Source organism: Emydura macquarii, unplaced genomic scaffold, assembly GCF_026122565.2.
Source record: "Emydura macquarii macquarii isolate MOO-44397 ecotype Brisbane River unplaced genomic scaffold, CSIRO-AGI_Emac_v2 contig_3692, whole genome shotgun sequence".
In the NCBI taxonomy this organism is placed as follows: Eukaryota; Metazoa; Chordata; order Testudines; family Chelidae; genus Emydura; species Emydura macquarii.
Window position 1 is genome coordinate 10,781,220 of NW_027133829.1, and position 244,947 is coordinate 11,026,166.

General features: G+C 54.2%; 4 protein-coding genes and 1 long non-coding RNA gene across 6 annotated transcripts; all 5 read right to left on the minus strand.

Moving 5' to 3' along the window:
- Nucleotides 1-5,252: 5,252 nt before the first annotated feature.
- On the minus strand, nucleotides 5,253-30,826 carry LOC137146062 (uncharacterized). Its single transcript, XR_010917824.1, has 5 exons — nucleotides 30,643-30,826; nucleotides 29,611-29,729; nucleotides 18,025-18,139; nucleotides 17,266-17,352; nucleotides 5,253-8,490 (listed from the first exon to the last, which is right to left on the minus strand). It is a non-coding gene; the product is annotated as an uncharacterized lncRNA (long non-coding RNA).
- Nucleotides 30,827-31,389: 563 nt separating this feature from the next.
- Nucleotides 31,390-46,468, minus strand: FGF8 (fibroblast growth factor 8). Of its 2 annotated transcripts, XM_067537172.1 has the most exons (5): nucleotides 46,366-46,468; nucleotides 46,167-46,203; nucleotides 43,820-44,000; nucleotides 38,822-38,928; nucleotides 31,390-33,110 (listed from the first exon to the last, which is right to left on the minus strand). In XM_067537172.1, the coding sequence occupies exons 1-5, from the start codon at nucleotides 46,392-46,394 to the stop codon at nucleotides 32,823-32,825; spliced, it is 642 nt and encodes a 213-aa protein (XP_067393273.1). In that variant the 5' UTR covers nucleotides 46,395-46,468; the 3' UTR covers nucleotides 31,390-32,822. The 2 variants fall into 2 exon arrangements, with proteins under 2 accessions (XP_067393273.1, XP_067393274.1); XM_067537173.1 differs by lacking the exons at nucleotides 46,167-46,203; nucleotides 46,366-46,468 and adding an exon at nucleotides 44,917-44,980.
- A 36,660-nt stretch (nucleotides 46,469-83,128) lies between these two features.
- On the minus strand, nucleotides 83,129-89,451 carry NPM3 (nucleophosmin/nucleoplasmin 3). Its single transcript, XM_067537161.1, has 6 exons — nucleotides 89,308-89,451; nucleotides 87,533-87,618; nucleotides 86,395-86,514; nucleotides 85,497-85,590; nucleotides 84,861-84,971; nucleotides 83,129-84,554 (listed from the first exon to the last, which is right to left on the minus strand). The coding sequence occupies exons 1-5, from the start codon at nucleotides 89,381-89,383 to the stop codon at nucleotides 84,868-84,870; spliced, it is 480 nt and encodes a 159-aa protein (XP_067393262.1). The 5' UTR covers nucleotides 89,384-89,451; the 3' UTR covers nucleotides 83,129-84,554; nucleotides 84,861-84,867.
- Nucleotides 89,452-110,692: 21,241 nt separating this feature from the next.
- OGA (O-GlcNAcase) lies at nucleotides 110,693-158,613 on the minus strand. Its single transcript, XM_067537252.1, has 16 exons — nucleotides 157,719-158,613; nucleotides 153,650-153,701; nucleotides 153,204-153,301; nucleotides 151,192-151,322; nucleotides 149,933-150,104; nucleotides 134,844-134,942; nucleotides 134,402-134,686; nucleotides 133,060-133,218; nucleotides 131,059-131,669; nucleotides 130,301-130,475; nucleotides 126,658-126,743; nucleotides 125,672-125,776; nucleotides 123,773-123,858; nucleotides 121,778-121,970; nucleotides 113,867-114,026; nucleotides 110,693-113,036 (listed from the first exon to the last, which is right to left on the minus strand). The coding sequence occupies exons 1-16, from the start codon at nucleotides 157,912-157,914 to the stop codon at nucleotides 112,900-112,902; spliced, it is 2,745 nt and encodes a 914-aa protein (XP_067393353.1). The 5' UTR covers nucleotides 157,915-158,613; the 3' UTR covers nucleotides 110,693-112,899.
- A 2,414-nt stretch (nucleotides 158,614-161,027) lies between these two features.
- KCNIP2 (potassium voltage-gated channel interacting protein 2) lies at nucleotides 161,028-235,864 on the minus strand. The gene is made up of 9 exons (XM_067537089.1): nucleotides 235,724-235,864; nucleotides 173,505-173,600; nucleotides 171,400-171,524; nucleotides 170,050-170,119; nucleotides 169,114-169,184; nucleotides 163,626-163,733; nucleotides 163,114-163,218; nucleotides 162,387-162,449; nucleotides 161,028-161,836 (listed from the first exon to the last, which is right to left on the minus strand). Exons 1-9 carry the CDS (start codon nucleotides 235,794-235,796, stop codon nucleotides 161,789-161,791), a joined length of 759 nt encoding a protein of 252 aa, XP_067393190.1. The 5' UTR covers nucleotides 235,797-235,864; the 3' UTR covers nucleotides 161,028-161,788.
- Nucleotides 235,865-244,947: the final 9,083 nt, after the last annotated feature.

A 244,947-nucleotide genomic window follows, 5' to 3' on the forward strand; every position in this document is an offset into this window, starting at 1 on the left:
TCTCAATCCAAAATAGCACTGAAGTATATGCTAAGCCTTAAGCACTCAAGTAGTCTGATTGAATTAGAAGGTCCGGTTAACTTGCATCCAAGAGTTTTAAAAGAGCTGGCTGAGGAGCCCTCTGGCATATTAATGGTGCTTTTTAATAAGTCTTGGAACACTGGGGAATTTCCAGAAGAATGGAAGAAAGCAAATGTTGTTCCAAAATTTAAAAAGGGTAAAGAGGATGGCCCTGGTTAATATAGGCCTGTCAGCCTAATTTTGATCCCAGGCAAAATAATGAAGTGACTGATACAGGACGCAACTTCGAAAGAATTAAAATAAAATATTATAATTAATGCCAATCAACATGGATTTATGGAAAATAGATCTTATCAAATTAACTTGATTTTTTTAATGAGATTACAAGTTTGATTGATAAAGGTAATAAGGCTGATGTAATATTCTTAGACTTCTATAAGTAATTTGATTTGGTACTACATGACATTTGGATTAAGAAACTAGAATTATGCAAAATCAACATGACATTAAAAGGATTAAAAACTGGTTGATACATTTCAAAATGTAATTGTAAATGAGGTCTCATCATCGAGCGGATGTATTTCTAGTAGAATCCCACAAGGCTAGATTCCTTATGCTGTTTAAGATTGTTATCAGTGACCTGCAACTAAACTTAAAATCATCACTCATCAAGTTTGCAGAAGACACAAAAATTGGTGGAGTAGTAAGTAATGAAGATGACAAGTCACTGATACAGAGAGATCTGGATCACTTGGTAAGCTGGGCACACGCAAACAATATGCATTTCAATACAGCCAAATGTAAAGTCATACATCTAGGAACAAAGAATGTAGGCCATATTTACAGGATGTGAGACTCTATCTTGGGAAGCAGTAACTCTGAAAAGACTTGGGGGTCCTGGTCGAAAATCAGCTGAGCATGAGCTCACAGTGCAATGCTATGGCTAAAAGGGCTAATGCGAACCTTGGATGCATAAACAAGGGGTACAGAATTGGAGTAGAGAGATTATATTACCTCTTTATTTGGCACTGGTGTGACTGCTGCTGGAATACTTTGTCCAGTTCTCGTTTCCTCAATTCAAGAAGGATGTTGATAAATGAGAGAGAGTTCAGAGAAGAGCCACGAAAATGATTAAAGTATTGGAAAACATGCCTTATAGTGACAGACTCGAGGAGCTAAATCTCTTTAGCTTATCAAAGAGAAAGTTAAATAGTCTACAGGTACATACATGGGAAACAGAAATTTGTTAATGGAGAGCTCTTCAGTCTAGCAGACAAAGATTTAACACAATTAACTGGTGGAAGTTGAAGCTAGACAAATTCAGACTAGAAATAAGACACAATTGTTTAACAACTATTATAATTAGCCATTGGAAGAACTTACCAAAGGTTGCAATAGTTTCTCCATCAATGTTTTAAATCAAAATTGGATTTTTTCTAAAAGATATGCTCTAGTTTAACCACAGCTCTTGGACATAAAGCAGAAACTAATTCAGGGACATCCTGTGGCCTGTGCTATGCAGGAGGTCAGACTAGATGATCACAATGGTCCCTTCTGGCTTTGGAATCTGTGAAGTTAAGCACGTATGTAAGTGATTGCAGCATTTGGGCCTTAATGTCCTGTGACTTGCCGTCCAATAAAGAGCTATAGAACTAAGAAGTATTTGGAGCACCTAAAAGGTCTGTTTGCAATCAGTAATCACACAAGATACAAACACAGGACAAACGGTACTGTGAATAAAACATTGTGGGATGATGCACCTTAAAAATAAGTTTTGTATACTAACATAGATTGTTACCCTTCAACATAATCGCAAAGACTAGATCTTGTGAGAAAGATGCTATCACCAGTCCATTATTTAGAAAGAAAGAAAGAAAGAAAAAAGAAAGAAAGAAAGAAAGATACTGAATGGATCCAATACTGCAAGCATGTATTCCCAGCATAGTTCATACTACTATGACTTCAGTGGGACTGCCTAATTTATCCACAAGACACACACACAAAAAGTATGCAAGTGCTTATTCCCTACAGACTGCTCACAGAGGTAGGGACTACAAGTAATGAGTGTTTGCAGCACCAGACCCTAAGAACCCACTGGAACTACTCTACTCATGTGTAAAAGCGTTTGCAGGATCAGGATGTAAGCAAGCACTTGAGGATCTGGCCCGTTACTAATAAACGTACATCCATCCTTATCACTTTCATTTTATTGTTGATATTGCTGTAATGACCTTAGGCCCCATTGTGCTAGGCACTGTATAAACATATAGTAAATTACACTTCCCGCCTCAAAGAGCTAACAAGCTAAGGCTCCAATCCTGTCATGGGCAATGACTGCACCGAGCCTCATTGAGGTCAGAAGGGCTCTGGGCTGGCGCAGCAGTCCATCCAGACATTGTACCTTGCAGGAGCAGGGCCTAAATGAACGGGCACAATCTGAAAGCTTCCAATGGAACTGTAAAATTCAATCAACTGCGGCATGTAAGAAACACCATGTCAGTATCTGCCCATCAGTTGCTTGCTCCCTCCTTTTCAGGGGACTTTATTCATCTCTGTCCTGCCCTCCAATATACCTTTCCAGCTACAGACACAGTCAAGTGGACAGGTTTTTGTTTGGTTTTTCTTTTCACCCAACGCTTTTGTATATTTCTGAAACTTAAGACACTGCATATACTACTACAGTACTTATCTGTAACACCATCGCTTTGAGGGATTAAAGCAGGTTACTTGTTGCACACTTAGATCAAGAGTTATCTGAGTAGAGAGTCTATCCCGTTCGGGTTGGCGGAATCTGGTTTTGATCTTGAGTTGTTTTGATTTTCTCTGAGAGCAGTAACATGTTATTTTAACTTCTGAATAAGGTGTGCTACCTGACTGAGTCTCTTCTCTTCTTTGGCAGAAAGGATTAGAAACCTCCACAGAACTTGCACTCTATTAAAGCAGAGTGCTCTCCATTGAGCAGCAAGAAGCTGAATTGTTTTCAGATTATGTGTGTGTGTGTGTGTGTGTGTCTTTCCCACATCAAAGACTTTGATGGAAGCTGTTCACACTATTGTCAGGAATGCAGGGATTGGCGCGAAGGTGATTAGCAAAATTGCTTTTCTGCAGGAGAAGCACAAAAAATTATTGAGGGATTAAAGAGGATAAAAAAAGGTTATGTTGAGTTTGAGGTAAAATCTTCTGCTAGTTTTCTGCAAATCATGCTCCGTGGATTTGGTTTAGTCGCCACAAAAATAAGCCTGAACAAATCAGAATTTAAAGCTGTTTTCTCCAAGTGCCATTACAGGGGCAAAAATCTCATATTAAAAAAAAAAAAAAAAAAAACTATCGGTCCCTATCCTGCGAGGTGCTCAACATCTGCAAGAAGTCAAGAGCCCTCAGTGGAAGATGAGGGCACTTATCACCTCTCACAAGCTGTTTTGTTACGTGTTCCCAGGATGGGGCTCTTTATTACTAACAACACCTACAATTATCAAAACAGAAATAATTTTACAGATCTAATTTTCCTGTCATCCTGGATGTTGTTTGCACTGTTTTACTTTTTGCACTACACTCAGCTCAGAGTGCTATTAGGCTGATGGGCAATTTCGTTTTCTGCTTGCCATACGCAGGCAATGTGTTTGTATTGGGTTCAACAGCAGAGCTGGATGAATAGTTTAAAAAAAGCCAATTAAAAAAAACCCTGAATATTTTGGTCAATGGAACCTAACAGCAAAGCTTCCAAAAGCTCTGTTTTGGCAAAGCTGCGGTGTAATAAAAGTGTATCTTCAGCTACTGTTAGTAAAACTGCATTGTCTCCTTTTTTCACATGTCCTTGACAGTTCATTTATTACTCATTTATTGTGAATTATTATTATTCATTAAGTGCCAAACCTATAGTCGTGCCTTTACTTCGGATTCTGATTTTGTTATTGATCTGTTTTGTGTTGCTAATTTGCTACTTCCTTGAAGTCAATCAACCGATTTTATTTATTTATTAACCTCATTTATTGCAGAATCTAGAAAAAGTTCATTTTAACTATTTTCCCAACGACTCCCTTCCTCCCTCTCCTACCCCCGGCCACATCAGGTTGTCACTCATCAAACAGCTGTGGCATTCTGAATGATTCAATTTAAAACGCTTTTCAATTCCAAATGCTAGATTTCTACTGGTGCAGCATGATTGCTGCACACAGATTGAGAAACTCCCCAACCCTCCAGGCTTCAAAGGCTGGACACCCTTGATCTCCAGAAGGAATGTTTTTGAGTTTTGTGTCTTCTAGGATCTACCTACAAACATATTTTAAAGTTTTTTTCTTTCACACTTCGAGCCTGTTGGCATCTTTGGTGAGTATATTCAGGACTGAATGCAGAGAGATGTTATTTATAGGGCTTGTCACCCCACTTTTCACTTATTTCATAGGTAGTTCCAAACCTTTAGTCGTCAGCAATTAGAAATTCACACAGGGTTACTAGAGTTTCTAGGCTTGCTTCACCTCTGCCTCCTTATTGTGGAAGATGATGAGAATCCAAGGGACACGTCAGAGACATTCCTTTCTTGTAGACTGGACTTTTTTCGCCAGCAGGCTGCAACTCTTTTGCTGCTATTTATTTTGCCTAGTTCTGGTGTTTCTCCTTATTCGCACATAAAATCAGCTGCAATTTGGTCTGTAGGGTGAATGTGACACAGATACCTGTATAAAGTAACAGCAGCTTATTCAGTGCTGGAAACCAATATTTTGATGCTACTCTCAGTTTATCCCATGATGATCCCTAAAGGCCTATCCCATCCTCCAAGTCTCTCTCAAAGACCAATCTCATCCATGAAAACCATTTGAAAGGATCATTTGAGAGGCAGCTAGGGAGAACTGTATTGTCTTTTATTAATTTTTAAGTAAACAAAAATGTCTATAATGCATATAGAATAAATAGTATAGAATGAATTGTATCCCTCCCACATGACACTTGTGTTCTTTGGCCCCCGTCCTGCATGAGTGCATTGGGCCACGCTAGCAGACGGAACCTTAGACTGTAAGCGTCTTGGGGCAGGGACAGTGTCTTCCAATGTGTTTCTGCAGTGTCTAGTTACAATGGGACGCCTGTTTTGTTCAGGGCCCCTCGGTGTTACTGCAATGCAAATAAATACTAACTAGTGCTCAATCATTATAATAAATATATGTAGAGATAAAAATATATAGCTAATGCACTTGATTTTTAAATGGCACTAACCGAGCTTCAGTTTTGTGATAACAATAAGCTGCAGGCACAAATAATTGCAAACGTAGTTTATGGGCCAGGAGAGGGGACTCAGATCCTCACTTACACAAGTTTTTTAGGATCATGCAAGTCCCACATCTCCTGTGCAAAGACTACTTTTGGTTTGTTTGTTTAGATCAGTAAAAAATTCCCACATCCCAAAATAGAGAATGTTTTCCTTTGGAACTGCAAACATCCTTGATAGCTTTAACATCTGCTGGACAATGTATGGATGAGAGGCGGGCAGCTCACACAGATCTGTGACAAACATGTGTGTTCAGCGTGTTGGATTATAAATCCAGGAATAAAGAGCAATTAAACCCCCTTTTCCAGCCCACCTGCCACGAAAAAAGGCCTTTCACTTTGAATTGATCTATTTAAACAGAAACAAGAAATGGGAAGGAAAACGCCAGCATCTCAAAGGCACAAGTCAAAATCTCTCCATCTGATAAAGGAGGTCTGTCAATTGCAAGCAAGCTGATTCACTGTCTATCTCCAGGATCAGTACACTACTCCTTGTGAGTATGCTTGTGGTTCAGCCAAAAAATAAGGTTAAAGGACTCAGGGAACCTTCCAGTAATGTTTACATCTGTCACAGACTTGATCTGAAGCCCCACATAACTTTTAAATATGTTGTCTCTTTTGCCCGCATGTTAAATGCTTGCTGCAATATTTGGATGAGAACTCCAGGGAGATGAGATGTGCCATCCAGCAGAGTCAGAGCTCTCAGAGCTCCACCTTGAGTGCAAAAGTCTTTCTGTTATTTGGAAAGCGGAACTAGCGGAAAAAGCTTTGAGCCAATTTCACTCTGGAACAACTCTAATGAAATCAGTCAGCTTACAGCAGTGATCAATTTGGCTCTGCTCGATGATTGTAACGGACTCATTGTTAATGGTTTCCTCTGAATTATTTGAGTTTCATAAAAATGCAGTTAGAAAGTCAAAATATCCAGTGCAGAATACCTCCTAATCCAGAGCACTTGTTGCTTAGTGGTTATTGCAGGGGAACGGGAGTCTGGTCTCCCCAGTTCTGTTCTGAACCCTGACACTGGTTGAGTATTCCATGACCTTGGGCAAGTCACACTGCCTTTCTCTGTCTCACTTCCACATCTACAGAATATAACAATTACCCACTTCACAGAGAAGTTGGGAGTCTTGAGGTTGTTTTCATACCATAGGGACGAAAGTACTTTTAAAAAGGAAGAAAAAAAAACCCCACAACTTTTCAATGGGGCCACATCCCAGCTCTCTTCTGGTGCACATGTGATTGCAACCCAGACATTCCAGTACTAAGACCTGCACATGTAGTTGGTATATTCAAATACCTGTGCATGCAAATATAGAACTCTAATGTGCGAGGCCCATTTGTCCAATGGATTTGCCCACAGGTGTTTGCGCATGCAAAGCATACATGAAGGTGTGTGCACAGGCAGAGTTGCATGAGCACAAGCAGAGCCAGGATTCAAACAGCAGGATCTTTGAGCCTTAACCTGACACTCCCCCTTGAAAATCAGGGACACTAACATCAAAGTTTTTCACACAGCGAAAGAAACAGGCTATTTTGCACCCTTCTGAGCTATATTTCTCATCTCCCTGCCTTTCTTACTGCCTTGTCTCTCTCTCTTGCTTTTTCTAATACCATCCCTCCCTCTCCACTTCAAACCCTGGGAAAAAACTAGGAAAAGCAGCTTGCCGACTAAGGGGCCATTTCATTGCATTGTGTTTTCCAGCTAGACCTGAACAGACTGAAATCAATTCAGCTCTCTCGCGCTTTCCCTCCCTCATGTCTTTTTTTGTTTCTCTTAGATGTGCCCTCTGCCTTAAGAAAGCCCAGTTTAGTTACATCCCCATAGCAATCAAGTGACCAGCAGTTTCTGTTTTTTGTAAAAACACAGTATCCTTTTCATGGGATTCAGGTTCTTCATCAGTTTGAAATGTGCAGTGAGCAGGAGGGAGAATTGCAGAATCTTTGATCAATTCTCATGTATTCATTTTAGATATTTCTAATGGTCACATCACGTGCTTTTGTACTAATATTAAAACATTATATCAGCCATCCGTTATATTACTGAGACCAGATTTAATAGAAGTACCCACAAACATCTGTGTCTGATCTGTATAGCTATATATCCTGAAAAATGTACTTATCATTGTTGAAGTCAAAGTGTTTCCATTCTAAGATCCTTTTTGCAATTGCTTCTAACTTGCTCCGAACTTTCTAAAGTTTTCAATCTGAAATTTTCCAGGCTTGATCCGAATACCACAGTTATAAGTGCAGTGTAAGAACACGAATAGAATAAAATGAGGTTTCTTGGAAGTTTGAACAAGCATGGTTCAGTACAGTCCACCCAGTGTACTAAAGGAGGCAGGTGTCCTGTGGAAATAATTATATGTGATCATATAATTAAGGGTTATATCATACTGCATACCCACAAGGGAACAGCATTAAGGTTGCATGTGCAACTTTACCTTTGGTGTTTCCTGATTTTTTTTGAGTGGTGAGCTGTGCATACTTTGTGTTTTCTTAGCGTAGATTTTCTTTTAAAATAGAGCGTAGATTTACAGGCAAAGATCCTCCGCTGGGGTAAATTGGCATACTTCCACTGCAGTCAAAAGAGCCATGCCAGAACTTGAGTGGAGGATCTGACCAGATCTAGATTAGAAGTGCGTGTGCGCGTGCGCGCGCGCGCAACCTAGAATTATGAATCCAGCCCTAGTGACTCTAAGACAGTGGAATTTTTATATCTCTAGCTATTTACATATATAAACATTTCTTAATTCTTTTGATTTATAAGAAAATATTAAAAGTGCTTATCCTCAGGCCTATTCTTTAAGAATATAAATCCAGCAGCCCAGCCTAACCATATAACGTCAGTGAGCAGCTAAACGCACAGATCAACACAATTTGAAAGTTAAAAATGCTGCAGCATCTCCCGATAGTTCCCATCCCCCCACCCAAAGCCCTAGTCCCAAAATTGGGTTTTGCAGCAAGCCCTGAAAGTCAGCAGCTTTTTCAACCAAGGTGGGGAGAGAGTTGCAAAGTCCAGGAGCCCTCATAGATAATGTCATGCCTGCAGCTTCTTCTTTTTGTAAATCCAGGTTGCTCCAGCTCAAGCGCTTCCACTGACCACAGCTGTGGCAGTATGGCTCATGGAAGGAGGTGTCCCAGGTACTCAGGTCCTCAAGCCATTTAGAGATTGACAGGCCAAAACACCACCAGGAAACCCACCCAGAACTGAAAAAGAAGCACAAATCAGACACGACCCAGGTTATTATACCACTTCAAGCACACATGTGGCATTTGGCAATTCTTTTTTTACTGAGAACAGTTTTCTTGTCACAACTTTAACCACTTATACGTCTCAATGAAGTTCTCTTGCATATCTGAATAATTTGCCCAGTGTCCTGGACGTTATCTCTTTGTTTCCAACCAGCAGCACAGGATGCATTTCAGGAGAGGTGGTGGTTAATTATGAAGCTAGATTTGCACATATGGCCACTCCACCTCCGGCTCTGGCCCGCCTAGTACTCAAGCATGACGCTGTGGGCAAGCCCTGCCTTAGGTGTTCCCTCACCCTGGTACAGACAAGTCCAAAACAGACCTTCTGTGCATTAATGTACATCCCTCTCCGAGGGGCTCATTTATTAACAACAAAGAGTAACATAAGCATAAGCCAGACCTTGGTTAGGCCCCTCTTGGGAAATCCACTCTCAGGGTTAGTCCAACTAACCCCTTGGTCCTTTACCCCTGGGGCTCTCCACCTCAGGACCATCATCTGACGCTCAGAGCTTCCAGGTTGCTCCTGCTCCCTTCCCTTGGAGAACAGCCTCCAGTTCCTTCCTGCTCTCTCCACCAGGTGAATAGTCGCTCTCTCAGGAGCCCTGCCAAGTCTTTCCCCTGAAACACTCTCCCTCTGGGGTTGCCATGTCCCTCCAAGACCCTTCTCCTCAGAAGCACCTTCCTCCTGGGAGTGGAGTACCACCCCTGGCTGAGCTCAGGGCAGGCAGCCTTTTTATAGGGTGAAGCTGCTCTTCTGAGGATTGACCATTGAACAGCCACTTGAGGCAACCAGATAATGGTGGGTATATCTTCAGAAGGCCATCATAGGCAGGCTCCCCTTATCCTGACTCCCCTTAAAGGGCCAGTTGCTCTATGACAGTGCAGTGGTGCAGCCTTCCAGGGGGAAGGAAAAGGCCAAGGCCTTTAACTACTAAGATAGTTTAGCAACAATTTTAGGTGACTTACATATGCCAGCCAATATTTCCTCCTGTTGCATTATTTAATATAGCCTGTAAACACAGTTTGCAGTGTACTTTCCTTATAAGTGAGTTTCATGTACTGCATGTATACAGAGCAGCGCAGAATACTACAAGACGTTATATAAGGGTGTAGAAGAATGGTGGGAGCTTCTATTGTATAGAAGGAGAAATAGCATGTGATCATATACATCTGTCATAATGCCTACACACAAGACAGCAGAGTGCAACTTTCACCTTAGCATTTCCCGACTGCAGGGCTTAACCATACATCTTTTAACACAGTGTTGGTATGGCATATCCTAGGTTATTTTTTAAAAATGGCAGAAAAAATCGTAAAAAGAGATGCAGGACCAAATTTTAAACAGACTCAGGGCCCATTTTTGAAGTGCGCAGCACTCGTTATTGGCACCAGATTTCCCCAAGAACTTGGCACCCGGCATGCTACCACTGCACTGAGCTGGTCTGAAAATCTGACCCGGATTGTGGATGCTGAGCCCATCTGAAAATTCCAGCCTCTCTCTTCAGGACGTCAAAGCTCCGCCAGCTTGCGAAATATTGTCAATAGTGCCTGTAAATGCCATAGTGTGGGACTGTTGGACTAGACACCACTGGAATGCTGTTCCGTGCGAGGTCTGCAAGAAGGAGCCCCTTTCCTGTGTGTCTTGGGAGATTGTCAGCGGAGAAGCCGCTTCTCTTGCAAAAAAATCTAGATAATGCCCTGCAAATAGTGATGAGAGAAGGTTGAAACCAGGGGATGCAATCTAAGAAATAAAAAATGAAAGATAAAAAGGGATTTGGGCAGGAAGGATTCATTCTCAAAGTCATAGCAAGCAGATGGGCAAAAACAGCCACACCAGCCCACAGAACTATGTTAATGAACATAAAGGCACCAACTAGACATTGTGTAGGAAGACAGAGGAGAGAGGAATACAGTGAGAAAGCAGGGAGATGGCGTTGAGACACTTTCGGGCGGGGGGAGCTAGGTTCGTTGGGCCAAGTGACCTTTTCCCATCCAGCAATTTCTTCTGTCCCAGTGCAGATTGACAATGGAATCCCAATGGCAGCACAATATGACATCCCCGTTAATACCGAAAGAGATTCAATGAGATCGTGCTGAGCTGCTGCATCCATGGGACGCTGTGAAACAAACCAGACCCAGGTTTCCAACTCGCCCTCTTTTCTGTTGTTGTTGTTATTGCTGTTTGTTTCCATTCGCCCCCTGTATTCTCCATTTTTCCCTTTCTTGACTCTGATGGGGGGTTTTTTTGTGCACAACAAGCCCTTCTGATCTCTTTGAAAGGCAAGCTCATGTCATTCTTCCAGATCATCATTGTATGACATGTTTTTATATCAGGCTGACAAAGGAGCTATTTGATCAGGGGGTATGGTGTGTGATTGTAAGAAATTCAGCTAGCCGGTGGCAACCATTGTTCCCCAAAGCGGCTCCCTGACCCCATTCTATTCAAGGAAAAACTCCCTTGGAGTGGCCTCTATTCATTGAGTAACACCAGTCCGCAGTCTCACTCCAGGAGCATGCTCAATTCAGAGGTATGTCACCGATATCGCCCATCAGCCAGCCTTTAACTCTTTCATCAGCATTAGGTTTCCAACACAACAGCTGTTATCATGGGGATGAGCTGGGGGGTTAAGGGGGGCGGTTAGTGATGCATTCCAGGTCACTCTGGCTCTCCTTATCTTGGAGAAATTTAACCTTCCCTTCAAAAGTTGGTTTGGAAATTACCCGTCTGCTGCTTTGCACAGAGCGTGGCTGATTTTCATGCCCTCCTGTTCCTTGATTCTTAGCTGCCCGTTTTATTATTCAGATTTTTAAATGAGTAGGCTGAGTATGGGCCTGAGCCGAAACCCATTCGAGTCACTGGGTGCCTTTCTGTTGACTCCAGTGGTCTTTGATCAGGCCTTAAGTAAACCGTTAAACACCCAGTCGCCCAGTCCCACAACCCTTGCTCACACAAGTAGTCTTTACTCATGGGAGTAGCTCTTGCTTTCAATGGAACTACTTGCAAGGTGAAAGCTTGCAGGACTGAGTCACCAGTGTGTCATTTGGTGAAGTTTCTGCCATGCTTTCCATCGTGGTAGCAGCGTAAAAAGCTCAATGACCGTGAACTTTTTACTGAGATTCCTGCTCCTCCATTCTTGCCGAGTACCCAGTGCATCAAGCTAGGACCTGACCTAGAGCATGTTGAAGTCAGTAGAAGACTCCCATTGACTTTAGGGGGCTTTGGATCAGGCCCATGGGGTCCGGTCTGTTGCGACTACAAAGCATTGCCATCTGACCACTGTCGTATGATCCATGTGAGGTGAGATGGGGGGCGAGGGGGTGTTAATCCCCCTTCGACTCGCAAGTGAGAACCGGCTTAGTCTCAACTATGCTTCCAAGTGAGGGGCTAGTGCAAAGGGGAAACGGACAAAGATCTGACATCCAGGTAATTCTGTTTCAGTCCCAAAGGGAGGACGAAAACGACAAATGTTCCATTAATGCAGGTGCACAGGTGACCAATTGCTGCTTGAAGGAAACACATAAAGTTCCATTTTATCCGGCATGTCACAACCTTGCCACAATTGTCGGTGCAGAGTTTGTTTGCGGAGAGATAAATACATCCTCTGTGGATCCCCCACGCTCTCCAGTCATTGCTCTTCAGATTTCCTGGCTTCTCAGCGTCTCTACGCAGCTGGTCATTTCAGTTACATGTAGCACCTCCTAGCGATGGATCAGATTTCATTCCTGAATGCTCTCTGGTTTGCAATACAGTCATCGTTTCAACATCATGACGGGGCTTGCCCCATCACTTGTGTGTGGACAGCTCAGTACCAAGGTTCCCGGCTTCTACAGGTGGCTTCAACTCGGCTCTGCAGCCTTTGCGTCTCGGTTTGGCACCAGCTTGATATCAGCACATCTCTGGGGCTAGGGATTGCTAATGAGCGTGTGCGCCCTCTGCTGGTGCAGAGCACAAAATACCGGTGGGCCCGTCAGCAAACTGCAGTCTTTGGTTTTCTAGTTGTCTCAGAAGCGTTGGCAGAATTTTTTTTTTAAGTATTTATAATCCCAAGATTGTTCTCCGCCCGGTGACAACTATTTAATTAAATTAAAAATACTAATTGACTACTTTGTTCGATAGCATCTTTCGTCTGACCTTTTCAAAGGTCATTGAAAATTATGTGAATTAAGCCTCATAATACCGCCCGGTGAAGGGGTTCAGCATCATTACCCTCATCTTACAGATGGGAAACCTGAGGCACAGACATGGTGGTGGATTTGCCCAAGGTCACACAGCCAGCAATGCCAGAGGGTTATTCTCAAATCCACTGCTCTGATTCCCTAGAACATACCACTCCCATAGAGCCTCACAATTTTAAGGTTTAAATCCAAGGTGGAGCCTAAGCCATATAGCAATGTCCCTTTAAAATCCTTCTCCCTCACTGCTGTCTTTGTGACCAGGAATATAAATCCTCAAAGAGTCTAGCAGTATGAAGAGGTCCATTTTTCTCTTCATGCAGGCATGTAATCCTCAGTGAGAGTCATCCATGTGCGCAGAGAAGAGATCCCAAAGAAGGCTGATTGGGCTGGGAATGAGTTGGCACATCTCCGGTTCTTCACAGCCTCTCCCAATGCTCAGAGGAGATCTTGCCATGCAAAGACCATACCAGCATTTCAGGTGCGTGAGCCCCAAGGAAAGAGCAGAATTGGTTAGGGTGATATAAGGGTGTATATAACTAGGAACGATCAGATGAAACTGAACAAAGGAAAATGTAGGCGAAATATCAGGGACCAGTCAGTACAAAAAGCACAATCTAGAGAAATGCTGCAAAACCTAATGCTTGAGTAGACCAGACAAAGCCCAGGAGAAGAGACTTTAGGGCATAATCATGTACTGGCCAGGGACTTTCCATGTCTAGTTTCTGTGATTTTATCATGCTACAACTTCTTCCTGACCTTTAAGCCATGCATAGTCACTACGGAGATTGTTACTGCACCAATGGTTTCTCAGACAAAAGACCATGGTGAAGAAGAGTAAATTAAATGCATGTCCTCAGCAGATTCGCTGTTGTTACTGGTCATTTCGGTGTTTCCTGCAGCAGAGATCACTCTGGGGTTTAAACAGGGTGAGCTGGTTTCTGGGGAAGATCGCACTCTCTCTCTCAACAGTGTTTGCAATTCGGACCTGAACTCAAGTAGCTCAGGAAAGAGACCCCTCTTCCCTTCTGTGATGGGGATGTGGTTCACCTCCTGTTCTGGCTTCCAGCAGAATCCTGTAATATCCTGTAATATCACCCCTGCGAGCTCCAGTCTCATAGACTACAGCTGAGCTATTTTAGAGAGTCCCACTTGAACTAGTTCTTTTGGATGGCGTGTTCAGTTAGGATTCACACCAGTCCGATTTCCATTGACATCAATGGATGGGGCCCTCATTTTTTGTAAAGTCATTGTACCTGAGGACTGACTCCTTCAGAATAAGCCAGTGCAAGTCGAGATTTTCAAGACAAGTAATAATGATAACGTCTTAGAGTTATATAGCATCTCCCAGCTTGAAGGATCCTTCAAGCTCCTTGCAGACCATGGGAGAGATTCTTATCTCAGTCACACCAGGGTAACCCAGAATAACTCCTCTCCAGTCTGCCGAACAACTCTGTATTTACACCAGAATGGCTGGGTCTGGATCCGTACAGAGATCCCTGCATTCACCATCTCGGAGATGGAAGGGTTGGCAGTTAACAGCATGCAGTCGGCACTACACAACAGAATAGCCATGGTGTAGCTTGCCCGTGTCAGGGTGTTTTGGCTTCACCAGTCGTTTACCTGAGTGAGACTCCTCTAAAGAGGCCCATCAGGGGGCATCTGGCTCTCAGCAGTCAAGGCTGCAAGTTTGTCACCTCTGGAAACTTGAGATGTCAGGAGATTTAAAATCCCCCGTGTGCTTTGCTGAGATTTTTTAGTCCTGGGTTTTCTCTCTCTCCCCATGGCTGCTCATTCTAAGTGGAATGTACTCTACCAAAGAGCCTTATGGTCAGGTATTCCCTCTCCCCTCATCACACGAAGGCCAAGTAAGCTGAGACAACAGGGAAGGAATCTTTTGGCTGCTTATCTGATTCCAGCTAGAACCCAGTGAAGTTTGCAGTTTGCCCATTGCTAGATCTGTCATCTTCCCTGATTGCCTGTATTTGCTCACCTATCAACAGAACAGGAGGCTTCTTGGATGCTTCCACATCAACAATGGCATATGCAAGAGAAATGCAGTGGTGCCAAATAGCACAATTTCATTGCGTGTTTCATGATATCTGGTGTTCTTCTGGAAGCTCCAGCTCTTGGAGTCATGTGATTAGGTGAACATCTCAGGTGGGTTTTTTTAGTAAGTTTCTCACCCTCCTCACTGCTGAGAAAAACTTGTAAATGTGAAAAACGAAGGGTTTAAAAAACAGAAATCAAATCAAATAATCCCAGGGTTTATTATTTCTAGAATCTCCTGATTTGGCCTGCTCATGATTTTTGAATCCTTGGTTTGGCAATACTGTAAATGCTAGTATATTAATTCCACTATACCTGCTCCTGGTGTTCGAGAGCCCGAGGCAACCCTGTTCCTACCATGACCACAAAGGAACCATCTATGTTGGCTGGCCTTCGGGCTTGGAATGGCAAAACTCTCTCTTCTTTAGTCAGCTGAGAGGAACTTGCCTGGAACATGAGAGGCCGCTTTTCCGGATACAGTCATCAAGCACCAGTAATCCCTCTGCGCTGGTGTCAAGTGCAAGGTGAAATCATGATTCCGTTGGGGGAGAGAGGTGGTGAATCTGTCATCTGCCAGCAATGATCTGTCTGAGTGGGAGTGAAGTGTGCACACTTTTCTGTGCTCCATAAAGCAAGCCTGCTTAGTGTGTGTTTCTCCTCCATCAGAAAGTAGGGGTTACCAAGAAAGGGATTCTGGTATTATTTAACATTTCTATCATGGTGGCACCGGGAGGCCAGAATCAGGTCGGTCCACATTGTGCTAGGTGCTGTACAAACATATAACAAACAACAGGCCCTGCCTCAGAAAGTTTACAGTTTAGAAGGTGCTGCCCCTTGAACTTCCCCTTCCTCCCCCTTGCGTTGGCCCCTTGATTCCCAGGGCACGCCCTGCTAGCTCAGCATGCCTCGGAGATGGTTGGAAGACAGAGTTCAGCTCTCCAGAAGGCCGATTCTGCTGAATCCTTTGACCTCGACAGCATGTGTGCGTTCTGCTTTTACTGTGGTTATTCTGGATGGGAGAAACTTGCAAATGTCGCTCGCCACTCAATTTAAGCTGCTCTGTTATACACTGGGTCACATTCTGCTCTCATTTAAACTGGTGTAAATTCAGACCGATTCCACTGAAGCCAAAGGAGTGGAGAGCAAAAGCTGGCCCCAGTCTTTCTAAACCAAATATTTTAATGGCCAGATATCAGCTTCTTCTAAATTGAGTTTCAGGATGAGATCCAGTACCATTAGGCTGGTAACGTCCTTTGTTTTACAGTCCTGTTTCAGATTTTCTAGGTGACGGTCTCTACAGGCAAAGAAGCAGGAGGCAGCTCTGTCTCCGATGTGGATCCCATGGGCCTCATTCAAGCCTTTGTCCTTCAAAATTAGTCTTTCACAACAATCCCTGCTGACTTACAACTACAGTCTCACATTCAGATTTGTGACCCATTTCCTGAACCAGCACCAGATTCCATCACAGGATGTTGTGTCGTGTTCTGGCGTCCTCGCTTCAAAACCGATGTGGACAAATGATAAAGGGTTTAGGAAAGAGCTACGAGGACAACTGGAGGAGGTCTGGAAAACCTGAGAGACACGGAAGCTCAATCTGCTTAGATGGCACTTTAATCTGGCAGGAAAAGGTATAACAAGATCCAATAGCTGGACTCGGAAGCTAAACAAATTCAGACCCAAGAAAAGGGAAGATTTTTAACAATGAGGGTAATTAACATGCTGCATGGTGGATTCCCCACTGTAAGTCTTTGAATCAAGACCAGGTGTCTTTCTAACAAAAATGCCGTAGCTCTAACAGAAGTTATGGGCTCAATGCAGAAATTTACTGGGTGAGATTATTTGGCTTTTGTTTTGCTGAAGATCAGACTAGATGATCACAATGAGCTTGTCTGACCTTAAAATCCAAGAGTCTCTAAAAGCAGGTTCCTTTTGGTTTGGGATCGGAGCCAGAATCAGAACTGTAAGGATGGGTTCAGTTCTAGGGCTTCCCTCAACATTAGAAGTGGATCAGATTTAAAATTATGCTGTTTGCTCCATCTTTAGCTCAGATGCTTAACCCATCAGAAAGGCCCATCTCACAGCTGACACCACCTGGTTTTTAAATCATATTATATCACTTACATACCTGCCAATTTTTTTTTTTTTAAACGGACTCAAAGGAAGTTTGTTGTTGTTTTAATTTGACACAAAATAAAATGGACGTTTGCAGCCCAGTCTCCTTTCACACTGCTCCTGCCCCCTTTGTGCCTCCAGAGCCATGTCCACAATGGCTATTTTTCTAATTAGACCAGTCTGATGAAGCCAGGATAGTTGTAGTGCTATTGTTATAGCACTACAACTTCCTTTGGGGACACTTATTCAGGTACAAGAGGGCCTTTTTTCAGCTTAGCTTCAACAGCTTCCAAAGCAACATCAGCTAAACTGGAAAAAGACCCTTATACCAGAATCAGAGTGTTCACATGGGGAGTTACGCCTGTATAACTACAGCAGTTTAAATTCTCATCGTGCCTTGTACTGATATAATTGTCCCACGCAGGCAAGCCCTGTCATTTTCACCCCACTCCTTGACAGTGTCACACGTAAGAGCAGGAGCATCTGACAAGAGACGCAAAGACTGAATGGCAGAAATGCATGTAAAAAAACCACCCATCCATCTGTCTCGGTGCATACACCACACCCACCACCCTAGAACACAGTACCTCCCGCCACATGCTGGCAGCCTGGGGAACACCTCAACCCACTCACACTCCTCCCTGGCCAGCACATAGAACTGAGAGGGCTCCAGAGAAACTGTGTCCAGCTGTCTAAGTTGGCACCACACATGGGCTTGGAGGATGTGGAAATAAGGATGGTGTTGTGGTTAAGGCACTGGACTGGGACTCAGAAGATCTGGGTTCAGTTTCCCAGCCCTTTCAAGACTCCCTGGGTGATGTGGAGCAAGTCTCTTAATCGTTCTGTGCCTCAATGTCCCAATCTGGAAAATGGGGGTAATAATACTTTCTTTTTCCTTACATATCCATTTAGACTGCGAGCTCTGTGCAGTGCTCAGTCCAGCAGAGCCCTGGTCACTACCGTAATACAATAATAATGTGAAGGTTCCAGGAAAATATTCTGGAAAGTTTGCATCTGCTTCTCTTACTGAACTCCCGTTCAGTTGTCATGGCTGCTGAAAGCCAAGTGCCTGACGAGGGAACATTTTAAATGTCTGAAGGAAAAAAAAAAAAAAACCCACTCAAACCGCCAGCAAAATCAACCTTTAGAACTGACCTTCTCTATTCCTACGGACGGAGTCTGAGCAGGCCAGTATCATCCAGCTGGGAACCAACTACGGCAGATGAAAAGCACCACTCACCATCTCCTCATGGACGCGTTTGTCTGACAGCTGTAAAGAGAAAGAGCGACGTTGAAAATGCACTGGGCATAATGACCTCGTGGGTATCTAATGCAAATTAATAAACGGGGTATAAAAGAGATTTGCTCCTAGGAGTGGGAGTCCACAGAGCTGTGTTCTGATTCATGGCCCATCTGGTGAGCTGAGCTAAGTCACTTTCCCCTTACTGGGCCTCAGTTTCCCAATATATAAAATGGGGTGAATAATACTGATCTACCGAACACCTTCACATGGGGATGGGGAGGCTTACTATTCAGAGATCCGTGGATGGAAGGGGACAGTATTATTTTTATTAGATGCATATAATACACAGCCCTGAGTTATTTATATTGCATGCAGGGAATGTCTAATCTGGCTAATTACATACCGAGAACATATCATGGGTTGGGCTGCTACACGGCTTTTACTGCCATGAATCTGGGAGGACTACAACACAAGGACATTGCACAATTGTCTTGTCAATAAAAAAAAAAATAGATCTTGTTCTAGGAGTGACCTGGACCCAAGTCACTTGGACATATTGAATGTTTTCCCCTCGGGACCCATGGATTTGTCCCCACTCTGTCACTGAGCACGTTCTGTGCACTTATTTCACAAGGTCAAGCCTATTCTGTCTCTAGCGCGAGTGTCCTCTGTATTTTCAAAGTATTTCCAACCAGGTGGCTGTCTTCCTCCTCCCTGTACATGCTACAGCTTGAATCGGCGACTTTGATCATAAGAAAAACTTCCAAGCAAAGCCCTTGAAGTTGCAGCAACAATGTGTTAGAACCAACCAGCCAGTCTGAAGTGTACAATGGCGCTCCAGAGACTATAGCCACTGAGGTGTGCGGGAGGGGGTGGAAGAGTAGGGAAACATGTTTGAACAAAGTCAGAACTGACCAGAAACTAAATTCTGCCTGATCCCCCAAACCCCTGAGCCTTGTCTGAGATCTGAAGAATATTCTGTGAGGTTTAAATCACTTTTTGTTTTCATTCCTGCAGATGCTTCTGTGCTTCCTGATTTCAGACAAGACCCAAAATGGAACTGCCACGATACCAGCATCAAAACTGTGGTCACTGTGTTTCCAGGCCTGTGGGAAGTGATGGAATCTCACAAGAGAACCTCTTCTCCTAAGAGTTCCCAGCTAGCATTGCAGATCCAGGTGGGGGCAGATATTTTCGAGGAAGGATCTGAAACTCTTGACACTCACCCAAACTGGACAAAAAACACCTTGCAGGTTCTCCTGCCACGAATGAAAGCCACGGGTCGGCGCTATATCCATCAACCACCCCAGGCTGGAATGCAGTGGTGTCCAACTGGTACAAAGAAATTGCCATACGGTGACAGGTCCCAGACCAGTCAGTGGCAGATGATTCAGTGGAAGGGTAAAAACCTTCCCTAACACACCCAGATGATTTGTGCTTTACATGGGTGGGTGGGGGGTGACCTTCTTGACCCCTCAGGGTCCTATTATGATGTTAGTGCATGAGATCCAGGCCACAGTGTTTATTTTTGAGCTCCTTGCCTTCGCAAATCCCTGGCTGATGGGATTTTACAGCACAGGTTCGCTCCTCCAGCCCAGTCACAACTGCTGGGGAATCAATCATTACCAGCACTTAACTGTTAGATGGTTAACAGCCTGAACTGAAGCCAAACTGGTTGTTAATTGCGATAACAACAGATTTCAAGGAGTTTTTTTTCACTGTGACCAACATGCTCAGCAATTCACTTTGAGTTGATACCTACCAGCCAAGCTGACAATAAAGAAAATAAAGAGACGTTCACAAGCCATTAGCAAAAGGCTCTCTCTCCCGGCTGGACATCAGTTTCTCATTCTGCAGAATGTGGACTGCAGCCAGCCAGCTAGGCTGTAGCACACAAATGAATCTGGATCACTAGGTCACATCTTCTGTATTGCACAGAACCGGGCAGTAGCGATGGTCTTATCCAGCTAACTGGGTCTCCCGTCTGAATCTGGCCAAATTTCTCCTGGTGTAATTCCAGAGAGATCACCAGGGATGGACGTGGCCCATCGTGCAAGTCACTCCACCGGGACTCAAGGGACCTGTAGGTTCTGCCAGATGTGCCAAAGATGGTCCTTCCCCTCACCAAGCTGGGGAATCTATGGCAGACATTGTTCTTTGCATAACTCCATGATGGCCTAAGAGTTGCAATGGTCTGTGGCTACCACAGATCTCTTGGCCATGGGTGGGTGTCACTCCTGATCAGTCCAGCACATGACGAAGGCGCACACAAAACAATCCTCCCCTTCCCCTGGGATGGAGATGATTCCATTGCTGTAAAGCCGTAGAGTTTTGCTTCTGAGGAGGGGTCTACACACAGCTCTGCACTGGTTCTGTTAACCCCTAGCAAAATCCCTCTGTGCACTCTCTGATTTCAGTTGAAGAGCAGCATCAGCCTAGTCTGCACACAAAGCTGCACCAGTTCAATGGGTGGGTGATTTTAAACTGTTGCAACTTCATGCATGGACACTCTTCAAGTCCATGAAAACCTTGCTCATATCAGGTTAACGTGCACCTATCTACCTTAGGCACTAGGATAGCCACCATCACCATGGTACCTAAGTAGCTCAAGCTATTCCCATTTTACTGATGGGAAACTAAGGCACAGAGACTAAGTGATTTGCCCAAGGTCACCCAGGGAAGCGGTGCCGGAACTGGGAATTGAACCCAGATCTGCAGAGTCTCAAGACAGCACTGGATCACTCTTCCCTCTTCACAGGTCACCAGCTGAACCAAACTAAATGGCTTTTAAGGCGCTCCATGTGTGTCCATACAGGAGTTTGCAACAGTTTAACTAGATCAGCTTTTAAAGAGTTTTAAATAATGCAGTTTTTCTGCGTGAAGGTTGATTTCACCGCACGCAGGCAAACAGACCAAAAATATTTCCATTGCCAATGATCAAAATTTGCAGCTAGGCCAAGTTAGAAAAATGCTGCTTCGGAAGGTATTCGAGTTTGATGCAAGGCTCTTCACTTTGTGTGTTTTGACATGTAATGTTGCTAATTTGTGCTTAATGGTTATAAAGCGTTAACTTTTTGAATCTCAGTGCTACTGTCATTAATTATCATCAGACCCCTCCTTCCCCCCCAATTGTCTGACACGTCCATAGTTTCCCACAACTGTGAAAAGGTATAGACACAGGTCCTTAAAATGCTAAAAAATAAACATCACTATTAGCCAACAAAAGTATTTAAATAAATAAATAAATAAATAAAATTCTGCCAAGCCTAGTTTTAAATGAAACCGGTGCAACCTGTGTGGGTAGACACGGCCTTGGTCAACCTCTTCCTAGCCAACGTAAGTTAAAATAATGCTAGTTTAAATGGACATCAGAGGACGCGCACAGCCTTCTGTACCAGTTTAACTAAATCAACTTTATAGTCCCACTTGAGTTAAATCAGCTCAGCCCTGCCTGTTGACAAGCCTTAAAACGCAGTGTCATGGGGGACTACCAGCTGAATTGTTTATAGGTTTTAATTAGACCAGAGCCTATCTAATTAAAATGATTTGGGCTGTCCCCTGAAAAGTGGACATAGAAGTGGCAGCATGGCATTCTGGTTTGCTGTCTCTCAGGATCTTTCAGCTCAAACATGTTTTACAGAAAAAAATATGTGGTGTTTCCTAACTGCCAAGCCTGGACTCTGAGTTATGATTATTGTGAGTACTGCTACCGAATGGCTCGGAGTTATACATCCAGCTAACCCGTGCTACCACAATCTATCTGCTTCCTTTCCTTCGGCCACTTGTTTGTTTCAGCCACCTTTATGTCTGGTCTTTTCGAATGCAAGCTTTTTAGGGGAAAAGATCATAGCAACGGTATTGGCCCATCACTAGCTGGAAATGGTAGAATTGTCAATAATAGTGCAGATAAGTCAGAAGTGTTCAATAAATATTTCTGATCTGTGTTTGGGAAAAAGCCAGATGATGTAGGCATGGTATATGATGACGGTGAAATACTTTTTATTCCTACAGTAACTCAAGAAGCTATTAAACATCAGCTACTAAAGTTAGACATTTTTAAACCAGCAAGGCCAGAAAATTTGCAGCCAAGGGTTTTAAAAGAGCTGGCCGCTGAGCTCTCTGGATCAATAATTTTGATTTTTTTCCAATAAAACTGAGGAAGTTCCAGAGGACTGCAAGAAACCAAATGTTCTGCGAATATTTAGAAAGATTAAATGGGATGATCTGGGTAATTATTTGACCAGCCAGCTAACTTCGATCCCAGGCAAAGTAATGGAACAGCTGATACAGGACTCGATTAATAAAGGATTAAAGTAGGGCAATATAATTCAATAAACCTGGGTTTAGTGACAATATTTTAGTTTGACAAATCTTGTCAAACTAAAAATATCTGTTTTTGATGCGATTACAAATTGGATAAAGGTGATTGGGTGATGTAACATAGTTAGACTTCTGGAAGGCATTTGAGGAGGTACCACATGACCTTTTGATTAAGAAGCTATAATTATACAAATACAACCTGGCATACATTCAATGCATTAAAAACTGGCTAACCGGCAGGTTTTCCAATGTAATTGTAAGCAGGGAATCGCCGTCCCATTGGGCTTTATAATCTATGACAGTTAATCCAGCTCAATCCCACCACGGCACTGGGGGTGTGTCTGTCTGCACTGCACCGTTAGCGCGAGCGCTTGCTCAGGTGTTGCTAGGGTTGTCGCCTGGCCAGTATTTTCTACAGTTGTCAGTTGCCACTGAAATTGTGCCAGGGTTTTCCCCCCTTGGAAGCTGCCATGCAGCTATCTTGTAAGTACCGGCGCAGGTCCCACGCCTGGGAGCACTGCTGACTCTTGTATCCTGCTCTGCTGGCCAGGCCCTCAGTTTGCCAAAACCCCGGCATCGGAGGCGCCGGCTCCTCTCAGCGCCGGGAACAAGACGTGGGATGGGTGGATGCGAGGCTCGCCAGCAGGGAGGGACATGGGTGGAGAAGACAGGGGCTCCTGGGAGGGTTGGGGGGGGGGTCTCCCTCCAGGGCTGAGTCCTCAGGGAGGATGAGTGTGGGGGCTCATGGGCTGAGGGGGGGGGCAGGCGGGTAGGGGGGTGGCTCCTGAGAAGGGAAGGGACGGGTGAGGCAATCCGGGTGGGGGACAGTGAGCGGTTTTTCTGGCTCCCCATCCACACACAAACCCTCTCACCTGAGTGTGGTGCTTTCACCGCAGGTGAGCTGGCCCGGCTGGGAATGGCTTAGCGCCCGGGTTCCACTCTCACTGGGGCTGGTAACCCTCCCGCCGTGCAGTGCAGACGCAGGAAAAAACCACTCACGTCCTGCTAGTCCTCCAAGGCCCTTCCCACAATTCCCCTTGTGTGCCCTGGACAGACAAGTTCTACAATTCACCTGGGGGGAAAAAAATCAGAGCGACTCGGCTCCCCGCAGCACCAGGACCCCTGGGCTGTGCCCCCAGGAGCTCCAGCGACCGGCGTGGGACCATGGCACCACTGAGGACACAGGAACCCGGGCAGGGCTGGGCCATGGGCTGCTCTCAGCCCGGCTACGCTAACCTGGGGGCTTAGACCTGGGTGCTGATCTCCGGAGTTAACGCCACAGTGACCACGTCCCCTAGGGACTGTGGGTCCCAGCACGTGACACGACCAGGCTGCCGGGCTCGGGAGAGAGCTGGCATCCTCACCGCTTACCCCTGAGTCTTAGAGATGGGGCGGCTGCTGCGGAACCAGGAGGTCAAAGATGACCCACCGGCCACCCCATGTTCACCAGAACAGGGCCTTGCCCACCCCTGGGTTAAGTGTATTTGGGGGGGACCGGGAGGGATCCCCCTAGATCTGGGGTGTGCTATTGCTCCCCCTAACCCTTCACCCCCCATGGAGAGTGCAGGCTGTGTATATGCTTGGGAGAGGTGCAAGATGGATATTGTAAGTGGATGCAGGGTCATTAATTAACTATGGTGTGTAGGTGTTTTGAATATGCAAAGTGCTACGGAAGTGCTAAGTGTTATTATGATCAGGAAAGTGGCTGTGAAAATGTCAGCTTATTCCACATCCCCGTTGCACCCAGGGCCTTCCGCTGGCTCCCGTGAGAGTCATGCTTTCACCAGGACTGGGCAAACCCCCTCAGCCATGGGGCAAACCGTGCCAGCTCAAAAAAGCATCTCAGGCTGGAATATTGTCACGGGCTGGTCTGACTGAGGAGGGGCTGTGAATAAAGGATGGTGAGGGCAGAGGGAGAGAAGAAATGGGATGGAGGAAGGAGAGAAAAAATGAAGCCAAGAGTTAGAAGGGAGATGAACAAACCCCTAAGGGAGAGATAGGGTCCATGGAGAATTAGATACAGTCTGCATACTGTATAGAGAGCCCCGCACTCCAAGAACAGGTAAGGGCGGGCAGGTAGTGTGTAACCCAGGGTACAGGCTGCCTTTCCCTTACACACTTAAACATACTGTCTCTCTCTTTTACACACACAGGAGAATCACTCAGGACAAAAACCCCAAGTTTCGAAGTTTGCAGACAATACTAACTGATAGGATAGTTACATCCAAAGACAACTGCAAAGATCTAGGCTGTGTCTACACGAGCCGTTTACTGCGGTATAACTTCTGTCACTCAGGGATGTGAACATGTCACCCTGAATGGCGTAAGTTACACACCCCTGAGTGCCGGCGTGGACAGCACCATGTCGGTGCGAGAGCTTCTTCCGCCAACATAGGAACATTCCTCCAGTCATCGGACTGGGGTAGCTCAGCTCATGGGCGAGGTCTCCCCCATCAGCTCCATGCGGTTACATTAGAGAGTTTATGGCGGCACAGCTCCATCGCTGAAGGGATCTACAAAACTGGGTGACTGAGTGATAAAATGGCAAATGAAAGTCAAGGTGGATAAGTGCAAAGTAACCTACACTGGCAAAAATAATCCCAACCATACATACAAAATGATGGGGTCTCAATTAGCTGTTACCGCTCAAGAAAGAGATCCAGAGTCATCATGGATAGTGCTCTGAAAACATCCACTCAATGTGCAGCAGCAGCAGCCAGAAAAGCTAACGGGAACTGTTAGGAAAGGGTTAGATGATAAGACAGAAAATATCATACTGCCACTGCAGAAATCCATGGTACGCCCACACCTTGCATTCCACAGGCAGCTCTGGTCACCCCACTTCAAAAAAAGCTACATTAGAACTGGAAAAGGTACAGAGAATGCTGAGGGATATGGAACAGCTTCCCCATGAGGCGAGATTAAAAAGACTGGGACTGTTCATCTCGGAAAAGAGACGACTAAGGGGGGGATATGATTGTATAGACCCCATCCTGACTGGTTGGAGAAAGTGACTAGGGAAGTGTTATTTACTCCTTCCCATAACACAAGAACCAGGGGCCACCCAATGACATTAATAGGCAGCAGGTTTAAAACAAACAAAATCAAGTACTACTTCACCCAATGCACTGTCAACCTGTGGAACTCCTTGCCAGGGGATGTTGTAAAGGCCAAATGTATAATGGAGTTCAAAAAAGAACTAGATGAGTTCCTGGAGACTAGGTCCATCGAAGGCTATTAGCCAAGATGACCAGGGACACAACCCCATGCGCTGGGTGTCCCTAGCCTCTGACTGCCAGAAGCTGGGACTGGAGGGGTCACTCAATAATTGCCCTGTTCTGTTCAGTCCCTCTGAAGCACCTGGCATTGGCCACTGTTGGCAGACAAGATACTGGGCTAGATGGACCATTGGTTTGACCCAGTCTGGCTGTTCTTATGTTCTTAATTACAGGGGAAGAGACACGTTTCACAAACGTGAACTCGTCCTGAAAATAGCTTCATGAGGTTCCCTAAATCTCAGACCCCAGGAGATTCACCCCCTCCCCAGACTCACTCCCATTAGCCCTGGTGGAGCAGAAACCGCCCTGGGAGGGTGAACTGGATTCTGTTTGGACACACAGGTCACCCATCAGCATGCTTCTCAAGTCGGTTCAAACTGCAGCAACTTCATGCCCTGCAGTGGTGTCAGAGGCAAAAAACACCCAGCTGGGTTTTCAGAACCCGCACTTGGGAGGGGAGGGGGAGAAATTTGTGGCACCAGCACATTAGGGGAGTTTGATACTGCCGAGTGCTGAGTGTCCCGAGCTCAGATTTGTTGACCTGCAAATGGAGCCAGTTTGATCTGGAATCGCAGAGAGAGCGAATAAATATGGGATGCCCCTGCTGAGATTTTTAGAGTCCCTTTTTCTGGCTATAAACCCCATTTAAAAGGAGGGGTCTTTAGAAAGTGCAGCAGGGATGACCAGCAAACCCCAACCCATTCCCCCCCTGCGAGGAATTGCTCTCAAACAAATGAAATGTGTCATTAATGGGCTAGGGGGCTGGACAGGTCTTAGATGAAAGCGTTTCCTGGACTTGTCCTTCATTTGCATGGCATCAGAAGCTGTTCAGAAGGTGTGACTTTTCCCACAGGGACCCCTCAGCTCCATGGCACAATAAAGCCAGGACTTCTTAACCAGAATTAATTAAAGGAGGGGGAGGGGGAATGGCAAGAGAGATGCTTGAAAGCTGAACCCGATACAATAAACAAAACACTCCAGCCCCTTCTTCCTGAGCGTGGAGATCACCCAAGACAGGCCCCCATTTGGGCGCGTGGTACCAAATAGCCAGCCCTCTTCAACAGGGGCCCTGGCAGAAGAACCAGCATTTTAAGAGTTAACGGCTTGGGGGAGGCCAGTGAGTTAATAATCAGAGTCGGGCTTCAGGCTGCAACGCTGGGTCTGAACTTCTCCCAAAGATCTTGGGCCCAGCCACAAAGCCTGGGGGATTCAGGCAGTCCCGGAAGGCCGCAGGGCGGATGAAACGCTGGAGAAAACAGGTGCAACGTCCCCCTGAAGACACAGGGTGTGGGAGCCGCTTACACCAGGGCTGGGTAAGCAGAAGAGCCACTCGGGGTGAAAGCTACCGGCCGTCCTGTAGTCATAACAGAAATGGAGAAAGGGGACCAGGGACATAATGGGCCAGGCTTTGGCATAGGGCCGCTTTGCACCCAAGTTTCCAGGTGTCGAATAAGCAAAGGGAAACTAACGACAGCCCAGAACTCCCCGAGCACCTTGCAAACGGCCATTAATTAGGTCTCACAAACAACATCTCCATGGGGCAACGCAACCTGCTGGCCTGGAGCCAAGCACGGAGATTTCCCAGGGCGGGCTTAGCGTCCAGCCAGCCCTGTCGAAGCCAGGACCATCCGGTGGGACACGCCCATGGACGGCCACCCTTGCTGAGTGGCAGAAAGTTCCCAGGCGCGCATCTTGCTCTAGTGTCCCTGGGTGGGACCCCCATGAAGCCACTGGACATCGCATCTGCTTCCGCCAGGGGTGACTTGGTCTGGGGAAGCCTGATTGACTCAGTGAACGGACATCGCTGGCACTCGGCTCATCCTATCTCACGAGGGTCCGATGCAGCCCTGCAGTTTCTGCCCATCGAGGACCAACACCACGACCCCTCTCTTCTGCTTCAGCCTCCCAGTGGAGCGTCCCGCCCTGAGCGGAAGACCCCCGGTCACTCGCATCAGCACACCAGCCTCCCATGGGGCGTCTTATCCCAGCCCCTGCGCTATTTCAAACCCCTGTCACTCTCAGGGGCCCGTCTTGCCCAATTTCCACTCCTTTTCGTTGGGGAAACAGGGAGGAGCACGGGCAAGAAGCGCAGGGGCTGCATGACAGGAATTTCCCACCAGGCTGCTTCCCCCCCCCCCCCCCGATTAGAAGGTACAAACCAGATGGGGGAAAGGGAACACCCGTCCCCTCCAGCCCGTTAGCAGCGACATTTACATGGCAGCTTCAAAGCACTTCACAGATATTCCCCTTGCCTCATGGGCCTCCCTGGGACCATCCTCATTTCGCAGTTGGGGAAACCGGGGCCCGGGGCGAGGAAGAGATTTGCCCAAGGTCACCCAGCGAGGCCTGGTCGGAGCAGAGTTTAGCTCTCAGAAGCACCGGCCTCGTCGGCGGGCGCTCGGACTATTCGGGCGTGACTACGACGGAGCTGAACGTTACCCTGGGGTAGACGCACCCTCTGGCCACGCTGCCGCTTGTGTTTCTCTGCTTTCTGTCACACACAGCATTCTGTTCCCAGGCCTGCCATTGTCTCTCTGCTTAAATCACTTCCCCTCCCCCCCCGAGCCTCAGTTTCCCCATCGGGAAGGGAATAATGATCCCACCAGGTTTCATCACTGTGTGCAAACGCTGTGGTGAGCAAGTATGAGCAAGGAGCAGCGCGTGCTCATGCGTCTTCTCACTAAAACGGCAGCACGCCCCATTCTGTCAGGGACCAGAGCCCCAGGAGACGTCTCATCGGCGGGGTGAGAGGCAGCGCTCACCCCTCCTGCGCCGTGAACGCCTCCTGCGCCTGCGCCTGCTGGTTTGCTGAGCCAGCCCAGCAAGGGCACCCCCCCCTTTCACGTCGCATCAGCAACGTGAGGGTCGCCCATTTGGGCGCGCCTGGACCGCGGGTGGCCCCAGAACTGCTGTAAAGTCAATTCTCTGTTAAATTAACCGCAGAAAAACCCACCCCAAATCAGGGTGTGTCAAACACCCGTGGGGTCTGACCCCCATCCCCCAAGAACTTCGGTGCTCAAGGCATGAACGTCTCCTGCACGAGCCAACATAGTGTGACTGCCACCTTCAAAGGGCCCAATACTTCCTAGGATCCAGACCCGAACGTCTCAGCCCTCCACGGTCTCATGGGGCTCCACGACCTCTGGTTAATTATTATTTGTAAGGATATTTAAGACACTTAAAAGCCCTATCCTGGAGACCAGAAGTGGGAAATCTCATTAGTTTCCTTTGCCAGCTCAGCTCTGCTTTGATCAGCGACGAAGCGTTACCCCCCCCCCCACACACACACACACACACACACACAATCCCTCCCTTTGGAAACGGAGGGCGCAGAGACCAGTGCATCGTGACCAGGAGCCGGCGTCGCCACCGCACCGCAGTAGGTGCAAAATGCTGCCAGCTCAGCACCACTTTGCACTGGGGTAAATGACTCCACAAGGGCCCAAGATGTCCTGCAGGGTCAATCGAAGGGATACGGCTTCGGAGCCATTCCATCTCGGGACCCGAGCCTCGGTCACCCGGCAGACATCCCGGAACCAGTGAGTGACGATTGCCTGAGTAAGGGCTGTAGGCTCAGCCCCCGCTAGCTGCTTACGATTCAGTGTAGGTTTGGGGTTTTTTTTTAAAATCTGGGCCTGGCTTTTCATTGCTAGTCACGCCCCTGCTTTGTGCCTCAGTTTCCCCATCTGCAAAATGGGATCACAGGCAGGGCACAAAGATTCATTCGTTAGTTTTTCAGGCAGTCATTAAGTAGGGGCGGGCTCCTTAATTTCCCCGAGGAGGGCAGAACAACGGCCAGTGGCTGGAAGCTGAAGCTAGGTCAATTCAGACTAGACAGAAAGTGGGCAGAAGCTGGCAGGGGGAGAGGTGTTGGGTTCATTAACCGTTGGAACAACTTACCTGGGGACGCCATGGGATCTCCGTCTCCTGGAGTCAGGCGCGGGGTCTTTCTAACCGATCCACTCCACCTCCGCCAGCCGGTACAAGCTGTCCGCAGGAGAGGGTCTCCGGCCTGCGCTCTGCAGGAGGTCAGATGCGATGATCAGAACGGTCCTGCCTGGGGCAGCCCGGGTACGCCAGACGCACAGTGCCGAGTAGCATGAAGCCAGACCTGCTCTGGGGCAGGCTCTGCGACAGGAGAGCTGTCCCGGAGACGCTCGCAGGCAGGAGATCCCAAAAATAAACCCAAAGCAGCCGCAGAGAAACAAGCACATAGTCCAGGCTCTGTCAGGCCCCCATTTCCCGGCAGGAATTTGCTGCACGTGGCAGCCAGGTAGCTAACGCACGCCCGGGGCCAGGAGTGACCCGCGGGAGAGGATCAGCAATTCAGCCGGAGGCTCTAGGCCTGCGACATGCAGCAGGTCAGACGGGGCCATCCTGATGGGCCCTTCAGGCCCAGGAGTCTCACACGCCAACCCCCACAACCACCCCCGTCATGGGCACTTGCCAGCCCCCCCTCGCCCCCCTGCGGCAGTGGAATGAATGAGCCAAGGAACACACACTCCCCGTGCAGCTTTCCGCGGATGAAGCTTGTTAGCAGATGAGGAAGGGGGGGGCTTGTGTAGCATCTAACGTGGGAGACCCCCCCATGAGGATGCCTCCCAGGCCAGCCAGCCAGGCTCTTCTCTTCCTCCCTCCCGTCGCTGGAGTCCCTGTAAAAGGTGGTATGAGGCTGGAGAGCAAAGTGCCGCCGTCGGAGGGGCGAGGGGCTGGGCCAGGAGACCCACGGCACCAGCCACGCAGGAACTGATCTCACCCATGACATGCATCTGCCCTCACTCGCCCTAGCTAACCCTCACGCCCGCCCACCTTCCTAGTTCACAAATAGGAGCAAACAGCCCATAGATCAAGTGGGTCACAGAGACCAAGCCATAAAGGCAGCCCCACCCGAGAAGCAAGGTGGGGGGTGGAAAGCCTGCGGCTACTCTGTACATGTCAATGAAGTCCTTGGTGTCCAGGCCAGGAAGCCAAAGCCGTGTCCCACCAGACCAAATCTCCTCCAGCGCCCCAGACCAGTTGTAAGCACAGCCAGGACTCCCTTTTCTCCCCCACGAGCTCCCCACTTAAGCGCTGCACTTCCTCGCTGATCTCCGTCCCAGGCTCGCTCACGTAGGGGCCTGGGTCACATGGGAAAGTATCTTCACGGGGAGAAAATACCAGGTGCTAACGGGCTCTTTAATCTAGCAGAGAAAAGCAGAACAAGCATCAACAGCTGGAAGCTGAGGCCAGAGAATGAGAAACGAGGCACAGCTTCCAACCAGCCAGGGTGATTACCCATTGGAACAAACTGCCCCGGGGAAAAGGTGGATTCTCCATGGCTTGAACCTTCTAATCAAGACTGACTGCTTTTCTGGAAGATGTGTTAGCCAGGATGAAATCCTGTGCCTGTGACATACAGCAGGTCAGACTAGATGGTCAGCTGCTCCCCGCCGGCCTTAAAATCTGTGACTAATTGGGAGCTGAACCCTTCGGAAAATCAGCTCCTGATTGTATGTGCCGGGGAACCTGGCCCTAAAAGGACGAACTCAGCTGCAAATCGCTAAAACCTCCTGGCCCTACAGGTTCTAACCAGGCCTCATGGCCAGGCCTTGCCCGGCGTCTCTTAGACAGACTTCCTCCACCACACCACTCTTGAGCCTGGAAATGAGAGAGGCTTGATCATACTAATACAAATTTTAATGCACATCTTAAATAAATATTTCAATCATTTCATATTAAATTTGTACACAACAAAAGAAATCCTCAAGGAAATAAACAAACAAACAATCAAAAAGATGGGCTGAAAAGCCATCCCGGGTTCTGGCTTCGATACAGTGTCTGTGTTCCGTCTCCCCATTCACAATTATTCTTTTTTAACCCTTTGCAGAGTCTTTGTCCCAGGGCTTGGTTCAGAGCGGGGCTGGCTGGAAATTTTCCGTCAATATTTTTTCTCCACCCCCCCCTCCCTGACAGAAAATTAGGCACATAAAATTTTTCATTAAAAAATGGCAGCTTTCCTCCAAAATAAAAAAAAAAGCCATTTTTGTGGTGGAGGACTGAAACCTGAAATATTTGGACTGAGAATGGAACTTTTTTTTTTTTGATCATTCAGCCAAAAATGCTGAACATTTTTTTGGTTTTTGGAATTTTTGTTTTAGCCAATTTTTTTTTTTTTTTTTCAGTTTTCAGTTGCCAACCGCTTGCAAACAATTCAGTTGTCAATGAAGAGTCCAAATCGTTCACAGGGACAAACCCCCCCTGCTCCAACCTTCTCTAGTTCAATCACTGCCCCCTGCCCCACAACTGTAGCTTTAGAAAATGTCACGGTTCCTTGTGTTAACAGAGGTTCATCTCCATTCGGGGTTTTGTCTGGGGGCATCTCTATCTCCCCATCCCCTCTAGCTTCCTGTGGAAAGACAGGGAGCTAGGAAAGCAGCAGAGTTTGGGGCTCAGAACAATATCAAACCGCCCCTTGTTCAGTTAAAGAAATAGATATATCGATGGCGGAAAGCCTTATGCAATCCCAACTACTGCCAGCATCAGCGTCTTCCCACCCAAAAACCCACCAGGCACCCACGTGAAGCTGGGAAAAGAACCCAAGAGTCCTGGCTCCTACTCCTCAACGCTGCCCCCTTTGCCAGCAGTTTTCCTTCCCACCTTTTTCTCTTTTCCAGCAAGCCTCCAGTTCTTTATTTGAAGTCGTACTTTGGTCCCAGATTGCGGGGGGAGGGTATTTTCTTTGTTTTTTGCTTGTTTGTTTTAAAATGATTATTAGTTTCGCCCCCTTCCCCCTAGAACTACAAAAATAAAACACAACCCCAAACGGACTAGGATGATTCTAGGTGAAGGGCCTTTCCCCCTTCACGAGTCTTTGAACATTTCATTTCTTTTTCTTTTTTAAAGTTGGAATACAAAAATAGAGCCTCTCTCTTCTCTTTTCTTTTCTCTTTTGTAAAAAAAAAAAAACCAAAACAAAATTATAAACAACTAGATCGGGTCATTTTTTTCCTCCTTTTTTTTTTTTTTTTTTTTTTTTTTAATAACCATATAAAAAAAGTCTCTAGTCACGGTCCAGCAAATCTCTACGCAGAGGGGGAAAAGGGTGGGACTTGGGAGGCAGAGGGCGGGGCAGGTCAGGGGCCCAGCCGAGGGCTGGAGTTTCGAGTCCTTTTACTCCTCCGGTTGAACGGGTAATTGAGAAACTCAAAGCGTCTGTGGGGCTCGGTGGTCTGGTGGCCCTTGGGGAGCCTCTTCATGAAGTGCACCTCGCGCTGGTGCTGCCGTGTCTTGGAGCCCTTGCGGGGCCGGCCCTTGCGGGTGAAGGCCATGTACCAGCCCTCGTACTTGGCGTTCTGCAGCGCTGTGTAGTTGTTCTCCAGGACGATCTCCGTGAAGACACAGTCCTTGCCTTTGCCATTGCTCTGCAGCAGGAGGAACGGGGAACAAAGATACATTCAGCAAGGGTTGGACTTTCACATCGCCAGCCCCACGCACTCACAAAGCAGGAACCAGGCCCCCCAAATCATGAAACTGGCTTTAAAAAGAGAGAGCTTTACAAATAATAAATGCTGGGCTGGTAGAGATCCTGTTCCCAAACCTGTCTCCACAACCACCAAGGAGAGAGACGCTAAAAATTCCCGTTTTTAAAGATAAAAACTGAGATTCTCCTGTCATCACCCGTTCCCATGAGATGGGCTTTAAGCAAAATAGCCAGTATCACGAAACTCACAATCGAGTCATGGCAACACTGCGGTTCGTGACTTGTTCTTCCCTTCCTGCTGCCATGGGACCAAAGGGTGCGGCCTGCTGCTCAAAAGTCAACCAGAACCTCCTCGCAGGAGCTTGCTGGTATGTCCTGCTTCCAGCAAGGCCAGAAACATCTCAGGACATTGGGAACCAGGTTCCTAGTTCTGCCACCTTAGCCGTTTCCCCTCCCTCGTTGGTTCCTACATCGTTGCGCTTGGAAGCAGAACAAACAATAGCGGACAACGATCTTGCTGCCCTGACCTCTTTATTTCATGTTCCCGAAGTGCTTCATGGATATTAAGTGATTAAACTGATTCATCGGTGTTGCAAGTAAGCATTTTTATAACCATTGCACCAAGCGGGAAACGGCGGCATGGGGGCATAAGAATATAAGAACAGCCATACTGGATCAGCCCAATAATCCATCTAGCTCAGTATCCTGTCTTCCAGCAGTGACCAATGCCAGCTGCTTCAGAGGGAATGAATAGAACAGGTAATCACCAAGAGATCCATCCCGTCAGCCATTCCCAGCCTTTGGCAAACAGCAATCCCTGCCCATCATGGCTAATAGCCATTGATGGACCTGTCCTCCATGAATTTACTACTTCTTTTTTTAACCCCATTACGTCTTGGCTTTCACAACATCCTCTGGCAAGGAGTTCCACAGATTGACGGTGTATGAATATGAAGAAATACTTCCCTTTGTTTGTTTTAAACCTGCTGCCTATTAATTTCATTTGGTGACCCCTAGTTCCTGTGTTATGAGAAGGAGTAAATAACACTTCCTTATTCACTTTCTCCGCACCAATTTTATAGACTTCTCTCATATCCCCCCTTAGTCATCTCTTTTCCAAGCTGAAAAGTCCCAGTCTTATTAATCTCTTCTCAAATGGAAACTTTTTCAAACCCCTACTCATTTTAGTTGCCCTTTTCTGTATCTTTTCCAATTCCAATATATCTTTTTTGAGATGGGGCAACCAGATCTGCACACAGTATTCAAGATGTGGGTGTACCATGGATTTATAAAGAGGCAATACGATATTTGCTGTCTTATTCTCTATCCCTTTCCTAATGATTGCCAACATTCTAGTAGCTTTTTTGACTGGTGCTGCACATTGAGTGGATGTTTTCAGAAAACTGTCCACAATGATTCCAAGACCTCTCGCCACTGGTAACAGCTAATTTACACCCCATCACTTTATATTGTATAATTGGGATTATGTTTTCCAATGTGCATGACTTTACATTTATCACTGTGAAATGTCATCTGCCATTTTGTTGCCCAGTCACCCAGTTTTGTGAGATCCCTTTGTTAACACTTCTCAGTCTGCTCTGGACTTAACTGTCTTGAGTAGTTTTGTATCGTCTGCAAATTTTACCACTCCACTGTTTACCCCTTTTTCCAGATCATTTATGAATATGTTGCACAGCGCTGGTCCCAATACAGACCCTGGGGGACACCACTATTTACCTTTATCCATTCTAAAAACTGACCATTTCTTCCTACCCTTTGTTTCCTATCTTTTAACTAGTTACTGATCTAGGAGAGGTTCTTCCCTCTTCTCCCATGACAGCTTACTTTGCTTAAGAGCCTTTGGTGAGGGACCTTGTCAAAGCCTTTCTGAAAATCTGAGCACACTGTATCCACTGGTTCACCCTTGTCCACATGCTTGTTGACCCCCTCAGAACATTCTAGTAGATTGGTGAGGCATGATTTCCCTTTACAAAAACTATGTTGATTCTTCCCCAACAAATCGTGTTCATCTGTGTCTGACAATTCTGTTCTTTACTATAGTTTCAACCAATTTGCCTGGTACTGAAGTTAGGTTTACCGGCCTGTAATTGCTAGGACTGCCTCTGGAGCCTTTTTTAAAAATTGGTGTCACATTAACTATCCTCCAGTCATCTGGTGCAGAAGCTGATTTAAATGATTGGTTCCATACCACAGTCAGTAGTTCTGCAATTTCACATTTGAGCTCATGCAGAACTCTTGGGTGGATCCCATCTGGTCCTGGTGACTGATTGCTCTTTAATTTCTCAGTTTGTTCCAAAACCTCCTCTAATGACACCTCAATCCAGGACAGTTCCTTTTCATTGCTGTTTAACTATCTCATTTTTGTGTAGTTCTCATTTCTGAAATTAAATGCTACCGTGGTGGGCTGCTTTGGTGTCCCCGTTCCCCCCACTGCACAGGGATGTTACTTTTTATTATAATGTATTATTTTATGATGTTATGGTCACGATTACCAAGCGGTTCAATATTCACCTCTTGGACCTGACCCAGTGCTCCACTTAAGACTAAATCAAGAATTGAACTGATTTGCCCAACGCCACCAGTGGCAGAGGTGGTACTAGACCCACGCGTCCCATCTCCTAGTCTCCTGCTAGACAGCACGCTCACCCTGAGGAAACAGCAGGACACACTCTGCACTCAGGCTAATCTGCCAGGAAACTCCAGAAATCTCAGCGGGAAACCCCCCCACCGCCACGGGGTGCCATCACCGGGAGCACAACATGGGCATCATCCTGGGAGATGGGGCTGAACCCCAACATCTGCAAACATTGCATCCAACCCCCCCAGTCTGCAGCGGGGCCCTAGGGGTTGGGCTCAGACTCCAGACACGACCGCCTCGAAGCTGGAGGGGAGTCTCGATACCTATCCGGAGCTGAACGGTCAGGCCTAGACCCAACCGTCCCGACGGCACGAACATTTACGCACATGCTTAATTACACCCCACGTGCTGCCCCACGGGGATAGGAGCTGTCTTCACTTGTCCGTACAGCTCCTAGCACCATGGGGGTCTGGATCTCGGAGAGGGCTCTCTGGGCGCTACTGCAAGAGCCATTATCACAATCACAAGGGGCTACGGTGTTTTCCATATCCCTCCCTGTGTAAGCCATAGGGACCGAAGGCCAGCTGGGCAGGCGGAGGGAGAGAAACACGAGAATTGATGGATATGTAAAACCTCAACCTGCCAGGGCTAGGAATTAGCTGGAGCCTCCAGCCCTCCTGGCTGGGAAGAAACAAGCTCCTGAGATAAGGGACGGAACGTGATCTGGGACAGCCGTCGAAACCGGTGACCAGTCCAAACCTCCCACACTGGATCAGCTGGCATTCGGAAGCCCAGATTAAAAGGGCTGCAAACTGGAGGCTGGAAAGCAGCAAAAGAGATGCTAGAAAGAAGGTGAAACCCTGGCCCCGGTAAAGTCCAGGGGAGTTTTGCCACCGAAGGGAGTCAGGCCTGCCCCCCCTACAGGTTTTATGGTAATAGGCTGAATCCTTATCGCTGGAGTAAGGACTGAGTAAAAGTGGAGTAAAGAGCCAGCATCTGGCCTGACAACAGCAGCGCCTGGCGTTTCTGGAGCAGCCACGAAGATGCTCACTGAGCCAGGGTGAGGACACATGGGCATGACTTCATTGACTGCGCACGCGAAACTGGCTCTGGGCTGGAGCACGGAAACCGGCTAGCTGCGCACAGCAACACGACAGAACGAGTGAGGGCAAGGGAGCCCGGAGCCCGGGGACCAGCCGACGCTGGGGGGTGCCGGAGCTCTAGGAAGGCCGCGTCATTTCCCAAGTTGGACACCAGCGTCCATAGTCCGGCTCCTGTGACACAAGCCCTGGGACCTCCAGTGAGCAGGAGCTGGCAGCTGTGCGGGACACCTCACGCACACACACCCTGTGCCAGAAACTGGGAGAGTCCCAAAACCCGAGGTGGCGTCCCCGTTTCCAAACCCTCCGCCCTGCGCTGTGTTCTCACCAGCCCCCGGCTGGCAGGGACTCCACCAATGCCCACGAGCCCCCAGATCTTTAATACGGGGGCACCCAGCGTGCAGACACCCCAGGTCCCAGCACACCTCTCAGGTCATCCATGCTGGGTCCTGTAGTCTCCAGTCCCTTGGGCTGCCTGCGAAGCTGGGCACGGTTTGAGTGACGTATGGCTCCTTTCTGGCCTCCCGCCACCCCACCCCGATCCTAGCCGATGGGCCGCAAAGCCTAAGCCGGTTGCATGAGACAAGGGGGGGCAGGATCCGGGCAGCGCAGGGAACTCATGATCCTCACAGCCAGATCACACATGCCACATCCGGGAAGAAGTGGACCAGGGAGGAGGAGAAGAGAAGCGGGTCTGGGCAGGAAGGGGAGGCAGGTAATGTCAGACCCAGCCCAGCCAGGTGAACTCAGAGCCAGGGAAAAGAGGCAAAGGGACAGGGCAGCATCCCTGCTGGGCGGGGAGAGAAATCAGATGTAAGCAGGTCGCGATAAGCCTTCCTCCTCCGGCCCGAGATGCTGGGGAAGGATGGCCGGGGCTGGGAACGTGGACCAGGAGACGCGGTTTGCAGCGTGCGATCACAGGGGCGCGCTCCGGTCAGGCGTGCAGCGGAGGAGCCTGCGGCCAGCCGAGCCCCGGGCCGCGTGAGCGTGTGAGCGAGACACACAGCGCACGCCCTGCCAAGTTCAGCTGGGGCACGCCCAGACAGCCCCGGAACTGCCCGGGGAACCTTGACACGCCAGCGGACATCGGAGATGGCGAACACAGGCGAGACCTGGGCTCCTGGGTGCACAGAATGAATGCTGCTGCCTCAGGGGCAGAGCCGGCGAGTCCCAGGGCGCTGCGAGCACGTCGGAACTCCTCGTGCCCCAGACCTCCTGCCGGTGCACACCACAGTCCGGGAGTACCACAGCGCGCTGCCGATTTGCGCCAGCCGCCGGGCTTCTCGGGGCTGATCTAGGCACTTAACCCAGGGCCCGCCTGAAGCGCAGTGAAATAAACGTGCCCGAAGCTACGGCGAGAGGGAAAAGGAGCCAAAGGGCCCCCCCGGGATGAGGGCCGAAGCCACGCCAACCTACATCCACGCAAGTGGGGGCAGCAGCAGAACGGGGCGGGGGGGAGGCGTTGGACTGGCGGCCCTCGCGCCAGCGCTCCTTCCAGCAGCTGTTCAGCGGGGCGCGGGAGCAAGAGCACAGGAAGCAGCTGCCAGCGCAGGTCTGCACATTGCCTGCGCCCCCCTCACCCCCCAAACAAGGGGTGCCAGCGAAGGAGAATCCGACATAAAACCCGCCAGCCGATCCTGGCCCGAAAGTGGAGTTTCCCTCGCTCCCCCCGGCCCGGCCCCGAGGAAGGAGGTGACGGGGGGCTCAGGGGAAACGTGGCTAAGGGCAGCGGGCGGGGCCAGCCCCACGGCGCAGCTGAGCACCGCGGGTGCTGGCGCAGCGCAGCTTGGCATATCGGTTAGGAGAGCCGTGGAATTCGCCCCACGCCGCCCAGCTCCACAGCCAGCCCCCCTGGATCTCCGCAGCCACGTTCCCGCCTTCCCCTGCCTCTGGATCGACACCTCCCTCATCCCTGGGGGGTTCTGGGTCCTCGGGCCGGCCCCCTGCCCTTACCTTGCCGATCAGCTTCCCCTTCTTGTTCATGCAGATGTAGAACCCGGTCTCGGCCCCTTTGATGCGCACCCGGCTCCCAAAGGTGTCCGTCTCCACGATGAGCTTGGCTGGCGGGAATGAGAGAGGCCAGGTGAGTGTGACAGGCCCTGGCAGGTGGGGCAGTGTCTGCCGCGGCAGCCACCCCGTTCCCCCACCCCCACTCGGCGGGAAGACGCCGACCCCAGCCCCCACCCCAGCCCACGGGACTCTGAGCACGCCAGAAGCCCCCCCCTGACCTCCTGTCAGGCCTGTGGCAGAACCAGGGTTCGATCAGCGACCCGGCCAGCCCGGTGTCCTGCCTCCGGCCTGGCGCCCAGCCTCCCGCCAACCCCAGGCGCTTGAGAAGAAGTGGGGCGCGAGCCCCAACAGGCCCCTCCTGCTGGCCAGGCTGTCCCAAAAGGCGCGTATTGGGCGGAGAGAGATGCCTCGCTGGCGATCTCGCAGGGAGGCTGCTGGCCCAGCGCTTAGGGCCCCGCCCGGGACTAAGGAGACCACAGAATCCCTGGGTGACCGCGGGCCAATCACTTTAGTGTCTTTGTGCCTCAGTTTCCCCTCTGAAAATGGGGATGACAGCACTTCCCTCCTGACAGGGGGACTGGGAAGATCAATACGATGGTGAGGTGCAGATACTGAGGGAGGGGACTGCGTCATTACCACAGAGATCTCGACTTTCTCTAGGAGCTGCAGTCTAGATAGATGGAGAGGCAGCAGCGTTACCCGGTGCCCTAACTCAGCACCGAAAGGCCAGGCAGGGAGACAGATCGGGGGGTTGAATCCAAGCCCGGGGGAGGGATGGGGGAGCTGCCTGGCCCCGCTCTGTCGCTGCGCGGCCCACGCCCGAGCAGGTGGAGAGGGTCGCTCCCTGCAGCTCTTTCGGCCAGCGGTGACTTTGCGGGTGGCAGGGGAGACGGCGCCGGGCACGGCCACCCCCCCTAAGGCGGTTCACCTCTGCGCGAGCGGAGAGGGCGTATTGATTTGGGCTCCGTGATTTAATGGAGGCATCGATCGGCGGCCGAGGGAGCTGTGCAAATCGCCGATCGATGGGGCGCCTATAAATAGACCTGTCACCATCTCTCCCCCGCGGCCCTCCCTGGGAGCCTGAGAGCTGCAGCCCGGCCGCCCGGAGCAGGGAGCTCCTTCCGCCTCGCAGGGCCAGCCGCCAGAGAAAGCCTCTTGCAGAGGGAGCGAAGGGAAAAGCCAGCAGGGACCTGTTCTTAACTATGCACCAGCCTGATGGGGAGTAAACTGACCGATGCTACCCCCACCCCCGGGTAAGTGGGAGGAGTCAAGCCCTGTAACTATAGGATGCAAGGGACATAAAACAGGGCCAAATCCATCAACTGAGTAGTCCCCCGGCCCCCGTCACAGCCCCTGGGTGAGGGCGGCCGGATCGGGCCCGAACGATACAGCACTAATCTGGTTAGCTGGCAATTACAGCTTCCCACCTGACGCTTGCCAATCGTGGCCGTATCCTGAGAGGTGCTGAGCACCCATAAGTGCCTCTGCGATTGCTGAGCGAGAGCTGGGGAGTCCTGCGGCCCCAGCACGCCCGTGACAACAAGCAAAGCCGCAGGCCCGGCCCCGGCAGACCAGTCGCCGTGATCGGTCACCGTCCTCCCGCCGCCATGGATTGCCGCCACGCCTTCGATGCACGGCTCCAAAAGCACCGTGCAGACCTGGCTTCCTCGCGCCAGATTAATTAACTCCTCGGCAACAATCACCCCCGTTTTACGGATGAGGCGACTGACGCGCCGAGGGACGGCATGACACGCCCCGCAGGAGGATGCGCCAATCGCCGGAAAAGACACTCTCCCACGCCGCGGGGCTCTGTCCTTTTGCAGAAATCTCCCGTGGCCAGGACCGCCCTCGAATCAAGCGCTGGGGGTGAGGACACCCACAGCCAACGCCAGGAGCGCAGCGCGGGCATGCAGAAGGGATTTCATTACCGCAGTGGGTGAACATCGGCGTAACCTAGGTCGACTTAATTCGGTAGCGTCAGCTTGCCCTTATTTCGACCTTGCATTGCTGCAGCCAAACGGCTCCTGCGTTCTGCCCCAGAAGCAGCTGCACTTCAGGGGTGAAGCGAAGGGAAGAGATGGGTCTTTGGGCACATCTTGCCCTTTGGCCTCCCCGGATTAGCTAGCACCGGGCACGCTGCTTGCCGTGCCAGGCCCTACTCTCAGGCCCCTACGTTATTCCGGCACGCCAGGACGCGTCAGATCTGAGCTGCCGATTCGCCGCGCCCCCGCCCTCCCCCCACAACCCGTCATGCCCCCTCCACCTCCTCTCCTTAGCCCGGCAGCTCCCAGAACACACCGGCGCCATCCAAACATCTCCGAAAGCACAACGTGAGCCGTGAGCCGAGGCTCCCTGGAACCGGGTCCCTGCGCCCAGGTCCCCTTAGCTATCTGCCGTTGGAGCTGGCTGGGGCAGCGGGATTGATCGGAGAGGCAGTAAAAGGTTTAAAGAGCATTGATTTTCTTTCCCTTGGCTGCCCGATCGACAGGTTGGGAGGGGAGGAGGGAGGGAGTGGGGAAAAGCCAGAGGAAGAGCGACGCAAACCCACAGCTTTAAAGATGCACATCTCTTTCCTCTCTGCCTTCTCAAAGGCCTGCCCTGATTTATAGCCTGTTGGTCGCTTTTGCTTCCCCACACCAGCCTGGCTGGGGAACCACTCCGATGCCAGGCAGCTGCTCGCACCGAGGGCTCTGCGAGCTCCCGGCTCCAGAAAGCGGCCAGAGGGTAACAATGGGGGCGCAAAAGCAAAGACGAATCACAGAGCCATGCAGATCCCAGGGCTGCACGCTGGATTCAGGCCATCTGACCCCGTCCAGAACCAATTCCCCCAGCCCCCAGAGGTGCAGCCTGAAATAAATCGTGCAGAAATCGGGGCACCTCACGACCGTTTCTGAGGGATCCGGTACCATTTCCGAGCCATTTGGCCTGAGGATATTTTAATCCAGATTAAAGCCGCGCAGGGTCGGTTTTAGCCAAAGACACAGCTCAGGAAGCAGGAGGAGGAGGGCTTTATGATCCATCCCGCTTTGCTCATAACTAAAAAGTCAGTCAAATATTGACAATTAAGACAGATAACCTAGAACACTGCACGACATTAAGTCGGCAGTAAAAACGTCACAGCGGGGAAAGCGGTCAGTTGTGGAAATAAATCAACCCTTTTATTCTTATCCCCAAAATATAAGCCAAACGCTTTCGTTTTTTAATTTTTCTTAAAGGGGATTTTTAAATAACAGTTGTTGGGGTTGGGTTTTTTTTTTTTTTTAAAGCTTAACATATTCAACTCTATTCTTTCACTTAAGTGACAGATTTATCCCAGTAAAATTATGTTTCATGCTAAAACTTTGAAGGGAAAGTGGCTACGTAAATGCTGAAAAAATGCAGCGAGACACACTTGATCCCCTAACTGGACTGCGAAGAGGAGAAAGTATTCAGGAAATGTTAAAAAAGGTGAAAGTCAGAAGAGTTTTAATAGCTCTTCCAGACATGGGGGTCTCTCTAGAGATTCATATAGAACAATCCTGAACCTCTATTTTAACATTTACAGACTTGCAACTCTTTTAAAACTTTACATCTGAAAAACTGCTTGTTCTTTTTCTGTTTTAGATCATTCTTCATTTTTTTTCTATTAGTTTTTAATAGAGTTTTTCAAAGCGCCACTAGCCTCTTGCTGGCTTTGTTTAACTTTATCATTATTTAAATTTGCAATAGCTGCTCTTTTAAAAAAAAAAAAGTATATATATGTGTATATATAGAAAACAAGATGAGATTTTTTTCGTTTCCTGGGAAATCATCTAATACCCTTTCAACCTGGAACTGCTTTATGGCAGGGATATTTCATTTGAAAGGCTAATATAGCACAAGATCTGGAATCCACACTTCGCTCTAGCTATTAAAGTTCATCATAAAATTTTCAGCCAAACCAAAATATATCTATTTTCCACTAATCTCTCTGAGCAAGAAAGGGAAATTGCAGCTAATACCAAAGAAAAACAGTACTGATTCTAATGGGTAGCACATATAAATACGTACGCATCCAACGGCCGTGTGCGTCCTCTGCCACTGAATTCAACAGGCGCAGGCCTGTAACGTCAGAGCTATGTCCCACATGTATGTAGAAAAATGCTAAAGGCCTGGAACAATTTAGAGCACCCAGAGGTTTGCTGACGCCCGTGAGCTCCTGTATGTGTTTGACCATTTGATTGCGTAATTAACACACACGATCCAAGTATTTAGACTTTCACACGTCTCCAGGCTACTCTGTCCCACTCTTTGAAAGTGAGAGCTGCGGGGACTGGTCTTTTCCCACCAAAGACCCCATCTGGGAGGCTTGAGGAAAGGAGCACAGTTGCAGGTGGCAGAGGGAATCCTTCCCCGGACAGAACTCCTCGCTTTTGTCTCCTGAGATACGCTGCAGTCATCTTCCCCCTCCCTCCCGGCACCTTGGCTCAGGACACGCCTGGATGCGTGTGGAAGGCTGGGGCACAGAACACAGTTAAGGGAAACGCCACCTCCCTCTCCTGGGCTTGTTCTAAATGGGGGTCCTCCCCCCTGAACAAATCAGCAGCTCATGTTTGTTTCTTGGCACGGGAATATGTGCCACCGTCTCTGTCCTGTAGCCCAGCCGGCCACTGCGAGCAGCAGCAATCGGACAGCAAGCCCTCCACGCACCCGGGGTCAGGTGTCAACAAACAAACAAACCCCAGAGCACCTATTCCCTCCTGAGATGCGGTGTCGCTTGAAACACGCCCTGATCTGTGGCTCGCATGGCAGCGAAGTCCTATGATAAGCATTGATCTCCACGTTCTCCCGCTGCAGGACCCCGCGACCCAAAGCCTTTCAGTGATTTCTGGCAAACCAATGGGACAGAGGCCATCAATTACTACGCTGCGCTGCTAATGCCCCCCCCCCCAGCGTCCGGCCCGCCCCGTCGTGTGTCCTTACCGTGAGTATCCCCGTCCTCTGCCATGGCATTGATTTTCTTGTTGTCCAGGACTTGCACATGCTTCCCGCTGGTCCGGCTGTAGAGCTGGTAGGTGCGGACGAGCCGTCGGCTGAGCTGATCCGTCACCAGACTCTGCTCCCTCACATGCTGTGTAAAATTAGGTGAGGACTGAACAGTTACCTTTAGGAAATTAAAAAATATACAACACACCATTATAATCTCTGCTCCGCCGAGGGGCTACTGGGCTGCGTGACGGTCGCTGGCCCCCAGCGGGGGTTTACAAGGCAGCTAGTTTATATGGTGCAAAGCCAGGCTGGCTGTGTACTGGAGCTCAGACAGCGCTTTCCAACTGTAAAGCGCTGCACAAAATCACTGGCCAGACGGAAATCACTGGCTCTCGGGGTGCGCAGGTGGATACCGTTTGGCCGGGCTGATTGTGATCTTAGTTGTCCCCGTTTTATAACCAGCATCAGTCCATGGACTTCAGAGGAGTTCCTTCTGATTCAGGCTGGTGTCAGCGAGATCAGACTCCAGGCTGGTGTATATACACTGAGGAGCAAACTCCTTTCTCATCTACACTGCTGGCAGTGCACTGAACGGAATGGAGTTACTCCAGATTTCCATCAGAGTGACAGCAGGATCTGTACCACGACATTAGATGTGGCCACATATCTCCTGGGGGAAGACAGTGGCTCTCGCATTAGCTACTTGCAGACACTTATGGTGTCAGAGGCACTATCATTCCATTCGCTTTAACAATTGCTTTTTCTCACTGGCCCTTTGCTCTTTCTTGTTCTGCTCTTTTGAAAAACCCACTTCTGCTTTGTGAGTCCACTTCAAATAAAAGCCCACAGATAAAAGCAAGGGAACCGTGCCCTAGACCAAAATAACCGGTGGCACAGAAAGCAAATACAGCCACAAATTATCCCCCAACTGGATAGCCCCGGGTAGTAGCCACGGCAGTTTGCAATTGTTTCCCCTTTAGTATTTATGAACGGCTCCGTTTACCATGAGCCCAGTTAGCAGTTTCCCACCAGCAGCTCCCCCAAACATTTTGCTTAAACAGAATCCCCCTAGCACTAAATCAGTTACTGACCCGGTTCTCTACAGAACCAGCTGCATTTTGTTCTGGTTGAATCATTTCGGGAACACCAAATCTGCTTTTCCCCTGCCAGTCAAGTCTGCACAGAATTCCCCGGCCCTCGTCTCAAATCCCTCTTTTAAGTCTAGAAGGTTTAGCTCGCCCCTGACATTTATAAAGACGTATTCTGAGCAAATGTTGAGGAGATAGCTCCTTTCAACATCACCCGGGTGGCATTGCACGACCCCCCGCCCCACCTCCATGTCAAACATGAAGGATTCCTCCCTGCTATAAGAACAGCAACAGCTTCCCCAAAGCCGAGTTTATATAGATATCTTCCCTTGACAATTTAATCTCACTCTCTTTGTGTGTGTGAGTGTTTCCTATAGAAGGTTTTTGGATAATATCTTCGGGTCCTCTCGCCAACTCTGATGAGGGTACCATGTGGAGAAGAGCCTGCCATACGGCTATTTGGTCTCCATCTGATACTCCAAAATATTGCAACTATGTTTTAACACAACTCCTTCTTGCTGTGTTGGCTCAGTTCCCTTTGCTTTCCACCCTCCACCCCCTTCATGCTGGAATTCTTATTTTTCCAAGCTTCCAAAATTGTCGACCCATGGCCTTTTTAAACCATATCGCACACCTGTAACCTCTTCCTTGTTTTCCCCCTGGGTTTGAAATCAGGGGGACCACACGTCCCCAACATTGGTTTTGCACAGCACAGAGCTGAGGATGGGCTGTTGAATATATTCACAGCACTATTCTGATCTTTAGCAAGCAGAGTGATGCTAGAGTGACATTATAAACTGGGCCAAATCAGGTGTCCTTTTTTTTTTTTAAGTGAAGCCTTTTTATTCGATTTAGATGTGTGTAAAAAAAGACCCAATAGTGAAAAAATCCACAATTTTGCAATTGCAATTAAAATAACCAACCCAAGAAGCATTGCTGTGTCCTTTCCAGCAATCAGCCTACAGTTCCTCCCTTGTATTTTGGCTTTTTCTCATTTCATCGCTTAGTTTGCAGCCGGCAATCACCTTTTCTCCTACTACACTCGGCTTATTTTCCCTGAACTTCGGTGTAAAATGACTCTCCGTTCTGCCTCAGGTCTGACTGCTCAAGAGTTACCCCCCGTTTTCCTCCCCTTCCATTATTAATTATCGCTGTTAAAAAGCAGATTTGGCTTCCAAACAATTAAAGGAAAAGATTATTTCTGCGGCGGCTGCGGGTAATTTCAAACAAAGAGAGAATCAAAGCTTACGTACCTGAGCTTGTAAGGAGAGGACAAACAAGTGCAATAACCTAGAATGAGAGGAGGAAAAAGAAAAGGAAAAGGGGGGAAAAAAAGAGGTGTGAAGTGATTGCTTTGAAATGGAGCCGAAATAAATGTGGAAAATAAAGGGCGGGGGGGTTGGACCGGGGCTGGGGGAGGGAAAGCAGACAAATTCAGCGGAGATTACTTACAAATAGCTAAACACTGAGCAGGGCTCCATCCTGAGACTGAGCGTTTAGACAGAGCCGTAACTTTGTCAGAGGTGGGCGGCCGGGGCCGGGGCCGGGGCCGGGGGGGCGGGGGGGAGGCGCCCGTCAAGGGCTTTCCCAGCACGGTCCTTTCCGTGGTGGCGGTGCAAAAAAACTAAAGCTTCACTGGGCTGGAGGGGGTGTTTTTGCCTTCCCGGGAGGCGCGTCCCCCCCCCCCCCCCCAAGCCAGCTGGCCGCAAGCGGAGAAGGTAGAGGCGGCTATTCAGTGCAGGGGGCCCCGGCTGGCTCGCCCGCCCATCCCCCCTGCAGGTCCGATCGCGGGGGGGGGGGGGGGGGGCTGGAGAGGTGATGGGGGGGGGGGCCGGGGGAGACCGAAATCTTCCGGGGGCAGCTCCAGGCGCGCAGGATCCGAGCAGCGAGCGGGGAGCCCGCGCTGCGCCCCGGTGGGAAAGGGGCGCTGCGGGGGAAGGGGGCGCCGGCGGGGGGAAGGGGGGCGGCGCCGGCGGGGGGAAGGGGGGCGCTGGGGGGCGGGTGGCTCTAGGGGGCGTCTGCCCCGTTTTCTGGCTGGGTCCGGAGGAAGCCTGGAAAGCGGCGAGCGCTGCGCTGCGCTGCGCCCCGGGGCGGCCCCTGTTCCTGTCCCTGCCCGGGCGCACCCCGCTCTCCAGCGGGGGCTCCCCTGGGAAAGCCGGGGCGCGGGGGGGGCGAGGCGGAAAGCCGGGGCGAGCCGAGCCGAGCCGAGTCAGGGGCGCAGGCTGGCGAGGGGCCGGGGGGCGCAGGGGGGCCGGGGCATGGCGCGGGACCCGGGACCCGGAGGGAGCCCGCACCGGGCCGGCTGGCTCAGGCGGGGCTGAGCGCTCGGGGCTGGGGCTGGGGCCCGGCCGGGCCGGCTCTCGGCATGGGCTCGGGGGCAGCCCCGGGCCGGGGGCGGCGGAGGCTGCCCGGGTGACGGCGGCCCCGGGTGGGGACGGTGGCGCGTGTCTCGTCCCGCTCCGGTCCCGGCGCAAAGTGCGGCCGCGGCGCGCAGCCCCCGCCGGGCGCAGCCCTGGTCCCTCCTCTCGGCCGCCGCCCTCCAATGCCAGACCGCGCCGCGCCGAGCACCCCCGGGCCAGGGACCCCTCTGCCGCCGGGGGCGGGGCGCGCGGGGGGAGGGGGGCTCCCCGCTCCGGGCCCGGACCCCTCCCGGCTGGCGGGGCAGTTGTGGGGGGGGGGGGCCAGGAAGAGTGTGTGTGTGTGGGGGGGGGGGGGCTTGCGTGTGTTAGAGCCACAGCGAGCGGGGGGGGGGGGAGCGCGTGGCGGTTGTGAGCCCGCACACGTGGGTGTCAAGGAGGGGAGGTGTGCCGGTGCCTGGGGCCCGGAGCTGGGGGGTTGTCTGTGTGTCGTGGCTGAGCCAACACCAGTCATCAGGGGGTACGGCCCAGAGCTACCCCCGCCTGCAGGGGGTCCCCCGGGTACAGCCCAGAGCTACCCCCGCCTGCAGGGGGTCCCCCGGGTACAGCCCAGAGCTACCCCCGCCTGCAGGGGGTCCCCCGGGTACAGCCCAGAGCTACCCCCGCCTGCAGAGACACCCCGCGATCTGTGTCACAAAGCAGCCCTGGGAAGACACAAAGCCCAGCTGGATGGGGGAACTAACCGGAGAGCAGCAAGGAGGAGCAGCGGCTGCGCTGGAGGAGGCTGGAGGCTGCCTGGAGGCTGCGGTGGGTTCCGCCTGAGGATCTCACTGCCCGCAGCGATGCTGCCCCGTGGGAGCCAGGCTGAGCAGGGCTCTGGCCCAGGTACGTGTGTCTGGACTGAGGATGGGGGGGGGGGGGTTAAGAAGCCAGGAAAACAGGGAAGGAAAGACAAGGAAGAGCCGGCACAGCTGGGAACACCCCAGGGAGCGCAGAGGTAAGATCCCAGAGAGAAAGGGCCAGATGCTCAGGGCACTGCGGAGGTGCCCCCAGGTGCCCGGTGACCAGCGATGCCCCCGGGCCCAGCATGCGGGGAGCCCTCAGCCCCTCTCGTCCCTGGCAGGGGGGCAGGTTTCGCTTGGTGCTTCGGGGTCCCTGATGCAGAAACTTTCCTCTTCAAAACTTGAGAAAGTCTTTTGGGGATCAGGGGCTGAAAGTCTAAAGGTAACCAAAAGACACTGTGCCCCCCTCCCCCCACACAAATCCTAGTCTGGCTTCCAGGGTGTCCCCCCTTCGAGAGTGCGACTGACCCAGGCTGGGGTCCAGCAAAGCCCTGAAAGTACCTGTGTAAAGAGAAGCACCCGCTGAAGTGCTTTCCTGGCGAGGGCTGGTTTCCTCAGTGAAGGCCTGGCCGGTTGGCCGGATGTACGTATACCCGCTGTGTGCAGCTCTGCATGCACACACACACGGAGCTGGATCATCCTGATCAAGCTGCAGCCAGCAGCGTTTACATTTAGGGTTTGCTAGAGCAGCAGCTCCCCCCCCCCCCGCCTGTGCCAGCTGCAGGGTCTGGGCCATTCCCCTCGCCATCCTGAGACGGGTCCAGCCTGCATCCTGCATCCCCACCGCCGGCCTGGAAGGAGGCACTTGAAGGCTGCTCTAGGTCTGTGTGGATTGGGGCCGACCCGTGGGAGGCTGCCCTGCGGAGTGCGAGACATTGAAAGGATTACAGGGGAGGACAAGGGGTTTTGGGGGCAGAAACCAGTAAACAAATAAATACGCTGCAGGCCCCGCTGCCTCCAAGCCTCAAGAACGTTCTTTGTCAAGCTCCCCCGACACACACACAGCCGGGCACCGGGGCTCAACAGCCCCGCACGACAGCCGTGGCCAGTCTCGGGGCTAGGGGTGCGCCTGAGGAGCCAGGACGTGAAGCCCCTGGAGACTCCGGGGCCTCGTCACCCCCCCCCCCTTATTTACTCTCCACTGCTATCTCAATCCCAAACACAACAAACAGAGGGGGGTTGAGAGGGATCCCAGGGCGGGGAGAATTCAGAGAGCAGCGCACCTTGTGCTCTGGGGTAATTCTATCCCCCCGGCTTGCTGATAAACCAGCATGGCAACGCCACAGACGGCCAGAGCACGCAGAGTATGTGTGTGAGGGGGCAGGCGAGTGTGTGTGATGTGTGTGTGACGACACACCTTCAAATACAGCCCGGTGCTGGCTGGCAGGGGAAAGGCCTGGTCCTCTCCCACCTGCCTACCTTTCAGGTTCCCATGATGCAGATACAAGGGTGGGTGAAACCCCACCGTCAGCCCCGCAGAGGATGGGCTCTCGACCCCTCGCACAGAGCGGGGTGGGCATTTCAAAAAACAAACCCCAACACTCCACCGCACACACAGCATGTGTGTCCCCCCCAGGGGGGAGGAGGGAACAAGTCACACGTGACAGATGTCAGTCATGGCACCCACTGCATGACCGTAAGGAGCTCAGATCCTGCGGTGCTGGGGGGGAGGAGATAAGGACCTAGGTAGAACTGTGGAAGCAGCGGTAACGTCAAGTGGAAATGATGCCAGAGATGGATGGATTAGTCCAGCTGGCACTGACACGCCACGTCTCCCTGCTTCACGTTGTACTGGTTACAATTCATCTATGGCGCACGCTCAGCACTGGCCAGAGGAGGCTGGATTGACTGGAGTTTCCGTGAAACCCGTCCAGATCAGTTGCCCTAAAGTGTTTGCTTTCAGCCAGGAAACCTACCAAGGTTAATTACAGTTTTTGCCATTGAAACATGCTGAGTCCACCTGCTATAGTGCGTATAAAAGCCAGCCACGGAGGAGATGGGTTACGTTTTTAAAGAAGAAAGTCTCCTTGTCTGCTGCAAAAGCAGGCAGGGTTGTTTAAACCTTCCCTCTGCCTTTCCAGCATGCTTGTTTCGTTACACACACACATCAGATAAAGATATTTCTTACCTGATCCTGCAAGGGAAAGCTGGGCCCACGTGCCAGGCTGTGCATGAGATGAGCCAAAACGGAATCACTGGAAAAGAAAAGAAAGAAGCCAAGAAGTGCGGAAAGCAGGCAATTCACGGAGGCGTTCGTGTGTGGGAGAGGACAGGTGAGCTGCGACGTTGCAGGTCAGGTAGAAAAGCCATCAGGAGATCTGCATCCTCGGGCCCTCAGTCGCACCCAAGGGAGGTCGTACGAGAGCTGCACTGGGCCCCTGCAAACCACATCCCTTGGCATCCTAGAGCAAAGCAACCTGCCCTCCAGACACTGACAACAAGCACCTCACACCCACTAGCCCCACTGGGCCACGGCTCCAGGGCATGTATGTTCCCTGGTAAAGCAATACCACCGCTACACCCCCACCCCACCCCATCCCCTTCGGAGCATGAGCCCTGTACAGAGCCAGAGATCGGGGGCGGGGGAACGGGGGGGAAGAGACACCATGTGAGATGAGGGTGGGGAGAGTAACCAGGAACAGGAGTCCCGTTTAGAGAGGTGAAAGGGCGTTAGCTCCCCCACCACACACCAGGCAGCCTGATCTGGCAGACCCATGCACTGCAGAGATTCGCATTGGTAAGTCGAACTGATTTTCCCCCTCTGAGTCCAACCTGATCCCAGCTCCCCAGAGTCACCGGTTACATGCAAATATTTCTCCTGTGGGAGGGGGACAAAACAATGTATTGTGTTCTCGGAGCTCCCCCCCCCACACACACACCCCCAATTCGCTTTCATTCTCTGTGACTGTAGAAAAGGCTCCCTGGGGATGGCCTTTGCTAGGACACCTGGAAGCCAGCGAAGCACGTGGCGGGCGCTGCCCCGCACAGAGATCTCTGATGTAACCCGGGGAAGCAGAGAGGATTCCTGCTAGCCGGAGGAGAAAGAGGAAAGGGCTGCAGGAACGGAAGCATGTTCAGTCCAGGGAACCCACGTAATAGTCTTGTAAAGAAAATGCCAGGTGGCAAAATCAATCCACTGGGTCACACTGAAAAGCTCGGTGCGGCTCACCTGGCATGAGCGCATCCCAGCAGGATGGGAGGATGGAGTGGAAGAGAAGCGGGGGCGTGATGCTGTTGTCTGTTCACTGTGTGTGTGTCCTTCTGCCCATCACAGATTAGGCTCTTGGGCCCTTTGCACCTGTCGAATCAGAGGCAAAGGGTGGGAGACCCGGACTCTGCTAATGACATACTCAGGCTGCCGCAAACGCCTCTGCTTTGCATGGACGAGGCAGAGGAATTACCTGGCCCAAATGTTTATGGCATTGCTGCCGGCTACGTTCCCCCTGCCCCGCAGTGAGTGACAGCTGCTAATTCACTGGCTGCCCCGGCTGGCCCTGCCTCCTCCTCTGCCTCCTTTAGCTTATCAAAGCCCATCAGTACAACTGCTATTTTGTTTCCGCAAATCAGCAATCAGTGCTAGCGGGCAGCCAGAAAGCCAGCTCCTGTCAGCCTGAAGCCTGAGTGACAGCGTGAAGGGCCCTCCCCACACACACACCCCCCGGCCACACCACACACACACACACACACACACACACACACCACACAGTGTCTTTCTCCCACGCACACTACACAACCCCACATGTATGCCCCACTCACCCACCCCATTCCTCCAGCCCCTCTTCATCCGCTAGTCTCTTTCCCCGGCACACCCGGGCACGCCTGTGCCCGTCACGCTGCCCTAAAAAGCTCTGGGAGCTGGGATGCGAAGGGTTAAAGGATCCTTGGTTACCTTCATCACGAGGTGCAGCTGCCCCCCATCACTTTGCTGGGAACCGGACACAGCAGAGCCCCAATTTACTCTCACCGCCAGCCCCAGGGCCATTGGCTCTGTTTACCCGTCAGAAAAGGCCATTTCCAGTGGCTGGAGCCGCAGATTTCCACCCGGTCTCATCCGGACGAGCTCTTTCCACCTCTGTCACGCCCAGCAGTGTGGCGCTGGTGAGGCTGTGGCTGGGCAGAATGGACTGCAGCTCCCTCCCCCATCGCTGGGGCGGCTCAGGCGGGCTAGGGAGAACAAACACATCCCTGCATCGGGGAAGTCAGCAAACAGGGCTCCCGGATGCCAGTGGCGGGGCACTGACGGCTCTGCATTCAGCCGTGCTTCTGAGCACACGTTAGAACAGGATTTGTGCTCTCGTTAGCTCCTTACACTGGCTAGAAAACACCAAAGGGGCATGTTTTCAGTGGGTTCCTCCCCTCCCCGTCCCCCGCTTGCTTTTCGCATTAGAAATACAAGTCATGCCTAGTCCTCTTTTACCTAGTTGATTCTCTGGACAGCTGGAGACCTGGCAGGACAGGCCTGTAATGGGAGCAGCTGACTGGGGAAAGGGACTTTTACTCCCACTCTTAGCAAATGCTTTGCTTGCTGCTCAGGCCTGCAACTCAGAGACACGACACACACCGGGGAGAAAAACGGTCTCTGTTCAGCATCAGCCGTGCCGATTCTTTGGTGAAGGGTTGAGAACGCGCCCCAGACCCTCTCTCGAGTCCCCCAAGGAGACCTCCAGCAAAGCCAGGCAAGAGAAGGTGAGATTTTCCTGATATTTTCAAGTAAAATAAGCCCCCCCCCAGCCCTCCAAAACCAAAATCACAGAAGCGTACAAACCCAACCACCCTTCTCCCACGCCTGCCCTCAGTGACGTCAATGGCAAAACTTCCTTTGCCCATCACCAGAAGCAGGCCCCCGTGTTCATATCCTGCTATAAAGGGAACGCTGCCCCTTCACGGCGTCCTGGTAGCGTGGGCACGGCACAGATGCAGCGGCAGCGTTTGAAAGGCATCGATCAGACCAGCTCCCAGCCCAGGGGCAGCGGGCAGCGGACAGATGGGAGCAGGCTGCGCTGAACGGGCAGATTTACGGCAGGCGGTGTTGGGGTCGGGGTCAGCGGCGAGCTCACAAGCGAGGAGAGCAGGACGCAGCCAGCTCCGGGCGCCCCCTGCTCTGGACACGCAGGTTGAAGTGCCACTCACAGCTGTAAAACAGCGTCAAGGAGGGATAAGCCAGGGGCAGCCGCGCTCCACCAAACGCCCGGGATGACGGACGACACACGAGCTACGTTCATCCCGCCCGGGGTGCCCCGCTCCCACGGGCAGGAAGAGCCACCAATTACAGCCACATCGTGCCTGCTCTTCAGCCCTGGGAAGGGGGGAGCAGCGCGGCGTAATGGTGAAAGCCAGACCCTGCTCCTGACCCCGCTGGGTGACCTTGGGCAAGTCACGCTCCCCCTTTGCCTCAGTTTCCCCGTCTGTGAAACGGGGCTGAGACTTATGCTCCTTGGCAGAGCATTTGGAGATCTACAGAAGCCTTGAGAGGTTCGATTGTTTCTTAGAGGGCTTCCCCCGAGACACACATTGGAAAGTTTGCTGCCATCTCCCCTAGAAGGCTCTACGGGTGACTGGAGAACTGATGGGTTTACTGGGCTCCCGCCAGTCCGTATCCATCCGTTGTGTCTTGTCTTGCACTGAGCTGGTGAGCTCTGTTTGTCCTGGTCTGGGACGAGGTCCCCTAGGCGCTGTGGTAAAACAACGAATAATCCACGGAGGCGCCCCTCAAAAATCAGGAGATGCACAACGTGGCCTTTTTAAAAAAGGTAAGAACCAACCCACTGGGGATTTCTTCCTCCATCAGACAGAAGCCCAGAAGAGCCCCAGTCCAATTATTGCCAATCCCCTGCAGGCCGCTGTTAGCAAGCAGAGCCCAGGCGCTCAGCGACTGGCGGGCATCTCCTGTCACAGCTTCTTCGCTGACGCTCTGGCCCTGCGGGCCACCGAAGAGCAAAATTCTGCTCTCGGAGACACGCTGGGGTTCCCGGAGAGCAGCATTTTGCCGTAATCTCATTCCAGCCTTATTTCTAGCCAGCCTTCCATGCCGCAAGCGCCGGATCTCATTCTGCCTGTCTCTGCTAGGCTACAGAGCCCTCGGCGATCAGGAATCCCCTCCGCACATCGGTTCTCCTGGGCCACGGTAAGTCTCCTCTCGCTGGCCGACGGTTTCCTGGTCTAGCGCCGCAGGGATCAGATCCACGCCCTGCGGGCTGGATGGGCACCACTGTGGAGCAAGAATTCCCCCCATCCCCTGCCCTACAGCCTCCTTCGGGGGGGGGTCACTGGTTCAGGGTACATCTGCACTGCAAGAGGAGGGGCGAACGGCAGCATGCGCCGACATGCCTGAGCTGGCTTTGACCGAGCAGCGAAGGGCTGCCCAGGGAGCCGGGCGGGCGAGTTCGGCCTGGGTTGACTCACCGCGCCTGCTCTGGGTCTCCGCGCTAGCTCCATCGGCGCGAGCGGGGCTTTGTCTCCGTGAGCCGCATTCACGCTGCCGTGCTGACAGATCCTTCGGGGGGGGAGACAGTCCTGCCCCCTCCTGGAACCAGCCACAAAGCCAGGGCTCGGGCACCTGCCTCCTGAGAGAGGAAGGGCCGGCGGGCGAGGCAGCAGGGTAAGAACAGTCACCTCCGAGACACCGGGCAGACCCCCGGGTGCAAGGCACTGGCTTCTCCCAGCCCACGGAGGGCCCCTGGCCGCACCCAGACGCTCTTTCCAGGCAGAGTGTTGTTTTCCAAAAAGGCAAAGCCCCAAACCAGTTCCTCCAGCCCCAGGCGGACTGCGGCGCCCAGGGGATTCTCCGTGTCTCACGCCGGCCTGCGGCAGGGCCTCCAGCAGGATTCTCCCACGCTACGGGCATTGATGCCGCCCCCGAGCTTCCTCCTTCGAGACTCTTTTCCCAGCAGGTCTGCACCGCGTCCCTGCCCAGGGCTCTCTAGCAGCCTTTGCCAGGGGACTCCTGGCTGCTCCTAACTCCCTGTTCCTCTTGGGGAACAGCGGCCCTGGGATCGCCGCTCCGGCGTCTGGCCACCTGTCCCCGGCTCGCCCCAGGACTTAGCTTGGCTGTTTGCGCGCAGCTCCTAACCGCTGGGCTTCCTTCCTTCCCAGGTCCTGCACCTAATCAAACAGGGCTGGGCAGAGGGTCTGTGCGCACACCTGGCACTCCTCTGGTGAGCGGGCACACACGGGCAGTCACGGGGCGCGTCCTGCACAGACCCACTCCCGTGCCCACAGAGCCCCATCTGGCAATCACCCCTGGGCCGGGGCGGCCCCAGGCACAGGCGGGCTCCTTCACTCTAGCGTTACGGTAGTGCTCAGAGGCCCCAGTCGTGCCAGGGGCTGTACACCTTCAGGGTGGCACCTCCTTGCACCCTCAGATCCTGGCCTCCGCAGGCCGAGGGTTCCTGGAGCCCCTGCCAGCAGCAGCGGCTGGTGCCCTTGGCATCTGTTTTCTCCTGTCATCTGCAGCCCTCCGTGGGTCCCACCAACTCCAGCCCAGCCTGGGGCTCTGGCGTCTCTGGCCGCGTGACTCCTCCGGCCCCGGCCCCGTGGGTGAAGCACCTGGCTCCATCCCCTCACGAACCACGTGGCATGTCCTCCTAGACACCAAAGCCCGCGGAGCCAGCCCCCCAGCCTAGACCTGACACGCATCTCCAGCTCTCGCTCGAGGGACACGGGGAGCCATCGTCATGTGTCCAAGACCCCAGAGCCAGGGTCCGGCAGCCCGAGGCGTTCGGCTGGCGTCCCAGGGAGTCACCGTGTGTCTGTTAGACTCACGTTTCATCCCCTGCCTGGGCGAATTCCCCCTGCGGCAGAGACGTGGCAGCCCAAGATTTAGACCACAGGACGCAAGCCTTTTCCAACAGGGCGTCTCTGCTAGGCTGGGCAGGCAGCTGTCTCGCCGAGGGTGCGACCCCTGTAGCGCTGGCAATTGCACCAACCGAGACTATGATCAGAAACGGCCTCTATGCCACGCGCGGAATCTCCCATGTGGGTGCACGCAAGCCACGCGCATGCAGGCAAGAGAAAAAACTCTGCGTGTGTAGTGACGTCTGCAGTGTGCTTGGAAGACGGGCCAAGCCGTTTGGGCTGCAGATGAATTGCACGCACACAGTTTTCAATGCATCCTAAAGAGGTCATTAAACACCCAAAGAACCTCCCGAAGCTGGAAACGATCCGAAGGTCGGGGACTTTTCTCCTACGTGCAAACCAGCCTCGAAAAGTTCAGCTTGGCAGTTTTAGGTTCATCACCTTGAGACAGCGTCTTCCGAGTTAATGCTGAAAGCAACCGCTTGGCAGCTGTTTTCCTGCCGATTCGGCCTGTCTCCACAAGAGGGCATCAGCAATGTTGGGCGGGCGGGCAGTGCATTCCCTGCATGGATGTGCAGGTGCCGAGCAGGGCTTCCAAGATGGGGACCCCTTCACTTCCCAGTGCTGCTGCCTCAGCCCAGCCGCCTGGTGCGCTGCACCAGCATCTGGTGCCTGCTCCTAGCAGGTCTGCGCCAGGCGCCGTCCTCAGGGGAGCCCCGGCCATTAGCCATGCAGGCGCCATGCCCTTTTGGAAGCCAGGGAATCCGATCCTCGTGGAAGAGAGGAGCCGAGAGCATCAGCAGCTGGGTAAATTCTGTTCTCAGATGCACCAGAGTCAACGGGAGCACCTGGGAGCAATGCATGCAGCACCTGGGGGCAGGATCTGGCCCAGCACAAGCAGGTGTTCTGCAAGCTTCCCCACCCAGCCATGGTGATGCTCCCTCAGTCCCAACCTGCAGCCCCCTGCCCCACTATTCCAGCCCTGCGCTCCCCTCCCCCCCCCCCCAGCTCTGCTGGATGCTCCTCAGTCCCGACCTGCAGCCCCTCCGCGAGGCTCCCTCCTCGCCACAGCTCTGCTAATGCCCCGCAGACCAGCCCCACCCCAAGACACGCTCCTCCAGTCCCAGGCTGCCCACCTGGATCTGACAACACAGCTCCCCCCTGCTGCATTTCCCCCCAGCTCACCTCCCCGGGGCAGAACCTGCAGGACTGTGAGTAACTCTCCGGCTAGCCTGCGATACGGCAAAGCGCCCAGGAGAGACCTCGGTGAAACTCTCCCGCCTCGTGTTGACGCGAGACCGGCTGCGGGAATTGAACTCACAGCGCCAGGGGCAGGAGCCCATCCTGACGCCTGATCCGACGCCAGCACCCTGCAGGTGAGCCCAGATACGGCAGCTGCCCCATGCAAAGAGAGCAGGTCCAGCCCCGGGCAGCTCACAGGTATCACTTCTAGCTCCCAGGAGGCCTGTAAATAGCCAGGGACCTGCTGCTTCAGTCCTCCAGATCCCTCCCCATCCGAGCAGGGCCTCAGGGCGCATCGACCTCCCCCCATCTGTCCCCAGGGCACAATAACCTGCTGGCCACGTGGCAGACGCGTCTCTCCAGGTCCTCTGACCGCAGGACAGCTCTGGCCGGCATCGCCGTGCAACCCGCCCGTCCAGTCTCTGCCCCAAAGGGCGAGCGGGAGCTGCTGGGCAGACAGAGGGCTTTGTCCGACACCACTGCACGGGTTATGTCTGCAGAGCAGGAGGCAGCAGAGTTTCCCAACAGGGCCCTGACAGGTCACGTTGTACGTTCCCGCCAACCCCATAACAGGCATCAAAGATCGTCCCCTCAGCCCGATTTCCTCAGGCCCCAGAACGGCGACCTGGAGTCCGCGCCGATTGGCCCGGAGCAAGGAACCCGGGCTCTGTGCTAAGATTGCGGGGTTCTCTCTGCTGCTACACAGATCGAGGCTCATTGGGGTGTAGGGAGGGGACGGTCCATTCCCGCCTGCCCACGCTCGGCTTTTGTAACTTCTCCTTGACGTGCACAGATTCCTGCATGAGTTTCACGCCGCTGAGTTTTCCTGAAGCCCCAGCTTCTGGAGTCACGGGATTAGGCGAGACTCTCAGTGTTCACAGAAGAGTCCAGCTCTGTCTCTCACGGTTGCTCAGAAAAGCCTGAGCACGGGACGGTCACAGGGCAGCCCTCCTGCACAGGGACACGGCACGGCTCAGACGCCTGCCTCAGCTTCCCTCCTTCAGAGTCCCCAGAAATCGTCTTTCCTCCTACAAATCCAGCCCTTGCGTGGTCAGTGTGTAAGTCCTATGCACAAGAAAGGCTCTGCAGGTCAGCAATGACTAGCCCCAGCGTCCCCCACCGCACCTTGTCCCCGAGAGCCGGTCAGCGGCCATCTCCCTCTGCTGCTCTCCTCCCCACAGCCCTCATGGGCCATGGCTCTTGACTCAGGAAGGGAGGACTTCCAGAGAGCACCCTATTCTCTGCAGCTTTCCCCGAGACCTGACTCCCAGGCCGCACTCTCCCGCCTTTCCTCCCTGACTCACACAGCCAGCGCCGGCTCCCCAGCGCCAGGTCCCTCTTCAGAGCCCAAGAGCTACTTTTGGATCTCCGGATTCTTAAGCCTCTCTCGTGATCGGCCGATGCTGCGGACAGGCAGACACGAAGAAAAACGGACAAAGATTTCCATGCGTATTTGCTCTGATTTCACACCGGGTTCTCCTCCCCCCCACCCTGGACTCCTGCCCCCCGTGGTGGTTGCGAGTTGCGGACGTTATGGCAGTTTCCTGGTGGGATGGAAAGCCGGGGAGCAGCAGCCGATACGGGTGAATCTTCACGGAAAGGGAATTCTGCGTGCGGGGCCGGGAGCATTCTCCCCTCCCCGATCCTGATCCGAACAGCTCGACTCGGCCAGCCTGAGAAGAGAAAGAGCTGACGGGCCAGCCAGCACCAGCGGTGCACCTCATGTCTGGGCGAGCAGCTCCTCCCAATGGAGCCTCCGCGAGCATGCGCCAGACCGAGCCTCGGTCGCTGGGAGAGAATCGGCACAGGCTGGCACCCGGGACTCACGGAGCTGATTGCTACCAGTCATGCCCCCAGCTCGGCCCACGGGGAGAAGAGCTGCCCCGGGGAGGCTGTTAACTGGATGCTAACTACTAGCACAGGTAGATCAGGGCCCCACCGCAGCACAGGGGCTGCCCAGACCCACAGCGAGAGACGGACCCTGCCCGGAGGAGCTCTCAGGCTGAACACACGTGCCAGCCGCAGCATGGGAGAGGAACTGGAGAGCCGGAGAGACAGGACTCATCCTGCAGGCTAGTGGCAGAGGGGGGACAGGAAGCCAGGTCCCGCGTTGGCATTTCTCCTCCATCCGTATGCCCACTGGAAAATCCACCCCTGCCTGGATCCCTCTGCTTCTGGGCCATGGCCTCGCTGGGCAGTCTGGGATTCCCGAGGCGCCAGCCTGACGCCAACCCTTCAGGGCCGGGAATCGTAGGCTGAAGATCTCCCCAGAGGCAGGAGCCCCTCTCTGCAGCATCGCCTCCTTCTCCAGCAGCCAGCGCGGGTCTGGCGAGGTCACGCAAGGCTGGGGGCTGCCGGCCCAACACTCGCAGGCAGCCCTGGTCAGTGGATGGAGCCTTGGCCTGGGCCGGGTCACTTTTCTCCGTGCCTGTTTCCCCCTCCCGCCCCGTCTGCCACGTCTACTTAGCGGGCAGGCTCGGTGGGGCCGTGAGCGCAGCACGCACGTGGCTCTGATGCGACAGAAGCGTTCATCCGGCTGGACAGCGTGGCAGCCCCCGGATGGACCCTGCCCGGCTCAGCAGGGGCCCCGAGTCTCCCCTGCTCCGAAGCCTGGCTGGTGAATTCGGGGTGAATCCAGGGCTCCTCCAGCCTGACTCGCAGCCCCCCCTCGCGGCTTTGCAGAGCTCAGGGGGTTCATCCCCGCTCTGCTCCTGAGACGGCGCCAGGAGGTTCTGCTCACAAGCGTAGCCCGGCCCAGGACGGTCGGCTCCGGGACGGGAAGGCCACGCTGGCAGATCGCTAGAGAATTGTAACCAGGGATTAACAGCCAGGCCGAGCGAAGGCCCCGTCTCATTAACGAGAGGGAAAGAGACGCAGCAGGAGGGGACACGATTCTCCTGCCCAGCCCGAGGAGAACTCGGGGGCCCTGAAGCCCAGCCCCGTGGCTAATCCACTGGCCCACGCTGCTTCCTCCTGCGCCCAGCCCATGGGGTGACATTAGCCAGAGGCTAGTGTGACCCAGAGGCTCCCAGGGCCTTAGCCCAGCAGGCTGCAGGGGAGACGTGGCAGAGGCCGGCGCTCCACAGACAAGCAGAGTTTGGGCTCGGTCGGAGGGACAACATCCAACGCACTTCCCACGCTTGGCCTCTTGGGCGGGGGGGGGCACTTGTCCACCAGGAACTGGACAGCCCCCAGCCAGCTCCTTACCCCCCAGCCGGTCACTCTCCATCATTGCTGCCCCGCGGCTGGTCAGACCTGGTCACTGGCTGGCCACGGCACCTCAACCACGGCTGAGTCCCTGCCCCCCCCAGTGCCTCAGTTTCCCCTTCCGAGATGGGGAAACTGACAGCGATGCCGCTCCTGGCTGTGTCCGGCGACCCCCGAGAGGCGCGTTGAGATCTGGGACGGAGGGGTAAAGGGTGGCCATCTGGGCTGGTCCGCCGCTCTCCCCAGAGGGGAGCGTGCTTTCGGGGCACCCGCAGTTCGGGGGTAACCGCTGCACCTGGCTGGCTCCCCCGTTTCCCAGTGGGCGCGCCCTCGTGTGTCCGTTGGAAGTGTGCACACCAGGACGTCTGGCTCGAAGGGCTGCGGGGGGCGCGGAGATTGCTGCTGGGGGGGAAGGACCCTGTGGCAAACTGCCCGGCGAAATCCACAGGAGGGGGAGCGCGGCACAGAGCCACTCACAGCTGGGGCCAGCCTCGCACGGCCCCTCCCAGCTCAGACCAGGGGAGGCAGCGCCCCACGGAGAACAGTTTGGGCACTGGGAGGGAATTCCCATCCAAGACCGGCTCGGCACGACTCCTGCTATCAGCTCACCTCTTCAATCAGCTTCTGGCGCAGCCGCGGGTCCCCCGAGGGAGGTCTCGGCAGCAGCAGCCCCCGAGTTGCACACACAAAGCGAGGCCAGGTGTGAATGAGGGTGAGCCCACACGCGTGTCTGGCCGTCAGCAGGTGGATCCTGCTGCAGGTGTCCACTGTGACTGCTCTCGGCAGGTGATTTAGTCTCAGTGGAGGCAGCTGTATTGGCAGCCCCACGGATGCCCTCTGCCTGCACAGGTCCCTCTGCGCCTGGCACGCTGACGAGGCCCTGGCGTGAGGTCAGGCTCTGTGGCCCCTTCAGACTTTGGCGTCTTGGCTGAGAATCTTGGGCAGAGGCTGAAATTAAGCCTGGTTTCTTGGAGACGTGACCCAGGAGCTGGGCTGAGATCCGGCCCGACTCAGTTCAGAAAAGCTGCTGAAGCACGGGCTGGATCCGAACTGGAGGGGGTCTAGAGGCGACAGGTCGGGGGCTGCGTTCTCGGGGTGGGGGAGGTCATCTGCTGAAATCCATCTCTCTGATCCAGCACCCCCATCTCTCCCCCTATCCATCGTTCACCTCCTGCCCTGGCCTCCTCTTTTGGGGACCCCCTCCTCACCTGACTGGCAGCAGCAGCCTCGCTGCCCTCGCGTCTTCTTGCAGGCGTCCCTGGGCCTCTTCCGTGGTGCCTGCCCTGGGCACAGGCCAGCCTGCCCTCTTGAAATCAGCTGGCCAGGCCTCCGTCCCCGCCGAGCTCCCCTCGGATGCACCTCCCCGCAGCATCGCCCGGGGAAAAATGAGCATCAAAGAAAAACTGTGAAACTGCCCTGAGAGTCACTTGGCCTATCAGCGGTCACGGTAGGACCCCCGCTCTACCATCCGGGGCCTCTCCACCCTCTGCTCCAGCCGCACCTGTCTGCCCAGCCCCCCATTCAGCTGGCACGCTGCTGCGTGGGTCAGGGACCCACTTTCTGTTTCCTCTGAAGCCCTGGGCTGTTCACGGGCCCTAGAAAACAATCCTGACGCTGTATCAAAGCAAACGCCGAGGCCGGGAATCCAGCAGAAGCCCATAAAGCGGGGCGCTGAGAGAGGATCGCATTTCCAGCGCCCTGGGAAGGTGAGACGCAGCGAGAACCACGCTGTGCCAGCCCTGACCCCGACGCCCCAGCGTGGCGCTAGTGGGGGGTGCTGGGCTGCAGGGACCAGGGCAAGGGGCTCAGTGGGGGGGCTTCTCCCTTCGGGCTCCGCACTGCCCCGGTACCGAGCCCGGTGGTAAGAGCAGCTGCAGGTTGCCTCTGTCGGAGCCAGGAAGACGAGGTTCTGACCTAAACCGACTGGAAATAGGGGCAGCCAATACAGCTGCCTCCACTGAGACCAAATCACCTGCCAAGAGCGGGTGAGGGAGATCCAGAGTGGAACCTTTTGTGGCTACTGGAGCCATGCGGCGCCCTACCTCCCCCTCCCCCGATACTCCCCTATACCCCCCCGGCCTGCCCCAAAATCCCACCTCCCACAGAACTGGAACTGCTGCAGCCTTCCGCAGAGGGGCCCACTGTGGAGCGAAAGAGCATGGCGTGGTCACAAGGCGGAGTCCCTGGGAAACCCCAGCCAGAGCCTGGTGTGAAGGCGAAGGAAGGATCAGTAACTGGGGGGGCAGGGAGTTGCCATCTGAAAACAAAAACCACTTTAGCTTTACAGAAGCAAAGCCCAACCCCGGGCGCCTGGACGCAGAGACACCGAAAAGCATGTGAAAAGCAGACGGGAGAAAGCAGTGGCTGAAGCAAAGGCCAGGTGCCCCCACGATGGCTTTACCAGCCGTATTCCCCTGGCTAGTCCCGGCTCGGCTTGGAAAACTCCCTCTCTTTCAAGTGCCGGCCGGCTTGTTTCCCTGGCTCCTAGCGGCGCGGTCAGATGCTCCCACTCTGGAAAGGCACTTAAATATGCACAGGGATGTTTGCATTGCCTTCCCACGGAGTTCAGACTGGACAAGGATACCCAGCCCTCCCCCAGTTCTCTCTCTCTCCCCGTTGGTGCAGGGCCAGAAAGCAGCTGTGTTTTTTTCAGTGCTGTGTCTTCAGTTAATACCGGGATCATAATCCGGGTATCTGGGGGGGGCAAGGAGGGAGTGTTCAGCTGCTGTGCGCTCTGGCTGAGCCGAGAGCCCAGGACCGATGCTTTCACGATGCTTTCTGAATTCCCTGGAGGGGAGAGACAAGCAATGCCCCCCCCCGTTTTGCATTTACCCAGCCCCCCACCCAGGCCCACAGCAGCACCTCCCATGTCAGTTTCTCCTTCAGAACTAGTCAAGATCCAACTGACAACATCTCACCCCCGAGATCCATGGAGGAACGTGCCCGGCGTGTCAGCTGGGTGCTCTCCACACCTTTGATACCATCCTGGAACAGGGAGTCACCTGCCCACCTTGTACCCACAGATCACTGCCCCAAACACGGCCAGGGCAACAACTCAGGTGCTCCTTTTACAAAAACCAAGGCGCTCCATGGAAACCTTCCCCAGGGAAAGCGGTATCACACGGACAGTCATAAACATCGCCCAAGGTGCACAAGCAGAATGAAAGGGAAACAAACAGCAGGGACCGGATTCATTTGCAATCCACGTGGAGGCAACGGCTACTCTGAGATGGTCAGCACAGGAGACGCCACGTCAGGCCTGCCCGTCAAAGCCAGCACTGTGCAAGAGTTGTGTCACTCCGCGCAGCACAAGCTGCAAAGCAAAACACCCCAGGGCAGGACAAGAACCTCAGCACTAACTGCACCTAGGACGGCAGAATCCCATGCACAGCTGCAGACTGGGGACCGACGGGCTAGGCAGCAGTTCTGCAGAAAAGGACCTGGGGGTAACAGTGGATAAAAAGCTGGATATGAGTCAGCAGTGTGCCCTAGTTGCCAAGAAGGCTAATGGCATATTGGGCTGCATTAGTAGGAGCATTGCCAGCAGATCGCGGGAAGTGATTATTCCCCTCTATTCGGCACTGGTGAGGCTGCATTTGGAGTATTGTGTCCAGTTTTGGGCCCCCCACTACAGGAAGGATGTGGACAAATTAGAGAGAGTCCAGCGGAGGGTGACAAAAATGATGAGGGGGCTGGAGCACAAGACTTATGAGGAGAGGCTGGGGGAACTGGGCTTGTTTAGTCTGCAGAAGAGAAGAATGAGGGGGATTTGATAGCAGCCTTTAACTACCTGAAAGGGGGTTCCAGGGAGGATGGAGCTAGGCTGTTCTCAGTTGTGGCAGATGACAGAACAAGGAGCAATGGTCTCAAGTTGCAGGGGGGAGGTCTAGGTTGGACATTAGGAAAAAGTTTTTCCCTAGGAGGGTGGTGAAGCACTGGAATGGGTTACCTAGGGAGGTGGGGGAATCTCCATCCATGGAGGTTTTCAAGGCCCGGCTTGACAAAGCCCTGCCTGGGATGGTTTAGCTGAGGTTAGTCCTGCTGTGAGCAGAGGGTTGGACTAGATGACCTCCTGAGCTCCCTTCCAGCCCTCATCTTCTAGGATTCTAACTTCCAACAAGCTTCCTAAGCCAAAAGAATCACCCTTGATGAAACGGCAGGAAAGGATGACAAGGTTGCCAGTTACCCTCCTGGCTAGCGGGAGACAATCCTAGATTCGGCATTGCCAACCCTTGCAGTATTTGGTGTTTTTCTTAAAGACCCAGCTTCTGGAGCCAGGTGATTTTGTGAGTCTCTCCGTTCTCATGAAATAAAAAGGAAGTTTCTTGCCCTCAGAGTTGGGGAGCAAAAAGCCTGAACCTGTGACCCCAGTGCCAGGCCAATCACAGGAACCCACAATAAAACTGATGTTATTTTAAATCTCAGGTTTGGGGGGAGGGGGCGGGGCAGACTCAGGATTTTGGAGCCCTTGGGACTGGTCCGAAGAGACGGTGGTCCCTGGTGCACTTACCAGGGCACTAGTTATACTGTCCACGTCAGGCTCACAGATCCTAACAATCTCGGGCAGACACCGCCAGCCGCTGACTGTGCCCGGCCCAGGCTCCAACCCACAAAGTCAAACCAGCATCCACGAACAGAGGCAGAAACACCAGCAGTCCTGGCCCTGCCCAGCCGTGTGCTCCAGCCATGCCTGGCACGTAGCAAGAGGGGATGGAAACCAAGGCTGTCAGATCCATCAGCTGCAGGGGTTTCTGAGTCAGCCAAGCATAGTGTGAGCGAAGCACCCTGCAGCTATTAGAAGTGGTGTGGAGTGCATCCTCAGGGGGATAGTCTCCTAGCCTCCTTCATTGCAGGGGTGTGTGGGGTGGAGGGGTTGGAGATGGCCAAGGCGGTCGCTCTTCCTTCTGCTTCCTCCCGTCCACCTCTCCAGCTGAGAGTTGGTTCTGAGAAGCCAGGTGGGTAAAAACTGATGATTTCAACAACCACAAAAATGGGATTTTTTTTAATTTAAATCAGGTTTTTTTCCCTATTGTTTGTAAGTCACAGTAAGTGTTTGTGCCAGAAGCTGGGCGTGGATGGCAGGGGACGGATCACGTGATGATTACCTGTTCTGTCCATCCCCTCTGAAGCACCTGGCCTGGGCTGCGGTCGGCAGACCGGACACTGGGCTGGATGGGCCCTTGGTCTGACCCCGTCTGGCCCTTGTTATGTTTCCTTCTTTAAAATAAACCTGTTTAAAAACGAAATCTGAATTTAACACAAAATATGCTCCGGCCCAAATTTATTATAATCTCCTAACTAAAAAATAACCGCAGAGCCCAGGAGCCTCTGCCAAAACCTTGGAGCTAAAGGCGGCTTTACTGTCTAAAGCAAGACCCAGGCCTAAAAACAGCTGACCTTGTGAGGTCAAACTTTCTCGTCCGGCACACGAGGGGCTGTAATAAAGGGGTCACAGGGGCAGTGTTACCAGGTGCTAGAGACTGGCAAAGGCATCGCAAGTGTTGGCACTCGGCCTTTGCCTCCAGGGGATAGGGTCACACATCTCATGGGGGTCAGATCCTGAGCCCACCTGGGTGGTCTCATACCCCGATGTCATGGCAGCTCCCTAGCGCTGATTGGCTCCGTTCTCAACGTCATGAATATTGATGACCCCCCCGCCCCGCATGGACACTCACGCTCCAGATCACGTAGCGAAATCATTGCAGAGGGTTCGGTTTAACAAACATACTGTGTGTGTGTGTCTGTCATTAAATCCCAGTTACCACCCGAACGCAGCGTGACGCACGGCCTGCGTGAAACGTGAATTGTCCAGTCAATAAGCAGGAGATCACTCACCATTTCCGAAGGTACTACAAACACACCGGGAGTAAGAAGCTGAAAATATTAAGCTAGAAAAATGGCTTAAATAAATGTATCGTTTTTTTCCTAACAAAACGATGTACCAAATCCAGTCCATAGGCTCTGGGTCAACACGAGACTCGCCTCGTTAGAGAACAACACGAGTGCAAATGGGAATTTGATGACAATGGATGAGTTAAATGGAGGCTTTCCACCTGCTGACTGAAATCGCTGAGTTAACTCAATCCACCCGGCTGCAAAAAGGTTTTCACTGGGGGGGAGAACTGCAGACAGAGCGGGTGAGTGGTGTGGTCTGGAAATCTGATGGGAGCACAATCTCGTGGGGGACCCTGGCTCACGGCTGCAGGGGGAACGGGGGAACCTGGCTGGGGTGCAGAAGCACGCATGGAAAAGAGCGGTCAGAAGGGGAGAGGAATTCCTCCTGGGGCGTGGGGTCAGAAGCTCAAATTGGCACATCGCACCCCCGCCGCAGCCCCTACCTCAGAGCCCCCCGCAGCCCCCCCACTCTGCAGCCCCTACCTCAGAACCCCCCCGCCTGCCACAGCCCCTACCTCAGAGCCCCCCTACTCTGCAGCCCCTACCTCAGAACCCCCCCCACCCACCTCAGCCCCCCACTCTGCAGCCCCCACCTCAAAGCCCCCCCGCCTGCCACAGCCCCTACCTCAAAGCCCCCGCCCCTCACCTCCCCACCTCAGTCCATAGCCCCCATCTTAGAGCCCCCACCCTCCACAACCCCCACCCCCTGCAGCGCCCCCAGGCCAGAGCCCCCACCCTGTGCAGTCCCCCACCCCAGAGCCCAGCCTCCCCCGCTCTCGCCCAGGCGTCCTGCCGTGCCGTTAGCTCTGTGTAAACAAGACCTTCACCTTCAAACGGCGCGGCCGGGGGCCCGTTCGCCGCGAGCCCTCCCCGAACTGCTGCTAATGGAAACTCCAGCAGGGCTGGCTCCCTCGCCGGCCCCCGGGGAGGCGGGCACGATGGGCCCCCCACTCCTCACTCTCCCCCCACACACACACCCGGGGAGCCCCCCCCTCCATCACACCCAGAAACTGTCGCCAGCCACCCCCTCCCCGTCCCGCCCGGCCCCCCCAATACACCCGGCTGCGCATAGCCCCCTGGAACCGGAGAGCAAAACCCTCCGGCATCTAACGGGAACTGCGCCAGCCTTTCTGGCCACCCTAGGCAGCGCCCCAGGGACGGCTGTGCCCACCGCAGGGGACGGCGCAGTGGCCCCGATGCAGGGGAAAATCCTCTGGCCTGGGCTGTACGGGGGCTCAGACCGGACCGTCCCTCCTGGCCTTAAACTCTTCGAAGCCGGACACGTTTGCAGCTCTCACCCTGGCCCTGCGTCTGGGGACGCCTCTTCCCCCACCGGCCAGGGGGCAGCCCCCCTTTCTCCCCACACCACCCTCTGCCAGACCCGTGCGCGCTAAGAGCCGAGCCCAGCCGTAAACCCGGAGCAGGGGGAGGCCGAAGCAGAGACGGGCGGCGGCCTGGTGACCCCGCAGCCCCCGGGGGCTGCTGGCCCCTATAAATCTCTCACCCTCCTCTTGGCATCCCGGGGGGGGGGGTGAAGGAGAAGAGAAACCGCAAATTAATTTCCCAGACGCCAATTAGGAGTGGAGCAGAGCCGCGGAGAAGGCAGAACAGCTGGGCCGACAGGCTCCCACCAGAGCCCCTTGTGAAACTGCCCCTCCGCCACGCCTGGCTTTCACGACCCACCCCTCCCACAGCGGGTAGTCGCGCAGGTTGGCCTGCCCTGGCAGCGCGCCGTCCCCTGGCCTGCCATCACTTCTGCCCGTCCCTCCCGGGCAGCGGCCGCATCGCTAGCGAGAGGCAGCCCCTCCCGCACCGGGGGACCCCAGATCCCCCCAAAGATGAGCACAGGAGCCCCCCAGGTGGCAGGTAAGCACCAGGCTGAACTGGGAGCCCGTGTCGTGGCAACACCTTTGCTCGCGGATTGAGGAAACTGAGGCACGGCACAACTCCAGCAACAGCCTCAGCCCGGTAACGTAGCCACCGAACCATCCTTCCTCACCTTCCTCCCAAGGTCTCCGCTCCTAGCACGGGCTGGGGAAGGGACCACACGGCCCTGGGCCAAGCGCTGACCCCTCCGCAGCTTTCACCTCTCGTGGGATGGCACCATGGAGAGGTGGGGGGGGGTCAGCGATGAGCAGGGGTGGGGGGTTGAGGAAGAGAATTTGCCCATCTCGGTGACTCACCCCAGGTCACGCGGCGGGGAAGCCCCCGTTCCCTGCTCATCCATCTCACCGCACGGGATCCCCGCCCGGACCGGATCAGTGCCTGGCATCACACCACAAATAGGGTGAACTGGATGGCTGTGCTCTGAGCTCAGGGCGGCCTTCTGCCACGGTCACCTGGAGGCACATGGTCCGCGAGCAGCGCCGTGGCCGGGAATCAGCTGCAGAAGCCGCACGCGGAAGGATCTCGCGCGCCAAACCAGCTGGCCACAACCTGTGGCCATTCCACAAACAGGCCAGAAAGGAAAAGGCTGGGGTCTAGTCAACAGCTCACCGGGGTTGGACAAAAGAGGCCAGCCACTGGCCCTGGGCATCTCCAACGCGCTGCGTTCCTCCGGGGATTCCAGAAGAGTCGAGCTGCTGGTGACGGGGTGAATTCCCGCCAGCCATTCTCCTGGTTCACTGCACGCCTTCCCTCTCTCCTCCCTGTCCATCAGCCTCTTTATCTGGCTCCCCCGGGCGGGACACCAGCCTCTGCTTTGCTAATCACCCCTGGTGGTGACAGAGCTGCAAACTTTTGTCTTCAGACACCGATAACCTTCCTTCTGCAGTGCTATGCGCTCCGTCCCGGGGAGCGACTCCCTGGCCAGGCAGAAGGCGGAAGGGCCGGGAGCTCTCCCGGATGCAGAGGGACCAGAACAGAACAGACCAGATCCTGGAGCCGGAATGCCAGTGTTGGTCCTTTCAGGTCCAGGCTATGACGTGTCGATGCGGGTGGGGGACGTGAATGCGGCCGCCCCTGCTATACCTGTGCCAGGGATAAAGCAGAGGATGATTTTCAGTCTCTAGCGTTGACAAGGCAGCAGTTTTCACTGGCATTAAATGCACTTTAATCAGGAAACGCTTTAAAACCGGCCGAGCTGGGGACTGTCTATTCCAGACTCCTGGGATCTCTCACAAGGACACTCGCCATCCCAGGGAAGCAAAGAATGAAGCGATCGCCCCCTCCCAGAATTCAGGGGATGGCCCAGTCCGCGCTGGTGAGACTCCAGCCGCCCAGGACTTGCAGACCAGGCACCAGGAGCCTGTCTGTCTCTCGGGCTTGTCTTTCGCGTGCGAAGCTGATAACGACAACCTGACAAAGCGAAGGAAAGGTCCAGGCTCCGCTCGAGGCTGTGGCCGAGGACACGGGGGAAAACGCCAGCACTTTCTGGACAGGGCCATGGGATTTTTACCGGGCGTAGGTACCCCAGCGGCAGGCCCTACCGAAAACGCTAAAGGAGACAGACCCGTGGAGCAAAGAGGACTTTGGGATTCAGGGCTCCTGCAGAAGATGGAAGGAGTTGCTTGGGGCCCTGCTAGGAGCCACGTCTCAAGGGATCTCCTGTCCCCTCTGGACCGCACGGGGCTGGTTATGAAACGCCCTGAGAGGGACGCGGGAAGCACTTTGCCTGTGTTGTGGCTCTGGTGATAAGCGTGCACAAGGGTCAACCTTACCGTGGGACCTTTAACACCACGCCTCCCGATGCCGTGCCGGTTTTAACCCAGCTGGGGTCAGGCAGGGTTTTCAGGGGAGGCTGGGAGGGAGGAGAGGTCACGTATAATCACGCCCCTGTCCGCCTTGCAGAACATTAAACCTGTTTTCCCGGGCTAGCCCCGGCTCCTGCATTGCACAGATGCTCCCCAGGGCGGCAATCCCCCATGGCCCCTGCTCGCCCCCTCTCGTGATTCAGCCCCCTGGCCAGGGCATAGTTTAGCCCCATGCTCCTTTCGGAGCCCCAAGTCCACATAAAACCCCACCCAACGTTGCAGTCTGTCCAGCTTCTGTGCCCAGGGGGCTACCCAGATGGACGGGTCCGTCCATCAGGATGTCCAACGTCGGGCACCCAACGAAATCACAGCCCCGGGACTTCCAGTCCCAGTTCAGCTCCCCGCACCTTGCTGAACCCGCACAGGTTCGCCGTGGCCAGATCCCATGGTGCCGGCTGTCTTGGTTCTTCCTGGGTCCCAGCTCCCCATGGAACCTGCTTTCGGGCCCGCTGCCATGAAAACCAGCGTGGCCCGTGGCCTTCGCTCGTCAACGGTCCATAGTGAGGACTTTCCCTGCCTCGAGCAGCCTTCTCCCTTGCACCCTGATCCTCAGCTTCCTGGGTTTCTTTCCCGGGCCCTCCGCCCTCCTCCCTCCAGGCTGCCCCAGCGTCTGCCAAGTCCCTTCTGGCTCATTTCACAGCGCTGGGGCTCAGCCACCAACCCAAGGGAGGAACCTCCCAGGCCCTCCTGCCCTGGGCTCCTTCTCTTGTGAAGATCCAGCGGGGTGCGAGACCCCGTTATGCCTAACCCGGGTGCCCCCCAGTGCCCCAATGGGCTGCAGGCTCCTGTGAACCCCTGCTTTCGCTGCCAAGCCCCAGCACAACAAGCGAAGGAGGGGGAGGGAGACATGCAGGCTGCTGGAGCTTCCTGGGCGCACTGCAGGAGAGGAGGGGGTCTCCGGCCCGGCTCAGGCAGGCGGCCAGACGCGATGAACAGGACAGGCCCACCTGGCAGCCCCATCAAAGAAGCTACGGGAAGTGCAGCTACAATGACCCCCACGCCTGAGATCTGAACCTGTAACCGGCAACGCTAAAGCGGCGGCCACGTCAACTAACGGAGGCGCTCCCCTGGCCGGCAGCTGTAGTAGACTCTTATCCTCTCCCTTGGACCAGCTGCTGGCGGGACAGAGACCCGCCGGCGGCTAGCGGGGGCCATGCAGGCACTACAAGCAGGCCAGGGGTTGCCCAGCTGGAGTCCTGCCAGCCGCGGGAGCACACGGCACTGGTTCTACGCTGGCCAAGGGGGGGGAGAGGTTAGGCCCATAGGGAATCAGGGCTGTCCCTCAGGTGTATTCTTGGGGCCCTGCAGCTGCCGGGATTGCTCTCTGCTGGCTGCTCCGGGCTTTGAGAGAGCGACTAAGGGGAATCCCCCACGGCTATGGGCCAGACGTCCCAGGGGCGGGCAGCCCGTCGAGGTGCACAGAGCCCACGCTGGACTCCCCTCGGCCAGCTAGCGGCAGGGGAGAGTCGTCGGCCCCGTTCACATCTCAGGGCTGGGCCCGCACTCCCGTGGCCCGCTGCATGGGCCCAGGGCCATGTCCCCTTTCTGCTTTCACTGACCTGGGGAAACCAGCCCCGTGGCCCTCTGCGTTTTGCTTCCCACGCGGCTAACCCAGGCTCCTTGGCTGTTCGGCAGCCACGGCTGTTCTTCCAGTGGGCAGCCCCGGCGTAGGCTCACCAACGCTCGTGTGGGCGTGTGAGCAGGGGCCGTGCCTGGCGCTGGGCACATCTGGGCTGTGTAGCCCTGCCCAGCTGTGTGTGTCTGGGCAATGGACATGCAATGAGGCCCCTGTGTGTGTACGTGGGGAGGGGGGGGTCTACGTACAGGTATGTTTGGCCATCAGAGCGGGGGCCCGTTGGTGCGTACACCGGTTCCATGCCGGCCCGGGAATCTCTGAAACCTGTTCTCAGGTTGAGGCATGTCCCCTGGTTTCCCAGAGCTTCCTGAACAGAAGGGTGGGGGGATCTCTCCTGCAGACCCCACCTAAGAAACAGAACAAGTCATTTTAAGCCCCCTCAAGCAGACAACGCAACACACCCAGCCTGGCCTCTCGGGGTGCACGCAGGTTTGTTTAGCTGGGCTTTTAGCCAGGGCAGCTCATCGCCTTGGAGCTGAGTCCATCACTAAAGCCCGTACATCCCCCTGGTCTGAGCCGGCAGGCCCGCTCTGAGCACACACGCTGACCAGAGAAGGCAGCACCGTGGCCCGGGGCTCCTGGGCCAGCAGGCTGTCTCCGGGTGTCCCCCCACTGGAGGGCAGCTCTCCCCAGTGGTGACCGACGACGACTCCCATGGACTCACTGTTGCGCAGAATGAGGGAAGCGGTCTCAGTTCATTTCCACAGGGAAACGTGTCCTGATCTGGACTGGCCTCAGAGCCTCTCTTCTGTCCCGAGAGGGTCTCTCCAGGGCAGGGGTGAAACGTGCCGGAAGCACGGCCCCGAGGGAAGCTCTAAACAAAGTATGCGCCGGTTAACAGCGCCGTTGGGGCCGGCGCCCTTCCCGAGGGTACTGAAATCGAGATAATGGACCTGGCGGCCTCATGCCACGCGTCTGCCGGGGAAATCCTGGCCTCTACCGTCAGCTGGAGAGTCACGCGCACATGGTGCAGGGGGAGAAACGGGACCCAGCACACCGGCCAAGTGCCACCCGCTGACATACAGCGTTCTCTGCATTCTAGTAGCGCCTAGACTCAGAGCCCCGTTGTCCCAGCTGCACACACACGTCAGAAGCAGCTCCCGCCCCGAACGTCTTGCCATGTAAACAGGCTAAGGAAATACCATCACCATCCTACCGATGGGGAAACCGAGTCAGGGAGGGGAAGGTCGCAGGGCCAGGCAGTGGCAGGACTAGAACTCGGATCAAGAGCTTTAACCACGGGGCCCATCTACCACGCCGCCTCGCCAGCCCTTCCCAGCTCATTGCACCAGCCCTGCCTGTGCCAACGTGCTGTGGAAAGGTCACTGCCCAGCCCAGCCTGCCACGCAGCGGCGAGTGATGCTAACGGCTCTCGCCGGGCAGCCCACGCTCACCCCGGATTTTGCAGGTAGGTGCGAGGTCTCCCCCGAATCACACGCCTGCTGGGGCCTGCTGAAACCCATCAGCAGGGAGCCTGGCCCAAAGGTTAGATCTAGAGAACAGGCCAGCTGCAGAATCCCGGGTGCCGGGGCCAAAGGGCAGGGCCGACCCTGAGGAACGTGGGGAGGGGATTTCTCAGTCACCCAGCCCACCAGCAAAGGGTGAGTCAGTGGAATCACTCGAGATATTTACGTTGTGCCCAGCCCTGTGGTTGCTGATCCATCACCTCCCGCCCTGTGGCCAAGCATGAAAACCCAGCGGCGGGGCAGAGGGCAGCTGGGAAGCCCAGGCACAGCCTCTGAGAAGGATGAGCCCAGCCGGCGGGCCCTGGCGGAGACACGGTGCAAACGGGCTATTTCGGCAGAGCCCCCGCCGGTGCCGGTTCGCTTGCTGCGCCAGGTTCCCACCAGGGGCTGATGGCCTGACGGGAGCGTGACGGGAGGCGGGGGGGGGCTCCGCAGAACGCCAGCCCTTCTCCAGGACCGGAGAGGCCGAGTCAGCCGCTCCCGCCAGCCCCACGCCACCTACAAAGCCGCCTCCACTTTATCCAGGCTATTTAAGCCATTAACTCCACGGCCCTTTTGTTGCCCTTAAAATGTAAGATGCGCCTAATCTCTTAAACCTACATGTTCTGCCTGACCCCCGGGCTCCCTCCTGACAACTCAAACAACAGAGCCAGGCAGCAAAGCCCCAGAGGAGCAGGTTTTAATCTGAGCCAGCGAGAGCGATCTGCTTAGACCCTTTCATCTCTGAACGGCGTGGCCACTTGGCCATGGCGGCAGAACCACGGACAGCACAGGGCAGGGGGCACCTGGTCCTCCTCCGATTACAGTACGGCCCGTTCCTGTGGCCCTGACTGTTTTATTGAGCATTTCAGCCGGGTCCAGGGAGCCCAGCCGGGCTCATGGCACCAGCAGAAAATGGTTTTTTAAGTGCCTTGATCTTCTAAAAGTGTTGGACACCGTCCACAGGGAAGCCCTCAGGAAGGCCCTGAGACACATGGCATTCCAGCAGAGATGGTTGGTTGATAACCACGCCATACGGCGTGGCTGCGACCATGTCAGGACGGAGCACGGAGGCGTGGAACGGGTCCAGATTGTAACTGGTATACGGCAGAGGTGTAGCTATGGGTAGGCCATGGCCCACTCACTTTGAAAACAGGCCCACCCAATCAGCTTTTAAGCAATTCATCCCGTGTTTTGATCAGGCTCTGTTTCACTTGTGACACGCAGCTTGTGCCCACCCGTGTCAACGACAGACCCTGCCGGAAAAAATCAGTTCTGGCTACGCCTCCGGTGTACGGCAAAGTTGTGAACTGTCCTTGCTTCTCCTCTGCCTTGTCATTAGACGTTGTGATGAGAACATGCTGTGAGGACAAGGTATTTTTGGGGGTAAGAGCTAAGCTGCGAGATGATCCTACCAGACACCAACTTGGGTGGAAGGAAAAGATTCTTTATGAGCATAAAAGCAGAAATGGCCAAAGTGGGACCCCATCTCAGTACACAGCAAACCAAGATCGTGGAGATGGGAGAGTATCTGTCGACACTGGCAGGTGGGTGACGGATAACTTGGTCTATCCTGGAAGTACAATATCTGCTAACGGCAGCGTGCTAAGGAGGTGAAGACAAGAACTGGCAAACCCAGAGAATCATTTTCCCGTTTGTCAGCCATCTGGAAGCGCGAGAAGATACAGCGGCACCTCAGATGAGCTTGCCCTCCCCACAGCATCGCATGCCTCAGAAACGTGGGCGTTTACCACAGGACGCGGAATGCGTCCCACCAGCGCTGGCTGAGAAAACTCTGGGGAATTCATTGGAGAACGAACGTGGCCCAAGTGGAAGCATTGTGCCGCACGGGTCAGCAGACGCAGTAGTTAGAGATGGCTGCGGTGGTCTGCCCGTGTCATCTGGGTACCCTGGGCCAGAACCGCCCGGTGCCACTGAGGTTGGATTCCACCTAGAGCGAAAAGAAGGTGTGGAGGACCGAGAACGACTCTCACAGGACGACCAAAAAGGACGTTGCTACCCTGGAGACAACTTACGACTGAGTCAAACATCTTGCTCCGGACAGACAGCAGCGGGAAAAAGGAGATGCCCCGTGTACCACTAAGTCTAAGTCAGCTGGGATCTGGGCCCCACTGTGCCAGGCGCTGCACACACAGTGAGAGACAGCCCCTGCCCCAAAGAGCTTCCAGTGCATACGGACAAGGCAGCCAAAGGGCGAGAGAAAGGCAGGATTATCACCCCCATTTTACAGGTGGGCATCTGCGGCACAGGGCTGTGATGGCCAGGCTGCCAAGCGCTCCACACCCCATGTGCTGTCAGCCACCTCTCAGCGCCTTCGAAAGCTCCCCCGTCACCCCCCCCCGACACCGCCACCCCCTCCATTGCAATGGGAGAGCCCGGAGCAGACCTCACGGCTCCTCCGCTGGTTACACACCTTCTCTGGAGTTTGCTACCAAGTTGCTTTACAGCCGCCGAGGGCGCAGCGCTCTCCCCATCAGACAGGAGCACAGAATTCAGAGCCCAGGCCCGTAGCTCCGGCGGGGGAAGCAGCGAGCCAGCCGCGGGCTGCAGGCCGCTCCGGTGCACCATGCACACAGCGCATTTTCTCAGGGGGCCGTCTTGGTTGGGGCATTCCGGCTTGTTTCGCTGCATCTGAAATAAGCAGATATTGAGAGTGGGAAACACACGGTCCCCCCCCCACACACACGCCCCACCACAGTTACCAACCCCCCCGTGCCCCTCCGGGAACTCACTTGTTCTCACAGAGTTCTGTTTGTTTGCCCAAGGGATTTGAAGTCAGGGGAACCTGCGCTGATACCATCAGCTCCAGAGAGGAAGCAGCTAACCTCGCCTGACCCCTCTAAGCCCATTCTGCCCCATTGGAGGCTGTGTGTGCAGACACTGAACTGATCGCAATCTGAACACTTCGCCTTTAATCCATGGGGCAGGGGGAGGGGGTTTTGAAGCGTCTCTTCTCCAGAAGGAACCGCACACATCGAGCCGGAGCAGGCAAACACCGGCCACAGCCACTACCTGAGAGTCCCCAAACCACGCGGGCGGAGTTGACGCAGCCGGTTTGATTCCCCGGCGCTCGTTACTGCCAGTCGGTGTATGCAGCGAGCCCACTGAGCGGACACATGCGTTGTGAGATGCCCTGTCCGGAAGGGGTTAAATCTGCGCCAGAGAAGACAGCCCATGGCGCAGTGTTGCGCAGTGCAGGGGCGGATGGGCAAAGCTCAGGACGGCCTGGGTTAGGGACGGAGGCAGGTGTTTGAATTGCAGGCAGTCTGGGTTTGGAAAACGCAGGCCGGGGAGTTCACCAGGTTTTGGGAAGGGGATGGGGACTGTCAGCTGAACTCATCTGGAGGGTTCAAAGACGTGGCTGGAGTCCAGTCTAGAGGCGAATCATAGGTTAGAGTTGGAAGGGATCTCAGGAGGTGTCTAGTCCAACCCCCCCCCGGCTCAAAGCAGGACCAACCTCAGCTAAACCATCCCAGCCAGGGCTTTGTCAAGCCACACCTTAAAAACCTCCATGGATGGAGATTCCCCCACCTCCCTAGGTAACCCATTCCAGTGCTTCACCACCCTCCTAGGGAAAAACTTTTCCTAATATCCAACCTAGACCTCCCCCACTGCAACTTGAGACCGTTGCTCCTTGTTCTGTCACCTGCCACCACCGAGAACAGCCTAGCCCCATCCTCCCTGGAACCCCCTTTCAGGTAGCTGAAGGCTGCTATCAAATCCCCCCTCATTCTTCCGTCCAGGTCATTTACCTTCCACCCCAGATCCAAGCCAGGGCCCTGGGCGGGCCCATCCCCCTGTCCCGGAACTGACTCTAGACTTTCACCGTAAGGAGGGGTGGGGGTGGCGCTGCCCCACATCCCCCAGGACACTGACAGTAAGCTCCCTCGGGGCAGAAAGTGTGTCTCTGGTGGGAGTCTGTGCAGCGCCCAGCAGATTGAGGGGCCTGGACCCCAGCCCCGGAAGTTGCAGCACTCCAAGGATCTGCATCAGCCCCAGGACAGGGCTGCTTCTGTACAAGGGTGGGCCTGGGGACCGAGCAGCCACCCCCCACCCACCCATCTCTGCTCCCCTGAAGCTTTCACAGGGGCAGGCTCTGGCCATCTCTCTCATGCCTGCTTTTTATTCCCTCACCTAATTACCACTCCTGTTAATTGGAGAGACCAGATCAACAGCTCCCTCCTTTGCCCCCTCTCGTTTTCCAGTAGGGTCTCATTAAAAATGATCTACAGCCTCTTATCTGCCTGGATCCAGGCTGCTCCTCCAAGGAGAGGGGAGAAGAGCAGTGGCAATTAATCTTGGGCCAGGGGGGCCAGCAGATAAACGAGCCCCCACTGCCTTTCAAGCGCCTTATTGCACCCTTAACTCTAGCCGGAGCCCAATTAGCCGGGGTATTTGGTAAGCCGGGGATAAATCTTGACTGCTGCCGGGAGGGTGTGGGCAGGGCCGGGAGCCTGGCTTTGCACCTCAAGGTGAAAAGGAGAGAGGCAGCGGCAGCCGGGTGGGGTGCTGCCAGCGACTCCGTGCGGCACCGGGGCAGGACGGGGCAGAAGAGACGGCCTCGCCTCCCGCTAGGTACACATGGCTTTGTGGCAGCATAGGGGGATTGTCCCTTCGCATGGGGGTCTGGCTGCTTCTGCCCCCCTCTCCGCGTGTCCGGCCAGCCCCACGCCATCTCCCCTTGCTGAAACCCTCCTGCCATTCCACCCGCAGCCCCTGCTCCTTCTGGGGCCGCGAGCCATCGTCATCTCATCGTAGGAGCCCACCTGGCCACAAGATCTCTGGTTCTGAGCCAGACAGAACCAAGCTCCTCAGACTCGCCGAGCTGAAGCTCTACATACCTCTAAGACCCAGCAGAGCTTCCCTCTGGACCTCCTCCAGATCCCCTCCAAAGTTCCCACGGAACACGCCTACCCTGGGATGTGCCGGTCCAGGTGGGGCGTGCCCAGCGCCACCCAAAGGGCGTGGATTCGGGGGCTCTCCCACGCCCACAGAAGCGGCTGAGTCATGGCAGAGCAGAGGGGCTGTGGGGATGGAGGGAGGGGAATCGGGGACCCTTAGGGAAGTCTCCTATCATTCCCCCCACCCCCCCAGGAAAGCGGGGGGGGGAGGATCCTGCTCAAACCATTCACAGCTCCTAGACCATGTACCTCTGCATCTCTGCGCTTCAGACAAATCCCCTCCAGAGTAAGCCTTCGCTGGGGGATCTCCCAGCACCTCACGGTGACTGGCCAGCAGGTTCCACGCCCCGTCTCTAACGCGTGGACATGCAACCGTCTCCCCCTCCTGCTTCAGGAGGAAACTGAGGCCATGAACTAAAGAGGGCACACATCAGAGGTCTTGGACGCTTGGCCTGATAATGGGAGAACCCCATCAGAGGGGCAGCAACACATAATGAACCAAGCGCCTAGCTCGCGCTAAAGTGCACACACCTGCTACCTGACAGATTAGAGCACAGCTCCCCAGGGGCAGGTTCTCTCATCAGTGTCCTTGAGGAAGTTTCTTGCACCTTCCTTTGCAGGAGGAAATCTGCAGGGCCTGATCACTTGCATCCAAGAGTTTTAAAAGAGTTGGCTGAGGAGCTTGCTGGACTGTTAAAGCTGATTTTCAATAAGTTTTGGAGCGCTGAGGAAGTTCCGGAAGCCTAAAAGAAAGTTAGTGTTGTGCCAATTTTTAAAGAGAGTAAAAGGGCTAACCTAGATAATTACAGGCCTGTCAGCCTGACATTGAGCCCAAGTAAGATAACGGAGCAGCTGAAACAGGACACGATTGATAAAGAATTAAAGGAGGATAACGTTGATTTGCATTAATGACCTGGGTTTATGGAAACTAGATCCTGTCCAACTAACTTGATTCGTTTACAAGATCGATTGATAAAAGGCAATTGTTGATGCAACTGTCTTAGACTGCTGCGAGGCGTTTGACTTGGTAACACGGCACCCGTTAAACGGGTTAAAAAGTGGCCAGCTGACAGGTCTTAAAATGTGATTGTAAACAGGGACTTGTCTCTAAGCAGGTATGTTTCCAGTGGGGGTGCCACAGGGATCGGTTTTGAACATTCACTATGTAACATTTTTATCAATAGCCTGGGAGAAAAAATAAAATCATCATTGATAAAGTTTGCAGATGACATTAAAAATTGGGGGGTGGGAAATAATGCAGAGGACAGGTCGCAGGGAAACAGTGACCTGGATTTCTTAGTAAACTGGGCACAAGCAAACAACCTACGTTTTAATATGGCTAAATGTAACTGTCTGCATCTTGGAAAAAAGGTTGTTGGCCCTGCTTACAGGACGAGGGACTCTACCCTTGAAAGCAGCGACTCTGAAAAAGATCTGGGGGCTAAACCTGAGCTACCACTGACACACTGTGGCCAAAAGAGCTAATGCGCTGTGGGGATGCATAAACGGGAATTGCAAGTCGGGGTTATTTTTACCTCGGTATGTGGCACTGGTGAGACCCTGCTGCAATCCTGCGTCCAGTTCTGGTGCCCGCAATTCAAGAAGGAAGTTGATCAATTGAAGAGGGGTCAGAGAAGAGCCACAGAAATGATTAAAGGGTTGGAAAACTGGCCTTATAGCGAGATACTCTCAGAACTCACTTGGTTTAGCTTAATAAAGGGAAGGTTAAGGGTGACAATCACCTGCCTGGGGAATAAATACCTAATAAGGGGCTCTTTGATCTAGCCCAGAAAACTAACGCGATCCCACGGCCGGGAGCTGACGCTAGACACATTCAGACTGGAAATCAGGGGACATTTTTAACCCTGCATCAAGGGTCATGGTGGATTCTCCATCAATGACAATGTTTAACTCAAGACTGGCTGTTTTTCCTCAGAGATCTGCTCTAGGCATTATTGTGGGGAAGTCCTGGCCGCACCTATAACACAGCCCGTAGACCAGATGATCACAATGGTCCCGTCTGCGCTTGGATTCTCAGAGGCCCCGGGGCTGCAGTAGCAGCGGTGCTGGAGAAAGAAGGTCTGGTTTTACACACGGTCTCATGGGTGAAACACACAGTGCTCAGGAATGCAACCGGGGCCAGGACGCTGCTGGCCAAACACAGGCCTCTGGGTCCAGCCAAAAAAGACCTCTCCTCTGCAACCCTGCCAGCCACATGCCTCCCTGCTACTGAACACCAGCTCCCATCAGAGCCACGGCTGGGCTGGCTGGGGACACCTGGGATTTTATCTGACAGAAATCGCCTGTTGTGGCTGATGCTGCATTTCCCTCAGCACCGCTCGTGAACAGTTTCCTCATTCGCCCTCTTGTTCATAGTCAATTTCATCATCCCCCATCCCTGCTTTCCTCTCCAGACCGCAAAGCCCGTAGGAATCCCGCAGCTCAGCTCCGCTCCGGGGCGCACCTAGCCCAGCATCCCCTCTCCAGCAGGGGCCAGCCCCCAGCCACTGCAAAGCAAGGCAGGAGAAGACGACCCGTGGTGGAGGCAATGGCTACAGACCGGCCCCCACTGCAAAACACGGACGCAGGTTTCAAGTGTCCCAGAGACCACAGGGGTGCCTGGACCCAGGCTTTGAGTCGACCCGCTTGGGGGGAGGGGAACCAGCTCCGTAAAGTGCCGAGGTGTTCGGGGCCCAGGGGATGGGGGTCGGTCTCAGGCCTGTGGGCACAGCTGGGGGCCTTCCTTAGTCAGGCAAGCATCCCCTGGAAGGTAAAACAAGTGCCCCCCCCCACCTTACCAGCAGCTCACAGCCCTCGGCGCTGCCAGGCCGTCTCGCGGCTGCACATCCGAACTCTGGTTCTTCGCAGCGTGGGAACACGAGCCGGACAGGCCTGCCCTGGGCAGCACCCCTGGGGAAAGCAGACAGTCCTTTGCCGCGCCCGGCCCTAAGCAACCCCCCACCCCCCCACCCCGCACAGAAGGGGCAGGCCCAGGACCGCAGAAGCCCAGGGAGCTTCACTCCCACTCAGGGCAGGAAGGCGACGGAGCAATCCCCATGACTAGTCTGGACAGGATCCACGCAGGATCCCACCACTGAAAACAGCCGTTCTCAGAACCAGGCCCCTGGGCGTAAAGGGCGAGTACCAGGCTCACCGCCAGGAAGCCCGCTCCCTCTACGCCAGCCTCAGCCCAAATGGGGACGTCACCTGCCTGTGCCTCAGTTTCCCCCCCATACAATGGGGATCACACCCACTTTCCTGCATTCTCCTGTCCTTCCCCCAGCCTGAGGCCAGCTGTGGCCCCTTCCCCTGCTGCAGAGTTCGCTCTAACTACGATTCCTGCTCTCTCATCAGAACAGACACACGGGGTCAGACCCAGGGTCCATCCAGCCCCGTGTCCTGTCTGCCCACAGTGCCCAATGCCAGGTGCTTCAGCGGGAATGAACAGAACAGGCGATCATCGAGTGAGCCAGCCCCTTTCGTCCACTCCCAGCCTCTGGCAAGCAGCAATCCCTGCCCACCCTGGCTAACAGCCATTGCTGGACCTGTCCTTCATCAACTTATCTGGTGCTTTTTTGAACCCCGTTATAGTCTTGGCCTCCACAGCATCCCCGGCAAGGAGCTCCTCAGGGGGACTGTGCGCTGTGTGAAGAAACGCCGCCGTCTGTTCATTTCAAACCTGCTGCCCAGTCATTTCACACAGTGACCCCTCCTCCTCGTGTTGAGACGTGAAGAACACTTCCTCACTCACTTCCTGCACCCCAGTCGTGTGCGTCTGGCTCAGGTAATTCTCTTGTTATAGTTTCAACCACTTTGCCTGGTACTGAAGTTAGGGTTACTGGTCTCTGGAGCCCCCTGGAGCAGCCCCTCCTGCTCCTCCCAGCCTGGCTGGTGCAGCAGCTTTATCAGAGATTTATCCCAGCATCCCTAGGACCCAGCCTCTCCCCCGCACCCCCACAGTAAATCTCACACCCCAATTTCCACATCAGCCCACTGCTGTGACCGCGTCACCCCGCTGAGTTCCTCCAGGACCCCCCTTCTCTGTCGCATCAACCACAAGCTTGTCTGGCCCGTCACTGCCCACCCCCCCCCCAGCCTCGCTTGTTACGTCTCCACACAAGCCCCTTCGTGCTCTGCCCAGGGGCCCGCCACGCCGGGGAGCCTCCCGCAAACCCACCTCATTCTCCTTCCTCTGCCCTCATGCCCACAGACAGGCAGCTGAGACCATTGCCTGCCCCACTGACCGATATCCCCTTCCTTTCCTTGGGGCCTGTGTAATCTCACCTCAGATGTAGACCCCCAGCTTCTTGGGGGCAGGGACAGCACCAGGCATGATGGGGGCCCGAGCCATGACTCAGGCGCTACCGCACTACAAACCATAACTGCGGGCTGGCTATCGCCCCACACACCTGGCCACCACCCGCAGAGGGATGGGGTGCAGAGGGGCCCTTGGAAGGACCAGGTTGCTTGACCATCCCACAAGCCCTGCACCAAATCAGCCCCAGCCAGAGATGGGCCCTGGGGTGCTGCTGGCAGAGCAGGCTGCGTGGAAGCTACCCAGGAATCATGGCCCTTTTTCTGGAGGTGCCCCTTTGACGTGGTGGTGGAGTGAGTCCTATTTCCTTGCTCATCGCCTGGGCCATCGGGGGGTGGCTGGTCCTGTCTGTCTTTGACCCAAGGGCCGGACCAGTGTTGAGATCCGTTCCCCCAGCCTGATCTACAACCGCACTGCAGGCGGGAAATGCTTCACTATTTCCACTTACTGCCACTTCTCCCACTTGCTTCACGGGGCCCAAACGGGCCAGGACTGGGCCCTGGACTCCCCCTGTTCAGTTGTTTGAGTGGGGCCTGGAGCTGGGGCCTGACTTGAGCACACCCGGGGGAGACAGAGACTCTGGGGGGCAAAGGGGCACTTGAGGTCAGGCGCCCCCAGAAGAGAAGAGCAAAGGGACATGGAAGGCGGCATGCTAAACTGATCCAAGGAACCTGAAGATACCATTAGCCCGTGGAACCCCCTGCCACAAGACAGCATGGACGGCAAGACCTTAGAAGGGCTGGACATCTGTGAGGACGAGGAACATCCTGTTACAGCAGGAGGAGAAAAGCCAACTCCTACCTATGCAGGGAGGGGAGGGGGCTGGGAAGGAAATTCCCACTTGGGCAGGTTACTCAGCCACTGTCCACGAGGGGGCATCTTGTACCTTCCTATGAGCCAGCCGGGGACGCTGGAGCAGATGGGCCGGAGGCTGGGGCCAGGCAGGTGGGTTTTAAAGCACAGCCGACCCCGGGGCAGAGCCCGGGAAAGGCAGAGGGCCAAGCAAAGGGATTTCCCAGCAGAGCGCAGTGCTTGCTCTGAACCCACGGCCCAGCTGAGATCTCCCCTGCAGACCAGACCTCTCCTTGGCGGAGGGGTCGCTGCTGCTGCTGGGATCCAGGGGAGCTGGAGACAGAAGCTCTCTTGGGGTCCGGCTTTCCCCAGCCACCAGCACAGGACCGCTCCTGCCGGCCATTCACCAGCAGCGTGACGGACCCAACCCGCGCCAGGGAGCGTCGCTAACAGCGACTCTGACAGGTCACACCAGCGGGTTACCGCCCCGGGCCGCCACAGAAGACAGGGCCCCTTCCACGTCCCATCGCTCGCTCTCCCCTGTCCGGCCTCAGGCGGGAGTGTCGAGGAGGCAGGGGGCACGGGGAAGGGCAAGTGACCCCGCGAGGAGCCCCACGGCCAAGCCAGGCACGGGTTGGCGTCTTCACAGAACTGGGGCGTAACAAGCAGCCGTCAGGAAAGACAAGCAAATGGCAATCCCCGGGCCCGCCTACACCAACTCCCCAGTCGACACCCGCTCAGAAACGTTTATTTCAAAGTGTCGGTAGTCCGATACAGAGATGGGGTTTGGCTGGGGAACCCCCAGCCAGCCGGGGGGCAGGGTGGGACTCAAAGGCAGCCCAGCTCCAGAGCCAGCACAATCCGGTGACACCGGCTCGACGGGGCCCCAGCAGCAGAGCACGGCCCGGCCCAGACTTGGGGGAGGGAGGGATGAAAATTCCTCTTCCACCTCCTCACCCAGCACCGGGCACCCCAGGGCACCGCAGGGCCAGGGCCCCAGAGCCGCAAGGCAAAACCGACCAGGAGCGGGGTGTGAAACTGACCGCTCTGGCTCCCTCCTCCCAGCAGAGGGGTGGATTGGCACAGAGGAAGGCACAGGGAACACGCCCCAGAAACGCTTCCAGAGAGCGATGCGGTGGAGCTGCCGGCTCACCTCCACGTGCTGGGGAGGTCAGCGCAGAGAGCAGCACGCCCCCGGACTCAGGGACCCGTGCATCTCCCCATCATCATCAGCCCAGCAGCCCCGTGACGGCTTTACACACGCGGTTAGCAGCTCGTTACCACCCTGCACCGCCGGCCCCGGCCCCCGCACCACAAGGGAAGGAGCCCCCCCACAACCCAACAGGACCAAAGAAACAAACAGCAGATGGACATGGAAAGCAGAGAAGTCCCAGGAGAAGAGCCGGCCGCGAGCAGGGCTCCCGCCAAAACCAACACAGCACCTGCGGACGAAGACAGAGGTGAGACGGGCGGCGGCTGGTCCCTGCAGGCCCAGGGCAGGGGGTGAACACAGCCCCTCTCGCTACCAGCGCTCACCCAGGGGCCATCCGACCGCAACCCCTCAGGGGAAGAGGCTAAAACGACCCCCCCGCCGCCTAAAGGGGCCCTTCCGCCCTCTCCTTCCCACATGGCAGGGCCGGGCAGGTCTCTGGGAGCAGCCCAGCCTGTGCCGGAAGCTGCTTCCGCATCCAGGAATGTGGGGGTGCTCACATTGCATCCCCCCGCCTCCTCCAGGTCCTCCCACGCACCTCTCAGCTACTGCCTCCTTCGCTCCTTCTTGGCTGGCATGATGGGGGCGATCTCTCTTTCCTCCTCTTCCTCGCTCTCCTCCTCCTCCTCAGACAGAGCTCTCCTGTGCACTGGGACACACCGAGGGGCCCCTTACTGACCGGCAGCTCCCGCTCACGCTCTCTATGCACTGGGCTTTTCAGACACAGGGGCACCCCCTCCCCGACCCTCGCCGGCCACAGCGGGGCCCCGCCCACAGGGAGAGCGCAAGCTGCCTGCGAGTCCCCGAGGGCCCAGTGAGCAGCCCAGGGGGTGGCTCTGGGGCCCAGTTATGGGGCCAGCCGCTCAACAGCCACCCAGCTAAGGGCATGGGAAATGCAGCCGGCGGGGGCAGGTGACAGCACCCGGGAATCTGCCCCTGCTCAGCTCTGCAGATGCAGCCCAGCCATGGCCCCTGTTCAGGCAGTGACCCCCTGCAGGCCCTAGGGCGGGCAAAGCCCTCCCCATCTCCCCACTCCCTTTAGAGAGCATCGCCTGCCCGGCACACGCACCCCGGCCTCCACCGGAGGAACCAGTTCCCTGGACAGAGCCCCCCGCCCACCCCCGTCAGCCTTTCCTCCTGGCCAGCGCCCTGCAGACCCTCCCCAGCTCCTTACTGATCTGGTGCTGCCCACTGAGCCGCACGGGGCCGGAGCCGGACGCCAGGTGGAAGGTCACAGGGAGCTGGAGCTGGAAACTGTCCAGGCTCAGCTGCAAAGAGACAGCAGGAGGCAGCGCAGTGAGCGGCAGGGCATGAGCCCGGGGCTTCCCCACCGCAAGGGAAGGCCGCGGGATGCTTCCTCCCCGGGTCCACGTAGCTCCCGGTCTACAGCCCAAGAGGGCACCCGGCGGCCCTGGCTGCGAGGGCGGGGTGAAGGTCAGCAACCGGGGAACCGAGGGGCAGCGAAACAAAGTTCCCACGCGCACGGCCCCGCCGGTGCGTCTCCCTCCCGACCCACAGCCCCCTGCTAGCCCAGCCCTGGGCTTCCCCCACAGAAGGCTCTGCCGATGCCTCTCACTCCTGACCCGCAAACCCAGGCTCCCCACCCCCTCAGCTGTGTTGATGTCCCTTAATCCCAGCCTACATCCCCCCGGCTATTCCTGGGTCAGCCTCTCCTCTGCAAAGACGGTTACGTCAAACCACGTGCTGGCTTCGCTGGGGTGAGACCAGACAGATGCAGCCAGACGGCCCAGGTCGCCAGCTGAACCAGACATCGGGGAACAGGGGCTTTGGGCTCCAAGAGCACCCAGCTGCACCACCGGAGGGGGAAGGAGATTCCCACCTGCTGCAGTGGCATTAGGGTTTATATCCTCCATGGGCGGCAGCCACTAGAGGGTGACACACAAACAGCTGAGCTGGCCCGAGTCTGTCCGGCAGAGCCGCAGCGAGCATAACCAGGCAGGCTGGGTAAAAGGGCAGAGAACAGACCCAGCCCTGACACGTCCCCAGCCCCCGCAGGCACTCCTGCCTGAGCCCCCAGCCCCCGCAGGGATCGCCCCGCTAGGTCCTTTTACCGTGGGCTGGCAGGACAGCTTCAGATTGGCCACCGGCACGGCAATCTCCTGCTTCTGATGGTTCCGCCCCACGACTTCCACCACGTTGCATTCGTCCTTTGCGCCGTCTGCAAGGCAGATCTGGGAGGGAGCAGAATGGGGTGTGGGGGGGGGGGGGGTGTTAATAGAAGTTGACACCTCTAGGGGGAGGCAACACAACCGACCAAGGTCTGACTGCACAGGACGGCTCAGCCCTGGAATAGATCCTCTCACCACCTTACAGCAACATTGCAAGCCAAGGATCAGAGCAGTACAGGGAGGGTGCAAGCCGCCACCGTGACATTAGACAGGCCTGTCTCTGGGAACCCTGCTGCATCAGGGCATGAACCAACCCCTAATAACGTTCCCTCCGTGGCAATTATTCCCTCACTGCCCACGAAGGGGCTCTCGCGCTCCCTCTGAAGAAGCTGGTGCCCCCGTCAAGAGAGAGGAGGATGGGGCAGAGGGTGCCAGTCTGGCAATTCCTCCATGAAGTGACTTGCCCGAGGACAGACAGGAACTCACAGGCCGAGCTCACACCAGCACTCAGGCGCTCGGCGTCTGCTCTAACCACTAGCCCACACCGCTGGCAGCTGAAACGTGCTCTATGGAGGAGAGCGCCGATAAATCAAGCAGACTGCCCTGGATCTTGGGACTGCTGCCCCCAGCTTCTCAGAGCGATGTTATCCCGCTCCTTGCTCCGCTCCCTGCAGGCGGCTGAGCAGACGGCGCCCTGGGCTGAGACACCACGACTGCTGACAACTTCCAGGCCGCTTCTCTCCCTACCTGAGCCCGCAGAGACGGCAGGATCCAGCATGAAGGGCAGAGGACGCCTCGAGTTGCCCGCAGCGGCCCGGCTCTGGCGGAGCGGCAGCATTCCTCCACTGGAGACGGGGCAGGGCCCGAGACGAGCCGCATTCATTTTGCTTAGCATCGTCATCGAGACGCAGAGCACGAGCCTCCACCAGAAGCCAACGCGACATGCACCGGACCCCTGCCGGGAACTGCCTTAGGGTGAGCCGGAGCCGGGCGGGGGGGGAAGAGGGAAGGACAGTGCAGAAGCCAGAGAGAGAAGAGAAGCGAGGGTAGCCGTGTACACAGAGCAGGAGTTCCCCCTTACCATACACAGGGCCAGGATGTGGTCCGAGTCGTCCTCTTCGTCTACCTTAAACGTATAGGACCTGGTGCTGCCCGTCAGCTCGCAGCCTGGAGAAGCCACACGAGGAGTCAATGAAAGCAAAGAAACAGCCTCCTTCCCCCGCAGAGCAGGGCCGGCCCTAGCACAGGGCGGATCGGGGCGACTGCCAGGGCCGCGCACTTCAGGGGACCTCGCTCCAGACCGGGCGGGAGGCAGGTGGTTACCGCCAAGGCCCTGGCTTCAGGCTGGGACTGGGTGGGCGCCGGGCAGTGGCATACCAAGGGGGCCAAGCTGCAGGGTGTGTGTGTGCGCGCGCGCACGCACACAATGTGCAGCAGCAGCTGCCCCTCAGAGCCTCCTCACGCATCGTGACAGGTCGGCCCCATGCCCCCACGCAGACTGGGGGGGGCGGGGGGAGGGCCGCCCCATCCAAGGCAGTGCCGAGCTGTGGGGCTGGAGTGGGCGAGGCAGGCGCTGCGTGGCGACTAAATGCGGTGGGGGGGATGGGACGGCAGAGCCCAGTTCTGCCCCACGCAGGAGGAGGTAAGCGGCATGCTCCCCCCCCCAGCAGGTACAGACCCGCCCCCTTCCTGGGGCAGCTGAGGGTCAGTGCCATGGGAGCCAGGGACCCCTCCTGCCCTGCATGGGGAGGGGCACATGAGGCGTGGGGGGCCCTAAATGCAGGCTTGGTCCCCTGGCGCTGGGCCCACACAGTGTGGTTTGCCCTGGGCCCCGCACCCCGCTAGGGTGGCCCTGCTAAAGAGCCAGGGGGAGACGCTGGGATCACCCTACAGTCCCTCCTGCCGCTCTAGCTGAAGAAGTTGGTGGCTGGCTGCGAGCCACCCCAGAGCCAGCTGCATTTCAGTGCTCAGAGAAGGAGCCCCAGCCCATACGCACAGCCAGGGAGGGTGGCACTTTGGACCCCCTTGGATAGGAGTTGGGAGCAATGTAAAAACCCCACTAGACGCTGACACCCCACACTCGGCCGGGGGGCTGGGCCAGCAGCACCCATCAGTGCCAGGATGCTCCTCCAAATAGCTCCAAGCGGCTTCTCCACGTGGGGCCATGCAGAGCCCCGCTCCCCCCAGCTGGGCTGCGATGGGACTGGACCAGCGGGCGGTGGGGAGTGCCTGGGCCCTGACAGCTCCCAGGGTAGGGGGGAGTGAGCGAAAGAAGGGCAATCGCAGGCTGGGGGCAGCTGGAGGAAGGCCCCACGGGGACGTGGGCTTTCACCCACCAGCTCTGCAGCCGGGCCCCACGGTGCCTCCATCCCTCCCAGAGCCCTTGGCCTGCCCTCCCCATGGGGCCCATCGCAGCGCGTCCCCAGGCACAGACCCTCCTCCGGCCCGGCCTCTCTCTTCACCCCAACTCCCCAGACACTCACCCCCCAAATACACCACCCCCAGCCCCACCGTCTCCCTCCAGCCCCCCAACTCCGGTTCCCAGCCTCCCGCAAGAAACCCGCCCCGGCCCGAACACCCTGGACCCCCCAGGACTTCTCCCCCTGCCCCACCCCGCAGTCCCAGTCCTGGCCGGCTCCCCACGTGGGCGCCCCCCCCCACACTCCAGGCCCCCCACGTGTGTGCTCCCCAGCGCCTCCACTCCGGCCGGGCCCCCCACGTGTGCGCTAGGGTCCCTCCACGCCCAGCCCAGCCCCGTCCCGGCCCCACGCGGCTCCCCACGTGCGCTCCCGTCCCGGCCCCAGCTCCCCACGTGCGCTCCCGGCTTCCCCCCGGCCCCGGCCCGGCCCCACTCACCGAACGCGAAGTTGCTCAGGCACAGCCTGGTCCTGGTCCCGGTCCCGGCTCCGCCCGGCGGCAGGAAGGCGGCCATAGCTGCACGACGGTCCGGGCTAGGTCAGGCCGGGCGGAGGCGGCTACAAGAGCCGGACCGGCCCCGCCCCGAGCCGGCGGCCCGCCCCCGCCCGGCCCCCAGCGCCGCGCCCCGCCCGCGGGCGGAGTCTGCAGCCGGCTCGGCTCTGCGTCCCCCCGCCGCTGCCCCGCACCGGCAGAGCAGGGGCCGGTCCCCCCCATCCCGCCCCCCTCCTGCAAGCAGGGCCCCACGTGCGGGGAGGGGGGCACTTTACCGGGGCCGGCCCGGGCTGCAACCCCGGTTCCCAGGAGGGACAACGTGCGGCCCAGCTGTGGGTCCTGCCCGGGGCTGGCTAGAGACACGTGTTGTCCCGGGTCCAGCTCCGGGGAGATCTGCAGATCTCGGAGATTTGTAACGCAGGAGGGGCCCCGTCTTACACGTTTGTGCTGGGCCCAGAAACATCCTGCTGGGCCCTCCCTGCCTGCAACCGCCTCCGGGGAAGCTGTCTCCCCGCCAGAAAAGACCCTACACAAACAAACAGGGTGATGTTCTCTTCCCCTGGCCTAACCCCAGCAAGCCAGGCTGGGAATACAGGCCTTGCCCCTCCGCAACCAACCCAGCCCACCCCACCCCACCCCAAACCGCTGCAGTAGAGAGAAAAACAGGCCCCACAGAGCAACTGCTTTGGGTTCCCAGCTGGGTCCAGAGAACCCAGCCCTCGGCCTGCCTGCTACAGCCCAGCTCGCTTAGCTGGTGTCAGCAAGAAACGGGGTTGCTGCATACCCGTGGACTTCCGTCCAGGGCAGGGGGTGGGTTTATCACAGCATCAGACACAGACGCTAACGGTTTGTCAAAGGCCCCAGACCCCACGATGAGGGCATTTTATCTATTGGCCAAACCCTAAATAAATAAATAAAACAACCGTTTCCATTTAGCCCTATTTTCAAGTTCAAAAGAGAAAGTTGCAAGGGATTGAAAAGTCAGGTTGTGAGCACCTGGAGTAGCGGCAGGGGCTGCTGGGACAGCAGGCAGGAGACCCGTTAGAAGAGAACTAGAGGGAAATGCCAGGAGGGAAGTGTGTCTGTTGCAGTGGTAAGTGGTGTTCGGTACATGGTGCATTTTGTTTACTTGCCATCCATTGTTCAGCCACTAAGCAACGCAGCATGGTGTGTGCAGTGCCAGGCAACGTGTTGTTCCTGGTAAACAATGCAGGAGCTCAAGCTGCGTGGAAGCGTGTAGCTGTTTTCTTGAATGAACTCCTGTCTAAGCTGGACAGAGTCAATAGGTCATGGTACTGAAAATAATATCATCACGCTCTCCTATAGCACTTTTCATCTGTAGATCTCAAAGCACGTTGCAGGTAAGCGTTGTGACTCCCATTTTACAGGTGGGGAAACTGAGGCACTTTCCCATAGTCACCCCAGTGGCCAAGCCAAGAATAGGATCCTGGGCTCCTGAGTGCCAGTCCGAAATACTGTCCACCACGCCACATTGTCTTCCTTGGAGAGATCCTGCCCCAGATCCCTATCACATCTCTCCCTCTGTACAGCTTTAAAGAAACACCCTGCAACTTAGCTAATTATTCTGTAACCCTACCAGCCGGCAGTTCCCTCTTTCGATTGCAGGTCTCCTCCGCCGAGTAGCTTAGGACACACGATTCCTCTGGCTGTACAACAGAGTGTAGGAGGCACAGGAACATGGAGGCTGTGACTTGTTCTGGTCAGATTCTGGGTTAGGGAATCACCTTCCTAAGATCCATGTGGATAATGTAGTCAGCGCTTCCTCTACTGACCAGGTGCACCAGGAAGGACACAACTGAGTTGGTCTAAAAAACAGGCCTGTGAACTAATCCTGTTTCTGCCACAGACTCTATCTGCAGCCTCAGCCGGATCATACCATTTGTTTGTGCCTCGGTTTCTCCAGGTGTAAAGCAGAGGTATCACTCGCCTCTTACACGAGAGGGGTGGTGAAGCTTTTCATTTTACAAGCATTCTGGAGTGGAGAAGATCCATGTAGGACTTGCCAGACGGGATCAGACCCAAGGTCCATCTAGCTCAATGACCAGTTTCCAATGGGGCCAGCATCTGATATTTCAGCGAAAGGTGCAGAAACCCACAATAGCAGATGTAAGACTTTAAAGTCCCATCCTAATGTCTGAAAGAGGGAGGTTTTCTATCCCTTCCAAAACTTTTTTCCCCTTATGAACATTAACGATTATCATTCCTGATATTCTTGTTATCCATATAAACATCCCACGTGGAAGCTAAATTCTTCAGCTCAACAACATACCGTGGCCTTGAGTTCCAGAGACTCATTATACAACATGTCAGAAGTATTTCCTTCGGTCAGTTGAGTTTGCCACCTTTCAATTGCATGGAACATCCTCCAGAGTGTTATTACTGGGGCTGTTAAACAGCTGCTGCATTCTGGCCCAGAAGTAGCTGCAATGCAGTGGAAAATACAGTCATTACTATAGCTACAGAGCCTGACCCTGGCAAAACCTGCATGCTGGACTCGGACAGAACTTTCCAGGAGATCTGCAACCAGTCACTACCCTAGCATTGGTCACAGGCCCTGGCTGCCCGTGGAGAGCTAGAGCCAGGTCAGAATGCGCTCCGGGAACGCAACCGCTTTGCTGCTCGCTGGTGATTTGAAAACCAAATGGCCACACAGCGCAGTTTCCACTGCCTCGCTCATGCCTCAGGGCACCCAGCCGGCTTCACAAAGAGAAAAAAAGGTCCTTTCTAGGTGGACTCACTTGATTTAGCAGCTGTGTTGGGCAGGGAGGGGGTATCTGGCGAAATGTCATATTTATGGTATTTTATTTCCTCTCAGTGACACCGGCAGGGTTATTACCCCGCTGGGACCCTAATGAGTTTTCCTGGCAGCTGGCCTCTTCTGTCGGACTTGAAAGAGAAGTGCAGGGGGAGCGGGGCAGGGAAGGAGAAGCCCTCAGACTGCTGGGGTGGGTGGGCAGGTGCAGGGAGCAGGCAAGCAGCCAGCCACACGACGGAAGGCTTTGCTGTGTCGTGTTAGCCACCCGTCTCCTTCCCGCCCTGTGCGTACAGCCAGAGCTAGCGCTCCTGGAGACTCGTATCTTTAGATACTCCAGAGCTCAATGCACCATGTCACGGCTCTTTCCAGCAGTCTCCACGCCCCAGTGTGCCTGTGGGGTCCACGTCAGCCTAGCAGGGTTGCTCTGTATCACCCATCGCCATGGTAGGTGAGCAGTGTACCAGGCTCCGCAGCATCATGGACGATACGTCACCCCACATCCGGCCCCCTTCCCTGCTGGCAGGTCTTTGACCCTGGAGAAGGAACCCGGGCGGGCAAGGCCCACCAGGGGAAGCAGCAGCGTTGGCAACGGGGGGCCCGATGGATGAGCCGAAAACAAAGGAGCTGGGAAGGGTAGCACTTGGTTAAGGGAAAGCAGCAGGGACAGAGGCCATGTGAGCGTCAGTGAAATGCAGAGAGGTGCTGGAAGGGGCTCAGCTCCAGTCCTCTAGTAAACAGCATCGGCATCTTTAGGGGAGGAAGGGTGGCCTTGAGTTTAAAGACCAGGGAATGGGGCATCTGGGTTCTACTCCTGGCTCTTGTCACTTTGTCGCTGTCTGAGCTAGGACAAGACACCGTGCCTCAGTTTCCCCATCTGTAAAACATCCGGGCTCTCACACAGGCGTGCTCTGGGGCTGAAGTCACTATAGCTGGGCGAGCACTTTGCCCTAGTTCCTGCCGTCCCAGGCTCTGAATGGCAAGTGCTGGTGTCACTGATAACAGCGCTGCCCGTAGGGTTAAGGCGGCCACGATTCAGCAGTACGGACGCACAGACACCTCCGACTGGGAGATTTCACTCTGTTCTTCTGGAGGTGCTGGCAGTGGTCGGGTGAACCCGTACCGCAGCGCCAAGCTCACATCACATTCTGGTTAGAGGCTGCGGGATGAAAAATCCGCTGCTTGCTGGGGTCCAGTTGGAGTCTGTTCAGCAAGAACCCAGCTGAAGAGGGATGAAGAGCCAAGCCCGGCCACAGAACGAGGCAGTAGCTCACTGGCTGATGGTTAGACCAGGAGGGTTGATGGTGCTTGCAAACCCGCTTGACTTCCAGTAGCTGCTCTGCTTTGCCCTGCCAGCTGGCTGGCCTGGGTGGGCCAGGCACCCCAGCGCACTGGAGATGAAAACACCAAGTTTTGCTTTGAGCCCTTAAAGGGACACAAGCCACAAACTTGACCTCCCCCAGAGAGGTTTTGGACTGTGGCAGGTTCCCGTGGCGCTTCCCCCCTTAGCCTCCCATGGAGCCTGCCTGCTTTATCCGTGGGACCGCCAGACCACGGGGAGTTTTTAGACGGATCCTGAGAACAGAGATCAGCACAGAACAGCACACCCAGTAGAGAGAGCCTCGTAAATTTCCAGACTGGCTGATCTCAGGAAAGGAGCAAGCAGAAGTGTGCTCAGATACACAGCCCCCAGTGTGTTTTTGTAGGGACACCTAGGGATGCTTTATGTAACCAATCATGGATTATGACAACTCTTAAAGACAGATAAAGTAAACATTATGCTTCTGACTTGAGGTGTTTACATTATTGAATAGAATAGGTTTTCTTTAAAGCACCATTCAACCATTAGCGCTACCACAGCACCTTACAACTTGATTTAAAGGTTGCAGATTAAGAACTATTTACCCATCACTGAGATACAGCCACCTCTGGCCTGGTACGTGGCAGCTGTTTAACATTGCACTGTAGAACAGAAAATGCAGAAGAATCGCATCTCCAAATGAAACAGCAGAGACGCAGAGCACAGCAACTGGAGCTGGAGTTTGACCAGGAGAAAAACATTAATGCTGCTAACTCCTGCAAAAGCTCTGGGGGATTTTTAACACTCAGCCCGCCCGGCCTGGCATTAAGGAGCTGTGTGTAGCCCACAGCCGTCAGAACTGTGTGGTGCTATCATTCAGATGGAGAAACCTAGGGCTTGTAATCTCTAATATTTTTGTCTTAATATATCTACAGCATTGATCATCTGAGATTGCCTTCTCTGCATCAGAGCCTCGAGGAACATAGGAACAGCTAGACAGGATCAGATCAGGGGACTAGTATCTGGTCTCTGAGAGTGGCCTGTACCAGGTGCTACAAAAGAAATGCAAGAAACTATCAGGGATTAGATGGTTAAGAGTTTGGTGTGAGCCCTGCAGCATGGGATTTAAAATCCCCTTCCACAGTTCAACATTAACTCTGGATATTCTTAAACCCTGCCTCATGGCCTGTCTCGCTCAATTCCCCTCCCTACGCATCTAGCACCACCGCAGTTTTACCATCAGCTGTGCTGTGCAGGAAGCCTTCTTCTCTGCAGCTTGTGCCACCCGCGAGAGCTTTGCTTCCATGCCTCTTTTTCTGCAGTGTGTCGTTTCACCACGCAGAGCGTTTTGCGAGACACTGTTCAAAATAAAGTTGCATTACATTTCCATATCACTGCAGCTCTAATTTATACAAAGGCCATTCCCCACAACCACTGACCGCCTTGCTCTGCAAGCCTTGACTGTAATACTAAACCTCCACCAGATACATTCGTCTGATCACAAACTAAACCAGGCTTTGACCTCGGACTATATTTTTTATTTCTTTTTATTCTTGACTGCTGGCCCCCAGAAACTCCTCTGTTCAGAAAGAAAGACCTGGGACATAAAGAATTATTCCCCAGGAAAGGAACTAACAAACTATTAATTTTTTTTTTAGCAGACAGCTCTAATAATTCAAAGCTGGGAGCAGCTGCCTTAAGAAAATTCCTTTTGGCTCTGGGTATTTATTGTTCCTGGGATTGTGGAAGCGTGGAACTTGATTACTTCTAGTTAGTTGGTGTGGATGCATGCATGGTGGGCTGAGGCCTGTCAGGTTGGGAGCACACAGGAGGAGAACCAAAGTTGCATCATAAAAAAGATCTTAACCAGTTTCATACAGGAAGCTCAACCCCCTTCTCCCCCCAGGACTCTAGGTGTATTTCAACAGCTGTGACTGCTGGATAAATGGCACCACCGGAACCTTTAAGTTGCACACCTGGTACTGTCTCTGCAGCTAATATTCAGTAGTCCTTTGTGGTCTTGTGGTTACAGCAACGGAAGGGGAATAAATAAGGGGCTGGCCACATGAGAAAATTGCACTGTTTTAACTTTAGGCGTGAATATTAACCATTACAGTTAACGGACGCAAAAAGCTGCGTGGACACTTATTTCGGTTTAAGAGTGGCTTACGTCAATCCATTAAAAACTGGTGTAAGCCACTGAAACAAACTTTTGTACCAGTTTAATCGGATCTGTTAAAAAAAAAAATCTAACAAACTGTCCCTTCCTTTTCACACAAGCCCCTGCAGTTATGGAAGGGATACGAAATGTTACGTTTCAGGGTGTAGGCCATTATTAGCTAAGGGGGGGTCAGGAGGACACTTCTCCCATGGGCTGGTTCTCTCATAACCTGCTGCAGGTTTTCTTCCACCTACCTCTGAAGCAGCTGGCACCGGCTAGTGCTGGTAACAGCAGGCTGAGTTAGACTGACCACGGATCTGATCAGGTCTGGAAAATTCCTACTCAGTTCATGATGTGACCCTGGGCCTGTTTTTCAAAGGTGCTAAACACCCACAACTTCCACTGAGGCCGTGGGAGCGGTGAGTGCTCAGCACCTTTGAAAACAGTCTGTTGATCTCGCTGCCTCATATTAGCCATCTGTGGAATGGGGACAATACTGAGCTTGGGGGGGGAAGAGTGAGTGAGTGTGTGTGTCTCTTGAGGCATTTCATTGACAAACTGTTAAAAATTGTTCTCTGCCAAGTCTCCAGCACTATCTTTCCTCTCTGTAAATTCCTGGTTCTTCCGAAGCATCTGTAGACATGGTAGCGTACTGCGACACCTGCCGGGCATTACGTGCAAAAGCCAGCAGTGCTCTTTGGTGTGCCTGTGTACAGAAATCAGAAAGACTTGAGGTAATCCGCTGAAACTGAAACAGGGTCAGGTGGTGAACTTAACCCTCTTAGAACCAAGAGGCAAAACAATCCTAAATTTGAGGAGAAGTTAGACTGGCCGGGTGCTCACGGCTCACTGAACCCGACAGAGGAACTGTATGTTGACCAGGCTGCTGTGTTCAAGCCAAGAGAAGAGTTGGTTTGAGAAATTCAGGCTAAATTTCACTATTCTGTCAAGTGAGACGATGGAGAGATGTTGTGAGTCAGCAACACGGGGACCTAGTGACTAAACGAAAGCGTATTCCGCGAGGTTGCTCAGTACGTAGGCTGCCCAAAGCAGGTATTGTATCTATGGGATTGTTTTAGATGTAGCTTAACAGCCTGTTCCTCAAACTCCATCGTCCGTGCTAGTAGGAGAAGATTCAGCTCGATGGAGTTGACAGCCTCACCAGCAGGACGAAATAAATAGCAAGTGTAAATTGTACCTGGTCATTAATATACGACGCCTATTTAAAATAAACCTCGCTACATAAAAACGGCCAGACTGGATCTGACCAAGGGTCCATCCGGCCCAGTGTCCATCGGCCAACAGTGGCCAAGGCCAGGTGCTTCAGAGGGAATGAACAGAACAGGTCATCATCCTGTTGCCCACTCCCAGCTTCTAGCAGTCACAGGCAAGGGACGCTCCGAGCATGGGGTTGCATCCTTGATCATCTACACTGATAGCCATTGATGGACCTATCCTCCATGGATGCACCTTATCCAACCCTTCTCTGAACCCCATTATACTTTTGGCCTTCACAACATCCCCTGGCAATGAGTTCCACAGGTTGACTGTGCATTTTGTGAAGAAATACTTCCTTTTATTTGTTTTAAACCTACTACTTATTAATGTCATTGGGTGACCCCTGCTTCTTGTGTTATGTGAAGGGGCAAATTAAACTTCCTCCACACCAGTCATGATTTTATACTCTTTTAGTTGTCTCTCCTCTTTGCTGAAAAGTCTGTCTCTTTTTAAGCTCCCCCCTATGGAAACGGTTCCATACCTGTAATCATTTTTGTTGCCCTTCTCTGTATCCTTTCCAATGCTAATGTATCCTTTTTGAGATGGGGCCACTAGAACTGCACCCAGTATTAAAGATGTGGGCGTACCATGGATTTATATAGTGGCATTGTGATATTTTCTCTTATTTGTCCCTTTCCTAATGATTCCCAACATGCTGTTAGCTTTTTTGACTGGCACTGCACATTGAGCAGCTGTTTTCAGAGAACTCTCCACGATGACGCCACGATCTTTTTCTTGAGCGATAACAGCTACTTTAGACCCCACCATTTTGTATGTATAGTTGGGATGATGTTTTCCAATGTGCATTACTTTACATTTATCAACACTGAATTTCATCTGCCATGGTGTCGCCCAGGCACCCAGTTTTGTGAGATCCCTTTGCTTAGGACTCAACTATCTTGAGTAATTTTGTATCGTCTCCAAATTTTGCCATCTCACAATTTACCCTTTTCCCAGATCATTTACGAATATGTTGAACAGCGCTGGTCCCGGTACAGACCCCTGGGGGACACCATTTACCTCTCTCCATTCTGAAAACTGACAATTTATTCCTACCATTTGTTTCTTGTATTTTAACCAGTTACTGATCTTAAGAGGACCTTCCCTCTTATCCCATGACTGCTTACTTTGCTTAAGAGACTTGTGAAAAGCTTTTGAAAGTCCAAGTACACTATATAGACCAGATAACCCTTACCCACGTTTGGTGACCACCCCCTTTCCCCCCCAAGAATTCTAATAGAATGGCAAAGCATGATTGCCCTTTACAAAAAGCCATGTTGACTCTTCCCCGATAGATCGTGTTCATCTACATGTCTGATAATTCCATTCTTTACTATAGTTTCAACCAATTTGCCTGATACTGAAGTCAGGCTTACCGGCCTGTCATTGCCAGGATTGCCTCTGGAGCGTTTTTTTAAAAATAGGCATCACATTAGCTATCCTCCAGTCATTTAGTACAGAATCTGATTTAAGTAATAGGTTGCATACCCCAGTTAGTAGTTTTACAATTTGATACCCGAGTCCCTTCAGAACTCTTGGGTGAATACCCTCTGGTGCTGGTGACTTATTACTATTTATCAATTTGTTCCAAAACCTCCTCTATTGACACCTCAATCTGGGATAATTCCACAGATGTCACATAAAAAGAATAGCTGAGGTGTGGGAATCTCCCTCACCTCCTCTGCAATGAAGACCCAAGCAAAGAATTCATTTAACTTCTCCATCACCTTATCTTCCTTGAGTGCTTCTTTAGCACCTTGATTGTCCAGTGGTCCTACTGGTGTTTGGTAGTCTTCTGGTTTCCGATGTACTTCAAAAAAAAAGGTCTGTTAATTTTTAAGTCTTTTGCTAATTGTTCTTCAAATTCTTTTTTAGCCTGGATGATTATACTTTTACACTGGACTTGCCAGAGTTTATGCTCCTTTCTATTTCCCTCAGTAGGATTTAACTTCCAATTTTTAAAGGATGCCTTTTTGCCTTGAACTGTTTCTTTTACTGTGCTGTTTAGCCATGGTGGCAGATGTTTAGTTCTCTCAAGTTTTTTAATTTTGGGTATACATTTAATTTGTGCCTCTACTCTGATGTTTTTTAAAAAGGCTCCATGCAGCTTGCAGGCATTTCACTTTTTGTGACTCTGCCTTTTAATTTCCAGTTAACTAGCTTCCTCATTTTTGTGTGGTTCCCTTTTCTGAAGTTAAATGCTACGGTGGTGTGGTATTTCCCCTTTGGTATCTCCCCCCCCCAACATGTTAAATGTAACTATGTCTAGCTGCTGTTACCAAGCAGTTCAGCTATAATCACCTCTTCCACCAGATCCTGTGTCCACTTAGGACTAAATCAAGAATTTACTCTCCCCTTGTGGCTGCCAGGACTAGTTGCTCCAAGAAGCAGTCATTGCTGGTGACTAGAAATTTCTTCTCTGTCTCCCATCCTGAGGGGACATGTATCCACTAAGTATGGGGATAGTTGCAATCCCCCATTATTATTAGGCTATTTTTATAGCCTCTCTAATCTCCTGGAGCATTTCCCAATCACCATCACTGGACTGTCACTAGTGTATTCCTACTGCTATATTAGTATTCACGCATGGAATTTCTATTCATATAGATGCTCTGGTACAGTTCGATTCATCTAAGATTTTTACTGTATGACTCTAAAGCTTTCTTTCACACACAGCGCCACTTCCCCATCAGCATGACCTACTCCCTCATTCCTCTATATTATGGATCCTGCTGTTATTGTCTCCCATTGATTATCCTCATTCAACCAAGTTTCTGTGATGGCCATTATATCAATATCCTCATTTAATACCACGTACTCAACTTCATCCCTCATAGCATTTAGACTCTTAGCATTTGTACATGAGCACTTATAAAATGAGTCACCCGTTAGCTGGCTGCTGTTGTGATGTAACTGAACGGGACTCTTTCAGGGGGCTGTTTCTCTTCAGTTCCTACCTGTACTTTATCAACCCTTTTGGTGAGGGTAGAAGCCAGCAATTTTAAAATTCATTTTGGACCAGTTCTCTACAGCTTCCTCACAAACTCCGACTGCTCCTGTTTTTCAGAAGTGTCTTTGTAAGGCAAATTATATCTCCTGGCCTGCCGACAGCAATTCCGGGCCCCAGGGCAAAACACTTAATGGCCCTCCATCCCCTAGAAAGGGATGGGTGAGGTTGACGACCCTGGGTGTCAGGTGCAGCTTCCGTTTGGAGCCCCACCCACACTCCACCCCAGGCCCCGCCCCCTTCGCACTCGCTGCCACGTCCTTTCCCCTCCCTTCCCCAGGCATTGAGCGACAGCCGGGGAACTGAGGGATGAGGGGGAGAGATACACATGGCCAGCGACGGCAGAGGAGAGATGTGGCGGGGGAGACCAAGCAAGGGGGGGTGGAAGAAAGGAGGGGGACTGAGTGGAGAGGGGCCAGGGGTGGAGCAGGTGTAGACTGTGGGTGGGGCCACAGGCAAAAGAGGGGGGCCAGGGAGCTAGCCTCCCGCATGGAAAGCTGCAGCTGCCGCCCATGGCCAGGCCCTTTTAAAATCAGAGGCCTCTGGGCAGCCTGTACATCTCCTACAAAAAAATCCCCATCATATTCCTCCCTAAAATATTAAGCCTCTCCTCTCAAAATACACCTTTCCATCCTTACCTTGGCCATAAATTCAATCTTTGCCCCTAAAAATAATCCCATCCTGCCCTTTAGCCCTCGTCTCATATCTTTCTAGACTCCGCTGGAGCTGGGAAAAAAGTGACCTCCTGGCTGGAAGCAGGAGTCTAGACCCTGGCTGGCGAAGAGGTATGGACAGCTGGCTCACTTCAGTCCCCATACCGCAACTCCTCGCCTCCACATCACACTTTGAAAGCTGGGTTGTCAGGAAGAAGCAGGAGGAAGAGGACCCACCCTGCTAGTCTTTGTCATCTTCCCACTCTCCCTGCTTGGCAGCTTGCAACGGTGCAGGGTGACAGCTGGGGACTGGAGCTACGTGAAAGAGGGAAGCACCAGTGGCCGGCAGAAGCTGCTACTGCATTCGCTGCGGAGACCAGAAGCTGTCCAAGACCTCCTTCCCACCTTATGGACACACTCCACCATCCCAGGGCCGCAGAACTTAGGCCCAGCTTGCACAGGCTATATGGGATCTTCTACCTAGTGAACTCAATCTTTCTTCCACGGTCCCTCCAGCGCCCTGCACCTGCTATTTCTCCCCTAATATCTTTCTGGAGACATGGCACCCAGAAATGAAAGTGACAGGCAAGGAGCGGTCACATCACCTATCCGCCTCCATCTAAATTCTAGCACATCATTCAGCTCTGAAACCTTCTTCTCACTATGGATGAAACCACGATAAAACTACATGACTAGGCCCAGGGACTGAGGGAACCAGGCAGAGCCTTGGCCCACATTGTTTATACCAATACTGTGATGCAGCTCCATGATGCTGGCAAACCAGGTGCCTACTTACGCCATGGTCCCCATACCTCACTTGAATACTGAAACCCATGGCTGAAATCAATCCCATTCACCGGTGTGGTACTATTGGTAAAATAGGCATGAGAGCTATAACAATGGGCCAGTGCTTAGACGGTGTAAACCGGTGCCAACATTAATCTCACTTATTCCATATTGCAAAAGTAATATTTAAGCATTTGTAGCATAAGCCTCTGTACATTTGAGGGACTCTGAAAGTGATAGAGGTAGCAACAAAGTTGAAGGAGAAGAGATTGAGATGGTATGGACATGTAATGCGAAGAGGCGAGGACCATGTGACGAGAAGAGTGTTGGAAATGGAGCCCCCTGGACCCATGGAAGAGAGGAAGGCCAAAGACCCGTTGGAAGGATGTGCTGAAGAGACACATGGAAAGTGTTGGACTTAAGATAGAAGATACACAAGATCGTATTGGATGGAGAAGGACCATAATGAACCTTTTTGGCGACCCTGCTTAGTGCGAGAAAAGCCGTAAGAAGAAGCAGCAGCAGCATAAGCCTCTGTGACTGTACTGTTAGAAATAAGGAACAGGGGCTCCCAGGAGCAGACTGAGTTGATGGCTGCCCTTTATTGCCTGCTCATTCCACGCTCGCCGCCGCGAGTGAGCGATGGGGGGAGAGGAGGGGAAGTTTACTTTACAATCCTTTTATCCATAACAGTATGTAAATGTATACATTTCCAGCAACTCCCCATAGACCCTTATTTGGTTACATTAACAACTATAAAATGAATATTAACAACTACATAATGAATACAATTATACCCGCCCGTTTGTTGTTTACAGAATTACTTCACAGAGCGCAGGCACATCACCTTGAAAACTAGCATTCTTTAAAATAGACAAGGGAGGGAAAGAAGATAATGCCCTCTTTGCACCAAAGGTCTTGCACAGGAGGGGAGATAGTTATTTTGCTAGCCTCATTCCCTGCGCAGATGGCCAGGAAGGGAGGAAAAGAAGAAAGATAACACGACTTTAACTAGAGTTTATACCAATTACCAGAAACAAGGTTTGCCTGTGCCATGACCCCGTTCCCTGTAGGTTAGGCCTGACCATTTGTCCAGCTTTAACTCTTTACTCTCCTACATGTACATCACCAGACAGGAGAGGGACATTAGTGTAAATAAAGTATCGATCTTCAACAGAAGACGTTATGTCTTCCCCACAAGGAAGACTCGTCGAGAGCTGAACTATTGTTGAACATCGAGGAGGACAAAAGACTTGGCTGATTGCTCTTCCCCCAACCCCCAGGAAGAAGACACATGCAGGTGAATTCCTCCCACCAAGTTTGCAATTTGAAGCAGAAGGGGGGGAGGAGGGGAAGGGATAAAATCCCCTACCTTGAGGAAGCTGCATCTTTATGCTGCTTGGACTTGTAGGGCCAGTGGTTAGGCGTCAAGGACGTACAGAGCTTGCTTACGATAAAAGGCTCTATTATTATTTTAAACTTAAGACTGGAACTCATTTACTTACCTGCGTTAACCTTGTAAATAACTCCTTTCCTTTGCCTACTGAATAAATCTTTAGATAGCCAGTCCCATAACAAACTAACAGCGTTGTCTTCCATGTGAGATCTGAAATGCAATTAAGCTGGGGTAAGTGACTGGCCCCTTGGGATTGGGAGTAACCTGAATATTGCTGTGATCCTTGGTGTAAGTGCCCCAGGGGACTGTCTGAGACGCCATGTTAAGGCTGTTATAGTGCTTGAGGAGTTTTCACTTGATAATTGGTTGGTAAAATCTAAGTATAGAACTCTCGACCAATGTGGGGTTTGTGCTGTTTCCTAACAAACAGTCTGCCCTGAAGCTGGTACCCATGCTCGAGCCACTGCAGGACAGCTTGACAGATTCTCAAGCCTTTACACATTTAAGGTCATAATCTGCCCACTTCGCCTCTTCCTCTGCAGCTTCGTTGTAAAATTGGCCCTGTCGGCTTATTTAAGCATGCTGTTCCAAGAAGGACTGGTGAGCAGAGATAGGGTCCACCCATCAAGGAGAAGGAAAGAATATTTTTTGCTACAGACTGGACAACCTGGTAAAGCAGGCTTTAAACTAGGCTCAGCAGGGGCAAGAGACAAAAGCCCAAAGGTAAGTCCAGAACATGGAGAACCTGGGTGATGGGTCACAATCTTGCTGGGTCACAATCTTGCTGGGGGAGAAGGATGGGCAATCATAGCAGGGACAGAGGAGAGACAAGAGGGAATATAGAGGGGAAATCTAATGAACATCTTATATGACTGTACACTAATGCAAGAAGTATGGGGAACAAACAGGAAGATCTAGAAATGCTAGCAAATAATCACAATTATCACATAATTGGCATCACAATGGGATAATTTACATACCTGGAATATTGGTACGGAAGAGTACAGCTTGTTCAGGAAGGACAGGTGAGGAAAAAAGGGAGGTGTTGCCTTGTATATCAAAAACGTATACACTGGCACCGAGGTCAAGCTAGAAGTGGGAGGCAGACCTGTTGAAAGTCTCTGGGTAAGGATAAAAGGGTAAAAAACAAGGGCGAGGTCATGATAGGGATCTACTACAGGCCGCCTAACCAGGAAGAAGAGGTGGATGAGGCTTTTTTCAGACAACAAAACCATCCAAAAACACAGGATCTGGTGGTGATGGGGGGACTTCGACTAGCCAGACATTTGTTGGGAAAATAATACAGCAAGGCATAGATAATCCAGTAAGTTCTTGGAACACACTAGAGGGAAGAAAAGGTTACTTACCTTGTGCAGTAACGGAGGTTCTTCGAGATGTGTCCCCTGCATGGGTGCTCCAGTGCAGGTGTGGCAGCGCTCTGCGCCTGAGTTTGGAGATTTCAACAGCAGTGCCCATGGGACTGCGCATGCGCACCTCTCCCCCTCACACTCTGTGGGGGACATCTCTATAGCGCTGTGAGGTCAGACCACCCTCAGTTCCTTCTCTACCACAGAACTTGTGTTGCACACCGAAGCAGAAGGGAGAAGGGTGGGTAGTGGAACACTCATGGAGACACACATCTAGAAGAACCTCAGTTACTGCACTAGGAGAGTAACGTTCTCTTCAAGTGATGTCCCCATGGATGCTCCACTGTAGGGGACTACAAAGCAGGGCCCCTAGCTGGAAAGTTGGGGCTTCACAGCAGCATGTATGGTCGAGGATAGGACCTTATGTCCAAAGAGAATCTGTAGAAGAGTCATGCATGACGGCGTAGTGCTGGTCGAACATATCTGACGCTGCCCATGTGGCAGCCTTACATATATCTGTAATGGGAACATTATTAAGAAATGCAATGGATCTTAATACTGATCATGTGTCCTGTATCGAGGTAAGTGATTGCCTATTATAAAGTTCATAAGATAGATGTATGCGCTGTTACATCCACTTAGAGAGGCGTTGTTTGAATATAGTGGTGCCTCTGGATTTTTCAGCCGTGGATATGAAAAGTCGTGGCAACTTTTGGAATGACCTGGTTTTATCTAAATAGAATGATAGTGCACACCTCACATCTAAAGTGTGAAGGGCTGCGTCCTGTTGGTTACTGAGTGGTTTGGGAAAGAAGGGAGGGAGGCATATGGGTTGATTGAGGTGAAAAGATGTTACAACTTTAGGTAGGAATTTTGGGTGTGGACGAAGCATCACTTTGTCCTTATGAAACACCGTATATGGGGGGTATGCCATGAGGGTTGAGATTTCTCCCACATGTTGGGCAGATGTAACAGTGACAAGAAAGGCCATTTTCACTGCTAGGTGTAAATGCGATCAGGTTGCCATTGATTCAAATGGGGGTGTACTCAAAAAGCGTAGGACAAGACTCAGGTCCCAGTTCAAGGTAGGAACCCGTATGTGTGGGTATCGGTTTTGAATGCCCTTGATGAAACGCTTTGTGAGAAGGTATGTGAAGACTGAGTGGCCATCGATGGGGTAGTGAAAGGCGGTAACTGCAGCCAGGTGTACTCTAATAGAGCTGTTGGCTAATCTGTCCTGTTTGAGTTGGAGGACGTAGTCCAATATGAGTCGTAACAAAGCGTGTGCTGCATTGACCTGCTGTGGAGCACACCAGTGTTGGAATCTATTTCACTTGTGTGTGTAAATGCATCTGGTAATGTCACATTTGCTATTCAATAGTATCTGTTTCACTGCCTCTGAATGGACTATTTCTGGATCCTGGAACCACAAAGGAAACATGCTTTGAGATGGAGCATTTGAGGGTTGGGGTGATGAATGTGTCCCACATCTTTGTGAGAGAAGCTACGATGTCAGGAGAATAGTTGCCTGTTCTGTTCATTCCCTCTGAAGTACCTGGCATTGACCACTGTTGGAAGTCAGGATACTGAGCTACATGGACCATGTAGGCTGACATAGCATCATGCAAAGAAGGTAAGTGTACCAAACTTGCCATGGCAGTGTTGGGGCTATTAGTATAACATGAGCTCAGTCTTCCTGTATATTGCATAGGACTCGGAACAGGAGAGGAAGGGGAGGGAAGGTGTTAAGGAGTGGTGCATTCCAGATTATGAGGAACACATCCCCTAGGAATTCACATCCCAGTCCTACTCTGGAGCAAATTTGAGGCCAGTGTGTGTGGTGTTGAGTGACAAAAAGGTCTATCGTAGGGCAACGTCACCAGTTGAATATGGGTTGGAACGCTCTCATGTCCAGCTCCCATTTGTGCTTGTGCAAAAATGTCCTGCTCAGCATGTCCATGGTGGTGCTCTGATGCCAGGGAGATACTCGGCTGAAATGGAGACGTTGTTCTGGCTGGACCAGTTCCATAACTTGGTCCTGACAAACCTCCTCTAGCTTGAAATAGTTCATGTAATTGTATTTAGCCATAAGGGCCTCATACAACTGGAGCGTGGCTGAACAACAAGATTTTTGTACAAATAAGTCTAGATGCTTCCCATCTCATTCAGGGTAGACCAATCGAGATTGATACTGGTGGCCCTTCTGCACTGCATTCACCACGAGCGAGTTCAGCATGGGATGCAGAAATAGAAACTCAGCATTTTTTGCCGGTACATAGTATTTTCTCTCAGCAGGTTTGCAGATAGCATGGAAGCTGGGGTCTCTGCCAAAAGAGGTTTGCTGGTTCAAGTAGAGCCTGTTGATAGATAGGGCAATTTTGGCTGTAGAGGAGGTATAGAGGATGTTTATGAGCTCATGTTGTTGAACATTCCACTGGAGGTGGTCAAGGTGCAACGAGTCTGCCACTCTGCGGAACAGTGCCTGAAGCTGCTGGCCACTGTGGGAAGAGGAGGTATGATGGCCTCATCCAGCGATGATGAGGAGAAACATAGGGCCGGGTGGGGCCTCATCCTCCTGTTCCTTTTCCTCCGTTGGTATTTGGGGTAGTTCTATTTCTGGAGGTCGGGAGGCTGACAGACATGCGAGAGATGCAAGCATCTGAGTTTGTTGTCTTGATGCGTTGCCAAATCATGCCCTATACATGACCTGGGGTCCCAGTATGGAGGAAGAGGGACATGTGGTTGCATCCACAGAGCTCTCTGCCAAGCCTGGGTTCCCTGAGTAGTGCGAGGGTAGAGGCATGGTAAGTGGGTGCCATTTGCCCAGATGTTGAAGGGGCAATAGATTCTTCATATTCTTCCTCTTCTTCAGCTTCGTTATGGAAACGGGCTGCCATCCCTGAAGGCAGAGTGAAGAGTGTCTTGTTTCTGGTGATGGCGAGACTTTGGGTAGGTCCCACCTGAGTAGCGGAGAATGGGGTGTCAGATACCCTTAAATATGTTGGGTACCTGAACTCCTGGAGTGGTGGATACCTCACCATCAGTGCCGCTAGAGTGCACCGTGCAGAGGTGTAAGTTTTCGGGAGATCAGCATGTGGTGCCAGAGATTTCTTTGGTGCTGTTGATTTTATTGGTGCCGAGGGTTTCAGGGCCAAAGACTTTTTCGGTGTTGAGGATCTCGGTGCCGATGTTGCTGTAGAGGTGCCAATGGCTTCGTCAGTGCCAAGAAAGGCACTCGTGCTGAAGATGAAGAATGGTGCTGATGGCTGTCATTCTGCCCTAGTAGGGTCTTTAGACCGTTTCTTAGAGACAGTACCCGAGGTACTCGGTCTCAGGGTGGAGCTGTGTCCCCTGTCAAACCATTGAGGCCACGGATCTAGCCAGGGATAGCATTCTTGTGGGCTGCGCCTCAGAAGCTGAGGAAGGGACAGCTCTTTTCTTACCCTCTGCCCAATCCAAAGATGTTTTTCTTTTCATTGGGCATGGAGAGGGACTTCATTAGAGTAAGTTTTAACCTAATGTTCCTGTCCTTTCTGACTCTTGTTTTAAGCCCTGGCATTAGGAGCACTTTTGGGGAATGTGTTCCTCTCCCAGGCAGCAGCTACACTGTGTGCAGCCATCCGTTATTGGAAAAGTGGCCACGCATGAGACGAATCTCAAACCCAAGGGAGCCGGGCATAAGGATGAGGGAGTAGCTTCCAGGTCGGGAGGGGAGGGAAGCAGGAGAATGGAAATCTACACTAATCTAGTAACTAGAATTAGAGAAATAAATTGTAAGGAAATTTTTTTTTATAGGAAGGAGAAAGGAGAGGAAACAGTAAACTAAACAAAAGCGTATACTATGAGGTTAGGCACTATCTAAAGTAATCTAGAAGGAAAACGGACTCGGCTAACGGGTTCTGTCCCAGTACAAAGGTGGTAGAGAAGGAACAGATGGGGTCGGACTGCACAGCGCTATATATACACACTTCTTGCGCAAAGTGCAAGGGAGGTAAGGTGCACATATGCGGTCTGACGGGCACTGCTGTTGAAGATCTCCAATCCCAGATGCAGAGGTGTAGCCGCACCTACAGTGGAGCACCCATGAGGACATGACTCGAAGAACTTTTTATTACAGAAGGTGGAGAGAGAGAGTACGTAGGGGAGAGGCTGTTCTAGATCAGATTCTGACAAGTAGGGAGGATTTGAAAATTTGAAGATGGAAGGCAGCTTGGGTGAAAGTGATCATGAAATGGTGGAGTTCATGATTCTGAGGCCTGGTCTACACTACCGAGTTTTGTCAACAAAAAGCTTGTTGACTGAACAGTAGAGGTGTACACATTGAAATGCTTCGTCTACTGATGTAACTCCCCCTGCTATGCTGATATAATAAAATACCTCAATGAAAGGCATAGGGCTTATGTCAGTGTAGATACTGCATTCCTTACATTGGCTGTTGTCTTTCTTGTCAATTTCATAGGTTTACTAGAGCTGTGAAATTGACAAGAAGGTGGGTGACTAGAGCCCAGCTGCCCCCCACTCCATGCCCAGAGTCAGGGCGAGAAGTCCCAGGCAGCTTCCCCCAGCTCTTAGCGAGGAATTTGGGGGGAGGGGGGGTGGCGGCGAGGGGCGGGCAGCCTGCCAGGAACCTGTGGGGCAGCCGGGCTCCCGGTAGGGAGCTGCCAGCAGAGCTGACAGACTGGGCTCTCAGCTCCCCACACTGCCCCTCTTAGGTTGGTGGAAATGCTCCTGATAAGGACACGCACCACCGACCCAAGGAGGGTAGTGTGGACATGAACCACTGCGGTAATTACTGCGATGGCTGAAAATCAACCTAATATAATGTCTAGTGTAGACATACCCCTAGGAATGGTAGGAAGGAAAAACAGCAGAATAAAGACAATGCACTTCAAGAAGGCAGACTTTAGCAAACAATTGGTAGGAATGATCCTCTGGGAAGCAAGTGTGAGGGGGAAAAATGTTCAGGGGAGTTGTCTCCTTTTTTTTAAAAAAAACTACCATTAAAAGGACACCTGCAAACTATCCTGAAGCATAGGAAAGACAGGAAGCGTGGTAAGACATCACCCTGGATCAACCAGGAGATCGTCAACGGCCTGAAACCCGAAGAGCAATACAAAAAGTGGAAAACTAGATCAGATTACAAAGGATGAATAAAAAAACCCCAAAACAAAAACAACCCCCCCCTCCCCCAGCACCAGTATGCAGGGACAAAATTAGAAAACCCAAGCACAAAACGAGATTAAATTAGTGAGGGACCTAAAATGGTAAGAATAAAACATTTTACAAATACACTACAAGCAAGAAGACGACCAAGGATAGAGGCGGGAAAAACAACAGAAAATGCAGCAATGGCTGAAGAGCATCTTATTTGAGTCCAAAGGAAGGTGTGTGGGGTCATTCCAAGCCACTGAGAGGCAGCCAGAGTGGAAGTTCTCCCTAACTGCTGTAGCACTGCAGATAAAAGCAGCTAGAGCAAATATTAGCATTTTAACATTCAGTTACAAAAAGCTCAGTGCTGTTTCCTTCTGGAACAACACTGCAGTCACTCCAAAGTTATTCCAACCACAGAACTGCCCAGGAGATTTCACAAATGTATGAGGAGGTACGTTACTGAACGTGCCCAACAGGTTCCCACTGTGAGAACCAACTTAGCTCTGAAGATATTCAAGTGCCCTGGGTCACTGAGGAGATGATAATGGAAGTTTCTCTACCTCCAATCAAAGGCATGGGATCCCACTTCAGAACTAAACGGGAGCAATTACTGAGATGGGGTTAACTGACATTTCTCATTCTACTACTGGCTGAAATAATTCTCCATGGAGACAGTTTAATTTACCAATATGCAAGGCAAGTGTGCTAGAAGGCATGTAGCTTGTTTGCCCTGGGTTTCCACTACTGTACTAAAGTGGTCTAGAGTACATTAACAACCGCACTTCCTAGTCAGTACCATGCAACAATACTTTCTAAGTTCTCTGTATGCTCAGGCATTCTCAAGGCAGTGAAGTCTGAGCTTAGGACTACAAGCCAAGGACTCCTGGGTTATAAGAAACAGTTTGAGCCACCGGCTTGCTGTTTGACCTTGGGCAAATCACTTTGCAGCTTCTGTTGTTTCCTTATTGGTAAAATGGGAATAATACTTAGCTGTCTGAGTGCTGGGAAAGACCCTATAAAAAGGGATTACTGACCATTGTTGTAATGGAACTCGGATTGGTTTTTCCCAGACACTCAGGGGGACATCATTTTACTGAACTACTTGTGTGAACCTTTGTATGGTCCTCCCATAGCCTATAGAAGCAGGAAAGGCATAACTGGTGCTATTTACATTTGGATTAAAAGGATCTCATTTGTTAATTTCAAAGTGCTCTGAAGGCATATTTCTGAAGGGTCAGTAGCATCCAACATCACCCTCCCATGAAGAATGTTAGTGTGGTTAAATGATCATCATATCAACCCTACCCCTCCAACTCCCTCTGCCTTTCCCCCCAAAAGGCAACCACATGGAAAGCAGCAAATGAGAGTTTACCATTAGGGTGCCCAAATTACCTAGCAAGATGGAAGAGATGTATTCCCCTTGCACCCACCCGACAGCTTTACAAACTAAACACATTGCTTATTTACATTCACTTCTCTATTTTTATTCTATTTCTCGCATGGTCTTCACATACAGTTTTACAGCTCATTTTTCCGCTACAGATACTGTTGATCTAAAAGCAGATTCATGAAAGTGGCATTCCAACCTTAATGAAAATTCATAACCATAAAAGATATGTCGACATATCACTTTACAATTCTAGAGTGACGGTATTGCCTGGACATTCCATCCATTTATACAATTAAATTCTGTAACAATAAAAGTCATAGGAAGAGACTGTGGCAACTCCTTAAAAACCAAGACACAAGGCCACAAGCACCCTATCCTGTAATGCTATGAACCCAGAATAAGTAATAAAGTTGACTCTGGTATCCATTAAAAAAGAAAACACTATTCCACCTGATAAATCAAGGGATCAGCTACTTTACATGCACTCAAAGCTGTATTAAAACTAATGACATTCAGCTCCGATTTACATGAGATCCCATAGCATGACCCTATACCTCCCTCTGTAAATGAAATGAACGTGTTTAAAACTTAAATACTTCACTATTGCATTAAAAAATTATTCACATTCTGAAAAAGAAAATATCCTATGTGACTGCACTGGAAGGCTAAACGTTAGCTTCTCTTTACACGTTGCAGGCATTACTGCAGTCTAATGCCGTTTACTTACTGTAGCTTGTAAAACTTCAAAGCTACCCAGATGAGAGTTTAAATAAAGGACCTGAATTTCTTTTGTTCGCCACCAAAACCAAGAGAGAAATTTAAAAAGAAGGAAGTTAAACACAGTTGATGATAGCAGGTGAAATTAGTAATGTACTGTAAAGTGTATATTATTGGCCAATTATGTCTCTGGAACACAGGGCTTCTATGGAAAAAATCAATAACCCCCACAATGGTGCGACTACTTCACTACCAGATCCCCTAACCATGCTGATTCCATCACATTAGTCAAATACATCAGATCTGGGTAAAAACATTAAACTCTCAGAACATCTGCAGTTACGTTAATTAGGTAACAATTTAAATAATTTGTAAAAATGTGCTTATTGTGGTGTTTCTTCTACAAAAATTCTTTGATACAAACATGCAGGATTTGAAGACCCTGATTTAGTCAAACCAGTATGAACAGGCTCTGAAACAGGAGACTGATCTGAGGACAAATCCTGACCACGGACCAGTCCCCTCTCACTTCCTCCATCCAACTCCTCTTTGTGACTGCCACCAAAATGTTCAGGTTCAGCAGGCCTCCCACTGAATCGCTGTTTCAATCCCAGGAGAATGATGATAGCACCAGGTAGTGGCAGCCTTGCAATAGAATTGTCTGTCCTCTGAAGGAATGATCCTTCTAAATCAGCACCTCTTATCCAACATGGTCAGTTTCTAGCCCTGGGTCCGAGGCCCAGTAGAAAAGGCCAATGCTGAGGACAGATTCATTCTCCATGGTAGTTTTACATTATTCAAAAGTGCTATCTTGGACCAATACCATTTCACTTTTCAGAAGAAAAAAAATTACAAAACCAGTAAACACAAAGAAGTTATTAAGCATACAGCTAGTTTATATACATTGACATTTACAAGTCTGTCATTAGTGACTTTTGCCACAGACAACTGCACATTTGTCCCTACAAAGCACAAAGCCTGAACCAATGGTCATTGGAAGTGACAACTGGTTACTGCCTTACAAACAAGCATAAAGATAGCCAAAAACAGAACTGCCAATACTTGTCTTTAAATCTGCTGATTGACAAGAATCCCTCCCATCTCTGTAACATGAAGTACCCCAATTACACCCCTCCCTCATCACATCCTGCTGTATGACACAGGGAAAAAGAAATTATATCTTAATAGATACTCCAGGTAAAAACACCATTCTGCTGACTGCATACTTGGATGCAAAGAACTGCTACCAACCACATCACTGGGCAGGAAGGGGGGCTCTTCCCAGAGGATACAGCCCACGCAAGATTCCTTAGCACTTCATGCAAGACCAGGAAAGGGTGACAATAAGGTTTCTCTTTTTCAGAACTGGGTTTTCAGCAGCAATATCTTCATCCAACAAGTTAACATTTGAAATGTGTGATGGGTGGATTTTCACATAGCCCCTTCTAGCAAGTCGGCTGACTGCAGCATTCGTGCAGCTAGACCATATGAATATCCCCACCACCACGTGCCCAGCTGTTAAGGGACTACAGTATTAGAACAGTTCATTGTCAAGTACTTCACAGGCTCCTTCCAAGGATAACAACATCCTTTGGAAATCCCTCCATTTTAGCTATTTCAAAACAACCCAGCTTGCTGTAAAATTCCAGGATTCTTTTATCATCTGGTCTCACTTCACAAAAAGCCCCACGGGAGCCTGGAGAAAAAAAAAGAGGGGGTAGGGTGGGAAGAGAAGAGTTATTGTAACAGAAAACCTAAACTCTGCAAACATCGTTAGATTCTTCTCAATCTATTTTAACATTTAAAACCGATCAAATAACTGAACCAGTGCCATACCTGGTATACCTATTGCCAGAAACAGAGGCCAGATTTATGGTAACATAGCTGACCTCTCCCCAAAGAGATCGTACGTTTCTGTTTTTGGCTTGTAGACTGCATCCTATTGGTTTGTGGTCAAATTGCCTCTACAGGCCTACTTCACATAAAGATATCCTGAAACTCAGGCACTGGCTGAGAGAACAGCACCACAAAAGGGCATGTGAATTGTTCAAGATCATTGCAAGCCTCAGGTATGCAGAGAGGCAAAAGGCCAAGTGTCTCCAGCATTCAAGAATGGAAATCCCAGCGATTACACACCATCGCACTTAGGAAACAGCTTCACTGATTTCAACTTTTGTGCGACTGCCTCCAGTCGCAGAACGGGGACCTCAGTTAGCCAAATTGCTCCCTCAGTTCTTGCCATTTCCTAATTTGCCAAATGTTGGTTACAATCAGTTCTCTTTTACAGAAGATAGACAGGAGCTTTAGAGCTAGTATGTGAAAGCAATTGATAAACAAAGCTAAAGAAGCTCACCTGCCAACTTAGCAGAAATCAGATCTCCCAGACTGACATGTGAACGCAAAATGCATTAGCATCAACCCTAGAAACCCCCGTTTGCCTTACACCAAGGGACTGACGTGTTGTGGTCATTCTTAAATCACAGTACCTAGAGCAGTCCCCCAACAATTCTAAGTGCAAAAACTCACCATTAGCTTTCAGAGAGGACAGCAGGCAGGCCATCATACTTTTAGCCACACTCGGGTCAGTCACTTTTTTGTGGATGTCTATCTTTATCAGTGACGGGAAGTTGGCGAGAAACGTCTCTGGCAATACTTCCTGCTCTTCATGGAAACTCAACATTATTTTCTAAAGAGGACAGAAAAGAACCGCCTTTTCATCATGATCAGTTTTATTCAGGACTGTATGTCTCTAAGAGCACCACACATAAGTCAGCAGAGACCAGGCACTTCAGTTATACCTACCTAATGCAAAATGAGCCTTTTAAAGACTTGCATGAAATTACCATTCACTTAATCCTGTAATTAGTTAGCCTTTCACCTTCATCCTCTTGACACAGGAAAATAAATCAGCTGTTTAAAATAAAAGCCAATTCTCTTTTCAGGCGTTTGAATTCCAGTCAGTTAAACATGTAACCGAGGTAGCACAGATCTGAATTTAAATGGTGGGATAAAATGCTCAGGCAACTGCCCGAGGCTGTATTAATGCTGGAAAGATGAAAAATAACTGAGAAAACAAGCTTTGTAGAAAGTTACACCACTCAACTGATGTACTCAATAAGGGAGGAGATTCCATCAATCCAACCAGGGAGTTGGACAAGAATTTTAGAAGACGACTTCGCTTTAGAAGAGGAACTCTGCATTAGTGAAATATATAGATTGGGTGCTGGTACAGTGACAGTAGGGGAGCGATCTACTGGTAGAGATCATTTGAAACCCCCCACTCAGGAATCCTCAGAGCCTTTATTTATATGACACCAAAAACATGGCAGGGTGGTATAATGGGACTGCACCTCAGATTACGTATTCTAGTAACACAATCTGCTTTACAAAACAAAGCCCAACAAGAATTTGTTTTCTCACACAGGGGGAACAATATCCATTTGCAAAGGAAAAATGTAACCAGCATTTAGAGCAGTGTTTCTCAAATGCAGCCACCAGAGGCTCTTCTTGCAGCCACAGCCACCTGGGCAGTGATTTTCGGCGGGGAAAGGGGGGGACAAGAAGGAGAGGGATGCAAAAGAGTGGACCCTCCCCCGGGGCTGCCAGAGGGGTTAGGCCCAGCCCCCTTCGGGAGCCACAGATGCCAGTGGAGCAGGTAGCCAGTATGAGTTCCCCACCTTCCATGGGCCGGTGGGGCAGGGGCTTCCGGCTTCAGCCCTAGGATGGCCGGCGGCAGGCTCCAGTCACGACCCCCAATTGTCTCTGGCCCATGTTGTGGCTGTGGACATAAGAAAAGCCCTCTAGGCCACATCTGAGAAACGCTGCTCTAAATGCAGGTTACATTTTTTCCCCACAGGGCTTCAGGCTCTCACTGCAGAGCCATGGAATCCAGACCTGGTCTCACCCGCTGCCCCCCACTGCCCCGACCCCTGCTGCCTCCTCCGGCCACATGGCAGCAGGCTTCGTCCCCAGGATCCGACCATAGGGTTTTGGGCTCTAGCCCTGGCTCCCGGCTGCATGGCAGCAGCAGCTCGGCCCTGGCTCACCATCCCCCTCCTATTGCTCTTGGCCCCCGCTGTGTTCTCCAACTCTGGGCTTGGGCTACGCAGGGACAGGCTCTGGTCCCCGGTTGTGGGGCTCCTGGCTGAGGGTGGCAGCCCCAGGCTCACCACCCCCATTCTGTCACTCCTAGCCCCCACTGCCACCCCTGTCCCATGCTGCCTCCCTCAGCCTCCTATTGCCCCTGTCCCATGCTGCCTCCCTACCCCCCTCTCCATTCAGGTCTTAATCTGTCCCCCGGCTTGCTAGGGCTGAGTAAATCTGCTGTGAAAAGTGATATTGACAAACATACAAATACTGGTTTTCACAGCAGCAGACTTACGAGCTAGCAAGTCTTTCAACAACAAAAAAAGGCAACCCAAAAAATCAAAAGAAAAACAAAAAAAAAATCTCAAAAAGGACAAGAATACCTGAAGCCCCTTGTTTTGTTTCTAGTCTGTTTAGGTCCAGTAAAAATGAAAGACAACTGTACATTTTTATTATTGAGTCTGAAAAAAACCTACATAAATTACAATGATTTGGACATGTATGTGTGCATATGGATTTGTTTTTCCTAAAGTTAATTAAGTATTTTAGGAAAAATTGTCAGAGTGGCCACCAGCAAGAGTTGGTGACTGCACTCTAAGGCCTCCAAAATATTTCATGTAAGAACCGCTGATTTAGAACAACAACTGCAGTGTAATGGGTAATCAAAAGGAGCCGTCCTGTCCAACAGTTTGCAGCCAAAAATCCACTGGAGATAAGTCATCAAGCTTCTTGCTACTATTCTAAATTACACTTCTTCCCCATTACTCCGAGATGCAATCAGATTATGCAAGCAGGACAAGCTTCTAATTCTGAGTACTGATGAGGGAGCGACTATCCAGCCCATGCACAGGCATCAACTAAAATTAGAGAGAGAGGAGGGGAAAAAAAAAAAAAAAAAGAATCCGTCCTCTGCCTGCTCAGTGCAGGACTGCTCCCCAAAGTATATTTCTTTCTATTGATTTTTTGCAACATCAGTTATAGAAAGAGGGAGCACAGTGCTAATCTCTAGAATACATCAACTAGGCATTTAGTAAGGATTGTAACTTATATTAGAAATTCACTACTGTATACTGATCCAATTTTTATTTTACATTTACAATGTTTTTATGTTCTAATCTGTCATCAGCACCAACATTTCCTCATATCCATCTTAATATAGCAAGAGCAACCCACCTGAAAATTCAAAAAAGTATGGGTCTTTTTTGCTTCACTCGCTGTGGACGTATATGAGGAATTAAATTTTTCCACTTGCCAATTTTTACCTCCTACTATTAAACATGTCCTGGCAGAAGAGGCCCTCTGTTTCCACTTCCTGCTGCTAACTTCCCAACATAGCAAATGTAATATCAACTCTTTATGCACCTGAAACCCGACCACATTAACAGGCAGACTGAAGAGCTGTACTAGTCGACGCAAGTACGTATTAGAGCCACCTGGGCAGAGTTCTTTGATGTGGACATATCCGACAGATGGCAGTGTTAAAACATGTGCTCCTTCCCTGTTGATTTGCTGTCCATGCTCTAATTGCAAAGGCGACTGTGGGGCATTCCTTTTTTTGACACAGACTGGCCAATCAGAATGAAGATTCTCTGCTCCTTTAGTTACTAGGTGATCTGCATTTCCCAGGTGAAAGCTTCCATAAGCTGTCAAAGGATCAGATTTGCCCACTACCTACTCTACAACTCTGGAAGAGTCTTGTGTCTCAACCACTGTTCCTTTTTGACCAAGCAAGGCAAATTAACAGGTAAGGAGCAAAATGTGACTGTTTTGGTCTCAAGGCACAGCGTCAAGGCTTCTGCCTAGAAGTCCTTGCAAGCAGAGGTGGAAGATTCAACAGGAAAGCTAATGGTGGAGAGGAAATGTCCATCCTCCTGGAAAGGAACTCTCCCTGAAGAATCCCTAAGAGTAGAGCACTCTCCACCCAGTGGCAACACTGGCTGATAATACTTACATTCTGGATGTGTAGAATATCAGGTGAAAATCTTGAAAAGTTCACTCACTGAAGCATAGCGCCACTCTGCCCAGGATGCAGCTGTAGACTTAGTGCAGCCAGCCTTGCACTTGAGCTGACATACAAGCTTCTTAGATATAAGTGCTGACCGATTCACCCGAACCACCTTCCCTGGGATGTTCAGAATATGAACAAGGCAAATAACTTCCAAAAAGATTGGGATCAAAGCAGGCAAATCCTAAGGCCCCTATGTCAGCTCAGATCTTTTCTAGCTTTCACCTGGGAAGGAAGCTATCTTAAAGTGAAATTCTGACATTACCATCAAAGAGAAAGCTAGGCTGTAAATGGAGAACTACTGTCTTGGAGGAACACTAGGAAACGCCCTGGGAAAATCATTTATCTCACTGGATCCTTTGATGTGCTGATGGGGAAGACAGAACCTCCAGGAAGTTGACACATCCTTCAATATTTCTTGCAGGAACTGAGAGAAGGCATTTTGGCACCAACAGGAGAGACATCCCACACATCTCGTTTTAAGCAAAGTAGTCTTTTTCCTGGTGCACGCACATCATTGCAAAGACCACCCTATTCAATACTCCTTCAGTAGTCTCCCGTTACACACGAAGAACATCAGAGCACCTGGGCTGGGGTGCATCACAGACTTCCAAACAAGCAGTTACAGGGACAGAGATGCTGCTCCCTTCTGGACAGGCCAAGAGATCTGCTAACCAAATCTTTCTCAGCCAGTGTGGTATAACATGGATCAGGAGACCAGATGTGTTCAATACTTTCCTTCTGGTCCTACCAATCTGGAATGCGTAAGCATTTAGTGAAAATGAATCCTAGGCAAGAGTTCCTGTCTGATAGCCTGCTGCAGTACCTGCGTTCCTCTGCATTCAGTCATCTAAAAGATGAGTCTCTAGAGAGCACACCCTGGAGGCACCTGCTGCATGCCAGTCAATTCACTCCAGTGTTGGATTTCCAGAAACACAATGTCCAGGAAGTTCCCACCCAAGAAAGATTTTATTCCACTGCTAAGATCTTGCTCCTTGTGCTCAGTGATGACTGAGATAAGCCATCAATGCCATAATATCCATCCTGATCAGAATGTGGCAACCTCTGCTCTGATCTTAGAGAGAGTCAGATACCCATCACGTAGTACTAATACATTTATATGAAAGGTGCCTTTATCTCGGAGACACTTCCCAGGCATAATGCCATTGTGTTGTGTGTCCTATTCCTCAAGACTTACAACTGCTGTAATCTGCAGTGTGTCTGGGAAGGGTCCAGTGGTCATGCAATCACCTCAGAGAGGACCTGACTCAGATAATGGGGACACAACCCAGGTCATCTTTGCTGATCCTCAGAGCAGCAATTACCAGCCATTGCAGTTCTCACTGGTCCTGTGCCCATGAAATCAGATCGTAGCAGGACACCATGGGAGGGGGAGGAGCAGGTGTCGTATGGGAGACACAGGGCAGAAGCTGAAACAAGAGGACAGTGTCCAATACCTGAAATGTTGTCAGCTTCCCCTCTCCCTGGTCATTGTATTCTAAGAGCTTTCCTTGGTACTAGCTCAAGTGAGTTAGCTCTCCACATAAGACCACAGTTGGACTACAGCCATGGCTTGGAGTAGGTCAGTGACAAAAGCCTGGAAGTAAGTAACAACAGTAGGGATTGCGTGCAGGGCGATATGCGAAAATTACTGCTGGATCTAAGTGGAAGGCAAGTCTAACTATACGTCCCTCAAATCTTTACATATCTGAGAGTCCCTATGACTTCCACCAAGCTACCAAAATGGCATGCAAGTTCTCCATTCAGAATTGTTGCTAATTCACAAACTGGTTGAACCACTTCAGGCTTAGAATGAACCTCTCAATCAAGAGGAACAAGGAATCTGTGTAATAGCTCATGTTCAGAGAGAAGGCCATCTATCCACTGTGCTCAGTGATCACTGGTCCCAGGAAAAGCAAATTCTACCTCTCAGACAGGAATCTGGAAGGGGAAGTCCAAAATAAGCAGGGCAGTAAGACTGTGTGGATCTAGATTTGCCTCCTTGTTTACAAGAGGATCAATTACCTGCATAAAGCTTGGTCTTAATTTGGTATTTAACTTGGGAAGTGCCTAACTGAAAAGGTCTTCAAGAAGATTGAGCACTTTGGATCAAACCATCTGAGAAGCTGTGAATGGAAGAAACACTCTTCTGATGTCAGCCAACGTGGAAACCAACACATCACTAAAAAGGTGGGAGTCTGTAAAGGGAAATCAACCCATTCTGTCCTGTGAAAAAGCACTTCCTTTCCTGATCCTCAAAGATGGTTGCCTGTGTGTGGCTCTTGAAAGATGTCACTACCCTGTGCGATGTTGCAGGAAGACTAAGTGCAGTATACCATGCAACTGAGAGCGTGCAGTCTCACCAAGTGAAGAATTTTCTGTCTGAAGCTGGTCCATTGATAGAGAGAACAAGACACCAAATTTGGTTTTAATCTTCTGGAAACTCAAAACCCTTCCTCTACTGCAATGTATTTTCTACTAAGGCCTTGTTCCATCTAGTTTTAAATGGATCAAATGCTCAAGTTTGAAACTTATACACCACAACAGCAGAGATTATAGACTCCAGAAGAGTCAAGACATGAAGTCTCCACTCCGCAGGATCAGTACATAAACCGGAGCACCAACTTCTGAGACAAGGACAAGAGAGGAAATATTAAGACAGCTGCTAATCAAACCCATTTTATGGAGTATACAGCTGTTTAGAAAGAGAATACAGATGACATTTTTGTGTTGGCAGACCTGTGTCAGAAAGGGACATGTATGTTTCCCCCCCATTTCTTTCCAGCCAGCTTTACTGAGGGAGCTTTGGCCCATAACCTGTATTAGGCAATGCACTTCAGTTATAACCAAGTCAAGTAGGGCTACTGGATTGTTTGCTGATTCAGCCTGGATATGCCAAAGACTGCACTGATCTTGGCAAAAGACGACTCCTTCAGATCATTCAGTAGCCTTTGCTACCAACCATGAGGTCCTGATGACTCAGAGGACGCTAGAGTATACAAGAATCATTCAAATGGTTCGTTTTTCACAGACAAATCACAGAAAGTGATGTTGGCAACTGCTTATCTTCTTTGAGGGCTTTCATGCAGGGTTCCACTGACACTTCTGCTATTCAACATGTCTCTAGCAGTGTGGGGACATAGCGAGATGATTTGGACCGTGGTGCTATGATTATGTGGATGATAGGCAGCTTTTTGTTCTTCACTCAGGTATAAAGGGTGTTTCCTGCTTTTCAAGTGCCTCTAACCACAATAGGGAGTTTACAGTAAGCAGACACTCAATCCAAACAAGATTAAGGTAATGATGGTAGAGGCAACAGGAAGGCCACCAGGCAGGCAACACTCTCTATTGAAGGGTTTGTCCACACTTCATTTAGGTTGCTTTTGGATCCCCAGGCCAGTCCTTGACTTCTAAATGTAGTTGATGATCAATGTCTTCACCTGCATGTGGAAAGATACCAGATCTCTCCAATGTGGGCCTTGTTATGGTCTAGCCTTCAACACTCAGCAGCAGCTGTAGCTTCTGAACACATTCTGACTATATGCCTAGCTGCACCGCACAAGGAGCGCGTTATACCAGTTCTCTGAAGCATGTGCTGATTTTCTATTTCTTCCCAAGAGCAATTCAAGAATGTGCCTATGACTTAAACCATACCAAACAAGAGACCCTTGCCCACCTTACACGCTGCTGTCACAACTAATGTGCATTAGCAACTCCTAGATTTGAATGTCTGGGAGCTGGAGGGAGGCAGTCTCTGAGCAGGATCCTTCCCTATGAAACTCTTTTCACCTTCTGGGTCTGAAAAAGCCAGGGTGTTCAGGGATGATCATGTGGCAGGCTGATTTTTTTTTTTTTTTTTGGGGGGGGGGGGGGGGATGGGTGGGGGGGGGAAGAAGAAGGGGGGAGGAAAAGAAATACCTTTTTAGTTTGATTAGTGACATCTTAATTTTTCTTTGAGTTGTGATGTCTCCTGAGATGGAACTGTACCTTTTCTGCTTTGAAAGCTCCTAGCATTCCACATGCACCAAAATATACAATTATAGTTATGTGGGTGCTACCAGATATTATTGTTAATTATTGCACATGCACATACTGACTACATGGTGGCTACACTACCAATTACAGCTCATTCATATTTGATTTTGTAATGAAGACAAACTTATTTTGGTTTATTTGTAAAATGCCCAGATACCATGGTGATAGGCATGGTCTAAATGTTTACATAGGATTAAAGTGTGCTAGTCTAATGATGAGAAAGCTGATAAGGCAAGTGGATAACAAATACCTGGCTTTAAAAAACAAGGCTGTAATGTTTAGTGCATTTCCAGTTTTATAGGATTACTAACCTCTGCTTCAGACAGTTCTTTATCACCATTCGGCTTACTGTACTTTTCCTGCATAAAAGGGATCCAAGAAATTTTGCATTTTTTAATGAAAGGCGTTACATCGACAGTGCCCAAAGCATAGCCACATATGCCATCCTCATCTTCGAGGACAAAGCAGTAATCCAGACTGAGAGAAAGCAGGCCTCCCACTAACCTGTAGAGAGAAGAAAAGTATTCAGTTGAGTCTCCACACAAACAGGGCAACAGTCACTTCAAACTAAGTATTGTCTTTGTAGATTAATAGTCAAGATACCGTGCACAAGAAATGAGTGCCATTACTCAAGGGTGGAAGATGAAGGCGTTGATCTACTCAGTCACTTAGGACCAAGTTTTCAGTACTGCATGTAATCACCACAACTGTGCACACAACTGTGCAGCTATGAAAATGTGGGGCATCAATTATGAAGTATTCAGGCCATGAGAGCAGCGAGGCTATGGCTCAGCAGCAAGGAGAAAGGGACTAAGACCCAGCTGCCATTCCACTGCAATGGACAGGCTTCCTCCTGCGAGGACCCCAGTAGGCCCACGCTCTCACAGCCATGGCACTGCGGGAACAATAACAGAACCTCCCAATGACATGCCCTGCCAGTAGCCCCTATATTCTACAACATAACTCTGTACTCTGTCTACTGCAACTAATCAGAAGTGAGCAATCTCTTTCAACCCTCTCCAGTAGTTCCTGTAGACATGTCCATGCTGCTCTCCACCATTGCCTCTACCTTCTTTATTCCATTTATACTCCTCTCCTCCTGTCCCCCACATGATAGAGCTGCCCCCGTTACGGTATTTAAATAAATCAAAACATTAACAAGATGTGAAGAGCACTCAATTAGCTCATTCTCAAGTTACATAAAAGCTCAGACTCCCCTTCCTATCCCCTTCTGCTTTCGTCTCACTTGTCTTTGCTTCCTTTAATTTTTAAGCCCTGGCACAGGGAATGCATTGTGTCATCTGTCATGCACCTCACATTTTTATAAAATATATTTTGGTACCTTAAAAAGGTAATTGATGGCCGGTAGAATGTTTTACAAGACAAAAATCAGGTATTGAAACACAATATAAAATGAGATTCTGAAAGAAAGCTGAAGAAAAAAGGCCAAGAGATAAAACCACATTTATATCAAGGACATTTAAGTAAACTCCCACCAGTGCTATCATGAACAGTGCTATGAACCAGTGGAAGCCTAGTGTAGAAGGTCCAGCAGCAACAGTTAGAGAAGTTTCCCTCCACTTTAAAGCAGCTGAAAGTATATCAAATCAAAGTGTGATAAAAGCGTGTTTGCAGGAAACTTGTTGGCACTTGAGTTCTCACTGGTGCTACCACCAGTTGAGCTGAACCACTGGTGAGAACACTGGGGAAATGTACAAAGAGGAGAGTTGGGAAGTACAACCTTCAATAAAATAGGTTTTTGAGCATAATGGAGCAGCAACAACTACTGTCTTGGATGTCTGACTGCCATTCAATTGTACTTTTCAGAGGTTGAAGAGGAAAAGGAGTGGTAATATCCTAAGCACTCCAGGGTGCAGGTGTGTCTCTGCTCCCATCTTTTTACACTTTTCCTTTTATTCGCCTTTCCATTCAATCTTATGCCCTACCACCACTTTCTTGGACCTGGTCCATCACATCTCTACCTTCTCCTATAAATGCCTTCTGAACACAAGCTTCTTCCAAGAGGCACATAAAGCCTAACCCAGTCCCACTTCTCTGAAAACTAAGCCCGTTGAACAGAAAGAAGACAGATGGACAAAAAAACCCTTCTATTACCACTCTGCTATTCTGCTTCAATTATCTATACTTTATTTACATGGAAAACTCTTCAAGGAAGAGCCCGTTGCCATCCAACCTGTTCATAAAGCACCCAGCACATTGCTGATGCTACATAAATATCAACACATCAGTATTACAACGGCTACATACATTCATGCAAATTTTAAAAGTAAGGGTGTCCTACATACTTGTCTCCAATTAAGTCTGGCTGACTATGGAAAGGTTGATCAGCTCCATCATCATACATCTCTCTGCAAATCTTATACACCGACGCCTAAAAACATATACAGAATGATTATTTTTCTAGTTCCAAACACCATTTTCTGTAAAACAAACAGTGATTAGCAAATTTGCCTGGCGAACTCATTAATATGGTCTCCACTGTGGAACAAGTTTGGACAGGCAGTTCTGTTGCATGGATCCATATAAAGCATATTTTATCTGTTTAAGACTCTTCAATGATCTTTCTTGCAGCTAGTTAAAACTCTGCCTCAAAAAACCTCACACCCACAGTGCTTCTAACAGGAAGTCCAAAGCCTGGAAAGGAATGCTGAAGATCAGGTCACAATAATGAAGAGCATTAAACATGCTCATTCATTACTAAGTGCTCTCCAGGTATATTTAATAGGTTGTAATGTTAAATGACTACAGGGATGTTTCATATTCAACCAAAATAAGGTACTTCCCCCAAGGTTGGATATGTCCTGACAGATTCCTTCATATTAAGAAGGTTTACTACCCTTCATAAGCAGAAGCTGAATTCCTTCATTTGAAAAGCTAACCTATTTACAGATCAGACATTTTAAATGGAGTATGCTACGTTTTCCTTTGAATAAACATTTACTAAATGATGAGTCTTCACCCTTCTTTCTTAATAACCAGATCCACCCTCTCCAAAACTTGTATTCTTTGTGATGGCACGTTTTAGGTCTGATCTACACAAAAAGTTGGGTCAGTTTAACTAAAGATATAATTTTAGGCTGGGATTTTCAAAGCTGCCTAAGGGACTCAGGGGAACAAGTCCCACTGAAAGTCAACAGGGCCTGTGCTCCTAAGTCACGTGGGTGATTAAATGCCACCCCTAAAGATTCAGTTAAAACTGGTGCAAAGCCCTGTGCATTCAGTCTTTTTTCAATTCAAGCCTGACTTCTCAGTTGACCTTGCATCAGTCAATATGCAAATGTAAACTAAACCATTGTAAACAATTTTAAACACATTAAAGTGTGTTCACACAATGGTTTACACTGGTTTAGCTAAATTAATTAAAATCACACCTTTAGTTCAACTGGTGTAACTGTGTTTAGACAAGGCCTTAGATTATAGGGCATTCAGGAGCAGAGGGAAACATCTTTATTGGAAAGACACTAAAACAGTGTAAATTTACAGTATAAGAATTTCAGACTCTGAGCCTCAAATCCCCCTTAAAAAGTTTAGAAGCCACTCCTTGAAAAAACACTGAAGGGAAGTTAAGCACTTTAAGGAAATCCAAGTGCTTACTGTGTAAGTTCATAAAGAGAAGCTAACCAGGAGTGATGAACTCCCGAAGTAATTCTGGTATGCAGAACCTGAAATTCAGTGGCACTTCCCAGACTGACCAACAAGTGAATTTTAGAGAGAGAGGGAGAGTGAGTGTGTGTGTGTGTGTGTGTGTGAGTGTGTGTGTAAATATATATGTCTCTAAAAAGATTAGTTTAACTTACTGCACATTACAATTACATATACTGCCACAGAAAACCTGCAATAGTTTACCACTTAGTTTTCATTTTAGAAAGGGAGAATGGGCTAATGGCTAGAAAAAGTGACTAGTGTCTGGATTCATGTATTGCAGACTTGGCTCGGAGAACGACTTGCTTTGTGACTTTGGGCAAGTCCCTTCACCCTTCTCTCTCAGTTTCCCCCAAACCTATAAAAAAAAAAGGACACTTGCACTTTACAGGAAGATTAGGAGGCTTACTAGTATATGAAGTGCTTTCACAAACTGATAAGTAAGAACAGAGTATTATTAGCCAAGCAGGTTGGGATAGCATAATAGCCAGTGGATTCAGCGATAATAGTAATTTTCATTAATGGAAGAGGAATAAAGTTACCTCATCTTTTGGAAAGTAGGGTCTGATAGTGTAAACCTTGGAAGTTGGAGTCAATGGAGGTGGCTGAAAAAATAGGTCATTTGCCCCATCAATAGGCAGCAAACGCTGTGAAAACAAAAGACTTAATATGAGTGTTTGAAAGGCAAGAGAAACATCACACTCTGGCATGTGCACTGCAGACTCCCAAATTAACATTTGCTACTGCAGGCACCCCAGAAGAAGATGGGGTTGGTATGCTTTACAAATACAAAGACCTTATTATCTGAATAGAAATTATCCAATTGGTGTTTTAAAATATGCAATTGTAACAGCACATTAATGGAGTTTATGTTAAGCTCATTTCTGCTTTAACATACTTATACCAATCATATCTACACTATCTCTGTATAAGAACATACAATGTCAGGAGGAAAGGTTTGGTCTGAAGAGGGTTAACTGGCCAGAGGAGACGCTTTATCCCAAAAGCAATGCGCTGATTCAATTAGCTGCGCGCAGAGCACCTGTGAGGGGGAAAAAGTACAGCACTTGAAAAATCCATGAACAAATCCGAACATGGTGTAATAGAGGTTTAAGAATATTCTCCAATTGAAAGCTTCCCAGTAAGATGAGTTACAACTTTGTTTAGCGAAGAATCAAAATGTGTGTCAGTGACACTCTCTTGCTCATGGAATTCCCATCGGCAGACAAGCATGCGCGCATTGTGCAATTGCGGGCGCAGATAAAAACGCTGTGCGACCTGCAAAGAAACAATGTGAAATGTACAACTAAAGCCGCTGCGCTTCGCGGGCGCATGGGACACGCAGCATCTCCTTGAGAAATTACTGTGGAAACGGGAGGAAAATTATTTTAAAACCAAGCTGTAAGGCTAATTGGACTTTGGACCAGAAAGCCTTCGGCAGACCAATCCTTCCAGACCTCTGTTGTGCAACAAAAGGTTTCTCATAAAACAAAGAAAATGTCATTCAGTTGTGAAGTCATATTGATACCTGGAACTCTCCTGCTAGACCACCTCTAAAGGCCCAGGGTTCTTGGTCTCCACTTAAGAACTGTGCTGAAGATTGACTACGACACCCTGTTGAGATCAGATCCAAGCGGAGAACGTTACGAGAAGGGGGATTTCCTGGGGGTCTAACATGTCCAAAAAACTAACACACACTTTGTGGAAAAAGCTCTCTAACTGAGCTATAATCCAGGGCTTTGGGGGAGGCTGTAATAATGTTGTACAGTTTGTAAGGATTTTAAGTGCTCATGCCCATCATAAATAAATAAAATGCACTACGTTACTGGTTTCAGATAATGAGCTAAAGAGCAGACAACTAAGTATTTAAAAAGCCAATAGCACACCTCTTCCCACACTGGGAAGCATGAGATCTGTGCAATGATACAAGCTTCCCAGACCTGTTTGTACATTCTTTTGCCTGTACATTTGTGGCAGAAGCATCATGTCCTTAGGTGAAGAGAGGACATTTTGGAAACTATACGGCCTGGTTAATAACGGCTATTCCAAATTTCATCAAAGAGATAATATGACAAGACAAATTCCATTATCACAGCCCCTTGAAAAAAATTGGACCTGTCTGAAGTCACATTTTAGTATTGTTTGTTTTAATCTTGTCAGAAAACTAGGGTTGGCAATAAATGCACGCAATGGTCTGATTCAGTTAAGACAGCTACAACAGCTGTATGGAACAGAGATCTCATTGCAACAGACTAGAAGGGCCAACTTAGCCCAGTTCTGGACCATGTATTTACAGAGTTGCAGGCATGCTGACAAGTCCAGTAAGTTAACTGCATTGAATTCACAGTTTGACTGTAATTAGTAAAGATCTGTTGAGCATAGACAGTTTTATTTTTGCTTTTTAGCATTTTATTTCTTTCTCCTCAAGCATGTCAGTTACACTAGGCTTCTTACAAACCAACATGAGGCCCATTAAAATACTCATCATATAATATGTATTAAATCCTGGAAGATCAACTTGAATCAGCAACTTTAGCATTTAAGACTGTTCCATTAGCCAAGCATTACAGCCTTTAACACCAATGAACATATATGACGTTTTTGACACAGAGAAAGATTAGCTGAATGTTTGGAGTGGGGATTACAATTACCTGCCTAGTTTTCTGATAAAATAAGCAGCGCAAAAGTTCTTTTCCTTTTGTGGACAGCAATCTACCTCCTGGTCAAGTAACAGTCTCAGATCAATACAGTCAATTATGTTGTGCTAGTCAGAGAGTCCCAAAATGTACCAAGTTTGACATATGATAGTTTAGTAATAAATTTTTTAATAAATTTTTAAGTTCAATGAATTTAGAAAATAATCCAAATATCAGGATTTAAATTTCTTGCTCCCACATCTTAATTCCTCATGTAAAAAGACACCCTTTACAACTAAAAGGTTTAGTCATTAACTTGGAAGACAGTATCTGTCTCTCCTTTGAGACTACAACATAACTAGCACTTCCAATTATTACAGTAAAGAGCTGCGTGAATGAAGAGCTGTGTAAATGAAAAACATTGTTAATGCCTTAGTCGCTGCGCAAATGTGACTTCAGTTCATGCCTATTGCACATCTAATCTATCTGAGCTGCCTCACAGACAAAACCTTTCCATTTTAATTAATTAATGATGACGCGCTGCGAACATCTGGCGCTGTCCATCCAATAGCAGTAGAAACTTGTGCTGAGGATTCTCCCATCTGTACACAGTGGGGAAGAAGACAATAGAAGGCATTAGTAATCCATAGTACTGTACAACCACACTGTTTAAAGGGACTGAATGCTAGCTGGACTGGGAGGAGAGGTGGAGAAAATGAACTTTCAGTGGACCATTGAACACGCCATTGTGGGAACTAATTTGGTTCAGTGTATTAATACGAGCTATAGAAATCTATTTCTGTTGAAGATCTTTGCCTCAACTGCACATTTTTTAACTATTGTATAATTACACAAATGAATACAATAAAAGAACGAGGAGACTGAAGCATCTCCTCTCCCAAATGACATTCCTGGGGTAGAGGAATCAGCCTGTACAACAGGGCTACTTAAGACAAGTTTTGGGACGGAGACTGAACAGGGCCAGTATTTGCAGAAGTGGCTCCTGACGTGGATTTCCTTCATTTCTGAGTGCATAACTTGAGATAGCTTGGACCCGATTTTCAAAAGGCGCTAAGAATAGCTGAAGTTGTGAATTAAAGTCATTGGGAGCAGCAGATGCTTATCAACTTTGAAAAAATCAGGCACAAGGGGTCACAAACTGGACATCCAAAGCTTGAAGCAATCAAAACTCAATTGATCCTTTTTGAAAATTTTGGCCTAGGTTTTAAAACAAATAATTGAGCTATCAAAGAGAGACTACTTACTGCTTACATCTCAATGTAAAGTCAGAGTAACAATACTAAGCATTTTTGGGTCTTGCAGGTTTTAAGGAATCATGAAGTCAAGCTCTAAAGCTCCACTGGGATACAGACATGTTGTTAACACTAAATGCTACTAGTCTCTTTTCAAAGACCTTACAACTATTATTTTTTGCTCCCTATACACTGTATACACGTCTTTTTTAAACGTTTCATACCTGAGGGATCAGTGGATATTTCAACTGCACAAAGTGCAACAGAACTTCTTGTCAAACACCTGACCCTAGGTGAGGCAAGCACTGACTTGATGGCCTGCTAGGTCTTTTCTATCTTTAAATTATAAATTATTTAAACCTAGCTACAGGACCAGACAAAGGCTGTGTAATGGTTACCCACTGTGAGATTTGTGACAGCTACAAAAATTGTGACGTGAGAGCATCAGCTTTTGCGGCCTGCTGTGTATATCAAGCAAGTCCACAGCATATTCCTTACAGTTGGATTGAAACCTGAAAGTGAAATGAGGTCACTAGAAGAATCCAGGCCATGCTGGTGCTATCTGCCAACTTAAGATTCCCCAAAAACATGTTTCAGCAAAAAAGCTGCATACAAAAAAGTGTCTTTCAAGCTCTGTTTAAAAAGTCTGATTATAGCTTGATGAAAAGTGACTTACAGAGCTCTGCAATTTCCACCCCTTGCCAAAAATCAGCTATTTGGAAAATGTTAAAGCAAACCCATTTTGCACCAGAATAGCCTTATGCTAAAGCTCGCATGCGCAAGGGCTGGGAGGATCGGCTCCCTCTTGGCCAGGCCCATTGAAAGGTCGCTTCTGCAACTGTTCTGTTGAAGACAGCAATAATGTTATCAAGACAGAGCAAGCAGCAGATGGCTGATGTGCGGTCACATTTCATAGTGTCATTTCCAATCACATAACAGGTGTTGAGGGAGTTTCATGGCATAGTCCAGTGTGCATTCAGTCAGAGCAAGTTAAAGTCAGCGCTTATGTTCAGAGATGAGATTTAAGTTTCATTAGCCCAAGAAGAAAAAACTGGTTTCTTGTAACTGCCAGCCACTGAACACTGTTACTCATAACACCAGGACAAATTCACAGTAGTGAACAGCATTTCAGAATAGTGATGCAGGAAAGATTTTGAGGATCAAATTAGACCATGAGCCACAAACAATGCATTTTTTGTGAATTATTTTTTCCGTGGGCTAATTAAAAAACAAAAAAAAAAGATACACTATCTGAGTGTAAAACAGTTCCCAGTGCACCTACCTAACCACTGCACAAAAGACTTCACCATTGACATGATACTCTTGATATCCCAGACGTAGGAGTACATGTCATAAAGGATTGTCCTGTTGGCACAGTTGGAGAGGCGAGTGAACATTCCCATCACCAAGCCACACATCTCTTCAAACTTGGCTGCTCGGGAGCGCCATTCTTCAATCTATTGAGGGAGACAAAAGATCCACAAGATCAAAAATACTCTTCCAAAGATTAGATTTCTCCAAAGAAGAGCTGCATTGTTGCCGTTTGCTAGAAACTGGGAATGGATGACAGGATGGATCACTTGATTACCTGTTCTATTCATTCTCTCTGAAGCACCTGGCATTGGCCACTGTTGGAAGACAGGATACTGGGCTAGATGGATCATTGGTCTGAACCAGAATGGCTGTTCTTATGTTGTACTTCATTTTTTTTACTGCATAGGTTCTCCCATTACAGTTCTGACTGACAACCATTGTTCAATATCCTTTCACTACTCTTGCTACAGCAGGGAAGGCCAAATTATGCTTCTCTGGTCAAATGCCAGCAGTCTTTGCATGCCACTATAGCCCCTGCACAAAGCATGCCATTGGGCTATATGATCTACTTTTTACATTGTTTTAAAAATAATGACATGCAGCTCCTGGGCTTCTAGAAAGTTACCAGGGACACAATCTCTCTGTATCACAGACAATGTGTAATGCAGCTCAGCTGGAAGAGTATTACGATTTAAGGAAAGGAAATCAAGACTTAGTCACACTCACTTTTTCAGAGTCCTTTCCTTTACAGTTAACACTGACAACACTGCTATTTGCTCTGAGCCATTGGAACTCTCTCAGCATCTGTGCACCTTTAGGCCCATGTTCATACGGAAGGTAGAACAAGTCAGCAAGTAACTGCAGATCCTCTAGAGTTACTGGTTCTACTGTATAGAGAGGCTTCTCATTTGGCCCAGGCACAAACTGTTCCTTGTTCATTTGCTCATCAGTCTGCATAGGGGCAATGTCACTACCACAGTCTTCCTGCATAGACATTTCTGGGGACTTAGATTCAACTATGCTCTCTTTATCAGTATCCATTGGTTTTAACTCCTCAGACATCTTAGCTTCAGCAATATCTGTCAGTATCTGATTAACATTCTTGTCTGTGTCCTCTAGTTTTTCCACCACCATGTCCATTGGTTCCTCATCAGACTGCTTCTTTTCTTCCTCCTTGACCAGTGCTGGTGGCTCGCTGCTCAGTGCTGCCCCCTGACTCATGATGGGCTCTTGATAAACGGTGGTAACCACAGTTGTTGCACTGAGAGAGGACGGCGCAACTAGAGGCACTACATCAACGACGTTGGTTTTAGCACCGCTATGGGCCACTTGCCTACCTGAAAACAGAACAAACAAGTTTAAAGTTTGCAATCCCTACCAACACCCAAACCAGCCTTTCTGAATTCTGAATACTATGCATGATCATTTTACATATCTTGACAACTGATCACTAGTGACTCCCTTACAGTGCTAAGAATATAAATTTATCAAAATATAGAGCCTGTTTAAGAAACTTACCATGACGGACATTTGAACTGGAGATTTCCCAGTGCATATATGACTGGTGCCACATGGGAGGGAAGCAGCTGTCTAAACACACTAGTTAATATTTATGCACTGACAGCACCATTTACAACTAAGGAGAAACTAAAAAGGTTATCAATTAAAGCAACATTGGTTCTCTGAACGTATGTCTCTGTAGAACCATATAGAGATTATGCACCCTGCCATGAGGTTACCCAACTGCTTTCAAGTGAGTTCTGTAAGTGTGGACATGCACCTTTATTCTACTACTCTAGAGTCGAGGGTAATACAGTCCACTCAACTCTCCCTCAGTTTCTTCAAATCCAGGAATATCCTTAAAAATCACTGACGAGGAGAGAGAGTGACTGCACCTCAGGCAGCACTAATTCTGAGGATTCAGGCAGAGTAGATCTTTTGAGGGGATAGGGTGAAGAGGGGACAATGGATGGAGACCATGCTCTCATCATGACTCCTTGCCAAAGCCAGTTAGATTAAATCCTGGATACGACTTGAACCCTGGAGCTGTCCAAAGGGACAACTGAAGCGCTCAAGACATTTTTGTCCATCATCCCTTGGATCTAGAGCTGCTTAACAGCAGGATCCCCCTGATTATCTCAGAAATGACAGAACTTTAATGCCAAGCTCTGATCTGGCAGGAACAATGGACCCCACAGATTCATGGGTTCTGTCTCAGAATTTGGCTCTTACTGCAGCAAGGATTCTTCCGTATGGTGCAGAGGGGACACCATTCCTGAAAATGAGCATCAAAGGAATCAATTCAACAGCCTCCATGTGGCATCGTTATTGGGTTTAAGTCATCTCAAATCCCCTTCACGGGAGGCCCCATCCATCTTTCCTGGCTGGGCTCCCAGTAACTATGGAAGCGGACTGCATCAGCAGTCAGCCAGATCCGACAGCATGACTTCTGTTGACACTCTTTTCTACACTGAATGGCCTCTTGGAACCTCTAGCACCATAAAAGATCCTTTCCTCAGCTCAGTCAGGACATCTTTAATGGAACGTTTTTTAACAGTTCCTTTACAAAAAAAGTTAGACAATAGTTCCATTTCTGCTCAATGAATCACGGAAATATTTTTGGTTTTGTAACACTATTTCCTTTAGCCCCAAACATAAACCTTGATACCTAACTGTTTGACTGCATTCTTACTGTGCCCCAAGGAAAACCAAGCAAATTCAACTCACTGCTGTATTGGTGAGGTACCGCAAACTCCTGCAGCCACTCTGTTAAGGCCAGCTTCAGAGCCATTTGAGGGCTATACAGGACATCAGTTTCAATATCTTCATCACTCCCTTCATTTTCCAATTTAATCTGGATTGATATTGTACTGTCTTCAGTGTCAGCTACAGGAAAAAGTTGAGAAAACAGCACAAATTGGCATGCAAGATTCCAGATTAATTTTTTTTTTTTAAACTCTAAATAAGAGTGTTAGACCAGGAAACCCAAGCTTTCTGGACACAGCCTCATTTTGCAGAACAGAATGAACTACTGCATCCAATGTGTGTAAAATGGAGCAAACTGCTGCCTCCCTCAGCTTCAACATAGAAGTACTGCCAACAAAGACTACATATCTGATCATGCAATGTTCCTTCTTGAACTGACTAGAGGCCCCTTAGATCAAAATGGAGTAGAATATATGGAAACCTGTGATCTATCAGACAATTTGGGCACACCAAATTTAAAATTGTTTGTGGGGGAAAATAATTTGCACAACTTCAAATTAATCTGAGGACCAAGAAACTCAGGTACAATACACACCACGGATTCTATTCAGAGATTGCTTAGGAACTAGCTACACAATTTGGATGCCAGCCATAAAGAAGACAACCAGCAATTATCCTGTATGCACTGTACTTAAATGCAAACTTCTCAATGCAACAGCTTTGTATACTTCACTGCACCACAATGTTGTCTGCAGAAAGGAGTCCAGCATAAAGCAACAGTGATTAGAATAATCGGATAGCACCCATAACATGCACCTTCTGGGTCTTTTTCACAGGTTTGTTTGCCATGTAGTATATGAAACTGCTCATGGAATGAGGTAGAGAACACTCCAAGAATATCCAAACCTCTGTTCTAAAGAATTCTTCCTTCCCACAGAAAGACAAGATCTGTCAGGGTCAATTTAGAAGCCTTTAATAATGTTGCCCCAGCCTCTCAAATAGGTTGGGGTAGGAGGCCTGGAGCCCACACGTTGCTGACCGGAGGCAAAAAAAAAAAAAAAAAAAAAAAGTTTTCTCCAAGGGGGCAAGGCCAACCCACTTCCCCATGATTAACTGTCCCAGTCTTGTCTTGTCTCCGGCAAAACAGAAGAAGGCCTTTTGCTAGAATGTCAGACTTGGGTGTGAAAAAAGGGCTCTGGAAAGCAAGTTTAGCACCCGGAAGCAGGGATTAGAATAAGAGCATAACACCAAGTTTAGTCTCTAAAACTAATCATTTCTACAAGACCTATAACAAGTTGGTCCAGTTGTCTCTCTTGTCCCAACTCAATGACAATGAACTGTTAAACCATACAAATCTACTTACTCATCACCACATCTTTCCTCACTCCATTCATGTTGGATTTGTACCAAGTTGCAAGAGTGTGAATAGCAACATAATTGGCTTCAAATTCACAGTTTGGATTGGTCAGGACTCCCTTTAGTCGAGGGATGAGCTCAGTAGATCGACCTTTATATGGCCCAAGAAACAGCCTCTTCTGATCATAATCATTGGCATGAATGTTATCCCAGATGACTGGAGCTCTCCTGATGATCTTAGAAACTTCTTCAATAGATTCTACTGGAATGTCTTTAGATACAACTTTAGGACCTGGATATACAATTTGATAATTAGAGGACTTTATATATAGTTAAGAAGCACTCAGACATGAAAGCAACAAAGTAGTTTCACTGGTGCAATAAAATCATTTACTAAAATTTTGAGTTCATTCAAGACTACCATTCAACTCAAAGATCATGATTCCTACCTGTCCACAACACCTCAATGCCAGGTAACAGCTTCTCTCCTACAGTCCGTAAATAAGGAGACTGAGCAACGTTTGGATAGCAGAAAGTTCCACAATATTCTGGAGTGGGAGAAGGGAGGGAGAAAAAAAAAAAAAAGACATCCTAGTAGTAATGTCAGTCATTAGGAAGAAATGTGCTGTGAAAACAGACATGACAATCTTGAAATAATGGAGCTTTGCTAGGCATTTTTACTAGCCCAGTGGTACAGGTGTATATGGGACAATAGATTAATCTTCAAATTAGGCAGGACAGATAAGTAGTCTGAGACAAGGTGGATGAGGTAATATCTTTTATTGGACCAACATCTGTTGGTGAGAGAGAAGAGTTTTGGAGCTGCATAGAAGATGGTCCAATAAAAGATATTATCTCACCCACCTTCTTGAATATCCTGGGATTGACACAGCCACAACAGCACTGCATGCGGTAATCTGACTGGTCATTCCTGTAAAACCCCGTAAGAAGCAATTCTTAACAATTCCTTTCTCACATGTAAGGAAACTTGAAAATAAGTACATGGACATCCAGTTAATGCACAAGATGGTATCTTGACCACAAAAGAGCATCATGAGGACCTGATCCCATACATAGATACATGACAGAGAGGAGCATAAATCAGAAGTCAAGTCCCTCCTGTCTCTAGTTAGGTAGGGTTAGACAATTTGTAGAAACAGGCAAGACCAGACTTCTGAACTACTGCCCTCTCATTATATTTTACATTACAGTCTCTGGATTAGTTCTGAGTGTCAAGCAATGAGGCTATCAACTCTTTCCTTAGGGGAACTATTCCACAGCCTAGAATTTCACACTGAGGAAGTATCTATAATTAAGCAGAGAATGTGTTTACACCCCACAGTGCTTAAATCCCAGCCCCTCCAAATTTGTCTGAGATATACTTAATGCCTCATTATGAAGAGGCAGTAGTCTCACCACAATTAAAGACTGCAGATGGGCTTTCCAGTGGAAAGCCCTATTTTTGCCCCCTTTTAATGCTGGCCTGGAAAGTAGTTTGACCTCAAAATTCCCACGTTCATTCTTAAGACAAAGAAGGCTGTACACATCTGAAGAAAGTTTGTTAAACTTTTCAAGTTACAGGTAGTAAGAATTTCCCTATTTGGTATTCTGATTCTTTTCTAATGTTGGTCTTCCTCTTGCTCAAAAACTGCTATTGCCCCTTCAAGCTTTACATGTGTGTGTACAGGTACTACACACTAATGGATGTCATTAAAACACTTCTGTATGTAGTATTGTTGTAGCTGTATCGTGTTAATGTAAGATATTAAAAATAAAACGTATCTTTTATTAGGTTGGTCCAATAAAAATTGCCTCACTCATCTTGCCTTTCTAATATAAGAACACAGACAGATGCTTGCATAGCCAATGCAGTTACAAAGTGAACATGTTTGGTCAAATGTACATGGAATGAAGCAGGGCTCCACATTAACAGTACAGTCAAAAGGCAGCATGTTGCAGCTGACGGTGCTGAACTGATAAACAGCAGACCTACATTCTCGCTCTGGTCACCACCTCTGTGGTTCAGCTTCACCACTTTTGTGTGTGTGCTGTCTAGCTATTCAAGGCAGAAGCTTCTCTTACAGTGTATTTGCACAGTGCCTCCTATGCTAGATTTCATCTGGAATCTTTAAGCATTGCTGTAAAATAACCCCAGCACAACCAGCTGAGCCATTGCCAGCCATGCACTGCATTTAATAAATAGTCTGGGGATCCATACATCCCATTTACACAAAGTTTAACACTCTTCATTTATATACAAAAAAGGAGAAAGATATAAAGACACCGGGAAATAAAAAAAAAAAGGGGGGGGTGTGTGTGAAATCTGCTGAGTAACAATGTAGTTAGCCTATCAACCTTCACGAAAATCCAAGATCTTGAAACCAAGGACAGCCAAACCTAGCTTTACACTAGAATGATGAATGTTATGGTAAAATATGTAGGTGGACTTCCAGTTGAGGCTAGTCAAGTTGACTATATCATTAGTTTTTCAAAAGGGTTCCGCTGTGATTGTAATTGAGATTCTGGTTTAAAAAGCATTCACTTTGTGTCAGTGAAGGCTGTTGAATTGTGAAGAAATATGCATTTCTTTAAATTATACTCACTTGTAACCGGAATTCTTCAAGGTGATCTCTGCACATTCATTTCATTGGGATGTGCCAACAGTGCGGCATGAACTAGCAAAACTTCTAGAAGCAGTGCCCAATGGAATGCTCTTCCACCCTCTACCCCTGCCCTCACAGCTCCAAGTGTTTGGAGTCCGGGACTAAAAACAAGGGGCATGGCATGTCGACCACCTCAGTTCCTCTCATCACCCCCTCAGGTACCATGGTGAAATTAGGACTGAAGAAGAGTGGAAGGTTGACAGGGAGTGTGAATATTCCTTTCTGGGAAAAACAGCAGAAAGAACCTTATGCTTCGTTCTTTTATCTTTAAAAGCAGAAGCTACTGTATCCAGTGCATAAAGGGATCCTCTGATCAAAAGCAGATCAAAGTGAAGGTGTGCCGGGGGCTTGACATGACGAACCTTGACACAGTTGCTGTGGTGGCTCTAGTAGGAACTGAGGGCTCCAAGGAACTCAGGTGCTGTATCAGGTTTATGATGAGGTTTTGGAGTCTAGAACCAATGGCCTCAGATTCGGGGAGTGTGCAGATCCCTACTATAGTTCTGGCCCTCAGTATCGCCCTTTATTGCAACTGACTTCTGAGGCCAAAGCTTTATGGGTGCCCTTTCACACTTCAGTGTGCAGACCAGGAAGTCAGATCTTTAGAAGTATGCTCAAGGACTGGCTCTTTCAGCAGAGGCAGACACCTGTAATGCAAGTATTTATACTTGGCCAGATTCCATTCTGATAGATTCAGAATGACCCACACCGTAGTACTGGTTCCAGTCAAGGAGACAAACATTTGTGCCAGGACTTTGCTGGTCTTTTTATCACTGTCAGCAGTCATTGGTGAGGCCGATTTCCCAGCACTTACAGCTCACTGCGCTTGGGAAACAGAAGGTTTAGCCACTAATGTTTCCCGCAACAGTATATCTTGGAGACAATTCAGATACTCCTTCCTACTGTAGTTGGAAGAATTGAGGGAGTCAGAGTGCCATGTCCCCCTTTTACAGCCCTGCTTTATGAACATTAGGAGCTGTGAGGGAAGGGACAGGAACACAAGAGTACTTCAACAGGCATTGCTATTAAAAAGTTCTCTACCAGTCCATACTGCCCTAGCAGCGCATCCTAAAAGTGCAGATGCCACACAAAGAAAAATATCCTTGTTTCAAAAACCAGTCAAGGTTGCTGTTTTGGGAATTTATTCTGAAATATTTAATAAAGAAATTATATAGCACCCTTTAATGGCATTTCAGGGCACTTTAAGAGGAGATGAGTAATATTAAAGTTTTAAAGACAATCAAAAAGGAATCCTACAAAAAGTGGAAAAATGGACAAATTGCTAAGGAGGATTATAAAGAATGGTGCAAGCATAGAGGGGGAAAAAAAATCAGAAAGGCAGGCACAAAATGAGTTACACCTAGCAAGAAACATAAGAGGCAGTAAGAACAGGTCCTTTAAATACATCAGGAGCAAGAGAAAGATGAAGGAAAGTGTAGGTCCCTCTATTTGGAGGGTAAGGACAGTTAACTGATATAATCAAGGATGAGGTGTTGAATGCTTATTTTGCTTCATAAAAAGTGAAATTATGACCAGATTAATTGTAACAATATTAACAGGGGGTAAGGAATGCAAACCCAAAATAGGGAAAGACCAGGTTAAAGAATATTTAGATAAATTAGATGTATTCAAGTCAGCAGGTCCTGATGAAATTAACTTTGGGATACTTAAGGAATCTTGGCACTGTTAGCAATTACCTTTGAAAACTCTTGGAGGACAGGTGAGGTTTCAAAAGACTAGAAAAGGGCAAACATATTGTCTATCCTTAAAAAAGGGAACAAAGAGGACCCAGAGAATTACAGACCAGCCAGCCTAACTTCAATACTTGGAATGACACTGAAACAAATTACTAAACAATCTATTTGTAAGCACCTAGAGAATAAAGAAGGGTTATAAAGAACAACGAGCATAGATTTGACAAAAACAAATGAAACCAAACCAACCTAATAATTTCCTTCTTTGATGGGGTTCCTAGTCTAGTGGATGGGGGAAAACCAGTAGATGTGACATATCTAGATTTTAGTAAGACTTTGATACAGTCCCACATGACTTTCTCAAACAAACTAAGAAAATGTGATCTAGATGAAATTACCATAAGGGGGGTGCACACCAGCTTGAAAGACCATAATCAAAGAATAGTTATCTACAGTTTGCCATCAAACTAGGAGGGCATATCTACTGGGTTCTCGCAGGGTCAATCCTGCGTCTGGTATTATTCAATATTTTCATTGACGACTTGGATAATAGAGTGGAGAATTATAAAATTTGCAGATTACTCTAAACTTGGAGTAACTGCTAGCACTTTGGACGACAGGATTGTAGTGGTCAAAATGACCACAACAAATTGGAGAATTAGTCTGAAATCAACAAGATGAAATTCAATAGACACGAGTTCAAAGTGCTTCACTTAGGAAGAAACGGGAGGTAGCTACCTCTACTCAGCGCTGGTGAGGTTTCATTTGGAGTACTGTGTCCAATTAGGAAAGATGTGGAAAAACTGGAAAGAATTAGAGAAGAACAACAAAAACGATAAAAGCTTTAGAAAACCTGACCTCTGAGCAAAGATGAAAAAAACTGGGCATTTAGGCAATGTCTACACTTACATCTATGCCACTGCAAGAGTGTTTGTGTAGCCGTGTTATGCCAATGGGAGAGATGAATAGTCAAAGCTAAACCCGAAAATGTTTATCCGCCAGTGATGACTTTGCTTAGTCTTTTCTTAGAAGCATCAAGTTGCTATTCTAGAGAAGACAGTATGCGATTTAAGTACAAACAGGCAGCAAAAGCTAAAATATTTATACTTTATAAATACACCTTCAATTACTCACAGATAAACAGGTCAAATGGGACAACTGGACAAAGTTTAGAGAAACAATTTCTCAATCCTTTGTGATTGCTTACAGGGACTGCTAGTTTTAGAGCATATGCAAGGAGAAGCTATTCTAGAAGATCTAATTATATTACATCCTTCCACACAAGGCAGACACTAGTTTTTTCCATTTCTCTCGGTCATTTCTTGCTCTATGGTGTTGAGTTCAGCTGCTCTGCCGTCCCGACTAAGGGTACTTAGGGTTTCTCTTTGGCGCTCCCGTTTTCTCTCACCAGTTGGTTTCCACATGATGACTTCATATGGAAATCTGTTTGTTGGCATCTGTAACACATGCACCAAATATGTCTAGTGCTTCTTTCTGATTCTAGAGGAGATGAGCGCCTGGTTGGTGATTTCTCAGCTCTGTTAGTAATAAAGTTTTTCCATCTAATGCCCAAGATCTTTCTTAGACACTTTAGTTTCAAAGATGTCTAGTATAGTTTTCTGTCGAATGTTTTGGTAAATCTCTAGCTCTTGCAAGCCTTACGTTAGCACTGAGAATATATTTTAGTTGAAAATTCTCAGTTTTGTCCCGGTGCTCTCTGATTTCCATATGTTGTTCAGTATAGTGAATAATGTGGATGCCTTTCCTAGCCTCACTGTTTTCTTTCTTTCTTGAAGTCTCTGTTGACTATAGTGCTGCCAAGGTAGATAAACTGATCCACGTTCTTGATGCTTTAGCTTTCTAATGTGATGTTGCTGTTTGGTGTCTGGCTTTTGAGGACATTTTTGCATAACTGATTTTGAACCCAGTTTGGCCTGCTGGTTTTGCCAGATTGTCTTTGTTTGTAGCTTTCCAGGAGTGTCACTCAGCTGCACAATATCAGCAAAGTCTAGATCTTCTAGGCATTTGCTATCTACCAATGTTATACCAGTATCTGTGCTGCTAATACACTTCTGTGTTATCCATTCTATGGCAATATCAAACAGCAGAGATAAAATGCAGCCTGTTTCACACCAATGTCCACAGTGAACCACTCCTCTGGATGTTCACCCTTAAAGGGCATTTCACAGCTCTATACCTGGCCTGTTGACAACTTTAGGTGGGATTCCACAGGCCTGAATAGTCCATAATGTATGACTGTGCAGGCTGCCAAATGCCTTTTGAAATTCAATGAAATTGATGAGAACTTGCCATTCCATACATTCTTCTAAAATGGTCCTTAGTGTGAATATCTGAACTACACAGGCTCTCTTGGGCCTGAATCCAGATGGTTTATCTCTAAGCTTGCATCCACAGCTTCTTTTGTCCAGAGTGGTATCACACTGCAGAAGACTTACACTACTCTCTGTTGTAGGGAAACTGTTCTCCAGTTATTACTGTCAGGGAGATCAAACTTCTGACCAGTGGAAACAGGGAATCTTTGTCAGAATACCCAAGAAGGAGTTTCTTTTTCCAGACTTTATTAAACAGTTCTTTAAGGGTGGTAGTATCAAGTGCTTTTGGCATATCTGCTACAATCTGACTATCTCCCACTGCTTTGCTGTTTTTCAGTTTCTTGACTGCAGCCTTTACTTCCGGTCATCTCCACTGGATTGATGTTAACATCAAGTTGATCAGATTTGCATGTTTCATCAATATCTGGTGCTGAGATAGGGCTGGGTCTGTTGAAGACTTCTTTGAAATGCTCTGCCCATCTATTTTCCTGTCCTGCCTCTGTTGTAAACATTTTTCCACCTTTGCTTTTTATTGATTCATTTTCTGTTTTGAATTTTCCAGTTTAGCAATGCAAAGATTATGGTCTTTGCTGACATCTGCTGCTCAAGATGCCTTAGCATCACGGACAGATGACCTGAATCTTGAGCTGAGGCAGATGTGGTACATCATGGTCAACATGGAATTCACCAGATTCCATATGTATGTCTTTGTGAAGAAACAGACAGCATTGTGATAATTGGGCCTACCAATTTACCCTAGCTGTGAGCTCAACTGTAAGGGACAGAAAGTTTATAAAAGGTTACAATAACCTGTGACAACAGTGTTGATTGGAAAGAGGTATGAAAGGGAGACAGACTTAACTAGGCCACACAAAGGAGCCTACTGATATAACTCAAGGACTGTGTTAAAATCATGCTTGGTAAACCAGAAAAGTATGGAATCAGAAATCAGTGAACCAAAACTGGTGTCAGAAACTAACCCTAATTGGTGGACAAAATAATGAGACGACAGGCTATTCTATCCATCACTCCCTTTTCAGGTTTTTTCAGACTTCGGGGGAAGAACCTGACTACTGAAGCAAGCTTCACCATCATCACTTCCACCCCCATCTCCCTCCTAATCATGAGAGAGGCAGAGAGAGATTCAGATGACACCCCCACCTCTCCCAGATCCGGCTAAATCCCAAATACTGCATGGGATGTGAGACTTTCCTACCCCTATCCTTTTTCCATTTGTCTAAGGACAGTCTGGCTTAGCCAACCAAAACTGAATATTCTGCAGCACTGCCATAAATCTGTGACCAGAAAGAGGAAACTAAAAGCAATGTCCTAAACAGCCTGATGCTAGTACAAGTTTGTCAGGTCTTGGAATGGCTGATAAGATTGTGCTATACCTGTGTTTATTCAGCAATGAGGTTACAAAAGGAAGTTAACACCTGAAACAAGCTGCATTTTGTCTTTGCTACTCCTTTGGCCCATATATTCTATCTACATTAATATAACAGGTGCTTGCAAGCACAATTCAATGAATCTCTCTCTCCATTTTGATTGATGATTCCCAAAGTCTCAAAAAAGACTGGAGTTAATGTCACAATAGTTAGGTTTGACATCCTAGGGGCAAATAAAGTAAAATATGAAAAACTGACAATGACAGTTTTCGAAAGGGAAATTTCCATAAGGCAGCAGTTCTCAACCTATTTACCATTATGGGTCACATATGCAGCTCTCCATGTGTTGGGTGGGCCGCATCCACATGATATATATATACTACCTGTATGGCCGAGGATGTCACATGAGCTGCAGCTGTGGGCTGATTAGGTCGCAAGTGGCCCGTGGGCTGAGAACCACTGGCATAAAGAGAGCTTAGTCAAAAAGGCCATAAGGGAAGAGGAAGTAAAATACTTAGATGCAACATGGATGCTAATCAAGAAAACAATACTAGAGTCTCTAAAGGCAAATGTATCTCTGAGCAAGATGGGAACCAAGAAGGTAAGAAGTAAACCAATGCCAGGATTAGAGAAGCTATTTGAGAAACCCTTCAAAATCTGTAAATCTAACCCTAGTAAAGCCAATAAAGATGAGCATAAATTACAACAGGTATTATGCAAGAGGCAAATCAGGAAAGCTAAAATGGATTTTTGAAGAACAGATAGCTAAAGAGTGTCAAAATAAAGAACAATACTTTAAGTGTATCAGAGAAGGAAGCTTTCAGAAGAATGTCAGTCTGCTGCTTTGCCAAGGAATAAAGGAGGTAATTAAGGAATACATGTACACTGCTAAGTGAATGATTTTTTTGCAGCAGTCTTCACCAGTAAGGATGCTGAGGAGATCATCATCAAGGATAAATAAGACAATAAAGATGAGGTACTACTCGTAATCAATGTATCAGAAGAGGTGGTGCTGGAATAAAGTCATAATTTAACAATAAATCATTTGGCCTAGATGGTATGCAGCTACTGTTTGAGAAGACTGAGGTGGTAAGTACTGTACCTATATTTTAAAGGCTCTAGGGGTGACCCAGGAAGTTACAGACCAGTAAGCCTTACAACTGTAGCTCATAATTTGGTTAAAATAGAATATAATATCTGTAAGATCATGAGACAATAGGGTCTAACCAGCATGGTTTCTGCAAAGGGAAATCATGTCTCACTAATCTCAGATTTCTTTGAATGCATTAATGAAGTAGTGAAGGATATAATTTAGACTTTCAAAAAGCCTTTGACAAGGGCTCCCCAGCCCAAGAGGCAACTAAGAAAACTGAGTAATCATGGTGTGAGATGCAAAGTATCATCATGTATTGATCTATTAATGGAGATTCTCTATATCCTAGTAAGGAGGGGAGGATGGAAGAGGATAAAACATGGATAGGATCTGATGAGATTGTAATGAAAAGAGCCCATTCAACTAGATCACATAATGGCAGACAGCTAAAAAGTGACAATTTTTTTTAGTACTTATATACAAATGCTAGAAGTCTAAATACTAAGTGAACTAAATACTAAGATGGGTGAATTGAGTGCCTTGTATTAAATGAGGATATCGATAGAAAAGGCATCACAGAAAATTGGTAGAATAAGTATAATCAATGGGATATCAGTAATATCAGGGTAAAAAATATATCAGAAGGACAAAATAGGTCGTACTGGTGTGGGAGCAGCACTATATGTGAAAGAAAGCATAGTCAAATGAAATAAAAATCTTAAATGAACCCAACTGTGCCATATAATCTCTATGGATAGTAATTCCATGCTTGAATTATAAAAATATAGCAGTAGGGATATACTACCAACCACCTGATCAGAATGGTGATAATGACTCTGAAATGGTCAGGGAGATTTGAAAGGCTATAAACTCAGTAATAATGGGGGATTTCAACTATCCCCATATTGACTGGGTACATGCCACCTCAGACGGGATGCAGAAATAAAGTTTCTTGACATCTTAAATGACTGCTTATTGTAGCCGCTAGTCCTGGAACCCACAAGAGGAGAGGCAGTTCTGGATTTAGTCCTCAGTGGAGCACAGGATCTTGGCCAAGAGAGGAATATAGGTAAACTGCTTGATAAAAGTGACCAAAACATAATAAAATTTAAATATTCTTGGGGAGCGAGCGGGGGGGAAGACACCAAACCAGCCCACCATGGTAGCATTTAATTTCAGAAAGGGGAACCTCACAAAAATGAAAAAATTAGTTTAACAGCAATTAAAAGATACAATATCAAAAGTGAAACCCCTGCAAGCTGCATGGAAACTTTTTAAAGACATCATAATAGAGGCTCAATTTAAATGTATACCTCAAATTAAAAAAACATAGTAAAGAGGACCAAAAAAGTGCCACCATGGCTAAACAAAGTAAAAGAAGCAGTTAGAGGTAAAAAGGCATCCTTTAAAAAAGTGGAAGTTAAATCCTAGTGAGGAAAATAGAAAGGAGCACAAACTCTGGCAAGTGAAGTGTAAAAATAAAATTAGGAAGGCCAAAAAAGAAGGTGAAGAACAGCTAGCCAAAGACTCAAAGTCCATCAGAAGCAGGAAGCCTGTTAAACAACTAGAAGGGCCGCTAGACAATCGAGATGCTAAAGGGAGCTTTCAAGAAAAATAAGGTTATTGCAGAGAAACTAAATGAGGATGTGCAGGAGATTCCCAAACCGGAGCCTTTCTTTTTAGGTAACAAATCTGAGGAACCGTCCCAGATTGAGGTGTCATTAGAGGAGGTTTTGGAACAAATTGATAAATTAAAAAGAGTAATAAGTCACCAGGACCAGATGGTATTCACCCAAGAACTCTGCAGGAGCTCAAATGTGAGATTGCAGAACTGCTAACTATGGTATGTAACTTATTTAAATCAGCATCTGTACTAGATGACTGGAAGATTAAAAAAACTGGTGTCACATTAGCTGAAAAGGCTCAAGAGGCGATCCTGGCAATTACAGGCTGGTAAGCCTAACATCACTACCAAGCAAATTGGTTGAAGCTATAGTAAAGAACAGAATTATCAGATACATAGATTAATATGATTTATTAGGGAAGAGTCAACATGGTTTTTGTAAAGGACCATCGGTCTCACCAATCTACTAAAATTCTTTGAGGGGAGCAATGAACACGTGGACAAGGGTTATCCAATGACTATAGTGTACTTAGAAAGCCTTTGACAAGGTCCTTCACCAAAGGCTCTTAAGCAAAGTAAGCGGTCAGGGGAGAAGAGAGAAGGTCCTCTCCCTGCATCAGTAACTGGTTAAAAGATAGGAAACAAAGGATAGGAATAAATGGTTCGTTTTCAGAATGGAGAGAGGTAATAGTGGTGTCCCTCAAGGGTTTGTACTGAGACCAGTACTGTGCAACATATTCATCAATGATCTGGAAAAAGAGATAAACAGTGAGGTGGCAAAATTTTCAGATGATACAAAACTATTCAAGATAGTTAAGTCCAAAGCAGACTGTGAAGTGTTACAAAGGGATCTCAGAAAACTGGGTGACTGGGCAACAAAATGACTGATGAAATTCATTGTTGAGAAGTACAAAGTAATGTACATTGGAAAACATTATCCCAGCTATACATATAAAATAATGGGGTCTAAATTAGCTGTTACCACTTGAGAAAAATCTTGGAGTCATTGTAGATAGTTCGCTGAAAAAACATCCACTCAATGTGCAGTGGCAGTCAAAAAAGCTAACAATTTTGGGAATCATTAGAAAATGGACAGACAGTAACAAAGAAATAGTATATAGCATTTATAAATCCATGGTATGCCCACATCTTGACTACAACATGCAGATCTGGTCACCCCATCTCAAAAAAGGTATATTGGAATTGGAAAAGATACAGAAAAGGGCAACTAAAATGAGTAGGGGTATGGAAAAGCTTCCATATGAGGAGAAATTAATAAGACTGGGACTTTTCAGCTTGGAAAAGTGACAACTAAGGGGTGATATGATAGAGGTCTATAAAATCATGACTGGCGTGGAGAAAGTAAATAAGAAAGTGTTATTTCCTCCTCAAACACACAAACACATAATGGATGAATGGACTATAAAATGGATAGAGAACTGGCTAGAGCATAGGGCTCAATGAGTAATGATCAATGGCTCCATGTCTAGCTGGCAACCAGTCACAAGCGGAGTTCCCCAGGGGTCGGTCCTGGGGCCGGTTTTGTTCAACATCTTTATTAATGATCTGGAGGATGGGGTAGATTGCACCCTCAGCAAGTTTGCGAATGACACTAAGCTGGGGGGGTGGTAGATACCCTGCAAGGTAGGGATAGGATACAGAGTGACCTAAACAAACTGGAGGATTGGGCCAAAAGAAATCTAATGAGGTTCAACAAAGAAAAGTGCAGAGTCCTCCATTTAGAAAGGAAGAATCCCATGCACAGCTATAGACTGGGGACCGACGAGCTGGGCAGCAGCTCTGCAGAGAAGGACCTGGGGGTAACAGTGGACAAGAAGCTGGATATGAGTCAGCAGTGTGCCCTGGTTGTCAAGAAGGCTAATAGCATATTGGGCTGCATTAGGAGGGGCATTGCCAGCAGGTCACGGGAAGTGATTATTCCCCTCTATTCGGCATTGGTGAGGCCGCATTTAGAATATTGTGTCCAGTTTTGGGCCCCCCACTACAAAAAGGATGTGGACAAGCTGGAGAGAGTCCAGCGGAGGGCAACAAAAATGATTAGGGGGCTGGAGCACAAGACTTATGAGGAGAGGCTGAGGGAATTGGGCTTGTTTAGCCTGCAAAAGAGAAGAATGAGGGGGGATTTGATAGCGGCCTTTAACTACCTGAAAGGGGGTTCCAGGGAGGATGGGGCTAGGCTGTTCTCGGTGGTGGCAGATGATAGAACAAGGAGCAACGGTCTCAAGTTGCAGGGCGGGAGGTCTAGGTTGGACATTAGGAAAAAGTTTTTCACTAGGAAGGTGGTGGAGCACTGGAATGGGTTACCTATGGAGGTGGTGGAATCTCCATCCTTAAGAGGTTTTTAAGCTGAGGCTTGACAAAGCCCTGGCTGGGATGATATAGCTGAGGTTAGTCCTGCTTTGAGCAGGGGGTTGGACTAGATGACCTCCTGAGGTCCCTTCCAACTCTAATATTCTATGATTCTATGATAAACTAGGGGTCACCAAATAAATTAATAGGCAGCACACTTAAAAACAAACAAAAGGAAGTATTTCTTCACACAATGCACAATCAACCTTGGAACTCCTTGCCAGAGGATGCTGTGAAGGCCAAGACTACAACAATGTTAAAAAAAAGAACTAGTAAGTTCATAGAGGACAGGTCCATCAATGGCTATTAAGCCATGATGGGCAGGGATTGCTGTTTGCCAGAGGCTGGGAATGGCTGATGGGATGGATCACTTGATGGTTGCCTGTTCTATTGATTCCTTCTGAAGCACCCGACATCGGCCACTGCTGGAAGACAGGATAGTATGCTAGATGGCCCATTGGTCTGATCCAGTATGGCTGTTCTTAGGTTCTTAATTGACTAAGACAGGAAACTGAAGTATTTATTCACCATGGCAAAAGATGTAGGATGCCTCAAGGTTCCATATTTGGTCAATTGCTTAAAATATTTATTCTTCTTCTAGCCTTTGTCCCCTCCATATGGGGTCAGCTCTTCAAGTTTTTCTCCATTCCAGTCTGTCTTGAAGCAGCTACTTGGCAACTCACGATCAAACCCTTTTAGGACATCCATCCATCCAGTTTTGGGTCTTCCTACTCCCTACTTTTCAGCTTAACACCCTGTTTCCCATATATTCTTTTGATCTTGTTACATGCCTAAACATCTAAGCCTGGATTCCCTTAGCTTTTCTATACTGAATACCACATTCCCACTTCCCCTAAACATATTTATTAATGATCTGAAAAGAAGGGGGATGAGTAATGAGATAATTTGCAGATGATGTTTTTTAGGTTACTCAAGACAAAGTACTCATGTACAAAGTATTCAAGGTTACCCAGAGACATCTGATGAACTTCAGAGGAACCTAACTAAGCTAGGTAAATGGGCAACATGATGGCAAAAGATCAATTTCAGTGTTGATAAATGACAAGTGAGGCACATTGGGGGAAGGGGGGTTAAGCTATTCCTAGACTTCAGTGAATTCTCTTGAACAGTATATTAACTCAAGCAAGGGGCCTGGGCATCACTACAGACAGCTCAATGAATACCTTGCTCACTATGCAGTCAAAAGAGCACTCAAGATATAAGGATGCATATGGAACAGGATGGTGAATACAGATGTTATAATCCCTTTATATACATCAATGCAGCAGCCTAATGTAGAATACCTTATAGTACTGATTACTCAAAACGCAAAAAATACTGCAGAATTAGAAGTGATTCAGAGAAAGGTGATGAAAATGATTGAGGGCCTGGAAAAACACTCCTATGAAGAGAATGAAAAAAATGGGCTAGTTTACCTTAGAGAAGACAAATGAGACGAGACACAATTAAAGATATATACAATAATGAATATTCAAGAGAAGGTACATCAGGAAACTTCTGTTCACTCTCTCTCATAACCCAAGAATTAGTGGATATTCACTGATGTTAAGCAATGGTAAATTCAAAACCAAGAAAAGGAAAACTTCCACACAACTGTGAAATTCATTGCCCAAGCTGTTACTGCAGCCGAGAACTTACCAAGATTCAAGAAGGAATAGGACATTTAAGAGTATCAAGAATATTCTTAGTTGTAAGAGTTAACATTATTTTTGGAAGAGATATTAAAGATATAGATATTAAAGATATTAGAGATATTCAGAGCTTCAGCCAATCTTTAACTACCACAACTTAGGTGGTTTCTTCCACTTCTTCCTCAAACACCTGGTGCTGACCACAGTCAGACACACAATACTAGGACTAAATGGACCATGGATCTGATCCAGTCTTGCAGTTCCTATGTAATAAAGGAATCCAAATTTGGAGTCAGTACATCAAGAGACAAGCTACAGGAAGTTTTAACAGAAGACATCATCAGGCTATGATCCCAGCTCATCAAGTGCTTAGAACTTCCAAACCATGATTTAGATTCTTTCATACAAGTCAAACTGGAAAAGTTTTGTTTTGTCTCATCCCTAGTTGAAGAATCATGTATCTTGCTACATAATTTTTCCAACTAGTTGGTGTTTACAGCTTTCAAATATCTGTAGATTTATATCCCCTTGAGTCATCATATGCCCCAAGCCACACATATTTAGTTTCTCTAATCTTTCCTTAATCGTTAATTCCTCGATTGGTCCAAGATGTTTAGTAACTGCTTTAGGGAAAGCCTTCTTTGACTTGGGTTCAGTAAGATAGAAGGCTCCTTAATTTCAAGGCTATCACAAAGTTAAACTAATCCTGATGTTGTTTTACCTGTAGGACAGAATAGGAATGTGTCTGGTTCTCCTAAATACTGATATATTTCATTAGTGATGGAGATCTGGGCATGAGCAAAGGAGCTAAAAACTTCTTTGTCTGCTGCACACATGTTGTGATCAATATCATCAAACAGCAGTGCAAAGGATCTGCAGCCAAACTGGGAAACCTAGAGCAAAAAGGGAGAGAAATCACAAGAACAGTTTAGAAAATTATCAGAACAAACGGTAACAAGTTCTGAAAGCTAACTTGCCTTTAACAGGATTAGCCAATATCTTACCCCACAAAACATAGTCCATGAAATTATAACAAGTATGAGTCAATTTTAGTTTGAGACATCACTGTTTTTCAGTTTGTAAATTTGTAATCTAAAAATACACTTGAGATTCCCATCTGTATTTTAACATTAAATCAAGTCCACAGTGCCCTGCATCAAGTGCGCACAGCATTGCAAGAGGAGTGCTGAATGTTGGAGTGCTTCCATTTCCACAGCGTACCTTGCAAATTCAAAACTCTTTCCAATAGAAGAAAGACTAGCGGAATGGGGAACGGAAGGAAGAGACGTGCCGTGGCAGCTATTTCCAATTAATGCATGCCTCTGACCCACCAGTGTTTTTCACAAGAATGCCACGAGAGACTGGCAATCTGTTCCAATTTCCCAATTCAAGACTTCTCTCATAGGAGCAGCAGACAGCTACAAAAGAGTAAATTCAGCAACAGCCTTCTGTTGAAATGGAACAGCACGTCACAGGAACTTAGAAGATATGTGCAGGCTTTAGGTCTGCCCCCGTTGAAATTTGTCTGAGAGGAATACCCCCTCTCCCCTTGGAAATGCATCTTAGTTTCAGGGTCTTAAAATAATTTTGAAAATAAAACTCACAAGAAGAGTTAGTAAGAATTGCTATTCCAGATCAAATCACTAGTCCTCCATCTAGGTCAGCATCCTGCCTCTGAGAAGTAACCATAATGCATGGGCCAATTGCACAAAATTAACATGGGTGAAAAAAGTCCTTCCTGACTCTTGCAGTAGTTTCAATCCCAAGGCCTAATTATTCATTTTATGAGAAAATCTGGATATTAGTCATATTATACAGACTTTAGCCCTTATGTTCAATACTTATAAAAGCAATTTATAAAACTGGTCAGGAAGAAGCCATCAAGTGTACAGCAGACACATGAGTTACTGAGTTATTTTGGAAGTTTCAAATATTCTTAATACCAACAACGTATGGGCCTAGAGTTTCAACAAGACCTACCTGGTCCAGCTTGCGTTTCAACGTGGATACTTCTTTTGGATTTGAGAAAGTGATATCAAGTCCAGGCGAGATAGCATAGATGAATTCTATCTCATATTCTTGGGCAGCTGAGATTAGAGTCATGAGTTGCTCTAAAAGTTAAATACAAATATTTCAGAAGGGTTCATCAATAAGAAAGCTAAGATACCGCCTCATAAATACAAGAAATACATTATACAAAGCAAATTACTTCATTGCTTTCAGGTAGTTTTAAAAAATATTTTTTGTTCTAGGATTACTGATGCAGCAATAGGCACTAAGCTGTATTGGAAATTGCATAGAGAAACAACATTAAAGGGATGGTGACAAAAAATTGTCTTGTAGTTTAATTTTTTTTCCCCTATTTCTTACTATTTTTAAAAGCCTTTTAAAAGAATACGAACATACTCAGTTTGATCTTGCTCCTACATGGCAAACATGAGTGCATTTTACCTGTTTATATGGAATAAAAGCCAACAGCTACACATTATTTCCATTTTGGGCAAAAATATTAGAGAAGTGATCCAATGTAGTCCATGTTTTGCAAACTGGATTTGTTCATTTGAACACTGTTTTATGCTTGAAACTACAATATTTGCATATTGCTGAGGTACAGGATGCATCAATGGTGGCTTTTTAAAACCTCTGATTATAAGTTACTGTAAAAAAAGTGACAAATTTCATTCTCCAACCTGAGAGAAACAGAAGTCACAAGAACATTATTTTGGAATCTGTAATAACCTAAGGTGTTATTGGTAAGAGAATTTGTTGTATAAATATAATTGTAATCTGCCAACATCCCTTTAACTTTATTCCTAAAACCATTCAAAGTAGCCCCTACAAGATTTAATTCTGATGAGGTATCTTCTCTCTCGCGCATCCAAAGAAGAGACTCCTAAAAAATACCGTTAGTCAACCAGCTTCTGTGCTCTGACAGAACAGCTCTTTTCCACTGGTGCCAAGGGCACCTTAAAACTGAGCAAGGGCTATCTCCTATTCTCACTATAGTAAGGCCTGGTCTACACTTCCAACGGCAGTTGATGGGAGATACCCAAGCTACACTATGTAGCTTACTAACTTTGACTTACCATGGCGTCTCCACTGCACTGTGTCGACGGGAGACGTCCTCCAGTCGACATAGCCTTACGCTTTTTGCAGGGATGGATTTATGGCATCGACCAGAGACCACTTCCAGGATTAATTGAGCAGGTCTTCACTGCCCTCTCAATTGATACCGCAACGCTGACAGTGCCACCAGCAGTATACACATACCTTCAGTGGCAAGATTTCTAGATGCAGGCCCTAAGACTGTACAATTCTACTCGCTTTCAGATTACTAGGGCTGGCAACACTGGCTTGAACAAGAACACCGTAGTTATACTGGCTGACTCTCCTCTGCTACTGGGATAGCAAGGAAGAGAAAGAAGAGCAACCACTTCTTCTAAAAGCCACCAGCTACTAAATAAATCCTAATTGTCAAACTTCTGGTTTTTACCTTAAAGTTCTAATTAAGCCAGAAGCTGAAGTTCCAATCCTCACTTCTCTCACTAGTGTCTGCACTTGATTGATCAGACACATGGGCAAGCTGATCTGCTCAAACATAGCTTTTTAAAAGGAAATCTTCCCCCCTTCCTTACAATAAGGTCCACATGACCATTAGAGAAGGAAAAAATTCAAAATGAACCCCTCTCACTGCCAGAAGAAGGGAAGTTGGAGGGCAGTAAATCCCACAACAAAACTAAAGCTAGTCTTTTTAAATAAAAAAGTTTTAGAGGTGCAATGCAAAGCTAAAATTAAAATGAAGGAAAACCCAACCTTATGATGCAAACAAGGTTACAAGGGACATTCAGCAAATAAATCTTGACAATGCTTTTCTGCATTGCAAGTCACCTTTAAAACTGGATACAGTGATTAAACATGCAAGCACATGTATCAGTGACTGATTCATTCAGCAACTACTTATAGAAAATACAGAGAGAAATAAAGGAAATTACCAGCTTCTTCCACAGAGTACATTTCTCGCCAGAACATCCTGTGCTTGTAATCATCTTTTGGAGCATACAAGTAGGTATTCAGTCCCCATTTCTGAAGTCTATAATTTGGGAGGTGGGAGGGAGGGGGGGAAAGAGAAGAGGAAGCCTCCATTAGTAGAGTATTCTACAAGTGCAATCAACCTGCATTTTACAAGATCTCAGTCTCAAACTTATCCATTTGTCTTTGAGAACTTTCACGGCTATACTATTAATTCATTACAGCACTGCAAAACTTTGACAGATTAGACAAATCTGGAATAGCCTGGGCAAGATTAGAAGAGAAATGTAACCACCTAAAATACAGATAATATGTAAAACGTTGCCGTAGCTCAGGCCTGAGTAGCCTTAATATTAAGTGGAAGATGATAGTTTTACTGTCCTGGAACACAGAGAAAAACAATACTTGCCTTCTAAAAAGTTCCTTCCTCTGCTCCATAACCCATGGTCTTCCATAAAATCCTGTGGGAAACAAGATTAAAATTATCCTAGTTATACATTAGATTATATCTGTTTCATGAAACAACTATTACACTATAACCACTTTTCTTTTTCTCCCAAATTACATTCAGTTTAAAAACCTTCTAGCAGCCTGAGAGAAAAAAAAATTGCATAAAATAAATCATACACTAAAAATATCTACATTTTCAATTTAATTACACCCTACATAATTTATTATGATCCATGCTGATAATTTTAACCACTGAAGCAAATCATTTTCAAAATCCAAGCAGACGTCCTCAGTCCTTCACAAGTCAGGTCACTATTACTACAGAAGTAGTCTGAACAGTAATAATGCAATTACACCATCCATCATCCTAAAAGTCTCATGAACAGCTTTAACTTTAATAGTGGAACATTGAACCGTTCTGAAAATAATTACCAGTGCAAAAGTGTTTCTTAATACAGGTTCTAATACCTAAATGTATACATATTGTGCTAAAATATATGGGAGGTGGATTTTGAGCAAATAGAGGGCCAGGCTCAACTGGATAGATAAAATAAAAAGGGAACAAATCTTAAGAGGCTTCTGAGTGCACCAGCATTAACAAGGAAATGTTGGTATCTTATTACTCCCTGCCCAAAGATGTAGAATTTCAACTTGTGAAAAACAGAGAAGTGCCTAAACAGAAGATTTTTAGATAGTTCATATTCCAAGAGTATTTCAATGAAAATCCAGAAGTTTGATCTGCCTCAGATTTCGCCTAATCATTTCCTCCAAATCCACTCTCTATAAATGAGACTTTATCAGAAAACAATGATCTTAACTAGACTACCATGATTCAAGCAATTTCATTTAGTATTATGTACCAACAGATCCACACTTCAATCACAAGTGGACACTCTCCAAATTAGAAAGCCTCAGTTTGGCAGTCTGTGGGAGAGACCCAAGACTAAAACAACAGTGAAATGTAGTAAGCTTTCATTTTCATCCAGCACAGCTACTCTGGATGATGAATGATGCTATTGGCAGGGCAAAGCAAAGACAGTCACAAGGCCTTACACCACTGGCCTGAAGTTAAACAGTCCTATTTCCAGGCCTGATCATCCACTATCACTATTCTTGCACTTTTATTTTAATATCTAGAAAGACTAGACAAGCTTTGTTCATTAGACTAATGTTTGACTTTTTAAAACAAGGTACAATTTGAGATTTTCCTATGTTAAAAAATTAACTCCAGGTACCTATTAAAAGTAAACCCTGTGATGTTAAATTTGAGGAACTCTAAATAAACTTTGAAAGGTTATTTTTTCTTAAAAGGAGCAATTTTTAGTTACTTGGTGCCACAAAGTGGTGAAGTTGGGTATTACTGCTCCCATCTTGCTGAAACTGTGTAGTGACAAATGGAGGACAGTGAAACAGCAGAGCAAATTAAAAGAAACAGTGGTGTTGTGGAAAGAACAAACAAATTCTCATTTACAGAAATGTAATAGAGGTGAACTGTCATTGAAGGGGCAATTTGGTCCTTAATTGGAAAATAGACCCGCCTAATCACAAAGGGACCTAATTAACGTGGTGCCTAGTCAATACGTGGCACTTCTATAATATGTTCAGAATGCTCTACATACATTAGAACTAATCATGTAGTAACCTGAACTCAAATCAAGATTTCAACTTAAAAAAAGCAGTAAAAGATAACAGGTAGGATTAAAGTATAAACAAGGAAGAAGGGTACATTTAGATTAAAACATGTTAATCTAAAGTGAGAGAAGTGTTTCAAGTTATTTTTAATGACAGTATCCCTTTAAATTAAAGTACTCAGACATGTCAGCTGAGGACAATCCTTCTGTCCAACCTAAGATCTCGGTTTGTGTTTCCCATCTCTCTCTGTGAGCGTCCAGCAGTGAGATTAAACCTAGCCAGAACAGAGTTTTAATGCCTATCTTCCCACACATACCCTCATCCTGTCACTAAGGGCGTAATCTGAGTGTTGTATTTAACAGTTAGATACAGGAAAAGTCTAGATCCTGATAATTTTTTCATGTGCAGTATCTCCACTTCAGGTCTTTCCTGCCCACCTGCAGCTAAAAGTTTTGTCCAGGCCCTCTAAGGCAGGGGTGTCAAACATCTGGCCCGCGGGCCGGATACGGCCCATCAACCTTTTTGGTTTGGCCCCTGGCGGCAGCATGCACTGCCGTCGCGGCGTTGTGTGCTGTCGCCAGAGGGTATGACGCCGCGAGATGTCGTGGCAGTAGGCGCTGCCACGAGATCTGTGTACTTTGGCAGTAGCGTGTGGAGTGCTGTGTGCACGAGACACAGCGCTCCAAAAGTGCCAAGTATTTCGATTTATGGTATGTATGGCCCACTTGAAGTACATTTAATTCAAATCTGGCCCGCCATACCAAATGAGTTTGACACCCCTGCTCTAAGGTACCAAGCTCTTCATCTCTAGCCTTGACCAATGCCATCCTGGCCCACTTTGCTGCTGCAAGGAGCTTTCCTGGCTCATCCCTTTGATCATGTTGCATCCCCTCTGAGACTTTTCATTGCTCCCTTTACCCACTGCATCACATCAGCTATTCATCTTCACTTTTAAGGCCTTTCCTTGTCTACCTTTGCCATATCTGTATCTCTGATATGCTACTGAGACCCTAATTCCCACAGATTGCCTATACTTAGACTGAGAGCTCTTCAGAGCAGAGACCTTTTTGCTACATGTCTGTACAATACCTAGCACAATGAGGCCAGAAACTCTAGTTGTTACCACTATATAAACAAACAAAATAGTCTTGGGAGAAGGTGAGACTAGGAGATGAACCTTTCACCTCTAGACCTCAGATTCAAACCAACTCAGTCAGAAGTGACCAGAGACTTATTACTACTGACAGCTATTTGGTAGCTTACGTGAAACACACTGGTCTTAGTACAGGTTTTGGTAGAAAGGTAGCCACAGAGTTATGGTACATTGACAGGAAGTAATACAAATGGCCTTTCCTGCTGCCATCTGTGCTTATCTGTTCCCTGGCTTCAATTTCTAGTGCTATCAATCTGGCATCTTTCACTACAAGGTAAATATCTCCTTCAGTAATGAACATTTTTGGGTAGACATAAATATCCCCAGGCTAGCAGGTAAGCTAGTAAGTGCCAAAAAGCCTGACAGATATTAACAATGACAATACCACCAACGCACACTACATTTTTAAAATGATATTTGTTGCAACCAGAGTGTTCCCCTTTTAGACACAAACAAAAGACAATTCAGCAAGTAATATAAATGCTGACTTTGATAAACAGCCTGTTTCACTCCTCACTGCATCTGCTAGTCATTTTGCTCTCCAACTGAAAAAGTTCTCTACAAATCTAAAACTTACCAGTCTAGCCACAGCAAAACAATTCCAAACCAGCCATGTGCAGAATACACTTTATCTTTCCAGATTACAAGCGTCTACCTCCCCACTCACTCAAAAACAAGCCTCAAGTTCTTCAGCAATTAACGAAAAGACCTACTTTATTTTACAGCTTTCACAATAACGACATTTAAACAAGATATCCGTGCAACAAATATGCCAAGGGAGAAAAGCCGATCATTCCAAAACGCCCAGGGAATCCCCTATTCCTTAGACAGGAGAAGTCCGAACTTCTGGCGTGTAGGCAGGGCGCACGGCTCGGGTTTCTGCACTGCAGGAGGGCCCTGGAGGCTGGATCTTCACCCACCCCCCCCGGAGCATCTATTAACTAGCCCTAAACCCGCACTGGAGAATGGATGCCAGACTATGCTCGCAATACAAGGCCGCTGATCGGCCGGCCTAGAGAGCAGAGACTCCCCGCCCCAGGGTGGGGAAGCTCTGCCCGGACTCAGGGACCGTGCTCCGGGCCGGGGGGAGCAGCCCGGGGCTGGACACCGCAAGGACCCCCGCCCGCGTGTGGGGGCGGGGACTGCTCCCCGGGCTTCGCTGCTCCCGGTGGGGGCGGAGCCAGCCGAGGACCCCCCCCCGTTGCCGTGGTTACCGCCCCCCACCCCCGCGCAGCTCCCTTACCTTCCACCACGCCGCAGAGGAAGCGCCGGGCCCCGACCGCCGTCTCGGTCTCCGTGTCCGTCTCCTCCCCGCTGGTGCCCGGCCCCGCAGAGGCCCCCGCCGCCTCCAACGGAGCCACCGGCACCCCAGCCGGGTTGGGGCTGCCCTGGGGCTCCCGCTCCTCCAGCGCCGCCGCCTGCCCCTCCTTCTGCACCATCCTGCCGCCCGCCGCCGCCTCCAGGGGCCTCCCGCCTGTGCCGGGCCTAGCCCAGCCCTTTGTCTCCGGCTCCCCCGGGCGCCCCAGCCGCCGCTTCCTGTTTATGGAGCCCTGCGCCTGCGCGGGGAACCGGCCCCAACCGGTCCGCGCCGCCCCGCCCCGCCCGGAGCCGCCTCGCCCGCTCGGGATGAGAAGGCGCCGCCGCCCCGGGGATGTCGCGTCCGGTCCGACAGCGGCCTGGCGCCCCGGAGCCGGCACCGCAGAACCCGCCGCGGAGCTTCTGGGGAACAAGGGACTGAGGAGAAGCTGTTACCTCAGGGAGCGCAGCGGGATCAGCCACCTAGGGCGCATGCGCAAAGCCGGCGGGAGCGGCACGGCGCATGCCCAGCCGCTCAGAGGGGGAGGGAGAAATGAAGTGGTGGCTCACTGCGCGTGCGCAGAGAAACGGTAGCGGGCGACTGCGCATGCCTCGTAGGGCGGAGGAGGAGGGGAGAGGCGACAGGGTGTTAACGCGCACGCGTCGAGCGGAGAAGGGCGCAGGCGCCGTTCACTTGCGGCAAGCGCAGTGTTTACTCCGGCTATGCGCACGCGCCTGCCGCCTGGGGTCGCCCCCTAGCGGCTTCGCGGAGAGGCCAGCCGCTGGAGGGCTGTCTCCATGCGCATGTGCAAAGGGGGAGCCGGGGCTTGACCCACTTTCCGGAGCGGCTTTGCCCCGCCCCTCCCTCCTTGGCGCGCGGCGTGCCCAGCTGTCGCCGGGCTTCTGAGTGGGTGTAACCCGGCCCGGCCGGGCCCAGACACGCTGCGGGCGGGACCCCCGGGCCTGAAGTGGGGCCCTGCCCCATGGAAAGCAAGAGCCGGTGCTGCAGCGCCATGGACTGAGGCCCCACGGCTGTGGGACGGGCTCGGGGGGGCAGCGGTCACAGCCAGCGGGATACACGGGCTGCAGCGACACCCCCAGCCCCGTCACCCCTGCACGTGCCCGCGAGACCAACGCCTCCAGCAATGCGGGGGTGTGTGTGTGGGGGCTTTGATGGCAGGGGCGCTGCTCATGGGGCGTGTGCTCAGCCCCCTCCCCCCAGAGCAGGCCCCCCCCAATTAGCTCCCCTGCCAGGCCCACCTCAGGACCACCCCCCCCCCCCAAACACCCCAAATAGCGACCTGGGGCTGGGCCCGGCCCCACAGAGGCTGCGACACAGCACGGGGTGCATAGCGCCTGTGGGTGGATTTTATTGTACTGATCCTTGTTTTATTATACAAAATATACAGCGCTGAAAACGCGAAGCGGCGAGCGGGGCCCAGCGCCCCGGGCAGGGGCACACGCCATGCGGCCGGGGCAGGGCAAGAGGGCAGCCAAAAAGACTACGCCCCTCTGGTCCCCAACCCAGAGCGACCCCAGCCCAACCAGGTGGAAGGGGGTGGGGCTGCCTGGATGAGAGCGAGGCTTGGCCCCACCCACAAAGGGGCCCTCTTTGGGGCTAAAGGGGGAGGCAGTGGGGAATGAACCAGGCTGGGGTGGAGCTGCCAGTGAGGGGCAGCAGGCGAGAGTTGGGCCCCGCGGCAGGACCAAGGATCCGGGAGATGGAACGAATGAAGCAGCATTAAAAAAACACCAAGATCTGTGGGGCGGTAGCATTGTCCGCCGTCATCGGGGAGCCGGAGCCCCCTGGGGAATCACTCACGGGGCAGGGGAAGGAGCCCCGGCTCCCCACCCTGGAGGGCGCACAGCGGGGGACGATCCGGTCCCGGGAAGAGACCAGATGGCAGGACTCAGCGTGGAGCCCAGGAGACCTGAGTGACAGCGAGCTGGGGCAGGGTGGGGGTTGATGCCAGCCTCCAGCTTCGTCCCCGCCCCGTGCAAAGTGCGGCTCCAGCTGGGATCATTCCTCGGGGGTGCAGAGTCGGGGCCTTTGCTGATCAGCACTGGCCCCCACAAACCCTCCCACAGCGCCTCCCCCCCGCTGGGCCCTTCTGAACAGCTCTGCCCCTTGGAACGGTGCTCAGTGCTCAGGAACAGAGAGGTAGCCCCGGCCACAGGGATGGGGTCAGATCCCAGGAAGCACCGTGGTGCAGTGTGGGGTTGACTTGTGGAACTCGCTGCTGCAGGAGACGGCTCCAACACGGGCACTGCCATGAGCCGCAGCAGCAGAGAATTACAGGGGCTGCGGAGTCTCCGCGCCAGGCCTGGAGCTAATCTGCAGCCGGGCTCTGGAGGAGCCTGCCCCATGTCCAAGGCAGGAGGTGGGGCCACATCTTCCTCGTTGGCCTCTGCTGGTGATAAAATACCCCGGGGGGGTGGGTGGCTACATCCAGCCCGGGGCAGCCGGGTGGTTCCCATCGCCCACCCGCATCGGTCCCGACCCCGGGGCCCCACAGCTTCCTCCAGGCTCCGGGCCCCTTCCTCCACCTAACAGCACTTCGCTCAGGGCTGGGCGGGGGGAATCCGTAGAGCCCCCTGCCTGCTGCGACTGACTGGAGCGAAGCAGCGCCCGGCGGGAAAGAAGCCGGCTGTGCCCTGGGGCCAGCAGGGTGACAGGAGCAACGGGCGCAAGGACCTGAGAAGCAAGCCAGCGAGGCCGGTCCTCAGCCCCGCACCGGACTGCTCCTCCAATGCACACCCCGCCCCACCAGGGACACCCTGGGGCCAGCCCGGGCCAGGGCCCCTGCCTGTGAGCACCTCAGGAAAACGTTTTGTCCAGACACAAAGTGCCAGCTGGATTCCTGGCGCCTGATGCCCCCGCAGTCCCGGAGAGGCTGGGCAAGCTCCTGCGGCGCCCACTAGCCCCATCTGTGCTTGGTGCCTGCCCTGCTCCCCAGCCCTCCCAGCCAAGCCCCTCTGCTGGGCACTGCGGGCCCCCCCACGATGCAGGCTTGCCGAGCTGCCGGGACATGGAGCGATGCCGCTGCCTCCTGGCACGGCCCCGCCCGGCACTGTCCCAGCGCGCCAGGTGAGACAGGGTGAAAGGTTTCACAGCCACTTCCCCAGCCACCCACCACCCCAGCCCCTCCCTCCACCCATGGGCTCCAAGGGCCGCCTTGTTCCCCCTCCGTCCCCCACTTGCAAAGCCCAGCCCGAGCCTCCTGTCTCTGCGCCCTGGGCTCTCCTGCTGCCTACGGTGACCCCCCCTTGAGTGCCCAGGGACATGCCCAGCCCAGCAGTTTCCCCCAGGGGATCCGGGTGCTGCCCCTACGCTCACCCCGACTCGGGGACGGCGAAAGACACCGAGCACATCTCCCAGGCACCGGGGCCTAGACTGGCACCAGGTTGATGCAAACCCTTGGAACAGGTGGGTGCAGGATGCACTCTGCCCCCTGCTGGCAGCGGCGGGCGCTGCGGCAGACCGGGCCTGGCAGGGCGTTCTGTGCAATCTCCCAGTCTGGTTTCTAGACGGCGTCCCCAGGTCGGGGCTGGGGGCCGGACGGGAGGGAAGGCAACCAGCTCTGAATCCTCAACAGCGGGGCTCACGGTGAACCGGGGTGCGGGAGCTGTTTGCTGCGCCGTGGATGCCTAGCAGGACAGGGTGAGACACGCCAGCGGGTGCTGGCCGGAGCCAGGGCAGCTCCGCTTCCTGGCCATGGGTGTAGGAAGGTCCGCTCGGGCCCAGGCGCCCTAGGACAGTGCTTGCTTTCTGCCAGGCTGCACCCACGCTCCAGGCCCCAAGAGCAGCTGCTCAGGACGGCCACATCCCCAGAGCCGCAGAAGGGAACGTCCCTCCACCGTAGGTCCCGCCGCCACCGTGTCCCCTGGAGCTGAAATCCTCCGCGGCACCATGGAGCCTCTTTCGGGGGGCGGTGCAGCCAGGAGGGGAGGGTCTCAGGGGAAGACACGAGAGAGAAGTAGGTGCTCGGCCTGGTGGTGGGTCCGGAGCGGCAGGGGCTAGATCACGTTGTCGAAGAGCTGCATGGACCGCATGATGTTCTCGTCCTGCAGGGGAGAAGACGCATCAGGGCGCAGCAGAGCCGCGTGACTGGCTGGGGTCCCCGCCGCCCGCACCCTGCGCCCCAAACTCAAACCTGCCCTCAGAGGATCCGCTCTGCTGGGGCCTCGACGCCTACAGCAAAATCCAAGTCTAGGGCCCGGCTCCCCCGCGGCAGAGGGTCCCCCCTCACCAGCGTATCCTGGCACCCTCCAGCAATGCCGAGGGCCACGCTGGGACGGAGGCTCAGAGGCGCAGGGAAAGTCCTGGGGGGGCTGAGGAGAGACGGCGCCCTCAGCCGTGCGACTCATCGGAAAGGCGACGTCTGGCACAGCACCCGCAGCACGACACTGGAGCACCGAATCAGCCTGGCACCCAGGGGAGCGCACCCGCTCCTGCCCCCACTTACAGCCCGTTCCTGCCCGGCCTGGCTTCGCTAATCCCCCCCGGGCAGAGCAGAGGGGCAGCGGGCGAGGTAGGGCCGGGCATGGCCGGCGTGAGGCAGCCACGCATGAGAGCGGGAGAAGGGCCCAGCCCGGGCCCGCGCCGCGACTTTACCTTCTGACACGACTCGATGAACTCCTCGATTGTGACCACTCCGTCCTTGTTCCGGTCCATCTTCTGCAAACACACACAGCGTCACCGGGGCAGCAGCGGGTCCGGAGACCAGGGGAGAGGCTGCATGTGCCTGGGGGGGGGGGGGGGGGGAGAATAGCCCCCCACACACACTCTGATCCCTGCCTGGGGGAGCGGGGGGAACAGCATCTGCCCAGGACAGGGCTTTACATGGGCGTGAGAGAGCCCAGGCTGCCCCCCGCGCTCAGCTCCCAAAGCCCCACCCTGGGCAGAGGACGGGTGAGCTGCTCCCGGGGTTTCCCTCTTTCTCACCGCTTGGAAACTCTTGTGCACCCAGAGCTGTTAACACAGGTTTAACCACAGGGTGGGGGGAAAGCTCAAACCGCCCACTTCAGGGAGGTGGCTGGGGGGGTGGGAGCCTGCCGGGGGGGCAGTTCACCCCATGGGGAGGAGCCCTGCACCTCCCTCAGTGGCAGCGGGGTGGTTATGCTGGAGACAGGACACGGGGCTGGATGGAGCCTGGGTCTGAGCCTAAAATCCTTCAGGGCTTTCCTCCTTTGGGGGTGTGGGTGGGGGTCCCCCTCTCTACGCTGCCCGGAGCAATCTCTCCTTTCCCTCCTGGCCCCAGCCCCCTGGGCCCTTCCCCTGCTCACCGACCCCTTTCCCCACCTCCGGAGGGACCCCAGAGCCGAGGCTCCGCACGTCACACCTGGAAAAAGTTCTCCACGTGCTCCTGGGGGGCCTCCTCCCGCATGGCCGGGTAGGTGTATTTGCCCATCATGTCATAGATGGATTTCATGATGTCCAGCATTTCCTGCAAGGGAGGGGCCCGGAACCGAACAATTAGCAGCGCCCGCCCTGCAGAGAGACACCCCCCCCCCACTCTATGCCCCACTGCGGGAGGTGCCTGGGACCCGCTGATTTCTCCCAGCAGCAGGGGACGCTCTGGGCAGCTTCTGTAGCCAGCCAAGGGAGATGGAGACGTGCCGTGGGAAGGGGGCGACCCCCTCCCGCTGCCAGGGGGAGACACGGAGGAGCTGGGGGGCCTGGGCTGGAAACTGATTGCCCCCCCCCCACAGCTCTGCGGATGCCCCTGAATCCTGACCCGCAGCCCCCTGCTCTCCCAGCCCTGGATCTCCTGAGACGAGGTGGCCCCGCGGCATGTCATCCGCCCCAGCCTTTCCCAGGCGCCCGCTGGCTCCCAGCTCCGCCCGCACCCACCTCTTTGGTGATGCAGCCGTCTTTGTTCAGGTCGTAGAGGTTGAAGGCCCAGCTGAGCCGGTCGTCCACGGTGCCTCGGAGAATCACCGACAAACCGGCCACGAAGTCCTGCAGGGGAGGTGGGGGTTACAAGGACAGCCGCGCTCGCAGGCGCCTGGGCCGTCAGGGCACGCAGCGTGAGAACAGCCGGGCGGGCTCAGCCCAACGGCCCAGCTAGCCCAGGGCCCCGTCTGGGGCCGGTGCCGGATGCTTCAGAGGGAGTGAACAGAACCGGGCGATTTCAAGTGAGCCGTGGGTGACCTTGAGACCCCCCCAGCGCTAGCTGGCCCGCTGCTGGCGTGATGCGTACCCCAGCGGCGGCAGGTCACAGCACCGTCAAACCAACAGCTCTGAGCGTAACCGTTCTCGCACCATGTGCGTGCCAGGACCCACAGGGGCTGTACAGAAACGTGCTGCAAACAGGTCCTCGAAACGCATCTTCCCACAGCGCCTCAGACACGCCTGCGGGATCCTGTTTTCCAGTCGCACGCTTTACCTCGCACGGCTCCACGCGGCGTTTCACTGCCCCTTTGTCGCCCGGTCTCCAGCTGTTCTGCGCTCCCTGGGTAACGCTTCGCAGTCTGCTTTGGACTTAACCCCCTGGAGGAATTTTGCATGGTCTGTCCCTAGGGGCGGGCGGATGGGGGCGACTGCCCCGGGCCCTGGGCTTTGGGGGGCCCTGCTCCAGCGGGAGGGAGCCGGGCAGTCATGTACCGAGTGGGGGTGCCAGGCTGGCCCTTCACGCTGTGCCGCAGGGGGCGCAGACAGCTGCCCCTCAGAGCCTCCTGCACCCCCCGTCCCCGCTGCGCGTCGTGAAGGGCCGGCTCAGCCCCCCTCCCTCAGCAGACTGGGGGGTGAGGCCGCCCCGTCTGAGCTGGTGCCGGGCTGGAGCAGGAGAGCCAGGCGCTGCGCAGCGGGTAAGTGCGGGGGGGGTGGCAGAGCCCCATGCAGAAGGAGGTAAGCAGCATGTTCCCCCCTGCAAGTACAGACCCCCCTCTCCCCGGGACAGCTGGGGGCAGCACCATCTTGTGGGAGCCGGGGACCCCTCCTGCCCTGCACAGGGGGAGGCGGGGTCGTGTGAGCCCAGAGGGGGCCCAAATGTAGGCTTGGCCTCCAGGCGCTGGAGACCCAGGGTACGCCACGGGAGCCGGGAGGGGGCCCACAGATTGTGGTTTGCCCCAGGCCCCGCACCCCCCTAGAGACGGCCCTGTTTTCCACCTCACTGTTCACCCGTTTCCCAGCTCATTTATAAACATGTTGCACAGCGCTGGTCCCAGTGCAGACCCCTGGGGGACCTGCTAGTGACCTCTCTCCATTCTGAAACCTGACCATTTATTCCTACCCTTTGATCTCACTAAACTGGGTGGCTGGGCAACAAAATGACGATGAAATGCAAAGTCACGCACATGGGAAAAATCACCCCAGCGATACACACAAATGCTGGGGTCTGAATGAGCTGTTCCCACTCAGGAAAGAGAGCGTGGCGTAACGGTGCAGAGCTCTCTGAAAACAGCTGCTCAGCGTGCAGGGCCAGTCAAACAAAGCGAACAGCACGTTGGGAACCATTAGCAAAGGGTTAGATGATCAGACAGGAAATATCACAGTGCCGCTGCAGAAACCCACGCTGCGCCCACACTCTGAACAGTGCCTGCAGCCTGGCCAGCCCATGTCCACACAGCTACATTCAAACCGGGAAAGCTGCAGAGAAGAGCAACGAAAACCATGAGGGGGACGGAACAGCTTCCAGCTGAGGAGAGGTTAATAAAACTGGGACCTCTCATCTCAGAAAAGAGACAACGAAGGGGGGATATGATAGAGTCTGTGACACGCTGTGCCCCACGCACACCCGCACGGTGTGATTTGTGTATCACTTGTGTTCACCCTGACAGTGCAGCTGGGTGTTGTCCGATGCAACGCAGGCCAGGTGAGGCGTTTCTGGAATCTCACCGCACACTGCACGTTACTGTTGTGGTAGCGTGTTTCCTGCAGTGTCACACACGTACAGATGTGAAACCGCTGTGTCATAGCCCCCACGTGTGTCCACAGGGCTGGACTAGCTGCAGACAGACACACAGCTGGGTTTCCAGCCCCGCAGAGCCCTGCACACAGGGACAACGAACTGGCCTGAGCACCTGTGAGCACTTTGGCTGAAGTGGAAAAAATCCCGCCCATGGCCAGACAGGGCCGATCACCTGACCCAGGGGGTGCTGGGGACCTTGTTCTAAGCTGGGGTGTCTTTGTTTCAGGCTCTCCGCTGGAATCTTTCTCCCAAGTGACACCAAGGGCTGGCACCTACCCCCAGGGAGGGGGAGCCTGGCTGCAAGATAGATCGCAACCAGCCCTTGTGGTCAGCTGACATCATAGACGCTAACGGCATGGATTGAAAGAGACGGGAGCATGACTCTGAGTTTAGAATACGAGTTATCGTCTCGTGAATGGTGATTAACTCCTGGACTCATTTATTCATCTTTTAGTTTATATCACTGACTTGGAACCACTTCAAATCTTGCTGTCGTCAATAAACTTATGTTTGTTTTATCTAACGCAGGGCGTGTGGGTTGAGTGTGCGCAGAGACCTCACTCAGGGACAGAGCTGGTGCCTAGCAATGTCTGTGATAAACTGACAGACAAGTGTACAGGAGCTGGCTGGGTGCAGCACTGAACCCTGTCAGACGGCAGTTCTCGGGGTCACGTCTGGGACTGGGGGTGGTGGCTGGGGGTGTATCCGATGAGTGGCTGGCCAGAAGCGCTTCTTCACTGGGCCAGCGACCGAGTACTCACAGGAGGCTGGGTGTGGGCCAACCCAGGAGTGGGTTGTTCACACAGCAAAGCGGGGTAAGTCGGGGCCCAGGAGTGAGGAATTGGGGTGACACAGCGACACACCAGACTGGATTGCGGGGGGTGTGGGGACGTCACAAGGTCATACAATGATGACTGGTTGGAGAAAGTGACTAGGGACGTGTTCTTTACCCCTTCACACAACACAAGACCCGGGGTCACCCGCTGACATTAAGAGGCAGCCGGTTTAAAACAAACATAAGGCAGCGTTTCTTCACCCAGCGCACAGCCAGCCCGGGGGACTCCTTGCCCGGGGATGTTGTGAGGTACAACAGGGTTCAAAAGAGAACCAGCTAAGTTCCTGGAGGGCAGGGCCATCACTGGCTATTAGCCAAGACGCTCAGGGACGTAACCCATGCTCCGAATGTCCCTAGCCTCTGACAGCCAGCAGCTGGGAGTGCATGACAAAGGACGGATCACTCAATAACTGCCCTGTTCTGTCCATTCCCTCTGAAGCCCCTGGCACTGGCCCCTGGGGGCAGACAGGATCCTGGGCTGGATGGACCCTTGGTCTGAGCCAGCACAGCCCTTCTTACGTCCAGTTCTTTACATCACCACACGCCGGCAGCGAAACCGCGGGACTCCAGGCACAGCTCTTCGCTTGCGTCTCCCTCGTGGCTGCTAACAGAGATTGCACCTCCCAGCAGAGCACGCCCCTCGTTTCTACAGGGGGCCAATTCCCCCCCAAGAGAGGGTCAGGCCAAGGTCTAGGGACCACTTCCATCTTGCTCAGACCCTCTGTGCGCTGGGGCAGTCCCAGAGTGAGACCAGAGGGCCCGGCTCACAGCCTCCGGCCGGAACTCAGACCCAGCTTGTGGGATCTCACCGCCTGACACGCTGATCCTCGTGCTTGTGGAAAACCCGGCTTGTGATTAATCACCCTGGGGGGCCTCTGATGGACAAACCCCAACCCTGAGCATCCAGCACGGCTCGGCTTTATTAATCATCGCCCGGCCTGAGCCGGGCTGTCACCTGGGTAACTCAGGGACAAGATTACCTGGTGCTTGACCGTAACACTCCGGCTGAGCCAGTCAATAGAGGGGCCAGGAGCTCCCCAGAGCCAGGCAGCCTCAATACCCTGCATCGTGCAGGGGGTTAGACTAGGTGACCCGTGCGGCCCCCTCAACAGAGCTGCATCATCCAGCACTGCCACCGCCAAGCCGTCAGAAATCAGGAGTCAGGTGGGAAGAAGTGATGAGACCAGTTTAAAAACCTGGGGTTCCGGTTCTTTGCCTTCTGCCGTCGGAGCCTTGCAGGGTGACAGGTCCAGGCTTTTCTCCCCAGCCGGGAGGGCGAGAAACTTGCTGTTTTTACATAAGAACGGCCAGACTGGGTCAAACCAATGGTCCGCCTAGGCCAGTATCCTGTCTGCCGACAGTGGCCAATGCCAGGGGCTTCAGAGGGAATGAACAGGACAGGCCATCAAGTGATCCGTCCTGTCAGCCCATTCCCAGCCTCTGGCAAACAGCAATCCCGGCCTAGCCTGGCTAATAGCCATTGACTGACTATCTAGCCTCCAGGAACTTATCTAGTGCTTTTCTGAAGCCTGTTGTGGTCTTGGCCTTCACAACATCCTCTGGCAAGGAGTTCCACAGGTTGACTGTGCGTTGTGTGAAGAAACACTGCCTTTTGTCTGTTTTAAACTACTGCCTATTCATTTCATTGGGTGATCTCCTAGTTTGTGTGTTATGAGAAGCAGTAAATAACACTTCCTCATTTACTTTCTCCACACCGGTCATGATTTTACAGACCTCTGTCATATCAGACCTCTGTTTCATAGCAGCCTTTAACTACCTGAAGGGGGGTTCCAGGGAGGATGGAGCTAGGCTGTTCTCGGTGGTGGCAGATGACAGAACTATGAGCAACGGTCTCACGTTGCAGTGGGGGAGGTCTAGGTTGAACATTAGGAGAAAGTTTTTCCCTAGGAGAGTGGTGAAGCACTGGAATGGGTTACCTAGGGAGGTGGGGCAATCTCCATCCTTAGAGGTTTTTAAGCTGAGGCTTGACAAAGCCCTGGCTGGGATGATTTAGTTGGGGCTGGTTCTGCTTTGGGCAGGGGGTTGGACTAGATACCTCCTGAGGTCCCTTCCAACCCTCATCTTCTAGGATTCTATGATTCTATCCCCCCTAAGTTGTCCTTTTTCTAAGCTGAAAAGTCCCAGTCTTATTAATCTCGCCTCATATGGAAGCTTTTCCAAACCCCTACTCATTTTAGTTGCCCATCTCTGTACCTTTTCCAATTCCAATACATCTTTTCTGAGATGGGGCAACCAGCTCTGCCCGCAGTGTTCAGATTTATAAAGAGGCAATGTGACATTTTCTGTCTGACACTCTGTCCCTTTCCTAACATTTCCCAATGATTCCCAACACTCTGTTAGCTTTTTTCACTGCCGCTGCACATTGATGGACCGAAAGGCAGATGCTGAGAGTCTCACATCATCACCTGACTCCAGGATCTGGGGCTTTAACTCCAAACAGTGCCAGACTCGCAATCAGTGGCGAGAGCTGACGACGCTCGTTCCACCCAAGTCCCACCTCGACAGCATTGGACTCAAAGGCTCTTGCCCCAGCCCCCAGGTCCTGTCCCAGGCAGGTAGGTGCGGAGGCTCACCTCGAAGCTGATAGAGCCATCGTGGTCGGTGTCAAACGCGTTGAATAGGAAAGTGGCATAGGTGCCGGAGTCTGCGGGAACAGCCAAATGGAGAGAGTCAAACAGGGACTTACTGACAGAGCCTGGGTACAAATGACTTGTCATAAAGCAGGGGATGGAGCCAGCTTTTAGATGCCAACCTGGGGAACTCACTGCCACAGGAAGACAGACAGCTTCAGCACTGCACCTGGCTAATTTGGTCCTAGTCATTCCAAACTACATTAAGGGTGATCCACTCTCATGCTCCAGGGCATCAGTGGATGGCAGCAGGGTCAGGAAGGACTCCCAGCACAGAACAACGTGCTGGCTTTCTTTTCACCCTCCTCTGAAGCTTCAGGCAGGGGCTAGAGAGGGACACGGCAGCAGCCCAGGGAGACCCAGGGCCTGAGCGTGTGCCACTATCACATTCACTTTGAGAGCCTGCCAGGGGCACAGGGCGGGGGCAGGTGGGGTGAAACCGCAGAAGTTGGCTCCAGGGAGGCTGGAGAGCCCATGCCCGAGCTGCTCTAACACGCTCTGACCCCCGAGACCCAGCAGCTCTTTGTGAGCCAGGCCCCTGCCCACCTCAGCGCTGACTCCCTATGCCCCCCGAGACCAGAGCTCCTCTTTGAGAAGGTGGGGCAGGAGCCCCAGCGAATGGAGGCGCGACCACGCCTGACTTGGCCATTTGCACGGGCAGGTGCCCGATTTGCACAGACAATCACGGCAATTGCACACACACAAGCCAGACATGGCACTGTGCTTACACAAACGCAGCCTGACATGTCCGGCCCTCTGGCCCCGAGGGTGGCTGTGTGGCAGCCCCCTGTGGGGTGGCAGCCCCCCTCCCATGGGCACTGTCCTGCCCTCAGCCCCCCTTTGCCTCCCTGCAGGAGCCGAGTTGAGGGGAGAGCTCACCTCCCTGCGGGAAGAACTGGGAGTAGATCTGTTTGAAGTTCTCTTCGTTAACGAGGCCACTCGGGCACTCCTGCCAGAGGGAAAATCACAGACAAGATCACACCCCTCCAAACCGCCAGGGCTGGACTGGTCTGAGCACAGGACAGGGGGCCAGGCTCTCCTCGGGAATCTACCCCCTGGGACCTGGGGCCAGTCACGTCACCTCTCTGGGCCTCAGTTTCCCCACTTGTGACACAGAGACCAGGATCCGGGTCTACCCCGCGGGGAAGGCGAGTGAACGGTTGTGAAGGGCTTTGAAGATGAAGAGGCCCGGGGCTGCATTCGGTGCCACGGCTCATTCTGACTCCCGCTGGGGCAGCGGAATCGTCCGCTCCCGGGGTTTGCTTCCAAACCAGGGCCAGCAGAGAGCAGCTGGAACGCAAGCTCGAAAGCGGCTCCCCGGCCAGGTGTCCTCCGGGGGACCCGCTTTCCGGGGACCGTCTTCCAGCTACACCAGAGGAACGGGACAAGGGTTTGCTCCCGGGGCCCCAGAGGCGTCTGCATTGCAGTGGCCGGGGAAGCAACTCCTGTAGGTACGATCAGAACGGCAGGCCCCTTGGGGACAGGAGACTCCAGCAGCCCGGCCCTTGTAGGGCACAGACTCCTGCCTTCCCCCTCTGGCTGTGCTCATGACAGCATGTCTCTGTGGGGGGGCAGGCCCCCTGGGGCTCGGGGCCCCCCCGTGCGGCATACGGACACAGCAGAAGTCACAGCCCCTGTCCCAAAGGGCCCCCAGCCTAACTCCAGCCCCCGCCCTGCAAAGCTTGGTCCATCTAGGAACTGCTTCCCCCACCGCTGGAATGCGGCCACCTCTGGGCTGGAAGGCGGCGACTGGCTAAGAGCGCACCAACGCCGCGCAGCCCCTGCACCCCCTAGCATCCCCGAGCGCTCGGCAAACTCTCGACACGCATCCCCACGGGAATGCAGCCACTCCTGGGGTGGAACATGGCAAAGCACCAGCCCGCAGCCTTGGAGTGTGTGTGTGTTGGGGGGCGGGAGGGGGTTCGGCAAATGCCAGTGGAGCCCTGGGATCTGTCGTGTCTGTGCCGAACAGACAGCGCCTCGGGGCCTAAACGTGCCCCCTCCCCTCCTCCGGCCTGTGAGCAAAGGGTCTGGAGCGCAGCCAGCCACCCCGCAGGATGACGGGCCGGCTTCTCCCACCAGGGTTTGGCCCCGGGCTGCCAGGACGTCTCAGGAAGTTCAGTAGCCCCCTGCTCTGGCACCCGCCCCTCCTGGGCAGGTTCCTGCGGGCACCAGCAGTAGGAGAGGGGACGCTGGGGGGCAGAGGCGGGACGAGGAGGGGCGACTCACGTTCTTGAAGCCCCGGTACAGGACCTGCAGCTCCTTGCGGCTGAACTTGGTCTGTTCCTGCAGCAGCTCCAGCCCCTCGGGGCGATGGCAGACCGTGGACAGCTCGAACTCGTCCTCCACGCTGTCTGCAAGGGGGAGAGCGGCTCAGACCCCCGCCGCCGGCTGCCCCCTGCCACTGGCTACCCCCAGACGCGGCAGCGTTGTCGTCCCCCCGCCCCACGGCCCCACGGGGAGACACGCCTGGAGGAGCGGGGAGCCGCCTCACACCGGCACCGCCGGCCTGTGGGTCCCTACAGCCCTCGGGCCTTGGCGATGTGGGGCCAGGCTGGACGAGGCGACGCGGGGGGGCTCCGTGCCCCCTGGGCTGCAACCCTCTGCCGAGAGGCAGTTGTGGGCAGGGTGGGAGGCACCAGAGCCCATCCCAAGGGGCAGCTGCCTCAGCCACACACATCCCCCCCCCCCTCCCCCCGGCCCCGCATCTCCAGTCTGTGCCCAGCCCCACACGGGGCATGGCCGGGCCGAGGCGCTGGACCACGGAGAGAAGGGCCCGGGATGAGCGACGGGACGGAAGCTGTTGAAGGGCCCCCACCCCCACAACCCTCCCCTCATCCCGCCCCTGCCCCGACACACACCGCCCAGCCCTGTATTTCCACGGGAATCTGGTTCCCCAAACGCATCAGCCAGCCCAGCGCCCGCCCCCCCCCCCACCAACCAGTGCCTCCAGGAACCTCGCATTCACCCCCTGCCCCCCAGCCCAGGGCTGCGGGAGCCGCTCTGCCACCCGACTTGCCCATCGCCGGGTCTCTCTGTCCCCCCCCGTGTGTCCCTCTGCCCCAGCGTGCAACGGAGACGCCCCGCCTCCCTGGCATCCAGCCTCCCCGCTGCTCTCCCCCATCCCTCCGCCGCCCAGCGTGGGGCGACCTGCCTGGGCCCAGACTGGCAGGCCGGGCGTTGACCCCGCCTACGTGCCCGGCTGGTTACAGATCAGCGAGACCGGGCTGGATGTCGTGGGCCATCCACCCGTCGCCTGCCCGCGCCGCTCATCGCCATGCAGGTCGGTAATTGGCCAGCCCCCGCGACAGGAGCCGGCCCCCCACGCGCCCCGCTTTCCCCTAGGGCTGGTGCAGATCACTGAACGTCAGTGATGGGCCAGATCCGTTTGCGCCGTCGGCGGGACCAGCTGGCCGGGAGGTGAAATGAGATGCCCGGGGATGAGGGAGTATTTGGAGCTGGTGCCTGGGACTCCGGAGACGGGGTCCCGGCCTGACGCTCTGCTCCATCCCACCGAGAGAGTGGCTCCCCCTCTGTGCCACGTGCTCCCCCTCTGCAGAGGGAGAGGGGGAGACACCTATCGTCCCGAGGAGCAAGGAGCCTGGGGTCCCGTGGACGGCAGGTGCTGACGGACGGGCGCCCCAGCATGCCCAATGGGCACCAGTCGAGTGCTCCCCGGCAGGCGTGAGGCTCCTGGCTGGCTCCGCCCGACCCTTTCACTGCAGGGTCGATTGCAGAATTGAGTATCCGCGCCCGGTTTGACTGGCACCGAGGGGGAGCCCCTCCGTGACTGGCACCGGCCCCCCCGCCCCGGTGCTCGAAGCGCTGGTGCCTGGCCGCTCTCACCCCCACGAAGGACCAGCAGTTCCGGCAGCCACCTGGAGCTCTGGGCAGGCCGCCGCATCCTGGCCCTTTGTCCCTCCGTCCTGGGCAAGCAGCCCGGGACGGGAAGGAGCCGCCAGGCCAGCGAAAGGCCGGCCCCAGCGGGTGTGACTCAGGAGCGGCTTCGCTCAGCCGGGCGGCGCGAGATCAGCCGGGTTGAGGAGGCGAGACCTGCGCTTCCCCCACCCGGTTCGGCTCCCTGGGGCGGCTGCACGTTTACCGGGGCTTTGGCCGATCCGGCTGGCGGCCCGACAGGTTTGCACCGGTGCCTGCCGCCCGCAAAACGCGGCCACCCGACAGCGTCTCCTCACGCGAGGAGACGGAGAGCCCTGGGAGGGGCAGGATCACCCTGCGCGAGGGGGCGGGTTGGGGAGGGGGTTCCCCGGCCAGAAGGGAGCCGAGGTCCTGCCCGGGCCACACACACACACACGAAGGGAAGAAGCGGCACTTGCTTTCGCTGACTGAGGGGGTGGATTGGGGCCGGCAGCAGGGCAGCAGTTTGAGGAGTCGCTGCTTCAGGGCTTTTTTGGTTTGGCCGGCCGGGTTGCCTGGAAAACACAACAGTCACCAAGCAGAAGGGTTAACAACGCAGCAGCCCCCCCCCCCACACCCTCCGCCTCCGCCCCGCCAGCCCCTGGGATGAACCCAAGGGAAGACGCAGCCATGCCGGACACGGGCACTGTGGGCAGGGAGAGCCGTGCGCAGCCATGGGGCAGCCGGGCCCGGCGCTGCCCCCTGCCTTCCCCCCGCCCCAGCCCTGCAGGAAGAGGAACAAACCCTTTGCCAGCCTGCAGCCCTGCCCCTGCCCAGCCGGGCTGCCTCTCTCTCGGAGGGTGGGGACCCAGCTGGGTGGCCGTCAGGCTGCAGGGCCTGAGGGATTGTGGGGTGCCCCCAGGGAGATCTCCCCCTCTCCTGTTGCCGGAAGGAGGGGCCCTGGCTGTGCGGGCGAGAAGGGGCGGAGAGGCGGTTCCCGCGCTGGGGCAGAGGGCTGGACGCGGCGGTGGGTGTAGGGTCTGGGGTAGCTGGGGGCTCCCCCCGCCAGCCAGTGCCATGCCCCGCTCCCCACAGGTGAATTCTAGGGGAGGCCAGGCTGGTGACACACCCACAACACTCGGTGGGTAACAAACACGGGAGAGCATCGCACAACCGCCCGTCTCAACCAACCACTCCCAGCCACTGGCATGAGAGCCGGGGGGGAAAGCAGGACGGGGCGTCTGCCCCCAAACGGGGGCCCTGGCCCCACTGAAATCAACGGCCATCAAGGACACGGGGGTCAGGATTTCACCCCCCGACGGCAGCTCGGCCCCAGGGTGGGAATCAGGGGTAATGGGTCACAAGTGATCGCCAGCGGGGGGCTCAGGAGGGGCCCACACCCGGAGCAGGTCCCCAGGGAGGCGCAGGGGTCGGGGGGCTGGCGGGCGCTGGATGAGCTCCCCGGGGATCGGGGCACTGAGCAACTAGCCACGCGCAAGGCAGGAGTCTGTGACGTTCAGACTGGCAGCCGCTGATGGGCCAGGGCAGGGCCAGGGAGGGGGAAGCTGCGGTGAGCGGGGCCGGGTTTGTTCCTTTCCCCGCTCCCCAAAACACAAAACGGAGCCGCACAAATTAAACTGCAACATGCAGCCGGCGCGGAAAGGCGGATGGGCCGGCAGGTGGGGGGGCAGGCAGAGGAGGGGGGCAGGCAGGGGGGATCAGACTCACGCGGCCCTGGTTTGAGACAGCCAGAAGGAGCCGGGCATGAGGCCGTCACCGCTCCGTGGGGCCTTGGCAAGGGACCGCGACAGCCGCCCTTCTAGCACCCCCCCGAGAGCTGCAGGGCTTCGGGGTAGAAGCTGCCTCTGCCCCCGGGACCGAGCTGGGCCAGAAATGACTCATTCCCTCCCACCCCCTGGGGACTCTGAGCTGGGACGGAGAGCCCAGGATTTACGTGAGCAAAGGAGACACAGCATCAAGCCCAGCTCTGCCGGTGCCCCTCAGTCCTGACCCGCAGCCCCCCGCTAGCCCAGCCCTGGGCCAGCGTCCTCGCCCTGCAGCGATGCTGCTCCAACTCCCAGGCCTGCTCTGACCCAGCCCTGCCGCTGCCACTCACGGGCTCCAGACACCATCCCACGAACTTCTTCCTCTGCTTAGCGCTGACAGGGCGGGAAAGGGGAGACAGCAGGTCTCCCCGGCCCCTGCAGCTCAGCTGGGGGGGTTTGCCAGGTCCCTGGGGCGGCCCGACCCCGTCTGCTCTCCAGCCGCTTGCACTGAGGCCTGGGCTTCCGTCAGTCCCCCTGCCCCGAATTAACTCCTCAGCCACCTAGCCTGGGTCCTCGCCCTCCGGCTGGCACACCCAGGCCTGCCCACCTGCGCCCTCCCTGTCCCGGGGCGGGGCCCCTCTGGGCTGTCTCAGACCGGCAGGCAGAGCGCAGCAGCCTCCCTGGATGACACGGACGAGGGGGGCCAGAGCCGCCGCGAAGAAGGAGAACGGCTGGGGGGGGTGGGACTGAAGCCGATGGGTGCAGTGTCCCTCTGGGGCTCTGGAAAACACCCTGAAGTTTATTCTGATCCTAAAAGAATTTTTGTTGCTTTCCATTTAGGGAGAAAAGGGGACGTTTCACAGACGTTGTGTGTGAAAGCTTCGTATTATTCACAAAGTCACCTATCCTAAACACAAAACAACCTGTGCTCTGGTCTCACCAGCTCTTGAGCAGAGCCGTGGGGATTTGGCCAAGGGAGAACAGCCCACCCACGCAATGCACCGCAGAACCACACCATGGGGAGAGGCAATCCAGGAAGGAAGGGCAGGGGGTGGGCGGAAGAGACAGAGGAAGCATCACACGGAGAGAAAGATGCAACAGAGAAGAAACTCCGGTGGAAACTCACAAAGGCAGCAGGTAAATGCACGTGCAGCAGGTCAAGTCGGGTGCAAGTTACACTTTAGTTTGTAAAAATAAAGAAGAAACAAAACACACGAACATTTTCTTAAGGATGGAAACCAACCAGGGGCAAATTCCAGGGGGCTGCAAGGAAGTGGGGTGGGAGGCGGCTAATTTCAGCACATGCAGTTTAACAACAGGGGGGGGGGGGCGGCTGTTCGGGGTGGGTGGGGGTTGTGGGGTGGTTGGTTTTTTGCTGTCCTGGCTTTTGCTCTGTCCAGTCTCTGTGGGACGCTTGGTCTGGAAAGGTCAGTGGAGTGTCTTGTGTCTTTTTTCTCTACACAACATTGAGACCCCGAGGAAATCCGTGTGTGTTAACTACACACAAACATCTGAAGCCCAGCTACACAATACGCTGCAGCTCTGTTAGTTCCTGCAGCAGACGGCAGGAAGCCCTGGGGGGGGGGTCCCCAACTATTCAAATGGATCCCCCCCCTCCGCCTACCACCAGTCCCCTGGCTAATCAGGCTGCTCTTTCACTAAGCGAACGTCACACCCGCGCACGCACCCTCCTTGCCCCCTCGCCACGAGCCGTTAAACCAAGCAAATAACCAGCCCCGAAGGAAGGAAGGAATCTGTCGCAGATTGCTGCCTCCTGGATCGGAAAAGTGACCCAGCGCCTGCCGGGGTCCCGGGGACCCCGCTCCCACACAGGGCGCTCAAGGACCGGAGTCCGTGGGCGGCTGGATCTGGTGAGCGCTTTGCCGCTGGAGCCAGCTACTGATCCCTCCCTCTCAGGCAAAACAGACGGCCGATGACGGCGTGATCTCTTCCGGCGGCCACGGCGGGTCCCTAACAAGCAGCTCTCCGGCCCCAGCAGCCAGGAAGCGGCTGTGGGGAGCTGAGCCAGTCTGTGACCCGGGCCGGATTCCCAGAGCAGGCTTTGAGCAGGAACCGTTTGCCGGGGCACAGCCCGGTCAGCAGGAGCCCAGTCCAGGAACCGGCTCTGCTCATCAGCCTGGCCGGGATCCCGCCGGTGGGGTGTGATCCCCCGCCAGGGCCCTGCACCCCGGGATCAGCCCCTCCACACATAACCAAATACCCCCGGCCTGCCAAGCCACTGGGTAAATCACAGACCGCTCCGGGCGGGGGGATGACATGAGCTGCCCATGAGTCCCTGCACGCTCTCGCCCACGCCGACGGGCACGGCAGCCGCTCAGCACCGGGCCACGTGCCTGCGAGGAGCCGGCTTGTCTCGAGGAGCTCAGCCCTCCAGAGCGACCCTACGTAAACAAACCAGAGGCCCAGGCCAACCCTAAAACAGCAAGCCAGCGTGCTGAGAGCAGGACCAGCGCCCGCCCCGCCGAAGAGACCCTACAACAACAAGCCAGCACACAGCCCCTCCAACGAACAAAGCGCCGTGCTCGGATTGCACGCCCCGCATCTTCCACCCCAGCGCCCAGCAGCCGCCGTGGGACGACGGAGCCAGCCACGCCCTGCCTGGCCCCCGCGCAGTGGAGGCCAGGGTTGGGTCTCAGCTGTTCCGGGCAGGATCCGGGCACGTTGCCAGCCCCAGCGCCCACCCTGAGTCACGCGGGCGGCGCGTCAGCAGCCCTTGGCTGGGAGCCGCTGTAGCCCAAGCCGGCCAGGCCTTTCCTGCATGTGTGGAGGGAGCCGCCGTTAACCACCCTGTCCATCGCAGTCTAACAGCCTCACCTAACATTTCATCCCAGGCTCAGTGACGCCTTTGATCCGCCTGCCGGCCCCTCCCCGGCCCCGCTTCCTCCCAGCCGGGCCCGTTGCTCCTGGCTGCATTATTGACGCCGCACTTCGGCAGCCGTCATCCAGCGCGCTGGCTTCTTGCCCCGGCACGTCGCGCGCCCGGCCCCGCTGCCTCTCAGGGGAGCGCGGGGAGCAGGCGGGGCGAGGCGGCACAGCTAACCCCCCTCTGGGGGCGCCCCGGGGCAGCCGCAGGTTTGCAGATCTGCCGCGGGCGCGCCGGGGGCTGGGGTGGGGGGCACAGCTACGTGGTAATGTCGGCCCTTTAAACGATTCATGGATCTCTGCGCTCCTCCAGCTCTGCTTGCCAGCGCCATTAGCTCTCACCCTAGCCGACCTCTGGTGAGACAGCGCGCCCCAGCGGAGACGGGCCCACCTATTAGACCCGCCCGGGCATGCTGGACTCTGCCTGCCAGGCAGCCCGTGGGCAGGAACGACTGGCGAGATCGTTGGGGTTATTTAAACAGGAGACTGCCAGGGGCCGAGAGCTGAGCAGGCTCCCCAAACGAAAGGGCTGGGGCCGGGATCTCCACAGCAGCCACGCTGGCATGAGATTACCCGGGCACGCCGGGCTCCAGGACATGAGCTGCGCACCAGCGCGGGGGACAGGAAGAAACAGCCCCCCCCCGGGGGAGTTTTTAGTTCAGCCGGGCAGCTGCTGCCTCTCCCAGAAGCATCCGGCATAGGCCGTCCTCAGGCACTGGCAGTACCGCAGCTCTGACAGCGTGGCACGGACAAGGCCCCGCAGTGCTGGACTCAGAACTCCAGCGCAGCCTGTCCTCATACACACACCTCATACACTGAGCCCGGGAGCAGACACGGTGCCAGGGCAGCGCCTGCTTCCATCTCCTTAGCTCTGTCCATACGATGCCCACCACTAATAGGCAGCCACCTCTGAGCTGGAAGGTGGCAGCTGATTAAGAGCTCCATTAGAATGCCCTGCCCCCACAAGGTCAGGTCCCGTAGTCCAGCCGCACGAATAGATTGCGCTCTGCCGGGGGACTGGGGCAGAGGGGAGCAGAACGGGGTCCCAGCTCCGAGCCCCGATGTCCTAACTCAGCATGGGACACCAGCCCTCCCCCCACCTCAGCATGCCTGCGTGGGAGGGGAAGGAGAAGGGCAGGCTGCATCGACTGGCGCAGGGGGGATGGCACGGCCCTGGAGCTCCATTAGCAGCCCGAAGTCATTAGGTGTCTGATTTCACCCGCCAGCGCAATGCAGCCGGCCTCTCTGTGGTCACAGCGCGGCCCTGGCAGGGCTCGTAAATAACGCACGGGGGGAGGCGGCCGGGGGGGGGGGGGGTAGTGCCGGGGACAGGAAGATTTGCTCGCGGAGACACATGGAAATTCATCCCTGGGGAGAGCCATAAGTGGCCGTGGGCCTGCCGGTTACTGGCACTTGCTGGCACGCATGGGGGAGGGAGGCGGGGGGAGCTCGGAGCTGGTGCAGAGACGGGAGGGGAAGGAGCAAACCGCAGGAGGCGCTCAACGGGCCCCGGGCTCGCCTAGGTGCATCGGGCTGTGGGGCGCCCCCCGGGCATGGATTAATTAATGATTTACTCCACCCGTAAATAAAACCATGGGTCTCAGCACACGTTGAACTGCTGGGGAAACTGAGGCACGGAGATGCCAGGAGGGATTTGGGGGGTGGTGGGGAGTGATTTGCCCAAGGTCACACAGCCAAGCAGTGGCAGCGAGGGGAACAAGCCTCCCAAGCCTCCCTACCCACTGGACCACGCTGCCCATCTGTCAGGCCTCCGTCTCCCCAGCGGCGGGTCGGGGACAGGGAGCGTCACGGCCTGGAGCTCACAGGTGGGGGCGAGTGTTTGCAAAGTCCTTTGAGATCCTCAGACGGCGGGGGCGACAGTACGGACAGCACCACCCTCCCTGGGCTAGGAGCCCCTGCCCCGCCCAGCCCTGCCCCCCGCATGTCCCCCCCATACCTCTTGCACAGCTCTGCCCCCCCAGTGCCACCCCTTGCCTGGACCTCTGCCCTCTCAGCCCCGAGTGCCCCACATCCCCGTACAACCCACAGCTAGGATGGCGGGTCCAGGCGAACCAGGCAGGGCTTCATCTGTCATGAAAGGGGCTGGGGGCTCAAATGAGGCCCCGGAGCCAGGCCTCCAGCTGCAGATTCCTTCCCTCCCCCCGGGGCGAGTAGGGAATGGGGCGGGGGGGGGGCCTGTAGCAAACACGCCTGTGCCAGCGGGACCGGGCTGGGGGCACCCGCTGGCTTTGGGGAGGCTAAACTCACAACCTCGAGGCAGGGAAAGCAAGAGCGGCACGTCCGCGCCGCCCCCTCTGCGCCCAGACGCTCTGCCCCCCAGGGACCAGCTCTGGGGACCTGATCCCCAGCCGCAGCCAATTCATCCAGCGGCGGGAAAGGGGGGGCGGGAGGTTTCAGCCATGGCAAGGGGGGCAGGAGAACAGGCCCTGGGGGGCTGGGTCAGCAAACCCACTGGCCGAGGGAGGGGCCTGATGCCCGACAGGGGCAACAGAGGTCCCAGCTACTGCCCCAGGGCTGGTGGGTACCCCCCTCCTAGCGCCATGGGGACAGGAAGAGGCTCTGCCTAGGGGCAGGGCCCCCTTGATAAGACCAGATGCCGGGAGCAGAGCCAGAGGCGCAGGCAGGGGGCTGACGCCCCTTAGGGCAACCCCCACTCCATGGCGAGCTGCTGGGTTCCTGGGGGGGAGGGACGACGACGACACAGGGAACACGAGAGAAGCTGCCCCCCGCCCCCGTGCCCCACAGCCTTGGTTCCAGCCGCGGGCTATCGCAGTGCAGAGCGGCCAGCAATCGATGCCGGGACTTTGGTGGCAAAACTCCAGGGTTTGGGCGTCCGGGTGAGGACACGGCCCAGAGCGAGGGGGGCAAAGGAGGGGAAGGGTTTGCTGCATCCCTTAAAATTATAGACCCCCCACAATGCATCTGGGGGGCAGCATTCCCCATAACAGCTTTCCAGGATTCCCTTGGCCCCGTGCACATCCCTCCAGCCAGTCCCCCTGTGCCCTGTCCCGCTCGGAGCCCCCTGTGGTTGCTCTGCCACGATAACGAAGCCAGCCAGCACGTGGGGGGCAGGAGGGAGCCCCCCTGCTCCGACAGCACCGGGAGAGACCTGGGCTTATCGCTCATGGGAATCAGGACTCCTGGGTTCTCGCCCCAGCTCCGCCTGACTCGCTGCGTGACCGGGGGCCGGCTGCTTCCCCCCTCTGTGCCCAGCGGGGCAGTGGCTGGAAGCGTGGCGTGGGGCCGTGCGGGAGGACGGAGCAGGTTAACGGCAAATGCTGGATGGCTTCTCACCCTGCAGACAGCAGCTGTGCTCAGCCCCTCACCCCAGCAGCACCGGCACGGAAAGCACCCGGGAAGGCAGGTGCAGTGGATTCCCAGCCCCAGGCTGGCGCGAGACAGGCGCACGTGCCCATGAGACAGGACGGGGCACGTCTCCAGCCGGAGCCCACGGGGCGGCTGAACAGGGAGGGAGGTCTCGGAAATGGCCCCGGCCTGGTACAGCCGCAGGCAGCTGAGCGAGGGCTCGTGAAGTAGCCCAGGCTACGAAAAACGCTGAGCAGCTATGGAACCAATAGACCAGCCAGCCTGGCCCCCGCTGCCTGCCCCCCAACCAGGCCATTAGCCCCACCTGGTCCCCCACCGCCTGCCCCGCCAAGGCAGGGCAGCTGGACTGGGTCAGGCCCAAAGGCCCTTCTAGTCTGGCGTCCCGTCTCCAGCAGGGCCCAGTTGCCCACTTCCCCTAAGCCCGGCAAGCCCCAGCTGCAGGGCTCGCTGCAGCGACACACCTGCGGCGGGGAGTTCCGCAGATCTGGTGCTGTGTCAGCTGAGGACGCGCGTCCGTCGCTCGCCCCTGTGGGTGCGCACGGAGCTCGTCAGGGGCCTCGATCCCGTGGGCACGGACAGCTGGGGCGAGCGCCTGCATGAGGGCGGGCGCCTGGTCCGGGGCAGGACCCTCTGCCCTCACTCGCAGAGCACCCGGCCCTTCGTTTCATCCCATCAGCCCTTGCTTCTCACCCCGTGGGGCAGCAGGGGGAACGGCGAGGGTGTTTTCCCTGTCACAGGCAGGACCTGCCCGGCAGTCTGGGCCCAGGCAGCTCCCACCCTTCCTGCCCCCGAGGCTGGGGACTGGCTGCCAGGATCTATGCAGGGGGTGAGGAGGTTGTATTGGGCCCTTGCTACCCGCCTACGGGAGGATCCCCACCTGCAGGCAGGGGCTAGGACACACAGCAGAGCAGTTCCGAATCCACCCCGGGGAGGTCAGGGGAGTCACCCCAAACTCACTGGCCGCTCCAGCGAGCCCAGCTGCCCCCGGCCCCTCTGCCCTTGAAGAAAGCTGAGCAGCTAGACAGCCAGGCCCCACCTCGCCCGTCCTGCCCGGGGCAGGGCAGTGTTCCCAGGGAGCAGAGAGCCCCCTGCCTTCCCCAGGGGAGAGGGGGGCTCAAGCCAACTCCCAGCCCCACAATGTCGTGCCCCGGGGCACTCGCAAACTGCCCCCAAGCGCTGGGCACTGCCGGAGCCTGATCTGCAGGGCTGGGACATCGACAGCGCCCTGGCTGTTCAGGGTGTCCTCCGCTCACCCCAGCCTGCCTCTCCCGGGAGGCCCAGAGCGGCTGGCGGGTGTTGCTAGCCACAGCTGTCCAGCGACTAGCCCAGGCAGGCCCGGGCGGCAGCGACACGCGTTACCTTCCAAGGAGACGGGTTCGAAGAGGCCGAACTGCTCCAGCACCTTGACGAAGAGAACCAGCACCACCAGCACGGCGATCACCTCCAGCCCTTCCAGGTTCATGGTGGGGGGAGCTCATGGCAGGGCCCCCCACCCCCGCCTCCGCCTGGCTCGATCTCCCAGCGCCCGGATCAGCCAGACGCCACAGCCACCGGGACACGCATCGCCCCGGAGCCGCCGGCGCCGCCCAGGGGGCATCAGCCTTCACCCCTCCTCCTGGGGGGGCCGCGCCATCCGGCGCCAGAACCAGCGCGGCCCCGGCCCTCCAGGCCCCCACGGCGGGGCCACCCCACGGAGCCGGGCAGGGGGGCGCTGGGGGAGCCGGATAGAGACTGGGCCGGTCCTAGGCAGCCCAAAGCATCCGTCCAGCTTGCAGGAGCAGGGCTGGAGGACGTGTGAGAGCAGAGAGGGAGCGAGGCATCGCCGCGGGAGGAGTGCGGGGGGGGGGGGGGTGGGGGGGGGGGGGCAGCCTTGCCCTCCCATTCCAATGACACCACCTCCATCGATTTGCTTAATGCGGTTGCTAAGCAAACGGGCCACAGATATTAAGAGCATCTCCCCGCCCCTCCGGGGACGCTGGGTGAAACATCCAGAGGGAGGAACGGCTCCGATACATCCCCTCTGCCCCCCGTCCCCCACCCCGGCGCCCTGGCCCCAGCCAGCCATCGGGGTGAGGGCCCCAGGCCAGGCGTCCCCCACCCCCCTCGGCGCGCCTGGCACCGCACGAGAAGGAGAGCAACGTACCCCACGGCAGAGGGTGCTGTCTAGACTGGGGGGCCAGGACCAGGCCAGCCTGCGTGCAGGGAGCACAGGGACAGTTTGGGGGGAATCTGCCCCCCCCCCCCCAGTTTGTGTGTGTCAGACAGGCCCGGGGAGCCAGACGTCCCAAGTTCAGTAGGGCTGCACGCAAAGAAAAACAAAGAGCCTGCCCTGCCCTGCCCTGTCCTGCCCCGCGGGTCACCCGAACTCGCCCGGGGCTCCCGGCCAGCACCAACGCAAAGGCTCCAGCTCCCCGAACCTGGTGGGTCCTGCTCAGGCGCCTGCCCCATCCTGGCTGGATCCTCAGGCAATCCCCAACCAGCATCTTGCACCTCCCCAGCCCAGCCCACAGCCCATAGCCCTGCCCCGCTCTGCTGGCCCTGGACACTGACCCGCCGGGTCCAGCCTCTGGCAAGGGACGGACCCTGCCCTGGGATTCGGGGAGCGAGGGCCAGCGCCGGGTGGGCGCGGTGATAGCAACGTTGGGCACTTCCACGCCCGCCGCCAGTCGCGGCGCTCGAGGCATTGCAGAGCGGGCACAGAGCCAGCCTCGGGCACCCGGGGGTCACTACCCCCATTTCCCTGCTGGGGAAAGCGAGGCACAGAGCGGGGATGCGATGCCAGGGCCAGAATCACCCCGTGAGTCAGTGGCTGAGCTAGGCAGGGAACCCAGGCTGGCGTTCGGCACAGGGTCACCCTCCCCCCGGGTGGCAGAGGGTCAGCTGCAACCTGGGCTGGAAGACTCAGGGGAGCAGTGGGGCTGGGCTGGGCGGGGGGAGTGAGGCTGCAGCAGGTCGGGGCTAGTGTGGGGTGAACATTCAGGCTGATTCTTCTCTTAGCTGAACGGTCCCTAATCTCCAGCCCCTCCTTCCCCCAGGGAAGCGCTGCCAGAAACTCGTCCTGCTGGGGAATGTGGAGACAGCGGCCACGGCGGGGCTGGGGGCCACCTGCCCCGACCCGGCCACAGCTGGGAACCGCCGGGGGTGCTAGCATGGCTCCCCAGCATGCTCGCCTCCTCCTGGGCCACCTGCCGGAGGAGCTTCTGAACAAATGCACCACGAACCCAAGGAGACGCCGGAGATACAGCGATGATGCTTTCATCCCCGGGACGCCCGCCCATCAATCACCGCCATTGCCCACCCAGCGAATTCTCTCTCGGACGCGCCCGCACCAGCATCAACTTCCCGGACACCACGCTCTGCTTCAACAATGGAAGCCTACGGACAACCCAAGGATCAGCCACCCACACACCCACCCACCCACACCCACCCCATCACAGATCCCGCAACCGCCCTGAACACACCCAGACGTCCGTTATCTACAGCCAGGCACCACAGACCACGCTGCCAGGGGAAAGTCCGGAACACACACCTAGAAGCACTCTCTCCAGACAAGGGCCCTCCAGCGGATCGTGTCCTGGAATGGGTCACCCAAATACCCGAGAGAACCTGCTTCCACACGGGAATAAAACCCCCTCCGACCACACCCCCTTGTTGTCACATACCACCCCACACTGCAGCCCGTACGGGTATCATCAAACAGCTATAACCTATGCTCAATGGGGACCCCATCCTGTAAGAAATCTTTCCTGAACCCCCTTTTCTGGCCTTCAAACCGCCCCCCAACCTCTCCCAGCTCAGCATCGAAGCAAGCTCCCCGCAGACCAGGACACTCCATCTCAACCCTGCCAGAACAACACATGCAAAACCTGCAGCCGTCACTGCACTGCTACAACAAGCAACACCCCCAGCACACACCGTTCCAGACCCACGGGTTCTACACCTGCTTATCACACATGGTGCCCCTCCTCCCCTGCACTAAATGCCCCAATAGCAGCTATGGGGGTGAAAGCAGACAATCTCTACACCCTCCAGCGAACTCCCACAAGAGAACTATAGCAGGCAAAACCGCCCTGTCCCCTGGGGGTGAACGCTTTTCATACAATGGGACCTCTCAGTCCGCACCCGCAAAGAAAACCTGCCCAACACCTTCCACACGCCAGCCTGGAAGCTCAGATTCATACTTGGCTGGCTACATTCCCCAGCCCAGCCGGGGAGCTAGCTCAGCATAACACAAAAGCTTCTCTCTCTCCCTCGCCAACAGAAGCTGGTCCAGTACAAGCCATGCCCTCACCCACCTGGTCTCGAATATCCTGGGAGCAACATGACTGCAACAACTCTGCACAGATCGGTCATTACAAAGTGTTAACTAGCCCAGCCCCACGAATCTGTCACTGCCAGGGGGACCCCGTTAAAAACACCCCCCTCCAGCGAGGAGTCCCCATTCACAGCGACAGCTTGAGGCCTCTCCGTTAGCCAGCTCTTAATGTGGGCCATGCTCATTTTAGATCGGGCTAGTTTTTTTTCCCCACCAAAACATCATGCAGTAGCGAGTCAAATGCCATGCAGGAGTCTGTTACGACACCACGATTTCCTTTGTCAAGCACACTTGTAATCTCATCAAAAGAAGGTATCAAGTGACTTTGACGGAACCTATTTTCCATATACCCTTGTTGATTAGCATTAATTATATGACCCTTCCTTAGTTCTTTATTCATCAAATCCCGTATCAGCCACTCCATTATCTTACCAGGGAGCAGTGTCAGACTGACAGGCCTATAATTACATGGGTCAACCCATTTACCCTTTTTAAATATTAGCTTTCCACTAGTCGTCTGGAACTTCCGCAGTGATCCAAGACGTATCCCCATTAACAGTCCAGAGAGCTCCCCAAAATCTTGTGGTGGCTCTTCTAAAACTCCGACCTGCTGATTTAAAAACATCCAACTTTAGTAGCTTCTGTTTAACATCCTCCTGCCAGACCAGTGGGGTGGAAGGAGTGTTATCCTGTGATTACATGATCATATTGGTCCCTTCTGACCTTAGAGTCTAGGAATCTAAATATTTCTGTTCTGTATTTGGGAAAACCAGATCATCTAGTCTGACCTCCTGCACAACGCAGACCACAGAACCTCACCCACCCCCTCCTGTAATAGACCCTGACCTAAGACTGAGTTATTGAAGTCCTCAAATCATGGTTTAAAGACTTTAAAGGTACAGAGAATCCACTTCTGCCTTTTCTGCATTATTACTGATAATTCTATCATTCCCATTTAGTAATGGATCAGTTCCAGTCAGGATTCTGTTTGTTCCTAATATACTTTAAAAACTCCTCCTTGTTGTCTTTAACTCTGCTGGCCGTAGATTTCTCCTTATGTCCCTTTGCTTCCCTTATCAATTTTCTACATTAACTAGCTTCTGATTTATATGCATTACTATCAATTTCCTCTTTCTTCCATTTGTTATACATCTCTCTATATATTTATATATTTAGATTTATAGCTTCCTTCACTTCCCCTCTAAACCAAGTCCCCTTTAACCAGTATGGCCTTCTTAGACTCACAAAAGATTAGGGGAGGAAGGGACCTCAGGAGGTATCTAGTCCAACCCCTGCTCAAAGCAGGGCCAACCAGCACTACATGAGATCAAGGGAAGTGATTATTCCCCTCTATTCAGTCCATGCTCCGGGCAAGGCTCCCTCCCTCCATCACACGGGGACATAGCCAGTGGAGTGGCACAGGTGTCCCCAGGCAGGCCTCTGCCTCATTCCCTTGGCTGGGAAAGATGCTGTGTGAGCTGCACACGCCAGGCTGCTCCCTTGGGAGCCTGTTCGCAGGCTGCTTGTGTTGCATCCATTTAAATAGACACCGATTTGGCTGGCAGGGGAATGTCCTGACTCATGCAAAGTGAAGAAGCCTCTGCTTCCAGAATTTCTCCCCTCTTCCACAGCCGGATAATCTAGGCAGACAGCTGGGCTAGACAAGCCACCACAGGCAGCAGCAACAACTGCCCTGGGACGGGGGTAGAAGCATCTGGCACTTGCCCCTGGCCTGTAACTGGGGCCTGGGAATTCAGTTCCGCTCCCTCCCCCGCCCTGCTGTGGGTCACAGCCTCATGACGCGGTGTCCGAAGGAAACCGCAATCACTGGCACGATGGGATTCCCGGCAAAGGAGGCCACGTCACCACAGCACGAGGGCAGAAATGCAAAGCGTAACCTGGGCACCGCCAATTGCAGAGAACAGCCTGGGCACCCGATCCGGGCCGGGCAGGAGTGGTGCCGCTAAAGAGAAGGTATCCAAGCGGGCGATCGGGGACCCCACGCAGCAGGATGCCGGAGAACTACGAGAGACTCCCAGTGGCCCTCGGCCCCTGGCTGGCACAGGTTTAACCCGGGGGGAGACCTCATCGGCGGACCCCGGCTCGCCGGCGAGATGCACTGGCACCCAGCACGCTGACTGGTGACGAAATAGCACCCGGACCGCGCGGTCTGCTCGCCAGGGGCTCCAGAGGAGGGTGTTATCGCTGACACAGCTACACATGGCAGCACGGGTTCGCGGCTCGGTCGGTCCAGACCAGCCTGGGAGACTTAGGGGACTCGGCTCAGCACAGTTGGACCACATGTCCCAGGGCTGCCCGAGCATCTCCCCTCCAGGCAGGAAGGTTGGGACTTCGTGCCACCCTCTCACGGCGGCTAGCGCCAGAGACGGCCAACCTGGCCGGAATTACAGCCGAACCGCAACGATGACCCACAGCGATGGGAACAAAACCGGTCCGAGTCCCACCCGATGGGAACAAGCTGCGCTGCCCCACGTCGCCAGGCAGGGGAGCAGGCTGCCCCTGCAACGCTCTGTGGCCCCCATTTGTGTCTTTCCCTCCCCCTCTCCTTTTTCCTGCTGTCTAATCAGCATCCATCTGGCTTAGCCGGCCAAGCCTGGGTATTTTGCAACACTGCTGTGAACCTGTGACCAAAATGAGGCGCCTAACTGCAATGCTGTGACCAGCCCGACGCCCATACGAGTTTGCCAGGCCTCGGAGTGGCCGCTCCGACCGTGGGCTGGGCCCGTGTTTCTCCGGACACCAGGAACGGAAGCTGCTTGCCTTTCTTTGCCTTCTAGGAAACAGGATGGGACTTTAAACAGCGGCAGCAGCTCAGCCCAGCTCAGCGCACTTCTCCTCTCTCTCTTTCCATTGCCATCTTTGATCTCATCAAAGAGCCTGTCAAACAAGGGGGGGTTCCCTTTAAAAACCTCTCTCCCGCTACAAGGGAGGAAGACTGCTGTTAAAACGAAAGCCTGACTCAACGCTCTACATTTCAAAGCTTTAACTGGTTTTCCTTCTTTTCTGTGACTTCACGGGAAGGTTAAAAGGCTGCTGACGGGCGAGTTTGCCATGGTGCTAAGTAGGCTGGGGTCTCTGGGTACCAAACCCCAGCCCTGTCTGAAACAGCTCGATGCTGGCCAGTAACCGGGTTACGTTACCACCACCTTCCTTCTACATGAACACAATCAAAAAGACCCAGCCAGATGCCACAGCTCCAAGAGGCACGAAACCGCCCCATGCACCTCAACAGGGCGTTCACCCTGAAACCTAACAATGGCCACGGTTAATATCAACACCTAGCTGCATGGGTTTAACCGAATCCCAGCTGCCATGCTCATCACACAACCACAACCTGCCTCCCCAGCAGAAGATTTAAAAACCAGATAAATCAGACGGCAGCTGCTGTGCTGATTGAATGATTCATTTCCACGTTTAACTCCTTAAAAACCTCCGTTGGTTAATTTCAGCAAAGCTGCTGCTGGTGGGGTGTCTCCTCAGCTGAGGGACAGAAGACCCGTCCTTTGCCTCAGGAAGGCGATGCTGCTTCGGCAGAGTACCTGGGGTCTTGATTCACGCTGTGGTGCAAGTGGGCGCCCCCCCAAACGGCTGAGCCCGCTCACGCTCGCTGCACGGGAGAGCTCAAGGCGGGGTAGATGATCATCGCGCTTTGCAAAGCGAGCAGCTGGCTACCGTCGCACACGCTCGCTGGCGAGGTCCTGGCACGCTGCCCTGTCCTCGTTAAAGTGCCCTAACCGATTCATTCATTCAGGAGGTTGCCCTGAAAAAATTCGCAGGGCTCAACGGCCGGTCTCTGGTGCAACCAGCCCCAGGGCTCGGTGCTGGAACCAGCCCAGCGGGAAGCTGTGTGGGAGGAAGGCGGGTTGTGGGGACTGGCAGCAAACCCTGCTAACGAACCAGGTTGGGAGCCCGCGCAGCCTCCTGAGTCGGGCCTTCTCTGGATGCCCGGCAGACAGACAGGCGGCTGGCCGGCCTGCAGCTGGGATTCAGCTGCTCCCAGAACCCTGCGTGTTCCCAGGACGTAACAACGTCGAAGGAAGCGTGGCTCTGTGCCAGCTGGGGGTTGCCTTCCCTTCTGGTGAGGCTGCCAGGAAGGGGGCCGGTCAGTGCTGACCTATTGGGAGCCAGGCTGAGAACGAGCAACTCCCATCACACTGATGGCCGTTGGGACAGCAGCAACTGGGCTGAACATTGCAGGGGCGGGGATAAAATCAGAGCCTGATAGACGGACACGGAGCGCCCCCCTCGAAACGACGGGCCCTGCACAGTCCCAACCCCCACATCAGAGCCACTCGTAAAGGGAACGGCGTGAGATTATTCATGGGAACGACGTAAGGCTACGAATATCTGTGATCACCAGCCTCCACTGGTGCCGGCTCAGGCTGAGGAGGGGGGCGGGAAATCTGGGGGGGGGGGGGCAGGGTAAGCACCCCCAACCTCTCCCAAACACCCACTTCCTGGCTAATGAAAACGACGCAGATGTAGGTCCGACCACGGCCAGCTCCCTCCGCCAGCCTGGGGCAGGGCCACGGGTCACTGGAGCATGGAAGAAACGCTGGTACCCCCCGGGGCGGAGACGGGCCAGGGAATCACCCGCCATCCAGACAAACGAGACAGCGGACGAGGAAGCTGCTGGCAGCTGGGAGAGGGAGAACGTAAAGGGAAAATGCGGGGGGAGGGGGGTCACGGGACGCTTCTGTCTTTCCCACCCCGCCCTGCTCCAACACCCCCACACACACACACCCCAACCTCTACATGCCACGGACCTGGACAAACTTTTGCCCCATAGCTCGGATTTGGGTCTCCCCAACCCGGCGCAGACCCAGCCCTGCCCTGCCACCCCCCCAGCCCTCCCTCCCCGCTACCTTCGATGCCGCTGATGATCTTGAAGCACTTGGTGGTGAACCAGTAGGAGACGAGGAGCAGGATGACGATCAGCGAGGCGTAGAGCAGGCTGTCGCTGTGCAGGGATTGCCCTCTCCATGGCTCCATCCCAGGCGCCTGCCCTCCGCTGCCCCCGGCGCCCGCGTCCCACCCCCCCCTGCCAGCGCCGGCCTTGGGCTGGGACTCGCCGCCTCCCGGCAAAGGGCTCGGGAGCGACACACGATAGCCGAGCTCCCAAACCAATTACCTTAATTGCGCTCATCTAACACACGGCTCCTGGCTAAAAATAACTGCCCGGCCCAGGAGAGCCCAGCAGGGAGAGTGGCACAGCCAGAAGGGGGGCGGCCCAGCCCTTCCCCGGCCTCACCTCTGCCTCCTGTTAAATGGGCGCAATGTCAGGCCTTGAGCCCTTTGCCAGGGAGACCTGCGCCCCCACCCCACAGCCCAAGGCCATGGACAGGGGTCCTCTAAGCTCCCCCAACCACGGGGCCTCTCTGCCCTATCATCCATCCCCGAGACCTCTGTGCCCCGGGCACCTTGCCTCCGCTTCCCCACCCTCGGGCTGGTCGCCTCCCAGCCCCCGCGAGCTGAGTTTCCCAGGAGATGTCCACACTGCAGTGCAAACCCGGGGTTTTAACCCAGGCTCCCCCTTCCGCCTACACGCTGGTGATGCTAACCCAGGCCTCGGACCCTGGGTCCCAGGACCCCACGGGGGCAGAGGGGCGGAGCCTGAATTGAGCCAGGACCCAGGGTTCAAGCCCTATTACCAGCAGTGTAGACGCAGCCCCATGGGACTCCTGCTCCGGGAGTCTGTTGAAAGCATCCCACAATCCCACAGGCCAGCTTCCTTTGTCCTCTGGTCAGCCAAGCTGGTGGACAGTCAAGTTTTCCCACGCACAGGGGGTTAGAGCGGCCACGTTTTGGGAGGGCGCCGGGAAGTCTGGGGTACGGGTGGTTAGACTCGTTCCTGCACAACGCCGTGTAGATGCTGGAGCCCCAGGCTGGGACGCAGGGCTCAACAATTCCTAATCTGGGGTTACAAACAAGAGGAGACGCTCAAGCCCGAGGTTAGGGTCTGCTTCCTCGAGTTCTGCTAACCCGGGGCTTGCAACGCAGAGCAGACCGACCCGCGGCGGCCTTGTCTTCATGGGGAAAACCAGCTGCATTCATAACTGGAGTCAGTTCTCCCGAGGCCAGGCGCTAGTGAAGACAGGACTGTGCCCCCGAAAAGCCAGCCTCTAGAGACCAACCGCGGGTGCAGGAAGAAGATGAGCCCGCCATCAGGAATGCCGACCTGGTTCCCCATGCTGCCAGCATGTACCAGTGGCACCTGGGGGCAGACCCAGGCCTGGGGGTGAAGGCTGGGGGACAGGTATCGCTGCAAGATCGCACCCTGCATACGGACAAGTGCCCAGGCCTGCCTCACCAACTCCCCCCTCCCCGCAGCCCCCGGCCTGTGTTCAGACCCAGCCAGAGCTGAGTGGCAGACGCCGCTGTCCCATTTTCTCACTCGCTTTTTAAAATAAGCCTGTGAACGCCCCCTCCCTGCCGCCGGAGCTACCGCCAAAGCAGCACGCTGCCACCGAGCTAAAATTAACCACCTCGCCAGCCCACTGCCGCGCACGGGGTATAAATAGCCGGGCCCGCGAGCCGGGCCCCTCGCCCAGACAGACGCCGGAGCCATCTCCCCCTCTCGGAGCTGGGGCCACCAGCCGTGGCATGGCGCAGCCTATTAATTCAGCAGCCGCTGCTAGCCCCGGGTTAGCTCTGGAGATGCCCCCCGGGGCGCTTTGCTCCCTGGGGGGGGAGGCCCCAGCATGGGGCAGGACCTGGGCCCTGCAGGCGGGGATGAGCTGAAGGATAGATTTTTTTTTTTTTTTTCGGTTCTCGGGCCAACATCCATTAGGAGAGTTAAATTTAGGTCACAGCTGAACCCTTATTACCCAGCTGCTAATCAGAGCTGGGGCACATTATTAATCGGCGCATGGAAATATCAGCGCCGGCCGGCTATTTTCAGGAGCTGAAGTCACAGTTTTAACCCGGCAAATTGATGGAGTCGTTTCTCTCGCCCCGTCCTGGGCCCGCTCCCCCGCCGCTTGGCCCGGACGACGCTGGCTCTTGCGGGGCCCCCCCGGGCAGGTGGGCAATTCGCCCCACGCCAGCCACAGCACGATCCCCTCGCACACCGACCGTGGATTCGCGCAGGCGTGGATGGCACCGGTGCAGGCTGCAGCTTTGCCGGGCTTCGCTGCGGAGGTTGGCCTCCCCCGGGGACGAAGTTGGGACAAATCCCGCCCCAAGACATGGCCGAGCTGCTCATGGTCCTGGCAGTCCCACAAGGGGGGAAAGGAACGGCACACGGGGAGGGGGTGACAATGCCCACGAGCCACTGGGGGTCTGGCAAACAGCCAAGCCACGAGCTCCACGTGGGGGGCTGGAGCAGCAGAGTGGGCGAGGGTGGTTGAGAGACAGGGACTGCGGAACGAGAGGGAGCAGGCTGGCCGGGGGCTGTGGGGCACATGGTGATCTCCTGCTTGCATGGTCTGGGCTTCCGCTGCCCCCACCAGGGCTTTGCAGAGCGGCCTAAGGCGCCAGGAGCAGACGCCAGGAGCAGCAGCAACACCATGGGCCCATCTCGCCTGGCATCCCGCCTCCTCCCCCCCGGGCAGAGATCAGGGGCCCATCCAATCCGGAGCGATCCCGGCCGCCGGACAGCCGAGAGGCTGGGTTCCCTGGGCCGGGTGACGGTGACGGCTCCCCCCGCCGGTAGGTGCCCAGGAGTGTTTGCAAAGGCTGAGCTCAGACACTGGGCAAAGGTGGCAGCGGGGGAGGGATGCCTCCCCCCCCCAAGTCAAGGGAGCTGGGAGAACAGGCTGGCGCTGGGGGAAGCTGCTGAGCTGGGTCTCCGCCACCCCCCTCCGCAGAGCTGGGTTCATGACCTAGCCACAACCCCTCTGTCTAGGGCACGGGAGGCGGGCACGGGAACAGAATTCACTCCCAGCCCGCGAGAGCTGCCTCCAAACCCACGGGAGAGGGATGTAGAGCTGAACAGCCCGGCCGGGGGGGGGGGGGGGGGGGGGGGGTCGCACTGACACGCCTGGGAAATTAGATCTGCGGACAAAGCCTTGCCGCCCGCCCCCCCCCGGCCATGGCCTTCTGCAAACACCCCCAGCGACACAGCCGCCTGCCGGCCCGAGATCAGGAGTCTAGCAACGTCCGGCGCCTTCCTTAAAGCCCAGCTCTGCGTGAATAACGCCCTGGTCTCCGCACCCTGGAGGCGGGTTGATTAGGCAGCTCACGCGAGGAGGGGCTGCCAGCGCCGGCTCTGGCGCAGATCTTAGCTGCACCGGACCCAGGGGAAGCGACGGGGTCTTTGGGGCTGGGAGTAACCGGAACGTGGGGCACTGTCTGTCACACAGGCCTCCCAGCCATGGGCGGGGGGGGGGGTCGTCTGCGCCCGGCTCCTGCCAGTCAGGCCTGTGGTTGGTACCCGCGCCCAAGTCGCCGCAGGAGAATCTCCCCTTCCCTTTCGCCCTCCTGGCCGCGGTGAAGTGCCCGGCCCTGCTCAGACTCTGGCCGTCAGGCCTTCACCCCCTCGGTCTTCAGGAAGGCAGCCCGGTCCCGGGGAAGGGCAGCATCGCAGAGGACAGCTGGGAAGTGGGAGAAGGGAGATGTCTCTGCTCCTGGATTTTCAGTGACCCCTTTCTCTCCCTCTCCCCATTCCCTGCGGGGCGGGGCGGGGCAGGGCAGGGCGGCTGTTTGAAGGCGACCCGGCTCATCTCCCCCCTCGCTGGGGCCAGCTCTTGTTCCGGGGCCACTCTGAGGAGCGCCCGTGCTGCGCGGGGGGGCGTGGGGACGCCGGGAGAGCCCTCACTCATGTCTTCTGCAGCCTCGCTGAGGTTCACGGCTCTGTCCCTGGGGTCACCGTCTCCCCGGCTGTTGGGAGGCAGGGTTGGACCCAGGGGGCTCGGCCGTTCACTTCTAGCTCACGGGGTCCAGGCCAGCCTTTGCTGGAAGCAACCGAGAGCTGCTCTGGGGCCTGCGCGAGCTCAGATGGGGGGTGGGGGGGGTGTCGCAGGGGTCACCTCCCCGGGACATGCGCTAGGCTGGAGCCAGCATGCAGCGGGGCGCAGCCCTGCACCAGCCTCTTGCAAGGAGAGGGGGAAAGTCCCACGTCAGGCAAGCCAGCCTCTGCAGGCCGGCAGCCACGCTCGGCCCAAAGCCGGCAGGGCCAGCAGGCTGCCTTGGCTTCTTACGCCCCCTTCTCCCCACCTCCCCCCGCTCTGCAGAGCGGCAGACGAACCATCTCCTCCTCTCTGCTCCTCTGCTCCCAAAACACTGCCACCCACCCCACGTGTGGGGGGACGGGACTCTGCGTCTGCCAGGCTCTTCACACACGATTGCAGGCCAGTGTAACGTCTGTAACTCCCCGGGACACATGCCACGGGAAGCTCACGCCCGAGACTTGTCCTGACCAGACTAGAACACGCCCAGCCGCCCCCCAGTACATCTTACCCCTCCTTCTGCGCCCCCTTCCAGCCCCCGGCTGCATGGCTGGTTGCATCGGGGTGTACACACAGACACCCCGTGAAAGGGGGAGCGAGTGTGTAATTCAGAGCCAGTCGCTGCACGCGGCAGGGAACCAGGCGCCCCGGCCATGCTGCCGTTCTTCAGGCCCCCTCGCGGAGGCGTGGGCCCGGCCAGCCCGTGGGGACGCGCTGGGGTGGGGCCGGGAAGGTATTTGCCTCTCTCCATAACGAGTTGATGGGGCTGTAATTGCCTGTTGCAAAGCGGGCCGGGCTCCAAATGGCTGCACTTCCCTCGGCTCGGGGGGATTGCACGCGCCGGCTTCTTCAGCCACGTTCACGCACCGCGGTTTGCACTGCCGGCGCTGGGGGAGGGACCGGGGAGCAATCGGCCGGCGGCCTAGGAGCCTGAGAGTGCCGCACTCCGGGGCGCTGAGCGCCGCGGGAGCTGGGCCCAGGGCGGTGGAGCGTGCGGCTCCGTGACCTCCTGCCCCGGCCAAAGAGGGGCAGCGCACGGACCAGGGCAGGTTTTTCTGAAAGGCCTGCCCGGGGAGGGGGAGGGACCCTCGCTGCACCAGCCACGCCCCGACAGCAGGCCAGCGATGAGCGTAGGAGGAGAGCCACGGGCTCAGGGACTCCTTTGGCCTCCCCTCCACCCCCGTCTGTTCTCACTCCCGGGGCACAGACCCACTGGCCCTGGTCCAAAGCCCAGGGGAAGGGCGCCAGGGCCAGCCGGGCCCAGCGCTGTGCCACTTCCAGGGGGCAGTGGTTTGCTGTAATTCACCCCCCTGCGGACATCCTGGCATGCTCTCGCCTGACCCCCAGCGCCGTGTTGGGGTCAGGACCAGCTCTGAGAGGAGAACACCCCTTAATGAGCCCCCCCGCCCACTGTTCCCAGCAGCACCCCCCAGCACCGCACTGGACCTGCCCCCCCCCATCGCCCCGCAGTCACCAAGCCCATCCCCTGCTGCACGCTAGGCGCTCGCTCGCGCCCTGGGCCAGGCTCCCCGCCCCAGGCAGGACGGTTGCTGACTGAAATCAGAGCCTGCCAGCCCAGCGCCCAGCACCGCACCCACGGCGTGGTTTGGCCTGGTCACCTCTGCCACGGCCAGCCCTGCGGCGCGCCAGCCTGACCCCACGCGATGAAGCCGGAGAGCGGGCCGGGCCGGGGCACGCTGCACGTCTACCACCCTCACCCAGCCCCGACGCTGCGAGACAAGCCCCGGGGGTTTGCCCGCCAGTGATCCGCCTCCCCTGCCCATTCGTCGCCCGCAAACACTCCTGCCTTCGCGGCACCCACCCCGCCCCCCTTCCGCCCCAGGGAGGGAGACACCGGAGCCGGGAATTGAACGCAGGGCGCCCAGGTGGCAGGAGCAGCGTCTCACCCCAGTGCAGGGAGGAGAAAGCAAGGCTTGCCCGTCAGGGATCTCCCGGGGAAGGGGACGTGGCCGGAGCCGTGCGTCCCCCAGCCTCAGAACCGCACTCGGGATGTTTAGCTGGAGAACAAGCCGAGGTGCAGATCAGGACCTGCCAGCTGAGCCCGGCGGGGCTGACACCCGCACAGCGCCTCTGGCCGCGTGGGATCCAGAAGGGCAGGGCAGCCCAGGACCGGGCAGGGTCCAGCCTGCCCCACACGCAAGGAGATTGGGGGCTTAGGGCTGGTTCTGGCTGTGGGGCAGGTCGGGGGCTAGCTGGCTCCGGTGGCTCTAAAGCGATGCAGACACACCCTGGGTGGGGGCTGCAGCGCTGCCAGCTGTGCATGCGGGGGGGGTGGCTCCGTTTCAGGGTACGGTACGGCTGCCACCTCCCCCCACAACAGAAACCTCCAGATCAATCCAGTGCACGGCAAAGGGGTGCTGGCTTTGCAGGCAGGGAAGGGGTGCAGGGGATGGAAATCCCTGTCCAGGGAGGGGCATGGGGGCCAAGGTCCTCACCCCTCTTCACCGTGGGGCAGCGGGAGTCCTGGGGTGGCCCCTGTGGTCCAGGACTGTTGCTAAGTGGTAACGCTGCCCATCACCCATGCACCCAGCCCCATCCCCCCCAAACAGTTCTGGACCCCCCCACCCCGAGATGGGGTCAGGGCTCTGACCCCCCACCTTCCCCACTGCCGAGACTCAGCTCTTTACAGACAAGCCCCGTAACAGCACCCCAGCCCCACCCCGGGCTCTGCCGCCCGTGCCCCGTCTCCAGGATGCTAACACAGACCCCCCCGTCACGAGAGCCCTGCCGCACGCAGACGGGGCCGCCTACCTTGCGAGAGGGTCCCGGTGACAAACTGGTAAAAGAAGCGAACCACCTTGCCCAGCTGTCTCTTGCACCGCCGCTGGCAGCGATTCATGGCGCCCGGGGGCAGCGCTGGGGCAGGACCCGGCCACACCCTTTCCCTGCAGGGGCAACACAGGCTCTTCCTTCCCCGGGACCAAGGCTCCCCGGGCATCAGCGACGGGTCCAGGGCAGACAGGGCACGCTCGGCAGCGGGCAAGCCAGCCCCAGAGCCCCGATCCCGGCAGCCGGCGAGCCAGGGACAGGAGCCGGGGCCAGCCAGGAAGTTTGTGCCCAGACGATCCTCCCAGGAGGGCAGCAGCCGTGCCAGCAGGCAGCTGGGGGTGGGGGGGGCGGCTGCAAGAGAAGCTCCCCCCCGGGGGCTGGCTCCCCTGCAGCCAAACTCCCAGGAGCAGCAGCTAAGCCGGGAAGGGGGACGCAGGAGTCCCTGCCCCAGCATGGAGCCAGGAGGTCCCGGCTGGTCCGTCCCCGCAGCCGGTGCCCAGGGCTCTGCCCAGCTGCGATGGGGCGGCCCAGCCCGGCCCCCTCCGCCCCGCGTGCGCGCCCCGGCTGCGGGGGAAGCGCAGGATGCTGCGGTCGGCATGGCAACGGCCAGACTCCACAGGTCCCGCTGACCAATGGGGCGCCGCCGCCGCCTCCCCGGGCTGCCTCCCAGCGCTGGGAAGGATGCTCCTTCCGCAGGGCGGGGGAGGGCACAGCGGGGCAGGCCACGCCCCCCCCATCCCACCCTGGGCACCAGCCGGGGGCATGGGCAGAGCATGGCACCCCCACCCCAGGCACCAGCTGGGGGGTAGAGCGGGGCAAGACACACCCATCCCCCTACCCCAGGGCAGCAGCCCTTGCCCTGCTGCTCCTGCTAACTGGGGTTGCAGAGGGAGGCAGCACGGGACCAGCCTCCAGTGCCCAGGCAGCCCCCAGTGTGGGCAGCTTGTACCCATCCCGCCTGCCCCCGGGGATCAGCTTTTCCTCGGCCTTTTCTAGCAGGCGTGCGGTGGGTGTGTGAGAAACGGTGCACGGGGGAAAAGAGACGCTTCAGTGGGTGCTGGTGCACGGCTGAGGCGGCTCCGTGAGGGGTGGGGTACGTAGGCAGCCGAGACGCAAAAGAGAATCCCCTTCACGCCCAGCAGAGCCTCTCGCCCAGCAACGCCCATCCAACGCCACCGGTCCACCCTCCATCGCCACCCCCAGAGCCTCTCCCTGCCACGCCGGAGCTGGGGCCTGGCTCATCTTCCCCAGCTGGGGCAGGCTGCACCCCCTCCCCCAGCCCCGTCTCCCCTACAAGCTGTTATAACCTATAACATGAGCAACCCTACGATAACACGGCTCCGGAGCCACTCTGCCGTAACAAAGCCACAAGCGCAGCACCCGCAGGGCTCTGCCAGCAGCTCACTCGGCTACATCTCCAGCAGCATTTCAGTTTTCATTTAGCAACAGAACCCTCCTACGCGCCCAGAAAACTCTCAGACCGTTACCCTGAATCAGCACAAGGAAGCAATGGGGGCTGTGACCCTGGGTGCCCAGACACGGCAGCGATGGGCCCATTAAAAACCACAGAAGAGATGGGCCAGTTCTAAAAGAGGCATGAGCTCTTCCTGTTCACCTTGGTGGGGTGTTGACTCTGAAACCTAATGACAACACCCTAAAAGTGAACTCAACTATTTCAGTCGTTACTGGGGTGTGTTTCCGGTAGTGCCCACTTACAAGAGAAGGCACAGTCCCTGCTTCAGATGGTACATTGCCTTAAGCCAGAGAGCAGCCCTAGGAATACGGAAGGCCAGATTAGAAGAGCACAGTGCTCCTTGCTGGCCCTGGAATTTATTACCTGGGCAAGGACTAGGGCTAGATACGCTGCTTGGCCTCGATACAGCGGCTGGATTCAGAACAGGGGTGACATGGTCCGAGCAAGGGCAGATGGGGAACGGGGGAAGCTGGGGCGACGTGGGTGCTAGGGACGGTGAAGGGCAATGCATCACAATACGCCGGGGCAGAGCTAGGTTCAGCAATTCAAGCTGTGGGAGGGGAAGGAGATGGCAAGTTTTAGACACAGCCTGTCCATGTGAGGCGGGGGCGGCCCCGTTGGAGGCAGAGGGGAGAGGTCAGGAGCTCGGGTGTGGCCCCGTTGAGATCCAGCAGAGGCAAGACGCCCGGGCGGGGCTGCCCGAGATAGGCTGAGGGCAGGGGCTGGGGAGACTGGGACTGGAGCTGGAGCCACGTGAGCAGAGGTGATCGCCCGCAGAAAGGCAGCACGGTGAGGGGAGGAGGAGAGGTCCAAGGACACGGCCCCGGGGGACAGGACCCAGCCAGCGGGACGGGGGAGCCGTGTCACAGAAGCCCAGGGAGGATGAGCAGCGGAGGCAGGTGCGCACGGCCGGAGCGAAGGCCCAGAGGTTTGGCCTGGAAGAGGTGCAGAGGCCAGGCTGGCAGAGATCCGGACGGAGCTAGAGGAGAGGAACACCAGGCGCACGTGCCCTGGGTCCCAGGCGCAGGGGAGACGGGGCGCTCGCTGGGGCGCTTGTGCAGGAAGCAGGGGGGAGGCAGAGGGCGAGAGAGGTCACGGAGCAGGTGGAGGGGGACAGCAAAGCGTGTCAGTGCTGGGGCGGGGGGTGGATCCCGTGCAGACGGGAAGCAGGTGCAGGAGGGGCGGAGGTGCAGGCAGTGGGGCTGTCTTTGGAGGCACTGCCCAGCTACAAGAGCCGTACTGGAGAGCGGCAGAGGAACCAGTGCAGCCCTACGACAACACAGCAGTGTGCTCGGAGCCTGATCCTCCAGCGCCCCTCCGGTAATGAGCCCGCGCCCTCAGACGGGGCAGGAGGCAGGGCTTGGACACCCCCTGGCATAAGGGACATTCCAGATCATCCGGGAGCCACTCTACCGTGCCAGCCAGCCGAGGGGCCCATGAGTGGCTGGCGGAAGCCCAGGTTGCAGGGCAGGGGCGACAGCTGCTCCTTAGTCTGGATTGTACCTGGGACGGCACCCAAGGGTAGTTAACGGAAATGGCTAGAAAAGGGCATATGCCAACTCCCTCAGAAGGACGTTGCAAACCTGTGTGGGGAGAGAGGGCTAGGCAGTCACAGCCGCTTGTGTCTGGAGAAAGAAGCAGGTTCCAGACCCAAGCGGGGCTCCAGAGCGATGGAGGCAGCAGCCGAGGCGGCCGCAGGGTGTCCTCCCGACCCAGTTTCCAGCCAGTGGGGGGCATCCGCCCTGGCTCCCCATCGCTAGACTGGAAGCGGCGGGGGCTGGAGCAGAGCGCACAGGAGCTGGCGGAGCGTGAGCGGGAAGGAGCGGAGCGTGCGAGGCAGCGAAAGCATGAACCGGACATGGAGACGCAGAAGGCCGAGAGGATGCACAGAGGCGTACGAGGGGAAAGGCCCTGGGATGCCAGTTCTGCAGGGACTCTAGATCCCCCCTTGTTGCCCCGGTTTAAGGAGGGGGGCAGAGGATACTGACGCCCATCTCCCTGCCTCGGAGAAGGTTTGCGGTTTGAACCAGGTTGACCCTGAGAACTGGCTCCACTCCCACCCCCTGACTCGGGCCCGACGCTCCAGAGGCGCCCAGCCGGCCGGACAGAGTGGAGACTGAGCAGTTTAAAAAAGCAGTGGAGCCTGTTGTGTTTGAATTGACCCCTGAGGCTTATAGGAAAAAGGTTTCAGGGTGTGCAAAAGGCCCCGGCCGTGACCTACACGGAAGCCACGACCCTTATGGAAGAATATCTCCCTAAATGGAGTAGGGGTGCAGAGGTCACTACACTGGAGACTTGGTATAACCTGGGTGGGTTGGAACAGCTCAGATCTGTCCCCACGAGTTTCAAACGTGGCTCGTGGAGAGGAAGCTGAAGGATCTGCCTAGCGCAGGCCAGTTAGCGGATGAGTTTGCAGAGAGTCGGTCCGGGTGCGAAGAGAGACCCGGAGGGGACTGGCCTAAGCGTGTGTCCTGGGATGAGGAAGCTCTGGAGGCACCCCAGAAGTAGGACTCAGGTAAGCCTGAAGTGGGGGAGCGGGTGATGGGGGGCAGACCGCCAAGGATCTCAGAGACCTGAGATGTAACTCCCGTAGGAAAACAGGGCCTACGTGGGCAGAACGCCCAACGCTGGCCGAAATGAGGTGTGCCCGGGACAGAGGCCGTGTCCCACTGTCCATCCAAGGTGCCCAGAGCAAATGACGGGACAGACCTTTCCGCGGGAAGCACTCACCCCGCCAGCGCCTGGGGGCGGTGACAGATGGGCTCCCGCTACTCTGCTGGGCTCGGACTCAGCTGGTCCCCAGTGGGAGTGGAAGGTGGTGGTTACTGGGAAGACTTTCATGGGGTGGAGAGATTCTGGGACAGAAACCCCTTGTCAAGCCCCCTGTGAGGCAACCCCGCCTGATACTGAAGGGCTGTGCGACTGGGGCGAAGGTCCCGAACGTGGAGCCATTCGCCCTGCCCTTCGCTCAGAGCCCTGGGCAGACACGGGCAGGATGCGGGGGGCTGGTAATTGGGGTTCTCCAGGCTATCAGCTCTGCCGTCCTTTGGGGAATGCCTGTGTCACTCTCAGGCAGAATTCAGTCCCTCTTTCCATACCAGCCAAAGATTTGAGCCACGCAAACCAGGAGGCTCAGAATGGAGGTGGGAGTGAAAGATGCAAATAGTCTGGCTGGCAGGGAGTAGGAGGGATTTTCCCTCTGGCCTGTAACACAGAAGAAATCCAGGACAAATTCCCGTCTGTAAGACCCCTCTGTCTGAGTGGGACAGAAGAAGGCCCCCCGCCCCCATCTCCCCACCTGAGCTGCGAGTCACTCCAGATCAGCTGCAAGTTCCCTGAAGCCTGATGCTGTGACCGAGGGAGCCAGGTCCTGGTCGTCCCTCCCGGGAGAAGGCGAGGCAGAGCTGGGCCCTGTGGTAGCTGAGATCACGGCTGAGCGTGGGCAGACACAGGCTAGGGCGACGACGACCGGACAGGGGGAGAAGCAGCTGGGAGGCCGCTGCTAGTAACAAATGCCTGGTCAGAGGGTGGCCCGGGCCATGGCAGGTTCTCTTAACCAAGAGAGAGTCCAAATCACTGCCCATGAGTCCCCCCACTCCCCAAGAGAGGGCTTGGTGCTGGGGGTGAGGGAACAGGTGAACCCCAAAGGGGAAATGGGTTCCCTGCATATCCACAGTCCTGGGGTTGAGACACAGCTCCAGAGGGGGCCTGCCCTGTGCGGAAACCCCCTGCACCCCAGCCTCACCAGGCCCTGGGACGCCATAGCTCCAGAGATACGGCTGGGTTAAGACCAACTTAGCAAGGGAACAACCCTACACCACTCCCTCAAATGTTGCAGGGTCACTTCCTACCTCCACCTAGGCATCAGGACACCCCAGGGTGCAGCCACAACGGCTGACACATGGAGGAATGTGGGGTCACTGCCCCCCTCATACCCTGGCAGATGAGGGGGGAGGAGGTAGTGGCAAGACCCCATCCCAGTTTCAAACCCAAAAGGTCTTGGGGTGGCCAAAGGGCAAGGGGAGAAACTGCCCCAGCACTCCCTGCTACTGTCATCGGACAGACCAGCCCTAAGGGAGGGCGTACAACTGCTCAGCACTGTGCACGGTTTGACTGAATGGTGTGACACACCGCACCCCCACGATCGCCCTTATAGTGTAACTGTGTGTTGCTTAAATGCCAAGTATTTCATGCAAGATGCTTCTGGAATGCACATGACGTACTGAACATTGTTGTTATAGTATTGTGTTTGTTGCAATGTCGCGTGTGTTGTTACAGGGCTTTGCTCTGTCATACGCCCAGAGATCTGTCTCAGGGCTTACAGCCTATCCAAGCAGGACTGTCTAAGCAGAGGGGCAGTTTGCACCTCCTTAAGGCTGGCATAGAACAAACCCAGCTCAGCATCCCAGGAACAAAGGACTGGCCTAGATGTCAAACAAATCCACACAGGACTCAGTGACTCAAGGCATGGAGGGAACCATACATGGACTCTGTTGGTCACCTGACCCTGAAGGGGTGCAGGAGGGGTGCAGAGCCCAGAGGGGAGAAGGAACATTTTAAAAAGGAGTGACATTTTGCGGCGCTCTCTCTCCCCCCCACCTCCATCTACCACCAAGCAACAGCAGTGCTGACCCAGGGAGGAAAGGAATCCAGCCAGCCCGTAGTGAGAATCATCTGAGTTCGTAAACATGCTGAAAAAGTGTTAAGCTTAGTTTAGAACGAGTTTGGCTTTTGTGCATTTTGAATAAGCCTGACGTGCTTTCCTCTGTCACTTAAACCCCTGCTGTAGTTGAATACATTTGTTTGTTTTACCTAAAGCAGTGCATTTGGTCTGAAGTGACAAGGCTGGTGCAGATCAATGTCTTTGATAAACTGAAGAACATGAGTTTGCGGTGTAAGATGTAACATTGTAAGATGGCAGTTCCTAGGATTGCATCTGGGACTGGGGGATAGAGCTTGGGTCATTCTGTTACAAAACCCAAGAGTGGCTGGCTAGAAGCTCTCACTCACTCAGCTGGGGGCAACTTACCTGCTGGAGGCTGTGCGTGGACACCCAGGAGTGGGAGTTCACACAGCAAAGCAGAGTAAGACGGGCTCCAGGAGAGGGGGACCGGGGTGACGTAGCGACTCACCAGTCCAGATTGCACTAGGGGAACGTCGCAAATGGCAACTGAGCTATGAGGAACTTGAAAGTGCCTGGGAGGCCAGCTACCAAGGGGATGGGTCAGATGCTGTGGCATCTATGGATAACGTTTGTGGGTTCGAAACTCCCCAGGTCACTGATTACTGCGACCCTGCTCAGTTTGGTCTTGAAGGTGGAAGAGATGTGACAACGCGGGAATTTTTTTGTAATATTTTTGTGAAGCCTGTGTGCGCGCCTCAGTTTCCCCCGTGGGCTGCATTGCTACCTAGGAGGTGGCAAAGGGCTGCCTGTTCTCAGGGCAGGTGAAGAGACAGATGGGGAGGACATCAAGCTGTCTGGGTCCTGGTCCCCATATCAATGGAGTCTCTGAAAAGACAGTGGCAAATCCAATTGCCAGGACATTGAAATCTAGCAACCAACGACTCAGAGAGACACGGACTTCCCCGCCTGTCCGCAGGGAGGCTGAGCAGCATCTCCCCAGCTCAGGAACAAGTGACTGGAGAGTGAGGTGGGTGGATAGGGGTTGGCTGCTGGCAGCTCTCAGCTGGTGGCTGATGGAGGAGATTAGATGGAGAGAGACAAATCAGAGCTCAAACCAGGGGGTTCACTACATCTGGACTGGGCTGGGCTCACCAGACTGGACTATGCTTTAGCCTTCATGTCTCTGTGCGGCCCTAAGGGCTTCCTAGGCCGGGTCCAGTTAACGAATAAACCCGACTGTTCTAACACCATGGGGTGAGAGTCACTGAAAATGCCGCGTGAAGTGCGTTAATCCCCAGGGAGAGTGGGCAAGTCTCCACCAGGGTCTGTCTCAGGGGGACTCGCTGAATGATGCAGAAAACACAGAAGTGTTCAGTGGAGATTTCTGTTCTGCGTTGGGGGAAAACACTGAACACAGATGAGATAGCATCACCCTGTGATGAGACTAACACTCTCTCCATGCCGCTAATCTCTCTGGAGAACGTTCAAGAGAAGCTACTAAAGTGAGACATTTTCAAATCATCAGATCCAGACGGCCAGCTCTCTTAAAACTCTTGGCTGAAAGTTAAGGAGGTCACTGGACCATTCATATTGATTTTCAATAAGCCTGGAGGCACAGGGAGAGTTCTGGAAGACTGAACAAAGCCAGGGTCGTGTCCATTTTTAAAAAGGATCAGTGAGTTAACCTGGATAGGTACAGGCCTGTTAGCCTGACATAGATGCCGGGCAAGATAATGGAGCGGCTGAAACAGGCCACGGTTTATACAGAATGGACGGACGGTAATGTAATCAATGCAGCTCACCATGGGTCTATGGAAACTAGGTCCTACCAAACTAACTGGATAGCTGTTTTGATGAGATTACAAGTTTGATTGATCAAGGCAACGGTGCTGAGGTAAGAAATTTCTGTAAGGCATTTGACTCGGCAGCACGCAGCACTTTGGCTGAAAGATTAGAAGGATATAAAGTTAACCTGGCACACATGAAGTGGATTAAAAATTGGCTAGCGGTTAGGGCTCAAAACGTATCTAAACAGGGAACGGTCATTGAGCCGGTATGTTTTCAGCCGGCAGGAATCAGTTCTCGGCCCTGTGAATATTCAATATTTTTATCAGTGACCTGGAAGAAAAACAAAATCGCTGATAAAGTTTGCAGCTGACTGTGAGGGAGTCCCACAGGGACAGCGTCTGGAACCACTCGGGGTGAAGCCAGTCAGGACCCTAGTGGACAGGATCTACCCTCAGGTCCCCTCACACCCGTGTAGCTGCCTCGGAGCGTTCAGCACCCCTGCTCCGCCTGCACTCCCTCCGGGACCGTGGGGAGCTCTTCCACACCCCTAAAGGAGCCATGCACCCACCTCGCAGCCAGACGCGATTCCCAGCCAGCGCGGGAGCCAGAAGGGTTTATGAGCTCTCAGGGTCACAGCGCAGAAAGGCTGTGTTACCAGATGAACCAAAAGTTACAGGAGCGACCGACTGGGGAGCACCAGAGCCCACATTCTCAGGCCCTGCTCCGTGCGATCCCCCAGGGGACTGCCCCTCCTCAGTCTCTTTCCTGGGCAGGGTGGCCAACCATCCTTGTTTCCGCCTGCCACAACCTGTCACACCTGGTTGACCCATGACAAAGGGCTCCTGGCTATTGTCTGTGTACCTGTGGATGGAGGAAGGCCCGTCCGCCCCCTAGCGGTCTCTGCAATGATCACACACCCTGGTCCTGTCACCAAAATACACGCGTAACCATAGGGGAAACTTAGGCGTGCACACAGCACTCGGAGAAAACCCCAAGAATATCTCCACTTCATCACAATGACACACAAACTGGGGGGGGAGGGTGTAAATAACAGAGGACAGGTTACTGATAAAGAGTGATCTGCATTGTGTGGTCAGCCGGGGGCAAGCAAACAATATGCATTTTAATATGGCTAAATGTCAACGTACCCATGTACGAACAAAGAACGGGGGCCACATTCAGTGGACGGGGGAGTCTAGCCTGAGAAAGAGGGACTCGGAGAAAGATTGGGGGGGACACGGTAGATAATCAGCTGAACACGGGCTCCCATTGCCGCACTGCAGCCAAAAGAGCTGATGTGACCCTGGGATGCAGAAACGGGGGAGTCTCGTGTAGGAGCAGAGAGGTGATTTTACCCCTGCATTTGGCACGGGTGCGACCGCCGCTGGAATCCCATTGTCCAGTTCTGGTGCCCACAATTCAAGAAGGATGCAGATTAATTGGAGAGGGGTCAGAGCAGAGCCGGAAGAACGATTAAAGGATTAGGAAAACCTGCCTGATAATGATGGAGCTCCATCTATTTAGCATAGCAAAGAGAACGTTAAAAGGTCACTTGATTACAGTCTCTAAGGACCTGCTTGGGGAACAAATATTTAATAGTGGGTGTGAGGCTGGCAAATCAGGTGCCAGCCGTGCCATGGCCCCTAGCCTCCCTGGTGCATGTGTCAGTGTTAATTGGAGCCCAGTCTGGCTCACCTGCGTGTCAATGTTTGCAAAAACAGGCATTCGATGTATACAAGTGTGTTGCGTTTCTAGACCTGAGGAAAGGCTGGTAAGTTGCTACCTGCAGTAATCTCGCTTGTTGCATCTGTGTCCCATGTTATAAGGGGACGTTTAAGCGTCTGCTCTGGGCCTGTGAACGGGTTTGCTCTGAGACAGTCACCGCCCCGCTCAGGAGAGAAGTGTTACCAAGTCTGACACGCCAATTTACCACGGAAGGTTCTGAGTCCTGCTCACAAGCAGGCCCAGTGATACCAAAACGGGCCATTGTGGAAGGTCAGAGGACAGGAGACTTTGTTGGTGGCTCTCCCCCCCACCTAGGAAGAGGAGACATGCAGGTAAAAATCCCTGACAGGAAGAAACTGGCTTTCTAGGGTGCTTGAACTCTAGGGGCAAAGACGTCTAAGCGTAAGTAAGAGAGCCCAGCTGGTTAGCATGGGACGGCCCTAAAGGACAGATAAAGCTTGCTTATTATAGAAGCCTCTGTTACAGTCTTAAGGTACGTCTACACTGGAGCACTTGCAGCTGCACCCCAGCAGTGCTTCTGGAGAAGATGCTTTAAGCCAACAAGAGAGCTCCCCCATCGGCTTAAAAACGCCCGTCTCTGAGAGAGGAGCCGCTCTCCCGCTGACACAGCCCTGTCTACGCCGGTGCTTAGGTGGGTACAACAGAACTCCTGTTGCTCAGGGGTGTGGATTATTTACATCCCTGAGTGATGCAAGTTAAACCCAAGTAATCTGGAGTGCAGACAAGATCTTTGATTTTAAAAGGGAACTCCTTTGTGTTTCCGTTTACCTGCTTTAACCTTCTGGATCGGGGGGTCTCAAACTTTTTTCCTGGGACCCCCTTTGAAAATACTTCAGGCTGTGACAACCCCCCCAAAAGTGACGACCCCTCCCATGACATGCCACCCTCCCCTGCCCCCCATGCCACCCTTACGTCTGCATTGCTGCCGGGAGCGGCGCTGCCTTCAGAGCACCCGGCCAGCAGCTTCTGCTGCTCTCTGGCCACCCAGCTCTGCAGAGCTCTGGCTGTCACAGCCAGACAGCTCCATTCTTGGTGTAATCGTGCTCATTTCCAAGGGACGCGTGCCCAGGCCTGGTTCCTCGAAGGCAGCAGAGACAGCCAGCAGCAGGCCACGGCCTTGCTCAAAAACCCCCACACCTGCTTCCCCAGCTAACTCTGTGCCCAAGAAGCCCTGTCTCTCTGCTTCCTCTCCCGGCTGCCCGCCCGCACGCGCACACAGCCCCAGCCTCCAACCCATCTCCTAGCCCCCATGTTCCCAGCCAGGGACACCCCTCGCCCACAGGGCTTAGCCCACATGTCTGGGGGGCCCTCCATCGTTCAGAGCTGCCTCCACCACATAAAACGGCTCAACGGCGACTTCGAAGGAGTCTGAAGAGCGCCCGGCCCCCTTCCATTGGCCAGGTCTACACCGGGCCATTCCGCCAGCAGCTACGTCCGGGATGGGTTGGATTGTTTTACTGACACAGCTACGCCCACACAAGCCCTGGTGTAGACGTAGTTATACTGGGATAAGGCGCTTTACGCTGGCGCAGCTGGTCATGCTTTGCCGAGCCAGGTTTACACTGCCACGGCTGGTCAGCAGGGCGCTGTTGACAAGGAGTGAGGGAAACACACGCGCACGCGCACCTCTATCAGTACATCCCTCCCCATGTGTGGACACAGCTTATACCAGCAACCACAGGAGCTTTGCCAGTCTAGTTCTACCAGCAACGTCTCTGCAGGGAGGGTTTGATACAGAGAAGTGCCCCAGCTGGATGGTCTAACGCGACTTTGTTCTTAGCTCTCAGAACGACACACGAGAGGCCGAGAACAGAGAGACAAAAGCAGGCAGAGACGCACGCTTTACCCCACCTCACTACAGAGGAGCTGGCTGCAGACCGATGGGGCTTGGCCCAGCTAACACGCTGCCCCACTCTCTGCCGGCACAGCCCACACAACTAGGGCTGGTCTCCGGCAGACCAGCGACCGCAGAATCTCTCCCCGCCCGGACATTCGAGTCGGGAATTTTAAAAAGTCATTTTTATTCCAAAATACTTAGTGCACGTCCCCAGCCGAGCAATTCTTCCACAGCAACGCCCCGTTTATTCTGAAATATTATCTATTGCGGTCAGTTTCCTCTCCGGCAGACACTCTCACCAGGCACAGCCATTAGCATCTTTCAGCAGGATATTATTGTAATCCCCCCGCGCCAGGTTCAGGGTGGGGTAGGGGAGTCAGACATTTATCTAGGACCACCTTATGTGCTGTACAGCCTCCCTGCATCCATGGGAGTAGATTCCCAGCACATCAAGGGAGATCTTTAAAATCACGCATTTGAAGAAACAAAACTCAAAGTAAGATCACCGTGTCCCTTGAAAATAGCAAACGCCCTCCAATTTATTTTCAGAAGTAAAACCCTCAGCAACGCGGCATCATCTGGGCAAGTCATTTTGAAGCATCTGATCTGGTTTTTCGGTGCCGAATTCAGGACACACACAACTAGAGAAAGGAAGGAATGAAAGCCAGCGGCCAAGGGGATGTAGAATGGCCACATGAGGGCACCAGAACCACAGAGACGGAGGCTGCAGGATGCAGTGGGGATGGTGAATGGAGTGATTTTATTCTAGGGTCCTGTTCCTGCAATGTACGACACACCGGGGAACCCGCATGGAGGCCTGGGGGTTCCAAGTTTCTCCTGCATGGCAGGACAGAGAGCCAGGATATTTAAGAACAACCCACAGATATTTCTTTAGACTAACCCCCACGTCCCCATCCTCTGGCTAGCTTTCTGTTCGTAGGGTTACACGCCCAGGCCAGATCCGTTTTAAACGTAACCGCCCGCTTCCCAAGGGGAGTCGGTCAACACAAAACTCACCCCTCCGATCCGCCACTAGTTTTGCCAACAGAGGCTTGGTCAACGGCTGTTTTCCCACCGGGGGGAGGGGGTCAGCCAGATCCCTCGTCGTTTGGACAGCGGCAGGGGTAGGGCACATGCACAGAGGAAACGGACGTGCCAATCGCAGGGCTATCATTGGTTTGAACGCCAAGGGAGGATGGAGGCGGGCCGGGCCAGTAGGTAGGGCCCTGGCCGAGGACTGATGAGCGTTGGGTTTAAGTCCCTGATCCACCACAGATTCCTTCTGTGACTTTGGCCAAGTTACTCAGCTTCTCTGTGCCTCAGTTTCCCCATCTGTACAGTGGGGTGACAGCCCGGCCCGCCACACTGGGGCACTGTGAGGATAAATACTTGACCGACGGCCAGGCGCCCAGATATTCCAGTGAATTCTATACACCCAGGAGCATGAGACAAAACAGAGCAGCTTTGTTCTGTGCTTGGAGCAAAACCCTAGCACCCAAGGGGCCCCCGAGCACCCCTGCCACAGAAACAAGAAGTGACAGTAATTGCACGCACCCTAGAAAGGTCATCGCTGGTTACTCGCCCAGCCAGCCCGCCAGAGAGCTCAGTGATACCCTGTGACTGTGCCTGACTTGCACACAGCTGAAGGGAACCCTTTGCAAACAGCCCCACCTCACGCCTGCGCGGGGCAGCTCCATCACACACCCCCGAAGGTGAACGGCCAGGCCCATGGCTAGGCCGTGCCACACCAGTCCCTCGCGACAGGTTCCCCTGCCCAGCCATGTGTGTCTGGCTCCCCCACGGCTCCGTCGCATCTGCCAGATTGCAGACGCTGGGACAGCGCCTGTGATTTCCAGCAGGTTTGTGCAGTGTCTGGCGACCCGAGCCAGCCACGGTCTCCGGTGCAATAGAAATAGCCGAGGCCAACGCTCCCCCGAACCCTGGCGAGGAAGGGAGACGGCTGCAGAACCAGAATCGGGTCACGCCCAGAAACAAGGATCCGGTTAGACGCTCTTGCTGCCACCGCTTCCCTCGGGGAGGTTGTTTAAGGAGACAAACTCCACACGTGGCCCCGCTTAGCCAGCAGCTCTGGGGGAAGGGATCAGGCCCTGCCATGCTGGGGATTTGAACTGCTAACAGGGAGCTGGGCCCCACGCAAACCACGGCAGTGAGGGAAAGCATTGTCCAGGCTCCAGCCTACACTCCACATAGCGTCACCTGCCCCACACGCTGCAGCGAGACCCGCAGACGCTAGCCCAAGCCAGTCGGGCAGCCACCGGACCCAACTCCTGCTGGGCGGGGCTCATCGGGGTGAGCCAAGCAGTGACTTACCTTTCCGTCATCAGGCACAGCTGCCTCAGTTTCCCCCTCTCTCAGGCAGGGAGCTGGACCCGCTGCTTAAACCAGTTTGCCTCAGCCCAGGGAAGCAAAAGTCCAAAGGACGATCCAGAGTCTTTTGCCTCAGCTGTCTCCACAGGGTTAGCAAAACCCTCTGCTACAAGGCAGCACCCCATTGATGGAAGGGTGTAATTGATGGAAGCACTGGGGGTGCCTCTGAGCCATGGGAAGCCACATCCTCTCCCTGTCATAAGCTCCTGTCCGAGGACTCCAGAAAACAAAGCAGCCTCTGCTCAAACTCCCCTCCCCAGGGCATTTCTTCAGCCAACCTCCACCTCCTCTTACTGGAGCTGCTCTAGCCTTGTGCCACAGGGGGTGTATTTATAGCCCTGCCCACTTCCCCAGCATTCCTTGCTCTAGCCTCTAATTCCCAGACTACCCCTGGGGACTACAACCCCCACAATGCCTAGCGGTTTGACCAGGGCCATGCCAAACTGTAGACCCATCTTAAAGGGCCCTGCACACCTTTTGAATTCCCCATTCGTAGCTGTTTGGTTCCCAGCTTTTAACTTTGAGCAAACTCCAGAGTGGCTATTTCCAGCCTTCCCTGCCCGCAGCACCCACCCCACCTTCCCCCTGCCTGCTGACAGTCGGGGTGCACAGTGCCGGCTTGTCTGGCCCCCCCCCCCCACACATAGTGTCCCTCACCCTGGGGCTGTGGGGAGACCGGTCAGTTCAGGAATACCACTTCAGGGATAGGACGTGCGCCCCCAGCTTTGCTTTGCACAAGGTGTGCTGATGGAGAGGGGAGCGGAGCTCAGCGTGTCTGGTGCAGCCCGTCTCCGGGTACTGGCCTGAGAACAGGGCAGGGAGTCAGGCGTTCCACTCCCGGCTCTGAAACCCAACCCCTGCCGCTGAGATAGGACATTGCCTCAGTTTCCCCTCTGTCAAAGGAAAAACAAAGTGCTTTGCAGAGGCGGGGAGTCAGGTTTTTCCACTTGTCTTTTACAGAAGAAATTCAGGTGCTGGCCCGCCGGGAGAACTAGCAGGGTTACAAATATCACGGAAGGGGGAACGTGTGTGTGTGGGTGTTAATCAGACCACAAGCCGCTTCAGCCATCACTACACATCCGGGTCAGCGCCGAGACCTCCTCCCACTCCCCTCGGCTTTGGCCTGCCGACCTTTGACCCGTGAACGCAGCTCGGGGGATCCGGTAAAGAACCATTTAGACCTTGGACAGGGTTAAATGAGACTAAAGCGCTGACGCAAACAGGAGTCGGCGCAGAAACCGAATGCTTGTGGGGCCGGGGCCAGGGCCGGGGCCGGGGCCGGAGCCGGAGCCGGAGCCGGAGCCGGAGCCGGGGCAGTCATAGGTAGCGGAAGGATGCACCGGGCCTAAGAAAGTACGTGAGCCTGGGTCCGGAGATTTTGTCCACGTGTGTCTTGTGACAGGCTGTCCGACTCTCCTGAGCCGGGTTCCCCTAACAGCACCGGGCAGAGCCCCTTCCAGCTGCACAAACGCTCATGGCCATTGGAAGGACACCCGCCAGACGGGGGGGCAACTCCCAGTGGGAGGAGGAGAGGATCATGTGATGGGGGGGGGTGGCTTCCAGCCAGTACGGAACTTGGGGGGGCAGGTGCCAGCCCCGCCCTCCCTACATTGCACCCCTCAGCCTGCACTTTCTCCAAGGCCTGGCGGGCCCTTGGCGTTCCTTGCAGGCCCTCCAGACCACGGCTCCCCCGATGGGGGGCCACCCCCCCCTTACATCCCACTGCAGCTAACGAGCTGCCCAGCGCAGGGCCCTGGTGCTGCTCCAGGTGGTGAGCGAGCCGGGCCAGCCCCATGGCAGGTCACCCCAGTGTAGGGGCGGTGCCAGCACCTTTCCCTATCTGCCTTGGGGGGCTGTGGGGCTCAGGGCTGGGTCAATGCGTAGGCACGTGCTCCAGGCCCACTCTGTGGGGGGAGCCTGGGGCCCAGCCTGTGGACGGCATGGCCCGGCCGGCTGCCGGCATCCAGGAGAAGGCAGGGGCCCGCCTGGGGATGGCTTAGCCCGGCCTGGTGGGGACTGGCCAGGGTTTGCCAAGGGCCTGGTGGCTGCGCCGTGCTCTGCGCTGTAGGGGGGAGACTTGGAACCCGGGGCAGGTTCCCTCCAGCCGGCGGGCGGGTCACACACTGGCTGGGATGGCCGGGGGACACAGAGAGCACCGCAGGCTGCCACTGGGTGGCGCTGCAGACCTGCTGGCAGAGCCCGGTCCCCGGGCGGGGGGGGATGCATGGGGCAGAGGAGGGGGCTCCTTTAGGTAGGAGCCGGCTGTCTTGCAGCCTTCCTGAACTGGCCCCTGGTGCTGGGGGAGAAGCGGGTCTCACTGCACGGGAGGATGGGCAGGATGGACCCACAGCGACCGCTGGGCAAAATCTGAGACCATGAGACCCGGGGACCCGAGTCCCCTGCCGTGGGGCAGCCGGCCCCTGTGTTCACTTGGACAGAGAGTCCTAGGGTCCGACGGCGGCTGGGCCCTCCAGAGACAGCAGGGATCCCTCTGGGCGCACAGCTCTGCCCCGCTCAGAGCGCAGGGGGCACCGGGGCCGGGCAGCGGGAGCTCCTGCCCTTCTGCTGGGCTGGCTCCGACCAGCCTGGCGCACGCGGTCGGTGGAGACAGGTGCTGGCACCCATACGTAACTCGTGCCTGCCCTGCCACCACGGGGCGCAACCCGGCAGAGCGGGCCCAGCCGCTGCTCCGGAGAGCCGAGGGGAGCTAGGGACACGGGTTCGCCCGGACGCCGCGCTGGCCCGGCTACACACCCCGCGCGCACAGACGCAGATGTGCACGTGTGTCACCTCACCCTCGGGGAGCGTCGCCACTGGGACGATGCATTGCACAGTGAACAACGCCCTGGCAGCTATTCCTGCGCCATGACATGTGGCCTCCTGTGCAGCCAAGAACGACAAACTCGTCACACCGATGGAGACTCTGACCGCAGTTTGACGCGACAAAAGGCAAAACAGGGCAAACCTCTGGTCTCCCCACACGAGGGACCTCAAAGGATTCCCTGCCAAGCCAATGCCCAGGCTCCACCTCCCCCTGGGATGGTATCTTGGCAGAGACACGTCTCCCTAATCCACCAACATCTGGGCTGGTCCCTGACGCAAGAGGGCCCAGAACAGGGGGGTCAGGCTGGGAGATTCAGGCTGCTTCCTGGCCATGAAATATTCATGATCTCAGCCGCTCAGAGGAGAAAAATAATTAAAAGAAGGGGCTAAACAAAAGGAAAGAGAACAAGAGGGACAGACGCTAGCTATACAGAGCCAGCAACACGCCCGAGTGCGCCGAGGGACCCGCTGGATCGAGATCTTTGCAGCCAGGCCCCAATCCTGGCATCAGGCCCCTAAGCCCAGGTGCAGCCTGTAGGGAGGCAATGGCAGGATCGGTGGCCAACATTTTGCAAAGCATCATCAAAAATACAATCGGTCCCGTTCCCTATGTAACGCCCCCTCCCTGCCCACATGTATCTCCCCACCCAGTTCAAGGGGCGCCCCACCGGCGCGACTGGCATGGATCCCCAGGGCTGGCGCTCTCACACCGCTCTGGAAGAGCCCCTGGGAGGACCCCTTTAGCGGGCCAACCCCCCTGAGGATCACACTCCCTCGCTGGGGTCAGCCCCTGGGCTTCCCCGCCTGCTGGGGCCGGACCTCTGAGCCTTCAGCACCCCTGCCTCACGCCGCGAGCGCCCCCCGGCGAGGCCACCTGAGGAAAATTTGCCCAAACAAGGAGAGCAAAGCACCCCCAGCTGGCTCTCGGCCAGCGCTGTAAAACCAGAAGGGTTTACTAGCCGTCGAACACAGCCGAGCAAGTCCTTAGCTAACACGGAGAGCTCCAGCATGGGTTAGTCCTGAGTCCAGAGTCCTGTCCCGTTCCCCCTACCTCCAACCCCCCGACCCCTCTTTTTGTCCCAGGCCAGAAAAGTGAGTCTGGCTTCCAGTAACAACCCCCAAGTGCCCCTCCTCCGACCTTCCTTCTTGTTCCTGGGCAAACGCGCTCCCCTGCCCAGGCCCCTCAGCCTTTTGTTCTCCAGCCGGCTGGCTTCCTGCAGAGGCTGGGCAACCATGGGTCTTAGCTGCTAGGTATCAAATTGCCGGGCCCAGACAGCGACAGAGATCCACCATTTACTTAACTCGTGCACGACACTGGGGAAACTGAGGCACGCGTAACATTCAACAAAATAGTCTGCAAAATCCCCACTCGGTCCCAGCGCCACACCGAGACTGTGACAACTGATGTAACCCCCCCCTTCCACTTACTGCCGGTCCCCCCAGAAGGGGGGTGTTTCGTGCTGCAGCCAGAGGGGAGCCCGTCCGTGTCACGTCGGTTTCTAATCGGTTTCGGGGTCTCGCCGTGACCGGACTGCCCTGGGCGTGAGAGTCAGAGTGGGCTGCGGGGACCCAGGGCTGCATTCCAGCCAGAGCGGACTCGGCATGTTTCAGGATGGACCCATCAAAGACAGGACAGTTCCACAGAAACTGGAGCGACACTGCAGCCGCCCCCGTGTCCCTTCGCGGGGTGGGTGTGGGCGATCCCACCCCCCGTCCCTCCGAGCCACACCCCAATGGACTCATTGAAATGTGCAAAATGTGACACGGGGGGAAATAGATAAGGCCGATAATGAGCTAATTAGCGTCGCTGTTAGCGGCCAAGGTTTGCAATCACCGACACGGGACGGGCTGGCGTCACGTCAGCTCCAAAGCCCCGGCCTGTGGGTTGGGGAACTAGTCAGGATCAGATGGGGAGCTGGACCACAAGGGGCTCACCCCCCGCCCCCTCTACACACACTAGAAGGCCGGGAAGTGCTGCTCAACAGATGGGGAAACTGAGGCACAGACAAGGGAGGTAAGTCAGCTGCAGTGTCGAGGCGAGAACCCAGGAGTCCTGATCCCCCGCTGTGCTCTACCCACTAGATAACACTGCCGCCCACCAGGCACCATAGGCTGGAGCCACACACACCCGCCACGCAGTGACATCCAGACATTGCAATGGGATTCAGCAGGCACGGAAGCCAGGGCGGGGATTCCAGCAAGGGCTTGTGGGGTCACGGTGACATGACCAGGAGATGCCAGATGGGCCTGCCTCTGCTCCGTACACCTGGGACTGCAGATGCCCCTGACTGCCCAGGCTGGGAGGATCCAGCCTAGTCCTTCGCCCATGATCGTAGCAGGACACAAACCTTCTGGGCCTGCTCTTCGGATGCCGATTCCCTGCTCTGCTGGGTTCCCGCTGGGGTTGGGCTGCCTCAATCCTGCCAGGATGGCCGAGCGAATCTTGGGTAAACCGGACCCAGTCAGTAACAACCGCCGGAAACCTCAGGAGCCGTCCTGATGCAGCCCAAAGCTCAGCTGGGCGGGTGAGTCGAGACAGCAGCCGAGCCATTACCCGAGCAAAGCACCAAGGCTTCCGTGCATCTCCCCGCTCTGTGGGGCGTCGCGTGTTAATGGCACCCCCCGCGCTCGTTACGGTCTCCCCGACGTCACAGGCCCCACGACGGCCGACCTCGACCTCAGCCACGAGACCCAGAAACGGTTCTGTCCACCCAGAATTTTGCCCTCTTTGTCTCCTGCCCTAAGATCTATTACCGGGGCAAAGCCTGAGCCCTGCAAGCTGCAGATCGTCAGCGCGGGCCTGGGACTCTCAGGCTACTTGTCTTCCTCCTCGTCTCTCCCGGGCACGCCTGGGCGGGGGAAGCGCTACGTTCCCACGGCTGCGAAGAGCGCCAGCGCACGGGGCTCCCTCAGGACGTCAGTCAGGCACGTGAATTGCAGCGACGTCTCCATGACAATTCCAACCTCCCTGAGGCGTTTTCGTGAACCCCACCGGGATCCCGGCTCCAGCGCTTCCACTCCAGCCTGGACCAACATCACCTGCGGCGCTCTCATGCCCCGAGATGCCAGGCGCTGCGGCCAGGAGCCTGGCGCACAGCTCTAAGCCGTGAGAGCCAGGGGGCAGAGGTCCCCAAAAAGCTCAGGGAAAAGGGAGCAGCATGTCCTGGGGAGCCGTCGAGCCGTGGAAGTTCAGGGAGCTGTGATCTGAGGGGGGGATGCAGGAGGAGCCCCCTGCCTGCCCCAAAAGGCCCCTCTCGGGACAGGGGGCCCAGGGCACCGTCTGCTCCACAGACCCCCCTTCCCAGGCAGCCTGGCACTTTTCCTCCCTGCACCCCACCCGCAGCCTGCCAGGACGTGTCCGGTGCCGAGCACAGGCCTGCTCCGACAGCTCGGCTCATCCCCAGCCAATGGGTCTCGTTGAGAAAGGCATGTGGAGCGAACCGGCCTGGTCCCGGCTCAGCCTCGGATATCAGCTGCCAGCCAGGCCGAGCAGGGAGCAAGGTGGAGCCCAGTGGCAGCATCTCCCAGCTCCCAGCCACACGCCTGGCAGCAGTTTAGGACAGGAAGTGAAATCAAGGGAAACCTGCAGGCGGTTGGGGGGCAGAGTGCAGCCAGCAGGGTTGGGGTGTGCCTGGGATTCGCAGCCCAACTTCTAATCCCTGCAAGGAACCCTGAGGTCTGACATCCAGGGGAGCCGTTAAACCCCACACGCCTGGTCTGGGTGTCCATGGAGAGGCAGCACTGGTCCCGCAGGCTGCGGCTGCAGCTTCCCCTGCCTCCTGAGCACGGCCCCCCCACGCATCCCAGTTTAAATACCTTGGCTTCATGCCGCGCGCGCCCCGGGCGGGCCAGCGCCAGCAGAGTTTGCCAAGGGGGAGCCAGGCAATGGGACACGCCAAGCCGGGACCGACTGGCGCCCGCGGAGCGCCATGGGCGAGCGGCGGGGATGCTGCCCCGGGGGCAGGCGCAGAGCTGACCCCGGCCATGCACCCCCCATGCCTCGCAGGGCATGTGCCGGGGGCTCCCAGCCTGACTTGCGGGAGTTGCTGTGCCCCCCGCCCCCTCCGATCAGTCTCTGAGCCTCCCCCAGGCGCGTGGGGTTATGCAAAGCCACGAGCTGATGCACAGCTGTATTTTTAAGGCTGTTCTGCTAAATATTTCAGGGATTTACACGGAAAAGCTCTCCGGGCGCCGCAGCACGTCGGGCCCGATCGGCATCACAAGCAGGCACCGCCCGCCCGCCCGCCCGCCGGCCGGGGGATGAATAATTCACAGCGCCCACTGCACGCGCAGGGGCGCTCAGACCAGCTCCATCACCTCGCCCCTCGCCGAGGGGGCTAGCGCAGCGGCACCAGGCCAGCCACATCCACAGACACCACAGCACTGGGCAACGGGAGGTAAAAGACCCTTCTCCCCACTTCAGAGAGGGAAACTGAGGCACCGAGAGGGGCTGGGACTTGTCCAAGTGAGTCAGGGACGAACCAGGAACGAGCCCGGGCGCCCTGACTCCCAGCCCGGTGCCTCATCCACCAGAACCACCAGCGCCACCCGACAGCTGGACATTTCTGTGACCAGACAGGACGGGCTCGGCTAGGAGATGCTGGGGGGGCACTGAGCTGACTCCCAGCCTCAGAGGGCAGCTGTGACCCCCCCGCCCAGGGGCTCTGGCCACGCCAGGGACGGCAGCTCGCGGGAGGAGAGAGGCAGAGCCGTGCTCGTTCTTGGCTGAGCTCCCTCCGAGGCAACCCATCGGCTTCCACATCCCCTCTCGCCTGGCTCCAGCGACCCCGTGCAGGCGGGGCCGGGTGCGAGTCCTCTCCATTCCCAGAACCACTTATCTCCGCGAAGCGAAGCAGAGGCCGGGAAGCTCAGGCGCCCAGGCAAACACGCAGGTGGGATCTGCTCACCCGTCTCAGAGGCCGAAACCACCGGGGGAGCTCACCGGGACCATCGCTGAGCGTGCTGACGAAGGCTGTCCTCCCCCACCCTGGCCCCGTCTGTCCGTCTCCAGCTTCGTCTCGTCTAGACCGTCGGGCCCCTGGGGGAGGGGCCTCTTTGCTCTGTGTTTGCACAGCGCCTAGCGCGGCAGGGTGCCCGTCCACGACTAGGGCTCTGAGATGCAAACAATAAATCCCAATAAACTAGGCAGGCGCCCAGAGCTCTGGCAAAGCAGCCAGACGACCCGGATGCTTCTCACCTCGGCCAAACCACCCCAGCCGGCAGCCTCCCGAGTTCTGGGGGATGGGCGGGAGGGGAGAAGGGGGTGTCCAGCGGGACCCGGGCTGTGGTCTTTGGGCGCAGCCCTCCAGCCGGCGCCTGGCTCGGCGGGGAGCGGGAACCTTGTTCCGCACAGGCTACGGGAAGAAAGCAGAGCGGCAAAGGGCAGGCACTGGGCCCACTGCCCCTGCAGCCTGCCCCAGGCCGCTCCGTTAGCTGCAGGCAGGCTCCCCAGTCACCTGCGGGCAGGGGTCCATGGCAGGTGCCGGGCGCCCCGTGTATACGAGGGTGGTGTAAATCCAGAGTGACTCCATTTGAAGATGCTGTGAATTTACACAGCATGAGCCAGGGCAGGATCGGCCCCGCAAGCCTGCCCAGAGCTGGGCGAGCCCATGCCAGAGTGTCTTGCAGCGCCTCTTAGACGTGGCTACGGCCATCACCCCCCTACACCCCCCCAGCCAAGACTGGCCGCCCAAGTCCATCACAAGCCCCCCTTCCACTCCCAATGATGCCCCGCTGGACTGCACACGTCCCCTCCCATCAGGCTGGAGTCGGAGCCGCCACGCTTGCCCCTGACGTGCCCACCACGCTGCCTAGGAGGGAGCTGGCAGCTGGCCAGAGCGACATGGGCCCCACAGCGCAGGGGAGATGCCCACTGGGCTAAGGCACCCCCCCCCCCCAGCCGGCTCCTGCCTCTCCACCCGCTGCTCCCCTGCTCCCTGACCCGGCTCCGTCGCTCGGCGAGAGGCTGGGGCGAGCCCACCCTCTGTCACACCCACCCCCCACGGCTCTGCACGCACGCAGCTGGGAAAACACGCCCCACCGTTTCTGGCCAGGCAGCCGCGGGCAGGGGTGGCTGCTGGACAGGGCGGGGACAGAGATTTCCCCTCTGGTCCAGGCAGCGTGCAGGAACCGCCGTGACGACGAGTGCACTGGATGCAGGTCGCTGCATCGTATCACCTGCAAAGCTGAAATGCAGAAACGTTGGGGGGCGGAATGGGGCGGGGGGGACGTTTCTCCCCGTTACGCCTTCCCCTTCCCGCGCCCCCCGGCCAAGAGCTTTTCCACAGAGGGAGGAAAATTACCTCGCCTTCAGCTCCCAGGGGCGTCCTGCGCCTTGCGCGGCTGTGAATTGCACACGTCACCTTGCTGGGTGTACGGCCAAGCGGCTGACGCCTTCCCGGAGAGCCGGAGCCAGCGGGAGCGTCTGATTTCCCTGGGGCCTGCTCCTCTGATTTCAGAAACGCCGCTTCTCCCGAGGGTCCCGAGCCAGGTGCTGGGTTTGCGACGCAGCAAGTCCCCCTCGCAGTGTATGCACGCGCGTGCACGCGCACACACTTGTGCACACACGGCTCCCTCTCTCCAGCCCCTGCTGCAGGCTCTCATTCCCTTGGCACAGCCCCCTGGGGAATTTGAAGAGACGTTTTTTCCTCCGTGCATTTTCATTCGGCGGCATAAAACCCCCAGGAGACACCCCTCCGCCAGCCCCCACTTCCTAGGGGTGATTAACTCCAGCTAATGAAGTGCTAATGGCCCCTCACTTCCACCCAGTTATTTAATTAACCAATGAGAAAAAGAAAGACTTATTATCCCGATAGTGGCGGCAGCATATAATTAATGCATGGCGGGCTGGGGAGAAAACAAACAGTGACTAACGAGCCGGTAACGGGTCCAGGAGGACTTTTCCCTGCTCTCCCCGGGACAGGCCCAGGTCTCGCAAGCGGGCGAGAGGGTCCCCGTGTGGCCAGAGACCCCATATCCCCTCCAGTGCAGGTTCTCTGGCTGCTGGGAGCAACCGCCGTGCACCGCCCAGGCCAGAGAGCCCGAAGGCCCCACAAGACAGGCCTGAGGCAGAGCCCCCGCCTGGCACGTATCTTCCCCGGGAGAGAGCCACGAGGCAGAGCTGCCGCCTGGTGCCCCGCCACACAGAGACAGGGCGGTGCCCAGAGTTGGGGAGGCTGCTTTACCCATGATGTTAGCAGGCTCCCCCTCCGCTGGTGAGCAGCTAGCCTGGCCTCCGGCCCAGCCCAGCTCCGGGGATCGCTGGGTTCAAAACGAACCATTACCACAGAGCAATGCACTAAAGACGCTCCCCCCCAGACCCAGCCGCCCTCCCCTCTGCTCCAGGGCAGCTCACCGCACGGTGGGAAGCTGCGGGATTGCAAGCTCCGGGGTGCGGCTCCTTGATTTGGCTCTGGGACAAGGGGTAACGTCCCAGGGACCTCCCGCCCCAGCGGAGACAGGCAGCACCGACAGCAGCTGTGCCGCTGGCTTGGTGACAGCTGGAGTCCAAGGGAGAGACTTTCTACCCTGCCGCCACGCCATGGACCACACGCTAGCAAGCCTCTGCGCTGCCGTAGCGCCTTCCACCGAGGGAGCGGGCCCGGCCCAGGACACGCAACCCCCAGTGACACACTACAAATTCCACGGCCGCCTAGGACTTCACGGGCCTCGCTGGGGCCCAGGGCCGCAGCAGGGGAAGGAAGGGCTGGCGGCTCCCAGCACATGGCAGGGTGCCAAGGGGACGCGTCCCAACGCAGCGGTCAGACCCAGGGGATCCAGGAGCCGTGGGCCTGAGTTCCCTCAGCTGAGCCTGGGACAGCAGCCCTGTGGTGTTGGCTGGGCAGCGTTGAGGGGCAGCATGGACCAGTGGTTAGGGACTTGGGACAGCGGGACGCCCCTCTCTGTGCGTGTCCCCCTAGCCGCGAGGGGGGACTAATGCCACTGAGCTTCTGGGGAAGGTGCTGTGAGGTGTAGCGAGGAGCCCAGCGCGGGTACCAGCTGGTGATCAGACCTGCAGGACCGGGCGTGGGCAGGGAGGAGAGAACCAGGTTTCATTTCTAGGGACGGCATCTGGCACCCAGGGAGGGGCGGGGATGGAGGGCAAGGAGCAGGCAGGAGCCAGAGCAGTAATTGTCAATAAATTCCACCACCACCAGCCCGCTTTATTCCCAACCACCTCGCCCCTGCCAACGAGCCCCTGCCCTGCCATTGAGGGACTTGTTCTCCATGAATATATCTAATCTTGGCCTTCACAACATCCTGTGGCAAGGAGTTCCACAGGTTGACTGTGTGTTGTGTGAAGAAACACTGCCTTTTGTTGTTTTAAATCTGCTGCCCATACATGTCACTGCGTGACCCCTAGTTCTTGTGTCCTGAGAAGGGGTAAATAACACTGCCCCAGTCACTTTCTCCACCCCAGTCATGATTTACCCCTCCAGCCTATCTCCCCTTCGTCATCTCTTTACCACGCTGAAAAGACCTGGTTTCATTACTCTCTCCTCGCATGGAAGCGGTTCCATACACACTACTCAGGGGCCTGGTGGATTTTCCATCACTGACAATTTTTAAAGCGAGGTTGGATGAATTAACAGGAGACCACGGCCTGCGCTATACCGGAGCTCAGCAAGAGGATCACCTGGGCAAGGGACGGTCACTGCCCACGGCTGTTGGAGGTGCAGAGAGACCAGACAGACAGTGCAGCTGGCACCCACACCCCCCACCACCATCCCCCAGGCGGCAGAAGGGCCGAGAGCGAGGCTGGACTTGGAGGCTGGGTAGCTATCTCCTTCCCTCCAGGGCAGCGGCATGGAGGGAGTCTGCACTGAATCTGACTCCAGTGGGGCTCAACTGGTTAATAGGCAGGGTCACGCTGTCCTGCCGTGGCTGGGGAGCGTGGGTACCAGGAACCACAAACCCCACCCGGGCTGGGCGCTCTGTACTTCGGTTTCGCCAACCAGTTCTCCCCGACCCGTCTCACCAACCAGGCGAGCTGCCTCCGGGACAGATGTCCCCCTGCACCAAGGATCACAGCGATATTCGGGTCACTGCCCGTCCCAAAGGGCCAGTCACTTACCCCACCTTAGAGGTCAGACCAGAGACGCGCGTTGTAGCCAGTCTTATAATGACCTAGATAATAAATCTCTCTGCAGTCTGAGGAATCGAGCGCTACCTCCAGAGGTAAAGCAGGTGACCAGACGCACAAACGAATGCCAGTCTGAAGTTTCGAAAAGTACTGGAAGCGTCTCTGAGAAGCAAGCCCTAACCCAGGCTGAGCACTGGGGATCTCTCACTTATGCCTCGTAAGCCTGGCCCCGCAGAGTCTGAGCAGTTCCTCTTCCTTAGGGGTTTTTATTCCCTTTGCCCCTTCTGCCTCGAGCTGCAACCTCAGCGGAGGGGAGGAATCCACGCACAGACTCATCTTCACGGTGGGAGGGGGAAGAAACAACAAAGCAGCTAGGCCCCTGTAACGTTCCACTCTGGTCCCGCTGGTGGCGGGGGGCCAGGACGTCACGCTTCCGGCTGGAGACCAGCATGTCACACCGGTTAATGTCTCTCTCCTGTCTGGTGATTTACACAGTCACAGACGCCTGCAATGGAAGGCTCAGACCCTGCCTTACACGCTGGGATGCAGATGTTGTACATGAGATTAACGCCGGCAGCAGCTGGCGAGCGTTCAATACATCGAAACACTGAACACATTCGTCGTATCATCCTACAACCTGTGTCAACAGCACGAACCCAGCCTGCTCCCAGCCACGTACGCGTCCCTGTTCAACTGGGGCACGGGGACCTGGGCCTGAGCGGGCGCCTGCTCTGCCAGCGTCACTCGACTGGATCCGATCAGAGCTGCCCATCTGTGCGTGTCATAGGCTCTATAAGGCAAGTGGCTAACGGGGACTCTCCCTCTCTCAAGCGGCAGGGGCCTGCTGTATTGATGCAGGAATCCTACCGCCTCTGCTGCTGCTGTCACATTTGCCAGAGCAGAGGCCTCGGCGGGGACGCCGCTCGGCCACCACCAGCCTTCGCTCACTCGCACCATTAAAAATTCATTGCCGGTTTTCCCGCGAGCAAGTGAGCTGCCATCGAGCCAGGTGGATGCAGGCCTGGCGCTGCTCAGGGCCGCCTCTGGGGCTGTGCTGGGAAAGAGACCATGCAGGAGGCTTCCCCGAGCCGGGGCCGAGCCGGGGCTGTGGGGGGAGGCTGCCCACGTGAGATGAGGGGCCGGCAGGATTAGACGCGTTCAGAAGCTTCCTCCGGGCAAAGCCAGTTTGAACAATTTAATCTAGAGAGAAGCAATTATCCAGACGGGCCGGGAGGGGCAGCTCGGCCCTCGACGCTCCGCTGAGAGGTAACAGGCGCGGCTCTTGCTCCACTTAGCTGCAGATGGACAGCCTGGAAGAACCAGGTGGACGGACCCATCCTGCCCCCAGGGCTGCCCGGCTGCCGCTGAAAGGAGGCGCTATTTCTTTGTGAACGGGCCGGAGCTGCAGAGAACCGGCCGCAGCACTCGCCCTCCGCCCTCCCGCATTCACGCCCGCAGCCCGGCTGCTCCCCCCACGGAGCTGAGTCAGGGAGAGGGCTCAGAAGAGCCGGGCCAAGGCGCTGGCCCGTGCAAGAAGCCCAGACACCAGCACTCGTGGATCGCAGGGATCAGGCACCAGGACCACCAGGCTGGGTCAACTGGGTCAACTGGGTGTGCCCCCTCCCCCTGCACAAATCCAGCCCTGCTCAATCCTCTGAGGCAGGGCCCAGAGCTGAGCTCAGGTGGGGGGGCCACCTGCCCCCCTTGTTATTGGGGCAAAGGGGAGGAGCTAGCGGGAAGGCTCCGCCTCCTAGCCGCCCTGGAGTTCTCAGCAGTGGCCCTGGGAAGCTGGTTGGGGGCCGAGTGAGCCGAGGAGGGGCCTTTCCCCCCCAGGAGCTGAGGACATGCCCCAGGAAAACGCGACACGGCCTTGGTCCGTGCGGATCCCCCAGGGCTGTCTGTGCCCCCCTCCCCGCCCCCGCCGGTCACCAATAAACTTCCCTCAGCTCCAGGCTGGCACTGGAGCAGCTCCGCCTGCCCTGGCTCGTCGCTGATGTGGGAATTGCCAGGCCTGACCCAGGCATGCCCGGCTCTGACAGCAGCCACAGCCTAAGTGCTGCAGGGGAAGCGGTGAGACCCCCGCCTGGGGGTCAGGGACTGGCATTCCTGCCCTAGCAGACGGGGGTCACAGCCAAACGGGTGCCTTTCTTCAGCTTTGCTTGAACGCTTTGGCTGGTTTCACTGTCCATAATGGTCCAGCCCCTTTTCAGTCGTGCTAGACCCTTGGCCTCCCGTCCATCTGGTGGCGGTGAGTTCCACAGGCCAACTGTGTGAAAAGGGGTTTAGTTCCCTTTACGTTGGCCCTGGTCCCAGGCGACTGAATGTCCCCACAGTCCTTTACTATGACTGGGGGCGAGCAGAAGGCCCCATTCGTTATTCCAAATCCCAGTGAGCATGGAGGAGAGTGGGATGGGGGAACAGTGGGGCAAGCGAGGTGAAGCCAGACGATGGATGCCCCGTTTGCCACACTGGTAAGCTGTCCCCCCACTAGGCAGAAGGGTGCTAAGCAGAGGCATGGCCCAGTGAGAGCACAGGTAGCTGTAAATGTGGGGCCAGGGGACACAGAAAGTCCTCAGCGCCCGCCGTGGGGGCACAGGTTGCCCACCAAGGTCCCCGACCAATTCCCTGCGAGGGCACGCAGCCAAGCCCATCCATCCCTGGGAGGAGACTGTCCCCGCTCCACCGCTGCAGGCGGCTCCACAAGGGACATTGGGAGGCCGAGAGAACCCTCTGCACATGGCCCGCGGGGCGCGCAGACAGATGGACAGACACAAGGACACGCTTCCAGCAGGGCTGGGGCTGCCCCCCCTCAGCGTGAACGCGCAGTGTCTGGCTCATCTCGGTGGCGCTGAGCTGGGAACAATCCCAAGCGTGGCTGCAGCTCCCAGCCAAACCCCTCAAACTCCCGGGGCTCTCCCCGCCAAAGCCTGAGTGTCCTCCGCTCCCGAGCCGACAGCTCGCCCTTGCTCGGAGCTGGGCCCAGGCCGCTCAGAGCAGGGGGGGAGATCGGGCACGGGCCCACATGGCGCCAAAGCCCACTGGGATTGCAGAGGCGAGCCGGGCTCCACGCCCGGGCCCCACAGACCACGAACCTTTCATGTGGCTAAGAGGATTGCTTCCCGGCTTGACTCATGCTCAGAGATCTCAGGGTTACTGCGCCGCCAGATCTAGTGGAAACGTTCGGGGCGGAGGTGCCTGCAGCACGTGCCTTAATATCCCCTACAGCCAGTTAACGGCTGAAGGCTCCCCCAGCGGGGAGGGGGTAGAAATGGCTCCCCACCCCCTCCAACGACACCCCCTACGCACCATCTCCCGTCCCGCTCGTGTTACACCGCCCTGGCACGGGCTTCGCTGCACCAGGCCAAGGCCTCGTCCACACACGGAGCTGCCCCCATCCAGCTAACGGCGGGATTTCAAACAGACGGCGTCAGACGGCTGCGGACGCGCAGGCTGCAGTTTGAACAGGGCTTAGGGCGTCTTAGCCGAAGGAAATCAGGAGACGAATAAGCCACTTGCCCCCAAAGCAGTGTGCACACAGGGCTTTGCACGGGTGCGAGGGAGCGTGTGTGTGCACGGGCGTGTGTACTCACACACGCAACCAGCCCCCGCAGCTCAGAGCAGAGGTGCCAGGATGGACGGACGGACGATCTGCGCAGCCAAGAACGTGCTGGGGCGTCCGCTAAGGCTGACCCCAGGCTCCCGCCAGTTCTCGGGGCACCTTGCAAAGCGCCGTAGCCCGGAGCGCAGCCCCGTCCCCTCCCTGCGCGGAGCCTTCTCCCGCAGGGCGCCGGCTCGCAAGGCCAACTCGTCGTCATTTCTCAGGGGCTGCGCCGAGGGAATTTCATTTGAAGCAAAGGGCAAATGTACTTAAAAGCCCAAAGAAGCAGCGACGCCCTGTCCTTGAGACGGGAAGCTTTTAGGATGCTGGTAATGGTGCCCCATTGAGCCAGACCCTGCCTGCCCCCACCACGCACAGCACCGATAACTCCCCAGCCCTGAGAGCACGTCCCCCCGCCGCTGTTCCCACTCCTCGGCTACGGACCCTGCCGTGTCCGCCAGGCCGTCAGCGTTAGGGCTGCGAGCTAGTGTGTGAGGCTGTGCCTTTAAACCGGCAGCAGGGAGCCAGGCTGGACGGAGGGAGGCAGAAGCTCTGCAGGGAAGCAGAGAGAGACCAAGTGTCTTTATAAGAACAGCCAGACCGGGTCAGACCAAGGGTCCTTCCAGCCCAGTGTCCTGTCTGCCGACAGCGGCCAAGGCCAGGTGCTTCAGAGGGAGTGAACAGAACAGGGCAATTATTGAGTGACCCCTCCAGTCCCAGCTTCTGGCAGTCAGAGGCTAGGGACACCCAGGGCATGGGGTTGTGTCCCTGCCCATCTTGGCTAATAGCCACTGATGGACCTAGCCTCCAGGAACTTAGCTAATTCTTTTCTGAACCTTGTTATAGTTTTGGCCTTCACAACATCCCCTGGCAAGGAGTTCCCCAGGTTGACAGTGCGCTGTGTGAAGAAACACTGCCTTTTGTTTGTTTTAAACTACTGCCTATTCCTTTCATTGCGTGACCCCCGGTTCTGGTGTGCCGTGAAGGGGTAAATAACACTGCCCCAGTCACTTTCTCTACACCAGTCATGACTTTAGAGATCTCTGTCACATCCCCCCTTACTCGTCTCTTTTACAAGCTGAACCATCCCAGTCTTTTTAACCTCTCCGCATACAGAAGCTGGTCCATACTCTCATCGTTTTTGTTGCCCTTCTCTGCACCTTTTAAAATCTAAACATTTCTTTTTTATTTTTTAATAAGCTGGGGTGACCAGAGCTGCAGGCAGTGTTCACGGTGTGGGTGCCCTGTGGATTTCTGTGGCGGGCGGCACTATGATATTTTCTGTCTTATTATCTGTCCCTCTGCTAATGGTTCCTAACGTGCTGTTAGCTCTGCCGGCTGCTGCTGCGCGTTGAGTGGATGTTTGCAGGGAACTCTCCGCGACGGCTCCACGGTCTCTTTACGGAGGCTGTGGCTCTGCTTAGCCTGCCAGGGTAGAGTTCCTTGTCCAGTGCTAGAAGAAAGCGACCTCGACTGGGATGCGTCACAGTGACTGACCCTGCTGCGTGGGAAGGCAGAGGAAGGGTCACAGCCCCCAGGCCCCTCCGCCCAGTCGCACGCCTGAGTCAGCGGGACCGCTCTATGGCAGGGATCAGCGGCAGGGTCAGCATGGGGAGAGGCACAGGATTGATACTTCCCTACATCCCCCCCCCTCACGCCCAGGGCTTCGCGCGGCTCCGTCTTGTGATCCACGCTCCTGCCCCTTCCAAGGCAACGGAGCCAGTGCAAGGAGTTAAGATTCACTGAAGGTTGCAGGCGGGTTCAGAAAAAAGCCACCAACTGGCCCCAGGAAGCAGGGAGGGAACCAGACCCGGGAGGCCCCCGAGGCTCATGACCCGTTGAGCTCGTGAGCGTTGGGCGTACAGAGCGTACAGCTTCTTCCTAACTCCCTGGCCCGGGGCCCAGGATCCGTGCTGGGGGCTCGGAGCACGACAACCCTGCTCCTGCCGTGCTGACCCGTGCGATGGAAGCGCAGGGCCTGGCGCACCGCCCCCGGCGGATTGTCCCAGTGGCCGGCTGGCAGATGGATTTCTCATCTCCCAAGCATAGCAATTTGGCTTAATCCAAACCAAACCACTTCCCCTAATGAAAGTCCCACTAACGAGCAGAGCCAGCCGGGGGGGAGGGGGGGAGGCTCTCTCCTGTCACGCACACACCCCACCCCTGGGGTTATAGCATCCTCCGGGCTCATTCAGGGAACGCGGCTGCTTTCCCCTCCGAGGGACGGCACAGCGCTGGCCTCTCAATCCCTGCCCTCTCCGCCGGGCCCTCTCACCCCGTACGGCCCACCCATGCACACAACTCTGCCAACGCCTCTCGCTCCCGAGCCGCAGCCCCCCCCGGCCTGTCGCTGGGGCAGAGAGTACACCCCACGGAGGCCAGCCTGCCCGGGTCATCGGCAGCCTGGCCGGATTCGAGGGCAAGTCTCTGGAAGCCGCCCACCCGCACGCTAGCCACAGGCCTCCATCTGTGATCGCCGCCGACCGAGCCGAGAGAGCGGATCAGGGCCCCTCGCCCAGGCCCAGACGCGGCCCAGCAAACCCCCTCCCTGCCCTGACACGGGCACGCGCAGCGAGACCCCCCAACCTGGCGTGAAGCCACCGTGCCCCTGAGTTCTGCAGCGGTGTCTGCAAAATCACGTCTCAGCTGCAGTGACCAAAGACACCAGCCTTGCGTCACTCAGGCCTGCGCCCCCCAAGCCTCCCCACCTGCCTCTGCCGACAGATTCGCCCCCAGCCTCACCCTCCGGAGGAGGGAAACGTCACCCTGCCAAATGAAATCCGACTGCAGGCAGCGACCCCGGATCCCGGCCCCCGTCCCGCTCAGCTGCCGACGCAGGCGGCTTCCCAGTAACAAAGCCAAGTGCATCCGTTCTACCGGCTCCGACTGCAAGAAACGAACTCGCTGGCCGTGCCCCTCGCTGCCCGTAACTCGCTGCTTCCTGGCATGAGCCTGGCCGGAGGCAGAATCCAGGACTGGACATAAAACGCACAACCGGTCCCTTGGCCCTCGCTGCCCTCCTCCCCACTTCCAGAGCCGCCGGGGGACTGAGAATCCCAGGCCCCCGGGGCTGCCTCCACCTCCGGTGCCTGCCAGATCCTGGCCTCCATCAGGAGGAAACACGTAAAAAATCGCCATCAGGTGTCCCAGCGGGACGCGAGTGACTAGCTCCGAGTGGGTGCGACAAGCCAGGACAGCAAAGTGGGAATAGCCACAGACCTACAGAGACGGAGGCAAGGCAAGGGGAGGGCAGCAGGCAGTAGGCAGTGGGGAGGCATTCGGACAGCGTCGGTACCCCCGTCCCGCAAAGATGCAGCATCCCTTTAGGGCACAGCGATGCGTGTGGGGGTTTCGCGGCTTGAGATCTGGGCCTCTCCCCTCTTAGCCCCAGCACCCGCCAGGGTCTGTCCTAATGGCACAGCCAGGGATTGCCTCTCAACGCCCCGCCCCCCGCCCTGGGAACGGTCCCTATCCTCCAGGCCCAGCTGGGCCGGGTGCAACTTTCTCTAACAAGCAGGGTCCCGAACGGGAACAGCAGCGAGAGGGGAATCACCGAGACGGGACAGCTGCAGGGCAGGGGATTCAAGGAGACAGATGCAGAGGAGCAGGCTCTTGCACCCCTGCTGGAGGGTAGGAGGGAGGGGGGCATGGAGGCAGGAGGGCACGTTCTGTTCTCAATCAGAGCCAGAGGAGAGCAGGAAGCGGCCCTGGGACGCCAGGACACTGCCCAGCGCAAAGCCAGATCCCAGAGCGAGCCGGGAGTCGGTAGAGTTGATTCAGGAGAGGGATGTGGTCAGGCTTCACAGTGTGGGTCGCGTCCCCTCCCAGCAGCTACTCCCCTATAAGATAGCAGCCTACTACTGAGACGCACTGGAGTCCCTCCCTTCACTCCAGCAGCGGAGGCCTGGGCTGTGGGGAGAAGCGGCCGGGTTCCTGCCCTGCTGATGATCCCAGCGGGGTCGTTCCAAGGGCTCAGCTGCAGAGTCCAGCGTGCGGCAGGGAAGGGACCCCCCTGAGCGACGTGGTCGGGCCCCTCTGAGCCCAGCCTGATCCCTGGACAGGTTCTGCCCCCTCGGGCAGCCCGTGGGCAGGGGGAAGCCTCCAGGCTGCTGGGGGGTGGGAGGGAAGGAAAGGGGCTCACATGGAGCAGGGTGAGTGACCAGCTCTGCCCACTCCCCAGACCCCTGCTCTCTGCAGAGCCACCACACCCGCCCACACCGCCATGCACCCAGCATCCGCCGTCCACTCACACCACCCCACAGCACACTTCCTGCCACACCCAGCCCACCCCCTCCTGTGCACACACGCCCAGGCCCACGCACAACCACATCCTGCACGCTGCCCCACACACACAGCTGGCCTCCTCCCTCTCTGTTTGCTGTTCTCCCACGTTCATATTGCTCCTTTGCTGGTGCCTTTGGGGTCCCTGGCTGAAAGCACCCCCAGCTTACCAACGGGGAAACTGAGGCACAGACAGATGATGCATCACTCAGCGAATCAGTGGCAAAGTACAGAAGAAAACCCAGCTCTCCTGGCTCCCTGGCCCCAGCTCTCCTCACTCAACAGGAGGGAGCTGTAGCTCAAACCACCGGATCTGTAAAGGGGTGATATATCCACGAGGCTATTCCCTAAGATTGCTGCCGATGAGGTTCCTCTAGCTAGAGAAGAGGTGGAGTTATCAGGAACTGGCTGGTGTGTGCGTGCCCCCCTGTCCATGAGCAATCTCTAGAGGACAAAATTACTCCACTGTGTGTCATAAGCCCTATACTGCTAACAGCTAGTGGTGATTTTCCTTTACGGGAAGATCCGAGTTCATTACCTCTGCTACCATGAGGCCCACAGCAACAAGCATAGCCAGAGGGTTGCTACCAGATAGCAAGCCTCGAACAAATTAGTCAGGTCTAGGACTATGTCTGCCTCACACCCGGGTGTGTGCTTGCAGAACATACGTTGCAGTGGACAAAGGGGCATATTTGTTTTTGTCTTATATTAGGGAGTAACATAACTCATGTGTGAGAGATGCATGGTCAGCATTCCTAGCACAAACCCAATTATCCCGTCTCCTCTGCTCATAAATATATCCGGGGTGGGGGGCGTTGGTGAGCTGAGCCGTATCCTTCAGTTGTTTCATACTGGAAGAGATTTTTTTCTTGAAAAACCCCTCTACGGGCGCCAAGATCCAGGCCAGACGTTGCACGGTTACTACATTACTAAATACACTTCTCACTCTCACCCGTGGCTGGGCAGAAATGATGTGATTTAACTGAATCTCTTTATCTGTCACTGGTACGGAGGGAAAGAACCGTGTGTTTCTATCGGACCAGGAGGATCCCAAAGCACTCTGCAGGCTGTTTCTCTAGCAATTTGCTCATCCGCCACACCAATGCGCCTGCCTCTGAGGAGGAACACAACATGCAACAGCGTGTAGGAAGGGAGATGGAGGAGATTGTCTCCAGCCGAACTCACGGGAGGTAGAATGTAGGTACCAGAGCGGGAATTTCCCAAGCCAACACAACTAATTCCTTGATTCCTCTGAAAGGAAACAAGGGGATTTGACTGGCCGCTCGTGGTCAGAAAACTGGGATTCTGGTTTTGCCTGCAGGAAAGCTGCGCGCCATGTGTCGCCTACTAACAGCGACGGGAACCTACTGACAGTCTGCGGGGAGGGCGTGAACACAGAACCAGAAACCGGTGCACAGATCTCAAGTGGCGCTGGAGGGGAAAAGTCCGTTCACAGCCCCCCCGTGTGTGATACGCCGCTTGTAGAAACGGGGACACGGCCCAGCTATACGATCTCGCTGTGCTGGGGTGTTCTGGCCTCTAGGCCTAGAAATGGAGCCGATGCACCATGAAGTGTAGCCTCCAGGAGGGGAGATCAGAGTAATTGTGAGGAGAGCGACCCGCCTTCCCTGGCCCAGGGCAGCACGGCCCAGCAGCGCTGCCGGCGCTCAGATGCCATTTCTCCCCAGCCCCGGGCCATGTCTGAAGAGGTCAACGCCGGCTCAGTCTGCCCGCAGAGCAATCACTCATGTCACGAGTGGGACTGTCGGAACCACATCGTTTCTGGGTGGCTTTTATTCCCTGCTAGCGTCAGCTACCTTTTCCTTTCCCACGGGGGTGGCCTCAATGTGTCTCACACACACAAAGCGCGTGCACACTCACAGCTCCCCGCCCCTCCCCCCCCTTAAACAAACAGAGCACACGCATTCACCCCCCAGCACCCACGCCCCCTCCCCCCACACACACACCAGGTGCTCACACCCCCAGCGCACACACACGGGCACGCACGCTTGCAGACACGGTCCCCAGGCCGGTTTGAGCAGCAGCCCCGGGGGGTGCAGAGGGTTCAGGCTGGCCGAGGCTCCCTGCGAAGGAGGGAGGGGGTGGAACACGCACGCGCTGCTCTGTGCTGTCTATATTCAGCAATTTTCATGAGCTCTTTAAATTCAGAATCAACGGCCCGATGTTCAAGGCACAAGGAGACTCCGCGCTCTGAGCAGAGAGCGGGATGGAAGGGAAAACCTCCCCCCTAAATCTCAAAGGGGGCAGTTTAGCCTCCTTCTCCAGGCAGGCAGGCACCGGGTGGCCAGCGCTCTCGTTAACCCTGCGAGTGCCAGGCCTGTGCTATGTGCCATGGGCTAACTAGAGCTCAGGAGGCAGCCCGGCGCCGGCCACGTGCCAGCCTGGCTGGCGCAGCAAAGAGGTTCTGAAGCCTTTCCGCGCAAAGGGCCTTGCTCGCCACCTCCGGGCTGCCCTGCTGCTGCGGGACAAAGCGGGCGAGGCCTGGGTGCAGATGGAAGAGCCATGAAGAGGGCAGAGAAGTCAAGCCCCGCGTCCCACTGGGATTTCTCCAAGGCCCAGGCTAGACATGGCTGAGTCAGGAGTCCCAGAGGCAGCCGTGTGCTAGGGAGGCAGAGTGGATGCAGCATGTTTCGGCAGAGACGCGCACGCCGTGCTCTCTCCTGGCGACTTTACTTGTCTTCACAGGGCAAAACTAACCAGCCGCCTAGAGCAGTAAAAAGCCCAGAGGCTGGTTGGTGACTGCCTGAGTGAGCAGGGTTGTAAAGAAGGGACATTGCTAAGACAGCGGGACAAAGCAACATAATGCCAAGGGTGGCCTGAGCCGGCCCTGCCTGCTGCGTATGATTTACACTGTCCCGGTGTAAAGCAGCTTCTCTTTGCTGACATGTTGAGCAGCAAAGTTCACCCTAAAAAGCAGCGTCAGTATTTTACCCAGTGTTAAAGGCTGACGGAGGGGCAGCTGGCTGGGAAAACGCAGGCATGTCACGGGGCTCAGCAAGCGAAGTTAAAGCTGGAACTGCATCCTTGTTAGCCGCCGTGAAACGAGATCTGGGGACAATCAGTCCCTGCCCCACTCCATGCCTCAGTTTCCCCCTGGTAGCCCTGGGATAACGATACCGACCGATTTCCAAGCAGGCTTCTGAATGTCTGAGGAACCCTGACGTCTCGGCTGGAAGATGCTGTCTGAACTGCGGAGTATTCTTCCATTCAGGGCTCTGGTGTGGTGACTCGCTGTCAGCCAAGGCCCAGCGTGAAAGGTCTCAGCCAGAGAGATCCGAGTTTATTTTTAACCGAGGGTTGATTTAAATCCATACAGACATTGTAAAGTTCCCAGAGAAATGGAAAGTTGTGGGGTTTCCAGTTCCTACACAGCTCAGAAATATCTTCCCTTCAGCACATCTCTGCAGGCAAAGTCGCTCTCCCCACATGCTCAGCAAACCGGGGGAGTTGACTCATCTCCCACAGACCTCTGGAAACTCACAATCCAGGCCTGAAATTCACCCCCACTCTGTGGCAGAAAAGGAGAATAACGGGGATCCTGTGTGTATACGATCCCATTGCCCCCTGGTATGAACGGATTCATCTCCACAGCCATCCCCAGGAAGCTGTTCAGGAGCATTAAACCCATTTCACAGAGGGGAAAATCAAGGCACAGAGAAATGCTGCATCGCACAGGGGGCACGGGGCAAAGCCAGGCCTTGAACGCAGAGCTCCTGCAGCCCCGTCCAGCAGCTTCACCACAGGACCACCCTTTGCTTCCTAAGGAATGGAATTAATCACACAGGGTGCTTCAAGCCACACTAGGGCTTTCCAGATGTGGGGGCTGTGTTTAAATCCCCAGCATTATCTGAACGGGAGCTACTCTGTGCTCCTGTGACCAGAGAGGGACCCCACACAGGTAGGGTATAAACTGCAGTGCAGCGGGCCCCTGGGGCCTGACTCCCGCACCCTGCACCTATCCTGAAGAGCAGCAGATACCTGGCCCGGGAGGGCTGCACTGCCGGGCACCTGCAGACAACACACCGGTCTCTGGAGGAAGGCACAGAAGCTGAGGGAGGAGAGAGAAGCTACTTGGGGAAACCGTGCAGCCGGTGCAGCGGGCACTTCCGACGGCCTGCACAACCCGGCAGAGGGGGTACGGCCAGATTCCTGTGAGAGGAGGGGAACCTGCACCCTGGGGACAGGGCGCCCGTGCCGGGGTCAGTTTCACCCCCCGGTGGGTCTCTGCAGACACAGGGCGGGCGTGCGGAGGAATCAAAGGTGACTCGAGGAGAGATGCCAGCGGCAGCTCTGCCCCGTGTGCCTCCGCCTCAGCCACCCACCCTCCCCGACAGCCACAGCAACACCTGGCAGCAGCAGGACAGGGTCCTCTCTCCCTGGGGCAGGCCCCACGGCGCTGGGTGGAAAGGGGGTCCAGCTGGCTCAGGCCCCTGGGTCCTCGGCACAGGGATTTTGGGGAGAACTCTTCCGGCCGGCACCCAAGGAGCAGCCAAGCCCCAAACCAGCCTGAACGTCTCTGGGCAGGACCCGGCCAGCGGCCCTTCCACAGCCCCGGGGACCGGCCTGCAAACAACTCCCCCGCACTGACCCCAGACGCAGCTGGGGGGAATCACACACACACACACACACACACACACTCCGGCTCCCAGGGCAGCACACCTGCTACCCTTAGCCTATTTTCCAGGCTACGAGTTCAAGTCACACCCTTGTGCAAGCAGAAACCTCCTGTCCCCAACTCCAGACCGCCGAGGGATCAGGGGGCAGGGGCCCAGGAGTAACTTTTGGTAGGGCAAACGCTCGGGAGCTGGGAGGGCAGCTGGGGGCAGACACCGGGGGCAGCCAATGGGGTGGGGGAGGGGGGAAGGGTCCTGGGTTGTCCTGGTGGCTGGAGGCAGCCGGGAAACACCTGCCCTGGCCCAGGACAAGCGGGGGGGGGGGGGCTGGAGACCCGGCTGCGCCCTGCATTTTGCTGCTAAGCGGATGCTGCACCTTCCCCCCCTCTCCCCCGGTCCGGGCAGGACTCACCCGTCAGCTGGTCGTAGGAGCCGTCCAGGTCCCTGGAGTCGGACAGACTCTCCTTCCTGCTCTGGCTCCGCATCCTGCCCTGCGCCGGGCTGCTCCGGGTCTCCGCGCTGGGCCAGGCGGCTGGGAGGGCTCAGGGATGGACGGGAGCTGAGGGGGGGGGCTACTGGGGGGGAAGGGGGGCAGGGATTGGGGGCTGAGATGGAAGGGGGCAGGGGTTGGGGGCTGGGGCTGGAAGGGGGCTCACCTGGGAGGGGGCAGGGCTTGGCCGGGCTCAGGGATGGAAGGAAGCTCGGGCAGGGGTTGGGGGGCGGAGGGACGGGAAGGGCAGGGGTTGGGGGGCGGAGGGATGGGGGGCAGGGACCGCTGGGGGCTGGAAGGGGGCGCTAAGGGATGCTAGGGGGCAGGGGGCTGCTCCGGACGCCCGGGGGGACGGCGCAAGGGGGGCTCGGTGACTTGCCCGCCGCCCGTCCAGGGGCTGCCCCCGAGCCCCCAGCCCAGGTGCCCCCGGCCGGGGCAGGAGGCGGCGCGGGGTGCCGGCGAATCTGGCCGCTCCGAGCCCGGCTGCGGGGAGGCAGCAGCTGCCGAGCCGTGTCTCGCCGCCGCCGCCGCTTCTCCTCCCCCTCGGCGCGCTCCGCTCCGCCCTGCGCCTTGCGCCCTGCCCGCCCCGGGGCTGCTCCCCCCCCCCCTCCCCGCCCGGCACAGAGGGGAAACTGAGGCACGCACCCCTGGCGCTAGGGCGAGAACGCACCGCGCCTGGCACAGCTCAGTCCCCCGGCGCCCATCACCGCCCCGGGCCCCACGGGAAGCGGCTCAGAGGCCAGGGTGATGGGCGCGGGGTCAGGCCCCCCTCCTCCGCCCCCCAGGCCGAACACTGGTGAAGTGCGGGGGGCACCTGGGACCCCTGGGGTGGCAGCTCTGGCAGGGAGCCCGTCTGAGCTCCTGGCCCCAGCCGGCGGGGTGCTGCGGGGAGATCAGCCCAGCGCCCCGGAGAAGGGCCCGGAGCACCCGGCAACTAGCCCCAGGCAGAGCGGCCACGGGCAGCTGCGGAGGCCCAGGGAGAACGGGCCAGCTGTCAGCCTCACCCCAGCCCGAGGGCGAGCCGGGTGCGACGGGGTGGGCGCACCAGCAGCCACGAACGTGGCGAGGGTTCAGGGCCGGCCTGGCACCCGATTGCCCCAGTGCCACGCGGCTCTCCGGGCTAGCGGAACACGGGACGCAAATCTGAGGACAGGCCAGGGCCCAGAGCGGGTAGATCCCCGAGGCTGCGGGGCTCGGGGCGAGGGACAGAGCAGACCCCTGCACCCTGGCGGAAAAGCACCCCGAGGAGAGGGGTCGTTACAGGGGCCTCGGAGGTGGCGGGCCGTACAGCGCCCGTGCAGAGGGGGCGCACGGCTTGAATAACCTGCCACCCGCCGTGCAGCCCCCCCAGAAGTTGTGCTGGGAATTTATGGAAGCGGCGCAGGACGTCGGGTGTTCCTCGGTGCCTGGCAGAGACCTGGTCAAATGGCACCAGCGCGCTCGCTAACTCTTCCCACAGGGCCACTGCACCATCGGGGGCTGACACGTGTCTGCTCACGGCTGTACCGTTGGGCTAGGCCAACCTGCCGGGTGGGAGACGCCCAGAGCAAACCAGGATGCTGCAGAGAGGGGGGTTTGTGACTCAGTAGAGAGCTCCTCCCTTGGAAGCAGCTTTTACAAGAGACATAAACCCGGCTTGTAATGTTGCTGTGCATTGTTAAACTGCTGAGGTGTTCTACCCCAGAGGTGGCCGCATTCCAGGGGCAGGTAGAGTGATCCCTGTGAACATGACTTGTAAGGCGCTTTGGGATGAAAGGGCCCTCAGAGGTGCTAGAGGAAGGTGAATTATTAGCACCGCAGCGGTTTGCCAGAGCTCAGTTCAGGCACTGCCGCTGCTGCTGCCTCCCCCTCCCCACCTTCTCCCCCCCCCCCCCCCCCCGCTACTTCTTTCACTAGAGTCTCTGCCTTCAGTGCTGGCAGCGCCTGGCTCAGGGTGACAGGGGCTGCACTGATCAATAGGTCCCTTTTTTTGGCACTTTTGCTTATCTTCAGTGGCAGAAAATAGATTGTGCAAAGCCCCGTGGAAGGCTCCAGCTGAGAAGGATTAAAAACCCAGTAAGATCATTGGTTCATTTGCCTTTATTTTTGGTGCGTGACTTCAGAAGCAGCCCCGCGCCCCTGGGATTTAAAGGGTGCATTAGGGGACCAGACCACAGCTCTGCGTGTAGCCTCACGGGTGGAGCTTCTCCGCTCAGCAATGGCTGTCATCACGCTGCGGCTAACTCCCAGGGCCCACTGGGCCGAGGGGAGAAACCCGGGGGCAGCCTGCACAGCCTGGGCAGAGAGAACTGGCGTGGGGCAGTCACCTTGGCCAGGTCAGGTCCCTCCTGCCTCGCAGCCCTGCTCGGGCGCAGAAGGGAAAGTGGGAAACCCTGGCAAGGCAAGAACCAGGCCTGCGGCGGGCTGCCCTCACGAAGCAGTGAACCCGGCTTCGGGGAAATGCTTAGCAACTGACAGGATCTAAAAATAAGAGCCATTTACTGAATCACGAGAGGAATGCTTCAGAACCGCTTGGAAAACACATTCCCCCCCAGCTGGCTGTAGGCACTGGCCTCACCTGGGAGCTTACATGGAAACGCCAGAGGGAGGGACGTGTCCTTAATTCAGTCTGACGGGGCTGATGGACGGGAGCGGGGTAGGCGTGAGGGGTCCGGCTGAAGGGGTACACCCACACCCCCCATCTCCCCTTCAGAACCCAGCTTCTGTGCCTCAACGCCTCTCTTCGGCCTCATCTCCACTAGGGAACGGCCGCGAGGAATCCCCCACAGCCAGAGCCCTAGTGTAGACAGCGCGCCGGTGAGCTCCCCGCCCCCTCCGTTAAAGCCACACGGGCAGGGCTCTGAGCCGTGCCACACGTCTGAGGGGCAGGGTGCATCAAAGCCCAGGCCGCGTAGAGCTCAGTGGGTGACAGCGGTCTAGCCTTCCCCTCCCCCTTCTCCCCCAGCGTTATACAACGAGACGCAGTGCCTCCCCCCAGCTCTCACGCCCGCGTTCCTCTGCGGAGTATGGCTCCAAGGCCCCCGCAAGGAGCAGCTCCTCACAGCTGATGTGACTGACACAACTTCTCACACACACACACACACTCACACACACACACACACGTGTGGATTCGTGGTGGCACGGCTGTGCCCGGGTCCCTGCCTTGGCTAGAAAAGCATTTAAAAAGAATTCCTCTGCCCCGGTCACTGCTACCGCGGCGCACGCAGCCCCTTCGCTCCCCCCTCGCTGGTGAGTGGGTGGTTATTAATTTGTGGTTTCTCCTTCCTTTCTAAACACCGACTCTGGCACGCTAGTCTCCGGCAGCGAGAGAGAGACAGACAGCTTGGCCTTCAGCGCGAGGAACACCAGCTCAGCAAAGCTACCTGCCTCCCCCCCTTCAAAGCTGCCTTGGAAATAAAGGAGGAGCCGCGCTGCCTGGTTGCCGCCCGCCCGCCTGGGTGGTGAACAGATGGAAATGGAAATGAGCGCGGTGGAACGCTCCCTGGGAAGCTCGAGTTTTGCTAAATGCGGCTCACAGCAGGGGCAGGGAGAGCCGGGGGCGAGCGAGGGGCCGGGCGGGCGGCCCTGAGGCGGGTGCATTTGCAGAGCCGCTGGGGGCCCGGGTCAGCGTGGAGTAGCAGGGGGGAGTTTAACGGCCAGGAGGGGTTTGCACTGGCAGGGTTGGGGGCAGGGGAGATGGCCGGGAATGGGGAGTAGGCCAGAGTGGAGATGTACCGGCAGAGCGGGATGGGGACCCAGGGCTGGGCTAGCAGGGGCTGCGGGTGGGGACTGAGGGGCACCGGCAGAGCGGTGTGGGGAAGGTTTCGTGCACTTTACTGTGCCTGGCTCTGGGCCGTTTTCACTCAAAGGTGGCTCGGTTTTTGCCTCCCAGGCAGCTCTCTTTCCTCGGGCAGACAGGCCCGTTGCTGGGGCCTGGGCTCAGCGGTTCCGGCTGTGATTCAGGACTGTCCATGCAGGGCAGGTAAAGCCATCGAATGCGGCCAGCATGGAAATGTTTTGGTCAGTGTGAGAGCTGCTGTCAGCTGGGGGCTGCCCCGGAGCCCTGAGGCTCCGAATTAACACCCCCCTGCGACTCCTGGGGCAGCTCCAAGCTGGCAGCAGATTCAGCCGCTGGGCTGGTGCTCCGGGCTCCCCTTTGGCTGGGTTTCTTTGGAACCGCGAGAGTTGGATTCCTAGACGTCGAGGCCAGAAGGGGCTGCTGGGATCGTCTGCTCTGACTCCTCAGTAACGCAGGCCGGGGGCTGCCTTGACTTCCGTCCACTTTGAACCAGAGCCCGGCTTTTCGAAAAACAGCCCATCTTGATTCAAAACCGGCCAGTGCTGGAGACGCCTTGGTAAACTGCTCCAGTGGCTAAACATGCGCTTTATTTCGAGTCTGAATTCATCTCCTTTCAACCTCCAGCCATTGGATCATGTCAGACCACGTCTGCTGGACGGAAGAGCCCTCTGCCAAAGATCTGTCCCTTGTGGGCACTTACAGGCTGTGATCGTCACCCCTTAACCTGCCCTTCATTCAGCTAATTAGATGGAGCTCCTTGCGTCGGTTGCTACCAGGCCGGTTTTCTAATCCTTTGATGGTTCCCGCGGCTCTGCTCTGACCCCTCTCCAATTGATCGACACCCTTCTTGAATTGCGGGCACCAGAACTGGACGCAGGATCCCAGCAGCGCCCGTGCCAGCTACAAGGTAAAATCACCTCCCTGCTCCTTCTTGGGAGTCCCCCGTTTATATATCCCAGATTCGTATTAGTTCTCCTGGCCGCAGCGTTGCACGGGGAGCTCGTCGTCAGCCGGTCACCCACCAACACCCCAACGTACCTTCCAAAACAAATACATAAAAGCGAGCCGAGAGTCCGACATCTTGACCTGTAGAGCCCCGGGCGGGCACAACACCTGTATCCGCATCCGAGCCGCAGACATGGGCTGCGCCTACCTGCAGATTTGCCCGGGCTCTGTTCCCCTGACACGGGAGCTGGGGCTGTAGGCAGTTTATTGCCTCGTCCTGGCAAGATAAGCTAGGTTCCTCCTACAGACAGCTTCTGCTCAGATATCCCCATGGCAATGACAGCAATAGACAGATCCGTGTCCTGCTCTCAGGGTCAGCAGAGCAGGCTAAATGCGCAGCAAGCGTCACTTGCAATGAGTCACTCGTCCATTTGTAAATGCCCAGGGAGCGTCCGGAGCCAGGTGCGCCGCTCTGACATCGCACCAGGCCCCGGGTGCTGTGCAAACCCGAACCACTCTGACGCAGATCGTTTTCTTCAGCGGCCACCAAAGATGCCTTACTCAGGACTCTCGACCTGCTCTGCACAGGGGACGGGCTGATTGCCCCCGGCACGACAGGCTGGTGTATACTGCAATTAGCGGCTTCCGCACCACGTGGGGGGGACATTCGCAAGGAGCATCGGGATTCTGGCACCGCTGCAGACCTGGCTGAATTCACTCTTCCGAAGAAGCTGGCGCCATCCGTGTGCTTCCAGCGAGTCCCGCCGGGCGCCCGGCTCCTTGCATGAAGTGAGTCAAGGTGCTGAGTTCAACAGCCCCCGTCAGGAACCAGAGCAGGTGAAGAGCCTGGTTTTATAGTCACACTAAGGGGGGAATCATGCCGGCGATCCCTCCCTACGAGGAGGGGCTCCTGGGGCCAGCCCACTAGAGCTCTGGCTCGTGGGAGAGTGACAGACGGTGATCTCGGGTTAGGGCAGGATTCAGGGAGGGCGACGCCACGCATGGGAAGCGCTGAACGAGGGGACTGGGGAGCCGATGTGACCCTGGAACCCTGAGTCCTTTGGGCTGGGGGCGAGCATCACTCTTCCAGTGTGACGGCAAAGACGGGGCCGGCGGCATCAGAGCTGAGAGAGGCCCTTGGGAAAACCAGGATCCCGTTCCTGGAGGAGCCAGTGCAGTGCCTGGAACCTGGGGGAATGTTGGGGCAGGCAGGAGAACGGCCAGCGGAGCCCGGGGACCAGGAGGAAGACAGGGCAGAGCTGAGGAGGGGAGGTCAGCTGAAGCCAGAGCAGATCCCGAGAGACAGATCCCGCGTCAGGGCATAGAGGTACCTGCCAGCGGCCAGGCCGGGGTGCTGAGAACCGTCAGACCAGCAGCTGACGAGGAAAGGGGAGAAGTGACAGAGACCTCCCGGGCTCCATTCTTTCGCTCTCGGCTGGGGTAAAGTGGCTGGGCCAGTGGTGCCAAACCAGGGCACGAAGAATCGGATCCTGACAAGTGCTGTCACGCTGTCCTGCAGGGGCCAAGCGTTAGGACCAGCCTCAGGGCCGACCGGCAGGAACCAGCCACAAACCCCACCTGGGCTGGGAGCTCTGTGCGTGGATCTCACCAACCAGTTCTCAAGTGTGAACACCTCAGGCGCTAGCACAGCCTGGCCGGGGAGTCACCGCCAGTCCCCGCGGGCACGCCAACCCGTCTCACCAGCCCGGTGAGCTGCCTTCGGGATAGATGGCACCTTGCACCCAGGATCACAGCAACGTTCAGGTTAATGCCAGTCACTTACCCCAGGTCAGTTGCAAGTTGCAGTGGGGGAGGTCTAGGCTGGATATTAGGGAAAACTTTTTCCCTAGGCAGGTGGTGAAGCACTGGAATGGGTTACCTGGGGAGGTGGGGGAATCTCCATCCTTGGAGGTATTTAAGGCCTGGCTTGACAAAGCCCTGGCTGGGATGATTTAGTTGGGGTTGGTCCTGCTGTGAGCAGGGGGTTGGACTAGACACCTCCTGGGGTCCCTGCCAACCCTCATCTTCTCTGATTCTATGAATTCTACAATAAACTGTCTACAGATGTATTAACAGGGACAGGAAACAAGCGTTATTTGCAAGGTTAAAGCAGGGAACATGCACACACAGGAGTTCCCGTTTTAAGCTCCAGAAGCTAATAGAAGCATCTATAATAAGCAAGGTCTAGATGTCCTTTAGCGCTAACCCAACCTAAGCATCTGTGAATCTCTTGCTTATGCCTGGAAACCCTGGCCCCCCCAGAGTCCAAGCGACAATGAGACACAGGTCCTCTTTGTTAGGGGGTTTTATTCCCTTCCCCCCTTCTGCCTGGAGCTGCAACCTCAGCGGAGGGGAGGAATCCACTTGCACGACTCATCTTTGGGGAGGGGTGGGAGATCAAACAACCAAGTCCTTTGTCTCCCTTTAACCTGCCACTCTAGTCCCTCTGGTGTTGATGGGCTTCCTGGCTGGCCAAGTAGCAGCAGGGACTTGGAACCAGGACTCCTGCTGGCCGGGCCGGTGCCCAGACCCAAGGGCCAGCAGCCTTTGGCATTCGCCTGCGAGGAATAGGCCTGAGACCCAGCGGGTCCTCTCGATCGGCCCTCGGATGGGGAGACATGGAGCTGCACTGGAAGGACAGATCCCCGGGGCAGGGCGCAGCATCGCAGCCTAAATAGAAGAGGGGACTGTAGGCTCTTCTGGATCCTGGACCCACTGCCTTCGGCCAGCCAGTCCCTCTGCTACCCTGGCACAGTCTGCGGACGCCGTGCGGAGACCAGCCCTGGGGGTGATTCCCCTGCAGGCCCCAGTGCGGGGTTATTCCATCTGCCACCGTTACAGCCACAGCTTTGTCAGGGCTCTGCCGGGCAGACAAATGCAACTGGTCAGCGGCGCTGAGACACCGTCCGCGCCGCTGGCTTTAGGCTGGGCCGGTAAATGGCGCCAGCAATCGCAGACCACACGCTCCAGCGCGGGAGCCGATCTGCCCCAGAGTCAGGAAGGAATCCCGACCCCAGCCTGCAGCCTGAGCGCTGGGCAGCCAGTCAGGGCGCGGCGTCCTGGCTGACACCTGGTATCAGCTGCTGTCCGTGGCAGGCCAATGAGCAGGGCACCCGCTGGGATGGGGGGTGGCCCAGGGCACAATGGAGCCGGGAGACGGCCCTGACGCAGACCAAGGGAGACTTTTCTTGCTACTCCTCTGCCCGCTGCGCCTCGCAGCAGCTTCGTCTCGGTCTCTCTGTGTCCCGCCTTCTCCCCCGCTGTGCCGGCCCTCCGGGACAGCCTCGGCAAGCCTCCTGGTCCCTTCATCTTCAAATCCCTCCCCTCTGGGCCATTCCAGTCTTCCTGCCCGCTGCTGTCCTGGAAGGAGCTCACCGTCCCGGGGGGTCAATTCTGCGCTGGGCACGGCTGCATGGCCAGCGGCTTCCTTTCAGCCCCATAGCTCGACATCGCCACCGCCGGGGGCTCTGGTACAATAGCTAGCTCTGGGGAGCGTGTCAGGACAGACGGACGCACACACGGCAATAGGGACCAGGTCCAGCTCTTGGTGACGTCCATGGCAAAGCAGCTGCTGATCTCAGCAGCCGCAGGCCCTGAAGCTCTCGCTCTCCAGGAGGCGTGGATGGCGCAGGAGGCAGAGCGGACGGTGATGAATCCAGGGTTACAGAGCAGCAGCCGGCCGGGAGGGGAAGGTCACGCCACACGCCCACCACGCTGCAGCGGTGAGGTCTGCGGGGGGAACGGCTCTCGCTTTGCCTGGTATCATTACGTGCGTCACTGCAGCAAGAGAGAGAGTGCCCAGCCCACTGAGGTTTCAGCCCAAAGGAGGGGGGCGCGAAGACACCTAAAGGACAGAGGTAAGGGGGGGACACAGCGTCAAAAGTTTGAGGCCCCTGTTTTAGAAGATGGGGAAAGTGCCTGGGAGAGGCTGTGCTAGCTCTGATGTGGACAAGTAGAGAAGAACTGGCTGAGCATTGAAAAGTGGGTGTTTAAAAGGTGGGTTGGGTGAAAGTGATCGTGCAGTGATAGCGTTCGTGCATCTAAGGAATGGTAGGAGGGAAAACAGCAGAACAAAGATAATGGATTTCAAGAAGGCCGACTTCAGCAAACTCCCAGCGTTGGTCAGTGAGATTCCCAGGGAAGGAAGTCTGAAGGAAAAAACGTGTTCCAGGGAGCTGGCAGTTTTTCAGAGACATCAATGAGGGCACAAGAGCAAACTACCCCACTGCGTAGGAGAGACAGGAAGTATGGCTAGAGACCGGCCCGGCTTAACCGGGGATCTTCAATGATCTGGGACTCAAAAAAGAGCCCTACAAGAAGTGGAAACTCGGTCAAACTACAAAGGATGAATATAAAAAAACAACAATTTTGTAGGGCCAAAATTAGAAAGGCCAACGCACAAAAGGAGATTAAACTAGCGAGA

Excerpts from the sequence above, each read along its gene's own strand:
- OGA (XM_067537252.1), bottom strand. The coding sequence starts at position 157,914 with ATGGTGCAGAAGGAGGGGCAGGCGGCGGCGCTGGAGGAGCGGGAGCCC. Across the intron at positions 134,687-134,843 it reads CATTGAGGTGTTGTGGACAG|GTCCTAAAGTTGTATCTAAA; the intron begins GTAGGAATCATG and ends TTGTATATCCAG. Across the intron at positions 114,027-121,777 it reads AAGAACTGTCTGAAGCAGAG|AAAATAATGTTGAGTTTCCA; the intron begins GTTAGTAATCCT and ends TGTCCTCTTTAG.
- KCNIP2 (XM_067537089.1), bottom strand. The coding sequence starts at position 235,796 with ATGCGGAGCCAGAGCAGGAAGGAGAGTCTGTCCGACTCCAGGGACCTG. Across the intron at positions 163,219-163,625 it reads ACGGCTGCATCACCAAAGAG|GAAATGCTGGACATCATGAA; the intron begins GTGGGTGCGGGC and ends CCTCCCTTGCAG. Across the intron at positions 161,837-162,386 it reads TCATCGAGTCGTGTCAGAAG|GACGAGAACATCATGCGGTC; the intron begins GTAAAGTCGCGG and ends TCTCCCCTGCAG.
- NPM3 (XM_067537161.1), bottom strand. The coding sequence starts at position 89,383 with ATGGCCGCCTTCCTGCCGCCGGGCGGAGCCGGGACCGGGACCAGGACC. Across the intron at positions 86,515-87,532 it reads ACATCCTGGCCCTGTGTATG|ATCTGCCTTGCAGACGGCGC; the intron begins GTAAGGGGGAAC and ends GCTCCCTCCCAG. Across the intron at positions 84,972-85,496 it reads CAGTGGGCAGCACCAGATCA|TGCACAGGAGAGCTCTGTCT; the intron begins GTAAGGAGCTGG and ends GGTGTGTCCCAG.
- FGF8 (XM_067537172.1), bottom strand. The coding sequence starts at position 46,394 with ATGGAGCCCTGCTCAGTGTTTAGCTATTT. Across the intron at positions 38,929-43,819 it reads AGAGGACGGGGATACTCACG|CCAAGCTCATCGTGGAGACG; the intron begins GTAAGGACACAC and ends CATTCCCGCCAG. Across the intron at positions 33,111-38,821 it reads AGGGGAAGCTGATCGGCAAG|AGCAATGGCAAAGGCAAGGA; the intron begins GTAAGGGCAGGG and ends CTCCTGCTGCAG.